Source organism: Nematostella vectensis, chromosome 1 (genome assembly GCF_932526225.1).
Source record: "Nematostella vectensis chromosome 1, jaNemVect1.1, whole genome shotgun sequence".
Taxonomy (NCBI): domain Eukaryota; kingdom Metazoa; phylum Cnidaria; class Anthozoa; order Actiniaria; family Edwardsiidae; genus Nematostella; species Nematostella vectensis.
In genome coordinates, this window is record NC_064034.1 from 21,519,606 (window position 1) to 21,787,114 (window position 267,509).

The 267,509-nt window shown below is 40.8% G+C and overlaps 15 protein-coding genes, 6 long non-coding RNA genes and 1 pseudogene across 47 annotated transcripts; 12 read left to right on the forward strand and 10 right to left on the reverse strand.

Moving 5' to 3' along the window:
• The first annotated feature begins 642 nt into the window (after positions 1-642).
• On the forward strand, positions 643-15,954 carry LOC5518259 (MTRF1L release factor glutamine methyltransferase). 3 transcript variants are annotated; one of them, XM_032362930.2, is made up of 12 exons: positions 643-971; positions 3,743-3,828; positions 4,402-4,495; positions 4,799-4,909; positions 5,540-5,604; positions 5,834-5,877; positions 5,948-6,050; positions 6,181-6,276; positions 7,673-7,786; positions 8,269-8,473; positions 8,665-8,823; positions 15,511-15,954. In XM_032362930.2, exons 1-10 carry the CDS (start codon positions 741-743, stop codon positions 8,297-8,299), a joined length of 975 nt encoding a protein of 324 aa, XP_032218821.1. In that variant the 5' UTR covers positions 643-740; the 3' UTR covers positions 8,300-8,473; positions 8,665-8,823; positions 15,511-15,954. The 3 variants fall into 3 exon arrangements, with proteins under 3 accessions (XP_032218821.1, XP_032218822.1, XP_032218823.1); XM_032362931.2 differs by having other exon boundaries at positions 8,269-8,391; XM_032362932.2 differs by having other exon boundaries at positions 4,802-4,909.
• Positions 8,184-16,250, reverse strand: LOC5518303 (follicle-stimulating hormone receptor). 2 transcript variants are annotated; one of them, XM_032362928.2, is made up of 5 exons: positions 16,150-16,250; positions 12,931-13,494; positions 12,262-12,333; positions 12,030-12,101; positions 8,184-9,885 (listed from the first exon to the last, which is right to left on the reverse strand). In XM_032362928.2, exons 2-5 carry the CDS (start codon positions 13,485-13,487, stop codon positions 8,337-8,339), a joined length of 2,250 nt encoding a protein of 749 aa, XP_032218819.1. In that variant the 5' UTR covers positions 13,488-13,494; positions 16,150-16,250; the 3' UTR covers positions 8,184-8,336. The 2 variants fall into 2 exon arrangements, with proteins under 2 accessions (XP_032218819.1, XP_001638274.1); XM_001638224.3 differs by lacking the exon at positions 16,150-16,250 and adding an exon at positions 14,726-15,517.
• A 5,283-nt stretch (positions 16,251-21,533) lies between these two features.
• Positions 21,534-58,692, forward strand: LOC5518304 (cytosolic 10-formyltetrahydrofolate dehydrogenase). 4 transcript variants are annotated; one of them, XM_032362903.2, is made up of 26 exons: positions 21,534-21,668; positions 22,445-22,854; positions 23,482-23,647; positions 24,405-24,509; positions 24,989-25,078; positions 25,495-25,632; positions 25,876-26,004; positions 26,171-26,259; positions 26,798-26,866; positions 27,177-27,249; positions 28,094-28,213; positions 28,873-28,935; positions 29,027-29,091; positions 29,671-29,821; positions 29,924-29,994; positions 30,427-30,532; positions 30,892-30,979; positions 31,093-31,186; positions 44,520-44,668; positions 55,128-55,177; positions 55,585-55,658; positions 55,730-55,821; positions 56,048-56,153; positions 56,469-56,550; positions 57,446-57,563; positions 58,254-58,692. In XM_032362903.2, exons 2-26 carry the CDS (start codon positions 22,484-22,486, stop codon positions 58,307-58,309), a joined length of 2,715 nt encoding a protein of 904 aa, XP_032218794.1. In that variant the 5' UTR covers positions 21,534-21,668; positions 22,445-22,483; the 3' UTR covers positions 58,310-58,692. The 4 variants fall into 4 exon arrangements, with proteins under 4 accessions (XP_032218794.1, XP_032218795.1, XP_048588020.1 ...); XM_032362904.2 differs by having other exon boundaries at positions 21,541-21,668; positions 22,448-22,854; XM_032362902.2 differs by lacking the exon at positions 21,534-21,668 and having other exon boundaries at positions 22,293-22,854.
• A 2,363-nt stretch (positions 58,693-61,055) lies between these two features.
• On the reverse strand, positions 61,056-67,018 carry LOC5518261 (galanin receptor type 1). 3 transcript variants are annotated; one of them, XM_032362986.2, is made up of 2 exons: positions 66,501-67,018; positions 61,056-63,668 (listed from the first exon to the last, which is right to left on the reverse strand). In XM_032362986.2, the coding sequence occupies exon 2, from the start codon at positions 63,553-63,555 to the stop codon at positions 62,137-62,139; it is 1,419 nt and encodes a 472-aa protein (XP_032218877.1). In that variant the 5' UTR covers positions 63,556-63,668; positions 66,501-67,018; the 3' UTR covers positions 61,056-62,136. The 3 variants fall into 3 exon arrangements, with proteins under 3 accessions (XP_032218877.1, XP_048588051.1, XP_032218878.1); XM_048732094.1 differs by having other exon boundaries at positions 61,056-65,285; XM_032362987.2 differs by having other exon boundaries at positions 65,121-67,018.
• A 129-nt stretch (positions 67,019-67,147) lies between these two features.
• On the reverse strand, positions 67,148-75,793 carry LOC5518262 (RING finger protein 212B). 2 transcript variants are annotated; one of them, XM_048732108.1, is made up of 13 exons: positions 75,386-75,793; positions 75,215-75,276; positions 74,904-74,978; positions 74,722-74,778; positions 74,547-74,602; positions 72,484-72,605; positions 71,717-71,771; positions 70,198-70,234; positions 69,835-69,907; positions 69,377-69,455; positions 69,013-69,129; positions 68,539-68,640; positions 67,148-68,048 (listed from the first exon to the last, which is right to left on the reverse strand). In XM_048732108.1, exons 1-13 carry the CDS (start codon positions 75,489-75,491, stop codon positions 68,042-68,044), a joined length of 948 nt encoding a protein of 315 aa, XP_048588065.1. In that variant the 5' UTR covers positions 75,492-75,793; the 3' UTR covers positions 67,148-68,041. The 2 variants fall into 2 exon arrangements, with proteins under 2 accessions (XP_048588065.1, XP_032218856.1); XM_032362965.2 differs by having other exon boundaries at positions 68,539-68,664; positions 75,386-75,791.
• Positions 75,794-76,797: 1,004 nt separating this feature from the next.
• LOC5518263 (phospholipase B-like 1) lies at positions 76,798-89,388 on the forward strand. Of its 2 annotated transcripts, XM_001638165.3 has the most exons (18): positions 76,799-76,977; positions 78,368-78,448; positions 78,970-79,071; positions 79,783-79,879; positions 80,206-80,293; positions 80,853-80,893; positions 81,451-81,576; positions 81,828-81,904; positions 81,976-82,046; positions 83,367-83,439; positions 83,537-83,697; positions 83,849-83,948; positions 84,036-84,114; positions 84,538-84,642; positions 87,596-87,745; positions 87,974-88,036; positions 88,549-88,605; positions 89,120-89,388. In XM_001638165.3, exons 1-18 carry the CDS (start codon positions 76,862-76,864, stop codon positions 89,165-89,167), a joined length of 1,635 nt encoding a protein of 544 aa, XP_001638215.1. In that variant the 5' UTR covers positions 76,799-76,861; the 3' UTR covers positions 89,168-89,388. The 2 variants fall into 2 exon arrangements, with proteins under 2 accessions (XP_032218792.1, XP_001638215.1); XM_032362901.2 differs by lacking the exon at positions 78,368-78,448 and having other exon boundaries at positions 76,798-76,977.
• LOC5518305 (probable ATP-dependent RNA helicase DDX20) lies at positions 89,223-100,359 on the reverse strand. 2 transcript variants are annotated; one of them, XM_032362900.2, is made up of 12 exons: positions 100,026-100,359; positions 97,473-97,567; positions 96,332-96,500; positions 95,440-95,551; positions 94,922-95,064; positions 94,072-94,136; positions 93,931-94,004; positions 93,614-93,672; positions 93,367-93,449; positions 92,936-93,041; positions 92,277-92,378; positions 89,223-91,403 (listed from the first exon to the last, which is right to left on the reverse strand). In XM_032362900.2, the coding sequence occupies exons 1-12, from the start codon at positions 100,213-100,215 to the stop codon at positions 89,473-89,475; spliced, it is 3,129 nt and encodes a 1,042-aa protein (XP_032218791.1). In that variant the 5' UTR covers positions 100,216-100,359; the 3' UTR covers positions 89,223-89,472. The 2 variants fall into 2 exon arrangements, with proteins under 2 accessions (XP_032218791.1, XP_032218790.1); XM_032362899.2 differs by having other exon boundaries at positions 93,367-93,512.
• Positions 100,360-100,610: 251 nt separating this feature from the next.
• On the forward strand, positions 100,611-101,327 carry LOC116601941 (S-antigen protein-like). The gene has a single exon (XM_032362833.1). It carries the CDS (start codon positions 100,611-100,613, stop codon positions 101,325-101,327), a length of 717 nt encoding a protein of 238 aa, XP_032218724.1.
• A 659-nt stretch (positions 101,328-101,986) lies between these two features.
• Positions 101,987-109,221, reverse strand: LOC116601996. Its single transcript, XM_048732149.1, has 3 exons — positions 109,084-109,221; positions 103,248-104,012; positions 101,987-103,024 (listed from the first exon to the last, which is right to left on the reverse strand). Exons 2-3 carry the CDS (start codon positions 103,519-103,521, stop codon positions 102,366-102,368), a joined length of 933 nt encoding a protein of 310 aa, XP_048588106.1. The 5' UTR covers positions 103,522-104,012; positions 109,084-109,221; the 3' UTR covers positions 101,987-102,365.
• On the forward strand, positions 106,248-107,526 carry LOC116601998 (annotated as a pseudogene).
• On the reverse strand, positions 109,084-112,865 carry LOC116601942. Its single transcript, XM_048732156.1, has 3 exons — positions 112,666-112,865; positions 111,580-111,687; positions 109,084-111,317 (listed from the first exon to the last, which is right to left on the reverse strand). The coding sequence occupies exons 1-3, from the start codon at positions 112,687-112,689 to the stop codon at positions 111,171-111,173; spliced, it is 279 nt and encodes a 92-aa protein (XP_048588113.1). The 5' UTR covers positions 112,690-112,865; the 3' UTR covers positions 109,084-111,170.
• Positions 112,866-112,937: 72 nt separating this feature from the next.
• On the reverse strand, positions 112,938-134,536 carry LOC125572167. Its single transcript, XR_007313636.1, has 4 exons — positions 134,102-134,536; positions 126,391-126,488; positions 113,198-113,300; positions 112,938-113,009 (listed from the first exon to the last, which is right to left on the reverse strand). It is a non-coding gene; the product is annotated as an uncharacterized LOC125572167 (long non-coding RNA).
• Positions 120,870-125,355, forward strand: LOC5518307. Its single transcript, XR_004290246.2, has 5 exons — positions 120,870-121,682; positions 122,282-122,343; positions 123,038-123,129; positions 123,625-123,743; positions 124,435-125,355. It is a non-coding gene; the product is annotated as an uncharacterized LOC5518307 (long non-coding RNA).
• On the forward strand, positions 130,063-148,755 carry LOC125572159 (potassium voltage-gated channel protein Shal-like). 5 transcript variants are annotated; one of them, XM_048732141.1, is made up of 3 exons: positions 130,063-130,165; positions 143,130-144,311; positions 147,360-148,755. In XM_048732141.1, exons 2-3 carry the CDS (start codon positions 143,167-143,169, stop codon positions 147,643-147,645), a joined length of 1,431 nt encoding a protein of 476 aa, XP_048588098.1. In that variant the 5' UTR covers positions 130,063-130,165; positions 143,130-143,166; the 3' UTR covers positions 147,646-148,755. The 5 variants fall into 5 exon arrangements, with proteins under 5 accessions (XP_048588098.1, XP_048588085.1, XP_048588074.1 ...); XM_048732128.1 differs by having other exon boundaries at positions 130,109-130,222; XM_048732117.1 differs by lacking the exon at positions 130,063-130,165 and adding an exon at positions 137,873-138,100.
• Positions 148,756-149,314: 559 nt separating this feature from the next.
• LOC5518310 (potassium voltage-gated channel protein Shal) lies at positions 149,315-171,066 on the forward strand. Of its 9 annotated transcripts, none has more exons than XM_032362996.2 (3): positions 149,315-149,391; positions 166,305-167,815; positions 169,732-171,066. In XM_032362996.2, the coding sequence occupies exons 2-3, from the start codon at positions 166,638-166,640 to the stop codon at positions 170,042-170,044; spliced, it is 1,491 nt and encodes a 496-aa protein (XP_032218887.1). In that variant the 5' UTR covers positions 149,315-149,391; positions 166,305-166,637; the 3' UTR covers positions 170,045-171,066. The 9 variants fall into 9 exon arrangements, with proteins under 9 accessions (XP_032218887.1, XP_032218883.1, XP_032218886.1 ...); XM_032362992.2 differs by lacking the exon at positions 149,315-149,391 and adding an exon at positions 149,842-150,454; XM_032362995.2 differs by lacking the exon at positions 149,315-149,391 and adding an exon at positions 155,448-155,557.
• On the reverse strand, positions 157,145-179,402 carry LOC125572176. The gene is made up of 2 exons (XR_007313653.1): positions 179,299-179,402; positions 157,145-158,558 (listed from the first exon to the last, which is right to left on the reverse strand). It is a non-coding gene; the product is annotated as an uncharacterized LOC125572176 (long non-coding RNA).
• An 8,806-nt stretch (positions 179,403-188,208) lies between these two features.
• LOC125572175 lies at positions 188,209-203,793 on the reverse strand. The gene is made up of 2 exons (XR_007313652.1): positions 202,675-203,793; positions 188,209-194,561 (listed from the first exon to the last, which is right to left on the reverse strand). It is a non-coding gene; the product is annotated as an uncharacterized LOC125572175 (long non-coding RNA).
• Positions 194,549-200,818, forward strand: LOC5518311 (potassium voltage-gated channel protein Shal). Its single transcript, XM_001638169.3, has 2 exons — positions 194,549-195,570; positions 197,805-200,818. The coding sequence occupies exons 1-2, from the start codon at positions 194,549-194,551 to the stop codon at positions 198,013-198,015; spliced, it is 1,233 nt and encodes a 410-aa protein (XP_001638219.1). The 3' UTR covers positions 198,016-200,818.
• Positions 203,794-203,795: 2 nt separating the features above from the next.
• On the forward strand, positions 203,796-207,996 carry LOC125572177. The gene is made up of 2 exons (XR_007313655.1): positions 203,796-205,267; positions 205,324-207,996. It is a non-coding gene; the product is annotated as an uncharacterized LOC125572177 (long non-coding RNA).
• Positions 207,997-210,287: 2,291 nt separating this feature from the next.
• LOC5518312 (potassium voltage-gated channel subfamily D member 3) lies at positions 210,288-227,217 on the forward strand. 4 transcript variants are annotated; one of them, XM_032362916.2, is made up of 3 exons: positions 210,288-214,256; positions 220,308-221,599; positions 226,615-227,217. In XM_032362916.2, the coding sequence occupies exons 2-3, from the start codon at positions 220,560-220,562 to the stop codon at positions 226,787-226,789; spliced, it is 1,215 nt and encodes a 404-aa protein (XP_032218807.1). In that variant the 5' UTR covers positions 210,288-214,256; positions 220,308-220,559; the 3' UTR covers positions 226,790-227,217. The 4 variants fall into 4 exon arrangements, with proteins under 4 accessions (XP_032218807.1, XP_032218806.1, XP_048588171.1 ...); XM_032362915.2 differs by having other exon boundaries at positions 210,288-211,108; XM_048732214.1 differs by lacking the exon at positions 226,615-227,217 and adding an exon at positions 221,922-222,303.
• Positions 227,218-247,235: 20,018 nt separating this feature from the next.
• On the reverse strand, positions 247,236-253,460 carry LOC5518266 (mucin-17). Its single transcript, XM_032362952.2, has 3 exons — positions 253,132-253,460; positions 252,941-253,038; positions 247,236-250,174 (listed from the first exon to the last, which is right to left on the reverse strand). Exons 2-3 carry the CDS (start codon positions 252,994-252,996, stop codon positions 248,482-248,484), a joined length of 1,749 nt encoding a protein of 582 aa, XP_032218843.1. The 5' UTR covers positions 252,997-253,038; positions 253,132-253,460; the 3' UTR covers positions 247,236-248,481.
• A 1,611-nt stretch (positions 253,461-255,071) lies between these two features.
• LOC116601936 lies at positions 255,072-256,275 on the forward strand. The gene is made up of 2 exons (XR_004290218.2): positions 255,072-255,414; positions 255,578-256,275. It is a non-coding gene; the product is annotated as an uncharacterized LOC116601936 (long non-coding RNA).
• Positions 256,276-267,509: the final 11,234 nt, after the last annotated feature.

The window sequence follows — 267,509 nt, forward strand, 5'->3', positions numbered from 1 at the left end:
AGCGGGTTGCGCTAAAAAGTTGAAAAGGAAAAATTCTTTAGTTTTCAAATTATCTTAACAAAAATACTCTCGAATTGGCAATCTGGAATTTATTCTTGTGCAACACTGGTCCTCTTGCCCCTCTCACACAAGTTGCCTTAGGGTGTGGACTTACGCAGGGGGCGTAAATTCGGGGATGGATCTTGGTAGGCAAGAGTGCATTTATTTTTTCAAATATTGCGAGGACAATTTTGGCGTGAAATAAAGATTCATCAATCGCGAAGTTTGACAGGTCAGTTTTAAGCCAAATATTCGTGTGCTTCAAGCTGCGGCGTTAGGTGTTACTGTGAATTTAGACAAAATCATCGCGCATTTCGATATTTTTATTTTAATATAAAAAATTGCTTCCATTTACCTTGCATGAAAAAAAATAATTTGATTTCAAACAAGTGTGAATCTTGCGGGATCTGACAAAGCATAGATGTATTAAAAATTCACGAAAATAGAGCCGAAAATAAGTCTAATATAGGGAACATAGTAAAAGCTGTTTAGCCAAAACAACCTCGGCGCGCCACCTCAAGTCTTTATTGTCAGCGGGGGAAGAAAGAGAATTAGCTGCGGGCTACCTGTCCTTTTTTTGCTCCTTTCCTCTCCCCAGGCTTCCCTGGGCGATAAATGTATCTTTGGTATTTTGTTTTCGGCGATGACCAATTTTAAAACTTTGTTGCTAAAAATGTGATAATTGTTTCATCTGTACAAAGATGACTAGGAAGATCACTTCACAGAGTATTCTATCGTTTTTTAGTTCACTGGAATGGCAAGGAAAGACCGCGAGAACATTCGCGTCAAGCTGTGGTCGCGACGGTAGCAAACGAACAGAGTTATCAGCGCTTGCACAGAAATGGTGCAAACAAATGAAAGAGAGCGGAGTTGATGACGCTGTTCTCTCGTTCAATTATATCGCCCAGAAGGTCCTTGGGGACAGGTGTAAGGTACAGTAATGGTATAGACTGCCACTGGGGACACGGCATAGAGGCCCATAGGGGGGTGGGGTAGGGATAGCTTCTTTAACACATTGACCCCTCAACCGGCCTGTACCGGCTTTGGGAAGTACCCACAACCCAAAAAATTCATAAATTCAAAATAAACACAACAAGATGAAGATACTCAGGCATCAGTCTAAGGGATAAATGGTCTTGCAGATATGCATCCAACCAAGGTGTTGGCATCTACTCTTAAGCCAAATAATAGCACAGGTTCTTTGACAAATCTCAAATCGAACAAGGAGAGAGAAGCAGAATCACCCCTCTCAATAAAACGCTCAAAATACCACACAAGGGAGAGAGATCAGCAAACACAGCTCAAGACACAAATAGATACCTTTATTCTGATCCTCCAGGTACATTTCCTTGGCCTCAAAACACAATGCCCATTCCTTGAAGGATTGTACAACCACGAAAATATGTTTATGTATTGCAAAGCATTCTGGGAGATCCAGGGGAAAATTCACGAGGGGAGGGCCAGTCAACACTCCTCTCCCCAAAGTCAGATGGTTTTTTATAAGTCTTTTCACCCCGACGCCAAACAAATCAATTCCAGGTCATACAGACCCAGAATAGCAGTGTAAACAATTTTGGAATCAATTTGGTTTCAGAAAAGACAGCATTTAGGAGAGCTGTGGTGATTCATTAGAAAGTTATTTTCTCATCCAGGCAAAGCCAAACAAGAAAAAAATCATCATGAATCCACCTTTGCTTGCAAATATCCATAAGCAAAGCACTCAATTATGCCCCAAACGACTTCATGATGTCCTGAGACACTCTCCTAATATGCTCATAGCTGTATTTTTGATGAAAAATACAAGCAACCATCAACTTGTGCTGGCTTCAGCACAACGACGAAGGATTAAAAGTGGGGACCGCAAAGCACTGTTGGAAAGCTTGGATACCGCTGACTAGGTGCAGCTGTGTTTGACTTTGACGGGCTGTATAAAACTCAGAATAGGGGGGGAGGTATCTGTTTTCAGTCTGTTTTTTGTAAATTCAGCTCCAAAAAAGCCAGGAGTCAATGGGTTAATCATTTTCAGGTCTCAAAGCTTGTAACTCAGACTTTTTCAAAGTCTGATGGTCCGCTTTTTCTAAATTTGCGTTTGCTGTACAACAGACTTTTCTAGCTCGCTTCCTGCTATTTTGTACTTAAATGTGTGTCTGTCTTACAAACATCCATTCGAAGCATGGGAAAGATCGATGTCACAAGTGTACAATGTCTGCATCTTTCATGCCAGAGAGCGACAAAAAGATCTTTAAATAGAAATAGACACTTTCCCTGAAAAAAAGGTTTTATTTGTATGTGCTGAAAAAGTTACTTTTTGTTGCTGTTATTTTACCATTAAAAGCCTGTGTGTATGCTAGTTCAACACCCAGAAAGCCATGCAAGTCCCCTAATTGCACAGCCAAGCAATAGTTTGGTTCTGTCCTGCTGTAATTGTATCAGTGTGTATCAGTCAAATCTGGTTGCAGCATACTGTATTGAACAGGACTTTCTGGGTCAATCATTTGTTTCTTTTCCTAAGGACACACAAGGCTCTGTGAAGGAGAGCTTTCACAAATGTGTAGATGGAAAACATATTTCTATGGAAGTGTTCGTTAAATACACCGAGGGGGGGGGGGGAGGGGGGAGGGGAAGATTTTTACTCAAGGCACCTTAAAATTTCAGAGCCCCCCTTTCATTGTAAACATTATTTTTGGTGCCCCCCCCCCCCCCCCCCTTATAGAACCCCAAAATTTTTAGAGCCCCTCCCCCCAAAAAAACAAAAAAACTTTAAATCTGAAAATTGATTACTACTAGGTTGCCCTCCTTGTCCTAGTTGAGAGTCCAGTCTATTTTATCATTATTTCAGAGTCTGGAATTTCTTCAGAACTTTAGGTGTTTGCCTTCATACTTTCATATATTCTTTGTTTGCATGCTAAATCGTGTAAAATGGTGCAGGGTTGGGTTGCAGGGGTTTCTCCCCTCAATCAGTTGATCAGTTGGTTTTTTTCAACCCCCCCTCGAAAGTCACATGGCCGCCCCTAAGGACTCCTGTGAAGGAGTATACATTTGTATACATTTGTTTTTGCTAAGAATATTTTTCTTTATAAAAAGGGATAATGTCTAACATATAATTGTATGTATATTGTTTTGTGGATGTTTAGACCACTGTTTAGAAGTTTATTTCCATTTGTTCCTGTTAACTGATAATAAACTGTATAAACTGTAAATCTAACTGTTATAAACTGAAATCTGGAAGTATATAGTATATTATGGTTTATAAAGACAAAAGTATTAAACATTGGTCATTTGGCCTAATATTCAATCAGTATTTTGTGCTACAAACTAGAACATATCAGTAATTTAAATATCATAGCTGAAAAGTTAGACTCCTAAAAAATTCAGAGCCCCCCCTTTAGAGGACCTTTTTTTCTGAGCCCGCCCTTTTGGTGGTTAAAAACGTTTGGCGCCCCCCCCCCCAATATCTTCCCTCTCCCCTCGCTGTATTTATCCCTAAAAGTACAGGAATTGCTGCCAAAACGTCATATTACACAAAAAGCAACTCCTTCACATTTTCCCTAACTCATCCTTATTATTGTAGACCCAAGTCTACAAAATACCAGAAGATAAAAGTTTATCCTGTGTTTTTCCTCGATGTCTTTGTAAAAAACAGTGATAACAGTGAATATAGTATGAGGGTTCTCTGTTAAGACGTCTGTTCACTTTTATAAAGCCTTGTCACTATGGCAACAAAGAGATGTCTGTGTCAGCTTCTCAAGTCCACCTTATTGAGGAAATGTGCCAGAGAAGAGCAAACAGGTATAAACACAACATTACCAGGTATAGAACAACATTGCCAGATATAAACACAACGTTACCAGGTATAAAACAACATTGCCGGGTATAAACACAACATTACTAGGACGTATTAACACAACATTACCAGGTATAACCACAACATTGCCAGGTATAAACAAAACATTGCCAGGTATAAACACAACATTGCCAGGTATAGGGACAACATTAGGTATAAACATCAATGTTACCAGGTATAAACCCAACATTACAGTTTTTCTCCACTTCTTTAAAAGGCATTGTTTTCAATGCCTTTTACCCTTGATGGTCTCCTGATACTCTTTTAATGACGTCCAACAGGAATACCCCAGAGGAACTTTGCCACAAATGTCTTTTCTTTAAGTCTTGTTTTAGGAAGGGCCCGCTCATGTAAATTGTTAAGGGAGGCGTGGGGAGTCTATTATAACCCTGACTATAAAATTCTGTAGGTTGGACACTGTTTCCGCGCAGATCCCTAACATGTAAAGACATTTCTGAATAAAGTTATTAATAACAAATATTCTGTGATCCTTACTCCTCAATGGTTTTACTTTTTAGAGAACCTATTCAATATATTGTTGGGGATTGGGACTTCAGATTTTTGACACTGCAGATGCAAGCCCCCGTGCTAATTCCACGCCCAGAAACTGAGGTAAAAATCCAGTATACAACCCCAGAATTTGTTTCCTATATGTAGACATTTGATTTTTAATTTTGTGAGAAAACCCAGGGTTTGCTCTCTTGACCAAAATTTTAGATGCAGAGGAGGAGGACCACATCCAAATTTTCCAAAATGGTGGCCAAACAACAGACTCTGGGTTTTCATTAGATAGGTCTTAGACATATAGACATTTGGAGGGGAATAGAGGTAAAGAAGAATTGAAGAGTTTTACAAGGATGTATATTGTTGATTCCTTCATTTCAACTGTTTTATTGGGTGAAACTTCTTTTTTAGCAGCTTGTTGAGCTAATAAACAATCATCTAAAGTCTTCTACTTTTGCATTTTTGGATGTTGGTTCTGGAAGTGGAGCTATTTGTCTTTCCCTTCTCTCTGAGAATGAAAAGGTGAGTATTCTTTACAAAAAGATAGGGAAATCAAAGAAAAATTGACCATACAAAGATTGTCCATGTGATAACAATGGGGAAGTTTCAGCCATTTTTTTTTCACCCCAAAACCAAACAAATTAGTGTGATTCATTAGAAAACTATTCTCTCAACCAAACAGAAAAAATCCCCATAAATTTCCTTTTTTTTGCAAACATCCGCAAGCAATATGAGATGTTCAGACTGCAAGGCACAAAAAAAAACATATCAAAATAGGAGAATGTTTTTTTGGTTGATTCAGATAAAAAATAGCCAGGGATCAATGGGTTAATAAACATCTGAGAAGTAAAATTACATGAAAACGTTGGAACATTCTGACCATTTGCTGCCAGTTGCTATTCTCAATTGTGGCTTTAAAGCTTTTGTTTGTTATCTCCTGCATATTTATTCTTAGAAAATCATGATTTTTTATGCTCTCTTATTTTTATGCAATTAATTTATTTTCATGACACAGTAGCTTGGCATTGGTCCAATTTTTTTCTTATTGAAATTGTGCTAGTGATGATTTTGCTACCAAAAATGTTGTATCTTTAGCAACTGAAAAAAGTTGAAAAAAGTTTGTGCATATTTGTGCATGTTCATTGTTTGCAGGCATCAGGTGTGGCTATTGATGTGAGCCCTGTTGCTGTGAAGCTGACAAGACTGAATGCTCACAGGTAAACAGCTTGCCAATACATCCATCTAATTTCCTTGCTGTCTGAGCAAAAAAAGCCACCTGACCCCCTGAAACAGAGTTATTTTCCTTTCAAAACTTCAAAAGATAGGCACTCGCATTTTCTCCACCTCACCCTCCCCTACCTTTCCCAGTTGTTCCTGCTATTCATGCTATTCAAGCATTAAGGGATTTCAGGAAGCACTTATTATTTCTTATATACTCCTTTGTAGGTGTGGTATGAATTGCCGCCTGGAGTTGTATCATTGTCCAATTGGTGAGTTGAACATGACTTTGGTTTTTTTTGCTGATTCAGTCTGATACTTTTCATTTGTATCTTTCCCTAGAGTATTTCCAACATCCTCATGAGAAGAAATTTGATATGATTGTAAGCAATCCTCCTTATATTCCTGAGCATGATATGACGTTATTACAACCTGAAGTAGCAAGGTAACAATGCAATTGTATGTCTCATTGGGTTCATTATAATTGTCCAGCTGCAGTTATGAACAATTTCTGGCTACTGATATTATAAGCTTTAAAAAGTAATTGTTTCAATGGCCTGTGTGAATCATTTCAGTTATGAGGACAGACAGGCATTGTGTGGCGGGAAAGATGGAATGGATGTTATAAGGCAAATCCTTGCTGCTGCACCACAACTTCTGAACAGGAATGGGTAAGACTGGGACAACCAATAAGGGAATGGATAAGTACTGAGACAACCAATAAGGAATGAGTAAATACTTAGACAACCAATAAGGAATGGGTAAGTACTGAGACAACCAATTTGGAATGAGTAAATACTGAGACAACCAATAAGGAATGGGTAAGTACTGAAACAACCAATAAGGAATGATTAAATACTGAGACAACCAATAAGGAATGGGTAAGTACTGAGACAACCAATAAGGAATGGATAAGTACGGAGACAACCAATAAGGAGTGACCAATAAGGAATGGATAAGTACTGAGACAACAAATATTGAATCTCCTTCACACATAAAGTAGATTCACGCTTTTTCGTGATGACGTCATCTATATGTCATCATATTTTACATGGACGTATCTTTAGTAGTTGGAAGGAGCTTCAGAAAGTTTCGCGCCGTTAGCTTACTTTTTGCCTTAGTTACAGTGTTGGTCGAGTTTTGTAGGTAATTTTGAACGCTAATCTGGCACTTGTATGTAGCACATCAACAGGATTCTAACTTTGCAACTGAGCCGCTCCCTTGAAACTATAGTAATAGACTTGATACTTGGAGGTGTCATAGCGCAACTCGAGATCTATTATGTCTGATAGATAGTTTGACGATCCGTTGCCATGGGAACCGCTAAGTGGATTTTGGTGTTTCACGACAGAAAACGGAGCATGTAGTACTAACTTTCCAACTCTTAATGATGACCTTTCGTGGGGACATTATTTGCGTCTTATGATTGATGGATAGACACTGTGTTGGTGGTAGCTTTATTTTAAAAGGGTAACACTTAAAAGTGTGAAACACCTTAAATAAATAAACAATCAAAGTACAATATAATCAATAATCAATAACAAAATAGATAATATTTATAGTGAAATAAATTGAAAACCAAGTCCGGAGCTTGACATTGGGAGATAGTGTAAACGCATTGCAGCTTTGAAAGTCGCACTGGATGGCCGCTCCAGGAAAGCTGTTTCATAGTTTCGTCACTGTCACCCTAAAAGTTCTCTCCCCTCAAGCTCACGCGAACATTTTGGCAAAATGAAATTGCCCCACCAAACCTAGTATTCGCATTGTGTAAAGTATTGTTGAAAGGAAAATCTCTGATAATGTATTCCGTGAGTTTTCTTGAAAAGAAGGAAGCATTTCATCAGATTGTTCCCAATATAAAAAGGCAACAGTTCCAGTTTGTTGAAGAAAGGGAGAGAAGGCGCACGAGGACCTGCACTTAGTACTTAGACAACCAATGAACTTCGATGAAGATATTTTACGTATTTTTATGCTAGACGCTGTCATATTGTGTCCGTTTAAATATTTTTGGTTCTCGATTGTGTGAATCTATAAGCGGCTTCTAATATCAGAATCTCATGTCCCCAGTTCTATATGGCTAGAAACAGACCTCACCCACCCTCCCCTTGTGAGGGACTGGCTTGAAAGCAGGGGTCACCTGGGACTCACTCTGCACTCTGTTTACAAGGATTTCACAAACAGGTAAAACAATAGAGCGCTGCATTCTAAGTATGACAATGTGTCAGGGAATATACGGACTGCTCCACGCACTTTATAATCATGAGTTGGTTTGTAAGCACTGTCACTGAAGATGGTTTCACGACCCAGCGTCCTCAGCGTTTTCTTCTTTTTACCCCCCTCACCTCCCCCCTATGCAGGTTAATATTGTGTGTTGTAGGAGACGGGACCTCCGGCTTAATACCCTTATCTGGACATTAGGGATTCGAGGTCACCAATGTAGAAAGCCAGGTTCCTCTCACTGAGCTCTCGCAGTACATAGGCCCCCGGGGTACCTTCCCATGGCACCTTCCCAGGACATTGTGAAAATGTCCTACGTTAACTCAAATTATCATCTGTTTTTTTATTTTTTTTTATTTTATTTTATTTCATTCTTTATTTCTTTATGGTGTTCAGAATAAACATCTTTTAAATATTTATACCTATTTGTTTCTTATTTCGTATAGGCCTCGGTTCTGTCATATTGTCTTTAAATGAGAAGCGGAGAAGTCTTTCTTACCAGGCTTCTAGCGGTTCAGCCGACCTTCTCGAATGCTTCATTCAACTTGCCATTTGGCGAAAGCTCTAAGGTGGGCGTGGGCAGTGACAAATTCGTCATTGAGCTGTAGCGTCTCGTGTCTAGCTCAGAGTTCGTACGGGAATCGCGGCATGGTAAGTGTGTCGGAGTAAGTGATGCCCTCGAGGGGGTCATTTCCATGGCGTTTTGTCCGATATGGGAGCGGCCACGCCCTCCTGGGGCATACGCGGTCGGGGCGTTAGAGTTCGGAAAGCTTGGAGCTTCCCCCTTAGCAATGTACTGACCACATATTTTGATTGATTTTGTGAACTTTTCATTTCTAAAGGCAAACATTAAAGGGTTCAAGCACGCGTTGAAGACCAAACACATGGGTGGTAGCCATTTCCGAATGACTGAGTTTGTCACGAGGCTCACAGGGAAGTACACGTTGCCGACCGTGACGATGATGATGGTCAGGTTCGGGACCACGAAGAAGATAAAGCTGGTGAGTATCATAACCCCTATTCTAAATGCAAGCTGAGTGTCCTTTCGTTTAACGCCCGCATTTCTAGACGATCTTTTCACGTAGACGTAGATGTGTACATACATTGCGAAAATGATGACGTACAGGCCCACGAGGATCAATAAGAGGATCTGACTGTAGAAGATGGTGGTCTCACGGTCGGCCAGGTCTCGCACAAGAATGCACATTGTGTTGTCTGTGATTACTTTAGCGTCAAATAAAGCAAGAAGAGCGCACATCACCGCCGAGAAAGCCCAAAAGAACACCAAGACTAAGCTAGCGATGGGTTTGGTGACCCGAATGCTTGGGTTCATGCAGAAGATGATAGCGAAGTATCTTTCGCTTGTGACAAGTAGCGCCGTTGCTACTTCCATGACTTGTCCGAGGACGAAGAGAGTTCGATAATAAGGGCAAATATTCGTGCGCCAGTAGCGGAATTCCTGCGCTTCTTCTTGAATAACCTTGTGACCATCTCCAACAAATATCGCGTAAACACCGATCAAGATATCACAGAAGGCCATGTGGGCGATCAGCAAAAATGGAGTCATCCTTCGAAGAGGTTTTATCCCGACTGTTGTAACGAAAACGAAAAGATTAAGCAAGAGCGCCAGTATTCCAAACAAGATGGTGATCGGCCGGAGTGTGATTAACATATCCCAGCAGTGGTCCTTGTATAGGCTTTTTAGCCTGGAGGTGCTTGTGAGTTGCCATTCGCACACTTTTCCACCGCTGCATTCTCCTCTCAGAAGGATGAATCGTGCGTGCATGTCCTCCGCCACGTGTCTGTCCTTCTTGTGTAGGTATTTGCAGGGTGTCAGATTAGTCAAAACTCGCTTGAACGTGACATTACTAACTCTTGTCATGTTACAATTACGGCATTTTTTCGAAAAGGAAAGTCCACTTACGGAAGTAACAGTCGTGTTTCTAAGAAGCATGATTTGAGCCGTAAACTTGGTGTTTCCAGGAAGTGCTAGCGACCGTAGACGAGGGATGTCTTCAAAAAGAAATCCTTCCCATGTTTTAAGCGGGTTGCCACGCACGCTCCTGAAAAATCAGCAATGTGACATTTAAATTTTTTGAAGCTGCCAGCAATACTAACATCAAAAAACAGCATTAGTGTACTAAATAGAATAACAATATTTATCGTAAGTGCAAAAGACATATTGTAGAAAAAGCGAAGACAGCCGATGTTATTATGTCGAACTGATTTTCATGTGTCGATGGTAATACGTCGCCTTGATCTCTGTCATGCAAAGCACACTGTGTTGCCCCAATTACGGAAGGTACCCAATTCTGGACAGTTTGCATCGAAAGCCTGTTTAAAATATACGAAGGCGAATTAAAAAAATCTTACGTGACCTAATTAGTAACTAATTCTCATACTCACACGTGCTGTAGTAATTACGTAGCTGGCGTTATTACCAGCGGGAAAATTCAAGTTTATTTTAAGGTTCGTCAACCTTTTTTCGCGTAGCTTGAAAGTTAACGATGCAGTGAATTTAACGCTTTACATAAACCAGACCTCCTTGTAAATCAGAGTTAGAAAAATACCAAATTTTTGGGTGGGAATGAAGCACTGTAAAATACTTTTTCACTAGAATAGAAGTTCTTTAAAGGCTGGTTCTCACGACGACGTAAGCGTTAGCGGAGACGGAAGCGTAAGAGCCATATGTCGCGTGAGAACCGGCTCGACATAAGCGCAAGCGTAAGCGCAAGAAGAACGGGAAGTTTTGATAATCTTACGTCTCCGCTTACGCTTACGTCGCGTGGGAACCGGATCGACGTAAGCATAAGCGAAACATAAGAGTAAATTAACCCACATAGCTTTGGCTCGTCGAGGAGGTATGGGTACTAGACTACGAACTGAGCATGCGTAAAACCTTGCGCTTACGTCGAGCCGGTTCTCACGCGACATAAGAGTCTTACGCTTCCGTCTCCGCTTACGCTTATGTCGTCGTGAAGCATTGTAAAATACTTTTTCACTAGAATAGTAGTTGTTTAAAGGCTGGTTCTCACGACGACGTAAGCGTAAGCGGAGACGGAAGCGTAAGACTTTTATGTCGCGTGAGAACCGGCTCGACGTAAGTGCAAGGTTTTACGCATGCTCAGTTCGTAGTCTTGTGCCCATACCTCCACGACGAGTTTGGTTAATTTATGCTTATGTTCCGCTTATGCTTACGTCGATCCGGTTCCCACGCGACGTAAGCGTAAGCGGAGACGTAAGATTATCAAAACTTCCCGTTCTTCTTGCGCTTATGTCGAGCCGGTTCTCACGCGACGTATGGCTCTTACGCTTCCGTCTCCGCTTACGCTTCCGTCGCTCGTGAGAACCAGCGTTAATACAAAGCCGTCTGTCTACGGCAAAAAGTCAAAACAAGATGAAGTGAGAAAATGCTTTGTTGCATTTTAATTAAGTTGGACCAGTAAAACTAAATAAGATTATTGTAATATGCCAAATTTATGATTATTTTTCGACGAAAGTCTACGATTTAAACGGATGAATTTGTGATTCTGAGAGCGCGCAATTATCAAGTAAACAAATGCTAAAATGCTCTTCGTAGATCCACATAATTAAAGTTGGCTTTGCTAAATAAGATAAATTCATATTTTATTTTTATAATCATTGAAAATATATTGGAGAAGTTAAGAAAATCGTTCCTGAAGTTTGTGTCCGGAATTGGGGCCAGTTGACCGGGATTAGGGCAAATCGAGCACGGCGCCCTAAACTTAACAAAATATATCCATATATTATAAGTATTTTATTAGGTTAAGGTCCAATCTTGTTAATGGGAAAATATCAAAAGTGTTTTTTTTATCTCTAGAAAGCTTTGGTGCTAAATGCAAAAACCGTCCGTAATTGGGGCAACACACTGTACCTTGAGTACATAACCTTATAATACCTTATAATATTATGAGGTTGCATTACAGAATGCGCGCCTAAACTGTTTTGGCCAAACAGCACTGTAATTGCGTAGTTAACAAGGTCTATTTTAGGCCGGCCATCATGCTAGGTTAGTGACGTTGAATTTACAAGAAAAAAAACATGTAAATTCAAATATTTACGGAAGACAATCTATTTTTACCCTCAATAAGTTCGCCACAGAAAGCCCAAATAAATATTGGAAAACTCGTAGAGCCAAAAACACGAATAGAGACGCCTGCAGAAGGGTCTAGGTTCTTATACTTACAGATGGAGAAGGGAAGGCAACCCTAGGAACATCCCCTGGTAAAGATGTGTCAACTTGTTGTGATCCAAATACCTTCACGATAGAAAAACAGAGGAATCGGAAAACATAGATTGGACAGAAAACAGGTAGAGATGGAATCAGGAGTTGCGTTTTTCGTCTGTGAAGTTACCCTGTGTTAAAATCCTTCTAGTAGCGGCCATATGATCTTCTCCTCGTACTTGTGTATACTTACAAATCCAGAAGACTGTCGAAGCCGCTGAAGGTGTTTGTCCACAGCGAGGAGATGTTACTATTGGAGAGGTCCCTAGAAAGAGGTTGACTGATTGAGTTTATCGATATTAGACTCATGCTCGCGAGTTGCATAGTTAGAGCACAGATTTTCCCTGGGAAGGGGGGACTCCAGTCACTGATTGCCAAAAAAGGTCTGAATTTGATTTGAAGTAAAAGCTTGTTTTCCTAGCGGCCGCAGTGACGGATTCTAAATTCTGGTTGGTTTTAATAAAATTCGCGCGGGCGTTGCCCCCCCCCCCCACCCCCACCCCCTCTGTCGCGGATGCATGTGCATGTTTTTATGGGTGAAAACCTGTAATGATTAGGCCGCATATGAAGCAAAAATAATATGATAGAAAACTGAAAATGGTCTAAATTGTTATCCTGGCCTGCTGCCTGGAAAGCCTTTTTCGTCAGTTGTTAACCTATATACTATACACCGCATAGTATTATATATATATATATATATATATATATATTCTGTCTTCGCGAAAATGAATCGATTTAACTCAACAATTGTCTTTACCGACAATATGATTAGCTAGACAATACGCGAACGACTTTGAATATCTTAAAATGCCTCCTGATTTTACTGATAAATGACCCCGAAACAAATTAGCAGCACACTTACAAATAGCACGCCTTGCTTTTGACAAGTGCATCCAGGTTTTGTAAAAAGTCCTTCAGGTGCTGTACCGTACAGGTCATTTTAAGGGCTCGGCTCGTGATGCCAATCTCGCTGCAGTTACCGCATTGGCAATCGCTAGGGCATGCTCGGGCCCGGTATTTCTGCGTTGGTGTAACCGATTCTGTAGCTATTGTCATCGGTCTGGGACTGATAGTTTCTAAACTATGTGTGATGGCGGGAAGGGGTTGAGGGTGCCATGATGTGTAGTTGCTTGGTGGTCTTGTGGTTGTTTGGGGTGACGCGTATCCTTTAGCGGATGGCGAAGTTAATGGCGATAATTGAACCATATTTTCTGTTTTAATCAAAGTTAACTCTGCTCTGATCGAAGAGCGCCCGCTGTTTAATGGCGAAGGAGATAATATTGCTGCTGCTCTTCTAACAAAGCCTGGCGTCAGGAGTGCAGAAGTGGTTGTCGATTGGTTATGTGTTCCGTTGCTTGTTGCTGGTAAACTGGTTTGTGTCAAAACAGTCAGCCATAGCGCGAACTTGAAGGCCCCCATGCTACCTCTGTGAACAAGAGGCGTTATGACATTAGTGATGACTCACAATGAGTAAAAGTAGATAGGATTATTGTTTGTTGACTTGAGTGACTGCCATTTGCCAATTACTCTTGATTAGATTTCGCCCCTCTTGGCGGTATTCTGGCAATAATAATTTCGCTTTCTATATTGGAAAAACACTCCACCTGCTTTCTAACTGGATTTACCAAATGAGAACCTCGTAATCTTGATGTACATTGATATTCGTATTTACACAATAACAATCACTGTTTGAGAGTCCATGTTTTTTTGGCATAAAATCGAGAATGCGTCTCCGGAATTTGATCTTCTTTGATGCAAAAAAAAACCTCTTATGAAAAAAGTAATATCATCGTATTTGTTGACTTAGTATATTCGACGGGAAAGTATATCAAATTCGTGAGTTATTTTACTAAGGCACAAAGAGCGTATCAATATATTGTGTTAGGAAATACTAAAAAAGCCAAATGGTAATTCAAACACCTTGCTTTTAATGCTTTTATTACCGCGTTGTGCCAGTACGATCGTTCCGGGAAGCTTTAGGTTTAATTAAGCGTCGAGTATTTCCAACAGGAAGACCGATTGAATACTATACTTTTAGAACGATTATATAAATGCCAGTTGTTATATTTTATTCCAGGACAATTTGCCAATTGGTGGTTTTTCAGACATCAATGATCTGGGCATTACGTTAGAACTCACAATCATAGGATGCATAGAAAGTCTCAGGGCAATATGGTGATCTGAATTACCAACGATTTATCCTGTCCACCCCCTTAGCAATCAGAGTTGTGTCATATAGAGGCTTAGAAAAAAATGGCCCAGAAAACGAACAGAGAGTAGAGGCAATGAAAGAGAGCAGCGGACTGCTAAAAGATAAAAAAAAAAGAGAACAGTGTAATAAAACAAAAAGAAATAGAGCCCCAGTAAGTGCCAGAGGAAGTCGAAAAATGACAAAGAAGCGTCTGATTACAAAGAAGCTCATGGAGGGCTAGATAATTTTGAAGAAATTTTTTTGGAAAATCCAAGATGTGAGAGCATAAAGGCCATAAATAAAAATACTTCTTTTTCTACTTGGCGTATGATATGCTAGGCGATTCAATTCCATCTTAGCTGTTGCTCATCATGCATTACTTGTCATGTTCTTTCAAATAACGTAAGTTAGCTTCTTAGCGCGTAATCCAATCTAGCCCACGTTAGAGTCCCTTTCCCAAGCGCACCTGTTGTGTTGGACCTTTTCCTTGTTTGAGCAGAATCAATGACTTATTAACCGACAAGCTTGGCAAGGCTTGGCTCGCTTGTTACTGAGTTTCTTTTTCTGGCTTGATTGATGTTAATGTTTGCGCGAGTGAGGTTTGAATAATTTCGTGGGTTGCGTGTGGTGTTGACGGGGCTTTTCCATCTGCTGTTGGATGATATGTCATTATATTTTATTATGAATATTCCTATTGACGTGGACATATCATAGGCAACAAACAGCAAATCCCAGATACTTGAGCAATGTCATATATCTATTGCCAACAATCAGCCCTTCGCAAACCTTGACATTTTCAAGTTTTTGTACAAACGATGGCTTTCTTAGGCAAGCTGTTTCTGTTTGCTTGTTTCATGGAGTTCCATGCATATCTATTGTAGTATTAATTTTAGAAAAAACGAAACAAGTATCTCGATATATACTGTTGATATTGCTTAAATGATCGTTTTTTCCCCTTAGATTTAGAAGTTTTCAATTTGTTGTAATTAACTTCACAGAACGGCATGTCGTTGCATGCTCAGCTTTCCACAAAGTCAAACACAACTGGCAGTTTCTTCTTTTAAGTATAATAGTAATGGATTTCTTGTGTGTGGTTATTTCTGTTAAATTATTTAACATCGTTGGAATCCCAATTTTGTGTGTGTTTCCAGTCCTTGGTTGCCAAGGATGACTGTTGTAAGGTCCTGTTAGTCTTACTTTTTAAGTGATATTTTCAGTAGAAGTAAACAAATTTTTTGTTTTATCTTTCAGAGACGATCACCATGCATCCAGAGCCAAGCCAGAGCCGTAATATTTCTGATTACGCCACATCGACCAGCAGATATTGGTTGAATTTTCGGTTGATAAATGTTTGGGATGCCTTACGCGCAATTTGATACCACAAGCTTACACAAAAGACTTGTTTACTTTACGGAATCTGTAAGGCAAATTGTACGAATATTTGAACTGCGTCTGTGGTCGATTTGAACGCTAAAGATTAAAATAGCTCGAACAACTCATCTAAAAATGTATGCATTCCATAATGTAAACACTGTCAGATTTTCCATTGTAGAGCTGTCATTTTGGCAGGCTGTTAAGGTATAACTAGTTCCCTTTGCGTAGCTTGTAACTTTTTTGTATTTAAACAACGTAATAATTGTACGACAAAGATAAGTATATAATTAAATACAACCAGGAATATTGTTGTGCAAAAAAGTTGTTGTGTCTGTGTTGTGATAAACATGTTCTTTTTCCGTTCATAATTTACTAGTGTGATGAAAAGCAAAAACACCCCAAGCTGCAGAAGTAACACTCATTTTTGAAAAAAAAGCCTGGATACTACGTACATTCTCGCATTGTCTCTTGCGTATAGATTTCTTTTGATTTAATTAACTTGGGAGAACCACTCACCTAATGATTAGAAGTGGTAGAATAAGAGGTGTCTAATTTTGTTGTAAGAGTTGTCTTCTAGAGTTCTTACAGTCCTAAGCTTCCAGCGTAACTGAGGAGTAAACTTTTAGATAGTCTGTTTACATATAGCTCGTTGCCCAATCATCAAATAGCCAATGGCATTTGTGTAAATAACTCCAAAGAACTTAAACACAGGACGAACCATATCCGCCAGATAGCGATTATGAATTATGATCCACGAACGAAGACGTGGATGATAATTGCTATCATATTTTTCTCTATTTTTCAGCTTGTTCTTTATCCAAAATAGTTTTTCCTTTTCATTACAATGTACCTGCTATGATTTGTGCTGTTGTTTGTTTACTAGCTATTTTACACAGTTGCTAGAAAATAATGCATATAAAAACGAGGGAACCTGGTAGACTTTCACTCTACTAGAGTTTGGAATATTAAATGATGTTAAATCAAGAAGCATACATTGCTTTCTTGTTTGGACATGATGATCAAATATGTTACTTTATGATTCTACTAGAGCACGATGCCCCATAGCTCATCCGTCCCATGGTACATACGTCCCTACCATACACCGAGAGCCCCATGGTACATACGTCCCTACCATACACCGAGAGCCCCATGATACATACGTCCCTACCATACACCGAGAGCCCCATGGTACATACGTCCCTACCATACACCGAGAGCCCCATGGTACATACGTCCCTACCATACACCGAGAGCCTCATGGTACATACGTCCCTACCATACACCGAGAGCCCCATGGTACATACGTCCCTACCATACACCGAGAGCCCCATGGTACATACGTCCCTACCATACACCGAGAGCCCCATGGTACATACGTCCCTACCATACACCGAGAGCCCCATGGTACATACGTCCCTACTATACACCGAGAGCCCCATGGTACATACGTCCCTACCATACACCGAGAGCCCCATGGTACATACGTCCCTACCATACACCGAGAGGTCCATGGTACATATGTCCCTACCATACACCGAGAGCCCCATGGTACATACGTCCCTACCATACACCGAGAGCCCCATGGTACATACATCCCTACCATACACCGAGAGCCCCATGGTACATACGTCCCTACCATACACCGAGAGCCTCATGGTACATACGTTCCTACCATACACCGAGAGCCCCATGGTACATACGTCCCTACCATACACCGAGAGTCCCATAGCTCATCCGTCCCTCATCCGTCCCGCGTAGCCCCATAGGCATAGAAATATGGTATAGGTATGCGACTTGGTTTTTGTGGTCATTGCGCGGGTACCCTGTGGTGTCACTCGCCAGCCAGCCAGCCAGCCAGTCAGTCAGCCGCGCGACTCCCAGGCCTCACTCGGCCCCGAAATGGCGACTAAATACAAGCACGGAGCAAGGGGAAAGTTTTTGTCGATTATGCGATAATTATTTATTTTGCCTCAAATTTTGTGACTTAAGGATAAAGTCAACTAGAGGAGATCTACTAACATTCATTCACGCCAAGATTTATCTGGTTTTAGCTAGTAAATTTAAGCAAGTAACAGTTCACATTAAAAAGCGAACAGAAGCACAAGAAAGCGACCCAAAAAAACAATGCAAGGTGAGTTTCGGACGACGATTTGTATTGTCTATTGAGGATATGACAGTTATTAGGCTTTTTGTTGTCCTTTTTGTATGCTTTGAGAATGCGAGTACTTAACTTAGTAATCAAATTATTTGAGCATAACAGCTTTTGTTTTGACATTCTTCGTTTTATCTATATTCTTGATTTTGTTGAATAAAATACGATACAACAAAAACTGGAATTCGTCTTTAATAAGACTTCTTCAGGGCAGATTGATTGTGTTGAGATATTTCATAAAGGCTAACCAATATCGTGTTGCATTTGTCAAATACTGCTAAAGAAGACCGTTCTTGTCTTTATATCCTGTGCTCTTAGTACTAAGAAGATACATATTCTTAGAAGATACAGCAGAAATTTTCCTTACCGAGGTTAAAAAAAAAACCTATTTTCAATATGTATTGTTGTTATTGTCTGCATCTTGCATCTTTCACTTATATTTTCTTTTCAAGTCTCTTGCACATTACATTTATTTCAGATGTTTAGATATATTTCATTGGAATAGTTAGATCCAGGGTTTCTCAAAACACCAAAATATAATGCATTACTGGATGTATGTTTGTAGATATTAATTCCCATGGGGATGGAAAATCACCACTTAAAATGGTACATTAAATCTTCAGCATTGCATCTTATCTAAAATTGTGTCTGACACTATATTCCATCTTTGAAATCCTGTTTCATCCATTGTTCTTCGCAATAACAAAGCTTGTCAGAATGTAGCTTTACAAATGTACATTAATGGAACTTTTATTAACCCATTGACCCCTGGCTTTTTTTGAGCTGAATTTACAAAATTTACAGACTGAAAACAGATACCTCCCCCCCCTATTCTGAGCTTTATACAGCCCGTAAAAGTCAAACACAGCTGCACCTAGTCAGCGGTATTCAAGCTTTCCAACAGTGCTTTGCGGTCCCCACTTTAAATCCCTCGTCGTTGTGCTGAAGCCAGCACAAGTTGATGGTTGCTTGTATTTTTTATCAAAAATACAGCTATGAGCATATTAGGAGAGTGTCTCAGGACATCATGAAGTCTTTTGGGGCATAATTGATTGGTTTGCTTATTGATATTTGCAAGCAAAGGTGGATTCATGATGATTTTTTCTTGTTTGGCTTTGCCTGGATGAGAAAATAATTTTCTAATGAATCACCACAGCTCTCCTAAATGCTGTCTTTTCTGAAACCAAATTGATTCCAAAATTGTTTACACTGCTATTCTGGGTCTGTATGACCTGGAATTGATTTGTTTGGCTTCGGCGTGAAAAGACTTCTAAAAATCCATCTGACTTTGGTGAGAGGAGTGTTGACTGGACCTCCCCTCGTGAATATTCCCCTGGATCTCCCAGAATGCTTTGCAATACGTAAAGACATCTTCGTGGTTATACAATCCTTCAAGGAGTGGACATTGTGTTTTGAGGCCATGGAAATGTACCTGGAGGATCAGAATAAAGGTATCTCTTTGTGTCTTGAGCTGTGTTTGCTGATCTCTTTCCCTTGTGTGGTATTTTGAGCGTTTTATTGAGAGGGGTGATTCTGCTTTTCTCTCCTTGTTCGATTTGAGATTTGTCAAAGAACCTGTGCTATTATTTGGCTTAAGAGTAGATGTCAACACCTTAGTTGGATGCATATCTGCAAGACCATTTATCCCTTAGACTGATGCCTGAGTATCTTCATCTTGTTGTGTTTATTTTGCATTTATGAATTTTTGGGGTTGTGGGTACTTCCCAAAGCCGGTACAGGCCGGTTGAGGGGTCAATGTGTTAAGGGGAAGGGTTTTTTAGGGCAAGATACTTTTAAGTATCTTCTAGTATCTAGTAAAGTTTAAAAACTTTATAACAATAGCAACAACCTTGTTCTTTTTCAATAATAGAATTCTGTTCACATAGCTTTGATAACAAATACATGGCCTCTTTAGAGGCCTGAGGTGGTGAAATGGTTAAGATAATGGGAAAGGGGAAATGTCAAGAAATGCTCAATCAAATTATTTTCATTACTGTTATATTTTTTTCACCAAACCTTTCAAGTTGAGTCAATTCACTTTATATCTCCTCTCCCGTTGATTATTTTTTAGTCAATTGATATTCTTTGATTCCTCTCTACCCCAAACATAGATCAATGAAAGGGTTTGGTTTGAAATTAGAATTTTGCATTTTCAATCTGTTTTTTCTTCATTGCATTAATTTGGGAGTAGGCCACCAACAACAAGGCCACTATATGGTAAAGTGGGGTGCACCAATATGTCATGCATGAAAGGAGATATATTTTTGAATTTTAATTTCCAGACATTTTTCTGAATTTTCGGTCCAATGAAGGAGAGAATCGCCACTAAATCAATACATAAAAATCTAAACAGTCTAAATATATTATTTTGAATCTTTGGAATGCTGTTACATCCATGACATTTTCTGCACAAGGGCAAAGCTTGTGGGAGTATTGTTTTGATTAAAAAAAAGATATTAGTAATGGAACTTTTATGATGGGACATAAGAATTTACCATCAGACTCTTGACAACTTTGACAGCCATATCCACACAAGGAATTGTGTTTGTTAACTTTGATGTACTGCATAATTTAAATTATTGAATAAGGCCTGGATCCATTTGGTTGGTACAATAAATAAATCTCAGTAGAGAGCAGGATCCTAGATCCCCCAATAATACCTTTGATCAGTCAACACAAAAGGTGTTTATGCTGGCTCCGCTTTTAGGCAGTGCCTAAATCTATATATTACTGACTAATTAATAATTCGGTACTAACTGGTTTGACTGCTATAAGAGAGGTGATGCAAGAATTGCAAATAAATGTTGATCTAAGGGAACAGAACAATTTCACAATTGAGGATAACTATAGTAAGAATCCGTCGATGATAGAATAACAATCAATTGACTAGAAATAATTATCATATAAAATACTACAGAATAATGAGGCTGAGGGATACGTTTGGCTTGTTCGAAATGTCTGCAAAGTAAATGTTTATCTAAGGTAAACGCTAAACTGTTTTTGGCATAGGTCACACTGCCCATGACCTATATGACTAGCAGGTGCATACTTAGTATTCAGAATGAAAGGTGAAAAGGTGATAAAAAGTCAATATTGAGATCCGGTGAGCGAATTAAGATTTCTAGAATATTTATTTATGACAATGTTGTAGAATAGTCGCACAACAAAAGTATGATTATAGATTTGTAAAGAACACTAAAAGGATATAATATCATCCTTTTTAGCACTCTTTACAAATCTATTATCATACTACTTCGTCTATTACCAAGTTCAAGCAACCAGCCACAGCACCTTGGTCCATACCACCATATGTATAGCTCTTCATAAGACTTGAAATCCCTCTTTTTTTCTAATAGTATCCTGAGTCATGTCAATCAAAACTACTACTAGTGTCATTGCTCTGGGTGTTCTCTAGGGGGATGTGAGGAGGTGATTTTATAATAATTGGAAAAGTATTCTTATGCAATTAGTGTAGAGTCCTGTCGTTTAGAATCCTGTTGTTACGTCTCTCACTCACACGTCCCTTGGTCTTTGTTGTACGGCACTCGATACCATTATATACCCACTCTCCACTTGATAAAGAATTGTGTTCATAAAGATTATCAGATAGTTGATATTTTATCTTAAGGTCAAGCTTGCACTCTTTTCGCGCATCGTAAATTAAAAAAAAAAAAAAAAACGCGAAGTAAAGTCACGCGAAAATAAAGTGTAATAATAAACCAGTCAGAGGTACCAGTCACGCCAGTAGCTTATTAGCATAGTAGCCAATATCACACTTCGCAGCGGAGAACAAAGAACACTCGGACTCGCTCTTCCGGCGTTTCTTTGTACCAACCAAGTTGATCACAAGTAACTACAACGATAATTTGCGTGCTTTTTAAAGGTAAGATAAGTGATCTTTTAACAAGTCAAATGGTACTGAGGTGTCCTCACCGTGTGTCGGAGGCTGACACGTGTAAATTCGCGTGGAAAGTTGGGCGGAATTGTCTGATTTATCCGACCAACACCAATAAATAGATAATTTCCTGTGCTGATTATTTCACTGATTATAGTTACTTGCGTCTATATGTTTGATCAGGGAAGTAGTTTGATAGATTATATTTTGTTATAGTAGTCGCTTGTGTGATCTTGCATAATTATATGCGGTTTGAGAAGAGGTCATTGGTTATTTTGAATATAATAATCTGTTATCATTGTGTCGTTGTGTGACAAGTATAACTTGTAAAAAAATGGTTCTTGCTATTGTAAAACCTTGTTCGATCAGTGTCAGTGATAGAGGTTAGTGAAAAAGATACGTTGTCCTATGCGGTTCTTCCGTTGTCTCAACCTTGCATAACCAGCGCATCAAGCCCTACCAAGAATGACTATTCACACCCCCACCACCTCCTCTCTCACGCCAAGACGACCAATGGGAGAAACGCAACAACAAACCTGCCAATCAGGTTTTCCCTAAGTCAGTATCTGATTGGTCGATTGGTTGGCGCACTTTGCAAACCAGCTTGACAAACAAATTCGTTCCGAGGAAATAACAAACAAATCTTCCGTTCGCCTTACGGAACACGATTGCTAACTCATTTTGCTAGCTTTGGGCATAATTCTGTGTAGTATTCTTCTGAATAATTGTGAAAAATCATGCTCTCAGCTTGTCGTTTTATCCAGCAGAGTGGTCGGAGGACAATTCACACCGCTGTATCTAACATGGCGCAGCTCAAGATTGCTATCATCGGACAGTCGCAGTTTGGCTTGGAAGTGTACAGGAACTTACGAATTAAAGGGCACGAAATTGTTGGTGTGTTTACGGTACCGGATATCAAAGGGAAACCGGATATATTAGCAGCAGGTGCAGAGGAAGATGGGGTAAAAGTGTTCAAGTTCCCGCGATGGAGAACGAAAGGCGAACCGATTGCAGAAGTAGTGGACAAGTACAAAGCTTGCGGCGCCGAGCTGAATGTTATGCCGTTCTGTTCTCAGTTCATTCCAATGAATGTCATTGACTTTCCAAAGCATGGCTCCATTATCTATCACCCTTCCTTGCTACCAAGACATCGTGGGGCTTCTGCTATTAACTGGTAAGGTCATTCGTTTGTTAACATTCCTTTCAATGATACTCTCGTCCATTGCAACAACAACCACGTGCGATCATTGGTCGATCACGAAAACACCAACAGTAGACATTTAGCTGCTGGCATTATAGATAATTATAAATGATGGAAATCTTTATATTAAATTTTATGCCGAGTTTCAGTTTTTTGTCAGTCTACTTTTTATTTACGTACAGAAAAATAATAAACAAGTCCATTGGATACTAAGTACACGTCACTAAAACTTGCCTTATACCCTCTAGTGAGCTTGCGACGAATTCTCAATATCACATTACTCGAAATGCCCTATTTGTAAAAGTTCTTTAATAGGCTTGGTTTCTTTTTAATAAGTATTTATTTTGTGGTTTGTTGATCATAATATTAAATCGCATTGTTGTATTCGTACTGTACATAGATCGATTCATTTATGAATATCATCAATTATGAATATCATTTATTTTATTTGTAAACTAAACTATGTTGAACTGCAAGAAAGGCTATAGACTTCCAAAGCCGGAACCATTAGACTGACACTCTGTGTACATAAGTGACATTTTTTTTATATTTGAGTGTAGTGTTTGATATTGTATTTTTTTGTATATTTTGCTAACTTAGGACTCTTATGGAGGGTGATAAAAAAGCTGGCTTCTCAATATTTTGGGCAGACGATGGCCTAGACACAGGACCTATTCTTCTTCAAAAAAGTATTCAAGTCGACCCCAATGACACAGTTGATACTCTGTACAACAGATTTCTCTATCCCGAGGGTATCAAAGGCATGGTAGGTTGATGTATAGAACTGTTTACTAAAGTTTTGAAATCCAGGTTTAAAAGGGAAACCTCAGCCTACCCAGAATACACTATTTTTTACATACAGTGGAACCTGGATTTTACGATACTGGATTTTACGACAACCTCAATTTTACAATGGCATTGTTTTCTCCTGGCAGAAATACAACAGTGGAATGTATAAGAAATTACCTTGATTTTACGATATTGGACAGGACAATATTCTCAATTTAACAATACAAATCTGTTCCCCTGTGCGTAATTTTGACCTCAATAAAACGATATACTGATTGTGTCTATCATTATAGAGAGAAAAACTTAAGACACCACACACGGACAGTACAGTCCCCGAGGCATAGTGTAAAATCCAGGTTCCACTGTAGTAATATCCCTGTTTGGTTGCTTTTTGTCCTATTTGTCCAACACTTGTGCTGTTTAGGTGTTTACAAATACACTTAGTTGCTGTTGTTTTGTTTAATGTTTTTGATTATTATTTCTAGCAAGATGACTGAGATAGTTTTCTAAGGTGATATGGGGGGTGGGTGGGGGGCTCCTTTATAGATGTTTTCTTTTTTTTCTGTGAGTAAAAGATTAAGAGCATTTAAATTTTGATGTTATCCTTCCCCATGAAAACATTTGCTTCCATTGCCTATGCCAGGAATGTCCTTTTCTTTAGTACATGCATGTGATAGCTTTCAATGCCATGTTATCCAGAAGCAGGTTTTTTGTGTTATATCACCCGTTTACAGGTTGAGGCTGTAGAGCTGATTGCTAACGGGAAAGCCCCCCGTATAACACAGCCAGAGGAGGGCGCTACATATGACAAAATCTGGAAAAAGAAAGAAGTTGCAAAGGTATGGTATAGTAAAGGTATGGTGCACACAAATTCTTCTTACCCAATAAGTATCAGGCATAGATTAATGTAAACAACTCCATCCAAAACAACAACAAAATGGACACATTTGTGACTAGATTTTTCAAATTGAAGGCTGGAGTTATCTGAAAACAAGCTCGATAAAAAAGGCTCGGTCTAAGTTGTTAAGAGACCAGAAAAGCTGGGGCTTGGATTCCAAAATTTGACAAAAGGCTTGGGCTCGGGCGATTCTTAAACACAGATATTGGCGCCTTGGCAAGTCTTGGATTTACCCATCGCTACCCCTTAGAATATAACATCAGATTATTGTCCGTCTCTTCTCTAATGATGGATTAGAAAACTATGGAAACTTGTGGTGTACCAGCTGTTGTTTTACTTTACCAAAATCTGTTAGGTCACTTAGTTTAAGATATACTGTATTTGCTTTTAATAAAATGATAAAAATCATATTTTTTTCAGATAAACTGGAATCAGAATGCTGCTACTCTCCATAACTTTATAAGAGGGAATGACAAGCTGCCAGGAGCCTGGGCCCTAATAAATGGGGAGGTATAATAATGATTTGATTTTATTACAGACGTAAGCTTGTGTCCTTTACCCTGTCAAATTAAAAAATTAAGGAACAGGAAAGAAAAATAAAATGCCATGCTTCTCCTTATTCTATGTTACTCGACAAAGCTAGTGGTGGTGAAATTTCATTGCAAGATATTCTGATCCTGAAGGGTTATCAGTATCCAATATATATTTGTATTTTCAGGATCTGGTGTGGTCATTTTTGTGATTTTCTAGTTTTGAGAACAAAAACAAAAGTGTGGCTGAAGAGGGTTCTTTAAAACCTCTTTTGAACCCCTGTGAGATAACTGCCCACTGTTTGGTGATCAAAAGCTGGGGATGGATGGAGCTATTGCTGAAAAGGGATCTGTGAATTGTTTTTAGATCACTCAATTGTATTGTCTGGTCCTCAGGAAGTGACATTCTATGGCTCTAAATTGGGGCCAAAGGGCAAGACTCCGAAAGGCTGCGAGGTTGAAATTGACGGCCTTGATCGCCCTGCCATTGTTCACAAGGATGGCATGACAATCATTGGCTCTGATGAAAAGATGGTATGAGAAATGTTTCCAAAAATGTCATACTGTGTGCTCTTGTCAGAGTGTTTATTTTTTATAGGTTTGTTGAGAAAATTTGTGTAAGTGAAAAAAGTTGTTTGTGAACAAATTGTGTAATTGTTATTCTGTGTACTACATAGTTAAGCTATTTTTTCCCATTTTTACTTAGTGCTTTTGGACAGAATCTTGCTACAGTACAATAGTGTTTTAAAATGCTTCAAAAAATATTTAAATTTCCAGCTTACTGTAAAAACACTCCAACTTGCTGGTGGCCGGATGATTGAAGCGTCCAAATACGGCCAGGAGGAAGAACACATGGCTCCTCTGGAGCTGAATGAGGAGGAGACAGCAATAGAGGGAAAGCTGAAAGTGAGTAGCCAGCTAGTTAAACACTTTTTCTAGAGAAATTTGATTTACATATTAGCAATAGGGTACTTTAAGTGACCAATAAAAAATATGGATTTCATACAATCTCAGCCATAAGTTTCTGTACTTTAGGCACCCTTTATGTTGTTTCCTTTTTCATGTTTCTCAGGCCATTTGGGCAGGTATTCTAGCAAACCCTGATATTAATGAAGAGACTGACTTCTTCAATGCAGGGGCTGGTTCTATGGATGTTGCAAGGTAAATAAGGTTCTTACTTGTGTACTCTGTTATTTGTGTACTCTGTTATTTGTGTACCATGTTATTTGTGTATTCTGTTAATTGTGTACTATGTTATGTGTGTATTCTGTTATGTGTTTACTCTGTCATCAGTGAAGTCTGTTATTTGTGTACTTTCTTATTTGTGTACCCAGTTATTTGTGTACTCTGTTATGTGTGTATTCTGATATTTGTGTACTCTGTTATTTGTGTACTCTGTCATTTGAGTTCTGTCATTTGTGTACTCTGTTAATTGTGTACTCTGTTTTTTTTTACTGTATTATTTGTGTACTTTGTTATTTGCTTAGTCTGTTATTTGTGTATTCTGTTATTTGTGTATTCTGTTATTAGTGTACTCTGTTATTAGTGTACTCTGTTATGTGTGTACTCTGCTATTTGTTTACTCTGTCATTTGTGTACTCTGTTAATTGTGTACTCTGTTTTTTTTTACTATATTATTTGGTCACTCTTTATTTTGTTCTCTAATATTCAAATGCTGACAAAACGTATTGACTTATAGGCTTGTTGAGGAAGTAAAACAAAAGTGTGGGGTTGTTATTGAACCAGAGGAGGTGTATCTTAATACAAGGTATTGCTCAAACTTTAAAGTGCTTAGTCTTGATAAGAGCTCTGTCTTCCAATGCTGTGCTCTGGGGATTATATACAGAGGAAAGTCCTTGGAAGTCAAACAGCAAGTCTTTTCTCTCTCGCTGCCTCATTTTTTGGTACTCTTATTTTCCCTCTATGTATACCTTCCTGCCTCTGCTTTACCCTCAAGCAAGAACACATACCATAGTACTTTTGATGTAAACACAAACACAGTCTGTGATTTGAAAACCCATTTAGAAGCTTTGAGGCTGGAAATGTAGGTGCAAAATTATTTGTTATTGTTTCCTCAGGTATCCTGCATTTGTGCGGAAAGCTATTTTGATATCCAGGGGAGAGGGAAAGGAGGAGTTCAAGTGCAGCACTGTAAGCCATGTAGCTTACATAATTAGCCATTTTATTGTGTTTGAGTAGAGTGTTAAGGTGGTACGAAAGGAAAGACAACTTGCCTTTTAGTTTTAACAGTGGATTGCATATGAGATTAATATGAATTCCTGACAATTTGAGCGTCTTAGTGTTTTTGGTTTTCGAGTTATTCTAAATCAAAGTTGCGTTGCGAAGGAAAGTTTCGTGCCATTATTTTATACTAAAGCTTCGAAAACAATGGCCATCAAAGTGGACCCATGCAGCTAGTTTGACACATTGACTAAATCCCCTTTCCAAAGTCAGAATTCTCAGGAAATAATTAAAGTTTTGTCATCAGAAGTTCTCCGATTTCATATATTCCTGCTGTGCCACTCACCCCTCGTGCAAAACAACAGTGCGTTTGATCTTCTCGATCCTTCCCTGTTCTATTAGAACTACTATGTCTGGAGAGTATACATTAATTTTGTAGCTGTTGAATATAAACAACAAATTTTGTTTCACATTTTGCTAGCAGAAACTGCATTTGAACAAATTTGCAAGATGATAAAATTTTATTTTCTTCTTAGGTATTATATACTGAAATTATATTGGGTTATATTGAAACCCAATATTACATTTGCATTGAAATAGGCATTTTTGGCTTAATTGACAGCCTGCAGTAATTATCCGAATTTCTTTTAGATATGACTAAAATGACTATTTTGTCATGAGGTCGGATAATGTGTCTTTTTGTTGTAAGAGTTTCAACCATTTTTCTGCAAAAGCAGCCTCATAAATGTAATTTGTAATTTAGGGTAATTTGAGCACCTATTTGCCTTAATGGTTCCTTATTGCTTATTGCTAGATTGACATGGACGTAAACTACATGACTATTCACATGCCACACCAGCTGTTTATTAATGGGGAGTTTGTGGATTCTCATCACGGAAAAACCTTCAACACAATCAACCCCACGGATGGAACTGTGAGTGCCCTACTTTTCGCCTGTTTTTGTTCTTTATATCCCTCTTTGCTGCTCTTCCACTCTCCTTAAAATCCCCTCTCCTACATATGTCTTTTGCTGTTGGCTTGATCCTTATCCTTCACTTTTATCTCCCTCTACCTTGTTTCCCCCCCCCCCCCCCTTCTTCCCTCATCATTGTCCCACCCTGCCCCACCCAGGTGCGTACCCAGGATTGACTGAGTGGGGGGGGGGGGGGGGGGGGGGCAGTCATAGGTATCATTTGGAAAAATAGAAAAAAAAGAAATGACATACTTTTGGCAGCCAAGGGGGTACGCTCACACCATGCGCACCCCCTATGTATGTGCCTGCCACTCATCTCTTGTGCTTTCTATCTCTGCCTTTCTCTCCCAAACTTCCACTCATCTCATGTGCTTTCTATCTCTGCTTTTCTCTCCCACACTTCCTCTCATCTCTTGTGCTTTCTATCTCTGCCTTTCTCTCCCACACTTCCACTCATCTCTTGTGCTTTCTATCTCTGATTTGCTTCCTCTCCTTCCCTGCCTGTATTGTCTGTGTTCCTTGTGTTTTGCCCCTTGTATTGTTTATGTGTTTTCCCTATGTATTGTTTATGTGTTTTGCCTCTTGTATTGTTTATGTGTTTTGCCCCTTGTATTGCTTAGGTCTTGGCACAAGTATCCCTCGCGACACATGAAGATGTTGACGATGCTGTTGATGCTGCAAAGGTGTGTTGTTTAACTTATCTCAGTAACCTTTAAAATGTTTTTATGGCATTTATCTTGATAAAGCTCATTCAACCTGTTTGTCTATTCAAAGGAAGCATTTTATAATGGGCCTTGGGGATCCATGAATGCAAGAGACAGAGCAACTCTCATGAACAGGTACAATACTCGGTATTGAGTTTTATTCCTTGCCTTTAATCATAAGCAGATCCTGTGTGTACCGCACATTGCTAAACTTCATTATACACTATTTCACATAAGGTAGCACTCGGTACCATGTCTTGTAACTTACAGTACTTCATGGGTATCAAATAAATAAGCAAATAAATAAAAATATGTAAAACCAGGCTGTAAAAGGATGTAAAATTCTTGTTCATATGTTCCCGTGAACATTCACATGGCTTCCAGATATCAGGATTCAGCTATTTATACTATTCCCATGAAACACTGCATGTTATGATGCATTGATTTTCTGATGCTACCTTACCTTCCAGATATCAGGATTCAGCTATTTATACAATTCCCACGAAACACTGCATGTTATGATGCATTGATTTCTGGTGATACCTTAGTTGAAATAAGTACAGTATATACTTATATACTTAAATAAGTGCAGTTTATGTTCTTATATCACAAAATGACCTAACTAATCCTGTTTTTGCCTCACACCTATTTTACCATTGGTTATAGCAATGTTGGTTTTCCCTGATTCATTGAGTTTTATCAATCCTTCTTTAGGCTTGCAGACCTGATGGAACAACATAAAGAGGAGTTAGCTACGATAGAGTCTCTAGATTCCGGTGCTGTGTACACCCTGGCCCTTAAGACACATGTGGGCATGTCTATTGACACCGTCAGATACTTTGCTGGGTGGTGTGATAAGATTCAGGTAAGACATGCTTGCGTCTGCAACACCAGCATCCTGATAGTCTTAGTGCAAATGTACCGTATATCCATCTGACCTTTTATTTTTATTTGTTTACGATCCCAGGGCCTCACTGTCCCTGTGAACAATGCCAAGCCAAACAGAAACCTTTGTTACACCAAACGTGAGCCAATTGGGTAAGGCTAGAGCCCCCAGTATTTACTGTAGAATTCGTTTTTGTTTTATTTGATCTCCTTTTTTTAGGATCATGTTTCTTTTCTATTAAAACATCTTTTCAGGTGTGATTTGAGTGTTGTATGTAGACACACATACCTTTTAAAGAGAGTACCACTGTGCTATTCCGGGGCATAAGCTATCAATACATGGTTGCTGTCCTTCACCATGTAAGGACCAGCATTAAAAAGGACATGGTTGGTTCCTTCACCATTCAGGGTCATCTAGCCCTTGATAAAAAAGGAAGAGGTAGTGTAACTACATTTGCTTCTAACATCCTTCATATGGAATTGTCTTTAATTTGTGTGTTGGCAATTTTGTTTCTTGGTCGTTTGGTGCTTTTAGGGTAACTAGGCTAGTATGTTGGTGAAAGTAAACTGTTCTGTATCTTTCAGGGTATGTGGTCTCATTGTACCATGGAACTACCCCCTTATGATGCTGGCATGGAAAATAAGTCCCTTGCTTGCAGCAGGGAATACTGTGGTCCTCAAACCAGCACAGGTAATACCATAACCAGTTTGAAAAGCCAGCTGTGAAGGGGGTAAATGGCATTACTTATCCTGATATCAAAGCAGAAAAGATGTGTGCTTTTTTATCATACTTTTCACATTAACTGGAAATAATGGCACTTCACTTTTGCAATTCTAAGGATATTGCCATAGGTGACAAAAATTATACTTTAAGTGATTTTAAATGATGTATTGTCTTGAGAATTTTTCCATAATTGTTGCAGGTTATGTATGGCCCTATCTTTAAACTTGCCAAATAATGTTCTCAAAAGTCCACTCCAAAAGCTATGGTAGCTGATTTCATTTATACTAGTGGCTTACTGTGATTCTATTTTGTTTTCTCCCTCCAAGGTTACACCCATGACTGCTCTGAAGTTTGCAGAGCTTGCAGCTCGTGCTGGTTTCCCTAAGGGTGTTATAAATATTCTGCCTGGTTCAGGTACTATGACTCAAACACTATTGGTTAGTTAACCATTATAATACTCGTTGTCTTGTGCTAATAAAGAAATTTAATAATTTGTGAATGGCACATGGTTTACTCATTTATTTTAGGCTCAGTTGTTGGAAATCGTATCTGTGAACACCCTGACGTACGCAAACTTGGTTTTACTGGTTCAACTCCTGTTGGAAAAGCAATCATGGAAAGGTAACTGATTATACAAGCCCTTCAATCCACACCTCTATAACCAACCCACCACTATACAAGCCCTTCAATACACCCCTTTATAACCAACCTAGCACTATACAAGCCCTCCAATACATCCCTTTATAACCAACCCAGCACAATACAAGCCCTCCAATCCATCCCTCTATAACCAACCCAGCACTATACAAGCCCTCCAATCCACCCCTCTATAACCAACCCAGCACTATACAAGCCCTCCAATCCACCCCTCTATAACCAACCCAGCACTATACAAGCCCTCCAATCCACCCCTCTATAACCAACCCTGCACTATACAAGCCCTTCAATCCACCCCTTTATAACCAACCCAGAACAGTACAAGCCCTCCAATCCACCCCTCTATAACCAACCCACCACTATACAAGCCCTCCAGTCCACCCCTCTATAACCAACCCACCACTATACAAGCCCTCCAATCCACCCCTCTATAACCAACCCACCACTATACAAGCCCTTCAATGCACCCCTTTATAACCAACCCAGCACAATACAAGCCCTCCAATCCACCCCTCTATAACCAACCCAGCACTATACAAGCCCTCCAATCCAACCCTCTATAACCAACCCACCACTATACAAGCCCTTCAATACACCCCTCTATAACCAACCCACCACTATACAAGCCCTCCAATCCACTCCTCTATAACCAACCCACCACTATACAAGCCCTCCAGTCCACCCCTCTATAACCAACCCACCACTATACAAGCCCTCCAATCCACCCCTCTATAACCAACCCAGCACTATACAAGCCCTCCAATACACCCCTCTATAACCAACCCAGCACTATACAAGCCCTTCAATCCACCCCTCTATAACCAACCCACCACTATACAAGCCCTCCAATCCACCCCTCTATAACCAACCCACCACTATACAAGCCCTCCAGCACATCCCTCTATAACCAACCCACCACTATACAAGCCCTCCAATCCACCCCTCTATAACCAACCCAGCACTATACAAGCCCTACAATCCACCCCTCTATAACCAACCCACCACTATACAAGCCCTCCAATCCACCCCTCTATAACCAACCCACCACTATACAAGCCCTCCAATCCACCCCTCTATAACCAACCCAGCACTATACAAGCCCTCCAATCCACCCCTCTATAACCAACCCAGCACTATACAAGCCCTCCAATCCACCCCTCTATAACCAACCCAGCACTATACAAGCCCTCCAATCCACCCCTCTATAACCAACCCTGCACTATACAAGCCCTTCAATCCACCCCTTTATAACCAACCCAGAACAGTACAAGCCCTCCAATCCACCCCTCTATAACCAACCCACCACTATACAAGCCCTCCAGTCCACCCCTCTATAACCAACCCACCACTATACAAGCCCTCCAATCCACCCCTCTATAACCAACCCACCACTATACAAGCCCTTCAATGCACCCCTTTATAACCAACCCAGCACAATACAAGCCCTCCAATCCACCCCTCTATAACCAACCCAGCACTATACAAGCCCTCCAATCCAACCCTCTATAACCAACCCACCACTATACAAGCCCTTCAATACACCCCTCTATAACCAACCCACCACTATACAAGCCCTCCAATCCACTCCTCTATAACCAACCCACCACTATACAAGCCCTCCAGTCCACCCCTCTATAACCAACCCACCACTATACAAGCCCTCCAATCCACCCCTCTATAACCAACCCAGCACTATACAAGCCCTCCAATACACCCCTCTATAACCAACCCAGCACTATACAAGCCCTTCAATCCACCCCTCTATAACCAACCCACCACTATACAAGCCCTCCAATCCACCCCTCTATAACCAACCCACCACTATACAAGCCCTCCAGCACATCCCTCTATAACCAACCCACCACTATACAAGCCCTCCAGCACATCCCTCTATAACCAACCCACCACTATACAAACCCTCCAATACACCCTCTATAACCAACCCAGCACTATACAAGCCCTCCAATCCACTCCTCTATAACCAACCCAGCACTATACAAGCCCTTCAATCCACCCTCTATAACCAACCCAGCACTATACAAGCCCTCCAATCCACCCCTTTATAACCAACCCTGCACTATACAAGCCCTCCAATCCACTCCTCTATAACTAACCCACCACTATACAAGCCCTCCAATCCATCCCTCTATAACCAACCCAACACTATACAAGCCCTCCAATCCATCCCTCTATAACCAACCCACCACTATACAAGCCCTCCAATCCACTCCTCTATAACTAACCCACCACTATACAAGCCCTCCAATCCATCCCTCTATAACCAACCCAACACTATACAAGCCCTCCAATCCATCCCTCTATAACCAACCCACCACTATACAAGCCCTTCAATCCACACCTCTATAACCAACCCACCACTATACAAGCCCTCCAATCCATCCCTCTATAACCAACCCTGCACTATACAAGCCCTCCAATCCACCCCTCTATAACCAACCCACCACTATACAAGCCCTCCAATCCACCCCTCTATAACCAACCTAGCACTATACAAGCCCTACAATACACCCCTCTATAACCAACCCACCACTATACAAGCCCTCCAATACACCCCTCTATAACCAACCCAGCACAATACAAGCCCTCCAATCCACACCTCTATAACCAACCCACCACTATACAAGCCCTCCAATCCACCCCTCTATAACCAACCTAGCACTATACAAGCCCTACAATACACCCCTCTATAACCAACCCACCACTATACAAGCCCTACAATCCACCCCTCTATAACCAACCCACCACTATACAAGCCCTCCAATCCACCCTCTATAACCAACCCACCACTATACAAGCCCTTCAATCCACCCCTCTATAACCAACCCACCACTATACAAGCCCTCCAATCCACCCCTCTATAACCAACCCAGCACTATACAAGCCCTTCAATCCACCCCTCTATAACCAACCCACCACTATACAAGCCATTCAATCCACTCCTCTATAACCAACCCACCACTATACAAGCCCTTCAATCCACCCCTCTATAACCAACCCAGCACTATACAAGCCCTTCAATACACCCCTTTATAACCAACCTAGCACTATACAAGCCCTCCAATACATCCCTTTATAACCAACCTAGCACTATACAAGCCCTCCAATACACCCCTCTATAACCAACCCACCACTATACAAGCCCTCCAATACACCCCTCTATAACCAACCCACCACTATACAAGCCCTCCAATCCACCCCTCTATAACCAACCCACCACTATACAAGCCCTCCAATACACCCCTCTATAACCAACCCACCACTATACAAGCCCTTCAACCCACCCCTCTATAACCAACCCACCACTATACAAGCCCTCCAATCCACCCCTCTATAACCAACCCACCACTATACAAGCCCTCCTATCCACCCCTCTATAACCAACCCAGTACTATACAAGCCCTCCAATCCACCCCTCTATAACCAACCCACCACTATACAAGCCCTCCAATCCACCCCTCTATAACCAACCCAGCACTATACAAGCCCTACAATCCACCCCTCTATAACCAACCCACCACTATACAAGCCCTCCAATCCACCCCTCTATAACCAACCCACCACTATACAAGCCCTCCAATCCACCCCTCTATAACCAACCCAGCACTATACAAGCCCTCCAATCTACCCCTCTATAACCAACCCAGCACTATACAAGCCCTCCAGCACATCCCTCTATAACCAACCCACCACTATACAAACCCTCCAATACACCCCTCTATAACCAACCCAGCACTATACAAGCCCTCCAATCCATCCCTCTATAACTAACCCAGCACTATACAAGCCCTCCAGCACATCCCTCTATAGCCAACCCACCACTATACAAACCCTCCAATACACCCCTCTATAACCAACCCACCACTATACAAGCCCTTCAATCCATCCCTCTATAACCAACCCACCACTATACAAGCCCTCCAATCCACCCCTCTATAACCAACCCTGCACTATACAAGCCCTCCAATCCACCCCTCTATAACCAACCCAGCACTATACAAGCCCTCCAATCCACCCCTCTATAACCAACCCAGCACTATACAAGCCCTCCAATCCACCCCTCTATAACTAACCCAGCACTATACAAGCCCTCAAATCCACCCCTTTATAACCAACCTAGCACTATACAAGCCCTACAATACACCCCTCTATAACCAACCCACCACTATACAAGCCCTCCAATACACCCCTCTATAACCAACCCACCACTATACAAGCCCTACAATCCACCCCTCTATAACCAACCCCCCACTATACAAGCCCTCCAATCCACCCTCTATAACCAACCCTGCACTATACAAGCCCTCCAATCCACCCCTCTATAACCAACCCACCACTATACAAGCCCTCCAATCCACCCCTCTATAACCAACCCACCACTATACAAGCCCTCCAATCCACCCCTCTATAACCAGCCCAGCACTATACAAGCCCTCCAATCCACCCTCTATAACCAACCCAGCACTATACAAGCCCTTCAATACACCCCTTTATAACCAACCTAGCACTATACAAGCCCTCCAATACATCCCTTTATAACCAACCTAGCACTATACAAGCCCTCCAATACACCCCTCTATAACCAACCCACCACTATACAAGCCCTCCAATACACCCCTCTATAACCAACCCACCACTATACAAGCCCTCCAATACACCCCTCTATAACCAACCCACCACTATACAAGCCCTTCAACCCACCCCTCTATAACCAACCCACCACTATACAAGCCCTCCAATCCACCAGAGAATGGTCAGCGGCGCCAACATGGCTGCCACGGTGTTTCTGTGTCTCTGTTTAAACGATTAGTAGTAATTTGTACAAGCGACCTTGACCAATTATGTGGCCTTCGAACCTTTGCTTGGCTCAGACACTGAGGTTTATGTACTATTTCACCAAGTTCATGACCCTTTGGTGGCCTAGTAATCGTCAGTTTGTTGGTGTGCTCGATGGGGAACTCGTTGGCAGCCATGCTGAATCAACAAATTCATCATCCCCGAGTAGACTTGTCTACAGCAGCGCCTATCTCAAGTCAATAAGCAAGACTCAAAAGAAGCAAGTGCTCCCCAAAGATCTGTGGCAGGAGCTCAACTCCCTTGGAATTAGGAAACCATTTAGATCGAAACGAAAGCGACGGCCATTAAATTCCGGTCACCCTGTGTTGGACTCAACAGGAATCCCGCCTTTGTCTGAGACATCTGCGGCGCCCCCTAGTCAAACTGGAGTTGGCATCGACTACTCGGGAAATGTACCGGCTAAACCGTCTATACCCAACATCATGATTTGTAATCTTCGCTCCTTAGCCCCAAAAGTGGAGGAACTCGAGTGCGTAATGGAGCATAACGGCGTTGATATTGCCTGCATTACGGAAACGTGGCTGTCTGATGAGATCTCTGATTCCCAAGTGTCCCTGAAGGATTTTACACTCTTTCGGAAAGATCGCCCATCTCACGCTGGTGGAATAGCAGCCTATATTAGATCCGTTATTCCCTGTGTACGGTTGTCGGAGGCTGAACTCTCAGGTGCTGTTTCGGAGACAATGTGGATCCACGTCAAACCATTCCGGCTTCCTAGATCGGTGTCCACCATTCTCATAGGAGTCATATATCACCCTCCTCATGCATCTGCGGAGGATAATAACATGTTGTATTCACATGTTCAGGAGACTGTTGACCGTTTTTTGCGGTCTCACCCTGAAGCTTTGGTTTGTGTGACTGGTGACTTTAATCCTACATCGACCAAAATTTCACCTGTGCCGTTCAAGAGATCCGCCAGCCTCACCCAAACTGTGAATGTCTTAACCCGCGATACTGGGACACTGGATTGGTGCCTGACTAACAACCCTAAATGCCTCCAAGTTCCCAAACAGCTCCCAAAAATTGGCCGCAGCGATCATTACGGCGTTCTTATTCAACAAGCCCCGCCAAGTCAAAAGGGTGTCAAATGCACGATAACCAAACGAGACACGAGGGACAGCGCCATGCGGGGGTTTGGAAGTTGGATTACGTCATTTTCTTGGGATGAGGTATATTGTCTCGACAATTGCAAGGAAAAGTTCGAACTTTTCTATCAGATCTTGTCAGATGCGATAAACCAATTCCTGCCACTCAAGACGTTCCGCGTCCATTCCACGGACAAGCCTTGGATTTCGACAAAAACAAAATCCTTTGTCGCCCGAAGACAGCATGCCCTTGTGCGGTATGGAAAGGACTCTCCAGCATTCAAAATGTGGAGGAATAAAGTTCAAAAGGCTATTTCATCTGCCAAAAAGTCCTTCTATAATAGCAAGGTCAAAAATCTTAAGGAGTCCAGTGTAGGGAAGTGGTGGAAGGAGATAAAGAATCTTTCTGGAGTTTCTGATGATTCTGGGCAGTGGTACCTCCAACTGGTTGATGGTCTGATTATTGACTCCGTTGACTCCCTGTGTGACAAGATCAATGACTTTTTTGTAAGTCTCACCTCGGGTTTCACCCCCCTGGCACAGTCGGATGTTAAAGAAATTATTGTGGATTCTGTACCTCCAGACCTGCTTGCAACGCCATGGGAAGCAGAATTAGCGCTCCGCGGGATCAAAGTAAAAAAAGCCCCTGGCCCGGACGGTCTCCCGAACATAATCTTAAAGGAGTTTGCTCATGAGCTTGGTCCCGTTGTTAGTGACATTTACAACGCGTCATTGGTTGAGGGATCGCTCCCTTCCCTGCTGAAAAGTGCAATTGTAAAACCCCTTCCCAAGCAGAAACCCACTAAGTCTGTAGAAAAAGACATTAGACCAGTTTCTTTAACAAGTCAAGTTGCTAAAATAATGGAAAGTTTCACCTTGTCCCGGATTACGCCCTCATTAACTAGTAAACTTGACCCCAAACAGTTCGCCCTTGCAGGTAGATCAACTTCTCAAGCGTTAGTCTATTTATTACATCTCGCATTAGAAGCGCTGGATAATGGCAACTGTTCGCTAAGATTCTTTTTTGCAGACTTCAAAAAGGGCTTTGATATTATTGATCATCGTATCTTGCTAAGTAAGCTTGCTAGCTATGGGTTACACCCCTCCTTAGTCAGGTGGGTTGCCGCTTTTCTTCAGGGAAGGTCACAGAGTGTCCAAATTGCTAACTCGTCATCAGCTTGTAAATCCCCAAATGGTGGAATTCCTCAGGGAACCAAATTGAGCCCCATTTTATTTGCAGTTATGGTAGATGATCTAGTGCGCGCCTGGGGTCCTAGGGTGAAATACGTTGATGACTTATCTATTCTAGAAATAATTCCTCGCAACGCTCCATCTGTCATGAGACATATGGTAAATAATGTCAACAATTTCGCACAAAATAATAACATGCTGTTAAATCCTAGTAAGTGCAAGGAGATGCGGGTTGATTTTTTACAGTACAATAGTTCTCAGTGCCAACCAATAGCGGTCGGCGGTTCCGTTATTGAGTCAGTCACCAGTTTCAAGCTTCTCGGTGTGTATATCTCTTCGGACCTTAGTTGGTCATCGCACTGTGACTATGTGATCAAAAAGTCAAACCGTCGTCTCTATGCACTCAGAAAACTAAAATCATGTGGTGTCCCAGAAAGGTGTCTGTATACTGTTCTCTTATAAGGTCCATCTTAGAGTATGCCTGCGTTGTCTTTTCCAACCTTCCGCAATACCTATGTGCTGCCTTAGAAAGAATTCAAAAAAGATCTCTAGGAATAATTTTCGGTAGTGGCCTTAGCTACGAGGACGCCCTCGAACGCGCATGCTTGTCTTCTTTAGAGGCGCGGCGTCACAATGTGTGCAAAAAATTCATAAGCAATATCAAACAGGGGAGCGTCTTATACCCCCTAGTGTCAAGCAGACTTATATCCTCCAATTCGTCATACTCCCTAAGATCTAAGCGCGCACATAGTGTGGTTCCGGGTCGAACGGACCGTTTTTCCAAATTCGTCTCAGCGCAATATGCTGGGGATTTAATGTTATTATGAATTATGTATGGTGTAATGTATTTTGTAGTTAGCTGACCCCACCGGTAATTCAGTTGTAAAAGAACTGCAAACGGTTGAAATAAACGAGCATTATTATTATTATTATTATTACCCCTCTATAACCAACCCACCACTGTACAAGCCCTCCTATCCACCCCTCTATAACCAACCCACCACTATACAAGCCCTCCAATCCACCCCTCTATAACCAACCCACCACTATTCAAGCCCTACAATACACCCCTCTATAACCAACCCAGCACTATACAAGCCCTTCAATCCACCCCTCTATAACTAACCCAGTACTATACAAGCCCTCCAATCCACCCCTCTATAACTAACCCACCACTATACAAGCCCTCCAATCCACCCCTCTATAACCAACCCAGCACTATACAAGCCCTCCAATCCACCCCTCTATAACCAACCCACCACTATACAAGCCCTCCAATCCACCCCTCTATAACCAACCCAGCACTATACAAGCCCTACAATCCACCCCTCTATAACCAACCCACCACTATACAAGCCCTCCAATCCACCCCTCTATAACCAACCCACCACTATACAAGCCCTCCAATCCACCCCTCTATAACCAACCCAGCACTATACAAGCCCTCCAGCACATCCCTCTATAACCAACCCACCACTATACAAACGCTCCAATACACCCCTCTATAACCAACCCAGCACTATACAAGCCCTCCAATCCATCCCTCTGTAACTAACCCAGCACTATACAAGCCCTCCAGCACATCCCTCTATAACCAACCCACCACTATACAAACCCTCCAATACACCCCTCTATAACCAACCCACCACTATACAAGCCCTTCAATCCATCCCTCTATAACTAACCCAGCACTATACAAGCCCTCCAATCCACCCCTCTATAACCAACCCAGCACTATACAAGCCCTCCAATCCACTCCTCTATAACCAACCCAGCACTATACAAACCCTCCAATACACCCCTCTATAACCAACCCAGTACTATACAAGCCCTTCAATCCATCCCTCTATAACTAACCCAGCACTATACAAGCCCTCCAATCCACCCCTCTATAACCAACCCAGCACTATACAAGCCCTCCAGCACATCCCTCTATAACCAACCCACCACTATACAAACCCTCCAATACACCCCTCTATAACCAACCCACCACTATACAAGCCCTTCAATCCATCCCTCTATAACTAACCCAGCACTATACAAGCCCTCCAATCCACCCCTCTATAACCAACCCAGCACTATACAAGCCCTCCAATCCACACCTCTATAACCAACCCAGCACTATACAAGCCCTTCAATCCACCCCTTTATAACCAACCCACCACTATACAAGCCCTCCAATCCACCCCTCTATAACCAACCCAGTACTATACAAGCCCTTCAATCCATCCCTCTATAACCAACCCAGTACTATACAAGCCCTCCAATCCACTCCTCTATAACCAACCCAGCACTATACAAACCCTCCAATACACCCCTCTATAACCAACCCAGTACTATACAAGCCCTTCAATCCATCCCTCTATAACCAACCCAGCACTATACAAGCCCTCCAGCACATCCCTCTATAACCAACCCACCACTATACAAACCCTCCAATACACCCCTCTATAACCAACCCAGCACTATACAAGCCCTTCAATCCATCCCTCTATAACTAACCCAGCACTATACAAGCCCTCCAATCCACCCCTCTATAACCAGCCCACCACTATACAAGCCCTCCAATCCACCCCTCTATAACCAACCCACCACTATACAAGCCCTCCTATCCACCCCTCTATAACCAACCCACCACTATACAAGCCCTACAATCCACCCCTTTATAAACAACCCAGCACAATACAAGCTCTTCAATACACCCCTTTATAAACAACCCAGCACTATACAAGCCCTACAATACACCCCTTTATAAACAACCCAGCACTATACAAGCCCTTCAATCCACCCCTCTATAACCAACCCACCACTATACAAGCCCTACAATCCACCCCTTTATAAACAACCCACCACTATACAAGCCCTCCTATCCACCCCTCTATAACCAACCCACCACTATACAAGCCCTACAATCCACCCCTTTATAAACAACCCAGCACAATACAAGCTCTTCAATACACCCCTTTATAAACAACCCAGCACTATACAAGCCCTACAATACACCCCTTTATAAACAACCCAGCACTATACAAGCCCTTCAATCCACCCCTCTATAACCAACCCACCACTATACAAGCCCTCCAATCCACCCTCTATCACCAACCCAGCACTATACAAGCCCTTCAATACACCCCTTTATAACCAACCCAGCACAATACAAGCCCTTCAATACACCCCTCTATAACCAACCCAGCACTATACAAGCCCTCAAAATACATCCCTTTATACCCAACCCAGCACTATACAAGATTTCCAATCCACCCTCTATAACCAACCCACCACTATACAAGCCCTTCAATACACCCCTTTATAACCAACCCAGCACAATACAAGCCCTCCAATCCACCCCTCTATAACCAACCCACCACTATACAAGCCCTCCAATACACCCCTCTATAACCAACCCAGCACTATACAAGCCCTCCAATACATCCCTTTATAAACAACCCAGCACAATACAAGCCCTCCAATACATCCCTCTATAACCAACCCAGCACTATACAAGCCCTCCAATACATCCCTCTATAACCAACCCACCACTATACAAGCCCTTCAATCCACCCTCTATAAGCAACCCAGCACTATACAAGCCCTCCAATACACCCCTCTATAACCAACCCACCACTATACAAGCCCTCCAATACACCCCTCTATAACCAACCCAGCACTATACAAGATTTCCAATCCACCCTCTATAACCAACCCACCACTATACAAGCCCTTCAATACACCCCTTTATAACCAACCCAGCACAATACAAGCCCTCCAATCCACCCCTCTATAACCAACCCACCACTATACAAGCCCTCCAATACACCCCTCTATAACCAACCCAGCACTATACAAGCCCTCCAATACATCCCTTTATAAACAACCCAGCACAATACAAGCCCTCCAATACATCCCTCTATAACCAACCCAGCACTATACAAGCCCTTCAATCCACCCTCTATAAGCAACCCAGCACTATACAAGCCCTCCAATACACCCCTCTATAACCAACCCACCACTATACAAGCCCTCCAATCCACCCCTCTATAACCAACCCACCACTATACAAGCCCTCCAATCCACCCCTCTATAACCAACCCACCACTATACAAGCCCTTCAATCCACCCCTCTATAACCAACCCACCACTATTCAAGCCCTACAATACACCCCTCTATAACCAACCCACCACTATACAAGCCCTCCAATACACCCCTCTATAACCAACCCAGCACTATACAAGCCCTCCAATACATCCCTTTATAAACAACCCAGCACTATACAAGCCCTTCAATACATCCCTTTATAAACAACCCAGCACTATACAAGACCTCCCATACATCCCTTTATAAGCAACCCAGCACTATACAAGCCCTCCAATCCACCCCTCTATAACCAACCCAGCACTATACAAGCCCTCCAATACACCCCTCTATAACCAACCCACCACTATACAAACCCTCCAATACACCCCTCTATAACCAACCCAGCACTATACAAGCCCTTCAATCCATCCCTCTATAACTAACCCAGCACTATACAAGCCCTCCAATCCACCCTCTATAACCAACCCAGCACTATACAAGCCCTTCAATACACCCCTCTATAACCAACCCAGCACAATACAATCCCTCCAATCCACCCCTCTATAACCAACCCACCACTATACAAGCCCTCCAATCCACCCCTCTATAACCAACCCACCACTATACAAGCCCTCCTATCCACCCCTCTATAACCAACCCACCACTATACAAGCCCTACAATCCACCCCTTTATAAACAACCCAGCACAATACAAGCTCTTCAATACACCCCTTTATAAACAACCCAGCACTATACAAGCCCTACAATACACCCCTTTATAAACAACCCAGCACTATACAAGCCCTTCAATCCACCCCTCTATAACCAACCCACCACTATACAAGCCCTCCAATCCACCCTCTATCACCAACCCAGCACTATACAAGCCCTTCAATACACCCCTTTATAACCAACCCAGCACTATACAAGACCTCCCATACATCCCTTTATAAGCAACCCAGCACTATACAAGCCCTCCAATACACCCCTCTATAACCAACCCACCACTATACAAGCCCTTCAATACACCCCTTTATAACCAACCCAGCACAATACAAGCCCTCCAATCCACACCTCTATAACTAACCCACCACTATACAAGCCCTTCAATACACCCCTTTATAACCAACCCAGCACAATACAAGCCCTTCAATACACCCCTCTATAACCAACCCAGCACTATACAAGCCCTCAAAATACATCCCTTTATACCCAACCCAGCACTATACAAGATTTCCAATCCACCCTCTATAACCAACCCACCACTATACAAGCCCTTCAATACACCCCTTTATAACCAACCCAGCACAATACAAGCCCTCCAATCCACCCCTCTATAACCAACCCACCACTTTACAAGCCCTCCAATACACCCCTCTTTAACCAACCCAGCACTATACAAGCCCTCCAATACATCCCTTTATAAACAACCCAGCACAAGACAAGCCCTCCAATACATCCCTCTATAACCAACCCAGCACTATACAAGCCCTTCAATCCACCCTCTATAAGCAACCCAGCACTATACAAGCCCTCCAATACACCCCTCTATAACCAACCCACCACTATACAAGCCCTCCAGTCCACCCCTCTATAACCAACCCACCACTATACAAGCCCTCCAATCCACCCCTCTATAACCAACCCACCACTATACAAGCCCTTCAATCCACCCCTCTATAACCAACCCACCACTATTCAAGCCCTACAATACACCCCTCTATAACCAACCCACCACTATACAAGCCCTCCTATCCACCCCTTTATAAACAACCCAGCACTATACAAGCCCTCCAATCCACACCTCTATAACTAACCCACCACTATACAAGTCCTCCAATCCACCCCTCTATAACTAACCCACCACTATACAAGCCCTTCAATCCACACCTCTATAACTAACCCACCACTATACAAGCCCTCGAATCCACCCCTCTATAACCAACCCACCACTATACAAGCCCTCCTATCCATGTTCCAACACAAACATGAAACACGAAAGACTGTTATACAGAATTTTCAAATGTAAACAATAACATAGGAGTGGCTGACCAACATCCTTTAATTGCAGCTGTGCTACCAGTAACCTGAAGAAGTGCTCCCTGGAGCTTGGGGGGAAATCGCCGTTGATCATCTTCAGTGACTGTGACATGGAGAGGGCAGTCAGGCAGGGAATGATGGCATGTCTCTTCAACAAAGGAGAAAACTGCATTGCTGCTGGTAAGTCCTTGGTGTCTAATCCACTTATATAGCAGGGTCAAAATGATGGTTGAGGGCTTTCATAGAAAGTGCTCAATACTCGAAAGTAGAGCGGTGTATAGTGTTGGTTTGAGAAAAATACAAACTACATAGGTTTCCCTACAGGTCTGTTTCGTGGTTGCCCACTCATCAGGGGATTTAATGAGAATATTCCTACCATCGTATATATACTATTAACATTGAAAAATTGAAACGAAGAATATTCCCCTACCATCTCGCAGTGATTACCTCCAACGCCTTGTTGAAAAAACCGAACACTTTTTACGCCGAATGCGCTGGAAAGCACACTTCTTCCTAAACACAGACACCGCCTCGACCTCCAAAGAAACCTATGGATTCCGCTCAACCAAAAATCCGCCTCCTGTAGAAGAACTGAAAGAGTTCGAAGAAGACATGTTAAAAATGATCCAGTCAGTAAAATTCAAGAACCTGAACACTCCTTTCCTGGGCAAGCTAAAAGAAGACACCGACAACATTAAAAAAGAACCTAAACTACTGATCCCCGCAGATAAAACCACAAACTTCTACAAACTAGAGCCAGCTACCTACAAGAATCTCCTAGAAAAAGAGATAAACAAGTCCTACAAAAAAGCACCCTCCGAAACAACGCAATCTGTCCACAAGAAAAACAAAGAGATCGCTACAAAACTGGATTTAGACGATAGAATGGACACCACAGCCAACAAGCAAGCCTTCATAACTCTCAAAGACCATAAGCCGAACTTCGCTAACAAACCTACCTGCAGACTCATCAACCCCACAAAACCCGAAATCGGAAAAATCAGCAAAAAGATCCTCGACCGTATCAATAGCGTAATTGCAAAGAAACGAAACTTCAACCAATGGAAAAGCACTAAAGCCGTCATTGACTGGTTCAAGGCTGCCGAAAACAAACACCAACTCAACTTCATCTGTTTTGACATTGTAGAATTCTACCCATCTATCAGCCAAGACCTACTATCAAGAGCACTCGACTTCGCCTCCAACTATGACGAAATCACCCCTGATGAAAAAGAGATCATAACCCACTCCAAGAGCTCCTTTCTGGTCCACAACCAAACACCCTGGCAGAAGAAAGGCAACACGATATTTGATGTTACGATGGGGAGCTTCGATGGCGCAGAAACCTGTGAACTTGTAGGCAACTTCCTTCTCTCCCAACTTCAGGACCTCAATATGAACGTAGGACTCTACCGCGACGACGGACTAGCCATCACCAACGCCACACCCAGAGCCACCGAAAACCTAAAAAAGGAACTATGCCGCATCTTCAACAACAACGAACTCCGAATCACCATTGAGGCAAACAAACAAGTTGTCAATTTCCTAGACGTCACCCTTGACCTAAAACGTAATGCACACCAGCCTTATACAAAGCCGAACTCCTCGCTACAATATGTCCACCGTGAGAGCAACCACCCGCCCTCCATCACCAAGAACATCCCTGCTGGTATCAACAGACGCCTATCTGCCCTATCTTCAGACCAAGCCTCCTTTGACCAGACCGCGCCACCTTACCAGAAAGCACTCGACGATAGCGGATACAACTACACGCTACGCTACGAACCCAACACCGTAACCAACCGTAAAACCCGCAAACGCAACAACATCCTATGGTACAACCCGCCCTTCAGCAAGAACACCAGCACCAACATCGGCCACAGATTCCTCACCCTGATAGACAAGCACTTCCCGAAAGACAACCACCTCCGTAAAATCTTCAACAGAAACACCATCAAAATCAGTTACAGCTGCATGAACAACACCAAACAGATCATCGACAACCACAACAAGCGCATCATCACCGCATCGTCGGCTACCGAGATCGCCAGCTCCGCCCCTACCACTACCAACAACAAGACATGCAACTGCCGACAGAAAGACACCTGCCCTCTAGACGGAAACTGCCTACAGACATATGTCATCTACCAAGCTACCGTAACTCGAAAAGACAACAACACCTCGGAAACATACGTCGGGCTCACTGAAAACAGCTTCAAGACCAGGTACAGAAACCACACCGCATCATTCCGACACGCCAAACACAGAAACTCCACCGAACTCAGCAAACACGTCTGGACTCTCAAGGACAACATGATCAAGTACTTTATTTCATGGCGCATTCTTTCTTCCCACTCCGCCTACAACAGTACCACTAAGCGTTGCAACCTCTGCCTCAAGGAAAAGCTGACGATCATCTGCCAACCCAAACTATCAACTCTAAATAAACGCAATGAACTCGTGTCCTCGTGCCGCCACAGAAACAAAGCCCTGCTACGAAACAATTAGAACTGTTAATCCCGTCACCGTTAAATTTTCGCGCTATCAATTTTTCACACGTTCCGCACTGTTAGTTTTCGCCCCGCATATTTAATGTAACTCGCTATTGTTCCTCTTACCTCCTTAGCTAAAAATATCAGTCTATTATTATGTAAATTTCAATGTTAATAGTATATATACGATGGTAGGAATATTCTCATTAAATCCCCTGATGAGTGGGCAACCACGAAACAGACCTGTAGGGAAACCTATGTAGTTTGTATTTTTCTCAAACCAACACTATATATAGCAGGGTCTATACATGGCACTGGTGTTATGGCATTGATGGTCCAAACATGGCACTGGTGTTATGGCATTGATGGTCCAAACATGGCATTGGTGTTATGGCACTGATGTTCCAAACATGGCACTGGTGGACACTGGTGGACAATGGTCCAAACATGGCATTGGTGTTATGGCATTGATGGTCCAGACATGGCACTGGTGTTATGGCACTGATGGTCCAAACATGGCATTGGTGTTATGGCACTGATGGTTCAAACATGGCACTGGTGGTCCAAACATGGCACTGGTGGTCCAGACATGGCACTGATGGTCCAGACATGGCATTGGTGTTATGGCACTGATGGTTCAAACATGGCACTGGTGGACACTGGTCCAAACATGGCACTGGTGTTGTGGCCCTGATGGTCCAAACATGGCATTGGTGTTGTGGCACTGATGGTCCAGACATGGCACTGGTGGACACTGGTCCAAACATGGCACTGGTGGACACTGGTCCAAACATGGCACTGGTGTTGTGGCCCTGATGGTCCAGACATGGCATTGGTGTTATGGCACTGATGGTCCAAACATGGCATTGGTGTTGTGGCATTGATGGTCCAAACATGGCATTGGTGTTATGGCACTGATGGTCCAAACATGGCACTGGTGTTGTGGCCCTGATGGTCCAGACATGGCATTGGTGTTATGGCACTGATGGTCCAAACATGGCACTGGTGTTATGGCACTGATGGTCCAGACATGGCATTGGTGTTATAGCATTGATGGTCCAGACATGGCACTGGTGTTATGGCACTGATTGTCCAAACATGGCACTGGTGGTCCAGACATGGCATTGGTGTTATGGCATTGATGGTCCAAACATGGCATTGGTGTTATGGCACTGATGGTCCAAACATGGCACTGGTGTTATGGCACTGATGGTCCAGACATGGCATTGGTGTTATGGCACTGATGGTCCAGACATGGCATTGGTGTTATGGCACTGATGGTCCAAACATGGCATTGGTGTTATGGCATTGATGGTCCAGACATGGCATTGGTGTTATGGCACTGATGGTCCAAACATGGCACTGGTGGTCCAGACATGGCATTGGTGTTATGGCATTGATGGTCCAAACATGGCATTGGTGTTATGGCACTGATGGTCCAAACATGGCACTGGTGTTATGGCACTGATGGTCCAGACATGGCATTGGTGTTATGGCACTGATGGTTCAAACATGGCACTGGTGGTCCAAACATGGCATTGGTGTTATGGCATTGATGGTTCAGACATGGCACTGGTGGTCCAAACATGGCATTGGTGTTATGGCACTGATGGTCCAGACATGGCATTGGTGTTATGGCACTGATGGTCCAAACATGGCACTGGTGTTATGGCACTGATGGTCCAAACATGGCATTGGTGTTATGGCATTGATGGTTCAGACATGGCACTGGTGGTCCAAACATGGCATTGGTGGTCCAGACATGGCACTGGTGGTCCAAACATGGCATTGGTGTTATGGCACTGATGGTCCAGACATGGCATTGGTGTTATGGCACTGATGGTCCAAACATGGCATTGGTGTTATGGCACTGATGGTTCAAACATGGCATTGGTGTTATGGCACTGATGGTCCAGACATGGCATTGGTGTTATGGCATTGATGGTTCAGACATGGCACTGGTGGTCCAAACATGGCACTGGTGTTATGGCATTGATGGTTCAAACATGGCATTGGTGTTATTGTATTGATGGTCTATACATGGCACTGGTGTTATGGCATTGATGGTCCAGACATGGCATTGGTGTTATGGCACTGATGGTCCAGACATGGCACTGGTGGACACTGGTCCAAACATGGCACTGGTGTTATGGCATTGATGGTTCAGACATGGCATTGGTGTTATGGCATTGATGGTTCAGACATGGCATTGGTGTTGTGGCATTGATGGTCCAAACATGGCATTGGTGTTATGGCACTGATGGTCCAGACATGGCATTGGTGTTATGGCACTGATGGTTCAAACATGGCACTGGTGTTATGGCACTGATGGTCCAGACATGGCATTGGTGTTATGGCACTGATGGTTCAAACATGGCATTGGTGTTATGGCACTGATGGTCCAGACATGGCACTGGTGGACACTGGTCCAAACATGGCACTGGTGTTATGGCATTGATGGTCCAAACATGGCATTGGTGTTATGGCACTGATGGTCCAGACATGGCATTGGTGTTATGGCACTGATGGTTCAAACATGGCACTGGTGTTATGGCACTGATGGTCCAGACATGGCATTGGTGTTATGGCATTGATGGTCCAGACATGGCACTGGTGGTCCAAACATGGCATTGGTGTTATGGCACTGATGGTTCAGACATGGCACTGGTGGTCCAAACATGGCATTGGTGTTATGGCACTGATGGTCCAGACATGGCATTGGTGTTGTGGCACTGATGGTCCAGACATGGCACTGGTGGACACTGGTCCAAACATGGCACTGGTGGACACTGGTCCAAACATGGCACTGGTGTTATGGCACTGATGGTCCAAACATGGCACTGGTGTTATGGCACTGATGGTCCAGACATGGCATTGGTGTTATGGCACTGATGGTTCAGACATGGCATTGGTGTTATGGCACTGATGGTTCAGACATGCCATTGGTGTTGTGGCATTGATGGTCCAAACATGGCACTGGTGTTATGGCACTGATGGTCCAAACATGGCACTGGTGTTATGGCACTGATGGTCCAAACATGGCACTGGTGTTATGGCATTGATGGTTCAGACATGGCACTGGTGTTATGGCACTGATGGTCCAGACATGGCACTGGTGTTATGGCACTGATGGTCCAAACATGGCACTGGTGTTATGGCACTGATGGTCCAAACATGGCATTGGTGTTATGGCACTGATGGTCCAAACATGGCACTGATGGTCCAAACATGGCATTGGTGTTATGGCATTGATTGTTCAGACATGGCACTGGTGTTATGGCATTGATGGTTCAGACATGGCACTGGTGGTCCAAACATGGCATTGGTGTTATGGCATTGATGGTTCAGACATGGCACTGGTGGTCCAAACATGGCATTGGTGTTATGGCACTGATGGTCCAGACATGGCATTGGTGTTGTGGCACTGATGGTCCAGACATGGCACTGGTGGACACTGGTCCAAACATGGCACTGGTGGACACTGGTCCAAACATGGCACTGGTGTTATGGCACTGATGGTCCAGACATGGCATTGGTGTTATGGCACTGATGGTCCAAACATGGCATTGGTGTTATGGCATTGATGGTCCAAACATGGCATTGGTGTTATGGCATTGATGGTCCAAACATGGCATTGGTGTTATGGCACTGATGGTCCAAACATGGCATTGGTGTTATGGCACTGATGGTCCAGACATGGCACTGGTGTTGTGGCCCTGATGGTCCAAACATGGCATTGGTGTTATGGCACTGATGGTCCAGACATGGCATTGGTGTTATGGCATTGATGGTCCAAACATGGCACTGGTGTTATGGCACTGATGGTCCAGACATGGCATTGGTGTTATGGCATTGATGGTTCAGACATGGCACTGGTGGTCCAAACATGGCACTGGTGTTATGGCATTGATGGTCCAGACATGGCATTGGTGTTATGGCATTGATGGTCCAAACATGGCATTGGTGTTATGGCACTGATGGTTCAAACATGGCACTGGTGGACACTGGTGGACAATGGTCCAAACATGGCATTGGTGTTATGGCATTGATGGTCCAAACATGGCATTGGTGTTATGGCACTGATGTTCCAAACATGGCACTGGTGGACACTGGTGGACAATGGTCCAAACATGGCATTGGTGTTATGGCCTTGATGGTCCAGACATGGCATTGGTGTTATGGCACTGATGGTTCAGACATGGCATTGGTGTTATGGCACTGATGGTTCAGACATGGCATTGGTGTTATGGCATTGATGGTCCAGACATGGCATTGGTGTTATGGCACTGGTGGTCCAGACATGGCATTGGTGTTATGGCATTGATGGTCCAAACATGGCATTGGTGTTATGGCACTGGTGGTCCAGACATGGCATTGGTGTTATGGCATTGATGGTCCAGACATGGCACTGGTGGTCCAAACATGGCATTGGTGTTATGGCACTGATGGTTCAGACATGGCACTGGTGGTCCAAACATGGCATTGGTGTTATGGCACTGATGGTCCAGACATGGCATTGGTGTTGTGGCACTGATGGTCCAGACATGGCACTGGTGGACACTGGTCCAAACATGGCACTGGTGGACACTGGTCCAAACATGGCACTGGTGTTATGGCACTGATGGTCCAAACATGGCACTGGTGTTATGGCACTGATGGTCCAGACATGGCATTGGTGTTATGGCACTGATGGTTCAGACATGGCATTGGTGTTATGGCACTGATGGTTCAGACATGGCATTGGTGTTGTGGCATTGATGGTCCAAACATGGCATTGGTGTTATGGCACTGATGGTCCAGACATGGCACTGGTGTTATGGCACTGATGGTCCAAACATGGCACTGGTGTTATGGCACTGATGGTCCAAACATGGCACTGGTGTTATGGCATTGATTGTTCAGACATGGCACTGGTGTTATGGCATTGATGGTTCAGACATGGCACTGGTGGTCCAAACATGGCACTGGTGTTATGGCCTTGATGGTCCAGACATGGCATTGGTGTTATGGCACTGATGGTTCAGACATGGCATTGGTGTTATGGCACTGATGGTCCAAACATGGCATTGGTGTTATGGCACTGATGGTCCAGACATGGCATTGGTGTTGTGGCACTGATGGTCCAGACATGGCACTGGTGGACACTGGTCCAAACATGGCACTGGTGGACACTGGTCCAAACATGGCACTGGTGTTATGGCACTGATGGTCCAGACATGGCATTGGTGTTATGGCACTGATGGTCCAAACATGGCATTGGTGTTATGGCACTGATGGTCCAGACATGGCATTGGTGTTATGGCATTGATGGTCCAGACATGGCATTGGTGTTATGGCATTGATGGTTCAGACATGGCATTGGTGTTATGGCACTGATGGTTCAAACATGGCACTGGTGGACACTGGTGGACAATGGTCCAAACATGGCATTGGTGTTATGGCATTGATGGTCCAAACATGGCATTGGTGTTATGGCACTGATGTTCCAAACATGGCACTGGTGGACACTGGTGGACAATGGTCCAAACATGGCATTGGTGTTATGGCCTTGATGGTCCAGACATGGCATTGGTGTTATGGCACTGATGGTTCAGACATGGCATTGGTGTTATGGCACTGATGGTTCAGACATGGCATTGGTGTTATGGCATTGATGGTCCAGACATGGCATTGGTGTTATGGCACTGGTGGTCCAGACATGGCATTGGTGTTATGGCATTGATGGTCCAAACATGGCATTGGTGTTATGGCACTGGTGGTCCAGACATGGCATTGGTGTTATGGCATTGATGGTCCAGACATGGCACTGGTGGTCCAAACATGGCATTGGTGTTATGGCACTGATGGTTCAGACATGGCACTGGTGGTCCAAACATGGCATTGGTGTTATGGCACTGATGGTCCAGACATGGCATTGGTGTTGTGGCACTGATGGTCCAGACATGGCACTGGTGGACACTGGTCCAAACATGGCACTGGTGGACACTGGTCCAAACATGGCACTGGTGTTATGGCACTGATGGTCCAAACATGGCACTGGTGTTATGGCACTGATGGTCCAGACATGGCATTGGTGTTATGGCACTGATGGTTCAGACATGGCATTGGTGTTATGGCACTGATGGTTCAGACATGGCATTGGTGTTGTGGCATTGATGGTCCAAACATGGCATTGGTGTTATGGCACTGATGGTCCAGACATGGCACTGGTGTTATGGCACTGATGGTCCAAACATGGCACTGGTGTTATGGCACTGATGGTCCAAACATGGCACTGGTGTTATGGCATTGATTGTTCAGACATGGCACTGGTGTTATGGCATTGATGGTTCAGACATGGCACTGGTGGTCCAAACATGGCACTGGTGTTATGGCCTTGATGGTCCAGACATGGCATTGGTGTTATGGCACTGATGGTTCAGACATGGCATTGGTGTTATGGCACTGATGGTCCAAACATGGCATTGGTGTTATGGCACTGATGGTCCAGACATGGCATTGGTGTTGTGGCACTGATGGTCCAGACATGGCACTGGTGGACACTGGTCCAAACATGGCACTGGTGGACACTGGTCCAAACATGGCACTGGTGTTATGGCACTGATGGTCCAGACATGGCATTGGTGTTATGGCACTGATGGTCCAAACATGGCATTGGTGTTATGGCACTGATGGTCCAGACATGGCATTGGTGTTATGGCATTGATGGTCCAGACATGGCATTGGTGTTATGGCATTGATGGTTCAGACATGGCATTGGTGTTATGGCATTGATGGTTCAGACATGGCACTGATGGTCCAGACATGGCATTGGTGTTATGGCATTGATGGTCCAGACATGGCATTGGTGTTATGGCATTGATGGTTCAGACATGGCACTGATGGTCCAGACATGGCATTGGTGTTATGGCACTGATGGTCCAGACATGGCATTGGTGTTATGGCATTGATGGTCCAGACATGGCATTGGTGTTATGGCATTGATGGTTCAGACATGGCACTGATGGTCCAGACATGGCATTGGTGTTATGGCACTGATGGTCCAGACATGGCATTGGTGTTATGGCATTGATGGTTCAGACATGGCACTGGTGGTCCAAACATGGCACTGGTGTTATGGCATTGATGGTCCAGACATGGCATTGGTGTTATGGCATTGATGGTCCAAACATGGCATTGGTGTTATGGCACTGATGGTTCAAACATGGCACTGGTGGACACTGGTGGACAATGGTCCAAACATGGCATTGGTGTTATGGCATTGATGGTCCAAACATGGCATTGGTGTTATGGCACTGATGTTCCAAACATGGCACTGGTGGACACTGGTGGACAATGGTCCAAACATGGCATTGGTGTTATGGCACTGATGGTTCAGACATGGCATTGGTGTTATGGCACTGATGGTTCAGACATGGCATTGGTGTTATGGCACTGATGGTTCAGACATGGCATTGGTGTTATGGCATTGATGGTCCAAACATGGCATTGGTGTTATGGCACTGGTGGTCCAGACATGGCATTGGTGTTATGGCATTGATGGTCCAGACATGGCACTGGTGTTATGGCATTGATGGTTCAGACATGGCACTGGTGTTGTGGCCCTGATGGTCCAAACATGGCATTGGTGTTATGGCACTGATGGTCCAGACATGGCATTGGTGTTATGGCATTGATGTTCCAGACATGGCATTGGTGTTATGGCATTGATGGTTCAGACATGGCACTGGTGTTGTGGCCCTGATGGTCCAAACATGGCATTGGTGTTATGGCATTGATGGTTCAGACATGGCACTGTTGTTGTGGCCCTGATGGTCCAAACATGGCATTGATGGTCCAAACATGGCACTGGTGTTATGGCATTGATGGTCCAGACATGGCATTGGTGTTATGGCACTGATGGTCCAGACATGAGTATTCTGTAATGGCATTCATGGTCCCGACATAATATTCTGTAATGGCATTGATGGTCCAGACATGAGTATTCTGTTACGGTATGTCATTAATGATAGTGTTGTTCATGGCTTTAGTTTCAGGTAAGTTTAATGATGTTGTGTTGTTTCTTGTCTTGCCGTGGTATTAGAAGTACAGTAGGTTGGGAAGGTTTTTAGGGAGATGTAGGTATGTGACATGTTTTTGTCTTTTAGGTCGGCTTTTTGTAGAAGAATCAATCCATGATGAATTTGTCAATCGACTGGTCAGTAATGGTGATTTAAAACCATTTTGTTCCTTTATCCCATGTACCATTAAAATGAATTTGCCCTCCTGATGTACTTTGAAAGAATGAAAATAAACGGTTTACTTCAATTAATCTAGGTGAATCTAGAATTAACAGGCTTTAAAACGAGTTATGATTCTACAAACAAAGCAAATAAAATTCTTATAGAAAAGAACCTCAAGAAACCCCGTTCCATATTGATAGCTATCCATACATCTCGCAAGCATTACAATATCGAGGATCTTTATTGAAGCGTGTGTCGATAATGACTTGTTTTGCAATAAAACAATCTACTTTGTTCATTAGAATGCATTTGTATTTGGGAAAGCACATGAATAGAACAGTGTCTAAGCTAGGCCTTACTTTTTTCATTTATTTATTGCTAGGTTGACGAACTTAAAAAGCTGAAAATTGGAGATCCCCTGGATACTGCCACTGATCATGGGCCACAGAACCACAAGTGAGTCCCCCCCCATGCCTATGGCCATTGCATGCTTTTGCACTCTCTAAGAACATTTATTTGTTGTACAGAGCTCACCTCGATTCGCTGGTGGAGTACGTGAAGCGAGGAGTGGAGGAAGGCGCCAAGCTAGTCTATGGTGGGAGGCACCTTGACAGGCCAGGTAAACTTTGTTATCATGGTCTCACTGGGAAACCATTCTCTGGGTCAGGCATTCCCAATTTTATATTGCCACAACAAGATGTAACCCAGATGTTTTCCATCCGGGATCGTTTGGAGAATTTTCGAAACGCCTCGAAAATGAATTCAGCTCAACATTAAAAAGTTCAGTTATACCAGTTGTACAAAAACAACCCTGAACAAGCTAACGATGTTGAATGTTTGTTCAGGCTTCTTTTTCGAGCCTGCCGTGTTCACCAACGTGGAGGACGACATGTTCATTGCCAAAGAAGAATCTTTTGGCCCAGTGGTCATCATCTCCAAGTTTGATGATGGGTAAGACTGCAGGCGTTTTTATTTTAATCCTTCAAAGTGCTATTTTGCTCCAGCAAAATTTCTGGCACTAAACTTGTGTCTAGGAGCCTTTGAATGTAAAGCCCACTTCAGTAGCCACAAAGATAGCCACGATAAAGGTCTCTTTTGCACTTCACGCTTCAACTTGAATCAGTAAAATATTGTGAAACTTATGGTATCTTTCGATAGCCCTTTAAACTTTTCATTTTTCCTGGTTGTATTGCCGAGACATTTTGCGTAAAGTATGGCATTGATGGTAGTGATTATTTAACCCTAATCTATCTTTTTACCCTTCAGAGACGTGGAAGGCGTGTTGGAAAGTGCTAACGGCACCGAGTATGGCCTTGCGTCTGGCGTCTTTACTAAGGATATGAGCAAGGTACAGACCGGTAGCTGCTATTTTTTTTTTTTTTTTGAAAAATCGAATCAGAAGGCAAATCCATGTTTCAGTAACGTATATATGTAACTTGCATGTGACTGACAACCAATGAGAAAATGGATTGTGGACTAAGAATAATTGATCAATAAAAGAAAGCCAAATCTGTTTTTATCAGATATTTCTCGAAGGCCTCTTGGCAATACAGTCAGACAGTGATAAAGCTAACCAAGAAACTGTTGGATACGTTAGCTACAAAACCAGTAGTACTGTTCACAATTAGTTCAATACACAGCTACGTCTTGCTTTTGTTCTTCGCCATTAGAATATGAACTATGCGCCTAAAACGCAAATAAATAACAAGCTTTTGAACCTCGTTGATTGAAAAGCTCTTCGTGATAGGCTGATTGTCTTGTCTATCTCAGGCTTTTCATGATAGGCTGATTGTCTTGTCTCTCTCAGGCCCTTCGTGATAGGCAGATTGTCTTGTTTATCTCAGGCTCTTCGTGTTAGGCTGATTGTCTTGTCTCAGGCTTTTCGTGATAGGCTGATTGTCTTGTCTATCTCAGGCTCTTCGTGTTAGGCAGATTGTCTTGTCTATCTCAGGCTTTTCGTGATAGGCTGATTGTCTTGTCTATCTCAGGCTTTTCGTGATAGGCTGATTGTCTTGTCTATCTCAGGCTCTTCGTGTTAGGCAGATTGTCTTGTCTATCTCAGGCTTTTCGTGATAGGCTGATTGTCTTGTCTATCTCAGGCTCTTCGTGTTAGGCAGATTGTCTTGTCTATCTCAGGCTTTTCGTGATAGGCTGATTGTCTTGTTTCAGGCTCTTCGTGATAGGCTGATTGTCTTGTCTATCTCAGGCTCTTCGTGATAGGCTGATTGTCTTGTCTATCTCAGGCTCTTCGTGTTGCTGACGCCCTTGAGGCTGGTACATGTTTTGTGAACACGTACAACAAGACGGACGTCGCGGCGCCTTTTGGTGGCTGCAAGCAGTCAGGATTTGGCAAGGATCTCGGTAAGTGCACTCGCATGTTGCTTGAAGGGATATCTAGAGTCCTTGTCGTGCACAACTTGTTGCTTGAAGGGATATCTAGAGTCCTTGTCGTGCACAACTTGTTGCTTGAAGGGATATCTAGAGTCCTTGTCGTGCACATATTGTTGCTTGAAGGGATATCTAGAGTCCTTGTCGTGCACATATTGTTGCTTGAAGGGATATCTAGAGTCCTTGTCGTGCACAACTTTTTGATTGTTTTTATGTGCATTTGCAAGAAGAAGAAATCCGAAAATAAAGGAACAACAAATTGTATTGGATTTAGTTAACTGATAATATAGCTTACCCATAATCAGCCGATGGAAATGGAAGCTTTCTCTTATTATTCTGCTAGGTTAACAAAATTGCGGCTGAAAGAAACTTTAACCTCAGACGCATGTTAACTGAAGAGGATAATCAGTCCATCTAGTATATGTAGTAGCTTTAAGGCAGCCATCAAAGGCTTTGAGTTGGCCCACTTATTATTTCTCAAACCACTTTACAATGTACTGGAGTAAAACAATTTCACACTACTTCCCCCGCACTAACATAGTAAAATTATTGAAGTATGGAAATCGGGGGGGGGGGGGGGTACTAGGTAAGAATAAATGGTGCGAAAAATGTCAACTAGCGTAGTCATATTCACCATTCAAATGTTGTGCTCTATGCTTGTAGGTATGGAAGCCCTGAATGAATATTTAAAGACGAAAGTGATCACGATTGAGTATTAGGAGATTAGTATGGAGTAAAGCACAAAAGAGTATTTTCATTATTCTTATATTGACTGGAATTTTGAAGAGGTGTGTGTAGTATAAGTGTACATATGAGTCTACGTGTGTTACGGATTACGACGTGCTACAGTGCAACCAGGGGCAATTTTTTTATGTTATCAGACATCAGCTGTAAGCTGTTCCTATTTTATAGATAGAAGTCCTGTGTGTCATTTGCCGTTCAATGAAAACTGAGTGGCTGTTAATGGCGTGGCTATTGTGATATCTTAACAATTATACCCATACTGTATTCATATGTAAGTGGAACTATAAAAAATATATGTGTTTATACATTTATCATTATAGGCTTCCAATTAAAGATGTATAACACATTGACCCCTCAACCGGCCTGTACCGGCTTTGAGAAGTACCCATGGCCTTAAAAAATTATACAAAATTATGCAAAATATACAGAACAAGATGAAGATATTCAGCCATCAGTCTAAGGGATAAATGGTCTTTTAGTTAGCATCCAACCAAGGTGATAGCAACTACTCTTTAGCCGAATAGCTCAGGTTCTTTGACAAATTTCAAATCATGCAATGAAAAACAAAGCAGAATCAACCCTCTCAACAAAACGCTCAAAATACCACACAAGGGAGAGAGATCAGCAAACACAGACACAAATAGATACCTTTATTCTGATCCTCCAGGTCAACTTCCATGGCTTCAAAACACAATGTCCACTTCTTGAAAGCTTGTGAAACCACTCGGATGCCATTACGGATTGCAAAGCATTTTGGGGGATCCGGGGAAAAATTCATGAGGGGAGGGCCAGTCAACACTCCTTCTTTTTACCTAAAAGCCAAACAAATCAATTCCAGGTCATACAGACCCAGAACAGCAACAATTTTGGAATCAATTTGGTTTCAGAAAAGACAGCATTTAGGAGAGCTGTGGTGGTTCATTGGAAAATAATTCTCTCATCCAGGCAAAGCCAAACAACAATAGACTTCATGATGTCCTAGGACACTCTCCAATATGAGCGGAGCTCGCACGCGGCGCGACGCGTGAGCGGAGCCCCATACCTAAGAAAAAGTGGTATACAAAACAAACGGCAACAAATATTGGTAACACATCGACTCGAGTTTTAGTGACGAGATGTCCGTCCGTCTCTTAAAAGCATCGTATGACAACCAAACTTGGCAGGTGTCATGTATGTGTCAAGGAAAGTGCAAAACTGTGGTCACGTGGTTGTTGACGTAATCGATGACGTCACTAGAAGCAAAAATATGCTAACGTCATCTAAATAAAAATATTTATATTTCACAAAGAAAAACATATGGCAACCAAACTCGGTAGGTGTCATGTAGGTGTCAAAAGAGATGCAAAAATATGGTCACGTGTTGTGTGACGTCATCGATGACCTCACTTTAAGAAAAAAACGTGATTAAAAACAAAATCATTTATATCTTTGAAATAAACATTGTTTCACAACCAAACTTGGCAGGTGTCATGTTTGTGTCAAGAGGGGAAGGGTGCAAAAATATGGTCACGTGATTTGTGACGTCATCGAGGACTAAAGGCTAAACTATTACGATTTCATTAAGAACAAAAATATCCATATCTCATGAACAAAACATCCTATAACCATCAATCTTGGTATGTGTCATGAAAGTGTCAAGGGGGGTGCACCAATATAATCACGTGATTGTGACGTCATCAACGACGTCACTAGAAGCAAAAATATACTGACGTCATCAAATAAAACATTTATATTTCATTTTGTTGTCGTGTGACAACAAAACTCGGTGTGAGGTGTGAGGTATGCTTCAATTGGGGTGCAATGAGTTGTTCACGTGACGTCATCGATGACGTCAATAAATTAAAACTACCATGACGCCGAAACATCTTATGACAACTAAACTTGTTATGTGTAATGTAGATGTGGGGGAAATGGGTACAACAAGTTGGTCGCGTGATCTGTGAAATCGTTGACGTCGTCAAAAACAGAAATGATAATAATATTGATTCTAAGAGCGCAATGCAATGCATCGTTCAAGAGCACTTATGGCTTCCTTTTGCCGTTGTGTAAATTTGCAAATCGAAAATTAATTAAGTAAGTATGTTTTTGATTAATTCAATTGAACGGCCTACGGGGCAGCCTGATTCTCGATTTCGTCGAGTTTTTTCGCTAAGTTTGATTGGCAGCTGAGAATTACAAACCGGTTAAAGCAATTGAACTTGGCGCGACCGCGTGATTGTGAATTTAGGGGTGACATTGACATGTGTTCACTAATGAAATAAAGGTCGTAATTGAAATTAAACTTGGCCACAATTGAAATAAAAGAAAATTTTTCCCAAAGAAAGTAACGGTCACAAACGTGCTGATAAATCTTGTAGCCAATGTCTTGCGTGTGGCATTCACAAGTTTGAGTAAACGATGTCGCCAATGGCCCGCGCAACCTGACTTGGACACATGCAAATTCTGTTCCTTTGTATGTATATTGCTTCTTGCAGATGAACCTGGGGGGGATGGATTTCCAAAAAAGTAGACGGGGGTGCTCCAACTATCTTTTAGGGTATAAAATTCTTACCAACTGCTATCTCTTAGGGGGTGTTTTAGGATTTTTCCGATTCTGCCATCTTTTAGGGGTTTTCACGCCCGGGGAGGAGGATTTTTCCGATTCTGCTATGATTTAGGTTGTCGCTAAATGGTGGCCCAACCGCTCCAAACGTATTTTACAAAAAACCACAAGTCAGCTGATCGGTTGCTACTTCCGGCTTTATTGTCGGTAACAGAATACAGGATCCGTCAGCCAATTAAAACGGGTATTTTTTTTTAATGCTATCTCTACGGGGGAAAAATTCCTTTGACCACACCCAATTTGCTATATCTTAGGGGTAAAAATTTCTGTTGACCGCGCCCAAAGTGCCATCCTTTAGGGTTAAAATCGATTTTGCTGACGATCACGCACCCCCGTCTGTTTTAATCGTAGTCTGCCCGGAATAGCCAGTTCATGGAAAATATCACTCCTGGCTCGCCTTTACTTTCACTTATCAGCTTGGGAACGGTTTCTAGGTCAACAACCTACGCTTTATTATCTGGCAGGGGCTCGGCCTGCTTGCAGTCTTCGGGCACCAACAGACTAAGAGACTTCACACACAATTACGGCTTTCATATAACGCTGCTAGTTATTCCTGTCGGAAGACTGCAATAAAATTACGATTTTATAATTTAGTGTACATATAGACAACCGAAAACATTCAATACCCACAACAAATCTCAATTCAGATTTGCTTACCGTTTCTCAACAAACAGAGATAGGTCGACAATTTACTGTTTTTTTTTAATAAATCGAAAACTGTCGGGCATTTAGTCCATTAAGGATCTTTCCCGACTGTCGGGCATATAGCCAATGCGTAATTCTAAAGCACGAAATTCCCTTTAACTTGGCTGAAATGTGCCGTGTTTTACAATGCGCTCTCCGGTCAAGTTATGTTGTGTAGTCGTGAGCCTGAGTCATGCAAGCCGAAACGTGCTCGACTAAGTCGAAAGTGAATTTCGTGGTTCAGAATTTAGCCTGACAGCCTAACAAACTCTACTCCTCCTGTCCTCGATGCATCCTACTCAATAACAAAAGTTAAGAAACTGCTGACTTGGATCACTTGCAGTCTGTGCATTCGACTCGTGAACAGCACGAGCTCCAAAGGGCCTGAGGGATTACAACCACCAACATGCAAAGGCGCTTCTGATGGGTTCAACGTGAAAGGCTGTCCCATGGCACAAAACTTTAAAACGTGATAGACAACACTCGCAATTTGTGATAGCTACTATACTACACTCATCAACATCTGCTTTCTTGCAGTTTACCCAAGCGATGCATCAGATTTTTATCATCCGTCATGTCCAGTGATATCTCGTCTGTCTGGAAACTGTCATCTATGTGGAGACCATTTCCTTGCTTATCTTCCTCGCACGTTATACTCTGGTGATTATTGGGCGGGACAGATATAACAGACATTACGCGACCTTTCTCATCACGCCCCCTTGAACTTGAAGTAGCGTCTACCATCTCACCCTTATCCACATTCTTCAATTTCGAGAAGTTGATCAACTCTGTGCCCGCCCCATCATTAGGGGCACCATTCAGTAAAGTGTTTTTTCCTAACTCTTTCTCCAACCCTCCTCTCATTTTCTTCGCGGCTTGATATCTGTCACGCGATGAGGGTTTATATCTGTCACGCGATGAGGAAAGCGTCTTGCCAGCTCGGATGTACCCTGATCGGAACTCCTTGCTGTACAGACCGTAGATGAACGGGTTCAACACGCTGTTCGAGTAGGTGAATAAGCGGCATACGACTGCAGTGACGGGGAAGTGCGGGTGATTGGAGAAATCGCCATAGTCTACCCAAAGCCAGAGCACTTGATTAGGGAACATACTGATGGCGAAAACAATCACTACAATTATAAACATTTTCGTCACCTTAAAGTGCTGTTCCCTACGCGTCTCTTCTAGGTTTTGATGATCTGTGTCACTGCGCACACTGTTGGATCTTTGAGAGTTCTTCTTAGACAAGGAACTGTACTTGACGGCGGTCTTGTTTGCATTTGACAGGCTTTGAAGTGCAATGGAATACAGCACAATCATCACCACTAGCGGGACAGCATACTGTAGTAGGAACAGTACCATCGTGTAAGCTTGTTTGTACGCAAAAGCCGGCTCTGGCCATTCCTCTACACAGTCCTTAATTCCAGACGTAGCCGACAAATTTAGAACAAGCATATAAGGTATTACGACCATAGCTGCGAAAGCAAAGATGGAGGCAATCTTGCAGTACAGACGTCGGCCTTTCCAGCGCTGGCTGAATGGGTAAACAAGTGCTCTGTAACGATCCACACAGATTGCAGTTAGCAGAAATGTTGTTGATGTGGTGAGGTATGTCTGGCATGGCCAAAGGATCTTACACATCGCTTTACCAAATATCCATTTGTATTTTAGCTCCTCGTAGGCTAAATCGAATGGGATACTGAGAGACGGTGTGAGCAGGTCACATATCGCCACGTGCAGGATGAGGATATGTGAAGAACTTCGCATTTTCTTGGTGAAGCATATAACGGAGATCACCAATATGTTTCCAGTCATACTGAGGAGAAAGATAATAGAGTAGAGCGCCATTTTGAGGATTTTGAACTCCGTTGATATCCGCGCGTGATTTCCAATTCCGTCGAGTCCAGTAAAGGTTGTAAAGTTTGACGAATTCATTGATATGTCCACTTTTAGCTCAGTGCAGTTTCCTCGACCTTTAGTTCTTCACAAATCGATGAAGAAACATCGCTTGTCATCGGCTTAATGGATTCTTCGAGTGCTTCAATTAGCTACCAAAAAGAAAACAAAGTGATTATCCTGATTATCCTTTTGATTTGATAAGCTTGATGACCTTAGTTTCTAGCGCTCTCGAGGAAGTTTTTTTTTACTTAAACCTTTTTATATAGAGCGGTTCCCTGATTAAAAGAAAATACACTTGACAAAAAAAAGGGGAGAACTTCTTTAGGGAACCATTTTTCTAGAAGCTTGCATTCAATTCAATACGTCTGTTAGGCGCCAAGCTACGGCTCGTTTTCGTGTCTCCATTCTTAATCTACGCATGAGCCTGGTGGAGGTGGATTCTAGAAAACAATTTACTTGGCGAAGGTGAACATCTTTAGTTATTGAAAAAGGCTGATGTCGAGAATCTAATATAAAAAATTGAATGGACATTAACGCAATAGTCAAGAAAGTAGAGGGGTTAAAGGAAGTTAGCAATTTTTAATCCGCCATAGATATAATACCACACCAGATATAAGACCACAACAACACCACAGTCCAGATACAAGTCCACAACGACACCAGATATAAGATCACAACAACGCCAGATATAAGACCACAACAACACCAGATATAAGATCACAACAACGCCAGATATAAGACCACAACAACACCAGATATAAGATCACAACAACGCCAGATATAAGACCACAACAAGACCAGATATAAGAACACAACAACGCCAGATATAAGACCACAACAACACCAGATATAAGATCACAACAACGCCAGATATAAGACCACAACAAGACCAGATATAAGAACACAACAACGCCAGATATAAGACCATAACCACACCAAATATAAGAACATAACCACACCAGATATTAGACCATAACCACACCAGCTCGAACCAGATATAAGACCACAACAACACCAGATATAAGATCACAACAACGCCAGATATAAGACCACAACAACACCAGATATAAGACCACAACAACACCAGATATAAGACCACAACAAAACCAGATATAAGAACACAACAACGCCAGATATAAGACCATAACCACACCAAATATAAGAACATAACCACACCAGATATTAGACCATAACCACACCAGCTCGAACCAGATATAAGACCACAACAACACCAGATATAAGGCCATAACAACAACAGATATAAGACTACAACAACAACAGATATAAGACCACAACAACACCAGATATAAGACCACAACAACACCAGATATAAGACCATAACCACACCAGATATAAGACCACAACAATTGATTTATCAAAATAGAATGTAAGATAAACCAAAACAGACACGATGCAATGTCTGTAGAGGTCCGGATTTGGGCATATGTAGGCAAACGCATTAAAAAATGTCAAATGGTAAATGACACTTCAATATGATATTGTACCAAATGTAAAAATATATATAAATGGTACGATCATGTCATTAATGTATGGCATCCTGGAGGTTATTCATCTCCTTAATTCTTACAAATTATTAGTACCCAGTAATATTCCACCGCTCGGTCGTTTTCCATTCGCCAATGCCGTTTTCACTGACGCAACTTTTTTTGACCTAAGTATCTGTGGGTAGGGTCAATGACTTTGCCTTCTCGGGATGAATACGGCGAATGCTTCCGTGCATCTTATAGCACACACACTTCATCAATCTGTTAAGCACATTCTCTTAAGCATTCTGTTAAGCACGCCCGTGAACAAGTCGTTCTTATTCTTACTCTGGACTCCAGAAGATCTCGTATCTCACGAGATTATCCGGGACCTCTGGAAACTAGGATATCGTATGGCTATATTTCCTGTCAAATTGAGTGACAAGAGGACTATATCCTACACAGAAGAGAATATGTAAGCCTTAGGGCTTTGAAACTATGCGATTTTAGTTGCAAGGTCACAATTGTCCCTATTTTTTCGCATGTACTCTACATGACAAATGTACTATGACCAAGGTAATTAAAAAAACAGATGTTCCATCTAGCGGCTACAGAAAGGATCCTTGCTCAGCGATAGCTTTAGCATAAGCCTCAGTAAATTGAGGTTAAACAGCGGCGAAATAAAGGTTTTGAAATTCATCTTTAAACATTTTCATAACTAAGATAACATGCTTATATTTTTGATAGACAGTAGAATCGCGCGGCACAACTAAATTTACCGAATAAAGGATTATTACTATGCATGTACCAAATCACACTTGTTTACAAGGAACAAATTTCGCCAATATCTCAAACCGCACTATTTAGCGGCGAACTACGTGCGAGGGTTCCCAATCGTTTAAGAAGCCGGATTTCAATAGCAAGAAAAGTCATACTGTTTTATGTTAGAAAAACACGGTTTTCAGAATGTTTAAATTCTTAAAACACATTCTATTTTACTGGAATTTTGGTACTGGAGCATAAGCCGATATTTGTTCACGGATGAAACCTATGAGCGAAGGCGTGATATCAGTCATAAGAGTTGTTTTTCATAATTGACATGCTTGCCTGACTCTCTTTAAAGGGCCTTTTTTTTAGAAATAGAAAAAACTACCTTTTTACCGGGGTAATATTTTACATGCCTATCGGCCTCTTCACACATAATAAAACACTTATCTAAATTCTTTAAACGCATGCAGCCTGGCCAATTTTGAAGAGAACACTCTGTTCTAAATGTTGGTCGAATAAAAAACAAGAAAATACGGCAATTATTTTTATTATGGAAAATACAAAAAAAAAGCATGGACTAACAGATAGTAGATCTGCAAACACATGTATTACACACATTTAACATTTCTATCTGCTCTGACACACTTTCGTGCACATGAAACGGCCCATTTTAAAACTACCTGTTAGCGCTTGTATCAACATACCGTGGTATACAATGCCAGCCCTTACCTTGGCGTAGAAGTGCTAACGCTAAGCCCAGATTTACACTACGTCCGAAGTTATAATCCATTTACGATAATCTCACGCCAAGACTGCGTTTCTGCGGCGATGGGACTTCAATTTGACGCGGCACTAATGAAGATAAGCATGCTTTCTCGCCATTGGCTAAAACCCTGCTGATTATCTTGCAGCTCTCGTGGATTTGTCATTTTTTGGTGCGCGGTTGGTCCTACAATGGAGTCGATTTCACGATATGCCTCAAGGAAAATGTATCGGGATATAGGGTGGGTCTCGTTAGACGGTAGTTTAGACGGCGGGGGGGGGGGGGGGGGGGTGGGGGAAATATTATTCGTGTCCTTTCCGCATCTGCACACCAAAAATACGTAGAAAATAAATTGACCCTTGAAATTTCTATTATATCCTCACAAACAAATGTGCAAACACCATAAACGAAATGCCATTATTTTTTTATTTGTCTGGGCATTATGCAGTGTCAGTTTTAGATGTTTTCCTAAATCAAATAAATAAGCGTAATATCACTGTTATGGTAACTCTTCGGGATCATACGATGAAGCCCTTCCTAAAAGGCATGTACCCCAAATGTCACAACCAAACAGAAATACTGGTACAACGAGTTACAAAAACAATTTCAACAGTACTTGTATTGAAATTTAATAAATAAGCGTAATATCACTGTTATGTTAACTCTTCGGGATAAATAATTAACAAGAGCAAATACATGTCGGATTCCTGGTATACCGCAAATGGGTCATGCATCTGTTTTCTTTGGGAGTGTATATATCGGAAATATAATTACATAAGCCACGTCATCTTCGAATTTGAGGTAAGCCTAATTGCAGTAGAACCCAGACAACCTGTCTTTCTCAGCCTCGGGAAAACCGTAATAAAGATGTTAACTTTGTAGTAGTTTTGGAAAGGCACTTCTTTTCATGCCTTGTAACTGTATTGTCTTACTCTGATACACAAATAGAGCAAAATATCACTTGTCTTTGCTTCTACAGTCTTCATGGGTTAAAAAAATCTAAAAAATGCAAACTCAAAATATTATCAATTTGTTCTACAAATAATCAGCGTATGCGAGACCTAGTCCAGAGTCCTAGTCCTAGTCCTGGTCTGGACTAATGCGAGACCGTGCAAGATATTCGATAATCTTTAATGTATAACTCCATGCTAGCTGACTCTGAACATTTGACAGTTTTGTATTTTTTTAAATAAATGTTTTTAGATCGGTCTAAATATACAGAAAGCATTTCCTGACACGACAAAAAAAAAAAAAAAAAAAAAAAAAAAAAAAAAAAAAAAAAAAAGCAATTCCCATACAGAGAGCCGAGATCAAAAACATGCATACATAATAGTACTTTTCAGCGTCTGTATGCAAGTTCCCATAAATCCGGTATATTTACAGTCGGTGATCTAGTGCGGGTGAAAAAAGGCATGTCTTAGGAGAAATAAATAATATTAAATAACGAATAATTATACTTTTAATGGTGTATTTCCCGATACTCAGCAGAACGTCTGGTAAGCAGCATTCACCACCTAGTAATACGAAATATCACCAAATTAGATTTGACAGCAGTATTATCGCAACAGCAGCCATATTCAACTTTGTCAGACATAAAACAGTTGTTTGTCGTTAAATTATTGTACACACATGAGCCATAATGAAAGGCATTGCTCACGTTCTTCACAGAGGGTCGAATATGCAATAAGCGCCCTGCTTGAATTAAGTGCCCACTCTCGATCAAGCCTCCCTTTCTCACGACTTAAAGAATACAACAATACTCGATATATAGCAGCAAGTCCGTATAACGGTAACGATTTCAGGTCCCGTCAACTGCAAAATCGACTTAACGATTTTTATCGATTTAACGATTTCTATCGAAACAATTTGTGGGCCCGTTGCAGTATCGTTACCTATGTCTAGGTTCAACTGCAGTTCGCTTGTTAGACTCCTGTTTATGGTGGGAATGGTGGCCCGAGGGGGGGGGGGGGCAATAGGAGTGAGCAATAGTTCTAGCGCTCGTACCTGCCTGTCGAGGGAGATGAATTTCTGTACTGTGAGCCGCTGGGAGACTGGCGTCTATTCAGGCATGCCCCCATGCCGCTATTGATGGATGTCTGACTGCAACTGATAAATTGAGGTGTACTAACCCTGCAAAAAGATGACAACCTTAGAAAGTCCCAAACCGAACCCAGGGTTTTGTGTTCCCGTGTACAGAATCCACAGCATTGGAACTTGTGCTTTCATCGCGTCACTTGGCGTCCCACATGCGCTTGCAATCCCAATCAATATCTAGAGCTGAAATACGCAACCTAAAAAGATGCTCCAAAGTGATTTATATCCGTCTTGTCTGCTGAAAAGTATGTGAAAATAATAATGCCATGCGATTTGTTCTGTATGATGTTAAAAACGCTTAGTGGCATCTTAGTGGGTGAGGCATATTCAGAGTTTTGGTCTTACGCGGGTTGAGACTGTTGGGTTCCTAGAGTCATGGAATACCTGGCGTGTGTGCTTGAAGGAGATCCTAAACTCATGGGTGAGAAGTTCCCTGGCGTACCAGAAGCTTTGAATATTGACGGCGTGATGGCTTCCTGTGATCCTGGCGTGTTTGCCGTCCTAAAAGATAAAAAATGAATATGAAAACGTAACAAAAAATATCAATTTAGATACTAGTCAATGAAAGGGGAATGAAAGAGACGAGAACTCTGGTTTAACGTTATAACACAAATTCACAGTCTCCAATATAGACAGCCAGGCTAACATCTAATGGCGTTCCCGACAACAGAGAATTAATAAAGACATTTCGATTGAGATACCTTTATCACTATATCGAATTAAGGGGAAAAATTGTTTTATAGTTTACCTATTCATAGTCCCAGGAGTGTTACCAGCGGAACCAGGGCGTTGGCGCAGCGAGGGAAATGGAAGGCGTCGAGGTGTACCTGAAAATGGTTTTGTATCATAATGACAGGTCGAGTCCTTGTTTAACCGACATACTTGTCCCCAAGAAAAAAAATCGCGTTAGTGGCATATCCAGTTAGCTCTATTACAGAATATCATCATGTAGCGTCGCTTTTTTAATCAGCGATGAAAATATCTAACGCGACAGTGGCAACAGATAAGATTTGGACGATTCTGGAAAGCAGGTTGAATGATCACTACAACGCGACCCCCTAATAAACATATACTGAAAAACAAGAACAGAAAACAATTACAAAAAACAATAACAGATTAACAACTGGGAATTTTTTGAACTGGTAACAGGCGTTTCACGTTATAAACGTTTAGACTTCATCAACATAATTTCTCAGGATTCCTTACCAATCATGCCATTTGATGGTGGCGTACGAACAACAAGCCTTGATGGTCCTGCCGGAGTGCGGGGAACCTGTGACTATATAAAAGGGTAGATATAGGTAGGATTAGGAGATGCACAATGCCGACACCAATGTGTAATCATGGGCATAAGGCAAAATAACAGACCCGGCCAAACATAGCTTTTCGTCGGTTCAGCTAATTTTAATTTACCGCCGGTCACTCAACTTAGTCGTGGGGTTAGAAAGAAACTGTTTGGGTTGATTTAGAAATTTCACCGGGTGCCAGGGAGGCTAAAAGCTCGTTGGGTCGGGTTTCGCCGGGTCTGTTACAAAGGGGTGTTAACCCTATCTCATGGTGTAACCATACCTGCCAATTTTGAGGTAGATGAATGTCAGACTTTGGTCTAAATTAAAGAAAAAACATCTTAAACTATCACCAGCATCACACCACCCAAGCAGGGGAATTCTGTTCTATATATGACTCATGTACGTACGTGCTTGTTGCGCATCACACTACCCAAGGCAGGGGAATTCTGTTCTATATAGGACTCATGTACGTACGTGCTTGTTGCGCATCACACCACCCAAGGCAGGGGAATTCTGTTCTATATATGACTCATGTACGTACGTGCTTGTTGCGCATCACACTACCCAAGGCAGGGGAATTCTGTTCTATATATGACTTATGTACGTACGTGCTTGTTGCGCATCACACCACCCAATGCAGGGGAATTCTGTTCTATATAGGACTCATGTACGTACGTGCTTGTTGCGCATCACACTACCCAAGGCAGGGGAATTCTGTTCTATATATGACTCATGTACGTACGTGCTTGTTGCGCAACACACTACCCAATGCAGGGGAATTCTGTTCTATATAGGACTCATGTACGTACGTGCTTGTTGCGCATCACACTACCCAATGCAGGGGAATTCTGTTCTATATAGGACTCATGTACGTACGTGCTTGTTGCGCATCACACTACCCAAGGCAGGGGAATTCTGTTCTATATATGACTCATGTACGTACGTGCTTGTTGCGCATCACACTACCCAAGGCAGGGGAATTCTGTTCTATATAGGACTCATGTACGTACGTGCTTGTTGCGCATCACACTACCCAAGGCAGGGGAATTCTGTTCTATAAAGGACTCATGTACGTACGTGCTTGTTGCGCATCACACCACCCAAGGCAGGGGAATTCTGTTCTATATATGACTCATGTACGTACGTGCTTGTTGCGCATCACACTACCCAAGGCAGGGGAATTCTGTTCTATAAAGGACTCATGTACGTACGTGCTTGTTGCGCATCACACCACCCAAGGCAGGGGAATTCTGTTCTATATATGACTCATGTACGTACGTGCTTGTTGCGCATCACACCACCCAAGGCAGGGGAATTCTGTTCTATATATGACTCATGTACGTACGTGCTTGTTGCGCATCACAGTACCCAAGGCAGGGGAATTCTGTTCTATATATGACTCATGTACGTACGTGATTGTTGCGCATTACACCACCCAAGGCAGGTGAATTGTTCTATACATGACTATGTACGTACGTGCTTGTGGCTCTATATATAACTACCGTAGATGATCTAATAAACGCCCCCTATCTAAAGAACACCTCCTATCTAATGAACTCCCCCCCTAAGCTTACAAGTTTTTATTGAACGCCCCTCTATATTAAACGCCCCCCTACCCTTCCTCCGAGCTTAAAAACAAACGACATATAGGAATTCTGGTAATATAAACCAAATTCAATTGCCTTCTTGCTTAATCTGATCTTGGTTCTACTGGGTGACAGTAGAACCAAGTGTGTCAAGAAATGCTTGCCACATACAATAATCTAACGTGATCCTGACTGACTACGGTATACACATACGTGCTTGTGGCCGATTTTGAGTAGGACCCATAAGGTGAGGCTGCATTCCCATGTCCTGAATAATAAAAACCACATTCTATATTATGTGTGAGGTCATTTTAAATACTTACAACAAGAAGTATGATGGCATGGTTGGGCAATATACCAGGCAAATATCCTAACCTTTAGAGAGGGGGTCCCCCCAAGTGAGAATTCCCAATTATTACTGCCGTTTTTTGTCATGCTTACGCCTCTAGAGAGTTTCCAACCCCCCCCCCCCCCCCCCTGGTAAGAAATTCCCAGTTCTTACTGTTGTGTTTGGCTTGCTTACCCCTCTAGAGAGGTTCCAAACCCTCCCCCCTTGGTAAGAAATTCCCAGTTCTTACTGTTGTGTTTGGCTTGCTTACCCCTCTCGAAAGTTTCCAGAACCCTCCCCCCTTGTGAGAAATTCTCAGTTCTTACTGTTGTGTTTGGCTTGTTTACCCCTCTAGAAAGTTTCCAGAACCCTACCCCCTGGTAAGAAATTCCCAGTTCTGACTGTTGTGTTTGGCTTGCTTACCCCTCTAGAAAGTTTCCAGAACCCTACCCCCCTGGTAAGAAATTCCCAGTTCTTACTGTTGTGTTTGGCTTGCTTACCCCTCTAAAAAGTTTCCAGAACCCTCCCCCCTTGTGAGAAATTCTCAGTTCTTACTGTTGTGTTTGGCTTGCTTACCCCTCTAAAAAGTTTCCAGAACCCTCCCCCCTTGTGAGAAATTCTCAGTTCTTACTGTTGTGTTTGGCTTGCTTACCCCTCTTGAGAGTGGTCCCAGGTGACGGCATCTTCCCTGTACTTCCTGATGGTGATGCATGCTGGATCTCGCTAAGCAGCTGCTTTAACTGGCTATTCTCTTTTCTCAATTCTTGAACTTCCCTGCCATAAAACATCCAAAATGTTTTAGGTATGAGCCTTTCACTTATATGGTGAGCAGATTGAAATTAAACAAAAGACAGACAATATGAAAATTTATGGGGGGGAGGGGTGAGCAGAATTATCCCCAGCGAATATTTTTTTTTGTCTTTAGTGCACTGGATTTATTGGTAGGGTAACTCTATAAAGTACACAAGGGCTGATTGTCCATTAAGGTAATGCAATTCTAACAACTGCTACTGTAGGTGTTCAAAGATTCTTGCAATTCTGTCATCCCTAAGGGGGTCTCAATGGATTATCCTATCCAAACAACAGAACTTGAAGCCTATAATTATAATTTGTATGGTTTGCAGCAGTTTGGTAATAGGATTGCAATCTAAATCTAATTATTTTTTAAAGTTTAAGAATTCTCTCAAACAATCTTTCTGTAGTAATTATTTGCTGTTACCACATCAAAACAGCCTTCAGCCTGAAATATTAAGGAGGTTCTTAAAGTGGGGAGAGGAAAGATAATAGTAGAGCTCCCACGCAGCGCAAATACCTAACACAAAGTGGTAATACAAGAAAAACATGGTAGCAAATATTGCCAACCGATCGATAAGCATATAAAAGCATTGTATGACAACCAAACTTGACAGGCGTCATGAATTTGTCAAGGGGGTGCAAAACTCTGGTCATGTGGTTTGTGCCGTCATCAATGAGCAAAAAGATGCTTTTTTGTAAAATATTTAAAAAAATCATATTTTATAAAAGAAATGTTGTATGATAACCAAACCCAGTAGGTGTCATGATCATGTGATGTGTGATGTCATCGATGACGTCACTTAAAGCAAAAATATCTGTATAACATGATTAGAACAATTTCAGACAACAAGACTTAGAAGATGTCATGAAAGCGTCAAGCAGAGTCAAGGGATAGTCACGTGATGTGCAGGCCCATACCCAGGACTTTTCTTGGGGGGGTGGGGGTGGGAAATCTGAAAAGGTGAGTTTTCTCTGAAAACTATTACAAAACTATTAAGCTGATGCTTAATAGTTTTGTCTACAAATAATACATGTCTATTGAGAAAGTGGACCTTTGGCCGTGCATTTGCACCCCCTGCCCCCCACCTGGGTAAGGGCCTGATGTGTGACGTAATCAATAATGTCATAAAAAAACAAAAAATTTCATGATATGAATATCGTAAAGCAAATGGGAAATGTCATGTGAGTGTAACTGGGTGAAGCAGGATGGTCACGTGCTGTGTGATGTCATTGATGACTACTTGGAAATTTAATAAAATTGTCTTATGGTAGAAACATCATCAGACAACCTTTCTTAGAAGATGTCATGTAGTTCACAGAGATAGTCACGTGATATGTGATGTCATCAGTAGCATCGCATGCAGCCATAAAGCTTTCTATTGAAATCATTGAACAATAATAAGCAAAGTTTTGGTTTGGAGCTCCGCTTTTAGGCAGTGCCTTAATCTTAATATTAAGTGGGTTTAACAGAAGTATAGAACAAAAGAAGAGTATGCCCATGCGAATGTGATTGTTTACAAATGTATATATAGTCATACCCTTTGCCAGCTTTCAGTCTTAAACATTTTTCTTTGGAAAAATCTTTGGATTCCTGCCCCCCCTCCTCTTCAAATTCATGGTCCTTCCCTAAGAATGAAAAAAAAGAAGCCAAAAAGGAGCCCTCCTTCCCACAAAGTTTTAATGCTATGAAATTTTAAAGTTTCAAGTTGCAAAATTTTATAAGAGACTGACCAGCTTCACCTTTTGACATAATCTGCCTGTTACTAACTTCTCATTTTCCCCTTGTCTCCTTCCCTTGTCTCTCTTAATTTAACTCCCCAAACCACATTTCCCATGCTGTTCCCTGTTCATTCTTCCCACTCATTCATTGCTATGTCAAAGCAGCAAGCAAGCAATTAGTTATAAGGTGATAATTCATACTTTTCCATTTGTAACAGTGGTGGGAGCTTCTTTTTCACCATTTCCAAAGTAGCTTCCTGGTGATTAGAAGTTACAACAACATAAAACAATTTGCAGAAGCATTGCCAAGAAGCAGGGTTAGCTGCTGCTAAATGTGAGGTACTTTACCATATCTTTACTGTTGTTACTTACTTACTTGTTTTTCATGACATTTACTTATCTGTCGCCAATGGGATTTTTGAAACTCGTATACCTAGAAAATACTCATTAAGATTAGTTAATTCTATTCTATTCTAGCCAATATTATTTTCGAGTAACTAACTATTTTTATTTTACTAATTAGCTTACTTTTTACTAATTAGCTTATTAATAGCTCACCTGAAGCAATTTCTTGTGTTGTTTGTTTATTAGAGTAGCAAGATCAACAAAGTGCTCTTCAACTTCAGGTTTCATCTGAACATACAAAAGCAAATTATTCATTAAGAAACGCTATTAAAAGATTGTAAATAAGAACTAAAGTGATCACGAAAAAAATATATTAACTTAAAAAACATTAATTTTAAGTATTTAAGATATTATATAAGTAACTTAACTTAAGTAAGTTACTTTAACTTACTTTCCTCATCATTCAGTTCTATCCAGCGTATAAAACGATACGAAAAATGAGGACAAAACAAACATAACATCACCTGAGATGTCAGCACAATCGCCTTGCAAGAGTTTTCGCATTTTCGACATTTTTCTGGGCTCTCTGGTTACAAATGAAATAGAAACAAAACAACATTTGAAGCATTCGTCTTCTCAAGTAAAGTGTGATCATATCAGATAAGACAACAAATTCACAACAAAACCTCGCGAACCTGCAATACAATTTTTACAGAACAAATGACCGCAATTAGTCAAGAAAAATTGTCTTTCACTCGAAGGCTTTTTACAGCAAATGTTACATCGAACCCAATCTGCCATTATTTTTCTGTTTTCTTCTTCGAAATTATGAGCCTTTGACCCAGACTGAGTGCTGACTACTGACTTCTTGTGAACGCGCGCAATGGAAGAAATTGGCGGGAAATTTTACGACTCTGGGCTCCCTGTGTAGTGGACAGTGAGACCCTGTCCCCACGTATTCGTTAAAACGCAAACCATTTGTTCCGTTATCAAAAAGATCCGTGTCCACACGAAGCGTTTTCGTTATAAAACGACCCGTCACCACGAAAACGCAGAAACGATACGAAAACGATAACAAGTTCTATAGCGCATGCGTACCTACGCACCAATTGACTTGGACCTGAGTTGTCACGCCATCGTTTTCGAGAGATTCCGTTTTGTCTTTGTTCCCACGCAGAGGCACCGAAGGGTTATCGTTTTCAAATTGTTCGTATCCGTAACATTTTTTAGCCCTTTGATAGTCAATTTTTAGCGGAGCTGGCTGTGATGTCGGCCGCCCGGCTGCCCTGACTAGTACAATTTGCGATAACTTTGCAAAAAGACACACCAGTTAAAAAAAATTAACATAACACTTTATCACTATCCTAGAATGCTACCTGTTTTTATAAAACCCTGGCAAATACACTAGAACCTAGAATATTTTTTTTGCGTTTTTTATTTTGAACTCACTGGAGCCCTGAGTCTGTTAAAAATTTCTTTCGCTTTCGGAGGGTAGAAGATGCAGCTTGCAGGTCGGATGCAGATTGAGTACAAAATTCAGGTCGGGTGATTTTACTGTTTTTCCTTTTCTTTCTCTATTTGATTAATTTCTACGGCTCACGTGATGCGTCACGTTATAACTAAGCAATCACGTGACCGTGGGAATAATACTGATCTCGCCAGCGATTTGCTGCACATCAACCAAACTTGGGTCAAGTAATGCATAACGGAAGATGGAAAAGTGAAAACGGAGTTTGCGGTATTGTCCTTTTTTGTACGATATTGCGGCAAAAGAGCAAAAAAATAAAAAATAATAATAATTTGACGGTGATGCGGTATTTCAAAACACTCCGAGGTGCAAGATTTTGCTTTTCAAACGGCGGTATTGCAGTAAAAAAATGAAATATTGCGGTTTATTTTTATCCTGCGGTGCGCGGGACTGCCGAAAAAGTAGACAAGTGATACAAACGCACATACACACTAGATTAAAAACAGCGCAAAGCTAAAAAACAACTCTAAATTTATTCAAACCGTATATAGGTGAGCCCTCTGTGTATTTCCGGTGCCCTCGAGCACTTTGCAATTTGGGTTGCCTTTGTCCGCCAGCACTCCGAATAACAGGTCAGCGGTTGTTATCATATGACAACAATGTGATCTTCGTACAAAGCAGTTTTACAAAGCAGTACTCGGGCATGACACTGATAAGAAACTCTGTCATGATTACTGTGACATTTGTATTAATTCTTTTTGTGTTCGGGTGTCATGGATCTCAGAAGAGTGCGACAGTTTACTACAATCGCGGTCAAGGGTAAGCAAATAATTAGAGAAACCTTCTTAAAAGGAAGCCGACTTTTTAAATACTAGTTATATAACAAGCTCCTAAATTACGCAAGTCTTCGATGCACTTATCAATCGCTTTTTCCTTAATAAAAAAGTCATGGTTTCGATCGTCATCTTGTGTTCGGGCTTTGTCAAGCGTGAATGACCACCCTCAGGAATGGACACGTGACATTCTCACGTAGTTTCGTCAAATACCCATACTGCAATGATTCCGAACAATAAGGTATTTTAGGGATGAAAAAATATTTTGCCCGGGATATGTATATAGTTTTGTGGGATTTGTTACCTAATTCCCAAGGTAATTTCCCAAAAAAAAGAAAAAGAAAATTCCACATATCATTTACTCCAATTCTTTATGTTAACGTATTGACCCCTCAACCGGCCTGTACCGGCCTTGAGAAGTACCCACCACCCAAAAAATTCATAAATGCAAAATAAACCCAACAAGATGAAGATAATCAGGCATCAGTCTAGGGATAAATGTAGCTTACCTGTAGGCTTTTCCGGCAGGAAAATCCCGAAAACACGGAGTTCGCATAACCTGGCTGCCATCTTGGATAATGCGCTCCGCAGGGGGTGGGCACATTTTCCCAAATAGACACAAACAGATACATTTATTCTGATCCTCCAGGTTGATTTCCATGGCGTCAAAACACAATGTCCACTCCTTGAAAGCTTGTGAAACCACTTTGATGCCGTTACGGATTGCAAAGCATTCTGGGAGATCCGGGGGGGGGGGGGGGGAGGGAATTCACGAGGGGAGGGCCAGTCAACACTCCTCTCCCCAAAGTTAGATGGTTTTTTATAAGTCTTTTCACCCAGAAGCCAAACAAATCAATTCCAGGTCATACAGGCCCAGAATAGCAGTGTAAACAATTTGGTTTCAGAAAAGACAGCATTTAGGAGAGCTGTGGTGATTTATTGGAAAATTATTTTCTCATCCAGGCAAAGCCAAACAAGAAAAAAAAACACCATGAATCCACCTTTGCTTGCAAATACCCATAAGCAGAGCACTCAATTATGTCCCAATAGACTTCATGATGCCCTAGGACACTCTCTCAATATGCTCATAGCTGTATTTTTTGCATCACATCAACTTGTGTTTTGCCTCAGTGAAGCGACAAGGGATTAGGAATGGGATTGCAAAGCACTGTTGGAAAGCTATACCACTGACTAGGTGTAGCAGTGTTTGACTTTAACGGGCTGTAAAAAAAACTGAAAATATTGGGGGAGGTATCTGTTTTCAGTCTGTTTTCTTGTAAATTCAGCTCAGAAAAAGCCAGGAGTCAATGGGTTAAAATAAGACATGTTACACAAAAATAATGACTGATTGTTTCTTCCTTTTTAATGATACATAGTTATAGTTTAAAGTTTGGTGTGGTAGACAAGTTGATGGGGGTGGCATATGGCACATTTGAAGACTCTCTAAACACTACAGGGTGAGTGAAATAATAATTATGTGGGAGATATGTGTTTGTGACTATACATTTTTATATTGATTTCTTTGTTTTAACATAACAGATGTGGGCAATTTTTAATGCTTTTATTTTCCCATTTGTTTTCTAGCTTCCTTTTGTTCTTGATCACTTTCAAGGCATGTTATGTAATTGTCCTTTAATGATAAAAGGCATTGATATCAAGGAACCATTTGTCAATGAGAGGGAGGGGGTATGACCAATTTAAAAAGTGTGGCAGGAGGTCAATTTGTTGGATTTCGACATCTCTGTCTGAAAGGGAGTTCAACCCCTTCTGGAACTGCCAGGTGCAGATCTCGCTTTTTGCTAAGGAGGGAGGGGGGCATTTGAACCAAACATTTTAATCATTACTTTACCTTTGTAATGATTTTGGAATGAACAGACACACTGCAAACTATAAAAAGCCCCCCCCCCCCCCCCCCCCCCCGTTAGGTAACTGTCCCAGGGCAATATGGAGCCTTATAACTTTGTAACCTTGTCATTAGCTGGTATGAGCTGAACATTGTGTCTGGCACTGGGATCGAGCCATACAATGATGATGTCATCATGCATGCTGCTGGTTATCTTGAGGGAGCTTTAACTGCAAGGTTGGTGGCTAGCTTGTTTCCTTTTTTTTAAATTAGCCATTTTGCAACTGTTAAGAAACAAAATATTTCTCACTTTTTGGAATGCTACCGTGTTCTATAGTGTATTAGCCATCTTAAACAATCAATGATTTTTATGCTGTTAAGACAAGCTGCCCACCTGCTACTTCACGTTTTATTGCCAGCTACTTTGTCTGAAGAATATGAAGAATAATTGAGATAATTTTGCATCAATCCTCTCAGAACCAGCTACTTTTGTTAAGCAACCGTCTACTTCAAAACGTTTAGACAGCCTGCCAGTATGTTTTTATTGTCGTGACCATTTGACTGCACAAAACAAGAAAATTGATTTGTCAGGGTTATTTCTTTGGCCATGCTCTATCCAGATCTCGGCTCCTGGAGAGCTGTATAACTTATCTTCATAGCTGTCAACCAAACTTGAACAGAAATTTTGTGAAATCGGGTGTATGAACATGTGAAAAAAAGAGCCAATGCCAAGGTAAATACAGAGCCAAGGTAAATACAGAGAATGTGTTAATTAGGCTTGTAATGAGGCCCAAAATCTTGTGACACCCACGTAATAATGCGGGTGAGTTGACAGCTATGTATCACCCACGCATTTAGCTGTGACACCATAATTTGTCAATACTTGATTTGATTGTCATTAAGAAACCTTGCCCAAGATAACACTACTTTCTTCTAATTATTTTTCAGTCAAATAAATGATAATTATGCAAATTTATATGGAGTATTCTTCAAATCGGAAGATGACCCAATGGTGGCAAAGGTGGAAAAGTTTTTTATTGAGCAGGTTAGTTATACCATTCTTATGTACACAATTCGGTATGCAGGCTGAGTTGCTTTCTGATGTTTATAGGGGAGCGTTGCTTTTTACAAATGCAGCTTATGTTAGATGAGAGTGTATAAAAGACAGCTGGAGACTAAAAGTGGCTGCATAGGTATGCTAGATAGTGCCAATGCTACTTAAATGTAGTCTGCAGTTTGGGTTATTATGGTTATGAGCTTTGTTATGCAGTTGCTTTTACATGAGAGGGTACAGAACTCTTGAAACTTGCCACATGGGAGGCTATAGCCATAATATTACTATATTTTATTGTGCTTTGTTTTCTTGCCCAGGATATATGGATGAGAAAAATGATAGCCCTTAAGTCCAGTAATAGTTCTTTTTGGAGACAAATGGGAAATATCATAGCACAATTTGATGGTGAGTTTGCTTGACAATAATTATTTAGCAAAACTGTTCATTCTCATACTGTCAACCCAAGACCCTCAAGGCTTGAGAATTTTTTGGGGGAGCTGTCTTGCTGTCATTGCTGGCTGTCCTGCTATCATTGAGCCAATCAGCAGACATTTGCCATGCACAATATAGATTTCGCATGCATGTTCCATAAATGGCACTACACAGGTTATTTTTATTACTCATTACTGATAGAGAATAGGCAAAATGTCTTTTTTCTTTTTTCAGAAGAGATAAAAATTGCTAAAAAGCAGGTGATTTATTGATCCATGTCAATGTCCAATGTGGGAGAGTTGACAGGTATGCATTCCTTTAAGAATGCATAAATGCCATTTTAGCCAGTGGGTTTTTTCAGAAATCTGAAAACTCCGAAAACTGTAATATCCGAATAATCTCACTGGAAAGCTAGCTAAAGCCATTAAAAATCTGTGCATTTGTCGAAAAAGTATTTTTTCTTCACTTTCATACGATTAATCTTATAAGGTTGGGCAAATTTACTTACTCCGTTTATTTTTATATTCTCAAGGTCTAGTAGAAGGATATCAGAAATACCCAGCGACAGACAAAGTGAGAAGAATTTTACCTTATTTGGGGATATATGTTTTTTTTATTTCCTCCAACTGAAGCAGCACCCCATACTTTTCTGAGCAAATGTGACCCATGGGAAAACGTACACTATGGCATTGAGACTTCGTGCACCGTGCTCACAGAAAGAAATTCCATGAGCACAAAAAGAAATACTGTGCGTTAGGTGTGTATTTTGGGCCTTCACACAGAAAACCAGAGTGTACGTTTTGCCATGAGGTTACAAATGTATTATTTTTCACTGACTGGTTTACAATGTATCGAGCATTATATGTACATATATAACTATTGCTTTATAAAAGCCGATATTATACATTAGACTGTATGTTTTTAAATTTTAATGGCACTCTATGTGAAACCCAGGTACCCCCCTCTCGGAACCATCCCTCCCAGAGCACCCCCCCCCCCCCCCCCCCCCCCCCCCCCACACACACACACACACAGGCTTTTTGGATTACCCCGCTGCCCCTGTTATTTGCTATTATCATTTTTATTATCATTATAGAACTAACACCACCAATCTTGACATTGGTTTTCAGGCACTTGGGGTGTTTGCTTTTCAAATGCTGAATGGAGTTGGAGATTTATTAGATTTGACAAAAGCCCTAATGCCAGAAAGGATGGCGGACTGGGACCACATGACCGAGAAGGAAATCCTGGAAAAGGTAGGTGGTAATGAGTTAAGAGCGTGACCACTCCACCTAAAAAGGGAAGGGACACAAACATGGATTGAATCACGATCACATTCCTGTGAGTCTCAATGAGACAAAAACAGACGAACTCATGATCTCAATGCCAAAAATCTGTTTGTAAATGTGCAATAACCTTTTTTTAAATTACTCTTATCTATTTGACTAAAGTTCAAATATCTCTGGTATCAATAATGATGATTTCAAATAAACATTTTACTGCCTAGGTTGCCATGGATGGTCATTGCTCAGCACTGATTAAGGTACTCCCAGCATACGAAAACGTGTTTGCATCACATGTAAGGTAAGTGAGGGTTTTTTTAAAAGCAGATAACCTGGAAAAACAATTTACGAATTACAAACCTTGCTCTACAGTTGGTTCACATACAGCGCCATGTTAAGGGTCTACAAGCACTATCACTTGAACCTAAAGGACGAAACTACAGGTATATGGTAATCCTCTTTGTTCTTACACTTTGCCTCTACCCAACAGGCACCTTGGTGGGGGAGCTACTTAGACCCAGTCTCCATGTATCCGTTTTTGTTTGAATACGGGTATCGTCTACACGTAAACGCGAAAACGATAACAGAAAACGGAAGAATTTGAAAATGATACCCATTCAGTGCCGTATGGCGCGCTAAAACGAAACTTTTCGAAAACAACGACGTGATTCTCTTTGAACGCGCGATGAAAAACAAGCAAAATGGTCGGCATGCGTTGTAGAGCTTATTATCGTTTTCGTATCGTTTCTGCGGTTTCGTGGGAACGCGCTGTCTCAAAATGAAAACGCTTCGTGTTGACGCAGATCTTTTTAAAAACGGAACAAAAAAAGGGTTACGTTTTCAAATGAGAACGGATACTCGGGGACGGGGTTTTATCAACTTATTATGCCAGCATTTAGGTTGTGTTTCTATAAGGTTCGGTAATAAAGAGTAGCAAAGTCGTACAACTTTTTAGCAGCATTTGCCAAAAAAGTTTGTAGGCGATGTTGCGCGTTTTACTACCGCCGAACCAACTTCGCAGCAAAGGATAGACTTGTCGCAGCAAAAAATAGACTTGTTCTTGCTGTTGATTCTCCATCTTTTTTTCTCCGTTTCGCTGATGTGTGACTTGCTCAACCAATCACAAACGCTGATGCAACTGTTGCCTATGCCTGACGCCACTTTGCTGCGAGACAAGTTGGGTTGTTGTAGAAACACGGGCAGCATCTCTGAGTTTTGTTGCAAAAAGTAGAAGCAAACGTTTTCAACTTGCAGCAAAATGTTTGCTGCGACAAAAGTTAGTTTGCCGGTAGTAAAACGCGCTATCTCACTTACGAAATTATTTAGCAGCAATGCTGCCACAAAAGTTGTACGATTTTGTTGCTCGTATTACCGTACCTTTAGTTCCATGGAAAAGTTATTGCTACACTTCTTCTGTAGACCTATTTCAAAAATTGTTGTCAGTGGAATGGAAAAGATTTAAGATCAAGAGCTGTTTTTGGCTTTAATTATTTGTAAAAATTAAGATGATAACTAAGAATTGCATAATTTATCCATATTTCCTGCATTCCGTAGAAAATAGACCCATGGTATTTTTGGATACTAGAACTACTGTCAGTTGGGAATTGCCACTTGTCACATATAAATAATTTTAAAAAGGTGTATACTGTAGGTGTAACATCCAAAGTTCACCAAATTGTGAACGTAGTTGCACGCTACCATAAGCATGACCTAACACAGCTAGTAGGTTCGTGACATGTTTTTTCGTATTTGATTTATTCTAGCTGCCCAAAGAATGTCTTTTTCAAGTTATCCGGGCTTCTTAGAATCTTTAGATGACTTCTATATCATGGACAGGTTAGCATGAACGCATGGACATGTTTCCCTAGGAAACCGCATATCATCTAAACAGTTTTTTCTAAAGTATGTCTTTGCTCTTTTTGTCTTCCATCAGTAAGCTAGTGATGCTTCAGACTACCAATAACGTCTTCAACAAATCTCTGTACGAGCAAGTTGTACCAGAATCTCTGTTTTCCTGGCAGCGTGTCCGTCTAGCTAACCTGGTCGCCTCAAGTGGACGCCAATGGGCTGATATTGTTGGGCAATACAACTCTGGTAAAACTGGAAAAATTGAGCATTCTTAACTAACATTTTGGCCAAAAAATGCCAAACATAAAAAAAATAGTCCTCATCCACCACTTAGAGCTATGTGTCATATTTGTTTTGGAAATAGAGGACTTACAACGCATCGTTTGCATGTGTTTAGGAACTTATAACAACCAGTACATGGTCTTGGACCTGAAGCTCATCCAACTCAACAACACAATCCAGGACAACGCTTTGTGGGTTGTGGAACAAATACCAACGTGAGTAGGGCTTTAGTGAGCATTCATTGGATTTCATACCCTTGAAGGAAAATTGACACCAGTTGCCTTGATTTTTGTGTGTTGTAGTCTTGTAGCAAGTGGAGATCAGACAGCCATTCTACGAGCAGGATATTGGCCTTCCTACAATGTTCCTTTCTATGAGCTGGTAATAAGATCTGGTTTGGGATAAAAGCAGGTTTTGTGTTATTGTCCATGACATGGGACGAGCAGTTTTATGAAGGAGCAGGTTCAGATCAGGGTTGGCTTCTCCTGGACCTTCTGTCCATTAGCATGCCCCCTTTTTACACTACTTTTGCTCTATATTCATTTGGTGTGCAGTATCTAAATGAAAATGATGAAAATAGAAAAACAAACAGGTTTATGGTAAAAAAAGCACGCCCATAATCTGGGAAGAGCAGGTTTTGTCTCCATAAAAAGGTATCACAAAGGAATCTCTCGATGCGATCTGATTGTACCTTCTGAAAGTTGTGGCATAATTCATTTTCTTATTTACTGCTTGTTAGAGTCGTAATATGAATATTATTAATACATGGCTAATACAGTGTATATGTCTCATTGTTGATTCTAGGTCTACAATTTAAGTGGTTATCCTGATTTTGTGGCAAGGCATGGTGTGCAGTTCTCCCATGAACTTGCTCCACGAGCCAAGATATTCCGCAGAGATCAATCAATGGTAAGAGGAACTTTGAGGAAGTGAATTTGAAACACTACAGCTGTAACCTCAGTGTTACCTGACATTTCTTAGTGTTACCTTATCTTTCACTTAGCCTACCCTACCTCACCTAGTAGTGTTACCTTACCCTTTACTTAGCCTACCCTACCACACCTAATAGTGTTACCTTACCCATTCACTTAGCTTACCCTACCTCATCTAGTAGTGTTACCTTACCCTTCACTTAGCCTACCCTACCTCACCTAGTAGTGTTACCTTACCGTTTACTTAGCTTACCTTACCTCACCTAGAAGTGTTACCTTACTCATTCACTTAGCCTACCCTAGCTCATCTAGTAGTGTTACCTTACCCTTCACTTAGCCTACCCTACCTTACCTAGTAGTGTTACCTTACCGTTTACTTAGCTTACCTTACCTCACCTAATAGTGTTACCTTACCCTTCACTTAGCCTACCCTTCCACACCTAGTAGTGTTACCTTACCCTTCACTTAGCCTACCCTACCTCACCTAGTAGTGTTACCTTACCGTTTACTTAGCCTACCCTACCTCACCTAGTAGTGTTACCTTACCGTTTACTTAGCTTACCTTACCTCACCTAGAAGTGTTACCTTACTCATTCACTTAGCCAACCCTACCTCACCTAGTAGTGTTACCTTACCCATTTACTTAGCTTACCTTACCTCATCTAGTAGTGTTACCTTACCCATTCACTTAGCCTACCCTACCTCACCTAGTAGTGTTACCTTACTTATTCACTTAGCCTACCCTACCTCACCTAGTAGTGTTACCTTACCCATTCACTTAGCCTACCTTACCTCTCCTAGTAGTGTTACCTTACCCATTTACTTAGCCTACCCAACCTCACCTAGTAGTGTTACCTTACCCATTCACTTAGCCTACCCTACCTCACCTAGTAGTGTTACCTTACTCATTCACTTAGCCTACCTTACCTCACCTAGTAGTGTTACCTTACCCATTCACTTAGCTTACCCTACCTCACCTAGTAGTGTTACCTTACCCATTCACTTAGCCTACCCTACCTCACCTAGTAGTGTTACCTTACCCATTCACTTAGCCTACCTTACCTCACCTAGTAGTGTTACCTTACCCATTCACTTAGCTTACCCTACCTCACCTAGTAGTGTTACCTTACCCATTCACTTAGCTCACCCTACTTCACCTAGTAGTGTTACCTTACTCATTCACTTAGCCTACCCAACCTCACCTAGTAGTGTTACCTTACCCATTCACTTAGCCTACCCTACCTCACCTAGTAGTGTTACCTTACCGTTTACTTAGCTTACCTTACCTCACCTAATAGTGTTACCTTACCCTTTACTTAGCTTACCTTACCTCACCTAGTAGTGTTACCTTACTCATTCACTTAGCCAACCCAACCTCACCTAGTAGTGTTACCTTACCCTTTACTTAGCTTACCTTACCTCACCTAGTAGTGCTACCTTACTCATTCACTTAGCCTACCCTACCTCACCTAGTAGTGTTACCTTACCCATTCACTTAGCCTACCCTACCTCACCTAGTAGTGCTACCTTACCCATTCACTTAGCCTACCCTACCTCACCTAGTAGTGCTACCTTACCCATTCACTTAGCCTACCCTACCTCACCTAGTAGTGTTACCTTACCCATTCACTTAGCTCACCCTACTTCACCTAGTAGTGTTACCTTACCTATTCACTTAGCCTACCCAACCTCACCTAGTAGTGTTACCTTACCCATTCACTTAGCTCACCCTACTTCACCTAGTAGTGTTACCTTACCTATTCACTTAGCCTACCCAACCTCACCTAGTAGTGTTACCTTACCCATTCACTTAGCTCACCCTACTTCACCTAGTAGTGTTACCTTACTCATTCACTTAGCTTACCCTACCTCACCAAGTAATGTTACCTTACTCATTCACTTAGCTTACCCTACCTCACCAAGTAGTGTTACCTTACCCATTCACTTAGCCTACCCTACCTCACCTAGTAGTGTTACCTTTACCCATTCACGTAGCCTACCCAACCTCACCTAGTAGTGTTACCTTACCCATTCACTTAGCTCACCCTACTTCACCTAGTAGTGTTACCTTACCTATTCACTTAGCCTACCCAACCTCACCTAGTAGTGTTACCTTACTTATTCACTTAGCCTACCCTACCTCACCTAGTAGTGTTACCTTACTCATTCACTCAGCCTACCCTACCTCACCTAGTAGTGTTACCTTACCCATTCACTTAGCTCACCCTACTTCACCTAGTAGTGTTACCTTACCTATTCACTTAGCCTACCCAACCTCACCTAGTAGTGTTACCTTACTTATTCACTTAGCCTACCCTACCTCACCTAGTAGTGCTACCTTACTCATTCACTTAGCTCACCCTACCTCACCTAGTAGTGTTACCTTACCTATTCACTTAGCCTACCCTACCTCACCTAGTAGTGTTACCTTACCTATTCACTTAGCCTACCCTACCTCACCTAGTAGTGTTACCTTACCTATTCACTTAGCCTACCCTACCTCACCTAGTAGTGTTACCCTACCTCACCTAGTAGTGTTACCCTACCTCACCTAGTAGTGTTACCTTACCCATTCACTTAGCCTACCTTACCTCACCTAGTAGTGTTACCTTACCTATTCACTTAGCCTACCCTACCTCACCTAGTAGTGTTACCCCAGCTCATCTAGTAGTGTTACCTTACTCATTCACTTAGCCTACCTTACCTTACCTAGTAGTGTTACCTTACCCATTCACTTAGCCTACCCTATCTCACCTAGAAGTGTTACCTTACCCTTTACTTAGCCTACCCTACCTCACCTAGTAGTGTTACGCTCTTTGACGTATCTTTGACATCCCTTACTCTTTCAGGTTCATGATCTGGACAGCATGAAGCACATCATGCGTGTGTTACGCTCTTTGACGTATCTTTGACATCCCTTACTCTTTCAGGTTCATGATCTGGACAGCATGAAGCACATCATGCGTTATAACGACTTTCAGCACGACCCATACTCCCAGGGAAACCCAATGAATGCCATTTGCTCACGGGGTGATTTGATAGCAGACGGACCTCGAGCTAGTGGCTGCTACGACGGCAAGGTAGAAAATGATGGAGAACCAGTCACAACAATATCACTGCTTCTATTCTTCTCCGTCTTAGACATCGCAACTAGAGGCTAAAAATGTTCAAACTGGCGAAGGGTAGAAAACCTTCTTATAACGACCAAATGACAATGCGATTATTTTCATTCGATGCTCACATTAATGGAAAAAGTACAGTATATTTTACTATGTAATGGTAGCAGCCTCCTTTTTCCTTCTTATTAGGTGACAGATTTTACTATGGCGCAGTCACTCATTTCCCACGCCATCAATGGACCGACGCACGAGGTATGCCTCCATTGTTGATCTGCTACGCCTATGGCAGAACTAAAAACTTTGGCTCCCAATATTTTACACCTAAGCAACGGCACACATTGACTCACTACACTCTACAAATCAACACAGGCGAGTTCGGCCAAAACCTGAGGGTTCCTTATTACCCTGTGAATACATAGAAGTCGGCTAACATTTTTCTGTCCCCATTATACCCGCAACAGAATACTCCAAACTCTCCCTTCCCTCGTGTGTACTCCATTTGATAATGTTATGGAATTCAGTACATGCAATACTCTTGGGGCACGTGTACGTAAGATTATGCAAATCCAGCGTATAAATTAAGTGTGTAAGTTGTTTTACAGTGTTGAATAATTATCTAAAAAAACGAAGTAGAACTCTGATTTGTGAGGCGAAAAACACAACAGATAAAAAATTTGGAAATCAGAGTTTCATACCCGTATAAACAGGTGACGACTATAAAGAGTTTGCATCTTTTTACTATAATTCTTTTTCGCTTGTTTCAGCAACAAGTCCCATTTCACTGGAGTCAGTACCAGTTTAAAAACAAACACGAGGGCCAGGTACTTGTTAAATTGTTACTAATAGGATTTCCTAATTACTAAATGTGTAGTTTATTGAGGGGGTTTATTGAGGGGGTCGGAGGTATGACCCCCCACCCCTCTGGAATCTCCAATCCCCTGGAAAAAATACAGTAACTGTTAAGGAAAAAGGGCATTTTACACCCCCCCTCCCCTCTGAAAATACCTGGGCGTTTGACCCCCCCACCCGCCTGGAATTTCCAATCCCCTCAATGGGGGGTATGGGTATTTTCTGGAACTACACAATATTGAAAAATGTATGCAGCCAACATAATTTTAAACACTTCTCAACGGGTGGGGATGTACATTCATAATAAGCAACGATAAAATAACGACAGTGTAAGGGTAAAGTACAGTCCGAAGTTTCCTGTCTGCATTCTCGACCACGCATGACCCAAGGTTGTAAATGTAACAATCCTACAGGTGAATTTTTAGACGTGTTTACCAAAGCGTGATCTAAACTCCAGAAGCTCTAACACAGTTATTTTTCTTGCAGCCTGACCTCTTCAACTTCGATTTCGTTGAGATGAAGCCTAAGTTCTGATCTGGTCATCGTTGTCACGTCTGCATGTCACTTTATTTACATGATACAACAATTGTTTTAAGAAATTGTATTTTAATAATCAATTTTTTTTTTTCATTTTTCTCACATACGATTTTTAACGAGGTGTCATGTTCTCATATACAATTTTTTTACTAGATGGGAATTTTTGAAGAGGTATTTTTTTATCGAGATTCACAAATAAAAAGATTTCACATGTTGTATTCTTGGCTTAATCATGTAACGCCAGTTTAGTACACTTTATTTTCAAGTAGTTTGATAATGAGTCCATTTTCGTTCCAACCATATCAGCCCCAGGTCGGCGCAGTATTTGCAGCAGCGAATTGCTTTATCATCCCAGTAAGTCCCGTATAGGCCTCCTGCCATGCCTTATTCCATTGTGCCAGCCTCGGGTATTGACCGTCCTTCTGTCCTTGAAATGATTGCTGATGCTGACCCATACACTGACACTTGCATGCTGGACCACCTGGATAATGCGGACAGGCGAAGGGCGTGTAACCCATACTCTTACACTCGCATGCTGGACCACCTTGATAATGCGGACAGGGAAAGGGCGTGTAACCCATACACTGACACTCGCATGTTGGACCACCTTGATAATGCGGACAGGGAAAGGGCGTGTAATGACTGGGATGAAATAACCATGGAGTACCATAAGGCTGGCTGCCGTGGAAATTCGCTGCAATATTAAATCTTTGTTCGTCTATAAATAGCCTATAATTGAGTTGATCTCTTGAGCCATGGTTATTTTCTTGGAAACCATAGCCTCGGTAACCATTTTGATATTGTTTTCCATGATTTGGGGGACCATAGCTGTGTGATCTATTGTTATTAGTACGTTGGTCTATTGATTCCCCACAATTACCTGGTTTGCTAAAAGGTTGGCTTCCAAAACCTGGGAAACCAGCACCGTCGCAACCATCATGATACTGATTTCCACACCTCGGGGTTACCGGTGGGAGGCCATACCCAGGTGACCTATCCCTTTGAATAACATCTTCAAGGACTCCACTGCACTGAAGAGAAGTGTTGCGCTTTTCCTGGTACGTATCGAAATGAGTATTACTGGTTTGTTCAGTCTCACAAAAGCTAGAAACCGATAGAACATTAGCTTGTCTCTTGCCAAAACTTGTCTTGTGATCTTGTTTATGTGTATGTTTACTTCCTTGTAAACACGTATCATCCAATAAACCACCATCTTCGATCCTGCAGTACTCACGGATTGGCTGATTGGCCGATGCTTTCGAAAGGCCATAGTCATTGCCGCCATTGCACTGAGGCTTCCAATTGACATTGTTATTTGTATTCAGTAAGTCAGTTTTACATGTCTCACTAGTATATAAGCTATCACCATCACTAGTATCGGAGATAACATCATCAGTGCCAACCGATAGCGAATGCTCACTAGACTCGGAATCGGACGACATCAAACACGAACCTGTATGGTTTTTCTGTAGTGCGGTATCTGCAACTGGTAAATTCTCAGCACTGCTCGCTAGCTGCAAATACTCTTCGAAGTCTTTTTCGAATTCGTCAACAGAAGGTAAAGTATGATGGGTTCTCGTGCTCTCGTGGTGATCAGGGCACACTCTGGGCTTCTCTGAAGACGTGCCTCGTCTAAGGGGAGAGCAGCCTTTGAAAGTCGTTGGAACTGCGTTATATTGCTCGGTGTTTACCTCCGACGGCGAGACCATGGCTTGAGCTTCTTTAGACGTAAAGGCAGTACCAGAAGTAGTGTGTCCGATCTCATCTGAAGTCTGTAAAGTCAGCAAAGTTCCATGTACCATAGCTTGTTTTATATTTACCGATTCCATTTCATTTACCATCGCCAAATATTCTTCGTATGTATCTTCTGAAGGCAAGTTCGTAGCTTCTTTTGACGGAGGGGAGAGTATAGTGTCGCTGCTCTTAATGGAAGAGCCTTGTATTCTGTTTTTCAAAGGCAAATTGAAAACTAAAGGCTTCAAAACCGGGCTCATTTTACGATTTGCACTGTTTGGTACATCGACTGAAGCTAAAGTACTTTCTTCAGACGATGTTGCCTCTTGTACCTCGGGCGATTTCTCGAGTCTTGATGCCTTTCCTGTTAACACATCAGGAGGTTCAAAGCCCCTACTGTGGTTTGAATTGACCTTCATTATACTGATCTCGACAGTGTCACGATTATTCTGCCCTTCACTTGTCCGTTTACACTGCAGCAGCGTGTCCGGGATGTGCGCTATCAGACAAGAGACAAGATTACAATCACCCCCGCTACAAGCCCTAAGGAACATATTTTAGGAGGAGGAAAGAGTTGCAGTCCGACTTTACCATAAGTGTAGTAACTCACTCGTACACTAGGAACACAACCAAGACAGGCTTAAAATGGCTTTGTAATGAAGATCTTTTAACAATACACAACATAAACCATATAATGAAATCTTCTAACAAGACACAATATAAACCATACAATGAAGATCTTTAAACAAGACGCAATATAAACAATACAATGAAGATTTTATAACAAGACGCAATATAAACCATACACTGAAGACCTTCTAACAAGACGCAACATAAACCGTACATTGAAGAGCTAACAAGACGCAATATAAACCATACAATGAAGATCTTCTAACAAGACGCAATATAAACCATACACTGAAGACCTTCTAACAAGACGCAGCATAAACCGTACATTGAAGATCTAACAGGACACAATATCAACCATATAATGAAGACCTTCTAACAAGACGCAACATAAACCATACATTGAAGATCTTTTAACAATACGCAACATAAACCATATAATGAAATCTTCTAACAAGACACAATATAAATCATACAATGAAATCTTCTAACAAGACACAATATAAACCATACAATGAAGATCTTTTAACAAGACGCAACATATACCATACAATGGAGATCTAACAGAACACAATATGAACCATATAATAAAAATCTATTAAAAATCTGCAACATAAACCATACAGTGGTGATCTTCTAACAAGACGAAATATAAACCACACAAAGAAGACCTTCTAAAGACGAAGCATGGCTGTTTGGCACATCATGGTTGGATAAATTCAGCAGTTTTTTTCAAAATTCTTACCTGGCAGTAGTTCCATCTTAACATCTATGCTGCGCTCAATGTCACGCAGTTCCCTTTCTTCCTTGCCATTGGCGACATATGTTACTGCCATTCCTTCAGTACCTTAAACATAACACTAAGCGTGAATGGAGAACATTCTGACAACCATGCCAGAAATAAGATGGGAGCAAAAGCCACCGAATGCTGGTAGTGAAAGTGGAATGCATATGGTAATGTAGGCTATTGAAAATCAAATATTTCATGATATGTGACTGCCATCAAAAATGGAGAGCTACTTCCAGAAATTAATAAAAAAACAAAAAAACAGCTGCGCGCGCACGCTAGCATGGTCACCTTAACAGCTTTGTGAAGGATTAACTCCTACTGATGAAGTTCGTGATAGTCAAAGCAATGTCTGTGCATGATAATTGACCAAATATATATTATATTTTTTAATTTTGTGTTGAAGGTCACGTTAGCTCTCTTCGCAATATTTTTGCAGAGTTGGACAAAAATAACATTTGCCAAAATGTAGATGGCTTTATTTCTTTTTATTCAGAATCAGATCCTTTTCATAGAAGCCTAAGAATATTTCCACTGCTATTAAAACAAGCAGCTGTTTAGGCTGCCTTCCAAAAATACGGGTTCTTCATCACGAGCCTTACACAAGGGATACACACCAAACCTTCCAGCTCTGCCAATCCTATGCAGGTACGTCTCCCCGTTGTGAGGTACGTCCATGTTGACAACCAAGTTAACATTCTCTGCATCAATGCCACGTGCTGTCTACAAAATCGGACGAAATAAATACATATTTAGTATGGGAAGCAAATCACCCTACATGTGGAGGGGTGCACCAGTCAAAGGCTGACTAAGGCACACCACTCTCACATACTGCTCACGTCTGACCATAGAACACAGCTTAGGGTTAAAATTGTTGGTTTTGTGGAGGAAGGAATACATGAGAAAAAAACCCTCGTAGCAAAGGCTGGGAATCGAACCCGGAACTCGGTGATAAGCACAGGCACTTCAAAGCAACATTCTGTCAACTGGACCTCTGACCCTGACTATCCCTCGCAAGATTCGTAATAATGTGGTGCTTTCTTCTTACCAAGTCTGTAGAGATGAGAATACGGCAGTGAAAGCTCTTAAGCTTTTCCATGGCTTCTAGCCGCTTGGCCTGTGTCTGACTCCCTGCAGTACAACAAGAAACAGCATTCAACGAAAACCGGTGGAAATCTGGTGTACTTGGCCGATCTGAATAACAACATAAAATCAACAGATAACATTCGCCAGCTATCAATGGACCATTTTATCACTAACACGATACAATGACGTTTCTAGCGTAGATGACTAACCAGCTATAAATGTTGAAGGCCATCCCTTGCGACAAAGAGTATCAGATAAACTCTTGGCTCTGTAAAAGAAAGACACTTTTCTCATCTAATAATAATCAATGTTAAAATTTGAAGTTTACTGCTTAATCTCAGTAAAACCGCAAGAAACAGAAATATGTGTGGGGTATTATATTTCCACCTTATTGATCACAATAGAGAATTTTGGCACAAATATGATAAGACATGTTAACATTTGACTGTTTGAACCCTCGCATCTGATTGATGGGAGTCAACATTCAATAAAAATGTTCCTGTTCAAGGTTTGACTGATTACCTACCTTATTTGATAGTTGGAAAATACTAGACATTGATTAAAGTTGACTGAAGATAACAACTTGATCAGCCCATCGACCTAAAAGGGAGCAGGCACTTTTACTACGTTTTGTATACAAAGCTATTGGGATTTTTAACCTACTTACCTTTTCTTGGAATGTCTTGTGTGGCAAAGGATGGAACCGCACCAGAGAGTAAAACTGCTTAATACCTGAACAATAGAAACTACATATATAGTTTCACTCATTAAAATATATATAGTACAGCAAGAGACCATGAGATAAGAGAACGAATCCCCGTGGCCAATGATAACGTCTAAGAAAGCTATTTTTAGATTGCGCGAGCTCGTCAATCATAGCATCCATACATGGTTCGTCGCGCCATATTTGGTTATGGGCACCACGAGCTAGTACAATTTCACAGCAAATGTTTTCCCTCTGCACTTCTTTACTTCGTTCGCTACCTGTTTTTATCCTTTTAGCTTCTCTTCAAGGCTCATGATCACAATGCTACTCATGGGGTGGTGTCCTGTTATCTGTTAAGTTATCTAATGATTATTGATTTATAACATTTTTAGATGAATGAACTTCAATTTTTCACGCAAATGTTCAGAAATCATGTCACTCAAGAAACCCTTGTCACTGGAATAAGATCTACTTCATTATAAAGACTTGAAATCTTTTATTTGTAATATCGGTGTGAATATAATGGTATTAAGTTCTGGATGTATCTTTTTCATTAAAAGGGAATTGGAAGAAAATTGTGTTTTGTAAACACAGATTTACGATTGATTGTTGTGTTATAAGTAATTTGCGAATGAGCAGTGAAAACGTTTACTGGGAAAGTTGATCACAGAGCCTAAAATCTCAGAGCAAGTAACGGGATGTAAATGTTTACATTCGCTTGATGTGAAATATGAGCAGCACACAAACATGTGCATATGAATAATGCACTAGAACCATCATATCAACAATTGCTAGACAAAGTATTTCATACCTTGTAAGGAAGGATCTGCAGCATTTAGCCTGACAAATGTCGGCTCTGTCATATATTTCTTGAGGTGATTAGCCAGAACCTCAGGGTACGTCGCTGAGAATGCCATCATCTGTTTGTTCTCCGGTAAAGCAGAGAAGATCCAGCTGAGAAAGAAGACAGTGTTACTTGTCAAGGAACGTATTGCATCAGTAAACATCCTTTGGAAATAAAATAGACGTCCACAAAATGTTCAGGGTGTGTATTCCACGCATTTTGTTATTAAATCAAGAGTCACAAGAAAGCAAGCATCATTTGGAAATGAAACAGAAAGGCTAAAGTCAACATCAACATAAAAAAGTAGAACAAGAAACTACAAATTACATTAGGACTGCATATTTTTTAGATAAATTGTTCACATAAAAGGGGCAGGGGGATTATATTCCTGAACCTCACTGATTAACTATTGACTGCTATATGTTCAGTATATCACACTGCACATCAGATAAAAACTTCATCAGTGCCATTAATGTTACACTCACTTTATTTGCTGTTGGAAACTTTCATCTAGAAGTTTATCAGCTTCATCGAGTATAAACATCCGCACAGACTCCGTCTTCAGATACTTTTGTTCAATGAGATACTTTACGCGACCTGTAACAAAAACAGTAACAAGTAGGTGAATAAGAAAACAATTAAGCCTGATGCACACTGGCAATATAATGACATAACAAGATAGGCGCGCGCATTCTTATGTCCTTATTTTCAAGTGTGAAGGGTGCGACTTATGGCAATAACGTCGACATAATAACGTGGAGATAACGACATAAAAGAAAAAAACATGTTTTTTCCCTTATGCCATTATGTCAAATTCTTATGTTGTTATGTCGTTATATCTCCAGTGTGCATCAGGCCTTACTTAACTATCAATAAATTCATAGCATATTATATTGCACAATTATAAATAAAATTTTCGACTGCAATGGAATGTCATGAGTAAGGGTCATGAGAAGGTTGTACCACTGAAAAAAGACAAAAGCATACAAAATCAAATTACTAGCAAACTTTAACCCAAAGATCATGACATAATATAGAGACCATGGCATCAATCATATTAAAACAACCGGCCTTAATCAAACAAAAACTCCTGAAAATTTCTTATTTAAGTACTAGTATTAAGCTAGTGTGTTCTCTAAGGGACCTTCGGTACCATCATTTTTTAGCCTTCTAGCAGGCTCTCCAGTGAGTCTATTTGCAAATTATTGTTTTCGGCCTTTGCTGACCGCTCTCCTTTACCCCTTCCCCCGACCCCCTCTCTCTTCTTTAACTATTTTGCTGCCCACAGGAATCCTAAAACCCAGAAAACAGTTCTTTCCGAATTAACCAGCTGGAGAGCTGGCTAGCAGGCTATTTTTTGGGGGATTAATTACGTACCTGGAGTACCGACAGCAATATGACATGACTTGAGAGCTTTTTTATCTTCCTCAAGTGAGATACCTCCAATAAACACCTTACAGGCCAAGCCATCATAATGACATCCAATAGCACAGATGACATCCTTGACTTGAACTGCTATTTCTCTTGTTGGTGTAAGAATAATTATCTAGAAAAAGATAGGGACAGAATCGGGCCACAAACCCAACACCACATAAATCATCTTATTTGGCCAATCTGATCATTTTGTTACAGTACAGACTGAATGTTTTTTAACAATCTGTGCGTGTGTTCTTAGTAGATTCTTGCGAATTCTGAATGGATTCTGAGCCCACTCAGGTTGTCCACGCACCTCTGTGGGTTCCACACACCAGAATCCATGCAGTTGTTTTACTCATTAAAAGATTTAATGTATTCAATGTACCTTTTTGCCAGCTGAAGATGAATTCAAAACAACACACAGTAAAACGTTTGTCAGATGAAGTGTTTTTAAAGCTAACATTGAGAACATACAATTATACACGGTTTTATTGACTGCTTTAAATACTTAGAAGACACAAAAAATTCTGATTAAATATTTTTATAAGTCTCTATACAAATTGCTGATGGGGATTTGTGCTTAAGCAAAGGCTTCTGGCAAAGAAGATGATGAGAAACTCAACTTTAGAGTTTTTTTTATTAAGACCAAAAGAATCCTGATAAAAAATAGCTCATCGCCTGTAAAGATTGGCGTGTTTAAAAAAATAACATAGCGGAGGGGAGGTAGTTTTAAAGCGATGGGAAGACAAACATGGCGAATCAAGGTGGCACTAATCTCAAATTTATGAAGTTGAAATGCTTTCACATGCCGTCATTGTATCGTGTTAGAAATAGACTTTTGACACTATTTGACGTGTAACTGTCATTGTACTGTCAATGTTGATATTTATACTGCAATCCATAATGTCGCCTTGCCATTCAAAGACAATAGAAGGGTCACATAATCTTAACTCAAGAAGGATTTGTTTCGTAGTTGGCTAATCAAAACCAAACGAAAGAAAACATCGTTCAAAAAGAGGTTTCTTTGAAGTCTCTATAAGAATGCCTAAGGATTTCATGTCAAAGTTTAGACATATAAAAACATATTTTGAAATTCACTCACCTGAATGCAATTACTCTCAGTGATTACATTCTCAAGAGCAATAACACTAAACACGCATGTCTTGCCTGTTCCTGACTTGGCCTGTGCAATTAGATCTGAAATAAGAAGGATTCCTCATATAACAAATATGTTATGTATATAAGCGCCTTTATAAATGAGCACCTCAATAAAATAAGCCTCTTGCATAAGAGGAAAAAAATATGAACAAGCGCCTTCTCCAAGTATGTTGTTTTTTTATCTAGAGAAGAACAAGTGCCATGAAAAATAAAATAAGCGACGGAGCACTTGATGAGTACCTTATAATACTTGTCCACATTCAAGCAATTACGGCACTGCAAAAAGTGAGTACCTTACAATACTTGTCCACAACACCCTTATTCAAGCAATTACGGCACTGCAAAAAGTGAGTACTGTACCTTATAATACTTGTCCACAACACCCTTATTCAAGCAATTACGGCACTGCAAAAAGTGGGTACTGTACCTTATAATACTTGTCCACAACACCCTTATTCAAGCAATTACGGCACTGCAAAAAGTGAGTACCTTATAATACTTGTCCACAACACCCTTATTCAAGCAATTACGGCACTGCAAAAAGTGGGTACTGAACCTTATAATACTTGTCCACAACACCCTTATTCAAGCAATTACGGTACTGCAAAAAGTGAGTACCTTATAATACTTGTCCACAACACCCTTATTCAAGCAATTACGGCACTGTGAAAAGTGAGTACCTTATAATACTTGTCCACTTATCCAAGCACCTTATTCAAGCACTTATCTCCCTTATCCAAGCAATTACGGTACTGCAAAAAGTGAGTACCTTATAATAATTGTCCACTTATCCAAGCACCTTATTCAAGCACTTATCTCCCTTATTCAAGCAATTACGGAACTGCAAAAAGTCAGTACCTTATAATACTTGTCCACTTATCCAAGCACCTTATTCAAGCACTTATCTCCCTTATCCAAGCAATTACGGTACTGCAAAAAGTGAGTACCTTAAAATACTTGTCCACAACACCCAAGTTGAGCTGTTATGGGAGCCAGGCCCTAAGGGTAACCTACTACTGTATGTTAACAACTTGTTTAGCTAAGAGAGCTTTCCGTTGATAATGTCACATGGCATGTAGGCAAGGGTAAGTAGCTAACTTTCCGTGCATTCAAGGAAATCATTTTATGTTTTTTTTTCAGTTTGCTGCTCAAATGAAATACAGTGCTGTTTAAAACTATTGCAACATTTTCCGCTGCAAAACTGTGGCGACCGCGTCCAAGATTTTTTCCACAAACTGCGGTTCTGCCACTTTGACCACAGTAATGTTATATTCATAAAACCACGGCCCAAATCCTCAGTTAAGTACCACGTAAGAGCTGAATGTACATAAGGAGTGATTTGATAGTAAATAAAGTATACCAAGAAAAGTCAGTTTAATGCATCCGAAGACAAGTTGTCTGACTTCACACATACACATGTTTAGCGATTATTTTTAGCATTTAAACATTCCTTCAGGGAAATAACCTTTCTGAACTTTTTTTTATAATCTTTACAACAAAAAATTAATTCCCATGAAGATAAGTTCTGACTTTTCTCACATTCACGTGTTTAGCGATCAAAAGTTTCTTCACAAAAACAGTTTACAAACAGTCTTCCAATATAATGATCTTTACAATAGAGAAATGGTTTCTCAAAATAGTTTCATCTGACTTCACACATTTGCATGTTTAGCAACTATATTTAGCTTTCGAACATTTCTACCCGAAAAGTGTTTCCGAACTTTGTTTATAATCTTTACAACAAAAAAATGGATTCTCGCAAAGACAAGATGTCTGACATCATTAGCATTCGAACATTCCTTCATAGAAATAACTTTTCGAACTTTATTTCCAATCTTCACAACAACAAATGGATCCCCGTTAGACAAGATGTCTGACTTTTCTCACATTCGCATGTTAAGCGAATATTTTGTTATCCTAACATGCATTCCACGGCATTTGATTGCAAGCGAGCTGTCAATCCTGTGAGGGTGCAGGCCTTTAAGGCAATTGTTAAAAAAAATATTTCCCTGTACTGCCATTAATGGTCCATCGCCAATGGACCGATGTTTGAAAGCCTTGGCATGGATTCTTATCTTTAACTTTTTGTCTTTTTTAAAACTGTATATACCTTTTAGCTCTTTAGAATTATTTAGAATTATTGTACTTTTAGACGAAGACAAGTGTATATGTAAATAAACAAAATAAAATGGTTTCATGTATTATTTTTTGTCAAAGTTTTTGTGGTAGGTTTCGCGTGATCTGAAGAGAATGAAACAAGCTAATTTTATATGTAGTTGATTTATAGTGGTGGTAGAGAAAACTAAAAAATGCATAACTGCATAAAGATAGCAAGTAATAACACACGATATACAGGATGACCCTAACGATATATAAATCGCGGCCAGGTAAAATCTGCGACATTGAACTTACTGTATGCGCCTTTACTCGCTTGGACCGGCATGATTAACAAAAAAAAAAAAATATTAAACATACAAGATGAATATTTACAGCTTACCCAAGCCACATCTTCCTAATGGAATAGCTTTAAGCTGTATAGGAGAGGGTTTTTCGAAGCCAGCCTCGTTCAACCCTCTTAATAGTGTAGGCGACAATAGAAGCGAGTGGAAATCAATTTGCTCCTCTATCAAAACGTCGGTAGTACGTTTCCTTTGAGAAATATCGTGCCCTGGTTTATAATGCGTCATATCCACACCGCTTGAGTGTTGATCACAGATCTGAGAGGAGTCAATTGATAGGCGTGTATTATAATGGTATCGGCGTCTTTCTTCTCAGTAAAAGCTAAAACATGTTTCTCTCACGTTCGTCCGCCATATTGAGTCCAGTGATATTGTCCGCTGACCACTGTCTGACACTAACTAGGGCACAGGAAGCCCAAACTTTGGCGCGTGAGATATACGAAGACAAAATTAGCAACACACGCAATAGCCTCTCTCTCTTTTGTTTAGAAGGATGAAAAACAAACAAATAAACAAAGAAATTTTCGTCCCACTGTATAGTCTGAGCCTATTTGCCGGATTTGCAGGATAGACTAATGGATAAACTGCAGGGTAGACTAATGGATAAAATGCAGGCTTGACAAATGGATAAACTGCAGAATAGACTAATGGATAAACTGCAGGATAGACTAATGGATAAACTGCAGGATAGACTATTTGATAAACTGCAGGATAGACTCATGAGTAAACTGCGGACTGGACTGATGGATAAACTGCAGGATAGACTAAAGTGTAAACTGCAGGGTAGGTTATTTGATAAACTTCAGGATAGACTAATGGATAAACTGCAGAATAGACTTATGGATAAACTGCAGGATAGACTAATGGATAAACTGCAGAATAGACTAATGGATAAACAGCAGAATAGACTAATGGATAAACTGCAGGATAGACTAATGGATAAACTGCAGGATAGACTAATGGATAAACTGCAGGATAGACTAATGGATAAACTGCAGAATAGACTAATGGATAAACTGCAGGATAGACTAATGGATAAACTGCAGGATAGACTAATGGATAAACTGCAGAATAGACTAATGGATAAACTGCAGGATAGAATAATGGATAAACTGCAAAATAGACTAATGGATAAACTGCAGAATAGACTAATGAATAAACTGAGGACTGGGCCAATGGATAAACTGCAGGATAGACTAATGAATAAACTGAAGGATAGACTAATGAATAAACTGCAGGATAGACTAATGAATAAACTGCAGGATAGACTAATGGATAAACTGCAGGATAGACTAGCCAACCCCCACTTTTCTAATCGTATGTGTGTGTGTTTTATTTGACATGAACGCGCGGTTTACCTGTTCCTAAATGAGTATAAGCGAATTGATTGTTCAAAATCCAATTTTTTTAAAACTGTTTGGGATCATTTTAAGCGGGTATTCTATATCGAACCAAGTTTCCCCTCCCATCCCCCCCCCCCCCCCCCACAGCGCAAAACAGTACATTTTCAAGCGTGTTCAAGTCGTGAAATGGCTGCGCCATGTCACGTGTTGCGGGCATGTTCAAGATGCACTCGCCACGTCACGTGTTCAAGGATGTTCGTCTTGAACACCCTTGTGCGCCGTCACATACGGAGTGTACTGGCATGTTCAGAGATGTATACATCTGATATCACGCATGCAAGCGTTTGCGGGTCATGTACAAGTTTTTCAAGCCAAAACGACTAAAACTGTAACTAGCCCATTACAACACACAATTGCCGCCCGAATTCCGTGTTTTTCTGCCAAGTGTCGTTGTCGCCGTGTGTTTCTATATAGCAGGTCCAACCAGTAGCCAATAGCCAAAAAGGGGGGTTCGGGGTTTATATGACTCGGCCCAATTTCATAGTTGTTACTTCAAATTTCAAAGTTATGACTTTAAATTCATAGATGTGACGTCAAATTTCAGTTGCGACTTGAAAAAATAATTGAAAAAAAGGACATACTTCAGTACGCAAGCGTTTATATCCAAGATTTGTTTATTTGTATCACTATATATTAAATTACGAATGTGAAAACACATTAAAATAATTAAAATACAAGCAATTTAAAAGTCATTTCGATAAACCCCGTGAAAGAGTATATATTTTAATGCTAAATAAAATAGTGTTTTTCATCCGACTATGAAACGATAACTACCACTCACTTTCCCACTATTAAAAGGAGAATACAATACAAATTATGTAGTGTATAAAAGTCGGTGTTTAGTTTTCATTTCAAAGTCGGATGAAACCCGTTCTACTGTTACTACTTTCCCATGAAGATAACAATTCTTATAAAGAGAAGTGACAACCGCTTTATAAAGCGAAAGTAACTTGGGATTGTGTCCAAGGTAAGCGCTTACAAAATAAATCTTCCTACTAAAGGAATAACTACATTCACTGTCTCCATACCGTGATTAAACTTTACTTTGTACCTAAGTAATATGCACTGGGCCTTGATATCTGTAAAAAAAACATATGCCCGGCAAGAAGTGTCCGTTGACCACACCTCCAGTGGTGCAGGGTAGCGGGAATGCCTTTCTGGGTGACTGCTGAACCACTCCACCTCCGCGACATCAAACGTCTTTCTGCGTCGTTTTCTATCGTTAGAGTTTTTGAAAATGACATCATGTCTTATGAATCTTTGCACTTTAGCAGACCTGCTTTCCCCGTCTGGACAACAAACAATGACTCCAACTGTTTGTGTAGTTCTACACATAACACCATTTAGTAGAACTTTAGAGTAGCTGTCACACAGCCTCGGGCAGTGAATGTCCTGGTCTGGATATAACGCGCTGTACAGATCAGCCATGGCGGCTGACTCTAGGCAGTCGAGAGCGACTCTCTTGATAGGTGGACGAGGAGACACTTGTAGAGTGATGTCACCAGCATGTAGGGTGTCGGCCACTGATCCTTCACTGCAGGCAGGAAGGACACTAAACATCTCCTTGCAGTTGTCAGGAAATGGCATTGCATGTAGCCTGGTATCTCTTGTGAACTTCCTCATAAACTGCACACCTAGCCATAGGAAAAACAGAAATGTATCAGGGACGACTGCAGATAGGGGTTTTAGGGGTTATAGACATTATTCAGGGAATGTGCATGCATTTCTTGTATCTAAATTTGTGATACAAATTTTCTAAGTAGCTTCTTACGGATAAGTCTTATCTGTGTACAGATACAGTTTTGCGACAACCTCATGAACGTGTTTGCCTAATAAGACCACTGAATTAGTCCTTACCAATATTGTGGTTGTTCTTGTGATAGTTGCCCATGATGCCATTGAATCTCTCAAAAGAGAAACACCAGAAACCATACACAGGTCCATAGTCTTTCACACAGTCACCAAGATGACAACTGAGGTGCATGTTAGGTGTACAGCGCTCTGCACCATATATAGACTGGAATCCCTTGCAGAATTCAAGAAGTTCTTTTTCGGCATTAGCACATTGTTCAGGGGAGATACTTCTACTGCACATATACCGGCATGCATACGTAGTGAGACCACAAATCATAATGCCTTGAAGGTAGAATGCCCTGCAGTGCAAACAGGGAGTAATAGCAGACCCAGTTTTTCACTGGTCAGCAGAAAATCCGCTAAATCCAGTGGCAACTTTGAATGGTATTCTACCAATTTCAGGAGGGGGAACCACTGCATCTACTCTTATTTGAAGCAAGCGAAAATCCTTGTCTGACAAAAGCCCCTCTTGTTTCCATAATGTCAAACAGTGCTTGGCAATCCCAAGAAAGAGACAGTGCATTGGGTCGATGACCAGGAAACGGACAGCATCGTAGTAGGGCAGCTGGTAGAGGGCGGAATACCTGGCACCAGTGTCACGGACCACCTGTTGTAGCTGAGTCTTGCAGCTTGCATTTAGGGCTGAGTTTGCGTGCAGGCGATGTATATCATTGGTCCTTGGCTCCCAGTTATCAGTGTCATATCCAGAGAAGTCTGTTTTTGACTCGAATGAGCTGGTGGCAAATTCCTTGAGACACTTGCTGCAACCTGCAAAAATGACAAATTGGATAGATAACATTTTGGATCAATAACAAAATACTGAGCAGTTTACTCTAAGATTAAGAATTGCCCATATATTATCAGCTCTTAATATTTGATTAAAGTCCAACCAATGTTTTTGTGATCTCTCAAAACATTCTACCTATCTTCAACTTTGAATTTGTTCAAAATTTAAATATAGAGATTTTAACTCTCTGAGGGCTACAATACATGCCAAACATAGTTAGTATGAAATGAGTATAAAATATTCCAAGAACCAGCAGTTTCGGAAAAAAATTGACACAAGATATTGCAATATGGGTAATTCAATATGGGTAATTCCATCTGAGGGTTTTGAAATCTTAGATCCAACAAATAACATTTATCACTCTAGAAGAAAGAGGGTTGCAAACACAATAACGACTGGTGCTGCTTTGAATACCAATCTTGGTATTTTGATACCTATCTTGGTATTTACAATACCAAGATAAATAATCAAATATGGCTGTCACTGAGTCTACACAGAGAATCTTAATTTTTTTCAGCAACAAGATTAAACTGTGAATTTTCAATATATATTTGATTGGGACTTTCTTCAAAGCTCTTGTTTATAACATATAATCAAACTTTTTGGACTTTCTGTCTTATAATAAAAAAAGTTTTTGCATGTGGGTACGCCATGGAGTCTCTGTATCTTCCTGTTAAAAATAGTAAAAAAAAGTAACTAATTAAAGACTTGATAATTGGTTCACCATAACACACATCATGTTTTCTGAACAATTTTATACAAGTAAACAAACTTGCTTTTTCCTAGTAGTATTTTTCAAAGATCAAAATTACTAATTCTTCATAACAGGACTAAAAGTTATATTCAATAAATTGTTACCATATCCAAATGTTTTGATTTTAAGGAAACAATTTCACCAGTTCCGCATGGGCAGTCAAGACAGTATTTATTTCTGTTTATATCTTTTTCCTATGAAGGCATGAAAATATGAGAAAAATATCTAAAATTTGGGAAGCAACATGCCTAAGTATTTCTTCGACAGAACTCCTAAATTTAGAGCAGATGGCCTGTTTAATGTTGCTGTTTTATTTGATATAACAATTGGGACTCAAAAAGAAACATTTGAAACAAAAAAGAAACATAATTTGGACTTCTCAGAACCAAGCATTGTAAGTTCTAAAACAGGAGTTTTTTATAGTTTGAAATCTAAATCTGATGTAAGCTCGAAAGTGTGATTGTATTTAAAATGCGGGTTGCACCATCTGTTTTTTCAGGGGCATACATGAAATATGCAAATATAAAATTCTCAGGGTTATTACCATTAGTTTTGAGATGTCTGGCCATGGAGGTTTTATATAAGTATTTAAATATTGTTTTGTTCATTTTATCCTACAGATGTCTCTACAAGCAAAGTCTTTTTATAAAAGGCAACCCACTTCATTAAGCTCTGCATCAAGAACCCCCACTCCATCAAGAACCTCCTCTCCACCTACTAACAGAGAAACACCGGTAGTGGCTAGACGGAGAGAGGTGACAACCTTGTCGACAGCAGAAATCAATAAGATATTTGATGCCTTTAATGCAGTGAGTGTCCAATTAAAGGAACAAAGGGAGGTTTTGCGCGAGATGGGGAACAGACAAGAACAACTGCTATTTGTTGTAAAGGACCACCCAAGAAAATCAGAGGATCATTAGCGAGCAAAATGAAAATTTAGAGTCAACAGACACAAGGACAGGGGACGAAGAGAGCAAGATACCCCCAGAAATTTCTGTAAGCATAACAGCTCATTTGTATCAATTATCATTCTTAGTTATGGAAAAAAAGCACAGGCACATTGTAGAAAATACGGATCAATTGAGCTTTAGGGCCACCAGGTATAAATAAAAGGTATCTGGTAAAGATTATTAATACCCGATGAATCTGGAGTAGATTAAAAGCATAATACCCGGTAACATTTCATCGGGTAAAAGTTATTTAAAATATAAATACCCGGTAAAGCGTTATCAGGTTATCGGGTAAAGGAAAATATAAATACCCGATAAAGCGTTATCGGGTAAAACAAAATATAAATACCCGATAAAGCGGACCAATTGTGCTTTAGGGCCATGGCGGTAAAACAACGGGTAAATAAAAATACCCGATAAGAAAACCAACCCGTACCCGGATACCTTTTATTTATACCTGGTTGCCCTAAAGCTCAATTGATCCACTTGGGCAAAAAACAGAATCCGCAGAGATGTGGGATGTAAGTGAACGGGCTGTGGGCCATATATCTGCTAGGATCAGAGACATCTGCGCAGAAGATTTGCGACGACGCCCTGTAATACCATTCGGAGGGCCCGGCATTGTCTGCCAGATAGACGACAGCAGATTCAACCACAAGCCAAAGGTATGTCTTACCTAACAGCTACTAATATAAGATATTTATTTATTATTACCCGGAATGCGATATGAAAATTCTGAGATAAAAAGGGGAGTACAACCGTTTTTACCTGGTATTTATGTTTTATCTTATTCGATAAATTGTGTCATGTATTTTTTATTTTCTTTGTCCATTTTAGTACAACCGTGGAAGACCGCCAATGCGCGAAAATTGGGTGTTTGGCGTGCTGTCCACCGCCTATTCCCCTTCCAGAGGATATTTCCAGATTGTTCCACGGAGAGATGCCGAGACGCTCCTTCCAATCATCCAACGAGCTCTACTTCCGGGCTCCACGGTCCATTCCGATGATTGGGCGTCGTATAGACGCCTTTAGGCCCGATTGCCAAATATCGTGGCCAATCAAGGGGTTGTTGTACACCGGTACAATTTTGTCGATCCGATAACCGGTGTACACTCCCAACACATCGAATCTTTATGGTCCCGCCTTAAAAGCACAGTAAAAGAACGGCGGGGGATTCGCAGGGTGCACCTCCAGAGTTACCTCGACGAGCAGACCTGGAGGGACTGGCGCGCTTCTAACAGGGGTACCTTCTATCCCTTCCTTGGTATCCTCCGTCAACAGTTTCCCGTATAAATGCTAGATGCTGGCGACAATGAGTCAGGTGGCACCTGATGATACCCTTCTGGAGTTCCAGAATAATATCTTATTTCATCCGGCATAGAAATGAGAGGGGACCAGCAGCCATGCATTATTATCAAAGTCACATTATAATTCCATGTCAAATAGTAATGAGGATGTATAGAGTAAGGCTGCTTTAGACGAAAACGTCAAGAATTCTCATTTGTCTGTTTTCAAAAGGAAACTAAATTTCTTGGAGCACTATTGATGCTCAAAAAATCTCATTCATACTTCTGTTTTGAAACAGATACCACTCTTAGGTTTATAGTTTTGTTTCTATATGTCTGTATTTGTGTGTGTCCTGACCTACCGCACATTTTACCTATTTTTCTGGGATCTGCCCTCGTTAACCCTTAAGTTATTTCAGATGTCAGTACCCAGGTTTATTCGGATTTATTCTATACCTTAAAAGAATGTATGTAAGATAAGGGTAAATAAAAATTTGTTGTTGTTGTTTGTTGTATGTTTTGCTTTTTGAGTAAGTGCGAGGTTGAAAAAACAAACGTAGGCGATAGTCGATCGATAATCCGTTTTGCCTGGCTGATGAACACATTATTCTGCCAGAGCAACGCACTTCCGGTTGTTTTAAAGTGAACGGAAGTGTAAAAATATTTTGTTTTACCCGATAACGCTTTACCGGGTATTTATATTTTGTTTTACCCGATAACGCTTTATCGGGTATTTATATTTTCTTTTACCCGATAACCTGATAACGCTTTACCGGGTATTTATATTTTCGTTACCCGATAACGCTTTACCGGGTATTTATATTTTGTTTTACCCGATAACGCTTTATCGGGTATTTATATTTTCTGTTACCCGACATCTATTACTTTTGCCCGATGAAATGTAACTGTTTTAATCTACACCAAATTTATCGGGTATACCAGATACCTTTTATTTATAATGCCAATACCTCCAAATGAATTATGATGACAATTTTGGAAAGTTCAATTCTTGGGAACTCGGCGAAGAAGGATCCATTCCTCACCGATGTCCTGCGATGGCAGTTTGGACACCTCCTGTTTAATATGACTTTCAAAGTAAGCAACCACAACGATAATGTTTTTGTTGGGGTTTGTGATCTATCTATTAGTACGAAGCCTGCTGCTATTTGTTTGGTGTTTCTGGATTCATGTGACCAAATAGAGAGCTAGCCCGCGTGCAGCAGGAAATAAACCTTGGTTATAACCGAACTATTCCAGCTGGATACAGGCTAATAGAGAGTTAGAAGGCTTATTACCTTATTACACTTAAAATTTCGAGATTTTGAGATGGCGATATATTTCGCGACACTTTTAAAATCGCAAAATTAAAATGACGTCAAAATTAAGTGCAATAAGGTAGTACGTTACGCAGTCAAGCAGGGAGTAAAAATACCACAATAATGGGGAGAAGGGGTATTATTCTAAATGTGATCAATCTAGGATAGTATCTTATTACTTTTACCCATTATCACCATCGCGGTGACCTTTCGACTTTCATCGCGTTGAGTATTTTATTTCAAGTTCAGGGTAGGTTATCAGCGGAAAGTTTTAAGGCTCTACGCTGATCGCTGATTATGGTCTATTCGCAATCAAGTTCGTTGCTCTTATTTTCTCGGTAGGATTGCTTGTGAGCGTTCGAAAATGTTGCTTCTTGATAAATTCTGTGATTTTTCAAGGCGAATATTTTACTGAAGATTGTTATCTTTTCTGATGTTACAGTCATTATGTATGCATGATTTTATCATATCCGTTCAAAGGAATTCATCGCTCCGAGAAAAGAGATATAGGAAGATATAACGGATCCGATATAACTATACAGCCATATTATATAAAACATAACAAAACCGTTAACACGGTAGTCATCGGAATACGAGCCTCCTTATTGTACAGTGAATTCGCAATCACGGCCTTTTGATCGTGCTACGCCTTGACTTCAAACTTCCTAAAGACTCAGATATTAATCTGAGCAAATGTACAACATATTGAAAGTTATTTACTGATTGCGTGGTGCTATTATGCTTACCATTTGTAGCCATCAGACCTGTCAGGGCACAGAGTTAGTATCATTGGAATTGGCTGGTCGTGATGTGGGCAAAGCATTTCCCTTGCCAGTAATCCCCGTGCCTGTAGCCAGGAAATCACATCCAAAGGTGTATTCCCTATATTCCTTAATAACGTCCGGACATCAGGGTCCATTGTTTTTGGAGCAAAACTAAACAATGTGATGAAGATGCGATGAAATCGAAGAAAGCGACTATAGCCCTAACTATGTATTATTAGGCACGTGCCTCTATATGATAAGAAATGGTGTTTCTCCAATTACAAACACTCTGTGATTGGTGATAATTTTGCGTAAACGCCTAACGAACAAAAGGCCGTTGCGTTACCGTCAAGAACATGTCATTTTTGTCATTGGTGGTGAAGTGAACAGACTACCCTGGGTACCATAGCCTCCTGAATTCTTTCGTTATGCGCTCAGCCAAAATAAATGCGAGGAGGCTCTGGGCGGGCGAATAGCCTTTCCTACCCTGGGTACCAGACCCTCCAAACTTCTCTAGCCCAGTGATGCTCATCCAAAATGTCGTCGCGACGAGCTGGACGGACGTAGCCTGAGTATCAGGCTTTTTTTAGTGGGTAAGGGGGGAGGGCCTGATACTCAGGCTATGGACGAGGGTACCAAAGCCTCCAGACTTTTCTCTTCTAGTGACACTCAGCCAGAATGCCGAGACGGAGGTTCTGGTAATCTAGATAAGCTTTTCCTGGTTCCAGTCTCGAACAACTTTGTTAAACCGTTCTGTGGGTAAGCAATCGGTATACGAACTGAGACCGACAGAGACAATACCCTTCATAATCCTATCCCTACACCCACCCCCGACAGCGCGTGAGATGACACCCCTTGCAAAACAAATACATATGACTCGTTGCATAACAAAGCGGTTTATTTTCGTAAATCGCGCGTTTAGAAACACATTTCGCTGTGCTCCCCTGTGTCGAGACGGCATGTTAATCTTTCATACTGGAAATATTTTTGAAGTTATGTTCTAAGGTTTGAGCGTTGTCGTAACTAGCATCGAAATCCATGCGTGCAAATGAATGAGCAAACTGACGAGAATAGGAGTCTTCTATAGAGTGGGGGAGAGTTTTTTCGTGATTGGCCCTGAATTAATGAATTTTGTCCAAATAATAGTTTTAGTTTGTCATCACGATCGGGTTGGGCTCCCTGTGCACCCTCAACTAACAATTTCTAGCCCCCCCTCCCTTTTCCATTTGCAATTGAACAAAGAAAAGAAGATTTTTTTTTGTTTTCATATCAGTCAATCCTGTTTTAAAGGCATATCTGGGAGTCTGCTTTAATTATTTTTTTGCTTTTATATCGCTCTAGAGCTTTGTAAGTCGATAATTTCCACGTAAACTTGCAGGAATTCGTGTTTACTACGATTCTGCTGGCAGCCATCTTGGAAATGGAGCCTAGTCCCTAACGTTTTAGAATATCACAGGTCTCCCGCCAGCTCGCCCCAGACTCTTTTAGACTATTTACAAAAACGACAGCATCTGGCCATTGATATTGATGAATGTTCTATTTTCTCTTTTCTTAGAAAACGATTCACGGCTATAACATCATAGAATATGGCAGCATAAATAGAGCTACGGCAAGAACAGGCCACCATAACTTTTTTTTTTTCAATCAGTTTCATTTCAGAAAATTCCTCAATTATTCAAAATTATCAAATGTTATTGTAACAATTTTGCTATACGAAAACTATAAAACGGTAAATACTTTCAATCAATAAAAAACAATTTCAATAAGCAAGTTCCACATGCTATGTACTGTTTGTACATTTATTAGATCAATGAAATCGTTTCTCCTTTTCTGTATCAAAATAGATAATTATTAACTTATACATCCCACGTTCGCTTTGAATAGTCTAGGTGACAAGCAGACAAGAGATGGACGGAAAATATTGTTGAAAAATATCGATATTTGGCAATATGATGGGCTTATGATAATAGCGGCGTATGTACTATATGATCCCATCGACGTTGTTGAAACATAAACACTAATGGTCTTTCGTGACCAGGATCCCATCCATTTAATCCTTTTATCTCACCCTAGTCATGAAAGACCATTAGTGTCGTTGCGTCTACAACGTCAATGGGATCGTCATTTCTTTCCACTATCCGTCCACTGGCATTTCGGATGGTGATATTTCCGATATTTCTCTCGCGCAGGTTGGCAATGGCCACTTGATACAAAAGCTGCAGATAAACAATTCCAACTAGTTTGTGGTTGAACAATACCCTCCCTATATCAGCACAGTGGAGACAGAATGCTATGGAGACATCTTTTTTCAATTTGAAAAATGATACACGTGCAATGATTGAGTTCATTGATTCTGATAACTCGTGTCCAAATTATTTAATTCATAATTGAAATTTCGAATCCATAACTAACTGTGGAATCTATATAAATAAATTAGTCTAAGAATGCGATTGAACTTGGTTTAATTGTTGTTATCACCTCGTTTGTATCCGAAGCAGTGAAACGTCTTTGGAAGGTGGTGTCCCTTCCACGGAGACGGACTCTAATGTCCCCTTCGCCTTCAGCACCGACGAGGTGTTGTAGGTCCTAAAATGTAGACAAAAATCATAAATAGTTTCAATTTTAACTTTTAATCCTTACATGTTCTTGGTCTGATGTTGGTGTCGAAAACAAATCGAGTTAAAGTGCATCGAACTTCTACAAATGCTGCCAAGGAGCTTCTCCTATGACGTCATGCCGTAGAAACCGCTCGACGAACTGACTTGCGTGACGCCCAATTTCGTAATACATTTTTCTTGGATAAGAGCGTTAGAGCGAGCGTAAAATTTGGGGCTAGGGTTTATAGAGCGATTTTTGCGCTATTTAGCATTTAGGCTAAGTTTCTATTTCAGTCATCACTAGCGTGAAATATTCAAAAGGCGATCCTACACATACACATAGCTTAATACAATTGAATAAAATATACAGGGGAACGGATTTGGATTTTGTTTGTATAAATAGCAGCTGGTAGGAACATTTTTTTTCTTGTTTGGGAGAGCGGGAGAAGGGGTACAAAATCTTGAGACTCCCGCCTAATGCGGGAGAGTTGACAGGTATGCGAATCTTGAGGCGGCCGGAACTAGGCCAATCGTCAAATCTGACAGGTTTTTCAATTAACACCCAGCTTGTCTTGAGCAGAATGTGTTGTTTTTGATATTCATAGAATGAATTTACTACCAGTAAGACGATTAGTTGTGCAAAAATATTCCAAGGAAGCATTGTGATCAAACGTAAGCGAACTCTGCAACTCTAATTTTGATTGACGTTTGTGTCGCGTTCGGCTTTTCGTTTGACCTCTAGTGCGAATGCGATTTACAAGCCAATCGATCGGCCAGGACAAAATTTGGTTGGCTGTTTGTCCCGGCCAGACAAACTTTGTCCTCCTAGTGCGATTAGGCCCATAATATCTCACTTCGAAAGATGACTCTACTCTAACTGTTCTATCAGACAGAAAATAATCGCATACCTTAGACTGGATTGCTAACAACCTCATTAGCGCAAATGTGTCCGCAACAAGTTACTTACCGCTTCGTTCTCTCTTCTTTCCATTTCCAGCTGTCTTTCTCTGTCCTGTGAACGATAACAAAAAAGCAGGTCAAATTTTGTAAAATTTTAAAAATCTACAGTTTGAAATCCTTGTCATAAACTCGATTTTAAGTCACAGGTTACGCAACGGTAGATAATTAGGTTTTGTTTTGTCTGTAAGACTAAGGGCCAACGACGGAAAATAATCGAATACCTTAGACTGGCTTGCTAACAACATCACTAGCACAAATGTGTCCGCAATAAGTTACTTACCGCTTCGTTCGTTGTAAGGGCCAATCTCGCCTCAGCCTATGCTACAGCAGCTTGTATGCGATCCTGGGTAACTGTAAAAAAAAACAAAAACAAGTAAAATAAGTAAAAATGTATATGAGTTATATATTTAAGCCAACCCTCACTACTTTCACTTCGTGACCGTTCTACGATATCCACGTTATCCATCGAGCTCAGAAAATCGACAGGGTTTAATAGATATTCTGAATTCAAGAATGTTTTTTAAATGTACTAGACTTACCATTGCTTAAGTCAATAGTGGCCCTTACTTCTGGGTCTCCAGCAAGGGTTGGGCACAACACTACCAAACAAAGGTCGGAAAAGGTGGCCTGGTAGTGTCCGCCCTGTAAATGAAATCGGTAAATTTTAGTATTTTGAGATTATTGCGGTATTAAGAATACAAACATAAACTGTAGTAGTGTGTGGTGGGTAGGTGAAAAAGAAAAAAATGATAATAATATGGTGTGGTGTGGAGATGGCTAATGGCTGTGTTGGTGGGGAAACAATTGGTACGGTGTATAGGTGAGAGTGGTGGTTAGGGGGATGTGGAGTAGATAAGGCTTATAATTTTGCGTGATGGGTCTATGTGTTTTAAAATGGTGGTGGTGCGGAGGACGATTTAAAATTTGTGAGGTTATGGTGTAAATGTGGGTGATAATGTATCGTTATGACGTTAGGTGATCGTAAGGTGTTGGTTTGTGGGTAGGTAGGGTGGGTCATAGGGTGTGGTCGTTTGTAGTTGGGTTTTGTGGTGTGGGGTAAATGTTTGTATGGTGGGGGAGGGGGCTGTATGTAGGTGTTTGTAAGGGGGGGAAATTGGTTGTGGGGTAGTGTCTGGTGTAGGGTGTGGCTGGTTGGTGTGTTGTGGGTTGGTTGGTATAGTCGTAGGATGCTATGGTGTGTATGTGGTAGGCTATGTGTGGAGGGGTAGATGTGTGTGTGGTGGGAGGGGGGTTGGACTGTATGTAGGATGTGGTGTTGGAGGGAGCGCTGGTTGTAGGACTAGTGGCTGCTGTAGGGTGTGGTTGGTTTGGTGTGTTGTAGGGTGAGTAGTGTTGTGGCCATGGGGGGGGGGAAGGGGTGTGTGGTTTTTGTGTTGGCAGAGGTCTGGCTTGTGTAGGGTGTGTTAGGTGTGTATATTTTAGGTGAGAGTGTAGGAAAGTGGGAGGGGTGGAGGAAGTGTATGTGTAGGTGTGTGGGGCTTAGGTGGGTGTTGGTGTTGTGCTGGGGTTTGGAATAATCGTGGTGGGTTGTATGATGACGTGGTATGGGTGAAGTGGGTATGGGGCTGTTTGTGGGGTGAGGGATGAGGGGGTGCTTGTTGTGGGGTAGGTGGGTGGTTGGATGCTGGTGATGTGAGTAGGGGGGTACTTGGGTGGTTAGCTAGGTATGAGGGGGGAGAGAAAGGGGGTTGTGACATGTATAGAGCTGGGTGGTAGTAGTGGGTAGGTATGTTGTGTGGTAAGGATAGAGTAAGATTTAATTTGTGAGAGGGATGTGGGTATGTATGTGTTTGTACTATGTGTAGGAGGGAAGGTGGTTGTAGGTGGGGTGGTTGTGTGTTTTTTGGGCGTGTGGTGTTGAGGGAGTGGGATAGTTTGGGGGTCTGTATGCCTAGGGGTGGTGGTAGTGGCATGTAGGGGTGTAGTTGAGGTGTGTAGGTGGGGTAAGGGGTGTGGGGTACAGGGGAGGAGTGTGCTAGTGGTGTGAGGTGGGTATGGGAGGGTGTGGGTAGTAGAGCGCGTTTAGTGGTAGGTGTGGGGAGGAGGGCTGGGCGGTGAGGTGTGGTGGGGGTGGGTGCGGTGGGGGTGTGGGTAGTGGAGGGTTTGGGGGGTGAGGTGTGTTAGTGTGGGAGTAGGTGGGGAGTGTGGCGGTGTGGTGGAGGGGGTTGGGGCGTGGAGGTGTGAGAGGGGGTACGTCTTGGGATCACAGATTGTGATACAGCACTTTCCCCGTATGGTACATAACTTTTTGGTTTGGATCGGGTATTCGTACCAAGACGTAGGGGCCTAAAGTGGTGTGTTAGTGAGGTGGGTGTAATCATATGGTATGGTGATGTTGGAGGGTGATGGTGAGGGATGGCTAGTAAGGTAATGTAGAGTGGAGATGGTAGTAATGTAATTACGGTGGAAAGGTGGATAGGTTAGACTAGAAGGTGGTGGAGGGTGGTGAAAAGATAAAGTGGGACTTTAGAATAGGTTGTGGTAGTGTGGTGGGTAGGTGAAATAATAATAATAATAATAATAATAATAATAATAATAATAATAATAATAATAATAATAATAATAATAATAATAATAATAATAATAATAATAATAATAATAATAATAATATGGTGTGGTAGGGAGATGGCTAATGGCTGTGTTGGTGGGGAAAAAATTGGTACGGTGTATAGGTGAGAGTGGTGGTGAGGGGGATGTGCTTATAATTTAGCGTGATGGGTCTGTGTGTGTTAAATTGGTAGTGGTGCGGAGGTCGATTTCGATGTTGTAAGGTTATGGTTTAAATGTGGGTGATAATATATCGTTATGACAGAGTGAGTGAGTGTGGTATTGTAGTATATAGGAAGGCGGTGATAGAAGATAAAGATGGTGATAGGTTGAGATAAGTAAAGGAAGGAAGGGGAAGGGGTGATAGGGTTATCAAGTTATGTTCGGGTGGTTAAGATTATGGATTATGAGACGACGAGTTAAGGTTGTTATAAGAGATGGGGTTGATAATAAAACGACATGAGAGTTATGAATAAAAGGTTTTTTTTGTTGAGTGGAGAAGGTAGTTAGTAAATATGGTATTATGTGGAGATTGAAACAGTTAAAATCGGTAGCTTGTGGCGAGTGTTGTGTAGCGGATGTGAAGAGGTGATGGCGGCATTAGTGAAATCTGATGAAGGGGGATAATGTGAGTGTGAACAGAATGATGAGCAGGGATATTGTAACGAGACTGTGTAGTGTTTTTGAGAAAGTGTGTTGTGTGTAGGGTAGGAAAGTAATATGTAGGATAAGAGAAAGAAAAGTGTTTAGATTGTAGAGAGGAAATGGTGAGCGGTAATGGAGAGGGTGAGGTATGTGTAAGAAGAGGATAATAAGAAGTTTTGTAGACGTTTATTCAACGGTGAAACGAGCCATGAGTCTTGCACAATCTACGAGGGTCCAGGGTCACGTTCTGAGCACGTGCTCTGTCACGCAACTTGTCACATCTTCCCTCTTTTAACAGTAACGCTAACGGTTGGTTAAAACAACATTATAATAATCAAAGGGTAAAAATCGAAATTTTACAACTAAAATCATACGATGGATTATTACTAATGTTCAGTGTCCTAACAGTTTCAATGTTATTTTGGCACATAGTCTTTGAGCCATGCAGGAGGCTTCACCTCCCGCCGAGGCCTTGTTATAGCCTGTGAAGAATCTGGTGGCAGGGCAACCTGGCTGGGTTGCTGCTGAGCATCATCGGGTTCTGGTGATTCCAGAACATCAGGTACTTGGCTGTTTGTTTCTCCAGTGCTGATCAACTGTCGGCGGTTTCGTCGGTAGGTGGTACCTTCAGTCTCGACGTTGTAGCTCCTAGGTCCGGCTTGACCTAAACACGTACCAGGCGTCCACGTGTCTTGTCCTGGTAGCTTCATGCGCACAGTTTCGCCGACAGCGATGGGCTCCAGGGGCTTGCTGTGCTTATCGTAATAAAACTTCTGGCGTTGCTTGGTACCTATCAACTTCCTGGTGTCCTCTTCAGTGTTGTAGCTAGGCTGTAGTAGGGAACCAGCCACAGGGAGAAGTGTTTTGCATCGACGTCCGAAAAGGCGCTGGGCCGGGCTAGTTCCGATTCCAGCAGTCGGAGTATTCCGCCAGTCGAGAAGTGCTTGGAATTCTGACCCCCCGGATGTCTTGCATTTTTTAAACAGCCTCTTTACTGTCTGTACAGCATTTTCCGCTTTCCCATTTGCTTGGGCATATCTTGGGGATGACGTCTTGTGTTCGAACATCCAGGTCTTGGCAAATACACTAAACTCCGCTGATGCGAACTGCGGTCCATTGTCGGTTATAAGGGTGTCTGGGATGCCAAACCTGGCAAATATTGCCTTCATCTCCTTTATTATTGCTCGTGACGTCACTGTGTTAAGCCGGGCCACTTCTATGTAGTTGCTGAAGTAGTCACTGACCACTAACAGTGTTCGGTTGTCGAGCTCACAGAGGTCAGCTGAGACCTTTCCCCAAGGTCGAGCGACAAACTCATGTTGGAGAATTGGCTCCTTTCGTTGGCCACTGCGATGAGTCAAACATACTTCGCATTTTGTGATGTACTCCTTCAACTCGACAGTCATCCGCGGCCAGAAAAACGTGTCTCTTGCTCGTCTTATGCAGCCTTCTATACCGATGTGGGATGAGTGTGTCTTTTCCATAAGCTCCTTCCTCAGGGCTCTAGGAACCACCAACTGTTGGCCTTTAAAGATGAGTTCTTCTTGGACAGTTAGCTCGTCTCGAATATCAAAGTAAGGATGCACGCACTCCGGCAGGTCTGTTTTGCTCTCTGGCCAACCTCTCTTTATAACCTCTCGAAGGTTTTGTTGCACCGCATCATCTACTGCTGCATTTTTGAGTTGCTGCCAAGTCTCTTCTCTCACTGGCATCCATGATCGATGGTCAATCTCCTCCAGCTCCCTGGTAAACTCCCAGGCGTTGACTTCGGGTAGGTAAGCTCTGCTTAGGGTGTCAGCCAAGTAAAGATCTTTGCCTTTCTTGTACTTCACATTGAGACTGTAACTCTGCAGACTCAGCAGCATTCGTTGTAGGCGTTTCGGAGCAGTCGCCAGAGGTTTGATGAAGATTGGTTCCAAAGGCTTGTGATCAGTCTCGATGTTGACGACTTCGCGGCCGTAGACGTACGTATGGAAACGGTCACACGCAAAGACAATCGCGAGCAGCTCCTTCTCAATCTGTGCATAACGCGTCTCAGCGGGCGTGAGTGCACGTGATGCGTAGGCTACTGGTTGGCCATTCTGTAGTAATGCGGCACCCAATCCGCTCTGCGACGCATCGCACTGAAGTGTAATCTCCTCGTCTAGGTTGTAGTACCGCAATACTGGAGTGACTGTAACGGCATCCTTTAGCTTTTCAAACGCAGACTGTTGCGCATCATCCCAGATGAACTGCACGTCGCTCTGTGTGAGATCCCTCAGCGGCTTTGTGATGTCTGACAGCTGGGGCAGGAACTTTGCAAGGTATTGGGCTAAGCCTAACAGACGCTGTACCCCAAGCTTGTCGGTCGGTGAGGGCATGTCCACAATTGCTCGCACTTTAGCAGGGTCGACTTTAAGTCCCTTGTCAGTTGCTATGTGGCCAATGAAGAGTAACTCTGATTTCCTAAGTCTCATCTTGTCGGGATTCAGGTGTATGTCCCGTTGATCACAACGGTTTAGGAATGCCAGGAGGTTCCTGTCGTGATCCGCCGTTGCCTCCTCGTAGCTCTCGCCATAGCCCACTACCAGGAAATCATCAGCAACAACTTCGGTTCCAGTCAGACCTTCGGCAAATTCATGCATCTTTCTTTGAAACACTTCTGGTGCTGAGGAGATCCCGAAAGGCATTCTCTTCCATCGGTATCGGCCAAACGGTGTATGGAAAGTTGTTAGATAGGTCGACTCTTCCTCTAGCTGGACGTGCCAGAAACCGTTGCGGACATCCAACAACGTGAACACCTTGGCACCGTGTAATCGTGTTGCAACCTCTTCTATGGTTGGTAGGGGATAGTTTTCCCTCTGGATGGCTTTGTTGAGATCCTTTGGGTCTAGGCATATTCGCAGTTTTCCATCTTTCTTGGGAACTACTACCATAGAGCTGATCCACGAGGTGGGTGTGGTCACCGGTGCTATTATCTCTTTGTCCACTAGATCATTCAAGGTTTTCTTGAGCTGGGGTCTTAGGGCTACTGCAACTCTACGTGGTGCGTGTTGTACTGGTTGAGCGTTTGTGTCTAGTCTGATGGTGTATTCTCCATCAAGTTTGCCAACCCCGTCACTGAACACTGCTGGGAACTTAGCCAATATTTCTTCTCTTGTTAGTGCAGCTCCTGGTTTGGGGTCAACGGTGAACACTGTCGCTCCATCTGTCTGCGGTTTGTGAAACTGGTCGTTGTCATTGTACTGTATAATGTTCATGCCAAGGCATGCCTTACGCCCCAGAATCGGGCGGATTTCATGGCTGTCAACAAGGCGACAATCCAGCTGGCACGATACATGGTTTCTCCACACTCTAATGGTGACATGCCCGACGACTTTGATCTTTGATCCCCCATACGCCACTAAGGACGTTTGCACGGGTTTCACTTTTACTAGCTTGTGGTCGTTACACGCCTGCTTGTATATGTGCACTGGCAACACATTGCATTGTGCACCAGTATCAGGTTGGAAACGGATGAAACTTCCAGACTCTGATTGAAATGTGACCAGCTGCGAATCATCCAACCAGACGGCCAATACTTCCTCCGTTTGATATGTCTCCTCAGGATACATATCTGTTTCTTCGACTTCGGTAGCCTTGACTTCCTGTTTGCATCTATTGGCAAAGTGATTTTTCGCTCCGCACTTCCGGCAGTCCTTTCCTCGTGCGGGACACGATTCCGGATTTGCCATATGTTGGTATCCACAGTTGTCACATTGTTTGCCTTGACCTCGTTGCTTTCGCCGATAATTTTTGATGTTGGGTTTCTTCGACTCGAATTTACTCACGGCATTGACGTCTGTCTCAGATGTATCTTTGACTATTTTCATCTGAGCAAGCATACTCTCAGCCGCTCGGCAAATTTCATCTGTTTTCGCTAGTGTTAATTTGGACTCGCGTAACAACCTTTCTCTGACCTTCGTGTCATGTATTCCAAATAACAACCGATCTCGAAGTATTTCGTCTGGCGTAATCGTATCAAACTCGCAGGACTCGGCCAATTTTCTCAGCGCTGTTCTATAGTGCTCGTAGGACTCTCCAGGCTCTTGCATTCGCTGGTTGAAACGGAATCTTTCGAACGGCACGTTCTTTCTTGGTTGACAGTACTCGGCGAATTTCTTTATGACAGGCTCTATCTTGTCTGTCTCTCCTTCGGTCAGGGTAAATGTCGAGTAGACTTCTCTCGCCTCTTCACCGATAACTGTTAGCAACGTAGCTACTTGTACGGCTTCAGCTTTCTCGTTCAACCCAGTCGCCAACGAGTAGTTTTTCCAAGCGAGCACAAATCGCTTCCATTTGTCAGCAGCATTGCTATTGTGTATCTCCAGCGGCGCCGGCGGCGGTAAGACATATCCTGAGGCCATAGTTAACCGCTGCCACCATGTAAGAAGAGGATAATAAGAAGTTTTGTAGACGTTTATTCAACGGTGAAACGAGCCATGAGTCTTGCACAATCTACGAGGGTCCAGGGTCACGTTCTGAGCACGTGCTCTGTCACGCAACTTGTCACAGTATGTGTGGAGGTATGTATCTAATGAAGTGTGTAAGTGGTATGATTGACAGGCAAAATTAAATAATAATAGAGATTGAATGAGTGTTGCGAAAACGCCGAGAAAAAATAAAAATTACTGTAGCGGTGAAAGGGAGTATTGCGGACAATGGAAAATGATGCTAGTAAAACGGCGAGAAGAAGATGAAGTAGGGGCGCGGGAGGCGACAAAGGGAGCGCGGTGAGAGTGGAGATGACGCTGAAACGTTAACAAGACAGGAAGGATGAAGCGATAATCGGTGGTAAGAGGTAAGGGGAAAAGGCAAAGGCATGAAGAAAACAACCGGCATGTATATGCAAAACAAAATAAACCAATAAGACAAAAGTGTGTAGGTCATTTCAAAGAGCTTTGGGAAATGTAGAACTAAAGGCATATAACGCCAACCAAGACTTCTCATCAGGGGGCGAGGTCTATTGGTTGGACATATACAAACCTGGAGAATAAAGCGGGTAGACTTAGAGGAAAGTTAGGGGAAAAGCGGCGATGATGGTGGGGGTAAAAAGGTGGAAAAAAACTAGGGAGATGATTCGTATATGAAGCGTGTTTCGAATGATAAGGCCCTCATCACCCGCCCCTACACGCTCGTTAGTAATGCCTGTAGTGAAGCGTGGTGCATGCAATGGCCAAACCTATGTAGCGCCTGGCTTCGCCTAAGTACATGGCTTGGTCTGAAAAGTAAAAAGTAGCGCGCAGGGGAATGAGGTAAAGAGAAAAAAAAGTGGATAGAGACTAAGCTAGGAGGGGGAAGTGTGTAGTGGACAAAATGGTGCATGTGGTGGTCCTGGCTAGTGGCTGTATGTGGTGGACTAAATGATAAATAAGTGTGGAAACTTATGCATGTAGCGGGAAGGGGAGAGAATACGGGTGTCTTGATGTGGTAGCTAGTATGTAGGATGTGTGGGAAGGAGGGTGTACATACCCGAGATGTGTATTCGCGGAGCTTAGATTGCCTGTCTTGTAGGTATTCCGTATGTAGCGAAGTGAGGGATTATGAGGGGATTGCGCTCGTGGTTATACGAGTATTAGATGAAAGTAGATATCGCTGTTTCCGGTTCCGGTTATTGTACATCCGGGTATTTATTAAATTGGTTGCGGTTTGGTTTACAAAATTGGCAAAATATGGCGGATGAATACAACGAATGGCTATATTATTGTACGGGAATATTTTGGAAGTGTTCTGTGCTAGATAGGATGACGGGGTGGCATACGCTGAGAGGATAGAGTGTTGGTGAGGAGCCAGGTGAGGATATTCAGGGCAGTAGCGTGTGTTACGTAGGGTATTTATATTTTGGTTTACCCGATAACGCTTTACCGGGTATTTATATTTTGTTTTACCCGATAACGCTTTATCGGGTATTTATATTTTCTTATACCCGATAACCTGATAACGCTTTACCGGGTATTTATATTTTGTTTTACCCGATAACGCTTTATCGGGTATTTATATTTTCTTTTACCCGATAACGCTTTATCGGGTATTTATATTTTCTTTTACCCGATAACGCTTCATCGGGTATTTATATTTTCTGTTACCCGACAAATGTAACTGTTTTAATCTACACCAGATTCATCGGGTATACCAGATACCTTTTATTTATAATGCCAATACCTGGTGGCCCTCCCCTTTTATTTATAATGCCAATACCTGGTGGCCCTAAAGCTCAATTGATCCAAAAGATCTTGAATACTCATACATACTTTCACTTATCTTACTGGAAAAAAGATCTTTGCAATATCTTGGTTGTCATTTATCATATATTGCTTCTTTGGTTGTCATTTTAAATTGGTGAAAGTAGAGGTCTTTTTTCTCTTTTTCAAATGATTTTTTTTTCTCAACAGGCTGACATCCAGCTTGTGCACAATAATTTGGGAGATGAAAAGCAGTACAACTCTGAAGAAAGGTACAATATGCTAAGTGACTTATTTTAAAATTATTTTGAAGCCAAGACATAAAGGAGTAATGATGGGTACCTTGAAAGTCTTGGTATCTCGTCGGTTTTTACACAAGCCTTGAAGTCTCGTTTTTCTCAAAATTGTGTGCCTCTGAGTCTAAGATATTTTCCTGTTACAGCAAGGGACCTTTTCAAGCTCAGGCTTAGATTCTAAATTTGTCTCGGTCGTGGCACATAAGCAAGTTTCAGATTCACCCATTGCTACCCCTACATAAAGCAGAAGCTAATAGTGGACTGCTTATTTCATTATAACTTTTTCTTTCCATTCCCAAAAACTCTCGACTAAGATTTCCAACAGCCAAACTTTTCTTCTGGTTTCCGTCTTTCAATATCCTTTTTTTATTTGCCTGAAAATGCATGGTTTCCAATCACACCATCATACTATAAGGCACTGACAAATCAAGGAGCACAGAATGTTTTTTTAAAGAATTTAAAGTTTGAATGACAGAAGTGAAGAATTAAGTTCATAGGGAGATTAGAACCATTATTCTTTAGACTATGACTGCATTTTGGCTAGTGTGAAGTATTAAAGACAGAATGTTGTAAGACTTTAAGCAAAGGTATGGATATAGGTGCTAATAAGCTGTTTTTTGCCAATCAATTTCCATGCATCGTGTAATAAGATGATGAACATTTTTTGTAGCCTCACTTCCAAACACAACACATCCGTGAGAAAGTTTCTAGAGGATGAGGTCAATAGCCAGGAAAAGGGTTATCAGAGGAAATCTGTCAAGCGTAAGTATAAATAACTCAATACAATGTTTTTGATCAGTGCTTTTAGAACAATCTGTCACTGATGTAACTGTGCCAAATTATGTTTGATTTCCCTTGGATTTGTATTTAATTTTCAGTCATTTTTACTCTGCTAACTCAATTTCCTAGCAAACTTGCACTGTTTTTTGTTTCCCTTGGCCCAATTTTACCCTGATAACTTGAACTCTGCTCCCACGACCTGTCAACAAATCCAGGAATTAAGGTATCTGGGTAACTGTACTTTTGCACAGATCTTGATTGTGACGAATAAATTGCTCAATCTTGATCTTGGCAGCAGGGAACAAATCGTTCAAAGTTCAAGTTAACTTGGTTATGTATGATAAATAAAAGATTCAAAATGTTTTCCAAGACAAGTGCCTCACTTGCCTCATGCTGACTATGGTATATTTGTTATTTTACTTGTTCTTGTGGTGATTTGTTAAGGAAAACTGAACAATTTTTTTTTTTCCTTTTAAGGTGCTGCAGCACACTATTATGAAACAAAACGGCGCCTTTACCTAGCATCGCTGCCAGCAAATGCCGACAAAGCTGCAAAAGATCAGCAGAGCAACAAACTAAGATCAAGGAGACAAAGGGTAAAGTTTAGAACTTTGAGAATAACAAAAAGAGGCAAACAGTGTTAGTGGGTCATTCAGCAGTTATGAAATCTGTCTCGCACACATAATTAATTGATTTTACACTTGAATCTGTTATATCATAACCTGCATTGTCAAAAACTTTAAATCATGTTTTCTGTGTGTCTGTCAACTTTGGAGGCAGGTTCAGTTATGTTAGCCAATCAGAATATGTCACAATATTGTCTGGTTTTGCTTAGAGGGAAGCCAGGCAAGTGTAATAATGTGAGATCCTGAATGAGTATCATCACTTCAAACACAAACCAAATTATTTAAAATGTAGATCACCCTTATGCAACAATATATTAGCTGTAAACATGATTTGTTTATTTGTTTCATTGAAGATGATATAGTAAGGAAGTCTTACATCACTTCCCTGGGAGATACAAATCTTATATTTTCATGTTCAGAAAAGACCAGTATCTCTGTATGTTAAATTTTAATTCTCTGTTTTTGATAAGACAACATAATTTTTGATTTTGTATTAATTTTTAGTTAATCTTTAATAAACCTACATTAGTTCATATCTTCATGTTTCAGTTGTATAAAGGATGGATGTGTCAGTTGCACTTACGCCTTTGTACATGTAGAATTTTTACTGAATAAATAGGAAGCAAAATATGTATTTAGTGTTTCTTTTTTGTTGTTTCAGTTGTATAAAGGGAGAGTTGAAGTTGCAGTTTGAGCGGAGAGGAATGCAATGGAGCAGCTTTCTCAAGAGTACATGAGTGACGAGGAGGATGGCACAGGTCAGCTGCGGGGAAACTAAGTGGTCAAAAGACCGAGGTGGAGGTCGCCTTTGGCAAACAAGCTAATGGCAAGACTCCAGAGAAAGTTAGATGCCGCCAACTTGGACTCTGGACGCGCCAAAAAGCAGAGGATTGAAGGAAGGGAGCCATTGCATAGAGGGGCCCCAAAGACAAGGGTGGAGTGGGCTCTGCAACAACAAAGGGAGGAGGAGGAGGAAGACGAGGACAGTGAGGGCGAGTCGATCACCCCGCCCACGAAGGAGAGAAGGGTACACCGCCCTATTGACAGCAGCGACGAAGAAAACTTTTAATTTGAAATTTGTAACTTTTTTAGAAATTATATTCAACGTCTAGGTCGGTCCAAAAATTGGGAGGTTTTCGATAACCTCTGCAACAAAGTGCGATAGTCAATGTGTTGTAGTCAAGCCAGCAGCCAAAATAACAAAAACATTAGAGTGGTTTTCATAAACCAGTAAAATAATCTTTAGCTTATTTAGCACTAGTACACTTTATTCCCTTTTGTGTTTTTTTTTCTTAAATATTGCACGGGTTTTTATAAACAAATATAATAAAAAAAGTTATGGTTGACTAGAGGATAGTACCTGTTTTCCAAGGTGGAATTACTGAAGTATGGAAATTATATTTGATATATAATATTTCACACTTGTAAATAGACAATGAGTTTAACCGCAGATTTTCCTGTTAATAAGTATTTATTTGTAAATAGGTATTTATTGTGAATAAGATTTTTTTTTAAACCTTGGTTGTATGGATTGTAACTTTTATGTTTAACTTTTTTAGTATTATTAAATATTAAATGACAAGAAAGTCTATTGTTTGTCCCTTATAATGCACACAGTTACCAAACAAAGCATTTGCCTTAAAACCATAAAAAAACACAGTCTGTTATGTAAAACAATGGTGAATTTCATACAATAGTGAATTTCCAAAGTTTTTTAAGAAGAAAAAGTAGAACCGGCAGGATCGTCATCAACCCGTAAATCGCACGAAAACGGCATGTATTCAAGCGTGTGCGTGCTCTTTTTTAGCTCAGTTCGGACCCGAATACGTTTGTAAACGGCCAGTATTCAGGAGTTTACGTACTCGCTATACCCGAAATTTTCATGAGAGTGTGGACAAACTGAGCGGATTCGGAATCGCAGACGTCCCGCACACGTGAAGACGTGCAGAACGAAAACGTCCGTACATCGTCGAACACGGGACGTACTACGTAGCGTTTTCATCAATATGCGGACGCGAATATACGTCTTTTCGCGCTGTGCCCCCCCCCTCCCCCCGGAAACCGCTTGCTCTTGTGCTTGTTTCAGGTCCGGCGCTAACTAGATGCGTATCTGATGTCATTTTTTTAAATTAAATTAGACCCTGAGCATCTAGTCTTTTTTAGACTTAGGCTGTTCCTTCGTGGTAGGGTTGTTTTGGTTTGATATATTTGCTTTGTTTTGTCATCATGATCATAATCATCATGTTTGTCACTATTTCACCTGTATGTCCTGAAGAACAAAACATCCGTCACGTTGTACCTGAAACTTAGCAAGCTGAAGGGGAAACATAAGTTTTGTGGTGTCTCTTCTGATATTTCTCAACTAAAAAAATAATATTTCACTATTATAATAGGAAAGACGTTCACTTTAACTCGAAGCACGATTTTTAGAAGGGGGCGATTCCCAGGAGTCCCCGAAATGATCTCCAGTTTTACTGCAATTGATAGCGTGACAGGTACATGATTGAAGAGATAGTGACAGTAATACACTGTCACGCAAGGTATACCATATCATTAAGGAATACATTAGTAGAAAACGGAAGATACCTGGTATATGACTGCAGCTGTACGTTCTTACCTTCTCGGCATGTTCACGCTCTTTTCATGCGAAGCTTTCATGAAGTACTTGTGTAATACTTTAGGTAGAGCAATGTCATCACGGTCAAAGTGACAGGCCTATGGAATAAAGTAAATGGTCACTCAAAGCACAGACAGACCATCAGTACAGCCACACAGAAAGGAATTTCGACAAAATTTATCTGCTAGCGTATTTGATTAATAACTGATTTGAAAGTGAAAAATTGTTTGAATGGAACGATCGATAATACTATAGTTCAAACTGCTACTTGTGAGCGCGTGAGGAGAGGGGGGAAGGGGGGGGGGGGGGAGGAGCTTGACCAGGATAACGGCTCCGAGGAGGCGGGGTCACGAGTCTTGTCGTGCAAATCACGGGCTTAACGAGTCACAAAATGCCAAGAAAACAAAAACTAGTGTTTCTATCAGCCATAACGACACGAATTATGGTCGACGCTTGTATAAAGCGTTATGAAAGTGACCAATCCCACTAGTATAGGAAAATGGTGCAGAAAATATGCCGAATTGTTCAAATTTTTAGTACAAGCATGAAATTTGGCAAGATGGTAGATCTTGACACCCGGTCACCACTCGCATGCGAGTCTGATGGCATCTCCTCACCGCGATAACGATAGAATTTAGTCATCCTTGTTGTCTATGAGTCTGATGGCAATCCAGCCTTTTCCTGTCTTGTATTACACTAGTACAGACCTGGGACTCTCTTTGCGCTCGACATTCTGGCTCGCGTGAAAGAGGGTCCAGTATTTATTGCAGGCACATGCGCGAAAATACACCGCATATATGTGGTGTGGGGTGGTTGCTTAGATCAAGATGGCTGCGAGAGGGACGAGCGAGGGTTTATTTCTGTAATAATACGCTTATTTTGGTCGTGGGTAAATACTTGATTGTCAATCTTTTTTGGGAACGGGACAGATTATAATCTGAAAATATCTGAAAAAGATATAAATCAATGAGCTTTTCAATTTTTCGTTATTTTTACGCGCGCGCTTTAGTACAATTGCTTTTTTGGAATTTGATTTTCAATCACATTTTATCGTGTTGTTATAGAAAACAAATCCCATGCAGTTCGCCGATATTTCTTTACATGTATAAAACGTCTGCAATCGACAAGGTCTAGCGGGAATCGACTCACCTTAAGCACGTCCGTTATTGCGCGCGCTCGTATTTCAATTTTTGCCGCGAAGATTGCTGATTGGTTCATGTTCGCGCATGCGCATGCAATAAATACTGGACCCTCTTTCACGCGAGCCAGAATGTTTAGCGCAAAGAGAGTCCCAGGTCTTGGGCATTCACATATAAGCCAAATTATGCCCCTTGGTAAGCAAACGTAAATTTTTCCCGCAATTAGGCTAAAATTTTGTTCTAAACAGAACAATAAAGCTACTTTGCCGTTTATTACGATTTTCAATGTGAATTGTTCTATGTTATTTATCTTGAATGGCGGCCATTTTGGATTTTTTAATTTCCATAAAATCAAAGGATTCTTTGTACGGATTTAGGTGAAACTATACAAATACTTAATAGTAAATCTAGAAAGTATAGTTGAGAGGAAAAGCCTATAAAAATATTTCTTAGCTTACTGTATGGATATCCGCTTAATACTAGGGCCTCCTAATGGTCTTTTGCGAGCACCCCGTTTTTTTATGCGAGACCGAGCATTTTTTGGCGGAAAAAATTGAGCGAGCATGCGGGCACGACAGAAAAAATGCGCGAGCGTGCGAGCACATCGAATTTTCGGGGGACCATTCGGGGGCCCTAATACTTGACATGACAAATAAAACTGGAAGTTCTAGGATCTGGGGTTGGCGTCCTAGAAAATGCTGCCCAGTGTCTGCCAGTCGAACGTTTCGCATTATTTTGGTGATTATCATATACGAATAAATACAAGAAGCCCAAATAGTCGTGTTCGTGAACCAGAAGAATGAATACAATACACCAGAAACTGGAATTTGACTCTGCCAAATTTTCGTCTTTAATAAGACTTCTTCAGGACAGACTGAAACTGTTCAGTCTTATTAAAGACGAAAATTTGGCAGAGTCGAATTCTAGTTTTTGGTGTATTATTTTGGCAATTATCATTATAATGCACTATGTCTGGCGCTCTGTAAGTACCAGGAAAGGGCGTATCCCTTGTATGAATAATGGAATACACATATCTCTTAATCAGGCTGCAAGGTATTTAGGCCATTATCATTTCATTAAATGTAATTTCTTTTGTTTAAGCAATTATAAATTACACTTTTATAAAGCTGTAAGTATTATAAATTTGGGCGTGGCGTCCTATCATAAATTACTCGTGATGCCAAGATCTATCACCTTGCCAAATTTCATGCTTGTACTAAAAAATTAACAATGCTGCACCATTTTCCTGTACTATATAACTCAGTGAAGTTGGTGCGGGTGGGAAGCCTGTGCTAGAACCCAGGGTTCCAAAGGTTCTCGAACCGTCAAAAAGCCGGAAGCGTGATGAGCAAATGCCGAGAAGAGAAAGAGCGCACAGCTTAATGTCTATGTCTATATCAACCCATGTTGACCTGCAGGTATATTTTTTGGGAGTATGTTAGAAAAAAACCTTTTTTGTTAGAAATGTTATTTTACTGTTTTAGGGGTTTGTTGAAAAGCGCAACGAGCCAGCGTTTTCTAGACTATTTGATTTTTACGACTTATAGCAGAAATTAACAATTTGTCATTCGAGACTTTGTCATACAACGGGATATTTAGAGCTGCGTTTTGGTATTTCTTAGGGCATCAATTTTTGGTGTGCAGGTATTTTTCGGGGAATTTTCGGTATTTTTTATTCCCCCCCCCTCCCCGGATAACAAGCTAAACGTGTAAGGAACTCTTATAGGTGCTGTTTTATATTAAAATTGCAAAAAAAAAAAAAAACGTGTCATAGCTTAATTTGTGGTTCGGAATGGAAAGTCCATTTTTAAGTTGTTTCTAGCGCATCTCACGCACCTTCGTTTATGAGTTTTATTACGCTAGTCAACTACATTTTTATCGTTTTCACTCAAGTGTGGAAAACAAATTATGTAGGAAAATCTCAAAGTAAATCATTAGAAAATATTACAATAACTCCTTCAAATCAGCGGAAATGGATGGTCGCACCCTCTTGGTATTTTGTTAGGATGACGGAATGGCGACAGACAGAGACTGTGAAAATCACGAGTTATTCCTCATTCATTCTCGCCCGTGTACTTTTCCCATGAGAATCTCCACACACAGGCTAAGTATCGAAATGCGTTGTAATTCGCAATTCCTTTCCTGGTTATGGATAACAGCAGGCTTATTTTGTTCACAATGAACTAACGAAAAGATAGAGAGACAAAAAAGGGAAACAACTATTAACACAAAACCCTTCTTCATGGCTGCAAGCGACAGTGTTAATGTAAACTTCATCAAATAAACTAAACATCACTTTATAAGAAAGTCCCTAGAGGCGCGCTCTCATCAACACCTGCTAGTGGGGGTTTAAATGAAAGGAGGATCAGCTTGGACGAAGGTTTATAATAAGTAATCGAACATAATAAAAATAAAAAAAAACGTTATAAAACCCACCGAAAAAATAGAAGCGCAATTAGGATGACTTTATGAGTTCACAAGACGGAGGGGGTAGAAGGATTTTGTTTCTTGATTTTATTTATGCAAATGCATGTGCTAAAGGATGTACATGATTTATGAATAGCTGTGTTTTACGAGGACAGATACAGAAGTGACATTATTTGCGCTGGACGGTAGACACTTTGGGATAATATCGGGTAGGTTAGACGAAACAATCAGTTGAATCAGCCATGATAGATAGAATCGCAATCAAGGTACGTCGAAGGGTTTATCACAAATCGATCTTTAGCATTGATAACTCACAAGTTTTTTTAGGGCGATTTCCGCTCTTTCTATAATATCCGATTTCAGCAAAAATAGAGCTCCATTTTTGCCGCCATCATATCAAAGTAACAGTTTTTTGTACTATACAAACACTTCTGTTCTATTCCATCTTCCGATAATATCTCACAAAACCAAAGGCACGATATGTTTTAGTTAGAGCATGTTATATGCCATTTATTCATCGGCTACACCGTACACACTTATTCAGAATAACGATTCGAATCAGAGAGAGGAAGTAGGAGTTGAAAGGCTCACTTTCAATGCAAGCCTTTACAACTTTTTTGTTTTGCTTTGAGACAGAATCTTTGAATTTTGCAGACAGGATGTTTCGCTGCATTATTCATGAGAGCAAAATCATCACCTTAGAAAGCCTTTGTGTATGATAAAACTATGGGCAATAATGCGTATTGTGAAATTATCTCTTTTCTCGACAACTTCTCTGACGATTGGGCAATTCATCCTATTCGATTGTACTCAGATGTGATTTCAATCTAAATGAATTCATTTTAAAAAATTATGGAAAAAATAATAGCCACAGAATGAAAGTTATCCTCTTGCTGCCAATATTGAAAGTGATAATTATTTAACTTAGATAACTGACTGTGTATGAAACGTGTGAACATTATATGTTTCAAAATTACAATCGATAGATACTATAGAGATTGATGTATAGTTTTCGAAAATCTCGATATAATCGTGATTCTAAAAGATTCGCCATCGGATTCTAACTTCCAATACCCTAACTTCAGCCCGTCATGGCATGACAAATAACGATTTTGGGAAGCGGGTCTCAACTTTGTTTGCATCGATTTAATGATATTTGACGTTTGCTGTAGCAATCTTGTTCGCCATACCATTCCCGCATGACAGTGGTCTAGCGGAGACATGAAAAATTAATAACTGGACCACGGACAGGGCGAGCAGAGACGGCTTGCGATAGTTGAATCTCACGCATTCTTTATTGTAATTCGAGGAACAGTGATAAGGATTGAATGAGGGATAAGGATTGAATGAAAAAGTGGCTACACGTTAGATATATAATAAAAAAACATATACGTCGAGAAATAACTTATTTGAAACTGTCCTTTCCAGCAAGCTCTAAATGAAGGCCGCATTTTTCAAATGGTAGTGAATTACCACTTAGTGATCCAAATAGTATTTTTTATATTCTGACATATTCTCGATTACCTTCAATTATATAAATTATATTCAAGCTGCTCCTACTTTTTATGTAACCTGCGGGCTTAGCGCACTTGCCCTATTAACTGTTACTTTAAGGTCGCTCGCGCGTTAATCATCAGACCAAAAACATAGATCGTTATCAATTTTAAACTTCGCACAGAACCGTCAATGTTTATGCGATTGCTCTAGATTTTTTACCAAAGACGACCCAATGTACGGAGAGTGCACACATTTTATTTGTATTAACACGCAATAATGTAGTAGCACATAAAAAGTAAACAACATGTTGTGCACTTATTTGAGACTGACGCAAAATTGAGCGTTAGCTTTTTGACGACACTACCAGAATCAGTTTAATATGTTATGATACGGCCTCTGTGAAAGTTAGAAAAAAAAAATCTGTGGAAGAGAAAAAAAAGTTAGATATATATTCAGAATTTCTACCCAAAAAAATTGACGGCGAAGTTCAGTCCTTTCGAAAAGCGTTAACGTTAGCCTTTATTACCCGAGCTTTTGCAAATACAACCGCCAATTGTGTACAACTCGTACCAAATTTGGTTTGGCTATGTTCAATAGAAAGAAAGTTGTAACATTTTAAATAACACTACCATTTTAGAACAACTTTCAGCAAAATTGATAAAAACACATTTTCCGCAATATTCAACAATCGACCGTGGAATTTTAGAGATATTTCTCAATGATAAAATTCGGTCCTTTAGACAATTTCTTTTCACACCTGCCGTGTTCTGGTGTACCCCCTGGACGTACTTGATCTCAGGAGAAAATCTTCCCATCCTCAATCGGAATCTGAGGATCCTTGGTGGGAGTTTCGGAAGGTGGTCTGTTTCCACGGTGAAGGTGGTGCCCAGAATGTAGTCCGAGAACTTCTCGCATGCCCATGTGGCAGCTAGGGCCTCTTTCTCGATAACGGCGTATCTCTGTTCTCGTATCTCGTTGAGAGAGCGAGAAACATAGGCAATAGGGCGACGGTTGCCTGATGCGTCTTCTTGCAGCAGCACAGCTCCAAGCCCATTCTGGCACGCATCCGCAGCAACATTGCTCTTTTTGTTCGGATCATAGTGGGCCAGGGCATCCAACGAGGTAAGCTTCCTCTTGATGTCTTGAAACGCTTTCTATTGGGGCTGGTCCCAGAGCCATTGCTCATCCTTCCGGAGTAGTTGTCGTAGCGGCTCTTTTAGGGAAGCAACGGATGGTAAGAACTTTGCCAGCTGGTTTAGCATACCGTTAAAGCGCTAAAACTCAGTGACGGTTGTTGGTCTTGGGAACTCCCGGATGGCCTTGGTTTTTTAAGGTTCCATTTCTATTCCTGATGTCGAGATGATGATGGCCGAGAAACTTCATTCGGGTTTTTGAGAACTCGCACTTGTTGTTACGAGTAACGCCAGCACTTTGTAGTCGGTCCAGGACTAGTCGCACACGAGAGTCGTGGACTCCCTATGTTTGTCCGTGGATTAGGATGTGTCCATATGACAGATGACGCCTTCGAGACCCTCGAGTATTGTAGACATAGTGCGCTGGAAGATCTCTGGGGCTGAACTTATGCCGAATGGAAGGCGGTTGAAACAAAACCGGCCGAAGGGCGTCACAAAGGTAGTCAGAAGTTTTGACTCTTCATCTAGGGGGATTTGCCAAAATGATGTTTACCAGAAACGAGATTTATAGTGTAAGAGTCATGTGTCGGAACTGCAAATGTTTAGAGTGTGATGGAAGGTCAACAGTTTGGTTGTTCTGAGCAAGGCTGTGCTATGTTTATGTTGTATTCCTTTCAGTATCAATTAAAAGTTGTGTATTTGTTTTGGATTCTGTTTATGGGTTTACCGCCGGGGCAATGTAATAAATAGAAGTATTGTATGGGAATTTACGTTTTTAAGTCACGTTGTTTAAAAATTGAGTCGCTGTAAACCCTTAATGATGCTTTAAGAATTGCAAGTATTTCTTCTGCTTTCCCTTTGTACTCGCGCGGTCAAATACGTCGCGAGTACTTTTCTAAATTCGTGAATGAAAATTCTCAAACTGAATAGGCCTGCTGAGTTCCCTTTGGAACGGCAAGAAAACCACGTTATGCTTACTTTAAACTGTCCTAACACTACTCTAGTTAAAGTCTGTACACGTCCGGAGTCGGTATAAATATCCGCTTGAGATGAAAGTCCTCCTAGAGTTGGAATTGATGTGATGTGAGTTCCGACGGCTGGTACTTTTGCAAAGTCCAACGGTAAGCTTGTAACATACCCAACTCTCCCGCATTAGGCGGGAGTCTCAAGATTTTGGACCCCTTCTCCCGTTGAGCACCAAATCTCCCGCTTTTTAGGGATTTTTATCGCTTCCGAAAAATTATTCTATAGAAAATCGTCATTTTGACTATTTTCTATTAAAATATTTGAAACAATAATTCACTTGCGTAGCGCAATTTATCTAACACCCTCGTGCAATCCATAAGTGGATTTGTACGTGAGAGCTTTCCATACGTCCAACGCCTGCAAGGTTAAACCCACCCCCCCCCAAAAAAAATGAGTATACCCCACCCCTCCCCCCTACAAATTCTCAAGCCTTGTGATTTTCGGAGATTGACAGGTATGTTGTAAGTCAATTCATTAACTAAAAATTACCCTTAAAGTAGTATTCCCGGTGTGAGGTAGCTTTCTTCCAGTTCGGTGGAGTTTAATTCCTTTGGCTTGGCAGTCTTCTCTTCGCTTTCGGCGTATTCACTCGATCCTTGCTGTAGTTTCGAAACGGTCGGGTTTGCTGAGTTTTGCTGCAGAATATCGAAACGATCGTGTCTCTCGCAGTTGTTTTCTTTTTCTGTTTCTCTTTGGTTGTTCTAATGGGATATGTACCAAGCTGATAGGGTGATTATAACTGATTTTTATGGGTCAAACACCGCTTGCCACCATGCTCTATCAGTGTCAAGTACCAAGTGGCTTTAATTAAACATCACGTGATAACAGTGACGTCATGAATACTTCATCATACAACAATAGCCAAACCAAATTTGGTATGAGTTATTGTACACAATTCGCGGTTGTATTTGCAAAAACTCGGGTAATACAGGCTAACATGAATGCTTTTCGAACGGGCCATCAATTTTTAGGTTCGAAATTCTAAATATACATCTAACTTTTTTCCCTTCCACAGATTTTTTGCTAACCTTTATAGAGGCTGTATCGCCACATATTGAACTGATTTTGGCAATATCGTCGAAAAGCTAACGCTCGGCTTTGCGTCAGTCTCAAATAAGTGCAAAAAATGTTGTTTACTGTTTAAGTGCTACTACATTATTGCGTGTTAATACAAATACATTTTTTAATGTGTGCACTCTCCATATTGAGTCGTCTTTGGTAAAAAATCTAGAGCAATCGCATAAACATTGACGCTTCTGTGCGAAGTTTGAAATTAATGACGCGTTCAGTTTGTGATCTGTTGATTAACGCGCGAGCGACCTTAATTACTGTGTGATTAAAGATGGCTCGTTCTGGAACGGGCGGGCTATTTATCGAGACTGTTCTCTCTAATGGAGTGCTCAGTCGTGTACGCCTTTAGAACGGCTAAATACAAAAAGCCCAAATTTTCGTGCTCGTGAACCAGAAGAATAAATACAATACATATACAAAAACTGGAATTCGACCCTGCCAAATTTTCACTTCTTCAAGGCAATATACCTAGCGTAATATTCATTATTTACTTGGAAGCTAGCAAAACAACACCATCCATACTGGCAAATGAATTAAAAACGCATAAACACAGTGTTGTAAAGAGTGCGATATAGAGTCACTGCTCTTTTCATGACACCCGAGCAAAGTTGCGAATAGGCCGTTCACGCGATGGGCAGCCTTTATCACGAGAATATGCCGTTTACGCGATGGGCAGCCTTTATCACGAGAATATGCCGTTTACGCAATGGGCAGCCTTTATCACGAGAATATGCCGTTCACGCAATAGGCAGCCTTTATCATGAGAATATGCCGTTCACGCAATGGGCAGCCTTTATCACGACACTAGGCCGTCTTCACGATGTTGCGCGCGCACCAAAAATGCCACAAACTGGCGGGACACAGCTAATCTAGAATGCGAGCGAAGGAGAATTTTACTCTAAAACTCCGCGAAAGAAGCACTTTGGCAGCATTTCCTATAGCTTTATCTGTGAAAACAACTGCTGACGCCATTTAAGATCAGCTGTGGCCCGCCAGTCTGTGGAATTTTGGATGCGCGCGCAACTCGTGAAAACGGTCTTTCGTAATAAGGACTGCCCATTGCGTGACATTTTTGCGAATGTGAGGTAGAGCAGACCAGGCTTCAGGCGTCAAACTCAACGGTGTACATTAGAAGTTTGTATCTATTGTAGGTGAGGTGGGCGGTACCAAACTAATTAATAGGGGACTTGCGCTAAGACGTGACTGTTTAGGTGGCAAACTAGCGCGCGCGCTCTGCCTTTTAGTGGCAAAATAACAGCAAAAAATAGCAACTTGTTCAGCGCTTACGCAGCCAGATTTGTAACAAACAACTATAGTTTCCAAGCTAGCTCCACAGAGCTTGTGAAACAACTAAAATGGGATACATAGTTTTTTGCAACTACAGTCTAATATTCTATCCTATAATTATTCCTTTTTTCCAAGAGCTATAAGAATCTGGAACTTACTTCCAAGTAACGTTGTCAATCAAGTAACCCTAGAGGCATTTAAAACAGCCGCTCTGCCGGCCATCAGGCAGCTAAAGGTGCCTTCGCACCTACGCCGGCTTTAAAGCTGACCAACCCTCCCATTACTAGCGTAAGCTATATATACATGTGTATAGGGAGTATTTATTTAAGTTTAAGTATTACATCATTGTATCAATAGCATGTAAAAAGAATAACAGATAACTAAATCCCTCCACAATACATAGGGAAGTCTATTATGAATCACTACATTCTGTATACTGGGTTAATGTCCTCTACATACAGAACTACACCGAGAGTCCACACTAATTTGGTCAAAGGAGATCTCAATCGAAACTCATCCGTGACCAGTCCCTCTTGAATCGTCCACCTGCCCCTGAGAAACTGCCGTAAAGTGATGGATTTCTTGGTCTGTTAGTTGGTCATAATGCTTGTTTGTATAACGCGCAGCGTGACATTTATAGCACGGCCCTAGGTTTGACTAATGGGTTGTTGTTTTTTTTGTTCTAAACTCACCTATTGGTAACTAGAATTGCTTGTGCATTATGTTATACGTATGGGGCCACTCAGCAGGATGGATGGAAGTAGAATACTACAGAAATTTACTACTCCTTTTTATTATTTTCTTTTTTAGCGGCGTTAAAGTATTCGTCACGCGCCATCATGTGGCATATCCGTACGGGAAACAGTCGAAATTAACGGGCTAACTAGGCTTATATAATCTTTCTCAAGACATCGGATTAATTATAAACATCTAACGAGATGATAACGGCTTAGGCAATAAGCAGCATAGATTGTTTGGACAAGATATCGTTTTAATTTTACTTTTTAAAACTGGTACTTTTCCTTTTAAATATGCAATCAAATACAGTACTTACCCAGTTTAGCCTAAACAGGTTCTTATTTAACGGGTACTATTTTAAATTTTAGGTTACTTAAGTTAATATTCTAATGGCTGGGATGTGGTATATCTAGATTGATGAAATGTCAAAGATCTTTAATAGAATACATGTTTTAGTTTACTGCCTGAAAGTCATAATTTTATTCATTGCTGGTAGATCTTAAAGGTTCATTAAAAAAGAACCTGTTTCAAATTTTAGCCTAAATAGGTTGTTAAAAGTTTAGAGCAGTGTAGAGTACGAGACTCGTATAAGTGGTTCGCTTGAATGGTCTATCTCAACTCTGATAACCATATGATGGATAATCTAATTTGCTAGGCAAACATGCATCATTAAACCTCAATAAAAGATCAGTGTATAGTTTACAAACAAATAATACCGAACTTTACGCAGTGGTACACGAACTAACAAAAGTCGATAAACCATAAAAGTTACACAACAATATGGACATCTAAAGCATAGCCTAACAGTACTCTTTTTCTCTCAGTGCCAAAATGTTATACTAGAGATTTTATTCATTTTATTGAAAAAATCGTGGATACATCTACTTTTGGGTAATCTTATACAACGTTATCTTTCAGGCCATCGATGATCAATCCATTATCACACAATGTTTTGATAACAACATTGTAGTCGTAATACCGTCCTTCATAACGACAATCTGCTTTTGACATATAAGAAAACAAAACCACTTCGATCGTGCAAAAAACTAATTTCGCTTCTAACACCAACTTTGTTACGCAGGAAACGCTTGTCTTGTATGACGTCCAAAGCATTAAGCGCCGTAGACTAATTAAGCTCGATCAACCAGTGAATCTCATTATGAGGCACTATTGTCGGTTAGCAAGCTGACACTCCGGTCTCTATAGCGTCACACACAGGGAGCACTCAACGCCTTATTCATAATAAAGCCGGTATTGTCCAAACTAACCTGGATAATCAGTCGGGTAAATGTGCTCTTCTTGTTTGATAGCATACCCTACACATTTCACTCGCGTAGTTTGGACCTGCTTATACCATGTGAACGGACTAAAGTGCAGATAATGAAATACAAGGTAAGAAGAAATAGTTAATGAGTAGATATTGGTTAGTAAGGAAAAATGGTTGTTAATGTGAGCATGGATCTAGCTAGAGAGCTAGAGTGTTCGACAGTCTGCTCCATTCTCACGGAGACATGCGTCTGTCGATAAGATCCCAAGGTGCAGTGGAACTCCGTGCCGCTAAAGGTTTAAAGCTAGAGAAAGCTAGTGAATCTGAGAAAGGATTTCTAACAGGTATCTGCCAAAAACAGGTTTGGCTTTAGAAGGGGATTAACATCCGTGACAGAGTGAATTTTTATTAGCCTCTATCTACTCAAGAAGAACAATATTGATTTAGACGCAAAGTACAACGCTCTTATGAACATGCTAGACTGGCATTCGATATCATGAAAATTATCTTTGGAGTCTATATGCTCTATATCTTATCAATTCATGCATTGCTACTTAAATATAGAAAGCATTATGCGTAAACAGAAGAGCCAAACGTTGCCAGAAACCTGTTTGACATTCTAACATAAATACAGTATTACCCAGGAAAAATAAATAAGCGCTTACGATTTTTTTTCTCTAAGTTGCAGTGGTGCTTATGGGATAAGCAATTAAATAATTATGAAAACTCTAAGATTATCGGTACATCAATTACTACTTACCATACAACCTTCAATTCGAGATAGATATGCATTAAATATTGAGTGGTTCAATTGGTTTATTTTTATTATGTTTCCGTGAAGGATTCTTTAGTTGTATAAATAGCAGATTGTTTATAAAAAGAAAACGGAAATCAGCGGGTTGGATGGAAGACCTCTGCAGAGGACAAAGAATCTCTTGTTGCGCTTATTGAAGACCGTGCAATAGCATCCGCCAAGATCTCAGCAGTGGTCTATAGAAGGGTTCCTATATAGAGTTGATTGACGAGGAGATATCTATCGTAGTCAAGTGCTAATTTTCAGTTCCATCAATACAAGGGTGTAGCTTATCACGTAAAGAAAACAGGCAAAGGTTTGTAATACCCATTTTCACGCGCTGTGAATTACGGGAGAAAGAAAGAAATAATTTACTTCTGATTCAATTCAAAGGGCGCCTTAAGGTCGCTAAGCGCGTTGCAAAACCTTTAGCCAAACGCCACTAATTCAAAATTCTGCAACCAATTGTTATCTAATATGCGAATGTCAAGCCTGGAATATCAGATTCAATACACGCCTAACACTAATTTAGCTGTCAGTAGCCATCAGAAAAGCGAACTCAATCTTGGAAACGAAATCCCCGTCCTCTCCCCCCCTACGTCAATTAGTAGTTATGAATTGCCTTTCCAGCTTCACTTGGACGGTGTCTGTCGGTACCAAAATTTGGGCTCCCTTTATGGCAGTCATTGATACAAAAGCGGCCATGATTTTCCCGCACGTGCTCTGTGTTTACGATAATGTTGAAAGCTCCTTCGATTTATACCGCGAATACGATGGCGAAAACAAAGAATGTTTTGGTAAGTAATGCGACTTATTATCCGATGTTTTACGGGTTTTGCTTATCATGGCTTTAGAAGTTTGTGAATTGATGATAAAAAAACTGAATGAATAAGCGATTAACTTGAAGCGGATAATCAAACTAGCCCATCAAATAGCCCAAACAGTTGATCAAAATAACCTTTTTATTAAGGGTAGACAATCCATCCAAATTCCTCATCAGTATCGCTATCGCTGTACGATATTCTTCACTAGGGAAAAACAATTACTAGGTGCCTTATATGACGAAAACAGGGAGAGTCGATGAGAACTCGTTTACTTGACAAATCCAAACAATTGTTAAAGGCGAATGTAACCTAAATAGTAACTAACGGCCCTGGGCCAGTAACTGAACGCTAGGCGAATGTAACCTAGTAACTAACGCTAGGTGAATATAACCTAACCAGTAACTAACGCTAGGCGAATGTAACCTAACCAGTAACAAACGCTAGGTGAATGTAACCTAACCAGTAACAAACGCTAGGTGAATGTAACTTAACCAGTAACTAACGCTAGGTGAATATAACCTAACCAGTAACAAACGCTAGGCGAATGTAACCTAACCAGTAACTAACGCTAGGTGAATATAACCTAACCAGTAACAAACGCTAGGCGAATGTAACCTAGTAACTAACGCTAGGCGAATATAACCTAACCAGTAACTAACGCTAGGCGAATGTAACTTAACCAGTAACAAACGCTAGGCGAATGTAACCTAACCAGTAACAAACGCTAGGTGAATATAACTTAACCAGTAACAAACGCTAGGCGAATGTAACCTAACCAGTAACAAACGCTAGGTGAATATAACCTAGTAACAAACGCTAGGTGAATATAACTTAACCAGTAACAAACGCTAGGCGAATGTAACTTAACCAGTAACAAACGCTAGGCGAATGTAACCTAACCAGTAACAAACGCTAGGCGAATGTAACTTAACCAGTAACAAACGCTAGGCGAATGTAACCTAACCAGTAACAAACGCTAGGTGAATATAACCTAACCAGTAACAAACGCTAGGAGAATGTAACTTAACCAGTAACTAATGGCCCTGGAATGTTATTCAACGGAGAATAAAGAGAAACATTTTAAAGTGCTAAACGTTGTTTTTCTAATCGTACATCAACCTCGAATATGATTAGAGGCTTTATGCCTACCTGTAAGCTTTGATTGTTTTTTGGATTGTTTTTTGGCGTTGCCCAGGGTAAGGGGAAGGAAAAAATTGCGGCCGTGATAAGCGAACACTGTGTAAGGCGAACTCCGTGATAGGCGAACACCGTGAAAGGCCAACTCCAACTCCGTCATACAGGTAATAAGGCGAACTCCGTCATACAGGTGATAGGCGAACTCCGTCATACAGGTGATAGGCGAACTCCTGGTTTTCGTGCCAGAAAAACTATGAAATCCTACAGTGTTTATTTTCCGTCCTAACGAATTTGAATGCTAAGGCCAAGTGAAAAAAAAGACATGTTTATCGTCCCCGCCGGCACCCTTTTTCGGGGCCGCATCAATCTTTTTATTTTTTTTTATTTTTTACTGGTTTTTTGATTGTTTGCTCCTCAGAAGTTCAAATTTCGTGCGTTAGCGGTGCCTGGGCAGTGAAATAAAGGCGGACGTTCCCGTTTCAAGGCTTTTCTTACATTTTTTTTCACCCGTTTTTTTCCTTTGTGAATCGTACAAATCTTTGATAAACCAAGGAGAAAAAATAATAATAAATAAGAGGGGCCACAAGCTCCCTTTTTTGGATCTCATCAGCACGATAAACATGTTTTTATTTTTACTTGGCCTAATGAGTCAACTAGTGACGACCTTGTAGTAGCTGAGTGGAAGTGTATGCACAAAAACGAAGACGACATGCCACCAACTAATGAAACTAATGTGTATTTATTACTGAAAAGAATGGAATATACTGCATTCTTTAACTTTAAATACAAATTATTTTCTATGGGCCTGTCTTACGGTGAGGATTTTATAGATGTTTTACTTCTTTAAATTAAAAAAATGCGTGTAACGACTAAATACTGCAAATAAAAAATACATAATGTGGTTATGACAAAAATATACAAAATAGGCGATATAACAGCATGAGATACTTGAGAAAGGTGAGAAACAATAGCGACATAAACTATCTAGATCTTGTCAAAATACGCCGACCGCTACAACGATCCCATTCTACCAATTAGAAAAAACTGCAATTCGTGAAAGCTTTGTGGCTAGCTGACATAACTAGCTACAGCTCTTTATTAAATACAACGCGATCCACCATTAGTCCCTTACACTGTAGGCGGTATAGCGTGATCTTAGCTATCAACACTACCGTACAATCATATTTATCCTATCACTGAAATGTTTAAGTTACCGCCGCATGCCGTCTATTTTGGTAATTTGAATCTTCATTTTAATCTAATAGGACTCATGTTGAGCAAAGACATTTATCAGTCCTTCGTCATGTGACTGTATAACATAGAATGCATCCATCACTTAAGCTAAATCCCAGTTTTAATTGTTTATTATGACCTCTAACCTATTTGAGTAGTTGTATAAGTTGATGCGCTTCTCCCTATTAGCCCTGTTTCGTACCGCAAAGGTTCTAAACAGACTTCTCTAAACCGCATATCCAAAATATATCTATGAGATTTGTACCTATTAGTTAAATAGGCTAGAGCAAGCGGTGTTTCTAATTGTTGAGTAGGCCATTTGCACGCAATATTAGAGACGAGGAAAGCAGTGACCAACAAATATCGTTCTCTGCATCTATGAGAAGTGACCGTGAATTCCGGCATTATCTGCCATTCCTGTACTAGAATAAGTGGTGGTTTACTGACAGAAACAACACATTCGTAAAGTACAGAAAGATATGAAAGGTAATGAAAGGTACATTCAGTTCAAGCTGAACGAGTCTTGATCACCATTTTGTCATCCTTGTAGAAAAACAGCGAAAAAGCACCTATTTCCATCGGCTGAATTTTGAGAGCTATTGCACTATCACATGTTTGTCTTTAATTTGCTAAATTGCTTTTGCACGCCTCTAGCGTTTCCACTATCGGTGCTTATCCATTGAACAGCTTCAAACACAACCCAATTCTCGAATAAAAACAATGAAATAATAATCTTAAGTGCAACATCCGCACTGAGTTACCCTGGTTCCAGAGAATGTCTCTCTATTTAGTGGAGACGTCTCAAGCTCGCTGGCCACTAAATAGAGAGACGTTCGAGGCTCTGGAACCAGGGTAGCAGTGAGTCCGTACACAATGAAATCCGTACACAATGATGATGATGATGATGATGATGAGGATGATGATGATGATCGTGATCGTGATCGTGATCGTGATCGTGGTCGTGGTCGTGGTCGTGGTCGTGGTCGTGGTGACTATGCTAATGTTGATATATCGACTTGCTAATGTTGATAATTCGACCGCGATGTTGATAACTCTACTTCGATGTTGATTATTCGACTTGTTGATAAATCGACTTGTTGATAATTCGACTTAACTGGTGATGGTGATGGGTGATGGTGCGCTCACCGTGTCCGTTTTACCCTTCAGATGATCCAATGAATGGGCGCACGCCAACACGTGCTGGATGGTCCGTGTCATGATTAGTATAAGCGGATTCAAGTCCTACCGTCCGTCTCCAGTATGCCCGCGCCCTGTAACTGAGCAACGCACCAGTGCGCAGATCAGAAAACGACTGGAAAGCCTCCGTGCCACGCCTAAATCTGGCGTCAAAGTCGTCATCAACGTAGGTGGGCGGCGCTTCATAACATGGGAAGACACCTTAAGGAGATTCCCACACACACTTCTCGGCAGCGAGGAGCTCAGCTCGAAATTCTACGACAAGGAACGTAAAGAATACTTTATCGATCGCGACCCACATTTGTTCCGCTATATTTTGAATTACTATCGTAATGGTAAACTACATCGGTCGCTTGAGGACTGCACTGAAAGCTTCGAAGAGGAGCTAACGTTTTACGGCATTCGATCAAAAGAGGTGCATGATTGCTGCTTCGATGAGGACCAGGACATGGAAAAGGAGGATATGGAGAAAAAAAGACTCGAGGCTCTAGATAAAGAGAAGTTGGCCCTTAAACTTCCTACGACTAAAATTGGTAAATTTCGGCGGTATATTTGGAAGACGATGGAGGGTGAGATCGAAAAAGGCCCGAGGGCTGTGATTGGCATGGGGCTGATCTATTTTGTGGGATTGTTTATTCTATTAAGTATCTTCACTACTGTTTACGAGACTGTCCCATGCCAGGGCGGAGTTCACGTGTGCAAGGAACGGACACGAATTCTGGACTTGTTGGATGAGATTTGTATCGGCATTTTCACCGTCGAGTTTCTCGTCCGATTATCTGTGTGTCCAGACTACTTAGTATTCATTAAAACCCCGATGAATGTCATCGACTTTTTCTCCATTCTACCGTTCTACATGCGTCTTCTGCTTCAGTCTGTCGCAGGAAGTAACTTGGAAGCATTTGTGGTGCTAAGAGTACTAAGAATATTTCGCGTCTTTAAACTATCCCGGCATTCTAAGCGGTTGCAACGTTTCGGTTCTGCCATTATTACGTGTATCAAGGATATGACATCACTGATGTTTGTACTGTTCATCTTTATCATCCTGTTTTCGAGTATGATGTACTTCATTGAGCGAGATGCGGTGGAAGGCATGTTTACTAGCATACCGGACAGCATGTGGTTTACTATCGTAACAATGATTACATTAGGGTGAGTAGTATACCGGACACCATTAGGATGAGCAACATACTGGACACCATTATGGTGAGTAACATACTGGACACCATTAGGGTGAGTAACATACTGGACACCATTAGGGTGAGCAACATACTGGACACCATTAGGGTGAGTAACATACTAGACACCATTAGGGTGAGTAACATACTGGACACCATTAGGGTGAGTAACATACTGGACACCATTAGGATGAGCAACATACTGGACACCATTATGGTGAGAAACATACTGGACACCATTAGGGTGAGTAACATACTGGACACCATTAGGATGAGTTACATACTGGACACCATTAGGGTGAGTAACATACTGGACACCATTAGGGTGAGTAACATACTGGACATCTTAAGGGTGAGTAACATACTGGACACCATAAGGGTAAGTAACATACTGGACATCCTTAGGGTGAGTAACATACTGGACACCATTAGGGTGAGTAACATACTGGGCTCAATTAGGATGAGCAACATACTGGACAACATTAGGATGAGTAACATACTGGGCTCAATTAGGATGAGCAACATACTGGACACAATTAGGGTAAGTAACATACCGGGATCCATTAGTATGAGTAACATACTGGACACCATTAGGGTGAGTAACATACTGGACACCATTAGTATAAAAAACATAATGTACACCATTATTATGAGTTACATACTGGGATCTATTAGGGTGAGTAAGATACTGGACACCATTAGGGTGAGTAACATACTGGACACCATTAGGGTGAGCAACATACTGGACATCTTTAGGGTGAGTAACATACTGGACACCATTAGGGTGAGTAACATACTGGACATCATTTGGGTGAGTAACATACTGGACACCATTAGGGTGAGTAACATACTGGACACCATTATAGTGAGTTACATACCGGGATCCATTAGGGTGAGTAACATACTGGGCACCATTAGGGTGAGTAACATACTGGACACCATTAGGGTGAGTAACATACTGGGATTTATAAGGGTGAGTAACACACTGGACACCATTAGGGTGAGTAACATACTGGACACCATTAGGGTGAGTAATATACTGGACACCATTAGGGTGAGTAACATACTGGACACCATTAGGATGAGTAACATACTGGACACCATTAGGGTGAGTAACATACTGGACATCATTAGGATGAGTAACATACTGGACACCATTAGGGTGAGTAACAAACTGGACACCATTAGGGTGAGTAACATACTGGACACCATTAGGGTGAGTAACATACTGGACACCATTAGGTTGAATAACATACTGGACACTTAAAGGGTGAGTAACATACTAGACACCATTAGGTTGAGTAACATACTGGACATCTTTAGGGTGAGTAACATATCGGGATCCACTAGGGTGAGTAACATACTGGACACCATTAGCGTGAGTAACGTGCTGGACACCATTAGGGTGAGTGACACACCGGACACCATAATGGTGAGTTACATACTGGACACCATTAGGCTGAGTAACATACTGGACACCATTAGGGCGAGTAACATACTGGACACAATTAGGGTGAGTAACATACTGGACATCATTATGGTGAGTAACATACTGGACACCATTAGGGTGAGTAACAAACTGGACACCATTAGGGTGAGTTACACACTGGGCTCAATTAGGATGAGCAACATACTGGGCTCAATTAGGGTGAGTAACATACTGGACACCATTAGGGTGAGTAACATACTGGACATCATTAGGGTGAGTAACATACTGGACACCATTAGGGTGAGTAACATACTGGGATTTATAAGGGTGAGTAACACACTGGACACCATTAGGGTGAGTAACATACTGGACACCATTAGGGTGAGTAATATACTGGACACCATTAGGGTTAGTAACATACTGGACACCATTAGGATGAGTAACATACTGGACACCATTAGGGTGAGTAACATACTGGACATCATTAGGATGAGTAACATACTGGACACCATTAGGGTGAGTAACAAACTGGACACCATTAGGGTGAGTAACATACTGGACACCATTAGGGTGAGTAACATACTGGACACCATTAGGTTGAATAACATACTGGACACTTAAAGGGTGAGTAACATACTAGACACCATTAGGTTGAGTAACATACTGGACATCTTTAGGGTGAGTAACATATCGGGATCCACTAGGGTGAGTAACATACTGGACACCATTAGCGTGAGTAACGTGCTGGACACCATTAGGGTGAGTGACACACCGGACACCATAATGGTGAGTTACATACTGGACACCATTAGGCTGAGTAACATACTGGACACCATTAGGGCGAGTAACATACTGGACACCATTAGGGTGAGTAACATACTGGACATCATAAGGCTGAGCAACATACTGGACACCATTAGGGTGAGTAACATACTGGACACCATTAGGGTGAGTTACATACCGGGATCCATTAGGGTGAGTAACATACTGGACATCATTATGGTGAGTAACATACTGGACACCATTAGGGTGAGTAACAAACTGGACACCATTAGGGTGAGTTACACACTGGGCTCAATTAGGATGAGCAACATACTGGGCTCAATTAGGGTGAGTAACATACTGGACACCATTAGGGTGAGTAACATACTGGACATCATTAGGATGAGTAACATACTGGACACCATTAGGCTGAGTAACAAACTGGACACCATTAGGGTGAGTAACATACTGGACACCATTAGGGTGAGTAACATACTGGACACCATTAGGGTGAGTAACAAACTGGACACCATTAGGGTGAGTTACATACTGGACACCATTAGGGCGAGTAACATACTGGACACCATTAGGGTGAGTAACACACCGGACACCATTAGGGTGAGTTACATACTGGACACCATTAGGCTGAGTAACATACTGGACACCATTAGGATGAAAAACATACTGGACACCGGGTGAGATCGAAAAAGGTCCGAGGGCTGTGATTGGCATGGGGCTGATCTATTTTGAGGGATTGTTCATTCTATTAAATATATCTGCCCTAGATCGCTGTCCCTAATACGATATTTGAGGGGTGGTGTTTATTACCAGGTACGGAGACATGGTACCCTCTACCACCATGGGCCAGATCCTCGGCGCCGTGTGTTGCGTGTCAGGTGTAATCCTGATCGCACTGCCCATCCCCATCATCCAAGAAAAGGACATCTTTAAGAAGAATATGCTGACAGTCTATAACGTCGAAGACCTTCAGAAAAAGATAGAGCAGATGAGGGCGGGTGGGGGTGAGGACGGCGACGAGGGACGGGTTAGGCCCAACAACAACAGCAATGATAACAACAATAATAACACAAACAATAAGCAACACAGCCAAAGGTGACACTACAAGTCACACGAGTACCATGAAGCCCAAGACCGCTGGCTTTTCGAGAATGAATGGACAAAGGCTTACAGTGCGACGAGGAATGAAATGACCGCATTGATTCATTGACTACGACCAATGGCAAGTGATAAAAATGCTCGTTAGTAATCATTCCATGTATGTTGTCTATCATTCTGATCCAACTGGAAAAGAGTGCTAATTAGTTAAAAGGAATGTGTAGCAAAATCAGGAAAGCAGCTCTGGGTGTTCAATCCTCTTTGGAGTTTCCCCTTAACAGTTTATGTTTTGGCGTATTTGACTTCGATTTCTGTCAGCCTTTTTTCGCTCACAACCTCAACTTATGTCTTTTTCAACTTCAACTTAGATGACAGAGAGACTTTTAAAAGATTGTAATTTGATAAGTCACCATGCAGCCATGCCGTTATCTAGTGCCTTCCTTCAACACGCAAGGAGGCTTAAGGGGCACCGTCAACCTTTTTTTCTGATACTCTCAGGGTCAAATTCTATGATTCATCGAACACATCGAGTGGGGTGACTAAGAGAGCATAAAAATTTATGTGTGATGTATACAGAATCTTGCAGATTTCGGCAACATGGACAACGCGACGAAGCCCCTTCGCCTTTCACAATCCTTTCACAAGCCCTTCACATTAAGGAAGTCGGGTTTTCACTAGCGTGCGTGTGCAGGTGCACGTAGAGAGTGAAGAAGAACCGAATAATGGCCACTTTTCTTCCTTCGCCACTTGAGTCTTCTTAGCGCCTTTATGCTCTCTCAAGTCCCGGCTTCCCTCGCTAGTGAGAACCCGGCTTAAGAAAAATACATTTAAGACTTCGTTGGTTCTATCAGCTAGTCTGACACAAAAAAGCGTTGATGGAGGGGAGGGTAATGGCCGGTAATAAGCGAGAATGACACAAGAACTTGAAGAACTACGTCAGATTGTTACGACGATCGTAAAAAAACTATTTTTATATTGACTTTCATGAACTTTTCAACATATTTTATGCGTGTAAAAATTAGTTATACCTGGTTTGCGTGCCGCCTTCAGATTTGTGCTTGAAAAGTGTAAAATATCGGTTTAATATTGAATAAAATATTAGCAAACTGTCTTTTTTTCCATTGAAATTTAAACTGTCTTGGAATACTGTCAAAATACAAGTGCATATATATATTTTTCTATCAAGTTTTAATGTCACGCTTTGGATTTTCTAGCGAGGCCAGGATATCCCTAGGGAATCTGAGATTGGAATAATTATCACTAAGGAAAGAAAATACTTTTGGCAGGCAAGGGGGGGGGGAGGGGAAGGTAGGTTCCTTAGAATTGTGGCCTTGGAGGGAATCATGATCCACAACCATCAGTCATCGTAAATATCTCAGCCCTCTTTCACAACTACCAGCTTGACTCATACAAAACTGTCTAGGGAAAGTGAACAGTGAACAACAGTTGAAAAGCGAGTAGTGTATATACTTGAATACGATAAAATGATTTGCGTGAAATAGCACTTTGCAGCTCTCCTTATGGGAAAGCCACTTCGCGCGCCGTGCCACTTGTTAAGCGCGTTTCTAATCCCTTTTCTACATCATACCCCTTGGCTATGGCAAAGGCCTGCCGACCCTATTAAACTGTTAAAATATAACGGTGTTCCGGTAGGGGAAATTGAATAATCACCACAACCCACGCTGTTAGCCAAGATCCAAGGAAATCATCCCGATAAATATGGCTCTATCATGAAATTACTTGCAGGGTGGGTATAAAATTGAGTTTTTTGCGGGAGCGTATACATTTTTTTTTATTCAGTCTTCTCTACATTGTTTTCAACGATATTTGATCTCTTTTACCCTACTGTTTTCAATTGTTGATAAGTCGGAGGGATATCAAAAGAAATTTCTTGTAGCATAAAGGCAATAAATCAACTCTTAACAAATAGAGCAACGGCAAATGAATTCCCTTTAACGGAAAAGAAAGGCTTCTAAAAACACGAGGTCCAAAGCGATGTCAATGTTTTTTAGTGATTGAAGAGTTACCTGCGCCATTAATGCAAATGCGTCGAGTGCATGCACAAATTAGTCTCACTCATTATTATTACATGCATTAGTCAAAGGGCATTAGTAACAAGATAAGATACAACTCAACAAACACCGCAAAGAGGCAGTTAACACACCGCAATAATTAATTATTATATTGCTTTCTGCGATCGAGGCCGCGATTGAAATAATGGAAAACTCAGTATTCGCATGCTTAGCTAGTGTCATTGGAACTGTGCACTGGACCGAGATAATTCAATGTTCTTTGAGTTCATAATAATAGATTTCTGCGGCTGGAATGATCTGTTTCGGATGGTACGTCATATGGAAACAAAGTCTGTTAATCACAGGAGTAGACAGAGATATTGGAAGGCGAATGACTTAGATCGCGACAATAATGCATCCTCCCCTTTCCCTTCTCCTTGTTCATGACTTCTATTCATTTTGCTTAAAAGTCTTTAAGGTGTTGGGTCATAGTTGAAGGGACCAATCTACAATCGAGGAGTTTTCTTCAATAGTGACAGCTGCAGAATTTGAGAATTTGAATTGAATTTGAGATTCTAAGATGTTCAAAAGAGACCAAGGTTAAACCCTCTACGCGGCTCTTTTATTCATACAAAAGGTCAACGGGTACGCACTGCTGACAGCTAGACGATGTTATCTTTCTAGTGATTGATGGAGAAAGTCATTTTGAGTTTTAAGCACAGAAAATTATACAGATGATAACGCAACCAATGTTCGCGAGGAATGAGGACGTGAGGTTTCCGCTGGATAACAAAAAAAGTAGGTATATCACTCTATTTAACAAAAAAGTAGATATATGACTCTATTCCTTATAAGTATACGGCTCGGGGAGAGTGACCATACTGGAAAGAAAAATCTGAAAATGATCGGACCACCGGCACTATATATCGCATATTTGACACGTACCCTAAAATACTTAAAAGAACTGATAAGATGATAATAAAATAGGAGATCAAAAGAGTTATATTTCCAGCAGAATAGTTATTACTTTGTTTTTATGCTATGATATTTCAATAGTCTATATAGCAATCGCGGCGTAAGTGGCTACTGTCAACTAAGCGCATTCAAACTTATTCCTAATGACTTTATCCTGGGGTGGACCTCCAAATACTCTTTATCTAAACCAAGACTCTTCATCTATGTGTAGTCTTCATGTATAGTCTTCATCTATAGTCTTCATGTATAGTCTTCATGTATAGTCTTCATGTATAGTCTTTATGTATAGTCTTCATGTATAGTCTTCATGTATAGTCTTCATGTATAGTCTTCATGTATAGTCTTCATGTATAGTCTTCATGTATAGTCTCCATGTATAGTCTTCATCTATAGTCTTCATCTATAGTCTTCATCTATAGTCTTCATCTATAGTCTTCATCTATAGTCTTCATGTATAGTCTTCATATATAGTCTTCAGCCATAGTTTAAACTCCCCGCGGCCCTACAATTGCCTCATCGATAAACGTACAATTACTTTAATGTTTTCCTGAAAACTTCAGAGACTCTAAAGAAATATCCTAACCTTGGGTGACCGCATATACACGATACGCGCGCGGGGGCCTCCACTAGACCCTTCACTCAATTTACTTTAATAGCCAAAAAATTTTCCCAGACAGTTTCAAGGTGCTATGGCGATAGGGAATAAGGCAGCTTTAACAATACTATTTGATAGGCGGTTACAAAAGCGCTAATTGTTCGGCAAGCCGGGAAAAAAGAGCGATACACAAAAGGAAAACTCAATACATACATTTCGCTACAGATTGATAACACATATACAACTGAATCCTCTAGTTAGTATTGGTGGCCACACTAATCGCGCTCGCACAATTTAACAATTAGACCTCAAGGCCGAATGGACTATGATTCCATGGAAACTATTCAAAATCATAGTCGAAGAGACCGAGAGGTCTAATTGTTGTAAAATTTTAGTGTAAACATTAAATATAACACGATTTTATCATTTTCAATTGTTTTCTCACCGTTGAAAATTCTCATTACATATTTGGTTGCCTTTTTTGGGGGATAGCATTATCTAATAACTCCTGTTTAATGTCGTTGCTATGTTAGGCAAATCGCGACTCATTCGCCATTTTCCCGCGCATTTCCTTACTCAATGTCTATACTAATAGACCATTAGTAGCCAATCAGCCAATCAGAACGGAAGTTTTATGATAGACCATGAGTAGCCAATAAGCCAATCAGAACGGAGGTTTTATGAAAGACCATTAGTAGCCAATCAGCCAATCAGAACGGAGGTTTTATGATAGGCTTCTAGTTGGATATTTCTAAAACCCTTTGTTTTGGTGGTGCTGGCAGCGCGCGTCACATAATAACAGAAAAAACCTTGTGTTAAAAATGCTGTTAGTAATTATGAGAAACTTAAACTGTTAAAGTATGCTATACAAGAAAGATATCATGTAAGTGTCGAAAGATCCATGCTTTATAAATGAACGATAGAATGAATAAAAATAATGCAGATTCTTTTCCGTGTAAGACAGGACCTGGGAGGCGCATTTATTTGGCCTTGCAGGCATTGCTGTCTAAAAGCACATTGATTTAAATGGCACAAGATGACGTGTCCTTTTTAGTACTGAGATGATCTTCCTAGGCTCCATGGGGATGTAAGCGGTACAAGGTTGGGCTCCCTGGGGATGTGAGCGGTACAAGGTTTTCTAGTCCTTGCACTAGCAACCAGCCCTTATCATAGTTAGTAGAGGGAGACTGGTTACTAAACGCGGCCAACTTCAAAGGCCGAACACTTTGTCTGCTTTTTGTCAAATGGTTGTGTAGGTGCACAAGTCGAGCCCAAGTCGAAAATGTTATATGGAGTAAACGAAGGATCGTGTTATGTAAATAGTCACGTGACTAGAGCACATGGTCGGACGCCATTACTGTAATCGTATGATGTCTGCTGAGTAAACACGTCGTTTAATATGCCTCATTCGTATAAATACAATACGAAATAACAGATCGTTGCTCTCAGCATCAATACCTAATTTTCTAGAGTTTGAAAGCTTATGAGGTCATGGCGATAAATCATGCAAAGGGATAAAGACAAAGATTGAGAGAAAGTGAATAAAAATAACGAAGTTTCTAATTAAGCAATGTCCGAATACGCGTATTCATGATTTTCGTCCATATGTTTTGTTGTACTGTATGCTTGGTTTGTGCAGGGTCGTGATCACGTGACAGGGTGGTTCAACAGCAGAAAGTGCCTATTGTTTATGTCCTTTGAAGTTCTCTGGGTTTCGTTACCAGTCCCTCTCTTAACTATGCTCTTATCAAGCTACCCGGCAAGTAACTAGAAGCATTGCACAAAGTTACCAAATTTGTGAGTTACTATAGCACAAAGTTACCAAATTTGTGAGTTACTATAGCAAAAAGTTACCAAATTTGTTAGTATTTTAGCCCTCCACTGGTGGTTGTCTTTGAAACTTTTGGTTTTTTAAATTCCTATTCCTATTCTTGGTTAATTATCATAACTCATCATTCCACAAATTGTGGGGTGCAATTTCTAACTCATCATTTTGATCCATCATAAACAAGGTTTCATACTTCATTTACATTCAATAAAATATGCAACAACTTCCCCAAATCAGCCGTAGAAATGTATGCTTTTGTTGACATAATAAATATATGCTTTCTCAGACTTAGTATTGTTGCCAGGATGATAAAATGTATGCTTTCTCACACAACGTTGCTAGGATGATAAAATGTAACTTTGTGCAAAAAACCTTTTTAATAATGTATGACTTTTCAGGTCTGTTACTGAGGGGTGACGGACCTTACAATTCCAACAATTCTCAACATGCCATCCTGCTCTTTGAGGAAAATGACAAGGAAAGCGATTTTGTCGCATTGCAAATCTAATAAGAAACAAGACTCGTTTCTATACACTGTGTTTGCCGCAAGTAATCATATTTATATTCACAGTCTATCGTTTTTGTGCTTTTCCTCGTGTTTCTGAGAAGTTGACTCCCAAACAGACCAAACTGCGGTCTCGAGCTTTGTGGTCGTGTTTCACGGATCTTGTCACAATTCTAAAATGTAGACAGATAGTGAAAGACATCTAAAAGATCTATACAATTCATCAATCATTACAAATTCGATGAAATCTGCTTGTCTCTAATCACTTGTAACACTCCATACCGACTTGTGGCGGAAATACCCTATGCGGGTAGAATTGGAATTCATCTAATTACCACGGAGTATTATGATTTGAATGCTAATTAGGAAAGAGGCGCCAGGATGTCTCGACCCGGAAAGGGTGCCAGAAGTCATAGATATTAAACACAAGCGGGAAACGATCGCTTGTGCATACGGAATATTGGCAGATGCAATGTGAATATGGAATATTGGCAGATGTCATGTGATGGGGTGTTGAGTACGGCAAATTGTTCGGAAATAATTACATTTTTTAGCTTCTTTCATGGTTTTCTTACTTGATCTGGGATGTCGCGAAAATTAGCACCAAGATTTTTTTCTGCTTGTCAAAAAAGTATTTTTTTTATCCGACCGCAAAAAGATCATACTAACAATTTTAACCAGGGCAAACATATGTTAAGTCTAATACTCTACAGCTACGGGAATTAAAAAAACTAATGTATTCTTAATATTTAGGATAAAATGAGATAGAAATAGAGTGCACAAAGCTCAAACTCTGATCATCCGGAAAAAGACGCAATGAAGAAAGTCCTTTTAAGGAATTTTCAAAATTTTTAGAACGTTAACAATTAAAAATTTGAAATTAAATATAAATTAGCGCAGCATCGAGTGAAACGGTTTGAAAGTCTATAATTTGTCAGAAGAATTCAGCAAATGCCATTTTGGCAGTTCGTTGTTAAGGGTTTTATGTCGTTACGGGTTATAACGACCCGTTAAAAGTTGAAGGAATAACGTGAATAATCATATGATAAGGAATAATAGCGCGATGATATCTTCAAAATTCATTACACTAAAGCCTCCTAAAGATACCTTCATCTGAAACTGCAGAATCAGGTCCTTATTGAATAGGCCTACGTTTGTGAATGTATCGAAAATGACCAGTGAATTCACCGGAAAACGGGAAAGTAGCGATGGACACTTTTCTGCGATGGCTGTGTTGACTGGCGTTAGGACCTGGATCCAGGTCCATTTCCATGGCCTCAAAACACAATGTCCACTGCTTGAAGGCTTCTGGAATCATCTTGCTGCCATTACAGATTGCAAAGCATTCTGGCAGATCCATGAAAAATTCGACATGGAATGACCAGTCAACACGCATCTCCTCACAGTAAGACGGTTTTTTATAATTCTTTCCATTTTAAAGCCAATAAAATTAAATCTACATAATAATAGCCCATAATAGCAGTGTAAACAATTTTGGAATCAATTTGGTTTTAGAAAAAAAAACCGCATTTTAGGAGAGCTGTGGTGATTCCACTAGAAAATGATTTTCATCCAAAGTCAAGACAAAATCCCCAATAATTTACCTTTGCTTGCAAATATCCATAAGCACAGCACTCAATTATTCCCCAATAGATTTAATGATGTCCTATGACACTCTCCGAATATGCTGAAAGCTGTATTTTCGGTTAAAAATACAAGCAGCCTTTTGCTTAGATCAGCCCAGGGACGAGGGATTAGAGATGGGACTACCCTTGCCCCTAGAGTCGCCCTCTTTGATTTTCCCCAATAGGAGCGCGCGATCTCATGGGTATTTTTCCTCAATGATCAGTAATAAATCAAATAAGCGGAGAGGACAGCAAAAGCCAATTTCTAAAAAACTGATCAGCGGAATGGGATAACAAAGCACTGTTCGAAAGCTTGGATACCGCTAACTAAGCACATCGGTGTTATACTTTGACGGGCTGTAAAAAACTCAAGGTAGGGGTACCCGGTGTCTATTTTTGATCAGTTTTTTTGGTAAATTCTGCTAAAAATAGCCAGGGGTCAATAGGTTAATATCTGGTGCCCACGATTCCATTTTTTAACTTGAATACAAAGGGCTGCGCGCGTAATTAGTTAGTAAAATCCTCTTTTTTACTTCATTAACTATGGAAACTAATTTGAGAATTAAGCCAGAGAATCCTCTTTTTCCGGCGTCGCATTCTACACGATTCAGGGTATAACCTTGGTTATAAGGTCTTAATCTACCACGTATCAAAGGTCTACAAATGCGAGTCGTTTCAACGAGTTTGTAACTGATTTAATTGGATTGCTGTGCTAGTGTAGTTCTGACTCACCTGTGTTTTAGTATACAATACTGCGAAAGGTTGAATAAAACTTTAACTTACTCATTACAGATATCTAAAATTAGAATATATCTTTAAAAAACAGTTCGTGCTTGTCTTGTCTTTAGCCAAAACTTTCAACACATAAACATTTGTAATAACGAAACGTAACGAAGAATTAACAAAGAGACGGAAAAAAGTTTGTCTCCCACGAAGATCGCCATAGGCTATGGAACCAACATTATTATCTTAGTGAAATTTTAATTTGTTTAATAAGAAGGCAACGTTTATGGCTTAAGGCAATCCCTATGTATCCAAAATATTGAAGAAGAACAGGAATGCGACAACAGACTAAACGTATTTTTCTCACTGATAACTATCTAAATGGAACTGCTTGCTGTATGGAAAGAAAATGTCTAAAATCATACCGCGCGTTACCGGGGAAATCAAACGAGAGGTCAAAAGCGTTTACGAATGAATAGGGGCATTAAAACTGGTTCCGTTTGGATTTAAGCGCAGAGTTGTCATAATAAAGTGCAAATGAGCAGCCACTGGGATACAATGGATACTAGCAACTCTCTCGTGTCGGCTTCCCTATTTTAATTCACACCTTTTATTAATGACGACATTTTTGTCTATGTGTCTTCGTTATTCGAAAAGAAAAATAAAACTAAAAGGCTTCCTGTATCATAAAAACTTTTTATCGGCGTTTACTCTCAATATAGAGATTATCAATCAGTTAATGTAATATATGCTTAAAGGCAGGGAAAGAAAAGTCCCCTGCTGGGCTACGGAAACAATAATTGAAATGCTTCCCCATAAGATATTGGGGGGGGGGGGGGGGGTTGGGTAGCTTATTTATTAACTCGAGCTGTAGCAGCGTATATTTGAATATTTGAGTTTAGGTAAAACGTGACTATTTACAAGCTGTTTCTGGCAAAACGCAGTTAAGTTTGAATTCCACCTGTGCAAAACTAAACATGACTAGCTATAAAACAAACAAGAGCGCGATGACAACACCAAATCAATAATTCATAGAGTAATGATAAGGGCCAAGATGAACTCGCATGCGATCACTACGGCATCACCCAGGCATGCGAGCACTAGAAGTTAAAGATTGATATCACTTCAAAAGACCGTCACTTACCTGCTTTTTCTAAAGTGCTTGGGCAACTAGCTAACGTACGGCAACAGGTTCTTGTTTTCTCGGAAGGTAGGCTAAAGTAAAACTAAGGTTTAGTATGTTTTGTTCGATTTATTTAATAGCTAGTTCTTGTATTTACACAAAAACCTTTTACAATCAGACTTGAAAAACAACACGCACAAGTACATATGCTTTTCAAAAGAGGGTTCGTTCCATAAAAATGACTCTCATTCTAGTGACGTCACACAACCTAGTGCTGTAAAGGTCTGATTTGATGCAACAAACGTCATTTGTGAATAATGACCATTATTGCGGTGGGCACTGTAATAAAACCTGTTTTATTCGCCCAAAAGCTGCCAATTCAAATAAAACACCGAAATATCCTGAAAAAAAAAAAAACATTCCCTGTTTTCTCCATATTTCGGTGGGCTCTCTTTCCTTACGAATGTCAGTCGAGCGATAATGGGCCAATTATTCGAATACGAACGGACTAAGAAATAACCAGCGTCTTGCTTTAATAAAACTCTGAAAAGAAGTTACAAAAAGGTTTTGAGAGATTCACTTTTCGGATGAGGTCAGAATAAACATGGACGATGGAGAGGATACTTTTAAGCTTTTGGTTGGGTAATGTTGGTAGTTAAGCAGCTAAGATAAGATAAGATAAGAAGGTAAGATAAACAGACATGCCAGCAAAGGTAAGGTAAACAAACAACAAAGGTAAGGTAAACAAACAAGATAGGTAAGGTAAACAAACAACATTGGCAAGGTAAACAAAAAACATAGGTAAGGTAAACAAACATCATAGGCAAGGAAAACAAACAACATAGGTAAGGTAAACAAACAACATAGGTAAGGTAAACAAACATCATAGGTAAGGAAAACAAACAACATAGGTAAGGTAGCTAGATCAAGATCCCCGCTAACTTGCTCTCTCCTTTCGCAGACTCGAATCGGCTTAGCGTGTTGTCAGTGAAACACCACAGAGAAAGCTCTTTCAAATAAATAGTTCAACATGCTGTTAAAAAAATGCATAATTCTGAAATTTGGCACATTCTAGACTAAAATCATTATTGACAAAATTCTAAAAAATTGTGGGAAATTTTCCAAAACTGAGATCAGAAGAAAAATTGCTTTATCTACTCAAAAAATGGATACTACCCAAACATGTTTTTTTAATAGTTGTTGGGGTGGGAGAGGGTAGAAAGATGTTTCTTGGCGTAATGGAGAAACAGCGGTCATAAAACCGATCTCCTATAAAGAGAGCTTAGCGTGACGATGCCCTGACGGTTTCTAGGTAGATTAAGCAAAATAAATACAAAGGAAAAATGAAAGAAATGCTCGAAGTTTCAGATAGAAAAAGAGATAAATAGAAAATTACAGGGAAGAATTTCTGGTAGATTCTTTTCCGCTATCACCGTTTAAAGGGTTTGAACTTGTGTTCGGGTGTTCCTGCGTGTTTACTCGTCTTATCACCAGTGCAGGTTTACTATCGCCATCCGTCAAGCCACTCCTAGAAAAATACATAGAAACAATGGGACAAAGCAAATACCAGTAAATATCGTGCAAGAAAGCTATGCTAGTATAAAACTATAGTAAAACTATACTAAAACTATATAAAGTATAGTAAAACTACAATGAGTCTTGCCAAAAGGAACTGCAGCGCAAATGAAAAACGAGAACTTTTAACGTCACGTTTCGCGCTCTTCGTTGCCTAAAGTTAATCTAGTAGAACTAGTCTAGAAATCGAGAAAAAACGAAATCAGAAAACTGATTATAAAAACAAGAATTATTGTAAGATGGTCGAATTTGCATCATATTTGTGTTTTGTTTATATTTTAAACTTTTATCATTATGAAAACTATAGCTTCCATTGTATACATTTACACGTGGATTCTAACTCGATGTCCACCCATATTGTGTTTCTGTGTTAGTATAGTGTACAGCGGACATCATCTTATTAAGTTACTAGTAGTAACTTGAGCACAAAACCCGGTGTTTTATATGAACAAATGCGGGACACTAGCCGGATCTACGGACTTTAAATTCCGGATTTCTTCTTCAAAACCGTAAAGAAGCACCGCATACCAAGAGGAGGCTCAGAAAGGCTACTGTCACAGAGATGAACGTTTGTTTTGTTGTCATGGCAACATGACAGACTCAACTCATATCAATCATTGATGGGATATGACAGGCTATCAGTATTTTAATAGCGCGACCCCCACAAAGATAGACACTAGGCTTGTTCAATAGTTGCACTTTCAAAAAATCAGCTAATTGATAAAAAAACTATCCGACTTTAAGCCCAAGCCATATTACACATTTTTCCCTGAAATTTTTATAGCAATTAATAAAGTAAATGAGTAAGTGCTTAAGTACGAGAAGCCTAAATAACTTGGCAAGATATCGTTAAATTCTGAATACCTTAAATTTACGAAATGCTATTTATGTAGCCGATTTACACACTAAAATCGTTATTTAGCCCAAAAAATACTCCAAAAATAAAAACGGCCCAGTCTCAACTGAAAATTAAATTGACACCTGGTTGCATTGACACTTGGTTGCATTGACACAGAAACCCATTTAACTGAACGAGCAAAATTGATTTGACTGAATGCAAAATTCCATTTGATACCACTATCTGTAAATCCTTAATGTACCTTTACTATATCTTTCGGCTCGCGCACTTCCTTGAAATAATAATAATCCGGTGAGGCACAGAAAAAAAAGGTAAAAATATAAAAATAAATCATAATGAGCCTTGATTGTGGATATTTGGTATGAGTTGGCTCTCTATAGAATTTGTTTTACAAAGCCGCTAGCTTTTTTGGTAAATCTAAATGACTAATTAACAGTGCGTACCATGAAAATCCTTTTCATAAATAGCCGCTTAATTCTCACACCATCTACTATTTCGTAAGCAAAACTAATATATAGATTTAGGCACTACCTAACAGCGGAGCCAGCATTGAACACCTTTTGTATTGACTGATCAAAGTATTTTTGGGGGATCTAGGATCCTGCTCTTTACTGAGATTTATTGGACCAACCAAATGGATCCAGGCCTTATTCAATAATTTAAATTATGCAGTACATCAAAGTTAACAAACACAATTCCTGGTGTAAATATGGCTGTCTAAGTTGTCAAGAGTCTAATGGTAAATTCTTATTTCCCCACCATAGAAGTTCCATTATGAATATTCTTATAATCAAAACAATACTCCGACAAGCTTTGCCCTTGTGCAGAATATGTCAAGGATGTAACAGCATTTCAAAGATTCCAAATAATATATTTAGACTGTTTAAATGCCATACTGTAATTTGAAGCTATCAATTTAGGGGTGATTCTCTCCTTTATTGGACTGAATATTCAGAAAAATGTCTGGAATTTAAAATCCACAAATGTATCTCCTTCAATGCATTACATATTGGTGCACCCACCCTTTACCATATAGTGGCCTTGTTGTTGTTGGCCTACTCCAAAATGAATGCAATGGGGAAAAAACAGATTGATTTTGGAAGCAAACCCTAAAAAATACATCTAATACATCACTGACAGTGCTAAAATGCTAACTTCTAATTTCAAACCAAACCCTTTCATTGATCTATGTTTGGGGTAGAGAGGAAACAGCAAAGAATATCAATTGACTAAAAAATAGTCGACGGGAGAGGAGAAATAAAGGAAATCGATTCAACTTGAAAGGTTTGGTGAAAAAAATATGAGTAATGAAAAAAATTTGATTGGGCATTTATTGACATTTCCCCTTTCCCATTATCTTAACCCTTCCACCACCACAGGCCTCTAAAGAGGCCAAGCCTATGCTATCCAAGCTATGCGAACATAGCTTCAAATTCTATTATTGAAAAGAACATGGTTGTTGCTTAGTGTTATATAGTTTAAGTATCTTGTCCTAAAAAACCCTTCCCCTCATAAAAGTCCCATTAATGTACATTTGTAAAGCTACATTCTGACAAGCTTTGTCCTTACAAAGAACAAGTAATGGATTAAACAGGATTCCAAAGATATTATATAGTTTCAGACAGTTTTAGATGAGATGCAATACTGAAGTTTCCATGTGATGATTTCCCATCCTCATGGGAATTAATATCTACAAATATACATCCAGTAAAGCATTATATTTTGGTGTCTTTAGAAACCCTGGATCCAACCATTCCAGTAAAATAAAACTAAACCTCTAAAATAAATGTATGGGAAAGAGACTGACTTGGAAAGGAAGTTCTAAAAAAAGATATAAGTGAAAGTACTAAATGAAAATTTCTAATTTAAAAATCAAATTTATTCATTAATTTATTTTTTGTGTAGAGGGGAAATAGCAAATAGCATCAATTGCATAAAAATAGGAGAAGTAGGAGAAGTAAAAGGAAGAAATATGACTCTTCTTTAAATGTTTGAAAAGAAAATATAACAATAATAATTATATGATAATTATATTCAGATTTATTATTTAAAAAGCAAAAGTTTGTTTTTAGTTTTATGTTATATAAGTATCTTGTCCTAAAAAAACATATTGAGTGTGTACTGCTGAATCACATAGTAATGAACTAGTCATTTGAGCCCCCTCCCTCATGGTCCCGCGGAAGCCAGGGGTTAATGTGGGGTTTTAGACCACTTTTTAACCAGAATATGTCAAGAGGGGTGGTGGTATTGACTGTTTTTTACTCTTAACTTGGAAACATGCTTTTAAAAAAGTCTAATCCCCCACCCTTTCCTGGGACCATGGATGTGGGGGTACCAAATGACTAGTGAATAAGAACTCCCTACTGTTCTCTTCAAGACATGGTTTTTAATTCCCATGTCTTCCAGTCTTTAGCATTCATCTTGGCCCTCAGGTAGTTCCTGGTTCATGAAAGAGTGAAAACAATTATTTATTATATCTTTCAAAACAATCTTTTCATCAAGCCATTTATAATCTAACTAATTTTCCACAACTATTTGAAAAAAAAATAAACACATGAGATGCAAGATGCAGACAATAACAACAATACATATTGACAATAGGGGTTGATTTTTTTTATCCTCGGTAAGGAAAATTTCTCTTGTAAGTTGAAAAAGTTGCTGTATCTTCTAAGGATATGTATCTTCTTAGGACTAAGAGCACAGGATATAAAGACAAGAACGGTCTTCTTTAGCAGTATTTGACAAATGCAACACGATATTGGTTAGCCTTTATGAAATATCCCAAAACAATCAATCTGCCCAGAAGAAGTCTTATCAAAGTCGAAAATTTGGCAGAGTCGAATCCCAGTTTTTGGTGTATTGTATTTTATTCAACACAACCAAGAATATAGATAAAACGAAGAATGCCAAAACAAAAGCTGTTATGCTCAAATAATTTGATTACTAAATTAAGTACTCGCATTCTTAAAGCAAACAAAAAGGACAACAAAAGCCCAATAACTGTCATATCCTCAATAGACAATACAAATCGTCGTCCGAAACTCACCTTGCATTGCACTTGCTTAAATTTACTAGCTAAAACCAGATAAATCTTGGCGTGAATGAATGTTAGTAGATCTCCTCTAGTTGACTTTATCCTTAAGTCACAAAATTTGAGGCAAAATAAATAATCATCGCATAATCGACAAGAACTTTTTCCCTTGCTCCGTGCTTGTATTTAGTCGCCATTTCGGGGCCGAGTGGGGCCTCGGAGTTGCGCGGCTGACTGACTGACTGACTGACTGGCTGGCTGGCGAGTGACACCACAGGGTACCCGCGCGATGACCACAAAAACCAAGTCGCATACCTATACCATATTTCTATGCCTATGGAGCTACGCGTGCGGCCTGCGGCCGCGCTTGGCTCCGCTATAAAGGAAGTATTTAATATTTTATTGTACTGGTTTAAAATGAAGTTTTAAGATAAAAGACAAATCAGAACAACAACAACAACAACAACAACAACAAAGAACAAAATGATATCTGAAATATCATTTGATATTGGAGTAATAGTAGCCTGATTTTTTTGTGTGCGTAAAACGACTTTAAACAGTGGTCACGCAAACTGATTCTAACATTGTGGGTAGTATGCATCACAGGGTTGGACCAAAGGGCGCCAGTGAGTCGTAGGATATGTATTAAACTCGCAGTGGTAAGTAAATATCTCGAATACTTAGATGATCTAGGGAAATCTCGCGACTTACCCATAAAAAAATTGAAGAACTAAGAATTCTGTGGGCGATACAGCCATAATTACTAGGTTTTAGGATTAAAATTTACTATACTTCAACAAATACTATTCGATATATGTCGGGTGTTAGTCATATCCCCAAAATATCGATCTGGAATCAGCCAATTCTTAAAGCCAAAGCCAAATCTATTTTTTATTTATCTCGGTTAGTTCTCGGCGAAGTTTGCCTCAAATAACCCGTATGTTACACTCACCCCACACCACCCCTTTTTCCATACGCATGCTACGCATGCGCAACAAAAACCCCGGGAACGTATATACAAAACACGGAAAGAATGGATTTTGACATCCAAAGGCAAATACTTCGCGTGGGGTTAGAAATAAGACAAGAGGACGGCAATGATCGCTTCGATTGAATGTAAGGTGAGACAAAAGGGTCAAACTAAAAACAACCCAAAATACACTCTTTACATATCAACTAGACAACGGCTTGCTTTGCTATGGAGAGAAACACGCAATAAAACGACTATCAAATCTTACCAAAAATCAAAATATGTGTTTATCTTGCACAATAACATAAAATATTCAAATTTCATTTGGTTAAGCTGTGAGAGTTCATATATTTATACTTCGTAAAATGCTAACATTTTTGCGGCAGCGGTTTTGGATCGACATTATTTCCGGAGGCATCTTCGAGTTTTACGTCACACGTAGATATTCAACATTCATTATTTTGAAAAAAAAAAATCAACATCAAAGCGGCACGTATTTTGTATTGCTGGCCTGGTTAAATTCAATAAAGCCATCATGGAGGTGTTTAAGCAGGGTTTGCGCGAGGTTGAGAGGGAACCTTTCTCCGCTTAAATATTGAATAATACAAGAGAAGAAATAAGTTTTTAGAATGGCTTGAAAGCTAACAGATGCAGCCTTAGTGCAGTGCCTTATAAGAACTTTGCCCATACAGCATAACTATACTTTACTTTACAAACGCTCTTTTTATCTCTTTATTGATAAAACGTTAAATACCTGGCTAGATGTCTCGGAGTGAGGGGCGCGTCATACGAGCTAATACGCGACAGGGGCTAAAACATTTTGAAGCGGATCCATGGAAACGTCAAAATTCTATTATTTTCAACATCCCACAATGCGAATGCTCGAAGTGTGTGCTCCGTCTCAAACGCGCTTTTTGTTAGCAAGAGGCAAGCGAGTCGGATAGCTAGGCCTACAGGGTAAGTTGAAGTCCGAAGCCATTAACATTGGTATGTGGCAATGTCAGTTATATTTCTAAAAGGCCTTCTTTTATTTTCAAATGCAAGCATTTTAAGCGTTTTGACTGGCTTTCTTTACTAGTTATATGTTAATGTTGCCTCGGTCGTTTTGTGAGCTTTTTGATTATATTTCCTGTGATATCCTGTTATAACTGACCTCATCACCTCCCCCCCCCCCCTCCCCCCCCACACACAAACAAACACACACAGTCAAGGTTTTTTAGCACGCAAATAATTTATGAATGACTTTATTGTATTATGCAATGTTTCCTTTTTTTAATTTCCATCTTTAAAACTATCGGCATTTTCCTAAATAATATTGCCTCTAACTGTCATGCTGTTGTAAGATTCAAGGACAGTTAGGAAATCTCATCTATCATTCGATGACCACAATACACAAAAACTCATAAAATTGACTTGACTCGTCATTATAAACCTCTCAAACGCCGTGTCGTAGCGGTGGCGTGCCTTGCGCGTTCAGTGACCGTGACAGAAGAGGCGGTCAGTGTGGGTAATTTCGCATGATTATGAGGAGCCAAGACAGGTTCAGTTTTATTTTTAATCAATAAATACAGTATAGTTTAAATTCCTGTTATTTTGCAAAAGAAATCAGGCATTCATTAGTCTCGAGGTACATTATAAATATTTGATCAAGGAATTTAGAGAGAAACATGTTTCTACTCGTTAAAACAAATTTAATTTTAACGCGAATGTATGAAATTATCATTTGACACCATTCTGACTGATGTTTTATCTTCATTTTATGGCAAGATGATGACTTTTCCAGAAGACTATTATTCACCATGATCCACCCACTCTGACCTTTCAAAAGCAGTAACTTGGGCGTAAAAAAAAGAATACATCATTTTTAGTGATATTCACACCAAATTTCAAGTGATGACCAAAAGTCCCACTAATACTGAGGCTGAATATGGAAATGCGTCTGTATGAATAAGCACTGAATCTGCTTAGAAAGGTGGAATTTGCATAGCCACCCATGAGTACAGTGCTTTATGATAATAATGATATCCTGATTCATGGAAATATTTGTTTTCTCGTTCTCTGAGTCGAATATATAAGGATTCCTAGATTCAAAAGAAGCTATCAATGGCATTTGGCGATGGGAATGGGAATTTTTGGTGTGTTTCCAACAAACAGAAGCAACAACTTATACATATTATTTTCTCGCTTGAGTTTGAAAGGCAGTCATTTCTAGAAAGCAACGATCAGAATTATTGTTTATTCCTAAAGACGCGATTTTCGATGGGACAAACGGGAAAAAATATCGATGAAAATATCGTGCACACAAAAACGCATCTTCAGACATAACACCTAGAATACACATTTAATGTTAAAGGAAAAGCAAATCCTTTATTGATATATGCTTTATTTTTCAATTATAAATAATCATTTGGAGATAAAAAGCTCTAATGCAAACGAGTAGGAGAATTCCTAGAGAGTACATTTCTTCATTATTTATAGTGTCAGTATCAACTTTGCTCGGTTATTATACTCCAACACAAAAATAAAAATCCTGATTACAATCTAAAAAGCAAGAGATTCCAAGCAACCTGGGTCGTAAACATATATAATACTGAATGAAAACATACTTCGGTAGGGTGCCGGTCATAATTAACGACAAAATAAAGGTTTCTTATGACAGAAAAGGGTTCGTCAGCTGTCAATCATTACACCATACCTTCTACATGTTTACATCATCGCGCTTTGCATAATATAACTAATATGATTCCGTTTAAAATCACGAAACCATCAACTTTAAACAGTAAACAGAGTTTAACGCTGAAGCATTGTACGGGCGGTGATTTGTCTTTGTTCTTTACAGAGGCGACTGGATGGTAGACCTGGCGGAAGAGAGATGAGTATTTGACCTGGTAACCAAATGGATTGTTTGCAGTGCTCTTTGCAGAAATAATCCGACTGATGGACTACGCTTGCAGATTGCACATTAATCACAAATTGAACTTGCTTTAAGCGAAATTCATTCTCAAGTATTATTCCACTGATTACAAAAATCCATCGCAATTGGTCAAGCCCCGGGCTATAAGGGCAGAATCTTCAATGTTGGCGGTATGAGCAGCTCAACTAGACCGGCCAGCCAGAAGCAGGAGCGACATTTCATTCACAAAACTACTCTTCTTCCCATCCATGACCATAAATGTTTCAAGCAACGACAAGTAGCGGTTACCGTTCAAACTCCATCTTCAGCAAAGCCAGTGTCATCAGTAATATCAATTTTAACTGCACAAAGCGAGAGTCAGGTCGTCTGACGTCTTATCAGTTAGAGGAAGTGCGAGCAAAGGCGTCTATCGCTCAAAGACGCTCTGCTGGAGATAAAAGGGTTACGTTTAATGTGAGCGGAAGACGTTTCGAAACCTGGGAAAGCACACTCAAGCGATTTCCCAACACAGTGTTAGGGAGCAAAATGATCCAAAGGTTCTACGACACCAACACAAAGGAGTATTTTATTGACCGTGATCCCTACCTATTCAGATTTGTTCTGAATTATTATCGGAATGGTAGGCTACACTGCTCGCAAGAGGATTGCCCGGCGGCGTTCGAAGAGGAGCTAAATTTTTACGGGCTCTCGCTGTTTGATGTTAAAGACTGCTGCTGGGAGGTGGCGAACCCAAAAGAAAAACACATTCTCGTGGAAGAGGACGAGGATTTTATATTCCCTGGAGAGTTGCTCAAATGCAAGGAAAACACAGAGGTTTATTGCGAACCCAAATACACTCTCAAGCAGAAAATATGGAGACTGATCGGGCCATCTAAAACAACGAAAGGAGGTGTATTATTTCATATCTTTTACGGGTTTTTCATATTCATAAACGTCCTAATTGTCACTCTAGAAACCCTAAAATGCGGACACAAACAAACGTGTGGCGAGAAGTACTCCAAAACCTTTTTTACAGTTGATTCTGTTTGTGTGGCCGTATTCACAGCTGAACTATCTGTACGGTTCTACGTTTGTCCAAAGAAGAAAAAGTTCTTCAAGGGCGTGATGAATGTTATTGACATCCTGGCAGTTATCCCCTACTACATAAGCTTAATTGTCGAATCGTTTGGCGGAGACACCAGCTTTTTACAGATTTTGAAAGTTTTGAGGGTATTACGGATTCTCAAACTGACAAGAAACTCAAGAAGGTTGCGGTGCCTTTTACTAACCCTCCGCCGGTGCGCGGTTGATATTGTATTCCTCTACTGCATTTGCTTTCTAGCTATTATTTTATTTGGGACCATGCTGTTTTATCTGCAAGAAGCGTCAGAGCCCAAGCAGTTCGGCAGCATCCCGGAGTCCTTCTGGTATATCTGCGTCACCTTAATGACAGTCGGGTAGGTTGACTGATGCAAGCGCGAGAGCGGTCAGCGCATTTTCAATGTCGCAAGATTCCATGCGATTGATACTCCATACTGGCTTTCTATTATTTCACGGTCTTTGTCTCTTAAGTAGCTTTGCCAAATCACCTTCGACTTTTAAGATGTTCTTTTAGTAAACGCATTATTAATGTCGCAATCCTTGCAAGATGCTAAATACTGGCTGTCTATTATTTCACGGTCTTTGTCTCTTAAGAAGCTTTGCCAAATCGCGTTCATTTGGCAAGCCGTTCTTTCAAGGATCACATCCGATTGTCGATTATGATATTAAACGCAGATTGCAGCACAGACTCAGCGGGCGCTATTTTTAATATACGTTATATATGATACGTAGGTATGAACGGACAAAAGAACGTTCAAAGGACAAAAGAATTATGGACAATAGAACGTCTAAAGAACAATAGAATTACATTTCAGGACAAAATATAAAATCATATATTTCGTATCCAACTTAAAATGAACAGACGCGCAGTGGAACAAGTTTGAATTATGTAAATTGAGAAATGAATACTTAATCACCCTATAAAGCGTAAGCACTTAAACGTTGCATCCCCAAGGCGATATTAGAATCGCTTTTCACTTAATAATGTCTCGTAACAACAAGAGAACTCATTTCTTTTTCTACTAAAATATCATGTTAGACAGGTTTGATGCATCCACTTTTACAATATGTTAATGGTGTGCGGATAGATGTGGATTAAGCAATGTGAACAAAAGCATTGTTTAGCGCATCTTTGGCTTAAGGTGCTGGTTGTCGTATTTGACACTCCCGCCCAGGTGGCCCTCATAATGGTATCAACTACTTATCATACCTCTCTATTTGTTCTTTTGGTGGGTACGTGATAAGTGTCCAGGTCTCTATGGTATGTAATAAGTGTCCAGGTCTCTATAGTATGTAATAAGTGTCCAGGTCTCTATGGTATGTAATAAGTGTCCAGGTCTCTATGGTATGTAATAAGTGTCCAGGTCTCTATAATATGTAATAAGTGTCCAGGTCTCTATGGTATGTAATAAGTGTCCAGGTCTCAATAATATGTAATAAGTGTCCAGGTCTCTTTGGTATGTAATAAGTGTCCAGGTCTCTATAATATGTAATAAGTTTCCAGGTCTCTATGGTATGTAATAAGTGTCCAGGTCTCTATGGTATGTAATAAGTGTCCAGGTCTCAATGGTATGTAATAAGTGTCCAGGTCTCTATAATATGTAATAAGTGTCCAGGTCTCTATGGTATGTATTAAGTGTCCAGGTCTCTTTGGTATGTAATAAGTGTCCAGGTCTCTATAATATGTAATAAGTGTCCAGGTCTCTATGGTATGTAATAAGTGTCCAGGTCTCAATAATATGTAATAAGTGTCCAGGTCTCTTTGGTATGTAATAAGTGTCCAGGTCTCTATAATATGTAATAAGTTTCCAGGTCTCTATGGTATGTAATAAGTGTCCAGGTCTCTATGGTATGTAATAAGTGTCCAGGTCTCTATGGTATGTAATAAGTGTCCAGGTCTCTATAATATGTAATAAGTGTTCAGGTCTCTATGGTATGTAATAAGTGTCCAGGTCTCTATGGTATGTAATAAGTGTCCAGGTCTCTATAATATGTAATAAGTGTCCAGGTCTCTATGGTATGTAATAAGTGTCCAGGTCTCTTTGGTATGTTATAAGTGTCCAGGTCTCTATGGTATGTAATAAGTGTCCAGGTCTCTATAATATGTAATAAGTGTCCAGGTCTCTATGGTATGTATTAAGTGTCCAGGTCTCTTTGGTATGTAATAAGTGTCCAGGTCTCTATGGTATGTAATAAGTGTCCAGGTCTCTTTGGTATGTAGTAAGTGTCCAGGTTTAGTAAAGCAGCACAAATTCTTTTTTTTCACTTTTAGGTACGGCGATGTTGTGCCTCGCTCCATAGCTGGCAAGCTGATAGGCAGCGTATGCTGTGTTTCCGGAGTGGTCCTACTGGCTTTACCGATACCGATACTACAGGAAAAACAAGTTCCCTGTACGTTGGAAGCGGTGAAATCCCGACATAAAACGCGTCAGAGGGAAGAGACTGGGCGAGAATGCGAACAATGTTTACTCCGACCTGATAAGGGCTTCTCGAGTGCATTTACCAATGACGACTGTTTTCCTAGTCTCGTGCAGCACTGTACTAAGGCAAAGGTAATGATTAAAAGTGACACATATGCGAGATGATGGCGGCTATCTTGACGACGATCATGATGGCGATGACGTAAAACTTGAAACTCAGGAACGCCAATTGATAAGATTCAGTAAAGTTAATAACTATGGATTCAGTAAAGGAGTTTATGGATCAGATAGACAGATTATTTAAGGGACAGACTAGCTTTGAGCTTAAAGTTTTAAGCATCTTTCCAGTTTAGTTTCCTTCTAAAGTACGTGCAGGATATCTTACTCATTAGTCATTTTAGAATTTTGATTACGGTGTTCCAGTTGTGCATGTATTTATTTACCAAACCCGTGACTGCTTTTTAAGTAAGCCAATAAGATGCAAAAAATTTGATTTCTGGCGGAAATGAACTTTTTTCTGATGCGCATGCGCAACTCAGCGTTATGACGATGAAAATGACAAATAGGGAATTTTGTAACACAAGTTTGCACTAGTTACAACAACAACAACAACAACAACAACGACAACAACAGCAACAACGACAGCGACAATAACAATAATGACTTTATTCTGTTTATCCACTAGGCACTTTATCTGAATCCAGTGGATAATTAAAATATACAAAGTAAAATTCATATATTACTTATATTAGTCCATAATAAAAATAATTAAACTTCTTTAATAAAAATAACTACTTATTAACCGTGAGCGCGCGGTCTGTACAGAGAAATATTACTCCGCAGGCTTTTTGTACAGAGGTGAGCGTACAATTGCGACTCGTGCGCGACGGAAAGTTGACAAAGATCCGTAAATATCGCGTCCTCAACGAGAAAATTCGCGAGCAGTGGAGGCTTTGCATGGACGGAGGCCAAACGGCGACAGCACTTCTCAAGTCCTACACCAAGCTGTATGTTGGGCAGCATCTTAACTTTCGCAGAATGTGCGGTCATTTACTGTATCACGTGGCCCAGCGCGCCGCATCACGTGGCCCAGCGCGCCGCATCACGTGGCCCTGCGCGCCGCATCACGTGGCCCAGCACGCCGCATCACGTGGCCCAGATGGTTGATTGGACAGGCGAAATACAAAGAAAAAACCGGCAAAAAGCGCAAAACATCGTATATAGAACTAAATTTCTACTGTATTAGTCCATTATGCGATGATTATTTATTTTGCCTCAAATTTTGTGACTTAAGGATAAAGTCAACTAGAGGAGATCTACTAACATTCATTCACGCCAAGATTTATCTGGTTTTAGCTAGTAAATTTAAGCAAGTAACAGTTCACATTAAAAAGCGAACAGAACCACAAGAAAGCGACCCAAAAAAACAATGCAAGGTGAGTTTCGGACGACGATTTGTATTGTCTATTGAGGATATGACAGTTATTAGGCTTTTTGTTGTCCTTTTTGTATGCTTTGAGAATGCAAGTACTTAACTTAGTAATCAAATTAGTTGAGCATAACAGGTTTTGTTTTGACATTCTTCGTTTTATCTATATTCTTGATTTTGTTGAATAAAATACGATACAACAAAAACTGGAATTCGTCTTTAATAAGACTTCTTCAGGGAAGATTGATTGTGTTGAGATATTTCATAAAGGCTAACCAATATCGTGTTGCATAATACTGTTAAAGAAGACCGTTCTTGTCTTTATATCCTGTGCTCTTAGTCCTAAGAAGATACATATCCTTAGAAGATACAGCAACTTTTTTAACTTACAAGAGAAATTTTTCTTACCGAGGATAAAAAAAATCAACCCCTATTTTCAATATGTATTGTCTGCATCTTGCATCTCATGTGTTTATTTTTTTCAAATAGTTGTGAAAAATTTGTTAGATTATAAATGGCTTGATGAAAAGATTGTTTTGAAAGAAATAATAAATAATTGTTTTCACTCTTTTATGAACCAGGAACTACCTGAGGGCCAAGATGAATGCTAAAGACTGGAAGACATGCGAATTAAAAACCATGTCTTGAAGAGAACAGTAGGATATTCTTATTCACTAGTCATTTGATACCCCCACACCCATGGTCCCAGGGAAGGGTGGGGGATTAAACTTTAATAAAAGCCTGTTTCCAAGTTAAGAGTCAAAAACAGTCAATACCACCACCTCTCTTGACATATTCTGGTTAAAAAGTGGTCTAAAACCCCACATTAACCCCCGACTTCTGCCGGACCATAAGGGAGGGGGCTCAAATGACTAGTTCATTACTATGTGATTCAGCAGTACACACTCAACAGGTTTTTGTTAGAACAAGATACTTATATAATATAAAACTAAAAACAAACTTTTGCTTTTTAAATAATAAATCTGTAAAGAAAACAGTTTTCTATTAACCTAAAGATAATGGGAAAGGGGATATTTTAGAAAAGTACTGAATATAATTATCACATTATTTTTATTATATTTTCTTTTCAAACATTTAAAGAAGATTATTTCTTCCTTTTTCTTCTCCCTGTTGACTATTTTTATGCAATTGATGCTCTTTGCTATTTCCCTTCTACACCAAAAATAAATTAATGAACAGATTTGATTTTTAAATTAGTAATTTTCATTTAGTACTCTCACTTATATCTTCTTTTTAGGATTTTCTTTTCAAGTCTCTTTCCCATTACATTTATTTTAGAGGTTTAGATTTATTTCATTGGAATAGTTGGATCCAGGGTTTCTCAAAACACCAAAATATAATGCATTACTGGATGTATATTTGTAGATATTAATTCCCATGGGGATGGAAAATCACCACTTAAAATGGTACATTAACACTTCAGTATTGCATCTAAAATTGTGTATGACACTATATTCCATCCTTGAAATCCTATTTCATCCATTATTCTTTGCAAGGACAAAGCTTGTCAGAATGTAGCTTTACCAATGTACATTAATGGAACTTTTATTAAGGGGAAGGGTTTTTTAGGGCAAGATACTCAAACTTTATAACACTAGCAACAACCTTGTTCTTTTTCAATAATAGAATTTTGTTCACATAGCTTGGATAGCATAGACATGGCCTCTTTAGAGGCCTGTGGTGGTGAAAGGGTTAAGATAATGGGAAAGGGGAAATGTCAAAAAATGCTCAATCAAATTATTTTCCTTACTGTTATATTTTTTTCACCAAACCTTTCAAGTTGAGTCAATTTACTTTATATCTCCTCTCCCGTCGACTATTTTTTAGTCAATTGATATTCTTTGCTTCCTCTCTACCCCAAACATAGATCAATGAAAGGGTTTGGTTTGAAATTAGAAGTTAGCATTTTGGCACTGTCAGTGATGCCTTGGATGTTTTTTTAGGATTTGCTTCCAAAATCAATCTGTTTTTTCTTCATTGCATTCATTTGGGAGTAGGCCACCAACAACAAGGCCACTATATGGTAAAGGGGGGTGCACCAATATGTAAGGCATGGAAGGATATATATTTTTGGATTTTAATTTCCAGACATTTTTCTGAATATTCGGTCCAATGAAGGAGAGAATCGCCTCTAAATCAATACATAAAAACTACAGTTTGGCATCTAAACAGTCTAAATATATTATTTTGAATCTTTGGAATGCTGTTACATCCATGACATTTTCTGCACAAGGGCAAAGCTTGTCAGAGTATTGTTTTAATAAAAAAAAAATATTCATAATGGAACTTCTATTATGGGACATCAGAATTTACCATTAGACTCTTGACAACTTTGACAGCCATATTCACACCAGGAATTGTGTTTGTTAACTTTGATGTACTGCATAATTTAAATTATTGAATAAGGCCTGGATCCATTTGGTTGGTACAATAAATAAATCTCAGTAAAAAGCAGGATCCTAGATCCCCCAAAAATACCTCGATCATCACAAAAGGTGTTCAATGCTGGCTCCGCTTTTAGGCATTGCCTAAATCTATATATTAGTTTTGTATTTGGTGCTTTTTGCGATGACAAAAACTAGAATATAAATTTGAGTTCGTATTTCCCGCGGTATCGTTAATCTCCGCCCCCTATTAAAACACAAAAGAACCCAAATAATAGGCTGCAAGTGATCCGAAAAATATCATTAACGCACACAAAGTGACTAATCAGCTGAAACGCACCAGCTTACATCTCAGCTTTGGTGTTTTGTCTCGTAGCCTATTGATAACATATTTTTTTAGTGCGACACCATTTGTTGTGTGTAAAAAAAATATCAAACATCAATACGGTTGTTTTAGATTGCAACAACGCTTGTCCATATTAATTTCAAAAGTAAATAAGTTATTTTGCTTTGTTTTCAATTTCTATACTAATTTTCTCCAATTTCAATGCCAATGTCTAAATGTTAGTGCTTTGGGATTTCGGTAAAGTCCCTGAGCTGTGGGCGCGAAATAGCCAATCAGCAACCGTCAATCTTAATTGAGCGGCGGGCTCACTAGAGCATGGTAGTTATGTTTACTTCGCATCTTATTATTCCCTCGCGGCGAGAATGTCCGGAGAACAATAGGCATAAAAATAATCTTGAATGTCTTTATTGTATGTGATTCAGTGCTTGCCATTTTCTCTGAAATTCTATATTTCAATCCTAGGAAAATCCTAGAAATTCTTAGGCTTTGCAAGCAATTTTTTTCCTAGGAATTCCTAAGAAATTCTTAAGAATATCCTAGGAATTATTAGGAAAATCCTAGGAAGCTCTTGTCTGTTTGATCAAAATTTACCGTGAAATTTTACACCTCATTCCTAGGATTTTCTAAGGATTTTCTAGAATTCCTAGGATTAAAATCCTAGGATATTCCTTGGTTATCCTAGGATTTTCCAAGTCCATCTTGTCTAAAAGCTGCTCGCATAGTTCACTAATCGCAACTTTCTTTACTTCAAATGAAAACTAAAACATAGATGATTCTTTATTTGTGGTTTTTGTTGTTTAAAAGCTTATATAAGCGAGCTAATACCGCCCCGAAGTTATTGTTGTTTATCGAAGAAAGAACAGACAAACTCGCACAGTAATCTTGATTTGCTACGGCTTACGCTCGAATAGTCCACTTATTGCAACGACAGTGAAGCTGAAAGATTTAGATTCAGTCTAGATAAATATTTCTGTATTGGTTCTATTGATTTGGAGATGATTATCGAGCGAGAACGTTAAAATACACTTCTAGTTTCTTTATCGAGTTTTTAATTCTCAAAATCGAAAAAACTCAACTCAACAGGCCTGTACCGGCCTTGAGAAGTACCCACAATCTAAAAAAATTATAAATGCAAAATAAACACAGCAACATGAAGATACTAAGGCATCAGTCTAAGGGATAAATAGTCTTAAAGATATGCATCCAACCAAGGTGACTACTCTTTAGTTAAAAAATAGCAAAGCCAGGCAAAGCCAAACAAGAAAAAATCACCATGAATCCACCTTTGCTTGCAAATATCCATAAGCAAAGCACTCAATTATGCCTCAATAGACTTCATGATGTCCTGAGACACTCTCCTAATGTGCTCATAGCTGTTTTTTTGATGAAAAATACAAGCAACCATCAACTTGTGCTTGCTTCAGCACAACGACGAGGGATTAAAAGTGGGGAGCGCAAAGCACTGTTGGAAAGCTTGGATACCGCTGACTAGGTGCAGCGCTGTTTGACTTTCAGAATAGGGGATAGGTATCTGTTTTAAATCTGTTTTTTGTAAGATCAGTTCAAAAATAGCTTGTAGTCAATGGGTTTATTTCTTTTAGTCAAGCTACTTCAAATTTATCGAATAATGTTACATACCAACAACAAGGGACTATTCTGTTGCGCATGCGCATTTCATTGAGCGATATATCGATCAAAATGGCTGATGTGGAATGTTATGACAAAAACTCGCACTGTTTTTGGACTGTATATATATCTTCTTTGACCAGAAATTTCCCACAGAATGCAAACAGAATGTTTGTATGTAGTTCCGCTTGAATCAGCGATGTCCGGTTATCGTTTTGCGCGCTAAATAATTACCATAAAGATGCCAAACAGTAACCCTTCACAGGAATCGATGGTGGCGTGTTATGATTTCTACATGAATTTCGAGAATGATATGTCCGTTATTTGAGGGAGACAGTACTGGAGCCCTGCACTATGGCAGTCTTTCTTATCAGTTTATCTGGTTGGATATTATGAAAGAAATCTGTACTTTTCCTTTCGGATAAACTTATTTACAACTACGGCAATTTGCTGGATTCACCGTTTGAGCTTAAATTGACAGTGATTTTTTCGGGATTGTAAAAATAAAACCACTGTTCACAGATTGTGATCACTTTTATCGTCCCTTATTCATCGGAATTTTATGGGTGCCATTTATTGGAAAATCGGAAAAAGATCTTAAATTATTTTTTTAGTGTGTGGTATCCATTGTCTAGTGTATGATTGCTGGTAGAACTGTGCGCGGGTTTCATATCAAGCACAAGTTGTTCTGAATCACTTACAATTATCATACCCTTCTCTAAACAACCCTTTCATTTCCCAGAAATCGGACGAATATTTTTTGAGATATTGTCGCCTTAATAAACACTTAGATATCACTCAGGAATATTGAATATTTCATTATTATGGAAAATCGAGTAATAAAACCACACAAATGATGCCACTATGTTGTACACAGCTATTAATAATTTCATTATTTGTTAAAATTTTAGAACACTTTAACTTTACTTGTTTTGTATCATTTTTGAGGAAAATCACGAGGTGAAAGTCATTATGGTAATTCATTATTTTGTTCCATATGCAATTTGCAATTCATCTAGCTCAATTAGTTCCTCAAGGACAGATAGCCGGAAATAGTGCCTCCCAAGTCATGTAAACACATAAATTCTATAAATGAAACAAAACTGTCGATATGTTGGTAACTTGCTCTAAAAAAGAAAGAAGGGATTTAATCATTTAAATATTCTAAAGACGTGCATAGGATTACTAGCAAGAGAAAAACATTCGAACATCTTTGCAGATCTAAATCCCCCGCTATGGGTGTGGTTTCTCCTAAGGGGAGCCTGCAATCGACGAATGTCGGTCAGCATCTGCGCGCATGGTCATACATAATAGTCCCTTGTTCATACCAACTCGCCACCACCAATGTTAACCACAGGTAGCCCAGGCAATGGTTGCTTGTTCGTAGCTCGGAATTCGGCTGTTCTGAGAGGGGACGAGTAAAGCGTTTTTTGTCAAATGTTGTCAATAAAGTTGCCATAAAACTTAAAACATGCCTTAATTTTTTTGACAACATTTCACAAAAAAACGCTTTACTTGTCCCCTCTCAGAACAACCGAATTCCGAGCTGCGAACAACCAACCATTGCATGGGCTACCTGTGCTCCTGCCCAGGGCGGTCAAGCGTAACTAATCGTCCAACGGCGTCGGTCAAGGATGCTTGTGGCTACTTTCTCGTTTTAAAATACGGCTAGCGGCAGGGAAAATAGTTTAGCTCGGATGTTTTGCCACATATCGAATGTAAGTGTACCCTGGCATAGGTCTGCGAGATAAAAATATTTTTGTTGTTTGTTGTTTTTTACTCTCGAATTTCGACGGTATTTGCGTGCTACCGAAAATGGCGCCTCCAACCTTGTTTCTTTCCTTAGTAGGGGGAGAGAAGTCATAAATTCCGTTGAGAAAACCCCCCCAAATCGTGTATTACACGTGAATTTGACAACAACAAGGCATGTTCTAAGTTTTATGGCAATTTTATTGACAACATTTCACAAAAAAACGCTTTATTCGTCCCCTCTCAGAACAGCCGAATTCCGAGCTACGAACAAGCAACCATCGCCTGGGCTACCTGTTGTTTAACTCCCAACCTGTGGCGAGTTAAACGTTGGTGGTGGCGAGTGGGTTGGTGGCGAATTGGCCGTAAACCATATTTATACTGTATATCAAGGGCACAACAAGAACAACATTCTCTCAAAATAACTAACCCAATATGCTGGTTAGGAATATGATGGTCTTAATTCCTTTAATGGAAGTCTGAAAAAACAAAATGCATATACCGATGATAAATCAGGTTTCAATATATGACATGAACATTGATGGGGTTTCCAAGAGACTCAACTTGTGCTTGAGAATTTTATTAAGTCCTTCCATCGAAACAGTTTGAAGACCGATCTCGTATTGATCTTAAGCATCAGGAAAAAAAACCCGGTATATTTTACGCTCATCTAAAGAATTGGTAAGCTCCTAATATGGAATAAATACGAATTATGCACACTAGTGCCATAACAACATAGGCGCGCACTCTTTTAGGCCCGACATAAAAAACATGGTTTTTTTTTCTCTTATGTCGTTATGTTCATGTTTTTGGGCTTATGTCAAAATGTCGAACCATTCACACTTGAACATATGAACATAAGGGTGCAACGCGCCTAATGTCATTATGTCATTATGTCGTTATGTCACTAGTGTGCACCAGGCATAACATGAAAATGATCATTACAATCAGCGGCGTAGCCAGGACTTTTAACAGGAGGGGGCCCAAAAGGGACTTTCAAGGCATTTTCTCCTGTATTTTAGATAATGTCTCATACATTTACTGTATTTTTGGCTGCTAAAAGGGGGGGGCGGCAGGCCCCCAAGGCCACCCCCCTGACTACGCCCCAGACAATGATATGTTGAAAGATAGGGCGGCACAAATATAAGTTTTGCGAGCTTCAAGCTAATGAGTCGTGCGTTAAATGTACACATTAGTGCGTTACAGGCTAGAGGGGGCTTTGTCTCCATGTTTAATTGAAAGTTATTTTTGTCGGTTGTACACATGGCCTTAAATATATTGCCCCCTGTACATTCAGCATTGCTGGCTCTGCTACACTCGAGGAAAAGAGGAAAAGTCAGCGCACTACCTACCAGCACGTCCCATCATGCTTAATGGTTTCATAAAGAGAAAGATCTAGTTTGAACTTTCGCAACTTGAATGCATTTCTACTTCAAAAGAGAATACTGTTATCGTTTACATGAGCCAAGAGTCAGGGTATCCAAATATTAATATTGTATTTTCACACAGGGTCCCTAATAAACACACGACATGGGGTACTCAGTAGGTAATTGCTATTTTTCTAAACTGCCAAACAAAAATTCGTTTTTTTTAAAGCAACAGCGATGCGTATAAATAAATGCTTTTTTTATTGCTTTTTTTTGGATGCAGTGCTACGGAAACTTCAGGAAATAATAGATAAGATGGTTTGATATTTGCATTCTTCAAAATCACTGTCATTTCCATATTACGCACTTACTCCATGGGGTGTGCAATTCAAGACAAGCTATAAACACGGTATTTACCGAACAAGGTGATCTTTGAATAAATACCTGGGGTTTGACGCAGATCTATAAACATTTTTACAAGAGAAAGCGCAAGTTACCTTGAATCTGATATTCAGACGACACTGGTCTCAGATTCCTCAGACAGACGAAACGAACAAGGTAGACAGCTGAAAAAATCAAACGCATCGGCGGTAAGTCCTCAGGAGTCGAGCGTGCAAGACTTGTTTAGGAAATGTGTTTGTTTTTCTCCGTCTGGCGAAGATAAAGGTTATTAAACCAACCGAGCTGTAAGATCGTGTATATTATCATGATATAGCTTAAAATCGATTGAGTTCCTAGTATAACAGGAAAGCACACCAACCAACTTTGAAGAAAAAGAACAATAAAGATAAAAACAACTTTTGAAAGACCTAGGTATTTTATTATACGTAGAAGTTACTATTTTGAATGAAATATAGATTCTGTTTTTTAATATCTGTCACTTTCAGTTTGAATAACAAACGCCTAAAATCGCCTACGCAAACTCAACAAAGAAAAAAGTACGGCTAAAACAGAACAAAACAGGCAATATTTTTGCGCCTACATGTGATATAGCAAGGGGTTTGGTACCCCAAAATATAGAAATTGCTACTGGCCGCTCTCCCTTTTCAAACCTCTTCCAAAACATGACACACTTTCGTTATGTTTAGTTCTACAATGAGACAAAATCGTCTATTTTGACTTCATGATTTGGGCTCTACAAGCCTGTGAGGTAAAACATAATGAGTGTTTCTAATGTGTCGGATTAAAGTGTCTCAACAGAACGATAGGAAAATGCAACGTCATTCTGAATACTTAATGAGGTTTAGGTAGCAATGAACACTGGCAGGATATTTTATGCAGCCCAGTCAACAAGTCAACGCTGGCGAAATTAGTTCGGACAAATCTATTAGGTTAAAACAACAGTGATCCTTATGGAGCGAGGCGCTCTGAGGGTTATGACCGATGACTCAATGGATCTAATGAAGATGCAGTGAAATATTTGCACTGTAGAAGTGACATTACTTATTTGTAAGCTAGCGATTCCCCAAGGATCATCTTCCAAAGCTTTAGAACCACTACAGAGTATGACAGGGAGAATATATCACCTCCAAAAATTTGCAATTCTATGTGTTCATTGTTTTTCTAAAACAATTAATATCTTTTTTTAAGAAAAGACGACAGTGAGAGCTCGCGCTGTTCGTTGGTGTCGGTTTCAGCGCTGTTTTTCGGATTCTCTTTTGGAAGCTTAAAGAACGGCTGACATTAATCGAGGTAAGAGATGTGTGTTGGCGTGTAATCACAATGAGAACGGCAGGTGTATAAAATCTCATCATATGGCAACGGTTATTATAGAGAAATAATAACTGCTCCTTTCATATTGCTCGGACAACTAAAGATCGTTGTCTTTCGAAGAATTCGGCGCATTAGAATTAGAATATGTTATTGAGACTTTTAGATGATCGCTATAAAAAAAATTTAATAGAAAATTCAAGTTGGCGCGCGAAAGTAAAATTCTAAGTTATACACACCAGGAAACAGATTCTACCATGGAAATTACTCACTTGATTTTTACTTTCTTTAAGACTTGAATGAACGCTATACGAGTTAATCTCAAGGAAAGATTCTAAATTAAAAACCCGGAAGCAGATCAAGGGAAAAAAGGGTATTTTTTAGCCATAAATAATTACATTATCTCCGTTGGGTATTCTGTTGGAGAGGGCATAACGTAATTTCAATTTTGACCGTGTTTAAACCTTCATTGCTTTTTTGTCTTTCCGTTTTGATGACATTAAAATTAAAGACTGTCTCCAAGGCAATTTATCACTGTTGGCAATAAGAGAAGATTTAAATCCCAGATCATGAAACGCTACAGAATAACAACAGAGCAGGAGATTGTGTTGCTCTTCATTCTAATCAAGACACTTATCAAGTTCAACTCGGCTACGGATACTGCACATCGAATAGAAAATTAGTTTTTCAACCAACACAAAAATATAAGTGAGATCGTCATGGTTCTGCGTGTGTCAATAACTTGTCTAAGCAAAGAAAGTCCAAAGAAAGCAGAGTATTACGAGTCCATACTCCACTAGCAGCTGAAAAACTCTTCTCTTTATTGATGCAATTAGACTTCCTATTAAAAATTATTAAAAAAGCAAAACAAAAAAAATGCCTCAAAGCTATTTAGAACAATACCCCAAAAATAACTAAATCGCTTAAAACAAAAAAATTCACTTATACCCTGTATAAAATGAAATGGGATTGTTACATCTCAAACAAAATATGGTCCTCTATTTCGGCTATTTTTCCCTTTGCTGGGAATTCGTGTCGGAAGCTGCTAGGCGATTCATATACGATATGCAATCTAAGCATGCTTTCTGAGCCAATCAGCATGCGGCACGCGCTTTCTACATGTAATGGTGTTGCGCGCTGCCGCCAATGTGCCTGCAAATTGTTCTTTTTTGCTCTTTGATTATACTTTGCATTTCAGTCTCTTCTCACGCAGAAATGATAGTTCTCATATGCTACTTGTGCTTTGAAGAGGGAAAGGCAGTTTATAGTTAGGGGTCATTCTTTATGCGTCTCAGCGGGAATTCTGACAGATAGTTGAAAAATTACGAAAAAATTGAAAAAGAGACAACGCACTTCAAAGTAAAAAAAAGCCGTCTAACTCCTCTGAAAAGGGGAGTTGATAATAAACAGCACTAACAAAATCCTCAAAAAAATTAGTATGTAACCTGGGTACGTTGAATGGGTGTAACCACCTCTACTATACTAGTATGTAACCAGGGTACGTTAAATGGGTGTAACCACCTCTACTATGCTAGTATGTAACCTGGGTACGTTAAATGGGTGTAACCACCTCTACTATGCTAGTATGTAACCTGGGTACGTTAAATGGGTGTAACCCCTTACTATACTAGTATGTAACCAGGGTACGTTAAATGGGTGTAACCACCTCTACTATACTAGTATGTAACCTGGGTACGTTAAATAGGTGTAACCACCTCTACTATACTAGTATGTAACCTGGGTACGTTAAATGGGTGTAACCACCTCTACTATGCTAGTATGTAACCTGGGTACGTTCAATGGGTGTAACCCCTTACTATACTAGTATGTAACCAGGGTACGTTAAATGGGTGTAGCCACCTCTACTATACTAGTATGTAACCTGGGTACGTTAAATGGGTGTAACCACCTCTACTATACTAGTATGTAACCAGGGTACGTTAAATGAGTGTAACCCCTTACTATACTAGTATGTAACCTGGGTACGTTAAATGGGTGTAACCACCTCTACTATACTAGTATGTAACCTGGGTACGTTAAATGGGTGTAACCACCTCTACTATGCTAGTATGTAACCTGGGTACGTTAAATGGGTGTAACCCCTTACTATACTAGTATGTAACCTGGGTACGTTAAATGGGTGTAGCCACTTCTACTATACTAGTATGTAACCTGGGTACGTTAAATGGGTGTAGTAACCTTTACTATACTAGTATGTAACCTGGGTACGTTAAATGGGTGTAACCACCTCTACTATACTAGTATGTAACCTGGGTACGTTAAATGGGTGTAACCACCTTTACTATACTAGTATGTAACCTGGGTACGTTAAATGGGTGTAACCACCTCTGCTATACTAGTATGTAACCTGGGTACGTTAAATGGGTGTAACCACCTCTACTATACTAGTATGTAACCTGGGTACGTTAAATGGGTGTAGCCACCTTTACTATACTAGTATGTAACCTGGGTACGTTAAATGGGTGTAACCACCTCTACTATGCTAGTATGTAACCTGGGTACGTTAAATGGGTGTAGCCACTTCTACTATACTAGTATGTAACCTGGGTACGTTAAATGGGTGTAACCACCTCTGCTATACTAGTATGTAACCTGGGTACGTTAAATGGGTGTAGCCACTTCTACTATACTAGTATGTAACCTGGGTACGTTAAATGGGTGTAGCCACTTCTACTATACTAGTATGTAACCTGGGTACGTTAAATGGGTGTAGCCACCTCTACTATACTAGTATGTAACCTGGGTACGTTAAATGGGTGTAGCCACCTTTACTATACTAGTATGTAACCTGGGTACGTTAAATGGGTGTAGCCACCTTTACTATACTAGTATGTAACCTGGGTACGTTAAATGGGTGTAACCACCTCTGCTATACTAGTATGTAACCTGGGTACGTTAAATGGGTGTAGCCACCTCTACTATACTAGTATGTAACCTGGGTACGTTAAATGGGTGTAACCACCTTTACTATACTAGTATGTAATCTGGGTACGTTAAATGGGTGTAACCACCTTTACTATACTAGTATGTAACCTGGGTACGTTAAATGGGTGTAACCACCTCTACTATACTAGTATGTAACCTGGGTACGTTAAATGGGTGTAACCACCTCTATTATACTAGTATGTAACCTGGGTACGTTAAATGGGTGTAGCCACCTCTACTATACTAGTATGTAACCTGGGTACGTTAAATGGGTGTAACCACCTCTACTATACTAGTATGTAACCTGGGTACGTTAAATGGGTGTAGCCACCTCTACTATACTAGTATGTAACCTGGGTACGTTAAATGGGTGTAACCACCTCTACTATACTAGTATGTAACCTGGGTACGTTAAATGGGTGTAACCACCTTTACTATACTAGTATGTAACCTGGGTACGTTAAATGGGTGTAACCACCTTTACTATACTAGTATGTAACCTGGGTACGTTAAATTGGTGTAACCACCTCTACTATACTAGTATGTAACCTGGGTACGTTAAATGGGTGTAACCACCTTTACTATACTAGTATGTAACCTGGGTACGTTAAATAGGTGTAACCACCTCTACTATACTAGTATGTAACCTGGGTACGTTAAATGGGTGTAACCCCTTACTATACTAGTATGTAACCTGGGTACGTTAAATGGGTGTAACCACCTATATATAAATCTGACCATCCTTTGGAAACCCATGCACTTTGGTTTTACGGTGTAAATGCCAAGAACAAACCGGTATCAAACGATTTTTTTACCTCGTCCACGGCTTTTCTTTACGTGGATATTGGTTGACTATTTTTCCACACGTCTTTTGGTATTTTTTTTTTCGATTGTCCGCAATGGTCGGTGATCTTGGATACTTAAATTTGTTGGATACTAAACAGATACACTACCCTCCCCCCTGGGGATGCAGCTTTGTAACAAGCATCATCTAATTATAGCTCTGGACCAAGTTAACACATGTTCCAATTTTCAAGGTTATTGAACAGGTTTATCAAAAACAATGACAAGGAAAAACCGAAACAGGCCTCCCAGAGTCAGAACCGGAAGTGAGAATGCTGACCGGAAGTGAACCATATACTCACATTTTATGGTTTAGTGCTTTAAGTATGGTTTTAAAAAACAAAATATATCTTGATTAGACCATTTTACCAGAAAAATAGCATTAAAATTATGTTTCAGCTACAACAAAATAAGATTATGAATCTAGAATGTAAAACGCGCACTGTGACCAGACTATAGCTGCACAGTATAGATTGTATACTGTGCCTTTGCAGTATCTCCACGGGACGTTTATTGTCAGATTTGGCTACATACATCTTATACTTTATAGTTTTGTCCACAAATAACACGTCTATTGAGAACCGGAAGTGGACCTTTGGCCGTGTTTGGGAGGGGGGCTGGGCACGGGCCTGGGACGTCTGCCTGTCGCAGATGCAAGACTGGATGATCCAGTTCCTGCTGGAAATGTGAAGGCTAGTCTCGCCTACACAGAACTGAGCAACTGCACGGACTGTAAAAACCGTCCAGAGTCATGAGAAAACCCAAGTGCACAGAATACATACTATAGTGCAACAACTATTGTCTGCGTGTCGCATTTTCTGCTCAATTTAAGAACTTGAATCATATTTTTGTTTTGAAAAAAAAAAAAATACTTGATCTAAGGGACATATGTGCCAAGTTTGGTGCTTCTACTAAAAAGTGCACAAAAAAATTGCTAAGCCACCCTACTAAAGGCGATCCTACACATACACATAGTTTAATACAACTGGATAAAAAATACGGGGAAACGAATTTGAATTTGTTCGTATAAATAGCAGCCGAGTAGGAACACTTATTTGCTTTATTGTTTGAATAGATTATAGACCGCAGAAGATTCTTCGTAGATAACGATTGTCCACGGAAAAAAAACACTTTAGTAAGAAGATCCCATTTCACAAATGTCACAAATACTACCCCAGAGCGTACCTGATTTTAATTTTGATATCTAGAAAATAAAAAGACTATTCATTATAAATTTACTGTCCAATGAGAATTTTAGGCCCATTTTGTGTGGCTCAAATAGCGATTTTCAAACCGAATGGCAGAAGAAAACTGTACAAGCAAAGCACCATTACAAGATGTAAGTGCTCTTTTCAGGCGAGCTACCACTGGCTGATTCAAGACTTTGATATATCAGTAGTATTTTTATCATGTCTGTCTGCCTGAATTCTGCTGTCATTTTTGCAGGGTTTCATTCCAATAGTTACATATTCACATTTAACATTTAACAATCTAGACACGTTAGAGGAAACTATTGTTGCAAAGGATGAGAGTCTAGTTTTTGTAAAATTTGGAAACACAACAGATAATTCTTAAATTAATTTATTTAGATGAAAGACAACCTATAGTATATACGGGAGCCATTCTGGGCTGTTTTTTTTAAATCAATCAATCACATTGCGATGATAACCCAAGGACTTAAAGCTGTCAAATGAGAAATAGTCTGCCAAATGTCTGCCAAACAGTCCTAACGTTAACTATTCAAAGACACCGCGTATTGGCACACTTGGGTAACTAATAATCCCGAACGACGTTTGCGTTATTGGAAAACTAAAAGGAAACTCTGCGTTTTCAATAATGTCACCAATTGATAAACAAAGTTAATGATCTTAAAATCATGTTATTAAAAATCAAATTACTATAGTAGGAAGGTTTAAGCAACTGCCAAGAAAATTCAGTTTAGCAACGAGACTTTGCACAAGGACAAGGGAATATCAATAATTGAGGAATGGTATTGAAAGAAACCGTAAACGTTTGTGGCTCGCTTAGCTGATCATTACCCCAATCTAATAACGTAATAATGATGTGCAATGGTAGCTAAGCGCTGATGGTAATCTCAGAGCGGCGAGTTCACAAGACGGGGCAGAAGGTTGTTACAAGCACAAGGTAAAAACGCATCCTCTTGCGTCCATTCGTCTCCCGCACTGCAGGTAACCATCACCCTTTCCTATCAATTTTGTATCAAAATATCCAATAATTAATTTCCAGTAGCGTAGTAGACATTTGACTACGCTTCGAGGTGAAAACAGTATCTGCATAAAGACTTGATTTTCCACCAATAACTACTGCCTTTCAAGAGGTACCCAAATGAATGCTCAAAACAATATCAGACTAAAGTATGACTTAAAATTGTGCTTAAATGCCATATAAATGTGCTTAAATGTGCGTGTAGTAATTACGATGACTTGAGAGGGCTGACGAGTAATAATTGTTATACGTAAACAAGAAAAGAACCCGGCGCCTTTTAAGAATAGCAGTTTAGCAGAGCTAAACACTCAAATGACTTTTAAAGTTGTGAATACTATGGATTGGCATAACAACATCAATATTTCACACTTTTCAAATTTTTAGCGTATAACCTCATAACTGTAGAGTTTAGCGATCGCTTTCCTCTTAATTCTGATCACTCTTAACAACCCAAAAGCTAGTGTGATTTCTTTCGTTGATCTTTGTTGGTCACTGAGTTGCAATATAAGAATAGCTCTGATTTGCTAGGTTTACATGTGAGGAGTCATCAACAACGTTGCCCCCCCCCCCCCCCCCCCTCAACCAAAAATTTATCCTACACTAATGTATCAACGACATAAAAAAGGCTAAAAGGGATATTTTTTTAGCATTATTTTTATCTAGGATGCTTTATCCCAACCATGAAACGAACAAAAATAATGACATACATATTCTATATTTACTGTAAGTTTAATACAAATCACGACTCAGTCATGACATCAGCTTTATTAACTACATACATTTTGCTGAATCATTCTTTGTCTGGATGTGTAAGCATATTGTTTAGACTTCAAACGCATCTCAGAAGCCCAGTTCTTGAGTACATCCATAGCTAGCGAGGTCTATTGACATTTTCGCCATGCAGTTAAGGTGGTATAAGAGGCAATCGTGTGACAGTTGTTGGATTTCCTATTACCATACATCAGAGTGCAGCCAGTGCACGTGTGAATTCCGTGTTATGACATATCCAAAACAATAGGGAGGACCCAGAGCACAAATTTCCCCCAAAGGGCCGATTGACTTCAATATTTACTTGAATGTTCGGTTACAGTAGAGGGTCTTAGAAGGTATTTATTGAATAAAACGCCGCGACAGAGTTATTTATACTTACCAAAGGCTTCTCTGAAGAAAGAGGAAAAAATCTATCAGGAATTTTAAGAATAGAAACGATTTTCGCAAAAAACTGTTCTTAAATCAGTATTAGTAAACAAATCCAATCGCCACCAATACCACCACTATACCTTTACCATTTTATTCAAAATCGCGTGAGCTCTTTCCTCTGAATAGCTTCTTAATAAATACCAAGTGGCAGAGATAAAGACATTTAACACAAAAGTATGTTAAATAACAAACCGTAAGTATAGTTTTCGCAACTTTGTTGTTAAATTTGCGCATAAATTCGCTCTATTTCGAAGCTCGCGACTCGCGGGTTTTAATCGCTCTAACAGATCTCTCTTTAAATTCAAACAAGGGTACACAAACATGTGTTACATAATTTCTGGAGAGGACTTAGGAAAAAAAATCGATATGGGCTAGATATTTGTCCTAGAATAAAAGAAGGCGGGGGCGTCTTACTCACGGGACATTTATTTCGATAAACAAAATTTATACGTCATACTATATTTTCATCCTTGTGTTATTGATTTGGTGTATTGGATATGGAATCTGAATCCATTTCTTCGCGCACTGCGTTTTCAAAGATGGACGGTGTGATGGCGGGAACACTGGGTAGAGCCACCAGCGAATCGCTGCCCCAGCAATGTTGGCGCAGTTTGGACACCTTGTTGGGAGGTGCTGGCTGGTGCTGGCAAAATTTTGATCGAATTAAAACATTTGGCCAGCACTTCGCCAGCATTTTCTTTGTCTCGTGGTCATTCGAGCATATCGCAGCTTTGCTGGCGCAGCTTGCACACGAACCCATCGTTTTCATAGCGAAAAATAGCTTTTGTCCAAATAATATTGGCATTTCAAATGAAATAAACGTTACCGCACCATAATTAAAGAAAACATGGCCGATTTGTCCGAAATGTATCATGCAGAGCACAATCCCACGTTCTACTTATTAATTATCAGATTAAATTCATTGTTTTTATCGTCCTCTGTTAAAATGGCGACCGCTATACAACACGAAATAGACCTGAATTCCAATGGAATCCACCGAAATCGTAGGTTGCCTTTGGAAAACAAAAGGTCTTAGGTTGCCTTTGTTCCCGTCATGCATCAAATGCTTGCGATGTGCTGGGGCAGTTTGCACACCGGCCTAACTCCGGCCCAGTACTCCGCCAGTATTGTTGGCACAGCAAGGCTAGCGGGTACTAGCGCAGTTTGCACAGGGCTTAAGAAATATAACCCTTCCTTTAAACCATATCAAGAACAGGCTTGGTTGCTTGAATTCTATAAGTCACATGCGGTGGTACAGCGAGAAGGAGCCATCAAGTGGCAGTTAATTAAAGGCCCTTCGATAAATACAAGGTCCTTCTGACCGCCTCGTTTGTGAGCGCGGCCCTGCCCGCTTCAGCAGTCCCAGCATGCTGTTCGCTCTTGATACAACAACACGAGTTTGCTTTACCCACGAGAGTGTACTGGTAATAATTACTCCAAAACTCTTTTCTACGGTCACGCACGTCATACGAGTAACACTCAAGGGTCTTGAATTCTGAGGCGATGAAATTAATTATGCCCCAATTTATATAATGATGTCCTGGGCATCAGGGCTAGCCGGCTCTCGTTGCATTCTGGGCTAGTCGGAACTATTTTGTTTTCGATTATCGGGAAGCCTGTGGGCGCCACAGGGTTCCAACTATTTAGAAACATAACATTTTCCAATAACCCCGAATGAGAGCCGGCTAGCAGGTTAATGGATTAAAACTTGCCTTTCTATTAAAGGATCGATAAAACACATTTTCGGAACAACAAATCCCCAAGGGTTTAAATGAGAACGGAAGCTTGAGCGCAACGAGATTTTTATAACGTGATTTAATCATAGAGGCGCAACGCAATGTAAACATAGAAGAAGAGGGGCATGGAGGGTAGCAAGCATAACAAGATATAATCATAGAGGCGCAACGCTATGTAAGCATAGAAGAAGAGGGGCTGGAGTGTAGCAAGCATAACGTGATATAATCATAGAGGTACAACGCTATGTAAGCATAGAAGAAGAGGGGCATGGAGTGTAGCAAGCATAACGTGATATAATCATAGAGGCGCAACGCTATGTAAGCATAGAAGAAGAGGGGCATGGAATGTAGCAAGCATAACGTGATATAATCATAGAGGCGCAACACTATGTAAGCATAGAAGAAGGGGGGGGCATGGAGCGTAGCAAGCATAACAAGATATAATCATAGAGGTACAACACTATGTAAGCATAGAAGAAGAGTGGGCATGGAGTGTAGCAAGCATAACGTGATATATAATTATAGAGGCGCAACACTATGTAAGCATAGAAGAAGAGGGGCATGGAGTGTAGCAAGCATAACGTGATATAATCATAGAGGTACAACGCTATGTAAGCATAGAAGAAGAGGGGCATGGAGTGTAGCAAGCATAACGTGATATAATCATAGAGGCGCAACGCTATGTAAGCATAGAAGAAGAGGGGCATGGAGTGTAGCAAGCATAACGTGATATAATCATAGAGGCGCAACACTATGTAAGCATAGAAGAAGGGGGGGCATGGAGCGTAGCAAGCATAACAAGATATAATCATAGAGGTACAACACTATGTAAGCATAGAAGAAGAGTGGGCATGGAGTGTAGCAAGCATAACGTGATATATAATTATAGAGGCGCAACACTATGTAAGCATAGAAGAAGAGGGGCATGGAGTGTAGCAAGCATAACGTGATATAATCATAGAGGCGCAACACTATGTAAGCATAGAAGAAGAGGGGCATGGAATGTAGCAAGCATAACGAGATATAATCATAGAGGTACAACGCTATGTAAGCATAGAAGAAGGGGGGCATGGAGCGTAGCAAGCATAACGTGATATAATCATAGAGGCACAACACTATGTAAGCATAGAAGAAGAGGGGCATGGAGCGTAGCAAGCATAACAAGATATAATCATAAAGGTACAACGCTATGTAAGCATAGAAGAAGAGGGGCATGGAATGTAGCAAGCATAACGTGATATAATCATAGAGGCGCAACGCTATGTAAGCATAGAAGAAGACGGGCATGGAATGTAGCAACCATAACGTGATATAATTATAGAGGCGCAACGCTATGTAAGCATAGAAGAAGAGGGGCATGGAATGTAGCAAGGATAACGTGATATAATCATAGAGGCGCAACACTATGTAAGCATAGAAGAAGAGGGGCATGGAGTGTAGCAAGCATAACGTGATATAATCATAGAGGCGCAACGCTATGTAAGCATAGAAGAAGAGGGGGCATGGAGTGTAGCAAGCATAACAAGATATAATCATAGAGGCGCAACACTATGTAAGCATAGAAGAAGGGGGGCATGGAGCGTAGCAAGCATAACGTGATATAATCATAGAGGTACAACACTATGTAAGCATAGAAGAAGAGGGGCATGGAGCGTAGCAAGCATAACGTGATATAATCAAAGAGGCGCAACGCTATGTAAGTATAGAAGAAGGACGTTGCAAGAGCGCGAACATACCAACCTTTGAATACAATAAAATCCGCACTCAGACAGGGCTTCTCATCTGTCGGCTAGCTTACATGAATTTATTTTTTGTTCCTAGATCGCTTATTGTAGAACAAACAAGGAAACCAGGAATTGGCTTATAAGGGTATGTGTTTGCTTTAAAATCGCAAAACGTCAAGAATAATCATCGGAGAGATATTGAAATAAAAAAGGAAACTTCTCTAACGATTGTGAATGAATTTGAAAGTGAGATTAATAAAATCTTTGGAATACAAATGTGAAAAAATCGGAAACTCAACTAAAAAGATATGCAAAAAAGATATAGCGTCATTCTTAGTTAAACTATTTTCAATAAATTAAATTTTTTAGCTTGTATTTTGAATAAAGCGGACTTGAGAACGGTGTTTTGGTCATACTCGATGGATAACCCTTAATCCGCGGATCAAACTACCCCAGTAAAAGTAGAATACGCAACACAATAGCAGCGTTAGAGAAACTAGGGTTATGGAATAACCACAAGCGCTGATATTATTTATAGCGTTCTAAAAGGCGAGGTGTTCACGCCGTGTATGCCTCGCGAGGCTTTGTAGCAGGTGGCACGATAGGAATTACAAGTCAATAGAGCAACGCTTTTCTGTACTTCTAGGGCTTTAAACACAGCAGGGCGGGATAAAGACCGGATCAGACCGCATACAGATACACATGGCAAAGCATATTTTATACCAAGTAGGTATTTTAGGCGAAAAAGCGGACGTCATTTCTTGAACGTTTTATCCAATATGTGTGAGTGGCGATTTTATTATCTTCTGTGGCGACTTAGCCGTTTCGACTTGAATAATTATTCTTGACCATCGATATATTACAAGAGTAAAAAAACTCACACACAAAACGAAAAGTAGAGCCAAACATCATAAGTAGAAAAGAATATGATATTTTACAAAGTTAAATATGCTTATATGTTGGCTTTAAAACAATGTTCATAAGATAATATCACTTGAAAATAAGTCAAGCTATTAACCCTGGGGTTTAAGGCCTGCCAGCTATAAAACACCTTATTATAATACTCGATAAAGAGCAGCGACCTGCGATAACATAAAAGAAAACACATTTTTTAAACTTCAAATACTGCAGAGGCTTGAAAACAACAAATGGCATTCAATTATTTATTGACAAGTTAGATTCAAGGGAAAGACACAAATATTGCTTCAAGCATTAACCACAATAAGACTACTGGAGGATAGCTAGTTGCCTGTGGTCTCATAGTATAGTATCTAATCGGAACACTATTTCAAAGTCATTATCAAGAAAAGGCGTGCATTCTAATTACTGGTTTACTGTTGCTATCATCATTAAAGCTAGCATTGCTCATTCATGAGGGCGGTACTCTTCCAACGATGTGACTCGCTATCAAAACTAGAATGGGTTCAGCTCCAACTCATTCATTAGACTCTGGCGAGACAAAACTAGTTTTTGCAACTGCCAGTTTGTGTATTTCCATTGAATCTAACTTATCAATAAATAATGAACTGCCATTTGCAGTTTATCTAGAATACTGTTTAGAATGTATCTCATTTAAAAACTATTAAGCGCATAGGTGAAAGATATGTGGTCGACTTAGATAAACATCAGCGACAGGTGATTGGCTATTTGGCAAGTTTATTCAATCAACACTAGCATTTTGAATTTCCAAAAAAAACCCAGAACCATCAAGCCAAGCGTATGTCATACAAATTTTCTTTTCTTTTTTTTTGGCAATGAATAATTTTAAATAACCACAAAATACTATTGGGAACGAAAATAGAGAGGCAATTGACGATCTCTTTTGACACAGTCATTGATATTTTACAGTCCATTGACATTCTATGGAACCCACAAGATTCCTTTTTCAGCCTTAAGGAAAATTGAAAAGGAATGAAAATATGAATTTGCGAATGACGCACATCTACGCCCAAAAGAGATTGCAACAATCTTTGTTAAGATTAACAATTTTTTTTAATAAGAGGTTCCGGTAGCCAATGAGTGTAGGATATTGAAAATGCGTAGGCAGTGTAATTTGCATATGATGTATGTGAAAACCAGTAGTTAGTTAAGCAGTATTTTTTTATGCTTGCTCGGGTCTCAGGTACAACTATGTCTTAGGTACAACTAGACGAAAAAGCGAAGGAGTGAGCGGGCCATTCTTTGGCATATTGAGGTAATTATATTTCTGCGTCTAGGGATCACGCCTAGGAGTGTCTGGATATGACTAAAATGCTCACAAATATCAATGGAAATTTCATGTGTGAGGCAAAAATACAGTTTAAGTAAATTAAGTACTGTGAAATTAAGTACAAAAACTATTTTTAGGGGGCGCGTTTGGGCTGTTAATAGAGGTATCAAATGCGCAGGCCATTTGGCATGATGGGGCTGCTCTGCTGTCCCTTAATCATTATTACTGTCCCTTGAGAGAAATGGGCGCCCTCCACTCGTCACACCAATATAGAATGTATCTTATAGGCCCGAATGCGGGAATACAGACTTGCATTCGGCATCTTTACACATCAGTTAAAGAAAAAGAAAAACAATTCAACGCATTTAAAAGAATGGGGGCAGTCATTTAGCGACCGCAATTTGTTGTCTAAATATAAATGTTTGACAATATGAACATGAACAATTTTCATTAAACTTGCAACGTGGTTAAGAATGTGAGGGAGGGCTATAGCCCGCCACTTCCTTAATCAATAATAAATGCCTTCGCTGCCTTACACGTAACGGTGATCATTGGTGCTGACAACCTCAAGCAAAAGTAATCACAATAAAGGGGCGGTCGCTATCTTAACTATTTACTTCCAAAAACCTCAACTTTTGAACGAAAATATCGATAAGAGCTTTGTTAATGGAATCAATTACCGGGTTAAAATCCATTATCAGATAGTAGAAAAATATTACTCTGTGTGATGTATGGAAGGTTTAAATACAATTGAATATCGGATGAAATAAGCATTTTGGTAGAAGTTATGGTTTGGAAAGTGTATATTGACGAAGTGAACTATGGCTAAATAGAACAACAACAACAAAAAAATAGAACAAAAATAAGTTTAAGACACACTTTAGTTTAATGGAATTAAACCCACTTCACGTGATAATGTTCCAGGCACCTGCAATATCCCCAGAGACATATTTTACGTCTAATTACAAAATGACTCACTCTTGTGAATACGTTAAAGTCGGTATACGATACAAGCAAAGCAAACTTACTCTCTTTTTATTATCTTTTAGGCTTCCCTGATGTAACAAGAAAACTTCCGACTCTTCAAGGCCAAATCGCGGTGCAGCGGAACTTTGTAAATGGAACCCATACGTCGGGTCCAACTGTTAGATGGATGACACTCCAATCTGTAAGGAATACAAGAAAAAATGACAAACGCGTTACACTCAACGTTAGCGGGAGAAGGTTCTGTACTTGGGAGAGCACGTTGAAGAAGTACCCAAATACCCTACTCGGCTCGGACGCTCTCAACCTGTATTTTGACAAAGAAAAGCGCGAGTACTTTCTCGATAGAGACCCGCACATCTTCAGATACATTCTAAACTACTACAAAGTAGGCAAGCTACACTTATCCTATGAAGACTGCTTCGATTCGTTTCATCAAGAATTGCTTTTCTTTGGTATTTCTCTCGATCAAGTAAATGACTGTTGCTGGGAAGATTGTAGTAATTATGTCGACAGGATTCGTGAGTGTAATTGCGAGGCCCCGAGAACTAAAGCAAATAATGGAAAGATTTACAAAACGAAGCGCGTTATTTGGAACATACTGGAAAATACGAACACACGTCTCGGGAAGATCGTACAGACGTTAATAGCTATTTTAATTTATGTCAGCGTTGCCGCGTCCATAGTGGAGACATTGCAGTGTAGTTTAGGTAAAACGTGTGAAGAGACTCATCCAACAATCTTCTTCGCATTAGATGCGTTTTGTATGATCACCTTTACACTTGAGTACATCTTACGTTTATTTGCGGCTGAAAACATGCGAGAATTCTTGACAAACAAGTTAAATATCCTGGACGTGCTAGCCGTGGCTCCATTTTATATTCTCCTTTGCGTACGTGAGATCGAGCTGTCGCAACAGATGTTAGAGAATGCGAACTCGCTGGTGATTTTGCGGATCCTCCGCATGTTTCGCATTTTCAAACTCTCTCGTCACTCGCGCAAGATGCGCAAGATGGGGCACGCCCTCAAGAGCGCCTTTAGTGACCTGGGATTTCTCATATTCGCCTTTCTGCTCGCCAATGTACTCTTCGCCAGTGTACTGTACTTCATCGAGCGCGACACGTCACCGCAGCAGTTTACTAGTATTCCAGATTCTATGTGGTACACCATCATCACTATGATGACTGTCGGGTAAGCATGTGAAATGAAACGGTGTTCTATTTAACCGTGATGTTTTACATTACTAGTTAACCTGACTTGTTAACCTGACTTATGTTAACCTGACATGCTAACCAGATATGTTAACCAGACATGTTAACCTGACTTGTTAACCTGACTATTTAACCTGACTTGTTAACCTGGGGCCGGTTCCTGAAAAGCCGATTTGCGCTAACCCAGGGTTAAATTAACTCTAACCCACGATTAAATTTTTACCCCCGGATAAGTTCCGTTCCCGAAACGCTGGTTAGCGCTAACTCTGGGTCAGTTTGGAGGTAAAATCTAACCCTGCTCGCGAGGTGGGTTAACTCGCTAACCCACTGTTTAGTTGGCGTAACACAGGCCTCCCAAACTTTGTAGTAGAACTAAAGCTTCATAAAATAAAGTTGTCGACAAAAAAGACGTTACACAAAACAATGTAGGGATGAAATATCCTAACATTTCGCTTTATTATGTGACCTTCGTTGCGATGCTGACTTGGAAATTGTGCTGGGACAGACGGAAAGTTACATGAAATTTATACTTGAAATGAATCTGTCTCGCTAGTGTCACGCACCAAACTCGAATCCTGCAAATGACTTTTTGGCAATGAAATGGAGGTAATTACAGGTGATGTAGAGGTGTTTTGGGGCTTTTCTGCGAAAATAAAATCACCAAAGGTAAATATTTGAGTTGCTCTCTATTGATCTTCTGGGTATCCTGTGTGAATTTTACTCCTCAAACCAGTTTTTCACTCGTTTAATCCAGGGTTAGTAATTCGGGGGATTACTTGGCTTTCGGGAACGGTGAGTTATCCGTCGGTTAGCTGACCTACGATTAGCGAATTTTAACCCGGGATTAGGCGCTGATCGAGGGTTAAGTTAATCGGCCTTTCAGGAACCGGCCCCTGACTTGTTAACCTGACTAGTTAACCTGACTTGTTAACCTGACTTGTTATCCTGACTTGTTAACCTGGCTTGTTAACCTGACTTGTTAACCTGACTTGTGTTAACCTGACATGCTAACCAGATATGTTAACCAGACATGTTAACCTGACTTGTTAACCTGACTATTTAACCTGACTTGTTAACCTGACGTGTTAACCTGACTAGTTAACCTGACTTGTTATCCTGACTTGTTAACCTGACTTGTTAACCTGACTTGTTAAATAGTCTGACTTGTTAACCTGACTTGTTAACCTGACTTGTTAACCTGACATGTTAACCTGACTAGTTAACCTGACTTGTTAACCTGACTTGTTATCCTGACTTGTTAACCTGACTTGTTAAATAATGTGGCTTGTTAACCTGACTTGTTAACCTGGCTTGTTAACCTGACTTTTTAACCTAACTTGTTATCCTGACTTGTTAACCTACTAGTTAACCTGACTTGTTAAATAATTTGACTTGTTAACCTGACCTTTTAACATGACTTGTTATCCTGACTTGTTAACCTGACTTGTTAACCTGACTAATTAACCTGACTAGTTAACCTGACATGCTAACCTGACTTGTTAACCTAACTTGTTAACCTGACTTGTTAGCCTGACTTGTTAACCTGACTTGTTAACCTGACTTGTTAACCTGACGTGTTAACCTGACGTGTTAACCTGACATCACGTGACCTTCTAGATGCACCCCCTTGACATCTACAGGACACCTACCAAGCTGGTTGTCATAAGATTTTTCTATCATGAAAATGGACTATTCTTGTTTTTAATGACGTCAGAATAACTATGTTGTAAGAAGTTATCAATTACGTCAGACATCACGTGACCATCTTGTTGCCGCCCCCCTCCTTGACACTTAGCATACGTCATTTAGCTAGTTTGGTTGTCATACGATGTCGTTTGACGGGACAGACAGACGTCGATCGATGGTTTACAAATATCTGCTAGCCATATTTTCTTAAACATAAACAAATCACACTCACAACGGCACTAAATCTTTGATAACATGAGCATATGACGTTCAATACAAAGTGCGTTGGTACATCCCCACTCCCTTTTTCCTTGTCTGCCTACTTGCTTTAAACTTAATGGGAAGCTCAGAGACAAAGGACGCTAGCAGGCGGCTTTTCCGTGTCTAAATCTTACCTATCTTTCAGATAAGTGTAGTGTAGCAAGTTCTCGGGTTAGTTTAGCACAGTACTGTTATTTCTTGCAAGGACTGGGATTACAGAACAAGTACACTGAATCAAAACCCAAAAGAAAGTTTTACTATTTTCAGATATGGTGACGCCGTCCCGGTGACTGTGCTTGGGAAGGTCGTCGGCTCAGTCTGCGCTCTTCTTGGGATCATCATGCTCGCTCTGCCCATTCCCATCCTACAAGAAGGCGCCGCGGAAGAACAAAGACAAGCACAACGAAATTCACACTCACGACGCAGGCGGGAAGAGGAAAACGGCCAGGAAACAGAGCAGCGACAGTACAATCGGTAGAGTAGTGATCATAAGGAAGTCGATAGGTCGCATACAATCGGTAGATTAGTGATCATAAGGAAGTCGATAGATCGCATACAATCGGTTGATAAGTGATCATAAGGAAGTCGATAGGTCGTATACCATCGGTAGAGTAGTGATCATAAGGGAGTCGATAGGTCGTATGCAATCGGTGGAGTAGTGATCATAAGGAAGTCGATAGGTCGCATACAATCGGTAGAGTAATGATCATAAGGAAGTCGATAGGTCGTATACAATCGGTAGAGTAGTGATCATATGGAAGTCGATAGGTCGTATACAATCGGTAAAGTAGTGATCATATGGAAGTCGATAGGTCGTATGCAATCGGTGGATAAGTGATCATAAGGAAGTCGATAGGTCGTATGCAATCGGTTGATAAGTGATCATAAGGAAGTCGATAGGTCGTATGCAATCTGTTGATAAGTGATCATAAGGAAGTCGATATGTCGTATACCATCGGTAGAGTAGTGATCATAAGGGAGTCGATAGGTCGTATGCAATCGGTAGAGTAGTGATCATAAGGAAGTCGATAGGTCGCATACAATCGGTAGAGTAATGATCATAAGGAAGTCGATAGGTCGTATACAATCGGTAGAGTAGTGATCATATGCAAGTCGATAGGTCGTATGCAATCGGTGGATAAGTGATCATAAGGAAGTCGATAGGTCGTATGCAATCGGTTGATAAGTGATCATAAGGAAGTCGATAGGTCGTATGCAATCTGTTGATAAGTGATCATAAGGAAGTCGATATGTCGTATACAACCGGTATAGTAGTGATCATAAGGGAGTCAATAGGTCGTATACAATCGGTAGAGTAGTGATCATAAGGAAGTCGATAGGTCGTATACAACCGGTATAGTAGTGATCATAAGGGAGTCGATAGGTCGTATACAATCGGTAGAGTAGTGATCATAAGGAAGTCGATAGGTCGTATACAACCGGTATAGTAGTGATCATAAGGGAGTCGATAGGTCGTATACAATCGGTAGAGTAGTGATCATAAGGAAGTCGATAGGTCGTATACAACCGGTATAATAGTGATCATAAGCGAGTCGATAGGTCGTATACAATCGGTAGAGTAGTGATCATATGGAAGTCGATAGGTCGTATGCAATCGGTGGATAAGTGATCATAAGGAAGTCGATAGGTCGTATGCAATCGGTTGATAAGTGATCATAAGGAAGTCGATAGGTCGTATGCAATCTGTTGATAAGTGATCATAAGGAAGTCGATAGGTCGTATACAACCGGTATAGTAGTGATCATAAGGGAGTCAATAGGTCGTATACAATCGGTAGAGTAGTGATCATAAGGAAGTCGATAGGTCGTATACAACCGGTATAGTAGTGATCATAAGGGAGTCGATAGGTCGTATACAATCGGTAGAGTAGTGATCATAAGGAAGTCGATAGGTCGTATACAACCGGTATAGTAGTGATCATAAGGGAGTCGATAGGTCGTATACAATCGGTAGAGTAGTGATCATAAGGAAGTCGATAGGTCGTATACAACCGGTATAATAGTGATCATAAGCGAGTCGATAGGTCGTATACAATCGGTAGAGTAGTGATCATGAGGAAGTCGATAGGTCGTATGCAATCGGTTGATAAGTAATCATAAGGAAGTCGATAGGTCGTATGCAATCGGTAGAGAAGTGATCATATGGAAGTCGATAGGTCGTATGCAATCGGTAGAGAAGTGATCATAAGGAAGTCGATAGGTCGTATGCAATCGGTGGATAAGTGATCATAAGGAAGACGATAGGTCGTATGCAATCGGTAGAGAAGTGATCATAAGGAAGTTTATATGTCGTATGCAAACGGTTGGGATGTGATCATAAAGAAGTCGATATGTCGTATGCAATATGTTGAGACATGACCATAAATTAGTCGATATGACTCAAGCAAATACGTGATCTTTGCTTCGGTCGATCCCAGGACACTTGAAAGATCATTGGTTGGTCTGACACATTACATGATCACTGGACACTGATTGGTCTATCGTATCACATGATATCTGGAAATAGCAGGCCTATAGATCACGATTTCGTCCAATGACATTTTAAGTGCACCAGTCCCTTAGATTCAACTGAGGAGTTCCAAATACGAAATTTCGAAATCGCCCAAAATTGGTTTAAAGTTAGCCCCTGGTTCTCTTATCATGGTAAAAAAGTTTGAGTTACAAACAATAAATATTTTTCGAGAAAAACCGAATTTACGATTTTGCCTATAAAATCGCCGATTTCGGGGCATTTTTCACCTTTCAAACAAAATCGTAAAATTATATCTAAATATATGCGGAATTTTAAAAAGCGCTACAGATCCTTAGAAAGGAGTGGATAAGGTATAAAACGAGTAGTTTCTTTACTTTTTCCGGCAAGAAAAAATATATTTTATTGCTGTCTAAACATGTCAACAAAAAACGTCGACTAAAATATTAGTCTAAATTAGGGGCTTATAAATCCAATGGTACGTGGATTTTCGCAGAAATTTTGCACCTTGAGCAAAGATTGGTGTTATTTCTTTCGATTCAGCAAATAAAAAATTGGGGGAATCAAATTCCCGAATTATAATGAAGCCGAACGCAACCCCATGTCGAACTCAAATAACACACGATTTTCTTGACAGCCGTCTTTATTAGATACACATACCTGTTTGTACGGAAGACAAATCACAGAAAATAAACTCTATTCTTGCTGTATTCTTATTTTAGATGCTGTATAATAGTCTTGGTTTATCCTTGGAAGCTACTGGAAGTCAATAAAAGCATTACAATGAAAAATATTTGCTATTTTGTACATACTTCAGTTCAGAACGCCTGCCGGAATGGCAAACTTTGAAGGATTTGTTTGGGTTTTAAAGTTTCTTTACGCTTCATTGAAGTAAAAGATATTCAAGCACATCAGTTCTTACCTTCTGCCAAGAGGTTTCTAGGGAAAAGGCCGATTTGTAAGATTAATTTCAATGCAAAGGTCAAGTACTTGAACACGAGTCTGGTTTCAAGTGTCAACAACTGATCAGCGGTCTGCCAGATGAGAATGCGTGACTTTCCACAGGTATCCTAATCCCCATAAGAACAGACAGTTTAGAGTCTTAGTCTTTCTTTATTAGAAAACCATATTTGATAAAAAGTCGATATCATGTCTTGTTTGTCTGTTTTCAAAAACTTCTGATGATTTGGTAAAGAACTTAGGCGTAAGAGTAAAAATTGTATACGTATTTACGTTTATCTGCATATTAGTTGTGTGCTCATGAGCACTGCTTGATTACTTCTGAAATTGTATCAATAATGGGAGCGGGTCTCTGTAAAATGCAGACCGGACCTTCACAGACCTCGGCGGACCGGTTTTATTTATTTACTAGATAAAATAAAAAATTGTCGTCAAAGAAAAAAAGCTTGCTTACATTTTGCGTGGGAGTCCTTAGGGCAAGTGTGCCGTTGTTGCGGGGCGCCGGTGGGACAGAGTTTCTTTTTCATTACGGACTTTGCGCAAAATTTCCGACTTGCCCCAGGTGACTGAAGTAGTTTAAAAATCGGTAGCTGGAAAATTGGCAACTACCTTGAGAATAGTGACTTTAAATGGGCTGCTTCGCTACTTTGTAGCAAGAGAAAACAAATATCACTCTGTCCAAACACTGAGCTGTCAGTTAACTCAATGGAAACTGTTGATTGCCGTTAGAAAAGTAACCCTCTATTGGCTACTTCCCTGCATTGTATTAAGAAGAAAACAAAAGCCGCTCTGCACAAGCACAATCGTAGATTGCCGTGAGAACAGTAACTTGTTATTGGCTACTTTGCTTGATATAACAAGACCAACAACTGTGCAATGCCAACAAGATTGCCTGGAAAAGGGTTACAAATTCAGTTGGAGCTTGCGACAGATTGAATGAACATGTCTATGATTCCGCTATAGACGACGATCTACTCCACGTGTTTGAGGGGTAAAATAATACTTTCGCTAAACGAAAGATATAATGCTAATTGACATTGTTTCAATGCGAGGGATGTTTTAGCCTGTGAGCAAGTCTGTACTTTTGCGCAAAATCCGTAATGAAAAAGAAATCTCCGTCGCATATCCCCCCCCCCCACACACACACAACATCGGCACACACATAAACTAATATCAGAATATAAGGAAAGCTGAGGTGCGTGATAAAGAAGTCGAGTCTACCAAACGGGAGTTGAGTTGAAATAGGGACTCCCCAAAATATGTTCAGAGAACAAGCAAAATGCAGTCCCGTACCTAGGGGGGGAGGGGGGATGCTGGGGGTGCGAACGCATCCCCCCACAACGGCCGAAGGTCTTTCGGTTCCCAATGGAAGTGCTATTTGTAGACAAAACTATAAAGCATAAGCTAAATAACCCTGGTACGTAGCCAAATCCGACGATAAAAGTCCCGTGAAGATACTGCAAAGGCATAAAAAATCCACCTTTGTTCTTTCGGGGGTAGTCAGATTTTTATTAGAGAACTCATTTTACTCGTCGTCGCTTTACTCGTTCCCCTCTCAGAACAGCCGAATTCCGAGCTACGAACAAGCAACCATTGCCTGGGCTACCTGTGATTACATTTGCGTTTCAAGTATCACCTACGCGCGGGCTTAACAAATACTCCGGTCGTTAAATCATGATTCACTTACCAGCTCTAGCAAGAAGAAGTTCAAACTCAGTTTGAAGAGACTTGTCTGATATGTTAAGCAGCTTCTTGTGTCCATGAATATCCTTGTTACAGTCTTTCAGAAGAACGCACTTTGAATTGCTCGAGCAATCGACACTAAGGCCACAAGGACCACCCACGCAAACAGTGTAATCACAGGTAGTCATGATCAAGAAAAATATCAAGCATCATCTGATTTACAATTCTAGCTTGCCTGATTTTATAAGAAGCAGATTAATGGGATCTCTTTGTGTTGCCCTAAAGCCTTTTGTGGCTGACGGAGGTGTTACTGTAACAGGATGCCGCTTTGAGGGAGTGTGACAATTCTTCCAGCTTATGCCCTTATGTCAACGAAGCATGTTTGCTTGTGGTATTTGTGTTTTATTCTTAGATTGGTGTTTCCTATCTAGAATTACGCTTTCACAACATAGACGAGCCAGCTGAGAAGAGATATCTCATACTTTCGGGTGATGTCCTGCTGCAAGAGACCATGATACATCATGGTCTCTTGCCTGCTGTGAGTGACACGATAATGTCAAGTATCGCATACGCATATACATATCCCATATTAATTTTTGAAATAATTTTGGCATCATTAATATGTTTTTTTTTAGAATGAAGAACATAAAATAAGAAACAATCTAAAATAAAAACTGCAAGCCGACTAGTTGAACTATTCTTTATATCGGGTTTCCTTTGGAAATTCACGCATTCTCATCTGGTAGACCGCTGATCAGTTGTCATCTGAAACCAGACTCGTGTTCAATTACTTGACCTTTGCATTGAAATTAATCTCATAAATCGGCCTTTTTCCCAGAAACATCTTGGGAGAAGGTAAGAACTGACGTACTTGAATATCTTTTACTTTAATGGAGCGTAAAGAAACTTTAAAACCCAAACAAATCCTTCAAAGTTTGCCATTCCGGCAGGCGTTCTTAACTGAAATCTGTACAAAATAGCAAATATTTTTCATTGTAATGTCTTTATTGACTTCCAGTAACTTCCAAGAATGAACCAAGACAATTATACAGCATCTGAGATTAGTATACAGCAAGGGTAGAGTTTATTTTCTGTGATTTGTCTCCTGTTCAAACAGGTATGTGTATCTAAAAAAGACGGCTGTTAAAAAAATCGCGTGTTATTTGAGCTCGACATGGGGTTGCGTTCGGCTTCATTATAATTCAAGAATTTGATTCCCCAATTTTTTTCTTTGCTGAATCGAAAGAAATAACACCAATCTTTGCTCAAAGTGCAAAATTTCTGCGAAAATCCATGTACCATCGGTTTTATAAGCCCCTAATTTAGACTATTATTCAAGTCGACATTTTTTATTGACATGTTTAGACAGCAATAAAATATACTTTTTTTGCCGGAAAAAGTAAAGAAACCACTCGATTTATACCTTATCAACTCCTTTCTAAGGATCTGTATCGCTATTTTTAATTCCGCGTATATTTAAAGAATATTTTGCGATTTTTTACGCAAGGTAAAAAATGCCCCCAAATCGGCGATTTTATAGGCAAAATCGTAAATTCGGAATTTCTCGAAAAATATTTAATGTATGTAACTCAAACTTTTTAACCATGATAAGGGAACCAGGGGCTAACTTTAAACCAATTTTGAGCGATTTTGAAATTTCTTATTTGGAACCCCTCAGTTGAATCTAAGGGACTGGTGCACTTAAGAATGGAGAGCTTAGAGCAGTACACAAGTCAAATTATTAATAAACAAATAGCCTAAAACGAACATTTTCAATTTTGAAATAGACCTACACTAGACCTACACTAAAAGCACACAGGGGGAAATAGACCTACCGTAAGAGCACTAATGGAACACAGGGGGATATAGACCTACCGTAAGTGCACTAATAGAACACAGGGGGATATAGACCTACCGTAAGTGCACTAATAGAACACAGGGGGAAATAGACCTACCGTAAGAGCACTCATAGAACACAGGGGGAAATAGACCTACCGTAAGAGCACTAATAGAACACAGGGGGATATAGACCTACCGTAAGTGCACTATTAGAACACAGGGGGATATAGACCTACCGTAAGAGCACTAATAGAAAACAGGGGGATATAGACCTACCGTAAGAGTACTAATAGAACACAGGGGGAAATAGACCCACCCGTAAGAGCACTAATAGAACACAGGGGGATATAGACCTACCGTAAGTGCACTAATAGAACACAGGGGGAAATAGACCTACCGTAAGAGCACTAATAGAAGACAGGGGGAAATAGACCTGCCGTAAGAGCACTAATAGAACACAGGGGGAAATAGACCTACCGTAAGAGCACTAATAGAACACAGGGGGATATAGACCTGCCGTAAGAGTACTAATAGAACACAGGGGAATATAGACCTACCGTAAGAGCACTAATAGAACACAGGGGGATATAGACCTACCGTAAGAGCACTAATAGAACACAGGGGAATATAGACCTACCGTAAGAGCACTAATAGAACACAGGGGGAAATAGACCTACCGTAAGAGCACTAATAGAACACAGGGGGATATAGACCTACCGTAAGAGTACTAATAGAACACAGGGGGAAATAGACCTACCGTAAGAGTACTAATAGAACACAGGGGGAAATAGACCAACCGTAAGAGTACTAAAAGAACACAGGGGGAAATAGACCTACCGTAAGAGCACTAATAGAACACAGGGGGAAATAGACCCACCGTAAGAGTACTAAAAGAACACAGGGGGAAATAGACCTACCGTAAGAGCACTAATAGAACACAGGGGGAAATAGACCAACCGTAAGAGTACTAAAAGAACACAGGGGGAAATAGACCCACCGTAAGAGCACTAATAGAACACAGGGGGATATAGACCTACCGTAAGAGTACTAATAGAACACAGGGGGAAATAGACCTACCGTAAGTGCACTAATAGAACACAGGGGGATATAGACCTACCGTAAGTGTACTAATAGAACACAGGGGGAAATAGACCTACCGTAAGAGTACTAATAGGACACAGGGGGGTATAGACCTACCGTAAGAGCACTAATAGAACACAGGGGGATATAGACCTACCGTAAGAGTACTAATAGAACACAGGGGGAAATAGACCTACCAACACAGGGGGAAATAGACCTACCGTAAGAGTACTAATAGAACACAGGGGGGTATAGACCTACCGTAAGAGCACTAATAGAACACAGGGGGATATAGACCTACCGTAAGAGTACTAATAGAACACAGGGGGAAATAGACCTACCGTAAGAGCACTAATAGAACACAGGGGAATATAGACCTACCGTAAGAGCACTAATAGAACACAGGGGAATATAGACCTACCGTAAGAGCACTAATAGAACACAGGGGGAAATAGACCCACCGTAAGAGCACTAATAGAACACAGGGGGATATAGACCTAGCGTAAGTGCACTAATAGAACACAGGGGGAGATAGACCTACCGTAAGAGTACTAATAGAACACAGGGGGAACTAGACCTACCGTAAGTGCACTAATAGAACACAGGGGGAAATAGACCTACCGTAAGAGCACTAATAGAACACAGGGGGAAATAGACCCACCCGTAAGAGCACTAATAGAACACAGGGGGAAATAGACCCACCCGTAAGAGCACTAATAGAACACAGGGGGAAATAGACCTACCGTAAGAGCACTAATAGAACACAGGGGGAAATAGACACACCCGTAAGAGCACTAATAGAACACAGGGGGAAATAGACCTACCGTAAGAGCACTAATAGAACACAGGGGGAAATAGACCTACCGTAAGAGCACTAATAGAAGACAGGGGGAAATAGACCCACCCGTAAGAGCACTAATAGAACACAGGGGGAAAAAGACCTACCGTAAGAGCACTAATAGAACACAGGGGGAAATAGACCCACCCGTAAGAGCACTAATAGAACACAGGGGGAAATAGACCTACCGTAAGAGCACTAATAGAACACAGGGGGAAATAGACCTACCGTAAGAGCACTAATAGAACACAGGGGGATATAGACCTACCGTAAGAGTACTAATAGAACACAGGGGGATATAGACCTACCGTAAGAGCACTAATAGAACACAGGGGGAAATAGACCTACCGTAAGAGCACTAATAGAACACAGGGGGATATAGACCTACCGTAAGAGTACTAATAGAACACAGGGGGATATAGACCCACCCGTAAGAGCACTAATAGAACACAGGGGGAAATAGACCTACCGTAAGAGCACTAATAGAACACAGGGGGAAATAGACCTACCGTAAGTGCACTAATAGAACACAGGGGGAGATAGACCTACCGTAAGAGTACTAATAGAACACAGGGGGAACTAGACCTACCGTAAGTGCACTAATAGAACACAGGGGGAAATAGACCTACCGTAAGAGCACTAATAGAACACAGGGGGAAATAGACCCACCCGTAAGAGCACTAATAGAACACAGGGGGAAATAGACCTACCGTAAGAGCACTAATAGAACACAGGGGGAAATAGACCCACCCGTAAGAGCACTAATAGAACACAGGGGGAAATAGACCTACCGTAAGAGCACTAATAGAACACAGAGGGAAATAGACCCACCCGTAAGAGCACTAATAGAACACAGGGGGAAATAGACCTACCGTAAGAGCACTAATAGAACACAGGGGGAAATAGACCCACCCGTAAGAGCACTAATAGAACACAGGGGGAAATAGACCTACCGTAAGAGCACTAATAGAACACAGGGGGAAATAGACCTACCGTAAGAGCACTAATAGAACACAGGGGGATATAGACCTACCGTAAGTGCACTAATAGAACACAGGGGGATATAGACCTACCGTAAAAGCACTAATAGAACACAGAGGGATATAGACCTACCGTAAGAGTACTAATAGAACACAGGGGGATATAGACCTACCGTAAGAGCAGAAATAAAACACAGAGGGAAATAGACCCACCCGTAAGAGCACTAATAGAACACAGGGGGATATAGACCTACCGTAAGAGCACTAATAGAACACAGGGGGATATAGACCTACCGTAAGAGCACTAATAGAACACAGGGGAATATAGACCTACCGTAAGAGCAGAAATAAAACACAGAGGGAAATAGACCTACCGTAAGAGTACTAATAGAACACAGGGGGATATAGACCTACCGTAAGAGCACTAATAGAACACAGGGGAATATAGACCTACCGTAAGAGCACTAATAGAACACAGGGGGATATAGACCTACCGTAAGAGCACTAATAGAACACAGGGGGATATAGACCTACCGTAAGAGCTCTAATAGAACACAGGGGGAAATAGACCCACCCGTAAGAGCACTAATAGAACACAGGGAAAAAAAAAGACCTACCGTAAGTGCACTAATAGAACACAGGGGAAAATAGACCTACCGTAAGAGCACTAATAGAACACAGGGGGAAATAGACCTGCCGTAAGAGCACAAATAAAACACAGGGGAAAATAGACCTGCCGTAAGAGTACTCCCCCCCCCCCCCCCCCCGAAGGTTACAAGTTTATTTTGAACGCCCCCCTCTATTAATCCTCACAGCTTAAAAACAAACGACATAAAAACTCCGGTAATATAAAACAAAACTGCCTTCTTGATTAATTTTAAGCAAGTAGCGTCTTGCCCAATGTCACGGAATAATACTGGTTACGCAGCTATAATTTACATTGATCCTGTCTAAAATTAGAACCCCACTGCATTTGGGTTTATTATATTGTTATATTTATAATGAAAAATAAACGCTTCTATCTTTTGAACTCGCCTCCCCCCCCCCCCCCCCCCACCACCACTTCTGACAATCGAAATTCAAATAACGCCCGGACTTGTATGAAATCATTCCTGTGAAAGAGAATCCTGAATTCCGAATCTCCTGCAAGGCGGCTAGCAGGCTATCGACTTTTAGACTTCGAACTATAATGTTGAATAGGATTTTGAAAATGCAGAAAATTCTCGAATTAAGAACCTAAGACGGAAATCTGCCCTTCGAGATGTAAAACATGTATTTTATACAATTTAACATATACGATGTTTATATTTTTAACACTATAACATATACGACGTTTAGCCAAGAAAATGAGTTTGTTTATTCTAATTAACAATTCACGGGGACCCTGTGGCCACAGGGTCTAAGTGTTTTATTTTCTTAAAATAAAGGCCACAAAGAAAAAGAGGCTAATTTTGTTTTGTCCGAATTTATTTACCAAAAGCTTACTATCTCAAACGCTATGTTGATGTTTTTGTGCATCAGTCCTTAATTAAACGTGAACTTTAGAAGCACACTAGCATACACACATTGGCACCAGTCGGGCCAAGACGGGACGCTAGCACAGTCTATTACCCGTGCAGTTCGGCAACCATGGACAGCTGTTTCGTCCTTATTAGGACTCGTCAGCATGGCATAGCCGGTTTGCCTCAGTTAAACTTCATCGGCAAAGAAAACTGCAGGGCGATTTCGACTCGGACGAAGTGCTTTAAACCACAGCTCAGATCCATGTGGGATCTAGAGCTGCGACCGGGCTAGCGTGATGCCAATTGTGCGGATCACGCATGCGACCTTTGCTAGTCTAAAACTCCGTCGGATAGCCAAACTATCCTTGCGAGTATGTATACATAAATGTGAACTTTAGAAGCACACTAGCATACACACATTGGCACCAGTCGGGCCAAGACGGGACGCTAGCACAGTCTATTACCCGTGCAGTTCGGCAACCATGGACAGCTGTTTCGTCCTTATTAGGACTCGTCAGCATGGCATAGCCGGTTTGCCTCAGGTAAACTTCATCGGCAAAAAAAACTGCAGGGCGACTTCGACTCGGACGAAGTGCTTTAAACCACAGCTCAGATCCATGTGGGATCTAGAGCTGCGACCGGGCTAGCGTGATGCCAATTGTGCGGATCACGCATGCGACCTTTGCTAGTCTAAAACTCCGTCGGATAGCCAAACTATCCTTGCGAGTATGTATACATAAATGTGAACTTTAGAAGCACACTAGCATACACACATTGGCACCAGTCGGGCCAAGACGGGACGCTAGCATAGTCTATTACCCGTGCAGTTCGGCAACCATGGACAGCTGACGGGTCCTAACAAGATCCATGTGGGATCTAGAGCTGCGACCGGGCTAGCGTGATGCCAATTGTGCGGATCACGCATGCGACCTTTGCTAGTCTAAAACTCCGTCGGATAGCCAAACTATCCTTGCGAGTATGTATACATAAATGTGAACTTTAGAAGCACACTAGCATACACACATTGGCACCAGTCGGGCCAAGACGGGACGCTAGCATAGTCTATTACCCGTGCAGTTCGGCAACCATGGACAGCTGACGGGTCCTAACAAGGACGAAACAGCTGTCCATGGTTGCCGAACTGCACGGGTAATAGACTGTGCTAGCGTCCCGTCTTGGCCCGACTGGTGCCAATGTGTGTATGCTAGTGTGCTTTTAAAGTCCTTAATTAAACACCATATCAAAAATTGTCGTTTTTGCCAAACGCGGTCACTTCCATATAAGGAAACTAATATATTTCTTTTTTGGGAAATCTGCATGTTTCTTGTAATTTTTTTGGTGAACCTACCACAGGGGCTTCGTAAACTGTATGAATTGTAACCAGAAAAGAAAAACAGTTACTGTGACCATCTTTAGTTAGTTGAGAAGGTCCCTGAAAAGAAACTAAGTTTTCTCGGTACCAGACCCCCAAAACGACAACGTTTTCTTCATATGTTCATGTTCCCCCCTTAAAGCCCTCTCTAACTACAGGGGGGGGGGGGGTAGTATGTTTTGAGAAACGACACTTATCCCCTGAAAAATCAAGACACAAGAGAATAAGATGACCAAGTCAAACCAAGTCACCAGAGCATAAGATAAAAACCAAGTCACAAGTAGAACAAATGATGTAAAAGCTTTTCATGATGTTTAGAGTACCTTACACTCTATGACTACTCTTCTCTGAAATGAGCCACTAACAAAGCGATAAGACAAAATAGATGATTAAATGCTTTCAGTTATACCTAAAAAGCGATAACATTTCGCAGATGAACCCTCAATATGATAAAAACACGACTTATTTTTTAAAATGAATTTTCATTATTGGGTCTCAAAAGCGGAACTCATTATGAGAAAAAAGCGCGGAGACACCTGCGATACGAACATCAATGATGTTTAATAAAAAAAATAGCAGCAGGCGAAGTGTAAGTATGCGCGACCAAACGTCAGAAAGTTCAATAAGAAGCGCAGACTTACGTTAATAGCTCTTGACGTAACCACCATAATCGGTATGTGTAATTAACCGCTTGTTGAACCTGGAGATGCGCGCATTACTGCGCTGATAATACATCGTGCTTAAGCTGTTCGTGGAGGTACCAGATGTTATCGACGGTGGTGAGCAAGTGAAGCAAGGTTATAGTAGCTCTCTTGGGGGCGAGCAAGGTAGGTTAAATATCGAAACAAAATGCAATTGTGATAGGGTCTGTGATAGTACTTGTTGTAGAAAAGCGTCTCTCTCTGGTAGCCATACTGTTGGGAGCTATTGATTACTTCGTTCATCTGAAATATTAGAATTTTTGGATTATTCAATTCAATAATCCAGTTTGACTGTGGTCCTGATGTAATTTAAAAAAATGGAATATCAATCCTACATTCCTTCAAATAAAAAAGAAAAAAAGAAAATCCAAAGAAAGAAAGAAAGAAAATCCGTCAAGTGCAAAGAAAAAATCGTCCGAGCATTGTAAATTGTCAGCGATGAAATGAAAATTCAAATTTGATTGAAACTCAGCAATCATTAGCAGTCGTTTGGGTTAAATGGGAATAGTCAAAGCAGCAATTACAATACCGGCCAAGGGGTACCGAATTCGCGCCTTATTACATAAGCAGTAAACACTGACCAATCAGAGAACCCATGGACACATTAGCTCGCCACTATCACGCCTATCGGTTAGCTGAACAGTAATTTAGTCAACTTGGTTGATTGCGTGTTTACACGAAGTCACAGAGAAACTCCCCTTAATTCTGTGGTTCTCATCCGTTTCTGATCCAGGATTAGAGGGAATTGTTAATTTGGATAATCCCTTAAGGTTTACCCTGCACTAAGAAAAATCTTAAAGAGATCCCTACTCATGTGTTTCAATCAACTCCGACCTTTTGCTCATCGTATCCGGACTATTATATCAAAGAAAAGGTGCAGCTGGTTTTTAAGCAGATTCGATGAGACATCACACTCGTTTACGTACTCGGCGTGCATAATCTCATTCTACTCCTGTAATCCCGTAAGACCGCGGCGGCCATTATCAATAGCTGCGATTTTCAATTTTCTGCGAACTCTCGTCGAAAACAATTCCATTAACTAAAATCTTTTTTGACGACCGGAATTACATTTGGGGCCTTTTTTTCATTGATCAGAGCATTGCAGACAGTTGGTGGGATTGGAAAGCATTATATAATGATAATAATAATAATAATAATAATAATAATAATAATAATAATAATAATAATAATAATAATAATAATAATAATAATAATCATAATCATAATCATAATCATAATCATAATCATAATCATAATCATAATCATAATAATAATAATAACAATGATAATGATAATAATAATAATAATAATAATAATAATAATAATAATAATAATAATAATAATCGATTTTTATAGCGCCACTTCTACTATGAATCCAGTGGCGCTTTACAATATAAAAATTAAGGTAACAATATTTTATATAAAGTATTTAAAACTTAGTAACTTAGACTAAACTAACTAACTGACTAACTAATTAGCAAACTAACTAATGAACTAACTAACTAACTAACTGACTAACTAACTAACTAGCTAGCCTGGACTAACTAACCAACAATTCAATAGAAAGAAAACTTAGTATAGGGGAAAAAATATATATATAAATATTAATATATAATGCTAGAAATGATAGGTTCTTTAAAACATGTTAAAAAGCACTTCTGAAAAGATGGGTTTTAACCATTGTCTTGAATTCATTCGCAATTTCTTATGTTCAGAGGTAAGGAATTCCACAGCCTAGGCGCAGTGTGTGAAAATGATTTATAGCCATAAGTTTTAAGATTGCACCTAGGCTCTACCAGTAAGGCTTTCTTTTCAGAGCGCAGACTTCTTCGTGGAACATAATGTGTAAGCAATTCATTTAAATAGGAAGGAGCTAGGCCATTTAAAGATTTGAAGATTAAAAGTAGTATTTTGAAATTTATTCTTTCGGGAATAGGCAGCCAATGGAGCTCCTGTAAGATAGGGGTTATGTGGTCAAATTTACGTACACCAGTGGGAATGCGTGCTGCAGAGTTTTGGACAGATTGGAGTTTACGGACATGTTCTTGTTTCAGGCCTGAAAGAAGCGAGTTACAATAGTCCAGCCCAGACGTGACAAATACATGGAGAAGTATCTCGCAGTGTTTAAATGAGATGTATTTTCTTATTTTTGCAATATTGCTTAGATGAAAAAAAGCTGATTTGCATATGTTCTTTACTTGTTTGTCCATTGACATTTCACTGTCGAACCATGTTTCAATGTTTTTTGCGGAATCAGATATCTCAACAACATCAGACCCAACATTGATGTGTTGGCCATTTCAGTGTTGGCCAATGTGAAATTGAAATATTTCTTTCGCACTTTTCTTTCGCATCAAAAATTTCCTTTCGAATATTCATAGAGTAATTTATCCTTCAATTCTCTCGTCGGAAAAAATGGCGTTCTCTTTTCCGCAAGTTGTTTTCACACAAAGAAAAACGTCAAACATCTCCAACTTTTGCCCGTTCTATTTCCAAATAGAACTGGGTCTAGCGCATGTCAGTTGGCGAAATGGTCTGGTTACAAAGGCTGGTCACGAGTCTTGACGTTGATCCCCTATGTAGCTGGGGTCGAGTGGGACCTTGGAGTTGGCGCGGCTGTTGATTGTGACACACACAGGGTACCCGCGCGATGACCACAAAAAACAAGTAGCATAGCTATACCATATTTCTATATCTATGGAGCTCCGCGAGCGGACTGCGGCCGCGCTGGCTCCGCTATGATAAAGTTGTATGATACGTAAACAGTGCCTATTTTTGGTTATATCGATTTACCTACTTATTATGCGAATATTCCAAATGGCCGAGCGGAGTTTGAAACTTGAATTTGTTTTGTTAGCGAGACGTCGCATCGCAAAAAGCGACCAAAACAGCAAAATATCCTGCTCTATACCAAGTTTGATATTTGATCGATGAGTCCCTGTGCTCGAAAGTAAAATATCGTTTGGGAAACCTTTTCAAATTGAGCGCTTTTATTGGAGACTGCCGTAAAATCGAACTCTTTTCGTAATGTTTACGTTTAGAAAAAGAGAAATATGAGTGTGATGGACCAAATTCTACGGCTTAGAACCTTGACAGGACTAAACTAGGATAAATGAGGATCATGGCATACTAAAACAATTTTCACCACAAGCCGAAACGAGTGCCCACAGGGTATGGTGAAAGTTGAGGAGAGCGGAGGTTGAATTGTGAGGATGAAAGTGCGAGTCAAGGCCCAACGTCTATACTTCAACAGGGAAAAATCGCCGTAGAATAGGTATGAAAATTCGTGTCAAAATTTAGCCGAAAAGCATTTTACCCTACCCTTGTCTCTCGGGGATTCGCTTCTTATCATTCTTTAGCAAAATGTCTTGCCCTGCGACCACCACAACAACATGGGGGGGGGGCACTCTGGCGGTAAACATGACTGTTGGTTCCGACAGATACGAACATTTTATGCCCTCAAAAAAATGGAACCGCGCCACCCCTAAGAATATACCTGCATCTGCACTCTATACCCAAAACTCCACCAAGAATAGATAGCCCCCCCCTTCCCCCCAAAAAAGTAACCCAAATCTGAGTTCTATTCGTAAAACATACAAAAGCTTGAAACTTGCCAGTCCCGTAAAAAAGTTTTAGAAGGAAAATTTGCTTATCAAATTTAATTTATTTTTATTCCCTTTTATAAAAAAAAAAAAAACAACTCTATCCTCCTCACCTCCGAGGCCCTAGTCAAAAAAAACCCGGTACAATTTTACTTCCTTGTCTTCGCACATTGTGTGAGCACACCACATGTGACATGCCCTCAGTCATCACAACCTCACTCCCCTTACCATGCATTTCTCAACCTTTAATTTTACACTCTATGCCTTTTCCTATTTGTCTGCACACACCATAAAAAAGCCCTCATTGAGTAAGCACATTACATAGCCACTCAAACCAGTGCCCCCCTCTAAAATCTAATGCTAGAAGGGCATAATATGTTAAAATAAGCATTTGCGATAAGAACTTTTGATGAATTAGCCCCAATACTCATCCTCAAAAATACCCAAACCTGAGTTCTATACATAAAATATACCAAGCATAGAAACTTATCTCCCAAATGAATACCCAAACCTACATTCTATAGCCCAAGCATACAAAATCTTGCTATAGGGGAGCTTCAACTCTCAGATTTGCTTATTAAATAAAATCAATTTTATTCCATTTTTATAAACAAAGACAACAAACAAACTCTGTGCAATAGGCACTGGGATAAAAAATGCTCCTGAAGTATCACCAAATATAAATATTTATTTTCCATACAGTATGATATCTATGACTGCACAATCATACTCCTAGAATCTCCAAGGCCTAGTAATCAAACCTGGTACAAGAGGGGTAAAAAGAAGGGCATAATGTGCTAAAATAAGCATTTGCGATAAGGACTTTTTGTCAAATTAGCCCCTCCCACCAAAAAATACCCAAACCTGAGTTCTATACATAAAATATACCAAGTATAGAAACTTACCTCCCAAACAATTACTCAAACCTATATAGCCCAAACATATAAATTCTTAATATCACTATAGTTTTAAAAGGGAGCTTCAACACTCAGACTTGCCAATCAAATCAAATTAATTTAATTTCCTTTTTATATAAAAAAAGACTCTTTGCACATATAATAGAGACTGGCGAGAAAAATATAAGCCTGAAGTATCACCAAATATGAATAGATATTTTCCATATGATATCTGCTCTAGTGAAGCTTGGAGCCTCTGGTACCCAGGGTATGACTATACTCCCATTCTCCTATTATCTCCAAGGCCTAGTAATCAAACATGGTACAAGTTTACTTCATCTTCACAACCTGTGTCACCACCCCCAATTAGACATACCCACCACCCACCACCCCTTTGCCACCACCCACCACCCCTTTGCCCCACCCACCACCCCTTTGCCCTTACCATGCCTTTTCCTCACCCTAGTTTACACTTTATGCCTTTTTCCATTTGTCTGCACACACAATGAAAAACACCCTCAATGGCTCTAACTTGGTGTTAGAACCTGTGTATTTTAATACACAGTATTTTAATACACAGGTTTTAATACACAGGTTTTAATACACAGGTGCTTAAAAGCACGATTTGTGTCACAGAACTTCCTTTTTTGATAAAATGAATCATGATGAAAACAGAGCTGGATATAATGAAGTCCTTTGGGGATGGTCCTGACACCGAGGTACACATACACCCCTCATTGAATAAGCACATTACATAGCCGTCATAATGTGAGCATTTGTGGTAAGGACTTTTTTTTACAACGAGTAATAGCAAACTAATGCAGCAATAAATAATGACTGCCATCCCTAAGATTTACTGATCATAGCAAATCTATTTATTCCAGGATCAAATATAAACATTTAAACAGTACTTTCATGTAGTGTCTTTAAATTGCATACAATAAACAGTGACTCGCGGCCAATCTGTATACGATTTAGCTTTATTTTTTTTAATGAGACTCGCTGCCATTCTGTATAACATTCAGTTTCAATATCTCAGCTAAAATTTTTCTTAGAGTGTCTTCATTCCGAGTGCGAAAGCAAGATAAATCCAGGGAAATTTTGTGCATTTGTATGACTTGATGAAACGTACAACTAGATAATTGGTGATCAATGTTATTGCCTGCTAGCAGTGGCTTACCCTTCCGCGTTCATTACAGTACGATTCGGTGAAGTCGTAAAAATAACCCTGCAAATGAGGTCTGTTGCCGATGAGAAACAACACAAATAGGGTATGTATGACGCACTGAGTCGGTGAAATCCCTGCTTAAACAGATAAGAAGAAATCACTGCTAGCAGAGAGTTAAAAAGCGGCGTTCAACATGATTTTCCCGATTCATCGGAACCGCCATTTTGTTTTCCCACTCTGAGTTGAGGCGTGTCCGCGTGAGACTGGGCATAGTAATACTCATCTCTGATTGGTTAATCAGATTGTTTATCAAATATAACCAAAAATGGTAATGTTCCGCACTGGTAAATGTGATTAATAACGGGCCGTTGCAGGGGATGGGACACTGGAGGCATGACATCGTATAAAATGTTTCCGCTGCTGACCGCTTTTTGGAGGTCTAGTGGGGATAATATCACTTGTTTCCGTCAGACCGCTTATTGGAGGACCATTTATTCGAGTTCCAGATCGAAAGATCGAAAAAGGTGAATGAAAGACGGCAATATTTGATGTCTGCATTGAAAACCTCGTTCTGGAATATCCCGCTATATATCTACGAATCAATACAAAAGTTACAAATAGTCGTGATCGTAAACCAGAAGAATAAATAGTCTGCCCTGAAGAAGTCGTTTTTTAATAAGACTTAAAAAGACGAATACCAGTTTTTGGTGAACCTCTATACATCTATATATGTTTATAAGGTAACTTGAACAGTTTTCTTTAGAGTTCAAATTTAGTTCCAGCTGTTTTCAAGCCGTCCTATCTCTTACCTTAACTCACAGATACAATTCTATTAAAATTATTATTGGCGGCACGTTAGTTAGTCTGTTAGTGTGATCTTTAAATAAAAGTATTGTCAAAATAATAATTGCTTGCCCACGGCGTCCCACATTTTTTAGCAGTGAAACGAGCTGTTTGTCGAATTCGTCACAAGATAAGATTGTAATTCGAATTTGAAAAAAAATTAACATTTTAATAATACAAAATTTCAATTGCTGTCTTCTCTCCCGGTGATTCGGATATCAGTATCGCACAGGAAAAACCCTTTTGACGTAGGATTTTTGGGGGGAGTCCGAGAAGTTTTATGCTACGCGCAACGTTCTGCGATACTAAATATCTTAATTATCTGGTCATAATTTTCGTAGCCCTTTTAACCGCCAAAGCATAATATGACAAAAAGAAAAGAATCTTTGTAAATAATAATAATAATATTGAATTTCAAACCACTTGATGCGTTACTGTAAAATAAACGAGTGCATGTATGGCAATTAACTTTGTCGACTTCGCGACAAGACAAAGCTGGGCACGCACCCTTGAAATGGTCCGAGTTAGGAAAACTCCTCCTGACTCCCTAAATACTTTGAACGCTTAACACCTGGGAAGACTCCCTAATTACTCCTTTAAGTCCAATAATTGTAGCTTCACTTGAACCCCTGATCATCTGGGAAGACGGAAAAAGAATTTGGTAAGAACAGGTATCATTTTGTTCCTTTTAGTTGATCCTAGTAGTTGTTATTGTTTTTTTCCGGTTGTTTTCTATCGAAAAAAGAAAGAGCCTGGATTAATTGTCATTCTTGGCGTCTAAATAATAAAACAACATTAGAGTATATAAGAAACGTACAAAATTAAATAAAAACTCACTTCTATCGCAATGAATCAACGTTTAATTTAATTCTAGTTCTGGTGAGAGAAATCAGGTGGCGGTAGGGTATTATGGCAATACTTTGATAGTGGTTGCGCTACGTTTGAAGACAATGCAAACAGATCTAATATTTTCTTTTATTTAGAAATGATAGAAAGTAAACAAAAAATATTTTTTTAGCAAAAAAGCAGTTTTTATTATCTTTAAGCTTTTGAAAAGTGTACCTTTAGCGATCCATTAAATCATAAAATTGCTTTTTCTATGATTTGCTGCCCTACACCCGCAGTGCTGAAGTTGATTTTGATTATATAAAAAAATAAAAAATAAAATATGCATGAGATCTTTACAAAAACAAATGCACAATACAAAATTCATGCGGAAGGAAAGACATAAAATTCCCTTTAACGTTTTCTCATAAAAAAAGAGTCAGACAAATGAGTTTGGAAGGAATTGTGTAAATATGAGGAATGACAGGTAGATTATCACTAAATATATATCTTGTTTATTCCTTCCGCTTGTTGTCGGCTCTCTATAAAAACAGTGTTAGTAGCAGCAGAGGTTGATGACTAATTAAAAGCACTCCAAAAAAGGAAACTCTTATTGGATGGTAGGATTTGTAATTCAATTCTTTTGGTGTGTTAATAATTGTTTTTTACTTGAGATTAGAACAAAGTCATAGCGGGGTGTCAGATACCTGTTCGGGTGATTTTCCATTTATTATCAGAAAATATTCGACATGCTAGAATAAGAAAGAAAACAACAATGCCTTTTCCCAGAAAAAAACATTGAAAAACCATTCGGAGATAACAAATGGTTGTTTGTATGCGAAGATAGCTCTTTGACGCGAAGGCCCAAATCGAGGTAAAGTACTACAAGGAACGAAGTCTCTTTCTAGCACTAACATCAACACACGTTGTTTGGTCTTGTGATTCCCCTGACGAGCAGCCGATTGTCCAAATTTCTCGCTAGTTCTTGGCTAACACAAATGCGCAATTTACTTTGTTTCATGACAAATTAGTAGTTTATATCGTTAGCAATTCGTCTTACGCTGAGCTGAATTTGGTATATGAATTGCTTCTTTGCTCGTGTAAATATTTTAACGCGTTTGCATGTTCAAATACAAATTAAAACACTTCCCTAAGAATAAAAGAAAAACTTACGCAATAAAATATAAAATAAAAGAAAAACTCTTTAGCGTTGCTAAGATAAACGCAGCATTATTTCGACAAACAAAAAGGAAAAGAAGAAGAAGAAAAAAAAAAAACCTTTTAGTCACAACTGATTTAAGATTTTTTACGATACCATTTTACTGCAAATGATAGTTTTCAAAGAAGAGGAAAAGTGTGGAAAGGGGTGGATCACGTCATAAACGAACAATTCAGCCAAAGTCAGCTAAATGTATACATTTTACACTATTTCAATTAACATTGTCCGTGCAATTATGGCCAATGGTAAATGGCAGTTCTACGACCGCAAGGTGCTTATGGGTATTGATTTTTTGTGAAAATAAAGGTGGAAATAAACTCAAGCGATGTCAGGACCATAAATTAATTACATTTAATGGGAAGTCGTATATTTTATCTATATGTTTTTCAATTTGGAGCACGGGATCCATGGGTCCTTTCAATCGTAGAACTGCCATTTATCAATCGCCATTTTCCATTTGCACTGACAACGTTTTTTACAATTGGTGTAAGTAAGCCTGCTCAGTATATCTCGGTCATTACAATACTGTGCACATATGGTCACTCTCAAATGCATGATTTCAGTGCAATTTAGTAGCAATTTCTCGTATCATTTCTCTTACTATTTCAGGGTATTATTGGATTTTCTTGACTTTTGTCGCTGGCCATGCGTCCCTAGCTCCCAATTATTCTCTTATAAAGCCAGGATATGTTAAATAACTTACTTTCTTGCCAATGCATTAATGTTTAATGCCTTCAAGATTAATCATTATTATTAATGGCTTGTTTGCCAGGTTGGCAGCAATCGCCGATGACATGTTTTGATCCGCTTGTTGGTTGATGCCGGTCAACCAACGTTGAGTTAAACTGCGGGCGTAAAGATCTGATGAAAACGTGTTCCCTTCAATGGATATTTGACAATGCTTTTATATTGTGGATTGACACCTTGTACCCTCTGAGAAACTAAGAGTCCTCGCGTCGAGTTCAAATCTATCTATTCTATTTACGGCTGCAATGAGACCTTGAATTTCTTTGTCTTTTCCTCTATGGTGGTAGTCATTGGTATGACTCTACAGAGCACATGCCAAAGTCTTAGTAATAGCAAACTTAAAGACGATCGTCGCATCACGATCAACGTCAGTGGGAAAAAGTTTGTTACCTGGGAAAAAACTCTGAGAAAGCATCCATCGACCTTGTTGGGAAGCGATCGCCTCATGCAGTTTTTCGATGAAACAAAAAGGGAGTTTTTCCTAGATCGAGATCCCCATATGTTTCGCTACATATTGAATTTTTACCGCTGCGGGAAGTTGCACACGTCATCCGAGGATTGCTACTCTGCATTCAAAGAGGAGCTAGGCTTCTATGGAATTCCGCCGGAAAATATAGAATCGTGTTGCTGGGAAGATAATACGAAAATATCTATACGAAAACCGCACAGAAAAAACCCATGCCGCGGGAATATTCCGTCATATAGGGGGAAGATATGGCTACTGATGGAAGATCCGAACTCGTCATTTTTAGGCGCCTTTATTCAATGTATTATTGGAGTAATCATATGCATTAGTATATTGTTCTCAATTTTAGAGACTATACGCAACGCCCGGGGGAGAACTCTACAACAATCATCACCAACGCTATTCACTTCTATTGATAGCATTTGCATCGGATTTTTTACGCTGGAATATTTATTACGTCTCTTCGCGGCGCCGAATCGACTGCAGTTTATAACGAATAAACTAAGTATAATAGACCTGCTGACAATTGTTCCATTTTACGTGGATGTGATAGTGACTAATTTCACCAGTACCGACGTCTTTCTTGGCGATGAAAACCCGCTGACACTCTTAAGGATATTACGTGTTGTGCGCATGCTCAAACTGTCCCGACACACCCGGCACATGCGCGTGGTAGGCCGGATGTTCAGGAGAGCAGTGGTCGACCTTGGGTTCCTGTTTTTTGGGTTCTTCCTGACTAACTTGCTGTTTTCTACGGTGATTTATTACTGCGAGCGTGGTCAAGCGGAGGGCAAGTTTACAAGTATCCCCGACACTATGTGGTACACCATAGTGACGATGATGACTTTGGGGTGAGTAACATTCATAGAAACATTGCGTCACACCCATTCTATAGGGGGGTAGGATGGTATTAGTGTTAATAGCGTTCCTTACCCTACAATGATCTTCTTGTGCCACGCCCAACCCTCTTGCTGTTGTGGAGTACTATATTCACGATAACCACTTTAGGGTAAGAAGTGTATAATCCACTACCCCTAATAGTTGTTTTGTCTTTTTATTGGAGTGAGTAATTTATAGAATTGCCTGGGAGTCATTGTGATTACTCACATTACGGTACAAAGCACTCAAATATTTACCCATTAATTGCATGCACAATTCATTTATTTCTTTTAGGGAAAAGGATCTATCATGGCCTACACTTTTCATTCCGAGACAAAAAAACCTTATGACAGAACCTTGCAATAGACTAGATACACTTATCATTTAGAGATAAAAAAAATCTTATGACATAGAACCTTGCAATAGCAAGACTAGATAGACAAAAAACCTTACAATGGCTGGACTGTTTCTCTTGAGTGGTTTCTGAGGATGCCCTGTGGGTGTACTCAAGTGTCACAAAGCCAAAATGGCTTTTCAAGGGTTGCTTCTTACTAATATCAATTACAGATCATTACATTTGCATTATATAAAATATCAAATAACTTTTGTATATCTCTTGTGTATAGTCATCGTTACTTTTTCAAATCACATGAATAAAAAACAAATGTTTTCTTTTTTTCTATGTTTTTTTCTAATTTATATATCTTAAATAAATTAATCCTATTTACAATGGGCACTGGTTTTCTAAAATGTGTGATTGATATTGAGATCAACTCGATGATTACCCACAAACATTTAATCTCTAAGATGAGTGAGCTAGCTACCGAGTGAGCTAGCTACTTAGCTAGCTACCGAGTGAGCTAGCTACTGAGCTAGCTAGCTACCGAGTGAGCTAGCTACTGAGCTAGCTACCGAGTGAGCTAGCTACTGAGCTAGCTAGCTACCGAGTTAGCTAGCTACTGAGCTAGCTACCGAGTGAGCTAGCGACTGAGCTAGGTAGCTACCGAGTGAGCTAGCTACTGGGCTAGCTACCGATTGAGCTAGCTACCGAGTGAGCTAGCTACTGAGCTAGCTAGCTACCGAGTGAGCTAGCTACTGAGCTAGCTAGCTACCGAGTGAGCTAGCTACTGTGCTAGCTACCGACTGAGCTAGCTACTGAGCTAGCTACCGAGTGAGCTACTACCGAGTGAGCTAGCTACTGAGCTAGCTACTGAGCTAGCTACTGAGCTAGCCAGCTACCGAGTGAGCTAGCTACTGAGCTAGCTAGCTACCGAGTGAGCTAGCTACTGAGCTAGCTAGCTACCGAGTGAGCTAGCTACTGAGCTAGCTAGCTACCGAGTGAGCTAGCTACTGAGCTAGCTACCGAGTGAGCTAGCTACTGAGCTAGCTAGCTACCGAGTGAGCTAGCTACTGAGCTAGCTAGCTACCGAGTGAGCTAGCTACTGAGCTAGCTACCGAGTGAGCTAGCTACTGAGCTAGCTACCGAGTGAGCTAGCTAATGAGCTAGCTAGCTACCGAGTGAGCTAGCTACTGAGCTAGCTACCGAGTGAGCTAGCTACTGAGCTAGCTAGCTACCGAGTGAGCTAGCTACTGAGCTAGCTACCGAGTGAGCTAGCTACTGAGCTAGCTACCTAGTGAGCTAGCGACTGAGCTAGCTACCGAGTGAGCTAGCTACTGAGCTAGCTAGCTACCGGGTGAGCTAGCTATTGAGCTAGCTAGCTACCAAGTGAGCTAGCTACTGTGCTAGCTACCGAGTGAGCTAGCTACTGAGCTAGCTACCGAGTGAGCTAGCGACTGAGCTAGCTACCGAGTGAGCTAGCGACTAAGCTAGCTACCGAGTGAGCTAACTACTGAGCTAGCTAGCTACCGAGTGAGCTAGCTACTGTGCTAGCTACCGAGTGAACTAGCTACTGAGCTAGCTACCGAGTGAGCTAGCTACTGAGCTAGCTACCGAGTGAGCTAGCTACTAAGCTAGCTACCGAGTTAGCTAGCGACTGAGCTAGCTACCGATTGAGCTAGCGACTGAGCTAGCTACCGAGTGAGCTAGCTACTAAGCTAGCTACCGAGTTAGCTAGCGACTGAGCTAGCTACCGAGTGAGCTAGCGACTGAGCTAGCTACCGAGTGAGCTAACTACTGAGCTAGCTAGCTACCGAGTGAGCTAGCTACTGTGCTAGCTACCGAGTGAGCTAGCTACTGAGCTAGCTACCGAGTGACCTAGCTACTGAGCTAGCTACCGAGTGAGCTAGCTACTGAGCTAGCTAGCTACCGGGTGAGCTAGCTATTGAGCTAGCTAGCTACCAAGTGAGCTAGCTACTGTGCTAGCTACCGAGTGAGCTAGCTACTGAGCTAGCTACCGAGTGAGCTAGCGACTGAGCTAGCTACCGAGTGAGCTAGCGACTAAGCTAGCTACCGAGTGAGCTAACTACTGAGCTAGCTAGCTACCGAGTGAGCTAGCTACTGTGCTAGCTACCGAGTGAACTAGCTACTGAGCTAGCTACCGAGTGAGCTAGCTACTGAGCTAGCTACCGAGTGAGCTAGCTACTAAGCTAGCTACCGAGTTAGCTAGCGACTGAGCTAGCTACCGATTGAGCTAGCGACTGAGCTAGCTACCGAGTGAGCTAGCTACTAAGCTAGCTACCGAGTTAGCTAGCGACTGAGCTAGCTACCGAGTGAGCTAGCGACTGAGCTAGCTACCGAGTGAGCTAACTACTGAGCTAGCTAGCTACCGAGTGAGCTAGCTACTGTGCTAGCTACCGAGTGAGCTAGCTACTGAGCTAGCTACCGAGTGACCTAGCTACTGAGCTAGCTACCGAGTGAGCTAGCTACTGAGCTAGCTAGCCAGATTACCGAAAAGCTCTAATCCTCCCCAGGGGCATTATATATTTTCTTTTGTCGTATAGAGGGGGTGGGGGGGGGGGGGGGCGGCTATCACATAGTATGGCTCAATATTGACAGAGATATCTTTTCCGTTTTTGACACTAGGTTTATTTTCCCCTTCACATGCCATACCTGTATTACTATTGTATTAATATTGTTATATTTACCATGACATTTCGTAGTCTTTAAAAAAATACGTATAAGTGGTTTTCTTGAAAAAGTGTTTTATGTAATATGGCTCGTAATACACTTTAAATATGTCAAATGATCTCTTTTCTTCTGCAATCTTTTATTATTTTTTCATACAAAGTTTTTGCAATTTTCTTTAGTAAATAAATATTTAGGCAACGTAGTTTGGCAAGTATACCACTAACTTGCCTCATATCCGGCCCCTTAAATTCTAATAATAATGGATGGTTTTCACCTTTCAATCATAAAAACAATATGATTGACTTACCACAGGCCCACTTAAATATACTCCGCAAAGATTTGATAAATACAGAAGAGCTAAACAAAATTGACAGTCAGAAAGTTTGAGAAGCGCACTGCTTGTTTTAAAGTGGAAAGGTTTAGTTTTCCCTTTTCGATCACAATAACAGGTGTGCTGGCTGGAGACTCTATCATACAGATGAGGGTCTATTGTTGTGCAATGACTCCATGTTAACCTTTCGTCTCTTGTTGTGTCATGATTCCATGTTAACCTTCCGTCTCTTGTTGTGCCATGACTCCATGTTAACCTTTCTTCTATTGTTGTGCCATTACTCCATGTTAACCTTTCGTCTCTTGTTGTGTCATGACTCCATGTTTACCTTTCGTCTCTTGTTGTGCCATGACTCCATGTTAACCTTTCGTCTCTTGTTGTGCCATGATTCCATGTTAACCTTTCGTCTCTTGTTGTGCCATGACTCCATGTTAACCTTTCTTCTATTGTTGTGCCATGACTCCATGTTAACCTTTCGTCTCTTGTTGTGTCATGACTCCATGTTAACCTTTCGTCTCTTGTTGTGCCATGACTTCATGTTAACCTTTCGTCTCTTGTTGTGTCATGACTCCATGTTAACCTTTCGTCTCTTGTTGTGCCATGACTCCATGTTAACCTTTTGTCTCTTGTTGTGCCATGACTCCATGTTAACCTTTCGTCTCTTGTTGTGTCATGACTCCATGTTAACCTTTCGTCTCTTGTTGTGTCATGACTCCATGTTAACCTTTCGTCTCTTGTTGTGTCATGACTCCATGTTAACCTTTTGTCTCTTGTTGTGTCATGACTCCATGTTAACCTTTCGTCTCTTGTTGTGTCATGACTTCATGTTAACCTTTCGTCTCTTGTTGTGTCATGACTCCATGTTAACCTTTTGTCTCTTGTTGTGTCATGACTCCATGTTAACCTTTCGTCTCTTGTTGTGCCATGACTCCATGTTAACCTTTCGTCTCTTGTTGTGTCATGACTCCATGTTAACCTTTCGTCTCTTGTTGTGTCATGACTCCATGTTAACCTTTCGTCTCTTGTTGTGTCATGACTTCATGTTAACCTTTCGTCTCTTGTTGTATCATGACTCCATGTTAACCTTTTGTCTCTTGTTGTGCCATGACTTCATGTTAACCTTTCGTCTCTTGTTGTGTCATGACTCCATGTTAACCTTTCGTCTCTTGTTGTGCCATGACTCCATGTTAACCTTTCGTCTCTTGTTGTGCCATGACTCCATGTTAACCTTTCGTCTCTTGTTGTGCCATGACTCCATGTCGATCATCACTCAATACCAATAAGAGGTCACGAATACCTTGGTTATCGATTGGTCATCGATTTCCAATATCAATCAATTGATTGATATCGATTGCTAATGATTAGTATCGATTGCGATTGATTATCGGTTTTATCGATTAAGTATTTCGGGCTCCATGTTAACCTTTCGTCTCTTGTTGTGCATTGACCCCGTGTTAACATTTTGTCTCTTGCTGTGCATTGACTACGTGTTAACATTTTGTCTATTGTTGTACCCTGACTCCGTGTTAAACTTTCGTCTCTCGGTGTACCACGACTTCATGTTTAAACTTTCGTCTCTCGGTGTACCATGACTTCATGTTTAACCTTTCGTCTCTTGGTGTGTTCAGGTATGGAGACATGGTACCAGTGACAGTGATTGGCAAAATGGTGGGCTCCCTGTGTTGTTTGATGGGCATAATGATGCTAACTCTGCCAACAACGATGATGCAAAAAAGTGCAACGGATGGCAAGAAAGTCGGCGCTTATAGCAATTTACCGAAAACGGTTCCACAGATTGACTGAGGGTTGACCGGGTAGTAATCTAGACCAGTAAGGCCTAGTTTAAACGCCGTTCCTTTCATGTGCCCTTCCAAATTTTTGGCACGGTCGAAATAGACAAAAGCACGCCTGGAAATTTAGACGCCCTTTAAACTGCTTTTGAACAGATTAAAATTTTTCATTTAAAACAGCATAGATATTTAAGCTCGTCTTTTAACATTTAATAATATAATATTTACAATTAGTAATATAATATTTATTTATAAAGCGCTTAAACTATCTGTACGCATTCTAAAGCGCTAAATAAAATTAAACAGAGAAGACAAAAATTACAATATAGAAATGAATAATACTACTTTATAGATTGTAGGCTAGTCGGAACAAATGTGTCTCCATAGCCTGTTTAAATGAAGTTATTCCCTTAATCCCTCTAATAAAGCTTGGTAATTGGTTCCAAAGTTCTGGACCAGCAAACGCCCTGTCCCCTAGAGTCCTGTCCTGAATGTCTTCTATATATGTCGTCTATATAGGCGACGCTTTTCATAGGACCAAAACAAAGATTCAGCCAATCAAATAAAGAATTGATTCGGGTGACGTCATCTTTCTAGTTTAATTCACTGCTATAAATATGGCAGATTTCAAAACAGACGTTTCTAAAAGTTTGGTTGAAAGCGAATCTGAGTAAATTGAAACCTAAAATCACATAAGCGAAACTTGCATAGACATACTGTAGAGAAGTTGGTACATTTCAAGTAAGTTACAACGGCTTCATGTAACCTTGTTACATTTTAACAGAAACGATTACGATTGCCAAACTCGTGAAAGTAGTCATGGGTATCGTGGATCCAGCACATTCAACTCAAGTTTACAACCGTTAGAGCATAACTGAATGAGATTGGGGATCGATCTGCCGCGCGCGAAGCTCCATAGGTATGGAGAAATGGTATGTAGCTATGCGGGTACCCTGTGCGGGTACCCTGTGGGTAGCCTATCCGCACACTTTGCGATAATTTCGTAACACGTCTCTTCAGTAAAAAAATAAAAACTAATACAATTTTGCACTATCCAGGCTTGCTAATTTGTTGGATTTTGTCCTAATATTTTTTGCGTTTGCACTCACGGGAACCCTGCGTCTAATTTTTCGCGCGTTTTGCTCTTGCCAACACGGTGGGTTGACAAATGTTTACATTTTTTTCGTCGTGGTATAAAACCAAGAAAGATCGTTACACTAAAAATACCCTTTTATTATAAATACGTACAAACGATGAACGGAGGGATAGGAGGACAAACAATGGAATTGAAAGAAGGAGGTAATAAAACTCGTACAACTAACTTATCTTTTCGTCTGAGCTAGGAAAGTAAGCTTTTACAAGTAAATAAGTAAGCTTAAGTTATATTTAAGATATAGGCTTAAGCTTTAGATATATTTTGATGAAGGAATGCTTTATTAGTAAGTATACCTTCCCGCTTATACAGCTAGATTGATCTATTAGCCCATAAATAGGATAGGAAATCCGTGGTGTAATTATTGTTCGCATGAAAACGACTTTCTTGATGAAGAAGTTTTTTTTTTTGGCTTTTTACCCCATATCTTTCCCATCCGAAGATAAGTAGAAATTTGTTGAGTTAGTAATTATCAACAATCTTTTGTTTTGTTTTTAAACTTTCATGAATTTGAACTCGCCATTTGCAAGCGCGTACACAGGGGGGTGCACAGGGTGCGTGCGTACCCCCCTTGGCGGCAAAAAGGTGGATCATTTCTTATTAAGGAATCTTCAAATACTATGCTTTTTAGATATCTTTGATTCTTCGCATGATTTGTTGGATTCTGTCCTATTTGATTCTTCGCCTGATTTGTTGGATTCTGTCCTGTTTGATTCTTTGCCTGATTTGTTCGATTCTGCCCTGTTTGATTCTCCGCCTGATTTGTTGGATTCTGCCCTGTTTGATTCTTCGCCTGGTTTGTTGGATTCTGTCCTGTTTGATGGTTCGCCTGATTTGTTGGATTCTGTCCTGTTTGATGGTTCGCCTGATTTGTTGAATTCTGTCCTGTTTGATTCTTCGCCTGATTTGTTGGATTCTTTCCTGTTTGATTCTTCGCCTGATTTGTTGGACTCTGTCCTAATTAAAGCTCAAATAATGCTTAAAGAATCACTTCGGTTTTCTTTTGTGAAAGATATTGAGAAGTGGTATTTGAATTTGAAACACATTCATTTGTAATTTATAATGACTTCAAGATATATATTTTCATCAAATCTTGGAGAAGAAAGGTGCATATACAAACTAAGAGACCTGATATTACCCGCAAATTTCCTTAATATGCCTGTTGCTGTATCCGAACTCCCCGGCTCCGTGACTGATATAATCCGCAAAACCACTTCTCAATAACACAAGGTTTATTCTTTTGGAATTCACGGCTAATATTCACTGCAAAATGGTTATACAACTCAATTAAACGGGTGTTGGATAATACAAACAATAACAAACAAGTGTACATACGTTCAGGGTGCCAATCCGGAGGATTACAGCGTTCAAACAACAAAAGAATTCAACAACAACACAAATATTCCGAACTTTTTCACATCAACTCAGTTCAACTCCCTTTTCGCCCCCTGCGGGGCTCCCCAGGCAGGGGCCACAGGAACTCCGCGCGCAGGGAAGGCGTCACAACATCCTGCCCCCCCATGAACGATCCGGAAGGCGCGTTCATTACATTATCTGTCCTCTTGATCATCTCATCCATCATCGTTTACCGCCTCGAGCAGGCATCCACTCGAACTTCAACGTTCCTCACTCTTCCGTCCCTCCCTGGAAAGGTGTTCATGACCAGGCTTAGAGGCCATTTGTTTCTCCGTACATTATCGCCCGCGACAAGAACTAGGTCACCAGTGTGAAGATTCCGCGTCGGAAGGTGCCACTTACGTCTCTCCTGGAGGCTCGGGATATACTCGAGCCATCTTCTACAATAGTGAGGTGCTAGTAGTTGTGCTTGGCGCCAACGCTTCTTTCGGTACTTATCCTTCTCGTCTGGTTCTTCTACGGGAATATTCGTCGACGGCCGGATATTGAGAAAATGACTCGGTGTAAGCGCTTCTTCATTGTCGGGACCTGCAGGGTTTTGCGTTAGGGGCCTTGAATTTGCCATACGTTCAGCGTCAGTAAAGACCGTATGAAGCACCTCCTAATCCATAAGGTCTTGACCCATCACACTCTTTAGACTTCTCTTTACAGTGCGCACCAAACGTTCCCAGACGCCTGACATGTGCGAGGCCGGCGGGGTCTGGAAATTCCACGTGCACCCTACGTCTAGTAGCTTGCTACTAATTCTGCCATGATTCATTCCTTCCAAAATCTCGCGAAGCTCTCGGTCCGCCCCTACAAAGTTTGTACCGTTATCAGACCAAATTTCCCTAACGTGGCCTCTTCGATTTAGAAAGCGGGTCAGGACCATGAGGAAGTCGTCGGTCTCCAGGGACCTGGCGATCTCCAAATGAACAGCTCTAGAGTTCATGCACACAAATATGCATCCATAGCGCTTCTCGGAAACCCTTCCTCTTCCGCGCTTCACATAGAAGGGACCAAAGAAGTCCACTCCCGTGAACGGGGGCTCGTAAGGCAAGAGTCTAGACTGGCAGTTCAGCCATCTGTTGGGTTAGCTTTGGTGCTCTCTGTTTCCGGCACACAACGCACCTCGTCAGTACTTGCTTAATCGCCACACGTGCGTGAACTACCCAGAATTGCTCTCGCAAGGTTGCTAGCACCTGTTCGTGCCCACAATGTCCATTCCTCTCATGAATGTAACGTATGAGTATCCGGGTCATATGATGATCCTTAGGTAGGATCATTGGATTCATCGCGTCTAGGGAGACAGGCGCTCTCGAAATCCTTCCGCCAACTCTTAAGACTCCATCTTCTCTCATTATCGGCTTTAGACATGCCAACGGGCTACTTCCCTGCACTTCACCTTTAGCCTTCACGCTCTTCAGCTCCCCTTGGTACACCTCCTGTTGCACAAGTGCCACGACTTCCCGCTTCGCCGTTCTATGTCTTCGGGAGTGATATGCTTCGGAATCACTGCGGGGTCTGGGTCCTTCTTACTCATCCTACGTCTTATCCACTGGGTGAACTTTGACAACCAGGCCCAGGCTCTCAGTAGTTTCATCCAGTCAGAATATTGACCAATCATTTCCGCCAGGGACGACCTCTGCTCTATGCTCGTTGCATATACTTCCTTTTTTGTCTCCAAGACATCTTCTGCTACTTCCTCAAACTTCTCCTCCGGCCAGTTTCCTTTTTTCTCCTTAAGGAAGCTTGGCCCTTGAAGCCACCTATCACTTGTTAGGATTTAGCTTGCCCAGGCAGTGCCTCAACTGATCTGGCGACGTTCGTTCCCGTATCTCAGTTACACGATTCGCCACATAGGTCTGAAACCTCTTCGTTTCATTGCGGATGTAATTCAGTGTTATCATCGAGTCCGTCCTTTCGATGTCTAGTTCGAGTTCCTTCCTGATGGCAGTGTCTATCCTTGTCGCTAAGACAGCACTCTGTAACTCTAGTCGGGGAATACTCAGATTTCAGGCGATCCGCAGGTATGATGCGGTTCCATACCCAGTCTTGCTCGCATCACAGAAGTGATGGAGTTCTACGGTGCATCCTTCCGCTTCCTGGGCTGAAAAGTAGCAGCGAGGTATAGATGTTACCGTAAGTCTCTGCAGATGGTTTTTCCAGCAGTGCCATCGCTGCAACAATTGGCCTGTCAGGGGTTGATCCCAGTTCGACTTCCTCCTCCATAGCTCTTGCATGATTTGTTTCGCATGAAGTATCACAGGCGCAGCCATCCCAAAGGGATCAAACACTGAACTCATGGTCGATAACACACCCCTCATGGTGTCGGGCTTGTGCAGATCCACGACTTTAAAACCAAGCCTGTTTTCTTCAACGTCCCACTTGACACCGAGCGCTCTTTCTACTGGTAGTTTTTTCCAGATCAAGATCAATAAAGGATTTTGCTCGCCTTTCGCTAGGGATACTAGCTATGACGTCCCTATTGTTACTTAGAAACTTCGTCAATTTGAAACCACCTCTTTCACAGAGAGCCATCACTTCCGCTGCAAAACGACATGCAACCTCTGGTGTGCTTACAGACTTTAAGAGATCGTCAACATATAAATTCGTCGCAACAGAGTCTACAACTTCCGCTTCGAACGCGTCACGATTGTCCTCCGCAGTCTTCCGAAGACACGAGTTAGCAACACACGGAGAGTCCGCTGCATCGAAGGTATGCACTGTCATGAGATACTCGTCCACCTCCTGCTGATCACCATCGCTCTAACAAAGAAAGCGCAGCGCATCTTGATCTTCTTCTCTGACACGCACTTGAAAGAACATCCTTTCAACATCGGCAGCCACTGCAATGGGTTGTTGCCTAAATCTAATCAACACACCTAACAGACTGTTTGTTCTGTCTGGCCCTTGGATGAGGTTCTTGTTCAAGCTTGTTCCACTTGTCTCTGCAGCGGCGTCAAATACAATTCTCACACATCCTGGCTTATTTTCACTCGTCACTCAGAAATGTGGTAGATACCAGGTTCTATCTCCGGTCTTGGTTGTTTCTTCTAGTTTTAGCTTGCTTGCATATCCCTTATCGGTGAGCTCCTGCATAGTAGTGCTGTACATTTCCTTGTACGAGGGATCCTTGTCAAATCTTCTCTTGAGACTGCTGAGTCGTTTCATAGCATTGTCCCGGTTAATGGGGAGTTGCACGTTATCGTTTCTCCAAAGCAACCCCGTCTCGTAGTGACCGTCGACTAATCTTGTCGTCTTTTTTAAAATTTCGTCTGCTCGTATATCTTTCCTCGATGGACCATAAGTGTCATTGCTCGCTGACTTTCTTGTCTCGTTCGACCGGGTGCCGAATCCATCCAGAGACCAGAACTGTTCAACTTGCTCCCTTAGTTCGATTTCACTAGCATCCAAAAAGTTCACATTCACTTCCCTGTTCTGAGTCATATCTTCTACCGTCCCAGTTATCACCCAGCCAAGGGGTCCGCGTATCCCCCGAAGCTTACTCTCATGAGTGGAGGATTTCCGTACTTCTAAACCTCGTGTGCAACTGCAACATCCTTTCCAATAAGGATCGAAACCTTAGGAATTTCAACGTCAGTCAATGCAATGTCCAGAAGGTGAGGGTGTGCACTCCTATCTATATCCTTGGGGAGCAGTTTCTCATTAATATTAAAGCGGTTAGAAACAAGGGCATCCTGTACACTAATGGCCTCTCCAAGACCATCGGTTGGTTCCAGTGAGAAATCATCCTCTTTACGCAATAGGGTGTTAACTGCTACTTTCTCTTTCCGGCCTTCTATGCCTAGCCTTTCAGCTACGTCGTGACTAATCATGGTTGCCCGTAAACCATTGTCCAACATCCCGTAAGTTGTAGCCGACTGGCCATCTTTAGAACTTATCTTGACTGGGACTACATGGAGTAGCACCATCCTCTGTTTAATGCAAGTTGTAGTAGCATACTGTTCGGTCCCCCTCTGGGTTCCATTCTCTTTCTGTTGATTCTGTACAACCGGCTGTTCGGTCCCAGCCCCTTCACGTTCCTTCCTTCTTGACTCGTTATGCAAGAGTTTGTGATGTCGCTTCTCTGCGCGACAGCCACAAAATTCTCCAGACGAACACTTCCACCTGCGGTGCCCTGGGGTGAGGCACACATGACACAACTTATGTTCCTTTACTAAGTCCCACCTCCCCTGTGTCTTCAAACTTGTAAACTTCTCACACGCTTCCAATTTATGCTTTCCTGCACAACATAAACACTGGTCAGCGGTATTTGCACTAAATTTGGGGTCAGTCATAAAGGTGGAAGATTGTCTCTTTAGCCGGGGAGCAATGACCGAAAAAAAATCGAAACGTAGCACATGTAGTACATAAGCAATCTGTTATCATAGAATTATTGCCACATGTCTAAGGAACAATTCTAGGCACGATGTACTAACCGAACGTTGGGACATCATACTGCTAGGGCCTGAAACGCGGCACCCATATGGTCCCCCTCTTTTTACTTGGCTAAGCCCCTTAAAAACGAATCCAATCATAGCGTGCCGTAGCACAAAGCAATTTAGTGAAAACTTGGTCAAGAAATAGTTGTAACTAGTCCCATTCAAGATATGATGAATGTGTGAGTGTACGAGTTTCCATAGCGACCGTTGCTATGGATATACAGGTTTTCCCCAAATTACCCCCAAAATACACCATTTTTTCTCGAAACGTTGCATATATTGTTGTTATTCATCTGTTTTTATGTAAGATTTGATCTATATTGGGTCTACCGATGCCTTATATACAAACTTCAAGGAAAATAAAGAGGTTGTATGGCGTTTTTAATATTTTCTTGTTGCAAGTAGCACAGCCTGCAAACTAAGGTGACGCTAAGTATCTAAGTAATTGACATCCATTATCAGCGAACGGCTTTCTTTACGTTACCAAAATATTTCTTAATGTAACAACCGCTGCCATGGTAACATTTCATACCGATTTTGCTAGGCTAGATTATGCAAGTGCCACCATTTCTATTCAAATACGCACTCCACTGAGAGAATTATGTAAGAAATTACTGTCACGCGTCGTCATCTGTATACTCATCACTGTCAGTTGCAGTCTCAGTTCCTTTGTGAGGGTTCTCACAGCTGTCTTCACTCGTGCAAAGACATGCCTCCGTGCAAGGTATATCGTTTGCTTTGCATGAGCACAGATCGTCCCTTCGACAGGCGGTTTTGACGCATCTGCAGGTTGTGAGCTTCAACAGGCTAAGGGGGGCAGGATCCTGACTCATCAGCAGTGGCTCTAGTCTTCCATTTGTGATCTTCCCGCCATTTCCATCAGGAGAAGGAAGAGGGACCATTGGCTGCAGGCAGTACTTCCAGATGAATGTCTGATAGTTGGCGCGGATTATGTGTTGCTTGAGGCTGTCACTGGTGGGGGGAAGGCGGTCACTACTTTGATGTTTTTGGCAGAACATCCAGTACCGAATTTTGTCAGCCGTCATTCCTGCTTTCGTAGATGTTGTGTACAAAGAGCAGACGAAACACTCTGCTGACTTGATTGTGTCTTCATGTGGAGGTATTACACTTCCAAGTGTCTCGAGGTGCGCCTGGGAGTCAGTATTTGCCATGAATTTATTCCAAGGCTTCGTCTTGCCAATATTTGCAAGCCCACTCGTCGTGTCACATCCGGTCAATGCATGAAGTCCTGGGATGGCTGCGCACACTTTTGGCCCGAGCTTTCTTGCTGCATCGTGTATAGGAATGAAGCAGACCCTGTCCTTGTATCCCGTCTTAAACCACAACTCCCGGCAGCCCATGCGTTCAAACGCGTGTATTGCCAAAATAGCGACGTCAGTGTCGGGGGACTGGATGACGACTCTTGTCATTTCCTGTGAGGCGTGTGTTGCGTGCAGTAAGATTCTTGTATCTGCTTCCTTGTGGTTGCTGTAGAGCTGGTGCAGCGTTTCTATCTCTCCCTCTCTTACTGCCACTACAGCTGTCGGGTCATGAAAACAACCCCCGATCACGATTTCATCCTCACCCTTCAGCTCCAGCTTTCCCTTTTCGCAAAGCTGTTCGCCAAGGAAGGCTGCAAGATTGTCTTATTTTTTTGCAGTTGATGTACTTATTCCATTGCTTTGGGACAGGTGTGCTTGGAGTAATGGATATCTCGAGGGTGCTTACTTGCCCGCGCTTGTCACGCTCTGCTTCTTTGATGGACAGAGGAACATTATACCGATCGAAGACAATGTCCACTCTCGAGCATTGTCCTTGGCGTAATGGGGTGACGAGCAGCCTATATGATGACAAAAGCAGCATTTAATAATGAGGTAAAAATGTAGTATTCTTTAACGTAGACTTTTGTTGGTGTAGGGATTTGTAAGAACAAAAACTAAACTGGATTATGTATTTACCTGAAATGCTTGTCGGCGAGGTCTTTAATCGTGCGTGCACCGCCAAAGCGCAGCGCTTGGACGAGTGCCATTCCATCGAATACAAGCGCAGTCTTGCAGGTGTCATTTCCTGGAGGAAGCTGATTCTGTGGTAGCTGAACTTTCTCTATTTCTGTCAACAGTACACTCTTTGTAGTCTTCCTTAGAGTCCCGTCTGCATGTGCCAGGGCGAAGGGTACCGATGATAGTTCGTAGCAGAGGACGTGCTGTAGGTTGACGTCTCGGAACTTGGCAGCAATAAGGAGTCTTGCGAAGAGTGTACGGACAGCAGAAATAGTTGCGATCTTTTCGCAGAGATAGTTGCCGTTCTCGTCAAGGAAGCAAATGTCGGGATCTTCAGTTTTCTCATGACACCCCAGAAAGACACTTCATTCCTATGCAGGCGTTTCATGATGAAGACGTTGGCTTGCTGCTTGCCCTTTTTCTCTATAGCAAGGAGTGCTGTTGCTTTATCATCATGCATCACCACACCAGTTGCAATATTGCACAAGGGGGCGTCTCCTCTTTCGTCAAACTTAAAAGGGTTGATCATGGTCGTACAGAGAGTGCGGATAAGCTTCTGTACGTCTTCCTCATCCCGCCTCATCCTCTGGCTGCCACACTCCTTGTGGTGTTCAACCATCCCACTCTCCTTCTCTAGCCCTGACATTCGCTTTGTCGCTGATGTAACTGATGCTCTTCCGTAGCAGGTGAGAAACTATGTCTGACGCTAAGCTGAGTGTGAGGCCCACGATCCCCCCACGGCTTTTACTGTCAAGATTTATGGTTTGTTCCAAAGCCATATCGGTCCACACTTGACCGAAAGGATGGCCAGACCTGCTGACCGGGTGATTACCGCTAGCAAACTCTGCGTGCACCTCCGGAGCAGTTGAAGGGAGCATCCGCATATCTGCAACATATACTGGAAGCCACCTAAACCAATAATGATATTTAGAATGATTATTTCATATATTTCGAAATGTATACCGAACAAAAATACGACAAGAGTAAAATATATATTAAAGAAAAAAAGAATCCTTAATTAACCTGGAATAGTTTATGCGATCTATGGAGTAGAAGTATGGGATCATCTCGTTGACTGAAGTGCGATGCAGCTCCCACGAACCCTCTCGCTCGGCTCTAATAAACCTTAGAAGTAGCGAAACAGCTTCGATGTAGTTGTTCAAGAAGGCAAATATCTTCAAGCGCTTCGCTGCATCTGTACAAAATGCCTCGTACCAGGGCAGCAGCTGGGATAGCTTCTCGCACAGATGACTGAAGGACGCTTGCAGTAAGCGAACATCACTGGCACACCAGTGTCAAAAGTTAAATGAATTGAAGTTTATTTAGAGCGCTTTTGTGTTACCACATTTATCATATCGACGGCTATCGGAAGTACTAACAGTTAGGTGTTTTTAGAGTTTGAGCTGAAGCGTATTAAAGGACACACTGCAAATGTTAATAAGCACCATGCACTCTTACTCTATGTTTGGATCTACCTCTGTGTCTCTGTCTTTATTCAGCCAAACGTAAAACGCTTGCCACCGGAGTCTCAGAAGAGCCTCTAACACCAGCTTGTGAGCACGTACTCCTCTGTTGTACGACTTTCCCTTGGGCAATGCTGCTGCAGTATTGCTGCCAAAGATTCCAGATTCAACGAGTAGATCCTCGATCCCACTATCCTGGAAGATTTTTCCGATGACAGCGAGGAAATTGAATGCAATGTGGAAGCCTCCCATTCTGATAACCGTGTTCTCAAACATTCCTGAGCGGCGCCATTGAATCTCTTTAGCTTTCATATAAATGGCAAGATCGAATGTAATTACACAGTGCGTTAGATTTAGTGACTCCATCATTGCTTGTGCGTTCTTCATGACAGTGTAGACGGTGGAGAATTCAGTGGGAGAGCCGTCAAGCATAGGGCAGTATCCAACTGATGGGAGCGGTGGATTCTCTTCGGTCAGTGCGGCGTTAAATGCATCCCAGCTAGGTATTGATTGTAAGGCTGGATCTTTGAGTGCGGGAAGTACTTCGGTGTGAAACAGCTTGTTGGTACAAAGCCGCACAAGGAACCAGCCCATATCCTTGAGAATCACGGATATGGTGTGGTCGGGTTCGTACCATTCTTCGTGAATTTTCTCAGTGAACGCTTTCCAGAGGTACCAAACTCCATCAGGTTAAACAGGCCATCACTTGTCCACAAAGAGCGACGTCTGCCAGAATTGACTGAGAAAGTTATTGGTTCCGGGCGTGGCCCGAACTGCTTCCTTTGAAAAAGAACAATGGTAGTGGCGTGTGTCGTTTTTCGACCATCCAATTTCTCTTCGTTCAAATCATTGTTGTCTGCCGCAACCTGAAAGAATTACCCGGGATATATATTTGAGGGTATCACAACGCCTCGATTCTTCGACTGTTCAATGACCTCTTGCGCTAAGCTTGTATCTGCGACTTCCACGTCATCGTACGAGCAGCAATGGCCGAATCTGTGAAGCATTCTAATCAGCTGTTTTGAGCCGGTCAAATGACGCACAGACATTGCAAGAGCTATGTGCTTTGGGGGCTTTATCTGCGCATGAGTGGTGAAATACACGAGATCTTGTGCGATAGCTAAGACCCGTCTTTCGTCGGTGGCGCTGATAGCTGTTGGGTTTGAGATGTCCAGATTATCGGGACTTCTTATCAGAAAGCACAAAAAATCATATAGATCACTTGGAACAACACGCCACTTTACGCTACTGGCACTGAGGTCATCTGCATTTACGGGTTGGATGGAAATGGCTTGACTTTCATTCAGAATGCTCTTTCTTAGATGCTGCGTGTCGTGTTTTATCGATCTCGCGCTCTGGAGAGATGGTTTCAGGGGATACGTCAGTATTACTGCTCTTCTTTGTGGCGTTGATGATATCTTTTAAGGAGATTGAGCTCGAGTAAAGCAATTCTGGCTTTGTTGGATTCAACCTCTCTGTTCTGTAGCTTCTTACTGTGTCGCAACTTAGGCCTTCCAGCTCATCTTGGTATGATAGTAACACGGTTTTCATATCAACAGCACGGCCAGATTGTATCTCAGGAAGGATCTTTTCCATAAGGTTAATAAAAGCAATGGTATGCATATCACTATCCGCTCCATCCACTGCGAAGGACAGATTTCTTTTTGCAACATAGGTTGACCGGCATTCGCAGTGGTACTTTGCTTTTGCTGCAATCAAGTCTACACCGTTGATGTTTAGTAGCAAGTCCTCGTCGTTTCTGATACGTGCAGCCTCCCTGATGGTGTTACTCGAATCCGTGGACGACACGTTTGACAAAGTGACGGAACCCTTGTTTTTTTTCTTCTGGCAGAAGAGGCACATTGACCAGTCTATTGGCCTAGTCTATTGGCACAGTCTATTGGCCTAGTCTATTGGCCTAGTCTATTGGCCTAGTCTATTGGCCTAGTCTATTGGCACAGTCTATTGGCCTAGTCCCTGACCTCACTCGCGGTCGTCTGGGTTCTGGCTCGTCGTTCTCTGCTTGGGTTGTGGGGAAGGGCCGTTTCACAAAACTAAGGTTGCGTTTACTTGTATTAGACTGGTGACACCGGCCATGCCACCTTATGTTAACATTGGCCAAACTCTCTGCCCGAATACGTTCTTTAACTTCATCTTCACGCACCTCGACTGCCTCTAAAAATGATTTCAGCCCAATTTCGGAACTGCATCTAAGCTTTTCTTCTGAGCTTGCCTGGCATATGATGCATTTTGAAAAGTCAACACTTATTTGATTCTTGGTTCGCGGAGGTGGCACAAGCCTTATTTCTTCCATGAACAACAAAACCAAGTGGAAAGAGTGCTATAATGAAAAATAAATAAATTATTGTCACCATTATCTTCATAATCTATTGTTAAGTTATCATTATTAAATTATTACTATTAAGTTACTATTATTAAATTATTATTATTATTATTATCATCATCATCATCATCATCATTCAGTCTATGTATGTATTATGTATTTATTTATTAATTCATTTAGCGTGTCCGACCTACTATAAAAATATATAAGAAATGGGAAACCATTGCTATGTTATGTTAACCATTGCTATTGTTTTCTTTACTGTGACGTCACAGCCAAGTTTTGGCAGTTCATCAATTCAAACGAGTAGAGAGCTAAACAGCGAAATCTTCTCAGCCTTGTGCTCAATTGCTTTGGAAATACCGAGCTAAAGCACTGCCTGTTCTTTATTGGAATGAACTTAATCACCCACTGAATATGCAGGCTACAGTACTCTACGGCCCCATGTGAACAAATTGTATGATTCAAAGGATAAAAGATGAGATACCTTGCCAGCAAAACACCGTGAAGCAAAACACCGACGTGAAGATCTCTTATACAGACTGGTTTTATTTATTCAAGATATTCGATTTCTATTCGTTTAGTTCATATCATCTGATATTCACAAAGCAGCAATCATGAAAGAATTTCGAACGACGGACAGAACTGCACTCTACGTGCTAAGAAAAGAAATTGTTCGAAGCAGCTGAATTTTTTTTTTTACGCAATTCCAAAAAAAAACAAAACAAAAAGGACGCAAACCGTGCACCGGCATTGCCATTACCGGCACTAGCCACTACATTACACTTGCAAATTTGCAAAACAAGTTTATTTATTTTGGTGGATTAACTTCTTTGCTTATTTGTAAGACATCTCCATTTCTTCTCAAGAAATCAACAGGAAAATCTCGCCAGCAAATGACTTCAGCAAGCCTACGCTTGTCATTCTATTGATTTCTAACATCTGTTAATTTGTGACTTTGTTTGGCATTTGCATCACAAAGAGAGACAAGTAAAGGGATATTAAAGCCTCTATCACGTGACCACACAGCTGCTGACACTTCCACTATCACCATTGACAATGTCAAAACTTGTTCAATCTAAGTCAGGACAACATTTAACGACGACCATTTTTAGATCATACTCCAGTAACTTGGCAGGCGCCCGAGCTTATTACCGACACAAAGATGGAAAATTCCTCGCGTAAGAATGCATCAGAAACGATCACAGATATTAATGGGGAAGAATCTCTTCTGACTGGTAACACTTTTATTGTACTGTTAATTTTCTTGATTGGAGTTACAGGTAAGGCACTAGTCATAGTGGATTCGGCGAAAGCACAGCGTCGGCACAAAACAAGTGAAATCTTACTTATTCACCTCTCTGTCATAAACATACTGATCCTATTGCTACTACTCTAGCTACATTAACGACGCCAAATGCTTGTCATGGCGTTTATACTCCCCTTGTGCTCTGCGAGTACGCGACCGTTTTCACTTTGTGCAGTATCTCCGTACAACAGTACAAAGCCATCACGCGTTTGTTCCGGCAAAAGCCGAGCAGTTCAAGTCAACTGTTGGTCATCATGGTGATATGGTTAGGATCTGTGGTCTTCACCGCACAACTCGAGATTGATAGATACTCGAGGAACGACGTCAACAATCCTCGAAAACCTCGAAATAAGAGAGTTTTCATAGTTATTGCTGCCATGGTGATAACATTTGCTATCTGCTTATTGCCTCAACATTTAATCTTGCTGGTGACTGAGTGGGTACCGGTGCCAAGGGGCTTGGCGTTTGTTTTCTATGTCCCTGTGTTGGCAAAGGCGAGCATTGCCTATTGATTTATGGGACGGTAGGCAGAAGGCTTCGAATACCGGGATGCTGTAAGGCAAGTGATGGGGCCTGGGCAAGGCGGCAAATCCTGAGTTATGAGAACCCTGCAGTCCTGAAAGATATAATTCAGCTTTCAGCGGGTAACTAAGAACAATTCGAGTCAAAGCCTCAGTGAAGGAATTTCGATTGGTCACTTTGTTATTGCCTAATAAATAGGGAACGTTTGTAAAATCTATAAAATATTGACAAACGTTAACCAATCACATGAACTGTTCGCATTGGAATTTTACTTATGTTTCTTGTCAAAATAAGCGCGCTACGTGAAAATTGTCTTGTTTATTCGCGCTGTGTTCTCCTATATGTCCGCGGAAAAAGAAAATTAAATCCAGTCAACAAATCCAGGAACGAGTGCTGTCGTTATTACAACAAAAATATACGAATTCAATACGGAAACAAGCTCACTTATGATTCGTTCGCCAATATTTTTAAAGAGAGCAAAAGAGCTGATAGTTTTGGTGTTGTTATCACTATAGACAAGAGATCGATACCCCAAGTCTGTATGACGTGGTTTCGTTGACTACGCAGTCAGCGAGGTTTTCCTTGAAGGCCGAGTCCCGTGTTAATTTTTTGTCTGTGTGGCGTTTTTATCGTTGTGGCGTTTTCTGTCGGTTTTCATCAAAAACCGACAGCTCAAAATGGATTCGATGTTATCGAGGTCAAGGGAACAGGCTCATATCCCCAGAAACTCCAGTTCGCTAACCTGTGATCCTTTATGATGCTGTTTAGCGGAACAATCACAAGCACAAATGCTTTTGATTTCGTTCTCGTTTCGGCAAGAAGCACAATGGTTTGAGAAATAAACTTTTTCCCGTTGGCCGATACGACACGATAATGGATGTTCAACACGTCTTAGCCAATAGCGGGCCTCCGGTCTCTCAAAGACCGGAGTGAACGGCTAGAACAATAGTCTGCCGGCAGGCTCTCCTTTCTTCCCCTCCCCCCAGCCCCCCTCCCCTTCCCTTGAAGTGCTACGCAGGCTACGCTCGCTCGGGAAGCATGGCCGAAATAAACCAGCTCGTTATACCTCACACCGGCATGTTTAATAGTTAACCAAAGCGGCAAACTCTTACATGGTGTCAGAATTTCGCAACCCAGGCCTAGAGAAAGCTTTCAACGAACCCCAGGCGGAGTTCGAGGCAGATTGAAGCGGACGATACTTCGCGAGAGGCCTACTCCGGGTCCTATAGTCGCTCAAAGTCGCCTATAGTCGCTTGAAGTCGCCCATAGACTATTAGGGGATTTTCTAAAGTCACCTATAGTCGCTTGAAGTCGCCAATAGTTGCACAAGAAAATATTGGCTAATTTTCTAAAGTCGCTTATAGTCGCCTTTGATTAATTGTCAATGTTTAATTCACTATGTAAAGTAACCTCGATTACCAAGGTGAATTGTATTGGTTACAATGAAATTGAAGTGTATGTATTGTACTGTCGCCACAGAAGCTTGCTTACTAACAAACTGTTGCCAACATAGAGCCAAGAAGTGGAGCTTATTTATTGCGGAATGAAGAAACTATGTATTTCACTCACTTTACTCGAATTGTTACCACAACAAAAAACAACTAGTGCTAATAAACCCTGTGCCTAATGATTTGCCTCCCATTTTTTTTCTATTTTGAAATTCTCATTATTACATTAGATATTCACAAGCAAAGATTAAAGGAGTATACATGAGTTATCAAGAAGATAATATCAAGACTTGGATCAAAGTTGAAAAATGAAAACAATACTACATTTATCAAGCATCTACTCTCTATATATTTATAACTTTAATACAGTCCTTTAATATTTATTACATCATTACTTCTTATAAAAAAGATACAGTCAGGAAATTCCTTGATTGTTTTGTAATGTCATTTGAAATGAATAAGTCCTAGCTCCTCAAACCATGCCATTATCAGGATTAGACTTGTTGTTTATCGAAGTTATTCTTGATATTATAAATAAAACAATTTTCCTAACTTCTCTCGAACCTTTTCCGACCGGTCCGAAATTAAATTTGTGCCAAGGTTATATTGGTAGTATATTTTCTTACCTAATGTTTTTAGTTAGGTTGCATGCTCGGCTGATTTTACGTTTTCTGAGTTTCCAATTCTTCAAGTGAAATAAATCATTACGGTATTACGGACATCTTATGCCATTTCCTTTCGATTCTAACCAGCAAGCAAGGTTGCTCCCACACATGAGAGCGGCCATTTTAACCTCAGTTCCATGTTTAACGTACACTAACCACAGCTACCCCGACACCATTTATCTAGCTAACTAAGCTTGTTTGTATATAATATAATATTCTTCAAAGCCTAGTTTCTAATTTCTGTTCTGGATTTCTATGGTTAGGTTGCCTTGGCAAGGAGAGCGGAGTGATCCCATACGTGGGGGGTGGGGAGGGTAGTTGTTTCAGGGGCATAAAGAAAACGTTGTCGTTTTGGGGGTCTGGTACCGAGGAAGTTTAGTTTCTTTTTAGATACTTTCTCCGTCGACTAAAGTCATAAAGTTTACGAAGCACCTGCGGTACGGCAAACCTTAAAAGTGACAAGAATCATGCAGTTTTTTCCAAATAAGGAATATATTAGTTTCCTTATATGGAAGTGACCGCGTTTGTCAAAAACGACATTTTATGGCTAAATTTATTTGATATGGAAAGTAGCCTGCAAAGCATGCTGGGTCAGGGCTAGAGAAAAAAATGGCGGACACTACACAGGTACACAGGGAGGAGCTTTCTCTTTACAGTAGTTGTTTCTTCAATTTATTATATTCTCTTGAAACAATGGAATCAAAAAGCCCAAACTGTCGTGATCTCGTACCAGAACAATGAATACAACACAATGGCAGAATCGAATTCCAGTTTTTGGTGTATTCTCTTAAAATAATGTGTGTATTCGAGGACCCACGTCCTTTCACTTCTTTTGTTTGCACCGAAACCAAGGCCGCAAAACTGATAACAAGCTTTATTTCAAGCTTCGGATAAGTAAACATTAAGTGGGACGTCAAATTTCCCATGTGCAGATAAAATTGTAACTGAAAACGTTATTGGGCTTTGGATTAAAAAAATCATTAGCCTACGGCACCATATACGGGCTTGGTGTATTTTGAACCTTGAAGACCGGAGAGAAATTACAGATTGGATGGATACCAGAAAGTCTAGAGAAAAAATAACAAGTGAAACTGGAAAGTCTTCTCAACTTACCCTATTTTCAAGTCACTCACCCACCATAACCACACACCCACCCACTGCTGAGAGCCGCCCAAAGAATCGGCGACTATAGGACCCGGAGGGCCTAGAGATGCCTGACCCGAATGACAACATGGCTATTCCAGGGACTTAAGCCCAGATATTTACCTCTAATGTACCCCTTCCAACCCCGTTGGCCCTTGCAGGCAATTTAGCAAAAAACTGGAAGAAATAGAAACAGACATGGAACGCACATTGAAGTAATCACCGGTCTCACCAAGAGTCCACAACTGCAATCTAGCAGTCACGCGTAAATTTGGTGTTCTCAAGAACTGATTAGGGACAGAATTGTCTGTGGGATTTTAAAAAAGCCGCTGCGAAAGAAACTACTTCAGGAATTGAGTCTAACACTAGAGAAATGTTTGAACATTTGCAAAGCTGCAGAAGCAGCAAACAGTCAGCTAAAGCAAATTTCACATCGTCTCTAGACGGAGTGCATCAACTTAGCCAGAAAAGAACTCTTCAACAACCTCGAATAATTATCAGTTTGCGTGTAAGTAGTGTAGTAGGAAGCATGAAATATGTTTTTATTTTATTGCGAGCCTTGCAATTAACAGAAGAAATTTTTTGATTTGCCAAATTGGTTGCTTTCATCAGCCAAACAACATTTATTTGCCAGTGATATTAAGAATAAGACAATTGTGATAAAGACAGTGATAAATAACATCAACAGTTAAGTGTGTGAACCTGCCATGTCACTTGTAACAACCCTGTACAAGTTATAATATCTGAAAAACCAACCTTAATTCTCTAATTCAATGACAGATATTATGATCTATTATACTTTGCTTCCATGTTATTTTTACATCTGCTGCTGCAGGCCCGTACCCTAGTAACAAAATAATGTGTAATGCCAAATAATGATTGTAAAGGGACTCAACAGATATTTGTCGGGAACCAGTTATACAAGCAACGGCGCAGTATACAATGTCGTCTTCGTTGAAAATAAAGATTTCGCCACTACTTCATCCTCGGGAACCCAAGGCGTCGCGGAGATCCGGTCCCTCTTTCTCGCGCCACGCTCCCTGTGTGCCCGATCTCCGCGACGCCCTGGGTCCCCAAAGATGCCACTACTTGAGTTAGCGCCATCCCATTCGCTCCTACGACTCGGGAGAATGTTTTTTGACTTAGAAGACTTTTTAGCGAGAAAACTTTAACCTTTTCTTATAGCGTTTTCTTTGGCTGCGGTCTGTTTAGTAGCAAGGCTTTTGTGAGAATGTGTTTGTGATAATTAATATCAAATCAACATAACATGTCTCTGCATGACGCTAGAACACACGTGTACCTAAGGCAATACAAAATGTGACTAGAGGAGAGGAGCAACAGGACAAAGAAGGTACAACTACTATCCCGGTATGCAATGTTTTTTTTACCCTGAATGCATCGTAATTTATACGCTTGCAGGAACACAATTGTTATTCAAGATCGTAGCTATGCAAAATGTAGTTTGAAAACTTTTTGTAAATTAATAAAATACAGCGGAACCTGGATTCTACGATATGGTTCGGGAGAAAAAAAAATGTATCGTTAAATCGATGTATCGTTACAAAGAGGTTCTCGATTTTACGATATAAAGAAAAATCCATTGAAAATATCATTGTAGCGAGGTCGGGTTAATCAACTTTCACAAGTTAATAATATTGTAATAACTGGACTCGTGTAAGGCTGTATAGTTACTCTTCGTAAGACTGTAATCTGCATTTAACAATATCTGCCAAATCAAAAAATCGATGAAGTGTACTTTACATGTGTGTTTTTCTGAGTTTTACCCTCTATGTTGGTAGACAGAATCAGCAATATCATTGTATGGAGGTCAAAATTACGATTGGGAGAACGAATTTGTATCGTAATATCTAGATTATCGTTGTATCCAATATCGTAAAATCGGGGTAGTTTTTTTTATAAATGTCACTGTAATCCCATCGGAAGAAGGGAACGCTATCGTAAAATCCAGGTTATCGTAAAATCCAGGTTCCACTGTACATAAAAAAGGCTCCCATTGCAAACTTCATATACACCTTTACACCGGTCATTACACTCAGTTCTACGACCGAAAGGTCGATCTTATTATATTTCAACCAAATGCAGGAAAATATTGATCAGGCATACGATAACACATTTAAGGCCATCGATGTATGACTCTGACATTGCTGGAGTAATTAATTCGCGAATAATTTGTAGCCTAGCCTCCCTCGCAGGCGTTTGTAGGCTCAAACACCCACTCCTCTCCTACACTCATAATATTTGAGGCAGTCCGTTTCTGTTTCACAAGAAATATCAGTCGCCTGTCCATTTGCACATGTATCGCAATGTTAACTTGCATTATATAAACATCGACATTTATATTCGACGCGTACACTCTTATGAACGTTTGATGTTTGCTTGCATTTTCGTGACTTTTGTGTTATTTATCTTTTGCGGCTCTATGCTTTGGTTGCCTATTGTTTTGGAGTAGAGGCTTTTTTTTTAAACTTGACATCTTTTGCTTTATATGGTAGGAGGGTGGAAGTTCTTAGCCGAGCTGTTTAAGACAAACTCTGATATCTGTAGACATAAATGGCATCGACACTTTACTATTGAGCAAAATAATTTACGTGTTAAGTATGAAAAATTATACATAAATTTATAAAACATCAAAAATGACATTATAAAAACATAGGTGCTTCTTTTATAAGATTCACACGAGCATTAAAACGTATAAAATAGTATAAGAGTCCGGGTATACGGAAAATGCTCAAAAAATGTACCACTACATATGGATGGGAAAAGCAGCAATACTGCAAAAAGTTATTCCATGGCCGTACTTGGACTTTTGTCAGGGACTTGGTAGCTTCCTACACAGGCGCTTTCGAGCTTTTAAATATTTGGGCATCCTGTGGCGAATGAACCCAGTCTCCTCCCCACGCATGTAACCTAATCACATAATTTTTTTAACAAGAAAGACGCTCGACGTGGAGGTGGCTGAGGTTTAGGGGAGTGACGAGACATACATCCCCGGTAGTAGGGGTAGGGGTGGGTGCTTTTTTGTAAAAGTATTGTAACGGGAATGGGGAATTATTAGCTGGGCTAGGTACTGTACGACCACGGATCTGCGTTCCCCGAACACTCGAGGGCGACCGATACAGTAATGTCAATGACTGAAGGCGTTTTGTATACACTGCACAATAACTTATTACAGCTGTTAATCAAGTACCAGACTATCATTCCCTTCCTCTGGGTGGCAATGCTCCGTATAACTGACGGTAAACACCAACTGACAACAGCGGCGAGCCTGTTGACAACAGCGGCAGTTATTGCTTGGTGCGCCCGTTTATCATCCTCTGGCAATTGAGCCCACGCTTCATGGCCCCGCCCTTATCTCTTCTCGCGTTCTTGATTTAGTAAAATTTCGAGAAGAGAAGTAACCGCGTTTCTGTGTTTACCAGTACCTGCAAAAGTGCTAATAACTTTTCCCGGGGGCCCTTCCTCTATATCTTAGTCTCTCTTTATAATCACTTGCGGTTAACCATCGCATTAATGTTCTCGGAGTACCTTTTCTAATGCCCTTCCCCGCGGTTAAATCGTAGAGTATATTTGAGCGCCATGACAGCGTGAATACACGATCGCGGGCAAGGAACATACGGTTACATAACATGATCAAAAATGATTGTTTTCTTGCCGTCGTTGATTTTCATACTCGCTTTCATGCGCGCTTATTTTATGTCGTTTTTGTGAACTAGAGGCGAGCTCTCCTCTTTTAGTTTACCAGTAGCCTTCACCGTTTGTCAGCAGTGAACCTTCGCGGTAATTTCCAAGGTGAGCCTTCAGTTCATCTGCGGCTTGCTATCCAGTTGTACAATACTAACGACATTTTCCAGTCCCACTAGCTTAACGAACTCCCCGTCGCCGCTGGTTGGAAGAAAGCCCTGGTTTGATTTGATCGTCTTCGGTTTAGGCAAGTCAAGTCTCGCCTTTTTTGGTGGCAAAGGGACGAGGAATTGTCCCTTGGTTCGTGTAGGTTCGCTTAGCGCGCCCTCGCTCGCGTATACGGCAGTTACTTTCTCGTGAACATCCTCAAGCTCCTTGCGCCGCTTTTCCCGTATTTTTTCTATAGCGGCCTCTTGTTTTTTCACGAGATCTTTTAGTCTTTGAATGCGAGCCTCGTGCGGGCTGACTCCGCTGCTTGAAGAGCTTGCTGTCTCACTAGCTGAAGTCTGCGCTAACGACTTTGTTGTTGCTGTTGTCAAACTGGCTGTGTTCTGACTTAGCATTGGTGTGTCTCGTTTGGAAGTCGACACATCACATACGGTGTTAACTTGTGTTGTTATGCTTGGTTTGGGGAATATGCTGACAGTATTCCTTGAAATACTGGTAATTGTGTTGTTCTGAGTCGTTGCGGTTGGTTTCTGAGCTAAATTTGCAGCGTTGTTTGTGTTTATATGTACTGTCGGACTCTCTCCAGCCACTTTACTGGCTATAATCGGTGACGTAACTAACCCGGAATTGATGTGTATAGTAGACGTTGGGATGGCGGGGATACCAGTGGTCGGCAATGTCATGCTACTCATTTGCACGGGCGTGGTCCCGGATGCCGTACTACTCACAACAAAATTGGGGATAAATATCGGCACATTTTTCGGCACGGCGGTGCCCTCTGGGATCAAAAACTGGACAGTACTCCCCCCCGAACTACTGTTTATCATGTACATGAGCTGCCCCGGGTCACTACTCCCCTTCTTCTTCAGCATAACAAGCCGTGGTACGCTGGCGGAGCCCGCCGCCATCCCTGTCTGTGCTGAGGGCTTTATAGGCGTGGTCATCGCTGGCCTTATGGGGACTGGGGTACTACTTGCTGTTACGGGCCTCGTATTGTTCACCTTTGGCGCAGTCACTACGGGCAATGAAGCCTTGTCTGTGAGTAGAGTCGTTAAGACACTGGCACTAGTTGTTGTGTTCACTAGGGGTATGTGGATGGTCTGTCCTGTGGCATTCGTCACGATGGCCACAGGTCGTTGGATCGGAGCAGGGTGCGGAATGGAGACTACTGGGGATCTTGGTAGCCCCGCTGCCCCGTTCAATGTTTTTGTTGGCGTTGAAGGGCTCTGGGCAATCGAACAAACAGTCGAGCCTGCAGTACCAGGTAGTGTGATTCGAGTAGGACTTAAATCGAGATTAAAATTAATGTTACCAGAATTCTGCGTTGCCTTGTTGATTATTTGCGGGACGATCCGAAGGTTTCCCGAGTCTATTTTAGGAGCATATGTTCTGGTGACTTTAAGAACGTCTTGCACATTATCTCTTTGTGCGGTAAGCCGGGAGAAAAAAGACCTTGAGCTGGCGCCACCTGTGGTAGGGGGCCGTGTACTACTGCCCCCATCATCAGGGTTTGTGCTCTTCACATCATCAGCGTCATCAGGAGCGAGCGAGAAGACTGACTGGATATGCTCAACACCATCATCACTATCGTCAATATTCGACTCGTCCAACGATGGTATACAGCTGACGGAGACGGCGGAACTGTAACGAAAGCAGATGAAATGAGACTGTTATCATGGTTACTACTAAGACTTGATAGATAAAATTATCAATTAGGATCTCTTCTTGTTTGTTTGTTATTCTTGAGGTAATCCCATCACGAAAACAAAAATAGTGATACTTTGCTTGTGACACTAAGAGCAGCTGATATCAATTTTCGATTGACCCTGTGGCACTCGCATTAATTTACACTTCAACTGATAAAAGACAAAAGAATCTATTAAAATCTAACAGACCATCCGCTCTAAATTATCAGTCACATGATCAAATTTCGATTGACCCTATAAAAGTGGCACTCGCATTAATTTACACTTCAACTGATAAAAGACAAAAGAATCTATTAAAATCTAACAGACCATCCGCTCTAAATTATCAGTCACATGATCAAACTGCTTTTACAATTTTGAAATATTTTTCGCGTTTTCCGTAAAAGACCATAGGAAATTGTTACGTAACTGACCAGAAGTAAACTGGTAACTCCAACCCCATTGAACTCCATCAACCCGGAACCAGTTAGCTCAACCCCAGATTAAATCAGACCTCATTAACTCATCCCCTTCAACTAGGGCATTGTGCTAGCTTTAGCCTCCCCCCTAACTTAAGCTAACAGGGTATAACTATACACGACTGGCTATTGTCTGATGACATTTGGTAAACTGTTAACAATACAAAGTTGGTTCCAATTTATCACCATCCCCCCCCCCCCACCCCTTGCAACAGAATTTGACATTTTCATTTTGTTCTTTATGTCTTTTCACATCAATGTCAGGAACATAGTTTAGGAAATACTAATTATAATACCAAGACCTTTTTATTGAGCCAAAGTTGAGACTTTGGCTCATTTTACAATCCAATCTGCAAAACCATGAATATTGACCCCTCATCCTCACTAATGAGGCTTGCAACAGTGAACACGCATAGTCACATAAAGAGTGTGAACACAGCTTTCCCCTGTGCATGTGCAGTAGGGATAACAATGCGGCTTCAAGTGTTTTTGGTTGTCAAAACATTATGATCATGCAGACAATTAAGGTGGAATCAAATCCAAATAAACAGAAAATTCCTTTTTTTTTCTTCTTACACATTATTATATAAGTAAAGATATAGCATTAAATTAATCTACTAAAATTTCCATAGTTTAGAAAAATTACTATACAAAAAACCTTGTTTTTGCTGACGTGAGTTCCAGACTTACATTTTTTTTATTTTTGCAAATGTTGAAGTCCTCAGAGTAGAACTGGTTTAAACACGGATAAACATGTGTTTTTACAGAAATCTTGTGTCACTACGGTAACAAATTATTGATGTTCAATGTATATGTTTAGAGCCCAATATGCTAATATTATGCATAAATCACTGTTTTGTCCCTGCAGGAAAACATTGATAGGTACATAACTGTACTGAAAGCCTGGAATTACAGAAAAAAATTTCACAAAAATATGTATACAGTAAATCAAGTCAATGTCAAACAACTCTAGCAAGCCTCTTTCAAAGGCTGTAAAAAGTTTACATAGAAGTAACAAAAATAAGAACATGTCACAAACATTTATTTAACATATTGACCCCTCAACAGGCCTGTACCGGCTTTGGGAAGTACCCACAACCTAAAAAATTCATAAATGCAAAATAAACACAACAAGATGAAGATACTCAGGCATCAGTCTAAGGGATAAATGGTCTTGAAGATATGCATCCAACCAAGGTGTTGGCAACTACTCTTAAGCCAAATAATAGCACAGGTTCTTTGACAAATTTCAAATCGAACAAGGAAAGAAAAGCAGAATCACCCCTCTCAATAAAACGCTCAAAATACCACACAAGGGAGATAGATCAGGAAACACAGCTCAAGACACAAATAGATACCTTTATTCTGATCCTCCAGGTACATTTCTATGGCCTCAAGACACAATGTCCACTCCTTGAAGGCTTGTAAAACCACGAAGATGCCTTTACGTATTGCAAAGAATTCTGGGAGATCCAGGGAAAAATTCACGAGGGGAGGGCCAGTCAACACTCCTCTCCCCAAAGTCCGATGGTTTTTTCTTTTCACCTCGAAGCCAAACAAATCAATTCCAGGTCATACAGACCCAGAATAGCAGTGTAAACAATTTTGGAATCAATTTGGTTTTAGACAAGACAGCATTTAGGAGAGCTGTGGTGATTCATTAGAAAATTATTTTCTCATCCAGGCAAAGCCAAACAAGAAAAAATCATCATGAATCCACCTTTGCTTGCAAATATCCATAAGCAAAGCACTCAATTATGCCTCAATAGACTTCATGATGTCCTGAGACACTCTCCTAATGTGCTTATAGCTGTATTTTTGATGAAAAATACAAGCAACCATCAACTTGTGCTTGCTTCAGCACAACGACGAGGAATTAAAAGTGGGGAGCGCAAAGCACTGTTGGAAAGCTTGGATACCGCTGACTAGACTAGGTATCTTTACCATTACAGATTATTAGTACTTATAAGCAGCAGTGGTGGAACTGCAACATCTGCCAAACATTTTATTATTAAATCTTCAGATATGCAGATTCACACTGGAAGCATATATTAACATTGCTTATAATAACATCACATTGCTTTGTCACTTGCATTGTTTAATATGCTGCCCTGGCCTTATGCAGAGTCAAATTGGAGTATGTTAGGTAAGTAGTTGAAAAAAGTAGATAAATGCTACCATGCTAGTTAATATAGCCGGTTAAGGTTTGTTGTAAATTCTATGATAACTCGTAGATAACTCACCCTCCTTGTGTAGTTTCTGCTTCAGCACTGGTATATGCATCTCTTGGCGAAGCCATGGAAGCTTGACGATTTCTAAGATGGACTTTTCTACAGCGAATCTATAAGAAATACAAACAAATTTTTTTTCAATTGTATGGTTAAATATACCACTGCATAAATCGCTTAAATAGTACATCCGATTTCAAGCTTACCAGAACAAGAAGAAGTATGTATTTCCTGGAACAGAACTAGAAGTATGTGTTGTTACTACAACTAGTCGCACGATTTCACTCAACCACGCAGACAGTTGTCACGGAGAACGATGTTGTTATTGTCACGCTTTGGTGTCTTTCTTGGATTCCATATGCATCAATCGATCACTTTCCACTAGAAAAGCTCATTAAAAATACCTGTTGTAGAATAGCAGGGTTGTTGTTATAGTAATAATGATAATTTTGGAGGAAATAGCACATTCGTATCTCGGACTTGCAAAAAACCAAGTCGAAAGAGGTCGCCACAAATTTATGAGCCCACGGGCATACTATTCAGTTTTTACGGTATAACCGCGCGCATGTCATTGTGAGACGACAGCTGACATCATCATACTGGACCTATAACACACGAGGTTCCGCTTTAAAAGGTAAAGCTTTTCCCACCCCCGGGCTCGGGCCTGAAAACATGGTTGAATCGTTTTTATTCGATTTTTATACTCATACTCGGGGCTCTTATTTTATTTATTATTTAGTAATCTTTTTTTTGGGCGGGGGGGGGGACTCTAAATCGATTGAGAAAAAGACTCTACTTGCGATAAACTTAATTTGCGATAGACGTAAAACAGTATATTAAAGAAGGGGATTTCATTGTCTTTGAATGGGCAAGCGGCGGCGAAGCTGGAATAAAAGTGTGTGCGGTGTGTGTGTGTGTATCGGGGGGGAAGGGAGGAATTCAGAGACGGAATTTTGACATAAAAACCGGGGGCATGCTAAACAACAAGACTTTATGGGGAATGCCGTCATTTCTTCCTTTTTTCTCGTATATTACCAGGGGCTCATAAGTAGGGGTAATCATCTGTATTATATTACTGCACACCTGACAACCCCAAAATTTCTAAAACCTAGAGATTCCTACGATGGGGGTCCGGGTGTGTGTGTGTGTGGGGGGGGGGGGGGGGGGGGGGGCTGGGGTCAGGGGACTTCATGAGACATATGGGCTAATGCATTGTTTCTTATTGGGGTTATGCTTATCTATTTTGCTACACCACCTATCTAATGAACGCCCCCCCCCCCCTAAACTTACAAGTTTGAAATAAACGCCCCTCTAATAAATGCCCCCCCTTTATTTAACGCCCCCTACCCTCCCTCCCAGATTAAAAACAAAGGGCATAGTAGTTTAACTTCCACTGGGTGAGACTTGCTTAATGTCAAGAAATGCTACGCTACGTAATCCTGACTGAGAGTAGAGCTCCACTGCACTTGGGTTTGTTATATTTCCATAGTTTGTAAAGAACACCCCTCTATAATAAACAGGTGCCCCTGCTACGGCCCTGTGACTATGGAGATGCTACACCCGAAAGGGGTCCGTTTGATGCTCGAACTATACGACAGGGTTGCAATTTTATATAAAAGTATAGCAAATTCGCGATTTTTAACCATAAAACGGTCAATATATTACCTCGTAAAATTTGTATGGAACAAGGTTTTGTAGATTACAGCGACGACTTTTTTATCAAATACAACTTTATGTTGAGCAACCTCATTCCCAGGGCCCTCTCCCTTTCCTGTCATTTGAATCGGCGGGAAATGGCGCTGGGATCGGTCACTGCGTTCTACGTGTCTACGTGTTGATTGGTCTGTGGCTAGAAGGCTAATTTATGCGAATTTTGCAGCGCTAACTTCAAAATAAACATGGAAAAAGCAGAGCTCGATTGTTGAAAACAGTGTTTTGTACACAAAGGAATAACAGAGAATTGCTTGGGATTTGCTTTCTATAACAACAACGCAAAAAAAGTGCGATAGTGGAAATAATTCACAAACAGCGCGCGCTCGTTGGTTATGACGCTATTCTCTTGCGCGCGCGTAAAAATAACGAAACCTGAAATAATATTTTACCTCAAAATCTTTCAAATTTATGGCGCGTCCTTGTTTTAATTTCAAAGATGAAAAATCGTAGCAATTCTTAGCTATCCTAATTCAAGTGAAAACGGCCGGTACTTCCTACTCTGCCGCCATCTTGTTTTGAAGATAAACATTGGATAATAATTTATGCTTATTTATTACACCCAGAAATCCTGGTGTTCTTTGTTTGCATGTGACGTCACGCTCATTAGCATAACCACCCGGCGGCCATGTCAGAGGCCGTATATCCACTTGATAACAAAGATTTTAGAATGATTAAATAATCGAGGAAAATGTCAGGAATGAGTGGTTAGTCAAGGGGATCCAAACTTACAACTAGACACCAAAACAGATTAGTTTTCTGCGATCATTTCATCAACGGTAAGTTATTTCATTTTTTTTTTCTAAAGTTTAAATTTTTCTGTGCCTTCCGTATCTTCCTTTGTTCAGCAAAAATGTTTTTCGGACTGAAAAAGTGATTTTTGTAACTAAGCTTGATATATATTTCACAAAATCTTTAAGTTGCCTTTTCTTTCTCTTTTAGGATGCTGTTATACCTCCAATATTAGAGACGAAGAGAAAAATACGAATATGTCCTATGAGACTAGACACTATGGCCTTAAGTGAACAACAAAATTTGTTGTTTTAGAAAAACACAAATTGTTTCTAAGTTGTACCCTAGACACATTGCAAAAACTTAGACTTATAAAAGCTTCTTTCAAGGTTTCTTTCACCCATTGCTTACTCTTGATCAGATTGTATGAAGGTATCCCACGCCCCTTTCATAATATCCTGAACCAGATGGTTGGGATGCTTACAACACTGTTCCTTTGTTCTCATTGTTTTTATGAGGAGATGGCTGGTGCAGAACAAATATTTCAGCCTTTTATTGCTCTACTAAATACCATTTGTACCTCCAGATGTCATTTGCACAAACTATTTGTGAATGAATACCATCACAATATATAGAAAAACAAAAACAAAAAATGGAATGCACTTAATTTTCTGAAAAAACTGATTCTTATCACATCTACAATTGTTTTGCACCTTTTGATCTGGTTTGCACAAACTATTTTGTAATTTAAAGTAAAAAAAATGTAGGAAAATGTGATGTAGCTCAATGCTCCAATTAATAATTCCTATGTGGTTATAATACATGCCCATAGACTCTCAGAGAAATGCTTATTAAGTACTTCATCTCCCTCACTTTACTAATAAAAGCCAACAGTGGTATTTGACACATATCTTAGTCCACAGAAAATGAATTGCAGTCCCATCCCCGGAACCGGCCCCTGGAGATTTGCTGCAAGACCTGGAGACTCCCGGTTTACAAACCTGTAAATTCTCCCGCATTAGGCGGGAGTCTCAAGTTTTGGACCCCTTCTCCCGCTCTCCCGCGTTGAACACCAAATCTCCCGCTTTTTAGCGATTTTTATCGCTTCCGAAAAATTATTCTATAGAAAATCGTCATTTTGCCTATTTTATATTAAAATATTTGAAATAACAATTCCCTTGCGTAGCGCAATTTATCTAAGACCCTCGTGAGATCTATAAGTTGATTCGTTCGCGAGAGCTTTCTATACGGCAAACGCCTGCAAGGTTGAACCCACCCCTCCCTCCAAAAAAATGAGTATCCCCACCCCTACCCCCAAAATATTCTCAAGCCTTGAGATTTTCGGAGGTTGACAGGTATGGGTTTATCCGGGAGACATGACAGGTCTGAAACTGTCACGGCGTTTCCTAGGATCAGGCTATTTTTAGACGCGAGGATTAGCCAATCAGATGACAGAGCGGAAAAATTGACTTTGTCTCCAGGAATCCAAAATGGTGGCAGAGAAGGGTTAAACGACGCTTGCTTTTCAAAGTCTTACAACATTGTCATATGCCTTCTAATTTCTGAATCCTTTTTGCCACAGAAAAAGAAAAATTTTCTTAATAGCTGCTATAAGACGGTTGTCGGCCAATTCAATACCTTTAATCTCTTAATTCTGACACAAACTCCATGCGAAACTCCATGTGACTGTTCAACGACAACGCGTGAGCCCGCGGTACGATGGGCTCCTAAGGGGGGTAGTAACAAACTAATATTATAACATCTCCCCCCTCAAATAACAAGTCCCAGTGTCACTATGAAATAAAAGGAAATAACAGAAACAAGACTATGGCTCAGTTGTAATAGTCAACTGCTCTTAACAAGACTCAAAAAGCCTATCAGGCTTTTGCACAAGTCTTCCTGATCTGGTAGTGACTGACTGCTTCATGGGCACACCCGAGACTGCAGGCATCTGTAGCTTTGGCTGATCCGAGACTACAGGTATCTGTGGAGGTGTTGATGGCTTCACTGGCGCACCGGACCGGTGAGCTTGGCTGCAGCCGGATTGGCTGGTCTAATGGAGTAGAAATGATGTGCCTTCTGTTCCTGCGGTAAACTCTTCCCCTGTCCTCTTGCACCATGTATAACCTTGGTAGTACTTCCGCTGTCCTCCACTGCTTTTCGCCGCCTGTTCGTATTCTGACTTTCGAACCAGATTCCAGTGGTGGCAGGTCTTTGCTGTTCTGGTTGCAATACGCTGCAGCTTTGTCTTGACGCGTTTTGAGTGCTTTAACAACTGTATCAGGGTTCACTGGTTGAGGGAGTAACAGCCTTTTGTGAGTGGGAAGCATGGTACGGCTCATCAACAGTTGGACGGGTGATACACCAATGTCCTCAAAAGGTGTATTGCGGTACTTGAGAAGTCCCTCGAATGGATCCTTTCCATCAGCTTTCTAAGGATACGTTTGGCCGTCTGCACAGCTTTCTCAGCCGCACCATTCGACTAAGCATATTCAGGTGAACTGGTAATATGTTGAAACCCCCATTCTTTCGCAAACATTTTGAATTGGTGGGTACTATCAAATAAGTTTTTAGTATTACTGTACTGTGATCCATTATCACTGATCACTTGGTCGGGTATTCCATAGCGAGCAAATATTTTCTTCAGGTTGTTAATGATACAGGTTGCAGTACCTTGACGTAGGAGCTCGATTTCGAAATACTTCGAGTAGAAATCAGTCACTAATAGGTAGGTATGTCCACCGTAATCAAATAGATCAGTATCACCCATCTGCCACGGGTAGCAGCAGTACTTCAGCTATCATCCCTCGTGGTACGACAACTCGATCAGACTTGAATAGTAAGCCATCCTCAACACTCAGCTCCTCCCTGTAGTTAAAATAATCTCTTGCTAATTCATCGATCTGTCCCCTGTCTGAAGGCCAACCAGTGAGAACATAATTCATAACGACCTGCGAAGTCTCATCAGTATTGGTACAACTTCTAAACTTCGACAAAGCACCGTTGTCAAGTCCTAACTTGTCAACCAAGTTGACTTAACCTCATCACTGTCATTGCTAGGTGTCTCTGGTATATGTATGGGTGCTCTGCTCAAACAGTCAGAAAGGACTTCTTGCTTACCAGGAACATAGTTGACATTCAAATCATACTTTGTAAGCTTAAGGAGCATGCGCTGTAATCTGGGTGGGGCATCATTAAGTGGTTTCTTGAAAATTGAATCAAGCGGTTTGTGATCTGTCTGTACGATAACTGACCAGCCATAAAGGTAGGTATGAAACTTCTGTACCCCCAGGTAATAGCAAGTAATTCCCTTTCAATGTTTGCGTAATGTTTTTCTACATTGGTGAGTGTTCACGATCCATATGCAACTGGCCTTCCGTCCTGCATTACCATTGCACCTAAGCCTGTACTGCTAGCATCAGCATCCAAAACTGTCTGTTTGTTATTGTCGAAATATGACAGAACAGGTGAACTACTGATAACACGTTTGAGCTGTTCAAACGCAATTTGTTGGGGTGTGTCCCATACAAAAACGGCATCCTTCTGTAGTAACTGGGAGATGGATCCCTGGATCTCTGCTTTGTTTTGGATAAACTTATCAAGATAGTTCGCAGTTCCTATTACACCTTTTGCTGTTTCTTAACGGGAAAGGGACATTCATTTGTGCCAAAAGTTACATCGATAGCGTGTATTGTACGTTCATCAACATCGCACGAAACATCATTTAGCGTGACTCCACTTTCAATAACAAATAATTGAATATTCGTGAACATTCATTAGCATCAACGTAGAAACAATAACGCACTTGGACATTCAATTCTATTGGAACAAACATTCTTTTGTGCGCAATAAAAATTCAATTGCACGTTTGGACAATCAGTAGCGTTTAATGACAATCAGTTATACGAAATAGAAAAATCATTAGTGCTATTAACATAAACAGCGACAATCAAAAAGCCTTTTCAGACAATTATGTTCATCAAGGTGACATTCATTAATGTGATTTGACAATTCGATTCAAACAAACATTAAAAGAAAAGAAAGTATAATTAATTTTAGTGTTATTTTCGATTTTTGAAGTGACATTTATACCTGAATTTTACTCTATTAACACAGCGAGGTATATAGCTTTGCATAAAACGAAACTATTGCCCACATTTCGCTCCCGTGACTGTTCCTATGTAACGTTGTAATGCCTCTTGAGAAATGGGCTGTAGGGCGGTAACTTTTTAGCTCCGTGTTTGGGCCGGTATCTAGTGGGTTAAGGTGCCCTGGTGCACCGTCGTAAATAAAAATGACGTTTTCGTTGGGGTAAAGATTCAGTCGTGTTTGTGAAGTCGTTGAATCTTTGTGCATTCATTCCCCAGATGATAGAAAAGTGGAAGATTAGACCGTTAGTGGGCGAAATAGCCAAAGTGACTGTGATATTTCTTCCAATTTGACCACATACTTGGCGGTACGCTCTCTCTCCCCTCTTCTATCTCTTCCATGTGTTCGAGGGGTTTCTTGGAGGCATTTCTCATACAAACGTTTTCTGTTTTTCTATAGCGAACGACTGAGTATATATTTTTTGCTTTTATAAACCCTCCACAAAAAGTGTTGTTTGTTTGTCTTGTTTTTTGATAAAAAGTATTTATAGTTCTATATTTCTCTTAATTTTAGGAGCCCACTGTTTAAAAAAAAGAAAAAAAATAGTAAATCTTATAAAATTTTATTTTTCCTTGTTGTTTGGTTTAAATGATTGTCACATTGATGAACATGATTGTCTGAAAAGGCTTATTGATTGTCTTTGTTTATGTTAATAGCACTAATGAATTTTCTATTTTTTATAACCGATTGTCAATAAACGCTTCTGATTGTCCAAACGGGTAATTGAATTTTCGATTGCATGCAAAAGAATGTTCATCCCATCCCGAATGAATGCCCAATTGCGTTATTGATTGTCCGTTGATGCTATTGAATGTTCGCGCTTATTCAATCATTGTTATTTAAAGTCGGGTCACGCTAAGGATGTTTCGTAAGATGTAGATGAACGTACAATGCAGGTTAACGATACAACGTTTGGCACAAATGAATGTCCCTTTCCCGTTATTGAACATCAAAAGGTGTAGTCGTTGCACCCACTCTTTGTCTGTTGGTGGTGTTGGTCAATGATAGCCTTGATCTTCTCTGGATCTTGCTGCAAGCCTTGTGAAGTAAGCCTATGGTCGACATAACTTACTTCACCCACTCTAAACTTTACTTTACTATGATTAAACTTCAGTCCTACTATGACTATGATTCCATCTTGTTCCATCTCAGACAACTTTTCTTTTACAGGCCCCAGGAGTGATATTGTTAACTTTCTTGGAGGATGAATAACAGGTGTTACAGACTCATCAGTTTCCAGATTGATTTCATTAGGTAGTCTACCAGGCTTATCACTGAAACAATCTTGAAAGTTCTTTAGCACTGGATCTGTTGTAATGATATCTGGAAGGGTATGCTTGCTATCTTGAGCATCTGGGGCTGTTGGCTGACACTGAATGAAATCTAAGTTCATAAATTGCAACACCTCTAAGTCAAGGCAAGCATCGCAGCTCACCAATCGAGTGAAATCACCACGTACAAATAGGTATAACAGGTCAACAGTACGATTCTTGTATTGAGGAGGGAGCCGTACACATCCAACTAGGTGTATTGGCTTAGTAGCTAACCATCCCTTCAATGGCTGGTGGATTTTCTGGAGTGGCTTTCGTGTAACTTGTCTGTACAGGGTAAAGGGAATGACATTTGCCTCAGCACCAGCGTCGGCTTTAACTTTGACTTGACGGTTAGTTATGGTGACATTGAACATGCTTTTGTTCCTTGACGCTGATACATCCACTAACCCCAGCTCAACTGAAGCAAAATAGGCATGAGTTGCATCATCGTCATCGTTGTTTTTACTGGCGGCTTTTTCAACTTGATGCACACTGCTTTTCCTTGTAGATCTACAAACCCTCGCGAAGTGACCAACCTTTTTACATTTTCTACACTCTTGCTTGAAGGCTGGACATTTACCTTGCGAAAACGAATGCCTGAGACCACAAAATTTGCATAAAGGGTCATCTTGCCTCATTTTGTCATTTTGCGACTTGGAGCTCTTGATGTCATGAATGTTAGATGCTGATTGCTCAACAATGCCAGTGGGTAGACTGAACTTCATCTTTTGTGCCTCTGAGGCTTCGTAGGTACTACAATAATCATGTGCTGACTGTAATGTCACGTCTGGTTTCTTCAACAGTTCACCTCTCAGTTGATCAGACAACACTCAGCCGACAATTCGGTCTCGAAATTCATATGTAAGGGCTAGTCGTTTCAAGTCACTCACAAAATTATCAATCCTTTCTCCCTCTTTCTGGCTTTGTTGATTAAACACCAATCTCTCGTATATAACATTTCTAGCACCTCGACAAAGTTCTTCAAATTTCTAACAGACGTTCTCGAAGGATTCTGGACTTTCATCGGTACCGTATGTAAAATGACTGTATTCCTCGATCGCTTCACTCCCAGCGCAATTAAGCAACATGTTTACCTTGATCTTGTCGGATTTGTTCTCCTTTTCTGCTGCTGCTTGGTAAATCTCAAATCGCATGATAAACTTTCTCCAGTTTTCTGCAGCTTGGGCATTCAGTATTAACGGATGGTTGAACGATTTCCTCTCCGCCATGTTGTTTTGAGATCAATTCAAATGGCCTTTATCTGCTTGTTAAACTCTATTTTCGTCTCAGAGTTCTCTGCATTTATCTTTTCCAATTTAGACTTCTGACACCATGTTATAAGACGGTTGTCGGCCAATTCAACACATTTAATCTCTTAATATTCTGACAAAAACTCCATGCGAAACTCCATGTGACTGTTCAACGACAACGCGTGAGCCCGCGGTACGATGGGCTCCTAAGGGGGGTAGAAACAAACTAATATTATAACACTAGCCTAGGACTATTTGTTTCTCCATAAGTGAACTCAAACGTTATTGCGAGGACATTTTGTCTTGCTCTTGCAAAGCAATATTTGGAAAAAAGTGTTTAAGTTATTTCTTTATATCTCGAAATTCTCTCAGATGCCATATTATCATTCATAAGGTGTTTGAAGTACTGCTAGTTAACTAACAATAGTGTAAGAAGCAGCATACGGAAGTTTATGTCTTGTTTTTTGTTTTACATTTATATTAAACAAGCTCTTCAAAACTGAAATTGTGTTTGTATAAGTCATGATCCGCATAAATATCAACACTCATGACCTGCCCTGGACTGAACTTGCCCTGATCTGGTAAGAAATTGTAAACAATAACCATGTAGAAGTATAATAACATAAAAGGCAACCCCAATATGAATTACATTTGTGTCTTTTTGTAAATTCTGTTTCCATTTAATTCGAAAATTTATACTTGTTACTTACTCATCTATTTATGATCTGTTATGAAAACCTACGGTAACTTAATTTTTGACTTTCTTTTTGATCTGTTATGAAAACCTACGGTAACTTAATTTTTGACTTTCTTTTGACTGCCCTCTTTGCTGTCCAGAAATCATAATAATATTTAAAATCATTGCAAATAAGCTAGGAGTGTATAAAAGCATCCATATCTGTCGTCCTGGCTGGTAATAAGACTTGCCATCATTTAAAGTTGGACCGCCAGCCCTTGTAAAATCTTTCAAAAATAGTTCTTGTTGGAAAGATGATGCTGTCACTCAAACAGTTTCAGGCTCTTGAAATGTTTGTGGATCACTTGGGGAAATGGAATCCTGGTCCATTGACCACCTAGTACTTGGACTCCTTATCAAATATTATAAGTAATATTTTTTATCAGACTGACATAACCTTTTTTTTCTTTTTGTATATAAACATGGGATCTTCTATGGATGTGAGCCTTTGCTGAATGGTACTTTGCCATTGTGCCAATTGTGTGATGATTATGATGATTATTTTATCAGTCCATTCACTACGTGTCAATGTTAGCACTCTGGAGTCCATGTTTAGTGTCCTAAGATTTTGAAGTGGTGAAAGCCTCTCATATGACCAAGCCTTGGTACGGCAATTAACCGAAAGGATTTACAAGGAAACAAATGTTCAAAGGAAGGATATAGAAATGTCATAATCAATGTAGATGGGGTTAATATTTAAGTTACAATATAAATTGTTCATATTTTTTAGTGCACATGCCTGGAAAGTAATAGCTGTTCTAGAATCCATTTCATTTTCGTTTGAGCAAAGCCCTCTCCCATAACAAAATTAGGTTAGCTTTCACCTTATATAGCCACCAACTGTAGTTTGATTTTCATGAGTCAAGGCAAATGAATCAATAGCTTGGACATATTTTATACTATGACTTGAATAATCAGCATTTACAAGCTTTGATGGTGCCCTGCTTCAGTCTGTAAAGAGAAAAATCTGGCCTTGCACCAAAAAATGTCAGATTCTAAGAAGTGGTGTCAACACCATGCCAAATTAATAAACACAAAATGGGCAAAATAAGCCCAGTAAGGGACAAATCAGACTGTAAAAGAAAAAGCTAAAAATGAGACAATATGAACAACTTCAAAAAAGTAATTAACTAAAAAAATAATTATTATAACAGGGAGTGGTGTAAAATTAGTTGTTATTTTACAGTAAACAAAATCAACAGTAAAAGCTTTTTGAGTAGCAAAACACAGTCACAGCAGTCCATGGTAGTAGACTGCCATTGACTACCATGGCTTGCCATTAAGTAATATGGCAGTCCATGGTAGTCCATGGCAAGTCATGGCCGTCCATGGTAGTCAATGGCAAGTAATGGCAGTCCATGGTGGTGGACTGCCATTGACTACCATGGCTTGCCATTGAGGAATATGGCAGTCCATGGCATGCCATGGTAGTCAATGGCAAGACATGGCCATTCAAGGAAAAGGAGAGAGAGAGGGAGAAGAGAGAGAGAGAGAGAGAGAGAGAGAGAGAGAGAGAGAGAGAGAGAGAGAGAGAGAGAGAGAGAGAGAGAGAGAGAGAGAGAGAGAGAGAGAGAGAGAGAGAGAGAGAGGCCAGCAACTTACTTCAAAGCCGCGATGCATAGCCCGACTTTACACACTTCAAATTTCGAACAAAAAGGAAGAATCGTAAAACTCTCAACATACGTCGAATGACAGAATGAGAAACTCCTAAAGCAGGTCTTCGCCAAAGCGATGTTAACGACCAACCGCCCAACGATCGGAACGCTCGAGACCATTAGAATGCGAAGAATGCAGCGTGGCGTGATAGTGTCGAAAGGAAGCAAAGTTGATATAAACAGCACGCTAAGCAAGTCCCGAGATCGTTTGGGGAACTTTTGGGGATCGTTTCGGGACCTGGGATCATTTCGGGTCCTGTACAAGGATTCATCTCGACATCAAATCTTAACATCAAATACAACTTTATGAGACCTTTATTTTGAAATGGATCATTTACGGGAAATTATTCTGATGTTGACAACGGGAGGATGGTCAGCCTGTGCTGTAAGTGCAAGTAAGTGGGTTGGTGAAGAAGGGGGGGTTAATGTTTTGCTTCTAATCCATAGATCCGACACGTCAATTACGCGCGCACGAATAGCCAATCAGGAAAGAGATGATGCTATAACAACCATGTGGTGGGACCACATAGCATCGAATGTCCTACATAAGTCGGCAATTAAAGGCATAAAATTGTTTTGATATCTTTATCTCAAATCTGGACAAGCAAATAAGCATTTTCCGGTCAGCGTAGAAAGTGGTAGCCCTGTTTTCCTTGACCGGCCACTTTTAGTGTAGAGTTAGGACTCAAATGGCAGAAAAACACGTAAAAAGGCAAACAAACTACACACAAGAGCAGCGCCAGTCAGCGGTGCTGAGTTCTGCCTCGCTCTAGTGTTATCGGACCGCCATCTTGTTTTGGTCTTCGGTTACCCCGTTCCGGTTTTATAAAGCCTTTTTTTACTCGATCCGGTGTTGAGTTTGTCAATTATATTAACTGGCGTGGTAGCAACGTCCTCAAGAACAGGCAAGCTCAAGCAACAAGGGGTTCTTCGATAAGCCGTTCGTAAACAAAACAAACAAGCAGCTATATTGAGCTCTCATCGGGCACCACAGCAATGGTGTCTCAACAAGATAGAAACTGCGAACTCATTCGAAAAATGGCGGGAAAACCTACTATATACCTTATCCCTGGATAGCAACTTCGCTCCCTTTCTCGTCCATGGCGTCTCCTGGGAGAAGAAAATTAAAACAACGTTGACGAGAGGTTTTCAAGACGATGAGGAATCAGTTCCAGCAGCCAAGTGCCTCACTGCCCAACAAAACACCAACTTTCTGGAATTAATGCTTAGCCAGATTACCAATTATTGTCCTGTGATTTCACGCAACACCATTGTAAAGAACTCCACAACTGTCGACTCAGTGTGGCACTGCATTCGCTAACACTATGGCTTTCAAGTGACTGGATCTCACTTCCTGGACTTCACCGACATCTATTTTGAGCCTAACGAAAAACCAGAAGACCTTTACCAAAGTTTAATGGCCTTTGTAGGGGACATACTCCTCCAGAAAAATGGCATCTCCCACAATGGGGAATCTTACCTGGCTTAGGCTAATACACCCAAGCCTATCCAAGCTTGTGAAACAGCGATACCGTACGGAGCTCCGATCCCGCATCTTGGCCTCAATTAAACCAGAAATTTCACAAGCACTCTCCTCACTATTGGATGATGAGATACACGGCACAGAAGAAGAAAAAATAATGCGCACGGCCACTCGAAGCTTTACGAAAGGTCTCAAACCGAGGTCTTCAACACACCCCGATAAGCGCTGCCCCTTATGCCGCCAGGCCGGTCGGCCAAATAAACATTTTCTCAGCTCGTGCAGGTATTTACCAGACCAAGACCGCCACTACATGGCTAAAGCGAGACAAATCATAGGGATCATAAAGGAGGATCACGAATACCCAGCCTGCGACTTCCCTCGCCCACCTTTGACAGAAGAAGAAGACGACGATGCCCAGCATGTTCAGGAAGCATCCGCTGCCCGACCATCCAAACCCGACAGTCAACATGACAGGCAACATGATACGTCTCTCTTTCGCCACAAAGCTTGGTGCCCATGTAGAGTCTACCTCCCAGTCTGCACACCAAGCTGATGGTTCATCCCCCCGAGGCCCACACAACTTAGCGTTTGAGGGGCTAGTTGTAGAGAATCTAGATGTGGACGCTTTAGCAGGAACCCCATTCATGGAAACCAACCATGTCGCTGTCCGACCTACGAAGAGACAAATCCTACTTGGAGACGGTACCTTCCTCGTCTATGGCTCCCCGTTGTACCCCAATAAGTCAACTGCAGCACGTCGCCCTATGGTCTTACGAGCTCCCCACCACTACAACGGTCTGGCCGGGCGAATTTATTGAGGTCGAGCTACCCAGTGACGCATTGCCTGACTCAGAGTACGCCTTGGAGCCGCGGACAGACTCGCCTAGCACCCGTGACCTTAAGACCTCCCACATTTGGCCATCCCCTGCGATGGTGACAAGTGTAGCAGGCAGGATTCGTATCCCCAACCGTTCGAACGAGCCCCAATTGTTAAAGAGGAATTAACATTTCTGTCAAATAAACGAGGTGTTCACCCCCACTGTGGATCAGTTCCAACAACACCGACACCGGTCACCGATACCCATAGCCGAAGCATCCTACGTCAGGCACTCCGCCAAAGTCCGTATAGATCCAGATAACTTGTTACCACCTCAAGTTAAATCCCAGTTTTATTCATTGCTAGATGAGTACGACAAGGTTTTCGACCCCAACATCCAAGGCTACAACGGCGCTGCAGGCCCATTTGAAGCAAAGGTTAATATGGGCCCCGTGGAGCCACCTCAACGCAAAGGCCGCCTTCCACAGTATGCTAGGGGCAAGCTAGTCGAGCTGTAAGAATAGTTTCACGAGCTTGAACAACTAGGTGTTTTCAAGCATCCAGAGGACATTGGTGTATCCGTGGAATATCTGAATCCATGAAGAATTGCGGCGTAGCCACGCTCTTCAAGGGGGTGCGCGTGTATGTAAGATCTGCCATGGGAATGCAGGCTCAGAGACAGCCGTTGAGGAACTCATTTACCGCGTATTAGGCGACTGTCTGGAGGAGAGTATTGTAG

What these genes read in the sequence shown, in the direction of transcription:
- LOC5518259 (XM_032362930.2), top strand. Translation starts at nt 741, where the DNA reads ATGACTAGGAAGATCACTTCACAGAGTATTCTATCGTTTTTTAGTTCA. An exon ending in CAACTTCTGAACAGGAATGG is followed by an intron (nt 6,277 to 7,672) that starts GTAAGACTGGGA and finishes TCATGTCCCCAG; the next exon opens with TTCTATATGGCTAGAAACAG. An exon ending in TACAAGGATTTCACAAACAG is followed by an intron (nt 7,787 to 8,268) that starts GTAAAACAATAG and finishes TATTTCGTATAG; the next exon opens with GCCTCGGTTCTGTCATATTG.
- LOC5518263 (XM_001638165.3), top strand. Translation starts at nt 76,862, where the DNA reads ATGACACTGATAAGAAACTCTGTCATGATTACTGTGACATTTGTATTA. An exon ending in TATCATAGCACAATTTGATG is followed by an intron (nt 80,294 to 80,852) that starts GTGAGTTTGCTT and finishes TATATTCTCAAG; the next exon opens with GTCTAGTAGAAGGATATCAG. An exon ending in AGAAGGAAATCCTGGAAAAG is followed by an intron (nt 81,577 to 81,827) that starts GTAGGTGGTAAT and finishes TTTACTGCCTAG; the next exon opens with GTTGCCATGGATGGTCATTG.
- LOC5518305 (XM_032362899.2), bottom strand. Translation starts at nt 100,215, where the DNA reads ATGACGCATTATAAACCAGGGCACGATATTTCTCAAAGGAAACGTACT. An exon ending in AGTTTCCAACAGCAAATAAA is followed by an intron (nt 95,065 to 95,439) that starts GTGAGTGTAACA and finishes CTTCTTTCTCAG; the next exon opens with CTGGATCTTCTCTGCTTTAC. An exon ending in TTCTCATCTCTACAGACTTG is followed by an intron (nt 93,042 to 93,366) that starts GTAAGAAGAAAG and finishes CCGATTTTGTAG; the next exon opens with ACAGCACGTGGCATTGATGC.
- LOC5518311 (XM_001638169.3), top strand. Translation starts at nt 194,549, where the DNA reads ATGACACTCCAATCTGTAAGGAATACAAGAAAAAATGACAAACGCGTT. An exon ending in ATCACTATGATGACTGTCGG is followed by an intron (nt 195,571 to 197,804) that starts GTAAGCATGTGA and finishes TACTATTTTCAG; the next exon opens with ATATGGTGACGCCGTCCCGG.
- LOC5518304 (XM_032362902.2), top strand. Translation starts at nt 22,418, where the DNA reads ATGCTCTCAGCTTGTCGTTTTATCCAGCAGAGTGGTCGGAGGACAATT. An exon ending in AAAAGAAAGAAGTTGCAAAG is followed by an intron (nt 24,510 to 24,988) that starts GTATGGTATAGT and finishes TATTTTTTTCAG; the next exon opens with ATAAACTGGAATCAGAATGC. An exon ending in AGAGCAACTCTCATGAACAG is followed by an intron (nt 29,092 to 29,670) that starts GTACAATACTCG and finishes ATCCTTCTTTAG; the next exon opens with GCTTGCAGACCTGATGGAAC.
- LOC116601942 (XM_048732156.1), bottom strand. Translation starts at nt 112,689, where the DNA reads ATGGAAAGAAGAGAGAACGAAGCG. An exon ending in AAAGAAGAGAGAACGAAGCG is followed by an intron (nt 111,688 to 112,665) that starts GTAAGTAACTTG and finishes TCTACATTTTAG; the next exon opens with GACCTACAACACCTCGTCGG. An exon ending in CTGCTTCGGATACAAACGAG is followed by an intron (nt 111,318 to 111,579) that starts GTGATAACAACA and finishes GTTTATCTGCAG; the next exon opens with CTTTTGTATCAAGTGGCCAT.
- LOC5518262 (XM_032362965.2), bottom strand. Translation starts at nt 75,491, where the DNA reads ATGGCAGATTGGGTTCGATGTAACATTTGCTGTAAAAAGCCTTCGAGT. An exon ending in CCACTGTTACAAATGGAAAA is followed by an intron (nt 72,606 to 74,546) that starts GTATGAATTATC and finishes GTTTTATGGCAG; the next exon opens with GGAAGTTCAAGAATTGAGAA. An exon ending in TGGGACCACTCTCAAGAGGG is followed by an intron (nt 71,772 to 72,483) that starts GTAAGCAAGCCA and finishes TTTATTATTCAG; the next exon opens with GACATGGGAATGCAGCCTCA.
- LOC5518310 (XM_032362996.2), top strand. Translation starts at nt 166,638, where the DNA reads ATGTTTCAAGCAACGACAAGTAGCGGTTACCGTTCAAACTCCATCTTC. An exon ending in GTCACCTTAATGACAGTCGG is followed by an intron (nt 167,816 to 169,731) that starts GTAGGTTGACTG and finishes TTTCACTTTTAG; the next exon opens with GTACGGCGATGTTGTGCCTC.
- LOC125572159 (XM_048732141.1), top strand. Translation starts at nt 143,167, where the DNA reads ATGGTCCGTGTCATGATTAGTATAAGCGGATTCAAGTCCTACCGTCCG. An exon ending in GTAACAATGATTACATTAGG is followed by an intron (nt 144,312 to 147,359) that starts GTGAGTAGTATA and finishes GTTTATTACCAG; the next exon opens with GTACGGAGACATGGTACCCT.
- LOC5518261 (XM_032362986.2), bottom strand. Translation starts at nt 63,555, where the DNA reads ATGAATTCGTCAAACTTTACAACCTTTACTGGACTCGACGGAATTGGA.
- LOC5518266 (XM_032362952.2), bottom strand. Translation starts at nt 252,996, where the DNA reads ATGGCTTCGCCAAGAGATGCATATACCAGTGCTGAAGCAGAAACTACA. An exon ending in GCAGAAACTACACAAGGAGG is followed by an intron (nt 250,175 to 252,940) that starts GTGAGTTATCTA and finishes CTTTCGTTACAG; the next exon opens with TTCCGCCGTCTCCGTCAGCT.
- LOC5518312 (XM_032362916.2), top strand. Translation starts at nt 220,560, where the DNA reads ATGGTGGTAGTCATTGGTATGACTCTACAGAGCACATGCCAAAGTCTT. An exon ending in GTGACGATGATGACTTTGGG is followed by an intron (nt 221,600 to 226,614) that starts GTGAGTAACATT and finishes TGGTGTGTTCAG; the next exon opens with GTATGGAGACATGGTACCAG.
- LOC116601996 (XM_048732149.1), bottom strand. Translation starts at nt 103,521, where the DNA reads ATGATTTGTGGTCTCACTACGTATGCATGCCGGTATATGTGCAGTAGA. An exon ending in CAAGAACAACCACAATATTG is followed by an intron (nt 103,025 to 103,247) that starts GTAAGGACTAAT and finishes TCCTATGGCTAG; the next exon opens with GTGTGCAGTTTATGAGGAAG.
- LOC5518303 (XM_032362928.2), bottom strand. Translation starts at nt 13,487, where the DNA reads ATGGGGGCCTTCAAGTTCGCGCTATGGCTGACTGTTTTGACACAAACC. An exon ending in AAAAGCAAGGCGTGCTATTT is followed by an intron (nt 12,334 to 12,930) that starts GTAAGTGTGCTG and finishes ACCTCTTTCTAG; the next exon opens with GGACCTCTCCAATAGTAACA. An exon ending in TTCGACAGTCTTCTGGATTT is followed by an intron (nt 12,102 to 12,261) that starts GTAAGTATACAC and finishes TCTATCGTGAAG; the next exon opens with GTATTTGGATCACAACAAGT.
- LOC116601941 (XM_032362833.1), top strand. Translation starts at nt 100,611, where the DNA reads ATGGATAAACTGCAGAATAGACTAATGGATAAACTGCAGGATAGACTA.